Raw genomic sequence first — 288358 nt, 5'->3', positions numbered from 1 at the left:
GAGATCGTATGAGATCTCTCCGGGCACCCTTTTCCTTTTTTGCGTGTGTTTTGCTTGACAGCTATTAGGTCCGAGTTCCCGACTCCCTTCTAGTTTGTGTGTTCACCCTTTTTTCTTTTTGTGTGTGTTTGCTTGACAGTTACTAGGCTCGAGTGCCAGACTCCTTAGTAATTTGTTTGTTTGTTATCTTTCTTGTGTGTTAGGATATGGATATAAGACCAGCGATTGGCAGTCCGTATCCTATTGGCGTTCGTTTGTGTGGAGTCTGATGTAAGTCCAGCAATTGGCATTCGATTTCCATGTTTGCCGTTTTGTGTGGAGTCTGACATAAGTCCAGCGATTGGCAGTCGGTTTCCTGCGTGTGTTTTGTTTGGCGTGCGTGAGCCGAACTACGGTAGCTCTGATTCTCATTCCAGATGAGATACGTAGGCATAGGATGCGATATCCTAGCGAGCCCGTTCCCCTTTTCTCCCACCTGTGTTGTTTCCAGTGTGTGTGTGTGTGCATTCTTTTGAGCAGTGTTTAGCAACCTTTCTTCTATTCTTTTGAGCGTGGATCCCGTCGAGTACGATGGATGCGTAGAGGTGCTAATACCTTCCCTTCGCATAACCGACTCCCGATCCCATCTCTCTCTGGTCGCGAGACCATGTCTTTTCCAGGTTTACTTCGAGCGTTTCCTTTCCCTCTTTGGGATAAATAACGCACGGTGGCGGCTCTGTTTGTTTTGTTTTTTTGCCCGCCGGTTGTTTTTCACGGATGCGACACTTTGGTACATCATCAAACATATACCAATCTTGTAGAATTCGATGCCAAGGAAGTATGAAATGTCACCCAGATATGACATTTCGAATTCCTTGTTGAGATCACCTTTGAAGTCTTTGATCTCCTTCTTGCAGCTACCTGTTATTAACAGGTTGTCAACATAGAGGCATAGTATAAAAAATTCACTCTTTATTTTTCTTACATATACTCCATGTTCAGATTTTCACTTCACAAATTCCTTATCCCTTAGAAAGTCATTATCTTCTTGTTCCAAGCTCTTTGAGCTTGTTTAAGTCCGTATAGGGCTTTATGCAGACTGTACACCTTTCTTTCTTCGCCTTGTTTCATAAACCCTGTTGGTTATGTAAAGTAAACTTCTTCTTTTAAAGGGCCATTCAGGAATACACATATCACATCCATCTGACACATCTGCCAGTTGTTCATGTTTGCTAGACCAACAACCAACCTGATTGTTTCGATCCTAGCAACAGGTACAAAAACATCATCGAACTCGATTCACTTCTCCTTTGGGATTCAACTTCACCTTATATACCCATTTCACATTGATTACCTTCTTGTCTTTGGGCAATTAGACAAGTGACCAAGTGTTGTTGACTTTGATTGACTTCAGTTCTCCGTCCATTGCTTTCATCCACTTCGAATCTTTCAAAATGTCTCAGCTGCATTGACTGGTTCGACATCTGCGTAGAAATCATAGTGTACCAGCTCACCTTCTTCATCAACCACATCATTTGATTTAATCACACATTCTTGCAACCTTGTAGGCATATGTTTTATTCTATGAGATCTGCTTGGGCCTGCTTCACCTCTGACTTCTTCATGTCGAACTTCTCTAGCTAGTTTATCATAAAAGATTCTCATTGAATCCTTCTTAACATTCTCAGTCTAATCTCATTCTTTAGGCTCATCTATGATGACGTCCCTGTTGTTCACCACTTGCTTATTCACTAGGTCGAATAACTTGTATCCTCTAGACGAATGATATCCTATCAGGATCATCTGACTCGACTTGTCATCAAGTTTTCTTCTCAATTGATCTGGCACATGTGTATGTGTTATAGATCCAAACACCCTCAGATGACTCAAGTTAGGCTTGACACCATACCAACATTCTTCTGGCGTGATTCCTTCTAGCTTCTTCGTCGGACATCTGTTCAAGATATATGTCGTAGTCGACATATCTTCTCTCCATAATTCTTTAGGTAGATGATTGCCTTTTAACATACTTTTAAGCATATTCATAATGGTTCTATTTTTCCTTTCTGTGACTCCATTATGTTGTAGAGTATAGGGTGGAACCACCTCATGCACAATCCCTTCTTTCACACATAATGCATCGAAGTCTTTCGACACATATTCTCCACCACCATCAGTCCTCTAAATCTTGATCTTTTGACCGCTCTGTCTTTCGACCATAGATTTAAACTTGGAAAATACCTCGATCACTTCACTTTTCTTCTTGATCAGGTAAGACCATAATTTTCGACTGAAATCATCTATGAATGTAACAAAGTATTTGTTACCTCCAATCGAATCCACTTGGAGAGGACCACATACATCAGAGTATATGACTTCAAAAATTGCCTTCGACCTACTTCCTGCATCCTTACTGAAGTTGTTCTTATGCTGCTTCGCCTGCACGCATTCTTCACACACTTCATTTGGAATGTCGATTCCTGGTAATCCCGAAACCATATTTCTTCTCTTCAAATCTCTAATGTCTTTGAAATTGAGATGACCAAGTCTATAATGCCATATCCATTCATCTCTGTTGGCTGCTGTTGCAAGGCATTTATGCTCCATCACATTAAGCTCAATCTTGAAGGTTCTATTCTAAGACGTTGGAGCCTTCAATATTAACCTTCCATTTGAGTCGAGAACTCTCATCATCTTGTATTTGATCGACACCTTGTAGTTATTTTTGACTAACTGCCATATGCTGAGAAAATTGCTCTTCATGCCTGGTATGTACAACACATTTAAAATTACTGACCTGTTGCCATCTTTCCTCATAATCAGAATATCACCAACACCTTCAGCTGCAAGAGTGTTATCATTTGCAAATTTCACCATGTTCTTCATTGAGGGTTTTATATTGACAAACCAATCTTTTCTTCTAGACATGTGTGATGAGCATCCTGAGTCCAAGTACCACTAGTCTTTGAATCTCTCTTCATCTTTTGTTATAACCATCAACAACGTCTCTTCTTCTTCTTCATGTTTCGCCAACTTTGCATAAGTTTCTTGATTCTTCTGCTTTTCTGGACAATCACTAGAACATTGATCATACCTTTGACAATTGTAACACTGAATGTGACTCTTGTCTGGATTTTGACCATCACATCTTCCTTTACCTGCAGCACGACCTCTTTGGTTGCCTTGGTTCCAGGGTTTTCTCTGATTCGATCAGTTTCCTTCTTGCTGATTTCGACCAGTCGAATTGTTGTATCCTCATCTACCTTTGTTGCCATTCCAACTTCCTTTGCATTTCCTTTGTTTTGTTGATTACGCCTGCTAAGCCATATCACTTTTCAACTTTCTTGCAACTCTTTCAACCATTCTTTGTTCATGAGATTCAAGTGTCCCTTGAAGTTCTTCTTTTGTCAGTTTTGACAAATTCTTCGACTCTTCTATGACTACTACCACGTGGTCGAACTTTGGAGCCAACGACCTCAAGATCTTTCCAACAACAGATCTTGATGTCAACACTTCTCCATATACCTTGATTTGATTCACCAGTTTCATAACCTTGGTGAAAAAATAAGTTATGCTTTCATTGTCTTCCATCTGAAGCAATTCATACGTTCTTTTATGAGTTTATAACCTCACCTCTTTCACCTTCTCCACGCCTCCAAACGATTTCTCCAGAATTTCTCATGCTTCTTTCGCTGACTCTGCATCACTAACCTTTTCAAAGTTATCTGCATCAACACATTGATGTATTATAAAGAGAGCTTTATAATCTTTCTTCTTCAATTCCTTATGTGTAGGCTTTTCTTGATCTATCGTGGCTTCTGCAAGCGTTGCTACTCATTCCTTCACAAGATCCCAAAGATCTTGATAACATAACACGACCTTTATCTGCTTGCACCAATTCTCATAATTGTTGTTCTTGAGAATTAGAAGATTTGCTGGAAAAATGTTCGTTTGGATGATTCGTTGCCATGGTGATTTTCTTCCCACGAATCGTTTAAACCGAAGCTCTTGATACCAGATGTTGGAAATCCTCCACAACCTATAGAGAATTTCAATCAATCTTGATGAACAAGATTGTTATCACCCATACAATAGCAATGAAAATAAAAGAACAATGGAGAAAGAAAGAAAGTAAAGAACGATGAAGGAGAAGAAGAGTTAAATTCCGCAGAGTTTTTCTCTGCCCATAAACTGTGGAAAACTTCTTATTCACTTTACAACTGTAAAATACTGTGAATTACAATGTTATGAATACTCTATTCACTTTATTACAAAAAATAAGGGTTATTCCTTTTATTTATAGATTTAGGTTAACTTGGACCTCAAGTCAAAGCCCAAAACTATAAAAGCCAAAAATAGCTAACACTACTAAAATAGGCCTAAGTCGAAATCCTGTGTGAAACAACATGCTTCGACACTTCGACACTAACACAACTCAACACACTAGATGGTTCGACACTTCCTTTCTCTGTCGAGCAACCTGCTTTGACACAAGAAATTACAATTCAATAAAAATGAAACTTTAATTTATTTAATATTGAAGATATAGCAAAAGTAGTCATACATTTTCATCAATAACGTAATACTATAATATCCTCAATATAAGTCTCCATAAGATAATATTATATTAAATAAATGCTAATATGATTCTCATTATATAAAATTGACATGGAATTCTTCCACTTGATAGAGAATAATAATTGAAATAAAGTTAATATTTTAAAAAAATATTTAAATAAATATTCAATTATTTTCTCTATTATATAATGATCATGTCAAGCAACGTCACGCGGATAAGGTATTTCCATGGCTTACAAAATACTTAGAGAATTGAAATCCATTTTAACAAAAAGAAAATAAGATTATTGAATTTTATAAAGTATTACATATCTTTAAAAAATAATTTATTATTTATTATAATCTCAAATGATAGTATTAATAATAATAAATAAGAAATTTAACAATATACAAATATTATGTCACAAAAGTTCTAATATCAATATGATACTTGAACCATAATTGACATGATAATAAATCACAGATACATTGAACAAAATATATTAATAATAATGTTATCAATCTAATATTTATTATAGTTAAATTAAATTAAATTATTTTATTAAACAAAATTTATACAACTGTATCCATGATAGACGAGTTACAATCATACAATACAAGTTAAAAATAATTATATTATATTTAAAATAGAAAAAATTATATAATTATATCCACAATAGATGAGATTATAATTATACAAATTAATTGTGTTTACTTAATTTCCAAAATAAAATTCATAAAATAATAAGATTTCTAATATACTCATAAAACTAGTTTTATTTATTTATTTGAGTATATAACAAGAAATCGGATTATGATAATTATAGAGAACTTTAATTTTAAAAGTATTCTGAAAAGTTAACAATATTTAATTTATATATAATTGCATAATCTTAATTTAAAAAAAAAAACAGTGAATAATATTTTAAAAAATTCCACCTTATATGCAATTATAAAATAGGCATAAGAGATTCAAAAATAATAATCAAATTACAACTAATTTCGAAGAGAATGTGACATTTATCTTTTTGTTAATAGAATCATTGAACTTTGATGATCTTTAGAATGTTTTAGTATCATCTCAAAAACTATTAATAAACAAAGAATAAATCGTTATAACGCCACAAATTATAAATCAACATAATACAATTTAAATGTTGATTCAATTTAATGTAATAATTAAAAATAAAAAATATAGTATTTGAAATTATAAATCATAAATTATTTATAATTTGTTGAAGAAGAATTTAAACACCAGTTGCATAGAGCGTATCAATGCCCCCTTTACCGGTCAATATTTAAGTAATTGATTTAAAGAAGCTCCAATAAATTTAAATTTTATTATTTAACATAATATTTTAAAAATCAGATCGAATCGGCCGGTTCAAACAAAATACACAAAGTTAACCATTTTTTTATTTTTTTTTTTAAATTTTAATATGTGAATATCAAAATTTAACCTACATTCCCCAATCACAAAAAATAATTCCATTTTTTTACAACCATACATATTTCTAAATTTTGTCATTTCATTATAGTTTTTCTTTCAACCATACTACATCTTCATCACGTCATCTCTTTTAAACATAATCATGATATACAACTCAACATTGATTGTCATTTTTTTTGTTGTTTAATAAAGTATATTGTTTTATTTATTTTTGGTATTCTATCTTATTTTATTTAGGTATTCTTAATTATTTAAAATTTATTTTAGTTATTATATTCTATTATTTTAATTTCGGTTTGAATTAGTTTAACCTTTTTTATTGTAATTTGTTAATTCGGTCGAATTATTCTTAAATAAAGGTTGAAATGAAATATAGAACTATATTATGTTATTATATGTATTTATCAATAGTATTGTATTAACTTTGTAATGGTTTTTTAAAATAATTATTTTATTGAGTTGTGAATGTATGGTTATGTGTGACACATCTAGGAAATTTAGTTTCATATTATTAGTTTATTGAATAAACGGTCCGACCGTAGGTTTAACCGGTTGAATCAATTAAACCTTAAATCGCAAGTTTTACCGGTTCAATCTCCAGTCCGGTTTTTAAAATATTAATTCAACATGTTATTAGCATAATACGAAAATCGCAAATAAATTTGTGGTGCCATAAAAATGCAATTTATTCGTCTTTAAATATGCAACATAATTCATATATGCAAATTGTTGCATATTGTTACATAATGGCCAAATTCACCACTTAGGATAAATAAGAAAACTCTATTCAATTGTGATAAAAATATGGATAATGCTAATTTGTGTCCTAAGAATACAAGTTAAGAAATCCACTTAAATTTTTTTTGCATTAAACAAATCAATAAAAAATTTAATTATATATTTTTAATAAAATCAAGACACAATTTTTAAAATATTATTTCTATATTTAGTTCTTAATTTGTGTCCGCCCTATTACACAAATTAGCATTACCCTAAAAATATACACGACCATCAAAATCATTATTTTTCGAATCTGGACTGCGACACATTACAAAACAAATTATAATACCACATTCTCCATAAACCCTAGTGAAATAAATGTCACTAAAAAATATAAGGCGCCGTGCATTCAATTTAAAATTATTTATGATAACTCTTAGAATATAATATTCATCCAATAATAACTATAATTTGTATCTAAATTCAGGTTCTAATACTAATTGATAGATTTAAAAAAACCAGATAGAGACCGATTATAGCATATTAATATATTAAAGAATAATCAATAATAATAAGAACGGTGTATCTTGTAAGATGTGAGAGACTATCATTGAAATAGTGAATATGAGAGAATACTATTTCATTATCATTTAGAGTTTTCAAAGTATGTTAATTGTCTAAGTGAGTTAATTGTCTAAGTAAGTGACACTTAAATAACTAAACGGCTAAGTGAAAGGACATTTGTTTGGACTTAACTGAATGGTTCAATCCATCGCAGTTCATTGAGACACAAAACTCAATTAAATAATTCATTAATAATTAGTATTTAATAAGAATTAACCATATTATAATTAGTTAATAGTTGATTATGTTTGTCCATATTGATTAATTAAATAATTAATCTAACACGTTGACCATTTTATATAACAGCTTAAAAGATACATCTATGTGGGAGATGACAAGTTGGTGGAGGTGGAAGCTATAGGACATTTTAGATTATTGATGTGTACCATATTTTATTTGGATTTAAAAAACACTTTTGTGGTTCCTTCATTAAGACGAAATTTAATTTCAGTTTCTTATTTGGACAAATGAGGTTATTTGTATTCATTTGAGAATAATATGTTTAAGTTGTCTTTTAATTAAAATGTTGTTATAACCGGTTCACTTATGAGTCATGATAATATATATTTGTTTGACACAATAGCTACCTATGATGAATCCTTAAATGTGGAATCACGTAGTAATAAGCGTAAAATTGATAATAACAATTCTGGAGCGTTATGGCACAAGCGCTTCCGTCACATCTCTAAAAATAGACTTGAAGGTCTGATGGGATTTTAAATTCCATTGACCTAACAAACTTTGATGTTTGTGTTGAATGCGTTAAAGGAAGACAACTCAAAATAAAGAAATTTTGTGTATAGAGCTACAAATGTCTTATAATTGATACATACAGACATTTGTGCACCATTTCCGATACCTTCTTGAAATCGTCAACAATATTCTATATTATTCATAGACAATTATTCTAGATATCTATACATATTTCTTATACATGAAAGTCTCAATCATTAAATGTGTTCAAATCATTTAAGGTTGAACTTGAGAATTAACTCAACAAAAGAATTAAGAAAGTCAAATTTGATTGTGGCAGTGGCTATTACGGAGATATGACAGTTCAGGTGAATATCGTCCAGGATCTTTTGCCAAATACCTAGAGGAATGTGGAATCGTCCTACAATACACCATGCCAGGATCACCTAGCATGAATGGTGTTACTGAAAGATAGAATTGAACTCTTAAGGATATGGTAAGGAGTATGATTTGTCATTCTACCTTGCTAGAGTCATTTTGGGGAGAGAGATTAAAGACTACAACTTATATTCTAAATAGACTACCAATAAAAGCAGCTGCCAAAATACCTTATGAACTTTGGACTGGGTGAAAGCCTAGTTTAAAACATTTTCATGTGTGTGGATGTCCAGCTAAGGAAAGACCTTATAGGTCAAATGAAAAGAAATTGAACTCCCTAAGAGTGAGCAATTACTTTATTGGCTATTCTGAAATATCTAGGGGCTACAAAATTTTACGACCCCAAATTAAATTAAATTTTTGAGACGGGAACAACCACATTCTTTGAGGACATTGAGTTTGGGGGGAAGAATAAGGTTAGATACTTTATCTTAGAGGAAGAATCGATAAAAATTCTAGAGTCGATTCATATAATTGCTTTGGATCAAGCAAGTTCGGAACCTCCACAAGACATTGTTGTAACTCCTCCAACTCAAGATGATTTGGAAATTCATGAAGAACAAACTCAAAATCCTCAAGATGATTTGGTAATTCATGAGGAACAATATGTGTGTGTGTACGTGTGTGTGTGTGTGCGTGCGTACGTGCATGTGTGTGTATGCGTGTGCGTGCATGCGTGTGTGTATGCATGTGTGTGTGTGTGCGTGTACGTGTGTGTGTGTACGTGTGTGTGTGTGTGTGCGTGTGTGCGTGCATGTGTGTGTATGCGTTTGCGTGCATGCATGTGTGTGTGGGTGCGTGTATGTGTGTGTGCGCGTGCGAGCGCGCATGTGTGTGTATGCGTGCGTGCGTGATTGTGTGTGTGTGTGTGCTTGTGTGTTTGTGTGTGTATGTGCATGCGTGCGAGTGTGTATGTGTGTGTGTGTGTGCGTGTTTGTGTGTCTTTGTGCGTGCGTGCGTGCAAGTGTGTGTGTGTGTGTGTGTGTGTGTTTGTGCGTGCGTGCGCGCGTCATTAACTACTTCTGAATTGGGTATGATTATACAACTAAAAGTTATCTTGGAATCTAAGATCATTTTTCGGGGCTTAACTCTAGTTCCCCATATGCTTGTTAAATGGGTGGGCATGGATGGTCAAGCGGCAACGTAGGAAAACAATGCAAAGATAGCCTTAAACACGATGAATACTCTAGGATCTGATGACTTTCAGTTCATTTTTGTCAAGTAATATTTTAACATTGTGGGCAATTATACTTTTAACCTTGTCAGCAATGCTTTCTCCAAAGGGTATATTGATCCATGAATCTATGAGACCACCATACTTGCTCTTATTTAAAAAAGGGTTTTCCAATTACTTTCAAGGAATTAAGGCCCATCAATATATGCAATAATGTATACAATATCATCACAAAAGTGTTTATTAATCATCTTCGACAATTACTTGATACTCTCATTAGACCCTATTAAATAAGTTTTATGCCATATATGAGAACTTCATTTAATGATGTTATTTTCTAGGAAATTGTCCACGCCATGAGGAAGTTGAAAAAAAAAATAAGACATCACTTTTAAACTTGACTTTAAAAATTCTTGTGGTAATTTCAGCTAGGATTTTCTCAGAATCTATCTTTTGGAATTCAAATCCCCATAAATCATTATTCAACTCATCATGCATTTTCTCGCTTCCTTATCCCTGTCAATCATGTGGAATGGAAATAAAATGTCATCCTTCGTCATCTGCATGGAAAAACCATTATTTCCACATCAGACATTATTCGTAACGACTCTTGGAAACCCATCAACATCTTCACCAATATACCTTACTTCTCACATCTTCTGATTAAAAATGACATCATGTTATTTTCCAAGGCTAAAAAGTAAAAAATCAGGTTTAGTAATAACTTTTATTTATTTATTTTCTTTAGTCGCGCCTTTAGCCTTGAGACCAACCTTGATAAGTCTCATATTTGTTTCTTCTCTAGACTCCTTAGCGCAAAAATCCACCAATTCACTGCTATCTCGGACATTCGAGTACCACCACTTTAGAATCAAGATAAGTGATTTCAATTTCATCATTGAGAATATGCAAATTCATGTAGCCTATAGGAAAAACAAACTTCTGAACAAGTTTGGAAGATTTGCTCTAGCTCATCAGCTCTTACTTCCATTCCATTTTAATACATGCAAAACATATGGTTCCCCAGTATCATTTGTGATACCCTAGACCGAATAACTCATAACATAATTTGGAAGGTTAATAACAACACAAACATAAACTTAGCGGGTTGACACAAAAATGTTATCCCTAAAAAACACGACATAAATACCTTCACTAAGGGTTTTCAGGTACATAATCTTTAATCTCCACACGCATTACAGTTATCTAAAACCTTAAACTAACTTTGACGTTGGAATGCTAACTATGCAAGTATCCCCTCTGAGCCACCGTATCGGAGATTAGCAACGTCGGTTCAAGATTGACACCGATCAACGACGTTGATTCAAGATCAACCCTTCCAGACCAAGAAGCACCATGATCACAACCTTCAATCCACGATACCACATCACAAAATCACCTACGAAGCTTCGTTTCATCGTAACTTCCATGACTTCCTACATTTCTGGTTCCGCAACAGAACACAACCATTATCCTTTATGTATATACTTATAATCTTGCTCCAATTGTGAAATAAGTTTTATCAACCAAACTGCTTCAATATAATCATTTTTCAGTGATTATTACAACAATTGACAACAAAAACCTAAACTCAAATAATCACATCAAAGATGTCTTTGTTTTGTCTTACCATTCTAATGGTAATTACATTGTCATAAATGGTTAATCTTGGCTCTAAATAACAAATAAGGGCCACTAATCACCACTTAACTTTTCCTAAAAAATTAAATTCTTGCTTTAGCTCGCTGATCACATTTTTGTCTCCAAGAATCTTTAACAAAATTTGAGTTTTTCTAAAATATTTTTTTCCCACAGACAATTGGCTACTATATTAACAAACTAACTAACTAATTGTAATCATCATTAGATCTTATAAAACTCAGCTTTTAAGCAAACTAACTAATTGAATTCAGTTCAGTCTATTTTCATCTATCTAATTGTAAAGATTATACTAAAAGAAAAAGTAAATAATAAAATATAATAAAAACATAAATAGAGAAATATGAAGTGAATATAAAAAGGAAGTACAAGATAAATAAGATGATTTATGTTTTTTTTCTCTAAACATGTGGCTCTGTTTTAATGGTCCTTATGTCATCAAAAACAATAATTAACAACACTAATTCGAATTAGCAGCCACACAAATCAAGTAACTGTTGTAATTAGGTAAAATATCCTTTAAAATAATATAGTGGATCTATCTTTGTTGAAATTTGCACAATGTTACCCAATAAATAATCTATCAAATTATAAAAACTTTAACATATATGAATCATCATCTTCATTCATAAGCTTATACAATTTTTTTCAGTAAAAAAGTAGGGTTCATGATTGTGAAATGTAGCTCTTTATTCTCCACTAATTTTTTTGTTATATTTAATTTCACTGTCTTATACAGGGTAATTGTTTATTTACTTATTTAAGTGTCAATACTTGTTTGTTGGTCTTCAATTTGAGTATTTTAATATTATCATAAAATATGACCATTAAAGACTTTCAATCCACAAATCTCAAAGTATAATTTATATGAATTTTATTAATAATAAAAGTGTCTCTCCATCTTTTTTAATTCATAAAATTGATCTTATATGTTTAATTTAAATAATTTTAGTCTTTTTATATATTTAAAATTAATGATTTTTTTATTTCTTAAATAATAATTTTTTTTATGAAATATCATATATCATCATATATAAATTTATTATGAAATTTCATAAATAAAAATATAAGTTAAAAACTGAATATTTCATTGATTTTTATCGATTTTTAAGAAAAAATGTGAAAGAGGTGTCAAAACTATTTAAATTTAAAATATAAAAATTAATTTCATAAACTAAATAAAATCGAGAGATCATAATAATAATAATAATAAATCTGTATAAAAATATAATAAATCATATCAGTATATTATATAAAAATATGACAAATAGTATTAGTATATTGTTAAAATTATTCTCAAAAATTATATTATTGTTTTTACGAGTTTTTTACTAACAAATTAATCACTAATATTTTTTAAAATTATGAATTTATATATTAATAATTCATTATATTAATATATAAATATAAATAAATAAATACATAAATTAATTACTAATATTTATTTATTTAAAAATTTAGACTTTAAGCTAATTTTATATGAAGATATATGTTGGAAAATATTTGTGGCAATCTTGGTCAGCATTGCTGACATATTTTAACACTCATTGTTTGGGTTTACCCATAAAATTACTACACCTAATATATGTGGTGAATCGTGATATCAATTTTTTTTAATTACAAACTTGTGGCTACAATTGCTTAGGCTTAAAATAATGGTGATTGATAATTAATGATATTTTTAAAAGTAAGCACGTCATGCTTGTTTGTTTCTAATTAAAATAGTTAGATACTACTACTATTACTAGGTTAGTTGTTAAACAAAATACTAATATAATCTAGTACTATTTATATGAAATAATTAGTATGATCAATCATTATTAGGTTGATGTTGGTCAATACAATAATTTAACAAAGGAAATATTAACACGATATTAATCATAATTTAGTAAATATTATTCAATGTATTGAATATTATGCCATTGGTGTCACGTCGTTGGAAGTTGTCACATACATATTTTTTAATAGAAATTTGACGTAAGAGAAGAATGCTATACAATTATCTACATTCAAAATTATTTTTTAAAAAAAATATCGAAAATCAAAATCTTGTCAACTTAAATGATCGAGTGACATATTTAAGCAATAAAATTTATCTATATTTATCTATATGTTAACACTCGATATTAATAACAAATTTCACAAAATATATCATTTTCATAAATTCTATAAGATGAAAATGATACGAAAACAAATAAATAACATGAAGTCTTGAGATTATATAAAATCATTGATCCAATATTAATCTACTAGCATTGTTGGTGAATGAATGATTATGAAAAAAAGGTGATTTCTAATTATATGGTAATCTTGTTTTTCATTTAAAATAACATTAATATAATGATAAATCACTAATGTCTCATTAACGAGTTTGATAAACGGATTTGCAGATTTAGAAACTCCAATCCAATACTCAAACAAAAACTACGTGAGTTATCGCGGGTTGGGTTGAATACACCCGTAAATGAACGAGTTCAGATGATAAGTGAGTTGTTTCGATTTAGATCAGAGAGTTTGTGGGCTGATCCCTACAAAAAAAAGTGATACTTTTCATACTATTTTTTTAATAAATAAAATTTAATTAACATTTCCCATTTGTTCTGTTCGTGAACCAGAAAATGATGTTCTGGTTTCACGAAGGAACAAAAAATGAGGAGAGTTGGATAACTGGTGATCTTGAATGGTGGCTTTGATCTCTTTTACGACAACGCGGATTGGACTTGCATGTTAACACTCCAACGTTCAAATCAGTTCAAGTTTCAAGATGAGTATAATAAAATTAGAGATCAAAGATTGTATACCTTCTCATTATATGTGAACTATTTTTATATCATGGTTTGAGAAGAGTGAGTCTGAGATGGATTGACCCTTGGTCAATTGAGCATTTTGGATGGTCTAGAACAGTTTCCCCCAAGACTTTTTTAGGCACTGAATGAGTCGGGGGAAACCTTAAGCATCATTGTCCAGCCTCTATGTCGTAGTCCGATGTGGAATAGATTTGAACCACTTAAGATCAGTTTTTTGAAAAGTAATGGGAAATAGGCTCAGTTAATGTGGTCCATCATTTGGATGTTTTGTCACTCATTCCTGACACGTGCGACAATGTGACCAACTAGGGTGTGTCACAGTTCATAGAGTGCTTAAGTACACTTGAGTTTGGCGTGTTTCCATGAGTGGAATTCTAGTCGTTGATCTTGAGACCTCTGTTCATAGTTGATCTTGATCCTTCAACTACCATTGCTTCTAAAGAGAGTGAGTTGAATATTTGGAAGTTTTCACAACCTTTCATTTTTCAAGCTTTCAGTTACTTTTCTAGAGAAACGTCTTCGCTCCTTTATCTATGAGGATATCACTATAAATGATTTGGAGTTTCACCTAAAGCTTTTGCATTTTTCATTCTCCTTGCTTCATCAATCGTCCTTAACTAGATACCATTCTAACTATAACTTTATTTTCAACATTTACTGCCTCCTTAGTCGGGATGAGTGATAACATTGTTGATCTAGTGAGTGACTATGAAGTGGAAGCTCTATCTAAATCGTCCCTTGACTCTCATTATGATTCTCATCATCCTTCCCTTAATATTGATCACGTAGAACTAGAAATTATACCCATATGTGATGATTTTGGGTCAGAAGGGATGTCTTAGACTTCATTGGAGGAGGGAACTTCTTCTTTTGGGTCATTAGATGCCCTCATATCAAATATTAGCGGAAGAACAAATCATGTCGAGGTCCTGTTGCCCCCTCATACGTCGTCGAAAGAGAAGATACATGTCAATTTGTAAAGGAGGGAACATGTTAGAGATCTTATTTAGATTTTCCTACGGATTGTAGGACGCGAGCCTAACAACTCTGAGGTGTTGAAACATTTAAATATTCGACGTCGACCGAATGTGCCGACATATGATTAGGTAAATCCATGCTGAGATAATAATCGTTTTAGATTTAGTAAGTTAGGTTAATCATATATTGTCCATAAAAATTTTTTTGGTCAAAACTGAAGTAAATGAATCCAATTATTTATGAGTTTTTTTTAATTAAGATATATATATATATATATATATATATATATATATATATATATATATATATATATATATATATATATATATATATATATATATATATATATATATATATATATATATATATATATATATATATATATATATATATATATATATATATATATATATATATATATATATATATATATATATATATATATATATATATATATATATATATATATTAATTTGTGTCACTAGACATGCAAATCTGAATTATAAAAGTTTTATGCACAAGTTACACCTATGCTGTATTAGTTTAGTTTTTATTTATGAAATTTGTATATAATATTTGGTGCAAAAATTTAACATTGGAAGCAGTTGGACGAGTGGCAAAGGCACTTACGTTTTATGAAAATGAGGTGGGTTCGAGGCATAAATTAGTTATTGACATGACATGTGTATTTAAAGAAAATTCCCAAAATACCCTTGATTTCAAAAAAAATCCCAAACTATTCCACTTTTAGGAGGAGGCGTCAATTCAATTGGCGACTCCTCTTAAAAATTGAATGGAGGTGTAAAATGCAATTTTTTTGTTATAAATAGATGTGTTGTGTGAGTTATTGTTCCACATCTCATTTAATCATTTGACAATCATGTTTGATGTTTGTCGTCGATACGGAAAGGTGATTTATGCGAAAGACAAACCCCAAATGTTGATGCTGTTCTGGAACATCACTACGTTTGATCAACTGAAGAGGGAGTTAGTTCATTGGTTAGATGGGAAAATACCATAAGGGAAAAAAATTAGAAGTATTGAGAGACTCGACAGTATCTTTGGTTGGGTGCGAATGAAGATTGATAAGGATGTTAGGAAAATGATGTTCGGTCGAGATGACATCAATTTGATTGTTGTAATCAGTTAGAAATATTTCTGTTTTCAGATAGCTTATTTTGTACTGATGTTTGTTGTAGACCTTGTTGTAACAAAAACTTAATGATATATAATGATTGAAGGTTACAGAAATACAATGTTACAAAAAGCTTAAGACCTAGATGATGCTCCTCGATTGGGACAGTTGTTCTTGTTGTGTCCTGGTTGACGACAGATACTACATAATCTTATCATTTTATCTGTGGAATCCATTTCTGTCCTGATACATGTGCTATTTGGCCTTCCTTTTTTCTTTCTACGCATCTCGTCGTTGTGCCAAACTATATCACCTTCATATGGAGGCCAGTATTCCTCCATTGGTAGTACCGAGAAGCTTTGATTATATACATTCATGACGGTGACGGCCTTGTACACATCAGATAAATGGCTATAAGCGTCTTGACGAGTATAAGCGCATGCTGCAATGACATGGGAGCAAGGAATGCGGAAGGCCTGAAATTTTCCACAATCGCACCAACTTCTGTTTAGTCTAACAGCATAGGCTAAATTTGGTCTCCCCTCGTTGTGGTCCATTGTTTCCTGGACGCTGAAATTTTGCCTATGACGGTCAAAGACTATTACAACGTGTGTGCTAGCTTTGATGCTCTCCTCTTTCATGACTTTCATGCAACACTCACTGAATACTTGCTCGGACATTAACAACGCACTCCATCTTTCACCTCTGGTTGCGAACATAGAAGCCAAGGTATAATAGGTCGATCTTACCAAGGCGGTTATTGGCAGATTTCTATTTCTTTTGAATACCCCGTTTATGCATTCCACAAGGTTTGTTGTCATGTGGCCCCATCGACAACCTCTGTCAAATGCCCTTGTCCACTGCTCTATTGGCATGTTATTTATCCATCTCCATGTGTCTTCATTAGACAGTCTAATTTCATCACGATAATATTGAAATGACGGCTGAGTTAGAGCATACCCAGCATTCACCACCTTCTTGCGAAGATTCTTATCTTTTATTGCACGCATGAAGTTTTGTGAAATATGTATAATGCAATAGACATGGGTAGAAGGAGTATCATGCCATCCGTTGTCATGGTTGTTGTAGGCACTCTCAATGGTAGCATGTCTATCAGAAACCAAACAGAGATTGGCTTGTGGAGCCACATGCGTTCTGAGATATCGAAGAAAGAAATCCCATCCACCAGCCGTTTCACCTTCAACCAGAGAAAAGGCAATGGGAAAGACATTGTTGTTGCCGTCTTGTGCAACCGCCATAAGCAAAGTACCCTTGTATTTGCCATATAACCAAGTGCCATCAATTTGAATAATAGGTTTGCAGAATGCGAAACCTTTGATGCATGGGTCAAACGCCCAAAAGAGACGGTGATAGATTCTATTACCTGTAACACAGGTTCCGTCTGGCATCATTGCTAGCAATGTCTCCATAATTGCCACAGTTCCTGGGACATATGTTTTTAGGGCCCATAAAAACTGTGGCAATTCTTTGTATGAATTATCCCAGTTGCCGAATACCTGTTCAACAACCTTTGTCCTCGCAATCCAGGATTTCTTGTAAGATGGAGTATAATTATATGTTGTTATGATATGGGATATAATTATACTCACCTTCACTGATGGGTCTTTATTAACCAACGACAAAATGTCTTGACATATCAATACAGCGCTTAGTTTACGGTGATCTTGTTCAACGTTAGTTGCAATGCAACTATGAGGTGGGTCTATTGAAGCGATCTCCTAAGAGTCATTTTTCTTTTTGTAAGGCGTAGCCAACTGAAACTTACAAAGGATGTTACGACATTCGATAAGATACCTTCTTGAATTAGTGCGTTTCACTGTAAAATCAGCAAAGTTTTTCATGTGGAATTTTTTGATAGCTCGCACACATTCTTCTTTGGTATGAAACATGTCTCCCACCTTTAATCCGCCTTCTGATCGTGGATACAGGTTATAGAAAACACTATTGGATGTATCATCGTCGTGCAGATCCAAATTTGCAATATGTTGAGGCGGATTGTATACATGACTAGGAGGTATTGGTGATGGTTGATCATCATCTTCAATGTCGTTGTTCAGCATCTGATCAACATGTATCTCGGTCTCCTCTTCTTTTTCATCAACAATGTCCACTTATGTTGGGTCACCTTCGACCGACAGACGTAAGGATAATAACTTAATTTATTTTGTTATAATTTGTTAACTTCTTCTACCTAGATTATAATCCTATCTTCTTTCACATTTCAGTTCATTTGGCGTCCATACCTTAATTTGGATCATAACCATGAGGTCAACGGTGAAGACGCGGCCGTATGGACTGCATGCACATCGATAATACGGTTCACAATTATGGATATGTACAACAGTGATCGTGTGAAGTTGCAGTTCGGTATGCCCCAAAACATCCCAGATCCCTCAGCAAGCCTAGGAGAATGGCATTTGCGTAAAGTTAACGACCAATGGAACTTCAATCCATGGCAAAGCTTCGCAAGATCGGAGTGTCGCAAAATGAAGCACCGTCGTGACTATGTCTTAACTGACGCAATCATGTCATATGAAGAAAAACCAAGTCGTACTTATATGGCTTGGTACAAATCGGTTGGTTTTCAGTTCATCGCCGAGGATATGTACCTCTACGACCCACGCCAGATGACTTACACATCTGACACCTCAACATCAAACCCCTAACAACAGTGTCAGATCGGATACACACAACCCCCCCGTCCGTCAAACATTCCGTTCAACCAACACACAAACATACAACCAAAACATGACATACACCCAACCTTAATACCAAGAGCATACCCCATACCACCACCAACAAATTGATCATCAACCTGAGACCCAACATCGCTTCGCACCCACCCCATCACCCTACCAAAGCCACCTTATCCAGAACACCCAACGATCATTCAACACCAACCGCCCCTCCTCCTACCATAGCCAAGAAGCCCAAACCTCACAAAACCAAAACATCCAACAACCCTATCTCTACCAAACACCCCAACAACCTTTCCAACCTTTCCTCGACGCATCATTCACACCCATGTCTCCCTTCAACCGTCCCGGTCGCCCACCAATGAGTCAACCACAACCCAACTACTCTGGCATGGGTCATGAACTCAACTACGGCGGTACACCCTCGATGCATACTGAAGACTATGTCAACTTGTCTGACTACCTCAATAGACCACCTCCTGTAGTTGGTAGTGACGCTCTTGGCCCCTCAGATGCTCAAACACCAGTGGTGAATCATCAACGTGGGTTAGGGCCACGAGTTAGGGTAGCTAGGGGATGTGGGGTCGGAGGTTGGTTAGGTGATCCTGGTCATCGCCATTAGGATTTTTTGTGTAAACAAATTTTTTTATTAATATCAATTGGTCCTATTTCAAATTTATGTAATTTACAAAAAAAATGCATTTTACACTGAGGTGTCAATCCAATTGGCGTCTCCTATCAAGTAATACACATGGGCGCCGATTGGATTGGCTAGGGCACATGCCCTAGCCAATCCAATTGGCGCCTCCATTCAATTTTTAAGAGGAGTCACCAATGCAATTGGCGATTCCTCATAAAAGTGGGGTAGTTTGAGAATTTTTTTGAAACCGGGGGTATTTTGGGAAATTCAATGAAAAAGTGGATTATTTTTGTAAAAAATTCTCAATATTAATAACAAATTTCACAAAACATATCTTTTCCATAAAATCTATAAGATGAAAATGATTAAATAAACAAATAAATGACACATAGTCTTAAAATGATATCGAGTATTGTTGGTGAATAAATGTTTATGACAAAAGAAATGTGATTTATAGTTATATTATATGTTAATCTTGTTTTTCATTTAAAATAAGAGTAATATAATGATAAATCACTAATGTCTTATTATCGAGTTCGGTAAACGGATTCACGTATTTAGAAACTCCAATCTAATATTCAAACAAAAATTATGCAAGTTATCGTGGGTTAGGTTGAATATATTCGTAAATAAGCAAATTCGATGATAAGCGAGTTATTTCAATTTAGATCGAAGAGTTTGTGGACCGACCCCTGCAAAAAAAAGTGGTACTCTTCATTCTGATTTTTTAATAAAATAAAATTTAATTAACATTTTCCATATGTTTCGTTCAGGAATCAGAAAAGGATGCCCCGACTTCACGAAGGGATTTTTACAAGTAAGTAATGTTTTCCTTTAAACTTATACTTTTTTTATCGCATATTTGGCGTTAATACATGGTTTTTCACAAAAATGATGCTTTCTTTTACCTGTTTTTTAAAATAGCCGATACAACATTATATGAGATATACTGAATTTTTAGGAATATCCGACATATATAAAAGATTTGGATGATTTTTTTACCGCATTTTTATAAAAAAAATCAATATCAACCCTATGAGTTGTTATCGTGTTTTTTCAAATCACAAGTAAAAATGCACACTGCGTACCCGACTTATATAAATTGTTGATAAAAATGCATACATGTTACCGATTTTTTCAAAATTGTGTGTAAGTTTAGAAATTTTGTTACCGATTTTTTTTTTTAAATTTAGTATATGTTAGGGGTGTGACCAGATAGTTCTTTTGGTCTTTTTTTGTTTAGTGAAAAGAGGAATAAATGACAATATCATGCATGGATTGAGTGAGAGACCTGTTGTAGAGAGCTCTGGTGGAGACGATGAAGATGATGGAGACAATCATTTGTATATTAGGGCGGGTAAATTAATTCCCGTCAATTTCAGCGCAGGAGGATCGAGCACTCTGATGGAACACATACTCTCTAGCTTATACGAGGTAGAGTTGGTCGATCCAAAGATCATAATGATGAGCCATATGATATCGTTACTAATGATGTTGAGCCATAGGTGAATATTCAGGATGATATGGAGGTGCCATTTCAGACGGATACCTAGGTGATTTTTTAAACTGATATAGATAGGGGTTCCTTGGAGGGCCATATGACCCTACTTTCCTCACTAGGTATGCCAATCATGCGACCTTTATATTATGACAGGAAAATGTATAAATATTTTAGTTTGAGTTGTTTTTATTTATTAGGGGTTAATTAAAAGTAATCGATGATTTATGCATTATTTGTTACAAGACTGCACTCCATTAAGGTCCCCACTCATGGTTCGAATTTGAAGAAATTCTAGACAGTTCAGATGATATATGAGGTTAGGGAAATTATTGCTAATGTTGGCCTGCTACTGCTGGTTGATTGTTCTCTCACTATGATCGACACTCCACTATTATTTGCTTTTGTGGAATGTCGGCATAATCAAACATCTTCATTTCATATTTTACTTTGGTGAGATTACGATTACCCTAGATGATGTCACCAATCTCTTCCATATCCCCCTTGGTAACTATCAAAAAGCTCAGATATGCGTAGAGGTATCAATGCAATGATAATAATACACAAGTCAATCAACAACAACTAATCCCAACTAGTTGAATACAATACAATAGGAAAAGTCTATCTCCAATGATCAAAACACACAAAAACAAAGTCAAGCAATTTGTCGAACACTTAGTGTGCGAGAGAGAGAGAGAGAGAGAGAGAGAGAGAGAGAGAGAGAGAGAGAGAATGCACAAGAATTTGTGTAGGCAGTTCTCCAATCGACCTCGCTATGGATACGTAGGACCTCAATTCAAATTCGAATTGAGATATTATATTATATCTTACTTTGTGAAATGTGCAAATAACTTATTCACCTTTCCGTTGATGAACCAATAGATTGCAATTATGGTTGCTGAGACATACGTAGACATTACACAAAGGATGATAATGGAGGATTTCAAGGCTACCATGGGTTATCGTTTCTATTTCTCTTGGCTTCAGGATAATTATGAGACACTGGTGGATCATTCTATATTTGAGGTGGCCGATAGGGTGATGTTTATGTTATATCATTACAGATAACACACATTGCTCGTGGTTGATTAGTTTAGAATTTTTATGATTGTTCATTGTAGATAGCATCGACTATTTTATCTGTAGTGAATTATTTTATATTGTTGAGACTTTAACTAAATATTTCATTACATGAAAATTAGCACTACATTACAACAACACGAATATAACTTAACATAACACGACATAACATGAACATAACTTAATCTAATAAGACATTTTAATCACCATTGATACTCTTCAATGCACAATTTCCTCCAAAACACATGAATGGATTCCAATGGAACAAGATAACCTTGGATTTGAATATTTGCAAGTTAGACACATAAGGTAACTCATGTGTTTTCTTAATGGAGCATCCACATGCAATTCTGTCAGCACCAACTCTTTTTTACTCCTCATAACTCATTCATAATGTGTTGTATACACTGTCTTGAGACAAAGTTGTGTAATCTCGAATAAAATGGAGTGTTATACTGATGCTCAATATTGGCAAAACTTTTTTGAAACAATGATCTAATTGCACCTAGTTTCAACTTCAACATGGTGTTGCATCCTAGTATCTGCATAAATCACTTTGACTATTATGCAACATTAGAGAAAAATTCCATAAATAAATTTATTGTAATTTGCATAATAATTTTAAACTCACAAGGTTATAAAATGTATTTGTTTATTGTCGTGTTCCCTAAACGAGTGACTTGGTTAGTCCATGCAACAACAGACTCTTTTTATAGGGTTTCAACCATGTTTAGTACACATGATTAACAAATGAAGGGATATCAACACATACTACCTCAAAATGATACAAGTGTTTCTCAAACTCAAACACTATTTGAATATATGACTTTGTTCCATAGATCCATAACATGCCCTTGCCTATTAGCCTCAACAGACACCTTGCACTTAGAACCAACATTTTTCAAAATATGGAACACACATAAGAGGTGGAATGAGGATGGGAAAACAACTTTAATGACATTCATCAAGGAAAGTTCTCGATCCATCACCATGACCTTGGGAAGTAACTTCTTAGATATGAACAATTCCTTCAACTTCTCCAGTGCCCATGTGAAGTTTGTCTTCCTTTCACGTTCTAAGTAGGAAAACCTGATCGAGAAAGCCAACTTGGTTGGCGTAACACCAACACTCTCAAGTAGTAGGAGCTGCTACCTATTGGTTTTGTACGTGGAGTCAAATATCAAGACCAGGTGAAATGTATTCAACAACTTCATAGAGTCATGACATGTCCAAAATATATCAACATTAACATCCAATTCATTCCTGTTTCTAATCCAACACATGTATTTCTCATCATGAATTATGGTCAACAAATGTTTCATTTATGTGCATGGACCCTTGATATTAGACCGATATGTCGATCTTGCCTTATACACATGCCGCATAATTATCAGATTATCAACATCCCTATCTTTCAATGCAACCACTATGAACCTCCACTCTATATGGTATTTTGTCATGTCATTCAAAAACGGTATTTCATCGAGTTTTAGATAGCTTAATATGTCATGTCCTTCTAAATCCTCAATTAGATCATGATCGTGAATATCACATCTAACTGTTATGTTCTGATCGCAACTGTTTGGCACATATCTCAATTTAAAGGGGGCATTTAACTCTTCTATTAGAAGTGACTTCCGACTTTTTTTAGTTCTTGTAGTTTCCTCCCATATCACAACCCATAATTCAATTTTCTCTCATGCCCGATTGCTAATTTTTTATATCACAACAAATTGTAACAACAATAATACCATGTTGTCTTCTAATAGATTGTGCCCATGATAACACTTCGGTCCGGAAGGAAAATATCCGTTAATTAAAACATATAATGAATTACATATAGATTTCATAACTCGATTAAAATTGTCAAAAGCTCATATAAAACATGTAAGTAAAACATACCAAGACAACGATTAAGAACTATGTAAAATTTGTATAAGAACCATCCATTTCAAATGCATTCATGAAGAGCATCTTATATAATTACCAAAATTTTAGGGGTGAGGAAAAATGCATTATACCGAATTTTTTTAATTTTCGATAAGACAAAAATACATACCATATATTTTTAAAAATATGAAAAAAACTCAAATTAAATTTCTTTAAAAATCGATTTTTTTTTTCCTTTTGGCCATCAGATTTTTAATTAATACTATCCTAATTTTTGTTTAGTAATTAATTTTTTGAGAGTAAATTTTTGACAAAAACTTTAAATTTTAAGAGAGCTAAATAATAATAAAAATTCTTTTTTTAGTATTATTGAAAAATGTGGGAGTGTCATGTGTGAAAGAAAGGGATACCAAGTAGATTCCTCAAAATGTACAGCACCAATTTGAATTGGGCTCAACTAAAACTAGTCAAAGAGATTGATGAGCATCCCTATTCCCACCTCCCTTTTACCAAAACTTATTTTATTAATATTTAAGAAAGTTTTTAAATTTCTAGTTTTAGTTTTTCACAATTTCAATCAATAGATTTAAATTAAAATTTTAATTATAAATCAAACATTAAATTAAACACTTTAAAATTTTTAGAATTATCACAAATTTGAAAATTCTAATATATATATATATATATATATATATATATATATTATATATATATATATATATATAATATATATATATATATATATATATATATATATATATATATATATATATATATATATATATATATATATATATATATATTATATATATAATATATAATATATAATATATATATATATTATATATATATATATATATATATATATATATATATATATATATATATATATATATATATATATATATATATATATATATATATATATATATATATATATATATATATATATATATATATATATATATATATATATATATATATATATATTATATATATATATATATATATATATATATATATTATATATATATATATATATATATATATATATAATATATGCCCCACATATTTATTTTCCACAAAGCAATCTCAATTGGGTATTATCATTGATAAAATAAATTAATAAATAATTTAAATAAACATAAATTTCTGAAATTTAGATCTTATTATCAAAAGAAAAAGAAATATAAATTTCAGAAATATGGACACTTGTTTAAAAAAGAAAATCTCATCATTTTATTTTATTATTCAATAAAACACACTCTGTTTTTCAGAATAAAGAAGGGACACGTGTCAAAAGCAAAAGAAACACCATTTTGCACTCAAAACGCTGCGTTTCACAGTGAGGTGCAAGTGTTGTTCTCTGAATCAATTTTCAGTTAGGTCGCAACCGTTTCCATTGTCTGAAAATTCATCAATCCAACGAATCCGAAAATCAACCCAATTTTTCATCTTCAAATTCCTCAATTTTCAATTGGTATGATTCTATTCGCTTCAATTTTCGTAATTTTGATTGTTTCTTCAATTCAATTTTGTGATCTCCACTCATTTTTTCCTCTTTTTTAATTTTTCAATTTTTCAGTTAAATATTTACTGGATTCAGTGTATTATAGTCAATTTGCAGCTTAAGTATTTAAAGTTTTTTTTTTTGCATTTTGATTTTTTGAGTTTTCTTTCAGGTTCTTGAACAATTATAGTTGAAGTTTTTTTTTAAGATTAGAATTATGGAAACTCAAAATGCTGAAGATAGTACTGGTGATGTTGATGTTAATGTTGGAGGTGATTCACCTAATGTAGATGTTATTGGTGATTTGGAAATGAGTGTAGCGTGTTTCTCTGAGAAAGTTTCAAACTTGAGTATTTTTATGATGAATTTGGAAACTTTGGAAGCTGAATTTGAGGGTTTAGTTATTAAGGATGAAGAAAACATGGATGTGGAGTGTGTTTTAAAGGGTTTTGAATTCGATTTGTTATGTGGGGTGTTGGATTCTGAGGTTAGAGATTTGGGTTTGTTTTTGGATACTCTTCAAGCTGGGATTTCTGATGCTAAAGAGAGAGTTTCTTCTTTCGAAGATTGGCAAGATAGGTTGATTGAATCGGAGCAATGTTTGAAGATGTCCGAGGAGCAGTTTTATGAGATTAAGAAACAATCTGTTAATTTTCAAAGGTTTTTCCATTCTGATAAGAAGGAAGAGAATGGTAAGTAGAGGATCTTAATGATTGGAGTTTATTCATGTAGTTTTTGTTTGTGTTTGCAGTTTGCACATTGATTGCTTTGCTTGTTTTTTATCTGCTCATGATCTTATCTGAATATGCATTGTGAGTGCGAAGTTATTTTTCACCGACATCCGATAACAACTCTTCAATTTGCCACATCATGTTTGCCATTTTTAAAATAAAAATGCTATGTGATTATTTGTTGTGTTGTGGTTGATTGTCAGTGTAAATAATTTTACAATGTCGGTGTATGTCCAATTTTCTCTTTCTAATAAATATGTTGTTGTCCATTTTTATCTGTGGGATTTTCAATGACGACAGGTAATGTTGAAGAGGGTGGAAATGTCCAAGAGGATAATCAAGTTTTGGATGTAAAAAACACGATGAACATGGAAACAACTTTGAGGATGCTTGAGAAATCTCTAGCAAATGAAATAGATCTTGAGAAGAATTTCAACGACTCGAAGAAAATTGAAGAAAAGCTTAAACACAGGATTGCTTCTTTAGAAGACGAGCTAATTCAAACAGAGGAAGAAGCAATTGAAGTTTGGGAAAGATGGTCTGAAGCAGACAACGCCCGTGAGATCCTAAAGGGAATTTCAAATGAATTGTTGGCTAAACTCAAACTTTCTCAGTTCAATTTGGTCGGTTTAAGAAAAAGTGAATCCGAGCTTACAGCTAAGCTGGAAACTTATATACATCAATTGAAAAGTAGGGATGTGAATTTGGATAAGATAATCGAAGGCAAAACAACTCAAGATTCTGAAGTTGTCTATTTAAGTGAGAAGGTGTGTTTACTTGAGAAGCAGCTAAAAGAAACTGAATGCCAGTTAGTGAATGTGAAAGCCTCAGCCGATGAATATCAACAACAGTATAACGTTACATGTTCTCAAATTACAGACATGGATAACCTTATCATTGAACTGAAAGAAAATGCATCGAATGCAGAAAATCGGGCTAATGCTGCGGAAGTTCAGTGCAAAGTATTGACGGAAACAATTGAAGAACTCAACAAGGAGCTTTCTCTTTTAAAAGACAGTGGTATCACATCTGAGAGTGTAGAGTTACTTGAGAGGCAGCTAAAGGAGTATGATTTAAAGCTGCAAAATGCAGTAGCATCTGCTGAAGCTAGTCAAGAAAAGCAAAAGATGCTGTATTACACAATCGAAGATATGAAACATGTGATAAAAGATCTAAAGTCAAAGGTTTCTAAAGCTGAGAGTTTAGCTGACAGTGCAGAGGAGAAGTGTATCATATTATCTGAATCTAATGCTGACTTAAATGAGGAAATAAGTTTCTTGAGGAATCGATTGGAATACTTGGAGGGATCGCTGCGCCAATCGGAGGAAGCGAAAAGGGCAACTGCAAAGGATATTGGAAAGCGAACCAAAGTTTTCAAAAGTTTGGTGACACAGCTAGCATTGGAGAGAGAGCATCTTAATAAGAAGGTAAAGACCAAGCTTTTGAAATCTCGTTTCAATCCACTACATTATACTAATTCCATACAGACCTGCAAAGATATCTCTGGACTACGTAATGTTTAATTTGAGTATTCCTTGCTCATTAATCAACAGAAACAACTAGGGTATCAATTAATCTGCATAGAATGATAATTTGTGTGTTAAGAGGGATTTGCATAGAATGATAATTTGTGTCCTTTATTTGCAGTTATCCTCCTTAGCAAGCGAGAACAAAATTTTGGTAGTGAAGCTGAAGCAGGCATATAAGGATCCTTCTCAAGAAGTTAGTGCGACTTTGTCTTCTGAGCACGAGGTTGGCACTTTAGACTTTACCAACATGTTTTCTATTTGTATCGTTTCTGATATGCTAGAATCTCCTAAGTAGTTCTAAGTAGTTAACATACGATATTAGTTGGCTTAAAGTGTATGCTCTTTAACCCGATTCTCCTAGACTTATACATGTTCTAGAAAGATTGTCTGCATAAAAGTCGGGCATCCTCCTCCTTCATTTATAGTTGTGAGCTAATTTCTTGAAATAACTTTGATCTGATATTTTGATATAAGTGTTTGTTCAGTTGATTTTAATATATGCTGTAGTGTATGCTTTGTTTTTTTGTGTGTCAAGGCCAATATTTATTTTTATTAGCTATGAAAAGTCTAAACCTAAGATTTTTTTGTGTGGATCATTTTGCAATGTCTCATCACTCCATTTTGCAATGTTTTTGGATAGTTTTGTAAATGTGATTTTTTATGAGATGAATAAGATTAATTACTTTTAAGGGCACATGTTAAAGAATTTAATATAGAAATACTATCTTAAAAAAAGTCGCATGTTCATTTTCTGAAAAGTTTACAAAATGTTTTTTTTATACAAAATTTCTACTTTTGGATTGTTTAACATGTTCCTTTAGAACACATGTTAACATGACCCTTTATTAATAAGTGTGAAGTTTGTTAATTAATAAGTTTTATACTTGAGGGAGCAATTATTATGGTATTATCTTGTGCTAAAACCATGAACACTAGATTGGTCGAAGTAGTAAGGGATTTGGGCCCCTTAAACAAGTGGTCAGGGGTTCTGTACTTGTGGAAAATACAACGAAACACCTGCCACTGAAATGTTATTTAGATCTAGTTACATACTTTAACAGTAATTATAACAACATTTTATCATTTCTGTGAAATGTTCAATCATTATTAGCCTCGATACTTATTTTATTTTATAACAGAAGAGAAATATGGACCAGAGCAAAGTTCTAATTGTTGTTCCTATTTTTCTTTTCCAGGATAACAAGTCATCCAAAACTTCATCTGCAAATGATGATGAAATAAAGTCCGATTCTACTACATCAGATGTTGGGACTGTGAGGAGAATAGACGCAGGAGTTCTTTCTTTTAAGCCCTTATTAATATCATTGTTTGTTGTCGTGATTTCAGTTGCGACCTTTCTGTATTTCCAAGGACTTGAGTTGAATGTCGATGACAGTCTATGAGTTGATTGTCATCAGTTTTTGCTTTATTTTTTGGATAAGGCAAGAGACTATTTGTGGGATAGAATGAAAAGCCATTGACATTGTAGGTTTTAATGAAAAGCATTGTGTAGTAATCAAATTTTGTTACAATAGTATTTTCATTTGTGGCACATATTACTCTTTCTTTTGAACATGTTTCTTAACCATATTGTTATTTTATATTGTTATTTTTATAGAGGGATAACACATAGTACTATAGTTGTTATAATATAATAGAAAAATATAATTTATAATTTAGATATCTAAAAAACCGATTCAAATTAAACCGTATATATAATTTAAATATCTAAAAATTGATTCAAATCACTTATAAAGTGTTTAGGTGTATTAAGGACGTTAAGAAATTGATATCCACTGCGTCAAGAACATTTTACTATCTATGCAATGGTTGGTGATCCATATTGATGTGTGGGCTACATTTCAAAAATAAAACAAATAATTTAGTCGAAATTCTTTTTTCCAATTAACACATTATAGAAAGAATTAAACAAAAGGAATTGGTATGTTACAAACAATTGAACTTTTTATGGCAATCAACCTGCTAAAATGCTGACAGATCTTTAATCCTTGTCACTACAGATGTAGTTGACATACAGGAACATGGTTAATAGGCTTAGAGAGTGTAAAATCAGAATGAATTACCTTCAAGCACAAGCTCATTGTTGTAAACCAATCTGCTGGATAAATCATTCGAACTTGTCGTGACGCCCTAAATGAACACCATATCCAGCCAGAGATTCTGTTAAATGAAATCGTCAGTATGCCATTGAAATCGTCAGCTTGTGAAAAAGCAAAACTCAGACCGCTATCCGGTACAGAGCAATCCGACCGCAAATTTGTCTTCCATATCTTTCAAATTGCTCAGTTCATGACAGACTGCTGCTTTAGAAATCGTCATCATGCCATTGAAGACGGCGTCTAAATTCTTTTCTACATTATCTCACACTACACGCAGCGATTTTGTGTTCCTCATAATGATCTTGTTCTTCCGGTTCCTCGTCTAGCAGGAAGTTATCAATATCAGGAACATATCCATCCCACTTCATCTCATCCACAAGTAAATGAGTTTGCTGGTATATCTCTTCAGATTTTGGATGCGCCTTGTCTCCGACAAGAAACGCATGCACCTCGTCTCTTAACTCAATCCAGCTACATCCTGGCTCTTTCTTTAACTTATAATTCTTCATCAAACTTCTTATTTTCGCAACCTCGCCCCAGATTCCTGCAATAGCATATACGTTTGACAAAAGAACGTAAGCAGAAGAATCTTGAGGGTCCAACTGCAATAAAGAATTGGCTGCTTTTTCTGCAACTTCGACATTCCCTTGCAGCTTGCAAATACCGAGTAAAGTTCTCCATATTACATCATCAGCTTCAAATGGCATGCTTTCAATAAGCTTCAGAGCTTCATTCACTTGGCCTGACCTACCTAGTAGATCTACCATACATGAATAATGCTCCATCTGAGGATCTAAACCGTAATCACTTCGCATTTTTCGGAAGTAATGTAGTCCCCTATCTACAAAGCCCATATGTGCACAAGCTCTGAGGACTGAAATAAAAATTGTATGGTTTGGTTTCACATTCTGAAGCTGCATCTCCTCAAATAATTTAATGGCTTCTTCTCCAAGTCCATGGTATGCATATGCACAAATCATGGCGCTCCAAGTCACGTAGTCCCGCTTAGGCGCCTTCTCAAACATTACCCGTGAATCCTGCATATTTCCACATTTTGAATACATGTCTACAATAGTGCTAGCTATATACACATCTGAATGTAACTGTAGCTTTAAAATTTGTCCATGAATCTGTTTCCCAAGTTCGACGGTAGCCAAATTAGCGCAAATATCGAGAACCGTAGCATATGTGAAGTTGTCGGGTATTACACCGACTTGTAGCATATGAGAAAAATACCTCAAAGCATTTTCACCTTGCTTTTGCGACGAGAATCCCGAAATGATTGAATTCCAAGAAACAGTTGTTTGCTCTTCCAATCTCTCATGAATCTTTTCTGCCTCCACTAGCATTCCACACTTGCAATACATATCAATCATGGCACTTCCAACAAACCAATCCAACCCCATTCCAGACTTAATAACTCTTCCATGGATTTCCATACCATAGTTCAAAGCTTTCTGACCGGCACATGCCTTAACAACACTCCCGAAAGTAAAATCATCGGGTTCCATTGTTGACCGCAACATCGAAACAAAGAGTGAAAGCGTTTCTTCTACTCGTTCATTTTGCTCGTGAGCGGCAATGATTGCATTCCAAGATACAGCATCCTTTCTTTCCATGTCATCAAATATCAAACAAGCTTCCATTAATGCTCCACATTTTGCATACATATCTAAAATGGTATTCGCAACACAAATATTAAACTCCAAAGCACATTTGACCGCTAATCCATGTAGTTGAATCCCCTCCAAATGGCCTCTGATCGCCGAACATGCAGTCAAAGCACCAGACAAACTAATTTCGTCGAAGCCAAGATAAGACTTCTGTAAAGACTGAAAAATCTTTAATGCTTCAAGACCTTGATCTTGTCGTGCATATCCAACAATAATGGCATTATGAGATTGCCGAGTAGGATTAGGGAATGCGTTAAATAGTTTTCGAGCATCAAACATTCTGTCACATTTAGCATACATATCTAATGTAGCAGTTCCTACTATACTATCATATCCGAAATTAGTCTTTAAAGCATACGCATGCAACTGCGTGCCGAATTCAAATGCAGATAATCCGGCACACGCCCTAAACGCACTAGCAAAGGTTGATTGACTCACCCCTATACCTTCTTTAACCATATCCGCATACAACTTTAATCCCTCAATAAATCGATCATTTCGAACATAGCCTGCAATTACAGCACTCCAACACACCGAATTCCTCTCCGGCATTGCATCAAAAACCTTAAAAGCATGATCAAGTCTCTTACACGTTGAATACAAATCCACCAGAGCAGTACCCGTTACAACATCACTCTCAAAACCCATCCGAATCGCAAGACAGTGAACCTGAAGTCCTAAACAATAATCCTCAACACCAGTACACGCTTTCAAAACAACAGCAAAAGTAGCATAGTCATGGGAGACTTTCAACGATCTCATCTTGACAAAAACTTCAACCGTCTTTCGATGAATCCCATTCTGTAAATAACACGAGAGCAAGGAATTCCACGAAACAACATCTCTCTCCGGCATTGAATCAAACAAAAACTGCGCAAATCCCATGTTTCCAATTCCAGCATAACCAAATATCATAGTGTTCCAAGAAATTACATCCCTTTGAGGCATTCTGTCGAACACGTTGAACGCGTAATTCATATCGGAACATTTGCAGTAGAATTGAAGCAAACAGTTGGATACAAAGATAGTGGGAACAAAAGCAGATACTATCATCTGTGAATGAGCTTGTTTGCCAGGATTCAGAGCTTTTAGGTTGGAACATTTTTGGAAAATATGGGAAAATGTTAGTTTCTTTGTGAGGTTCATTTTGATTGAGGAAATGGAACAAATTACACTATCACGTCTGCATGGCTGCAGCAATTTTATGACTGTGACTTTTTCATGTTTTAACTATCCACATCTTAATAATCACCTCACTTCATACCCGAATAATATAAATTTATATATTTTAATTTATATTATTATAAAAAAATAAATATCTATTAATTTTTAAAAACGCATCAATTTTAAACAATTACATATTTAATATTTAATATAAATAATCATTTATTTCATAATTCAACTATAAATTTTTTACAAAATTTAAATTAATATAATACTTTATACTTGATGTATTTATTTTTATTATAAATATGGGTAATAGATACGAATGTCATTGTTGATATCCAAACGAGTATGGGTTCGAGTACAAGATTTTTTTTAATTGCGGATATGAGGACGGGTACTAGAGTATACTATCCAAACTCTGCTCATTGTCATCTCTATTCTGAGTAGACCTGTCAAATCAGTCTGCTGTAGTCTAGCGAATGAAACTGTTTAAATGAGGTGGGCTAACCTATTATTTCTTTAAGATACAAATTTGTTGGCCCAATCCAACACCCTAAAATCTAGGAAAATTCTTATCTCACCCTATGGAGCGTAATAACACCCTATAGAAAATCTAAAATATCCCTTAGATTTCGGAGATGCATATTCAGACACATTTTGTCTTAAGTCAAAACGTTACAAATGATTCGAAGATGCATCTCTGAAATATTTTAAAACACACATAATGCATCCTTCTTTGAAAGGTCCACTTTAAATATTTATTGATCCAGAGATGCATCTTCATTTAGGATTTACGGAGATGCATCTCCATAACCTATCAAAACAGTGTAAGTTATAATTGTTTTATGGTTATTCAGATGAATATGACGATTTATAAATGTTAAGGCCTCAACTATGTGATGAGCATTAAACCATACAATTGATATGTAAAAAATGATATATATATAAATTAGATGGTCAAAATAAGCCATCAACCGATACTCAATGAAGTCGAAATACACAATAAAATCGAAATAAGTCAAAATAAAATACAATTGATAATAAATCCAAAATACAAGTACTATCAACTACTGCATATGACAGACTAGAGCTCCTTGACCTCCTCTGTCCCCATCCTCTAACACTGTCTCTGGTACATCAGTGTCTCTCGTGCCTCCGTCGTAATGGCATTTAGGATCTCCCTCATCTCATAATCATCAGGAAAGATACCTCTGTCAATGTCTGCCTACACAATCTCCATAATACGATGACATTTAGGCAACACATCATGAGCATGATATAACTGTGCCTACTCCTCCCCTAGTATTTCTTGATGATCTGACATCGGTGGATCTCCTAGAGTAGCATGTACCATATATGGATGTGACACCCTAAAGAACCACTTGATGTACTCATCTACATAACTACAACTGTTCTTAGCTATGATACTTTATGCATCATCTAGTACCAGATGACTAAGATAATCATTAAACATGCCATCCATATCTCTATGTGTCAAACAGGAGGAGCAGAAACAACAGGGTGTCTGGGAATTGTCTAGGTGTAGCTGAACTACCGCATGACGGGATTATGCTGATGACGAAATGTCAAACGTGAACTGCAAACCAACCATCCAGAGTATAACACTATGTCGTCAAATAGTCGCATCCCACAGTGATCGACATAGCTGTTAAAGTACATATCCTTGGCTACCAAGCGGTCAAGATACACTTGAAACGACTCCATCTCCTGGTTCCCTATGAGCGGGGAAAATGCAGAAGAATGTGACATATCCTTAGTATAGGTCGGTACACACGAGCAACCGAAGATGCGTGGGAAGTACTGGAGGATCCAAGCCTGAAAAATGTTGGAACACACGAATCATTAGTAAGGGTGTTGCAAAAATGTAATGAAAATTACACACAAACACTAAAAGACCAATAAATATTATCGTTAAAAGTGTTGTGTTGCCTGTCACCTGCTTCATCTTCCACCTACAACCCCCGAATAACTTAGAGTACAAGCAAACATAATAAGTGATCCCTTAATTATACTCATGGATCCACTCAAAGTCCTCTAAGTATCATAGGTAGAGGACATCCACATAAGTGGAACTCTTGTCCACAAAATGGAAGTGTCAACCAAATATAATAGGTATGCTCTCATAACATACGCTCTATGCTGCCCCACCTTCTCCTCATCACCTCTAGCCTTCTCTGCTCTAAGCAACTCATATGTATATACCTTTTTTTTTAAGAATTCAAACCTAGCATGAGCCCCTATGGTTTTTTCCATCTCCCTCATGGAAGTCTCTAGGTTAACTCCCAGATAGTCTACCATCAACTCGAGTGCCTCATCTTTGCTAATCCTTCCATGATATAAAAAATCCCCCCTATTCGGAAGATGCAACAGACATAATATACCGTAGAGTGTGATAGACATCTCACCAAGTAGTAGATGAAATGATGAGGTGTTAGTATTCCACCTCTCCATAAATGCATTAAGCATCATGTGGTTTACCGTAACATAATCGATCTTGCATAAGTACTTCATCCCAGATAGGGACAAATGAGCCTGAAACCCCTCATCATTAGGCTACTGCAAGCCAGTAATCTTCTGCCCATGGTTAATGAATTTCAGCAGATCACGGTCCCTCCGAAAAATAAATCATCGTCAAAAACTTGTAATATAATAATAAATGTAATTTAAAAAGAATGACTCCAACTAATGTTACCTATGTGGCCTAGATATGTCTAACATTATGGTCCAGGTAAAGAGGCAACAATGACAACTCTAATGTGCCTTCTCAAAATACTTGAGGTGGCACTAGCTCACCAACCTCATCATCCCCAGGTGGTACTGGCTCATCAGCCTGAAGTCCCTTTGGTTCCCGAGGTGGCACTAATGCCTCAAGTTCCTCCGGTGACTCGGGTACCTTTGGCGCATGAATAGGTGAAACATATCACCTATGGACGAAGGAAGTGATGCATCACTAGGTGACATCTGTCTCCTACGGGAAGAAGAAGGTTGTCGCATCCGCGAAAAACAACCGGCGGGCTGAAACAAAAACAACACAGAGCCGCCATCGTGCGTTATTTATCCCAAAAGAGGGAAAGGAAACGCTCGAAGTAAACCTGGAAAAAGCATGGTCTCGCGACCAAAGAGAAAGGGTACGGGAGTCGGTTACGCAAGGGGAAGGTATTAGCACCCCTCACGTCCGTCGTACTCGACGGGATCCACGCTCAAAAGATAGAAAAGGTTGCTAAGCAAACATCACTCACACACACCGAAGACAACACATGTGGGGGAAAGGAGGAGAGGGCTCGCTAGGACATCGCGTCCTATGCCTACGTATCTCGTCTGGAACGAGAATCAGAGCTGCCGTAGTTCGGCTCACGCACGCCAAACAAGACACACACAAACACGGGCAAACCTGGAACCCGAATGCCAATTGCTGGACTTACATCGGCTTCCGAACCAAACAAACACAATCAGGATACGGACAGCCAATCGCTGGGCTTACATCCATATCCTGACACACAAGAGGGAACAAACAACAACAAGCAAACACATACAAAAAAAGAAAAAGAGTGCCCGGAGAGACCTCGCACGGTCTCCTGCCTACGTACCTCATCTGGTATGAGGATCAGGGCGACGTAGTTCCTCTGAACGGGAAAGAAATTCTAACCAGATTCAAAGGGAGACACACTACTAGGGAGCTGGACTCGAGCCTAGATGTTATCATGCATCATTGCCCTATGTTATGGTTTCTATCTACTTGCACAACAACAAGCTAATCCTAACCAGGAAAAGCAAAACACACATGCTCAATCAAAATAAAGCAAACATTTCAAATAGCACACACAATATCCAGTCAAGTGAGGCTCAAACAAGGGTGGACTGCCGAGGCAAGTCAACTGTACCGGGTAGTGTTCGCTCTTAACCCTGACATTGAGAGTCAGGGTGAAGAAGATGAAAGGTGAGTGAAAATTAGACTTCACAGCTCTTATCCCTGGCCAGGGAGAGCTTCAGACAAAGGAGCGTGGGTTCAGAAAGGAGGAACCCTTCTACGCTCAAGACTCTGACTCAACTGTACAAATGTACAAGATCTTGGGTTAATGTCCCAATGCATCAACACAGTGGTGTGAGCAGAGGGACGACTCAACAGAATAGCGGGGGATGGATTGCACATCCCTTGGGTTCCGCCAATTGCCTCATAGAGGTCTTTACCTGCTTGGGGACAAAGTTAAACAATCACAAACATCGCCTCTTAAGAAGGACTTCAGACAGTTGCCTGGCTAAATAACAAGCCAGGTCTTCCAGACTACATGGAGACAAGAGAGTCTACCTCAATTGGTTTATACAACCAAGCAGCAACACAACAAGTTCTTAAAGAACTAAAGCGACTATGGTACCTGGAATCAATCAAGCACAGTCAGTATACCAATCACACAGTCAAAACAGACAGCATAAGAATCAACAAACAATGTAAAATCAGACAATGCACTATGCAAAACACAATCAACTCAAGTGAGCCAAGCATCCTACAAAACACACAAGTTAGTTCACAACAATTAGCCAAATCAAACTCAATTAACTTGCATTATTCTCCTTTAAGGCATTTGCATCTCAACCTGAAACACAATTCAAAAGTGAGAAACAAGACCACTAGGACAAGCCTAGGGTCCAAAGGAGGTGAAAAATTCAAAACAGCAAGTGAAAATTAATCAAAACCAATAATTATCAAACAAGAAGAGAATCCAATTGGTCTCACACCAAAACTATGCACCAAATCCATTTCACATACAAATTAAGTCCAAGTGTGCAATTGTGAACCACATATGAGCAAACAGAATGATCACACTCAAACAAATACCAAAACAGCTCAATAAATTCCACAAAAAATCCAACCTAAGCAGAACACATTCAATGAGTATCATATAGATTTTCAGCTCATTTGGATCAATGGAAGTATGGAAACTAAATTCATAAAGTTCAGACAAGTTCAAGCAAGCCAACACAAGGCATCAAAACAATCATCAACTTTCATCAATCATAAAACAGTGACAACATATGATAAATGAATGGGATCAAAACCACAATGACCTATAATGTGTATACAATGCTCATACCAAATTTCACATCCATACAATCAATAACCAGAATTTCACAAATCAAATGCCAACATGTATCACAAAAAAATCAACAAATGACCAAACAGAGGGAAAAATTCCAATCAAATAGGAAATGCCATCAATAAATCCCGAAAAATTCTCATGTAATCTCAACACCCTTATGCTCAATCATGCAAAAATTTGGCTCAATCCAATGTCCACAAGCATGGCAAATAAAATCATGAAGTTCACCAAGCATGGTGTGACACAAATTGTCACACCTCTAATAAAAAATTCATATCTCATCAACCAGGTATCCAAAAATTGCAAACCACATATCAAAATCACCATCAAAGAGTCCAGAACATGCACAAAAAATTTCAAGCATTTCTATGGAAGCATCATCATTTTATGAATGAAATGGTAAAACATACACATGAAGCATACATCCAAACAATCCCTAAGCAATTTATTTTTTTACATGTGCACAAAAATATTAAAAATCACCATTAAAAGCTACACATCATAAGGAGAATCATGCAAAAAACCTCACAAAATTTGGACAAATAATGAATCTCCTATGAATTTTTGAAGTTCATGGATGAAAATGAAATGGAATTGAAAAAAAATAAGAAATAATGAAATGAATTAATCTGAAAATGGCAGTTTTGTAATTCTTAAGCACGAGAGCAAAACGACGCCGTATTCATTAATGCAGTGGCGCGTTCTCATTGGCCAGATCCGGAGGGAAACACGAATTTGAAATGGAAATGTAAAAATTCAGATCAAACGCTTGCTGAACCTTGTTCCTCATCAAGAACACAAACAATTTTCCAGAAAATCGTGATGAACTAATTTCAACCAAACGCAACAAATCATACATCACTGTGACCGTCTAAGCATGTACATCATGGATACGGATTCAGTTTCTCCTAATTCTAACCCTATCAACCGGATCGAGCGAAAGAAGTTTCTACATCAAATGTTCAAATCAAGATATCTCTCTCTCTCTACACTCAACCAAATCCAAAACCACAAGTTGCATGATGATCTACATTGAAAGATCTATCTAAGCCATATCTCAATTCATGCAATTAAAGAAATCGAAATCTGACCTTATGGAGATGGCATATGTTGAATCGCGCTTTTCCAGGTGTAAAATGTGAAAACAGATGAAGCTTGTTGATGTAGGAGTTGAATGACACGAATAGCTCAACTCAAGACAGCAACAGGTCCAAGATTCATCAATTTGCCATGGAAGTGTGAGGTTATGACAGTCCAAATTCTTCTATGTTCTGGCCTTGATTTTGCAAAACAGTTCCTCAATGATGATTATAGAAGGTGAATCCAACAAGCACGAGCAAGATTGATAAAGAAATCAATGAGAAATGATGAAAAAAGTGTGTGAAAATTTTGGAGAATTGAGAGGTTTTTGGAGGGAAAAGTAGTTAGATCCTGAGAAATGTGAATGTGATTATGATTTCTGTTATGATTAATGTTATATACCAATGCCTAATCCATCTCTTAATCACAATTAGCAAAAATCAAGAGTATTAGTGAAAATGCAATTTCAAGTGTTATGTCCAAAAGGTCATTTTGCAAATTAACCAATGTAACAGTGCAATGACAGTTCAAGCAAGTTCTAATTGTCATTTGTGAAGTGTTGGAATAGGCTTTGTGTGCAAAATCCAAGTATCTTGAAATTTCACCTATTTTCCCACCAATTTTCAAATAATCCACTTGAAAAATGACTTTTTGCCTTGATGATTTTTGATGAAATTTGACCATGCATCATGAAAGTACATGTGAAATAGGGTTTGCTCAAAGAAAAATCATCCAATTTGGCCATTCCATGTGAAAGTTATGCCACTTTGAATTTAGGCATTTTTGGAAAATGATTTGATCACAACTTGCCAACCACATATGAGAAATTCATGTTCTTGGACTTTTTGGAAAGGTGAGAGCAAGATCTACAACTTTCATGTTTAACAAAATTTCATTTGAAGCATTTTGGGACATGTAATTTTGAGGTGAAAAACTTTCCATTTTTGGAAACTTTCATTACAAGTCACTTTCCATTTTTGGAAAGTTTTCTCCTGACTTTATTTTCTTCATTCTTGATGTTTGAAATGTCAAATGAAACTTGTTTCAACATGAATGAAGTATATCCAACCCTCTCCCACCTCCAAATCCATCATTCAGGCACAGTTGACCACAGTTGACTTTTCTGACTGATAGATGAATTTGGCTGTGCATTGATCAAGTTGAGCCTCAAACTCCTGATGAAATGGCTCAAGGATGAAACCCTAGATTCCATAAGCTCAATATAATCACATGATGATCCCCATATCCATTGTAGACCCCATCTCCTTGCCATGCCCTGATTGGCCCAATGCAGATGATTAGGGTTGACCAGTGGTCAAAACCCTAATCTCAAGGTATCTGATCAATCTCTTGGATGATATCAAGACCATGATGATAATGATGTATCATTTCAACCAAGATGAAGCTCAATCTCCTTGAGAAACCAGGAAACCCTAATTTGTACCACACATCCTCAGATGATTAATGATCAATCCAATGAAACCCTCAGCTTGAATCTCAACCTCTTATCTCCTGACCAAGACTTGGAGGATGACTTGATTGTTGCCACATGATATGCAAAGATGCAATTCCTAATGACCTAAAAAATGATATGCAATATGTTAAGCTAGTCCCAAGAGAGGAGGGCAAATTTTGAGGTGTTACAAAGGTGGTGATATATGAGCCCCAAAAGTCGATGCATTTACATCACTGGGCTAGAAGGAAAATGCGCCTCTGAAACCTGTCTCTTTTCCCTCTAGAAAGATGAATGTCGTGCAATCCTCTCTTGCCTCAATCTGTTGTCTATATCAGCCATAATGTCTCTAAGTAAACTAGGCAAGTGTCGCACAATTACTACAAAGAACCCTACAAGCAAGAAAAGATAAAAAGAAGCAGACAAATAAAATATGGAGATGCATCTCCGATTCATGGGAATCCAAATGCTGAAAAATTACGGAGATGGATCTCCAAAATTTTCTGCAACTTTCATCTTTGTCAGTGACGCTAATACATGCCACCAAACCCCTAAAAATAATGCATCAATCGTTACTTTTAACTATGAAATATATTTCTCATAATGTATCAACTATCAAACATGCATTATCTATATCTACTCGTCAATTTTTACAAATTTATAAAAAACTCGAAAAAGTTTACAATAATAACAAACATACAAGAAATGAGGAATCTTTGAAGTTGATGTGGTTGAATGATCTCTTTGATGTCGTCCGGTGATGATTGAAGAAGCTTTGATGTTGCTTGATTGATTTTGAAAGAGTTTTAGAAAAAACTTTGTTATTTTTTAAGTGAGGAAGAAGAAGGGTTCTGGCGCGTTATGTACAGGCAGCGCCCGAAGATGCATCTTCGTAATGTTTACGAAGATACATCTCCATAGTTTTTTCATATTAAATCAAACTTCTATTGACTTAGGGCGCGTATGGAGATGCATCTCTGAATTCAGAGGTCATTTTTGTATTTTCACGTGGTACCCTAGTAACACATAGGATGCATTAAAAAATTCCCAAACCTAAAACACACGGGGGCATGGCGGCTGGACCAAGCTTGGATTTTAACACAATTTTTTTTTAATTTTCCAAAATGTATTAAAATCGCTGAGGCCCTCATCCATTTTAGCCATCCAACTTGAATTCGATGGTTTACAACCCCTTCTATTTCTCAATCATTATCTAACTTTCACCTCTAGGTTACAAACGTTTCTCCTTTTGTTGAACTTACATTCCATATACTCTGTATTATTTATGCTAAGGGACAAGACATAAGTTTCTTAGGCTCGTCTCCAAGTCTCCAACCTCTCATTTAAATCCTTCTGCGGTTCTCCAACTTTCACCTCTAAGTTAGAAATGCTTCTCTTTTTGCTGAACTTACATTCCATATACTGTTCTTAATTCTGTTTTAGGAAAAAGCCATGCGTTTTTAAGACTCGTCTCCATCTCTTCAACCTCATTTAAATCCTCTTTTGACTCTCAAAGTATGACTATATCATCTTCAAAAAAACATACATCTCAGTACTTGGAAAATTTGTGTGGGTTCTTGGTTAACAATATGTGCATAAAGCATCCAATAAGGGGAACATTGCTCGCATATTGAGTGTAAAAGGGTTTTAAGGTGTGCTATATATTCGAATAGTGAATCATCCATCCAAACCCTAGAGGTTGTGATACAATTCTGTGGGTTCTTGGTTAATAATATGTCCATAAAGCATCCAATAAGGGGAGCCCTGCTCGCGTGAAGAGTGCAAAAGGGTTTTTAGGTGTGCTATGTATTTGAATAGTGAATCATCCATCCCAACCCTAGAGGTTGTGGTACCCATAGCGAGGTCGATTTGAGGAACTACCTAAACAAATCCTTGTGTACTCTCTCCCTCTCTATCTCTTTTATTTTTCGGTTCACAAATTGTTGATTACTTTGATCTCTTGATCAACAGTGTTTGGATAATAATTTTTGAATCGTTTTTGAAATTTGTGTTGTTGTATAATCATATACCATTTGGTAGTGATTGGATTTCTAAGAACTACAAACACTATGCAAACATCCAAACTTTGTTAATTGCACGCAAAGTGTTTGATAAATGATTTTAACTAGTTTTTCTGTGTGTTGTTATCGTTAGAGATAGACCTTTACTATAATAGAGTATTCAATTTGTTGTTTAAAGTTTTCTTAATCAACTTGTGGATTATTATTATACCATTGACAATCTTACGCATATCTGGGCTTTTCAAAACTAAGTTTGGTTAGACGATTTTTGATCTGAGAAATATTTGAAACTTTGTTCCGCGCCATAAATTTTTCTAAATCAAATTTTCAGATACATTTTTAACTTGGATATATTCACCCCCTCTAGATCTAGGCATATCGTCTAACAAGTGGTATCAGAGCTCCGGTTGTTTCTGGTCTTAAGATTTACTTATTAGATAATGGCTACCGAACCTAAAGGAGCGTATAGTAGAGCACCTATTTTCAATGGCAAAAGTTATGGCTATTGGAAAGCTTGTATGCATATCGACATCAACTCAGTTGACAAGGGTGTATGGGATGCAATCATCAATGGTCCAAATGAAATTACTATGACCAATGGTGAAGATGTCACCATACCAAAACTAGAAAGTCAATGGAATGATAATGATAGGAAGTTATGGTGTCATGATTGGAAAGCACAAAAGATTCTCATATCCACATTAGGTGTTGATGAGTATTATCGTGTTTCTCATTGTGAAACCTCCAAAGCTATGTGGGACCTATTAGACGTTGCCAATGAGGAAACTAATGAGGTAAACAAGCTAGAATCAACACATTAAACCAAGAGTTTAAACTCTTTCATATGAAGTGTGGTGAAATCATGGCTGACATGCAAAAGAGATTCACACATATTATTAATAGATTGAATGCTCTAGGTAATCTTATCTCCAATGCTATTTCTACTAACAAGGTTTTAAGATGTCTTAATAGGTAATGGCAACCCAAGGTCATTGCGATTAAAGAAGCGAATAATCTTAAAGCACTCGATCTTACTACTTTGTTTGGTAAATTAGAAGAACATGAGCATGAATTCACTTGCTTGGAAAAACATGAAAAAGAGTATGAAAAGAAGATGAAGAAAGAGAAAGGTAAAGACAAGGTAAAGGTGAAGAAGTCCATTTCTCTAAAGACTTCTAGTTTAAAGTACTCAAAGGATGAGATTAGTGATTGTGAAACTCAAGATGACGAAGACTCTGATGAAGAAGATATGGGGTTGTTCATCAAAAGGTACAATAAATAAATGTGGGAACAAGCAAATAAGTACCTCGAAGAGAAGGATCATAGAAAATCCATAAGGTTTTCAAACTCCTTAAAGAAAGATGAGAAGTAGAAAAGTAAGGGTAGAAGTACATGCTACAATTGTGGAAAAGAAGGTGACATTAGTCCGGAGTGTCCTAAGATTAGGAAAGAAAATGAGAGAGGTCATCACAAAAGGTCCAACAAGTCTCGTAGGGCTTATGTTACTTGGGAAAGTGAAAATGGTTCTTCAAGTGGAGAAAGTTCTAGCTCAAGCGAAGAATCGACAAAAATGTGTTACATGTACACCAAAGGAAAGAAAAAGAATGTAAGTCACTCTAAGCCTAAATTTACTCATAAGTTATATTATTCTCAATTTCAAGAATCTTTTGAAAATCTACAAAGACAAGCCATAGAAGCTTGCTTCAAACAAAAGAATTTTCTCTCATTTGCAAGCTAAAATGGTGGAAAATGAGAAAAATATGGAAGCCCTAAGGAAATCTATGATAAATATTTTAAAATATAAGTGTGATGATAATATAACCTCATGGTTTGGGTGTGAGACTTGTCATATTTGGAAAAGAGAGTCAAGAGATCTTAAAGCCAAGTTAAACAAGGCTTTGCAACCTAAAGTCACTTTTTCTATTGACACTTCAAAATATGTTATGCCTTATCATAATCCTTATAGAAGGTATAGTTATGTTGAAAAAAGTTTTATTAGAAAAATATCATCTTCTCTTAATGTTTATTGTCATTATTGTTGTATGAAGGGTCATACCATTGCAAAATGTAACTTTAGGAGACTCTTGTTCTCCAAAGGCACTCATTAATGGTTGCCTAGATGCAACCAAGGTTTCACTAATCATCAAGGACCCATTAAAGATTGGGTACCTAGCACTCGTCGTTGATCTTGCAGGATAAATGTCTTGGCACTATGAAGAGAGTATGTGATCTCGTTCGTGGAAGCTTAAGGCATAATACTTGTAACACTTCTCTATTTCTTGAGTTTTTGACAAGGAAGATAGAGTGTGTTACTAAAGAGGTTATCATTTAGTGTTCTTTTAATTGGTAAATGTGTATTGCTTATGACTAATGTTTTCTATCCAAGATGTGTCGGAAAAGGTATTTTTGTTAATGATGTAGGTTATCTTTGACAAGACATACTTAAGTTTATCAAATTAGGTATTGATCAACCTAAGATGAGAAAAAAATAGGAGGAGCGAGATTACTATCATGATTGAACATGATTGAAAGTCCAAGTATTAGAACAATCATCAAGTCAATGATTTACTTGGCTATATTATTAATAGCATTCTCAAATACTTGTACAAAAAGAAAAGTGGTAAGAGCGTTTTGGTTTTGTTTATGTTTATGGCACTTGTTGCGTTCATTTCAACTTTCATTCGAAAGTTTCTCGTGGAATGCTTGTGCAACCTCTTGAAGGAGAATGGTCATTCAAGGCGCAGCGGAATTTAAAAATTTCTCCATTTAGTGATCCTTACGAATGGGCATGATCAGTGATAGAATCGTTACCTCTTGTGGCGATTCAAACCTTTGGTGCAGATTTCTGATAATGATCAAAACCTTTGATACAGATCCACAGGGCGATCACGAACGTTGAACGATGACAACATCTCTACTCAGTCCACACGAACGGATTCCTTCAATCGCAGTGCTAGCTGTTATGAATGAAGGCTTTGAGTGAGAGAAAGAGGGAAACAAAATTCCAAGTCTCTACTTGAATTTCTGTCTGAGTGGATTGGAGTGGCAATGCTTCTACCCAAGGGGTTCTATTTATAGAACCACTTGTGTGGGCTTCAAGATAAAAAGCCCACTTAAGTGTATTTTGGCCCATATCTTATAATATGCCCAAAATCACTTAAGTATTTGGTACCTTACCATATTTCGTCTCCCACTTAAGTGCACCGTACCTTACGGTGTTCCTTAGTTACTCTATCTCTCATCAATCCGTCATTTGTGTGTGACCCTATAGGTTTTCGTGGCGTTGGAAATTATATTAAATCACGCATTTAACATAATAAACAGTGAGCGGTATCTAGCAACACATCACTGCTACCCAAGTCACGAAAATGTCATGTGATCTGACAAAACCTCCTGTGATAATAATTATGTGTATAATTACCCCTTTGCCCTTATGTCTATATTGAACACAAGGTATAGACCGTGTCATCCTTGTCCAGTTCAATATTGGGCCCATAGACATTTATCCTGTTACGCAGGATGGGCAAATTCTATCTAGGACACTCATGTCCCTCAGCACGCTTTGTGGAGTATCCATCAACTGTCTTTATGGATATCCAGTTACGGACAATGTTGGATCATCAACAAAGCACTCGACTCTACATCTAGGATCCATAGTGGTTTCAGGTCGAAGAGTGGTATACACTATTATCACCATGAGAATAAATTATGACACTTTGCATAACTTTCTATATAGTATTCTCATAGCGGGTCAATTCGGTATAAATATTACTCCTAATATTCATACCTATGTTTAAGACTTGATAACTCTTTATCCATGATCCATGAGATGTGATCATTAGTCTACAAACATAATAATCTTAATGCTTTAATGTTATCCCACTTCACATTAAAGCTCGACTACGAATACTTTAAGAATAGTGCCCTTATGTTTAATGTGTTCTCATGATTAAGTCACACTTAATACATTAAACGGACTATCTATTCTAGGGACTTTATTAATCAACCATAACAAAGAAAATGCCTTTTATTATTAATAAATAATTCGATACAAGTACCAAAAGTATTGGCCTCTAGGGCTTACACCAACACCTCTGTCTTCTGTACAGTGAGGTAATGCTTGTGCATCCTCTGTTTTCTCGTGGAATGCTTGTGCGTCCTTTGTCATAATACTTGATCTGTATATTTTTCCATTTCATGCCTACTTTTGTGTTTGTATGTTAACTGCTTTCAAACCATCAAATCATTGCATATACGTGGGTCTCTTATTCATCAGTCATGCATAAGTCTATTTAAGTCATCAACAATCATTTCATAGGTCATAATTGTGATTTTTGTCAAGTTTTGTCCATAATTCATCGACACATGGTCGTATAGGTCAACATATAAATGGAAGCTTTGTATTTGTCAAAAATGCTTCAGGATGTGTCGACACATTTGTGGATAGGTCAACATGTAGAATTAATTTTTCCATTCTTATTTAAACGCTTCAGTATGTGTCGAAACATAACCTTAACAGTTCGAAACATTAACTCAGAGGTCTACTCATATTCTCTCGTTTGTAAAAAAAATCTTCATTTTACATTCATGCACCCAAAGCTCTCAAGTCTCCAAGCTTCATCTCATCTCATAAAAGTCATTTAATCTCATTCAATCTTGTTTGTATCTCTCAACCCATTTCATCTTCATTAACATTTTCATCAAATCTCTTCCATTCATCTTATTTTTCCCTCTTGTTCTTTCAAAAACCCTCTTTTCACCCTAAGTCACAAAAGTTCCAAATTCTTATTTGTTTTTGGATTATCTTCTGATCTTTGTGTATTGCGTTGATTGTGTGTCTTGTTTGAGTGTGTGGACATTCAAAAATATTTCATACTCATTCATTTTTCATTCAAACATTTCGTCAAACACCTGGTGTGCGCACTTTCGTTTCAACATTTTCCATGGCTTCAAAGATTTCTAAGTCAAAGAGTAATGCTAAGGGTAAAAGTAAGGTTACTACCTATACTACTGTTGCTTAAAATCCATTTACTTTGGTTTCTAAGAAGTATGCTAAGGATTTTGAGTTAAATCATCAAACTCGTCTTGTAGTGAAACAATTTATGTGGAAGCATGTTACTGTTGGTTGTTTGGATATACCTGATGTTGTTAAGCTTGTTAAGCATCAACCGATTGACTATTTCCTGCAACTTACTCAGGATTACAATGAGGATCTTATTCGCGTATTCTAGTCAGGACTACATGAAAAACAAGGTTCTTGCTTCAGTTTTTCGATAGGTAACAAAGTTTACCGATTTACCAATGATTTGCGGAAAACTTTGTTTGGTTTTACTGTCGATGATTTTGATGTGGATGACGAGGTTGATCCATTGGTAACTGATCTTTACACTCATGTAAATTTTGATTAGAGTGTACATGTGAATGAGTTACTCAAGGCTCCTCGTGTCGAGGACTGTTATGATCCTATTACCACTGGTCAATTGAAGATGGTGCCAATAATTATGCTATGGGTGGTATCTCATATCTTGCAACCAAAGAATAAAGGGTTTTCAAGAATTGATAATGCCGAGATTCATTTGATATACATTCTGCTGCATATGGTCAAAATTAATTGGCTTCACTACTTTGTATCTCGTATTTTCTCTATCAAAAAATACGACAAGGGCACATCTTTCTGCTACCCCTTTATGATTTCTAAGATTCTAAACTACTTTAACATTGGCTTTCTGAATCTTACCTACAAACCTCCTGGTTCGTCTCAAGAATTTTCTCACTGTGCACTGGTTAACATGAACTATTTTTGGGATGCAAATCGTCGGATGTACTATCTACGCTTGAGTAAGCATGACAAGAAGGTTTACAATTTTGATGATCCTAATGAGTGTGGTGATGACGCAGCTGAAGCTCACATGGATGATGAGCAACCTATGGGGGGTTCATCATGATGTTATAGAAGGAGATATTGTAATGCATGATGCTCCTCGTGGTGATGATCATAGTGCAAGTTTTAGTACTAATTATGCTGATACTACCTCTATTATAACTATGCTTCAGGATATGCATATGAGACAAAACGAGAGATATGATGAGGAGTGCAAATGGCGAGAGACCTTTGAAGCTGCAGAAATGGAGCAGTTCCGTCTGATGAACAAGACATGTCTACTCAGAATTCCAACATTGAGGCTTTTGCTTCATATGTAACTGAGTCTTTGGTGTCCTTACAAAATGATATGAATGCTAATCATGTTGTTATTCTGTCCAGGATTAATCATTTGATTTCAGCCCAAGAAGAGGATCATGCGCATTATGAGAGGTTCTACCTTGAAATGTGTGATTACTTGGATTCTCAGTATCGCAGTGAAGGACAAGGCTGGCATAGGGGTATGCCAAGAGGATGTGGGACAAGATAAAGTGGTGCTAGACTGATGTGTTGTGATAGTGTCTTGGTTTATGTCTTTTTGTCTCTTGTGTCACTATGCATTTTGCCAAATTATGTATGGAGTCAATATGCATTTGTATTTTGATTATGGTTTGTTTGCTTTTGGTTTATGTATTGACGAGTACTACTTAACTGTTTGAATTTTAGACAATGATTGTTCTATGGTTGTTGTGTTAAATGATTATGGTTATTGTTTAATTTTGTTTTGTTTATTAATCTTGTGTGATTTCATATATGATGAATATATGTCAACGAATTTCTTATCTTTGTAATTTACTCTGTATTGTATATTGAATATGTGATACTTCTAATATTGTGCTTTGTCTCTTTTTGATGTTATCAAAGGGGGAGAAGTATATGATGCACACATTCAGGGGAAGCTTTTCATGAACAAGAACACATCGTCTCAAAATTTTCCATCATAAAAAAATGGGGAGTATGTGAATTCATCCTTCCATTTATATATGTTTTGAATGATGTCAAAACTAGAAAATAACATTTATGTACATTGGAGGGTATCATCAGAGTCTAGCTGTGTATTTCAATATTCTTGTATTATGAAGCATGTCAACATTGTTGGAAATGGTCTGGAAAATATTAGTGCATCAAAATATTATGTTGAGCATGAAAAACTTGGTTTTAAGTGAAAAATCCTCATTATAGGTTGACACATATGACTATAGGTTGACCTATAAATGACTTTTTTAAACTCCAGGTCGACACATAGATGGTACAGGTCGACACGTACGCTGCAATATTAAAGTCTGTAGCTTCTGTCTCATTTGTCGAGTCCCCAGGTCGACCTATAGGCAGCACATAACCTTACAGGTCGATACATTCTTCCAAACAGGTCCACACATGACTTGAATAGGTCGACACATGACTCGTATAAGTCGGCCTATTGATAATGTTTTTTGAAAAATTGCATTTGTTTCTATTCCTTTTGCATTCATTTTGCTTCTTATGAGTCTTACAAACACACACACACACACACACACACACACACACACACACGCACACACACACACACACACACACACACACACACACACACACACACACACACACACACACACACACACATATATATATATATATATATATATATATATATATATATATATATATATATATATATATATATATATATATATATATATATACTTGGTACATGCATCATTTTCTAGTAAGGTTTTTAGAGCGAGTAAAACCTACATGAATCCAAGATTTCAAAGCATCTCATCATCTTCAATTCAATCTATGCATACACACAATCAAACTAGACATAAACATTTTTTCATTGGGTGCCATCTAGATTAGGATTGATAACATCCAATTAGGTTTGTTATACCGAGAATATTGGATTGAGATATTTGACGGATTCAAATCAGAAAACCGAGGCGGGGTTTTCCGTCAAGATATTTAGGGTTTGAAGGTTTTGGACAAGATTGTGCAATTCTGATCTGATCGAGTGAAAGCCTTGGGACTAGGTGCTTTGTGTTTGAGAATTGCCATCTAAGGCGCAGCGGAATTTAAAAATTTCTCCATTTAGTGATCCTTACGAATGGGCATGATCAGTGATAGAATCGTTACTTTCTGTGGCGATTCAAACCTTTGGTGCAGATCTCTTGTAACGATCAAAACCTTTGATACAGATCCACGGGGCGATCACGAACGTTGAACGATGACAACGTCTCTACTCAGTCCACACGAACGGATTCCTTCAATCGCAGTGCTAGCTGTTATGAATGAAGGCTTTGAATGAGAGAGAGATACGAAATTCCAACTCTTCAGTTGTGTTGTCTGTCTCAGTGAGATTCAATGCTTCTACCCAAGGGGTTCTATTTATAGAACCACTTGTGTGGGCTTCAAGCCAAAAAGCCCACTTAAGTGCATTTTGGCCCATATCTCATAATATGCCCAAATCACTTAAGTATTTGGTACCTTACCATATTTCGTATTCTACTTAAGTACAATATACCTTACGATGTTCCTTAATTATTCTATCTCTCATCAATCCGTCCTTTGTGTGTGACCCTATAGGTTTTCGCGGCGTTGGCAATTATATTAAATCACACATTTAACATAATAAACAGTGAGCGGTATCTAGCAACACATCACTGCTACCCAAGTCACGAAAATGTCATGTGATCTGACAAAACCTCCTGTGATAATAATTATGTATATAATTACCCCTTTGCCCTTATGTCTATATTGAACACAAGGTATAAACCGTGTCACCCTTGTCCAGTTCAATATTGGGCCCATAGACATTTATCCTGTTACGCAGGATAGGCAAATTCCACCTAGGACACTCATGTCCCTCAGCATGCTTTGTGGAGTACCCATCAACTGTCTTTATGGTTATCCAGTTACGGACAACGTTGGATCAGCAATAAAGCACTTGACTCTACATCTAGGATCCATAGTGGTTTCAGGTCGAAGAGTGGTATACACTATTATCACCATGAGAATAACTTATGACACTTTGCATAACTTTCTATATAGTATTCTCATAGCGGGTCAATCCGGTATAAATATTACTCCTAATATTCATACCTATGTTTAAGACTTGGTAACTTTTTATCCATGATCCATGAGATGTGATCATCAGTCTACAAACATAATAGTCTCAATGCTTTAATGCTATCCCACTTCACACTAAAGCTCGACTACGGATACTTTAGAATAGTGTCCTTACGTTTAATGTGTTCTCATGATTAAGTCACACTTAATACATTAAACGGACTATCTATTCTAGGGACTTTATTAATCAACCATAATAAAGAAAATGCCTTTTATTATTAATAAATAATTCGATACAAGTACCAAAAGTATTGGCCTCTAGGGCTTACACCAACATTTTGTGCAAGGGAGTATCGTGAAACGGTGGATCATGTTGACAAATCTTGGTTCAACAAGTGTGCGCTTGGGATTAATTCAGCCGAGTGAAAGCCTTGAGACAAGGAGGTCGTGCAAGGAAGTATCAACAACAGGTGAATTGAAGAGGCATTGTTGGTGTCTTGATCAATCTTTGGTCATGGTTTTTGGAGGTGTTAGAGTTAAGAACAAACTTAGGGTTTTTGGGATTTGATCTCTCATCTCTTGTATACAGACACTTGTAAAGTAAGATTTATTATAATAATATCTCAATTAGAATTCGAATTGAGGGAAGACGTACCCATGTTGAGGTCGATTGGGGAACTGCCTAAACAAATCCTTGTGTACTCTCTCTCTCTCTCTCTCTTTCTCTCTCTCCCTCTCTCTCTCTCTCTTTTATTTCTCGGTTCACAAATTATTGATTAGTTTGATCTCTTTATCAATATTGTTTAGATAATAATTTTTGAATCATTTGTGAAATTTGCGTTGTTGTAGTAATCACATACCAACCATTTGGTAGTGATTGGATTTCTAAGAACTACAAACACTATACAAACATCCAAACTTTGTTAATCGCACGCAAAGTGCTCGACAAATTGTTTCAACTAGTTTTTTGTGTGTTCTTATCATTGGAGATAAACCTTTACAATAGTAGAGTATTCAGTTTGTTGTTTAAAGTATTGTTAATCAACTTGTGGATTATTATCATACCATTGACACTCTTACGCATATCCGGGCTTATCAATAGTAGGTTCAGTTATACAATTTTTGGTCCGGAAAATATTTGAAACTTGCTTCCGCGTCATAAATTTTTCTAAATCAAAATTTTGGATAAATTTTTAACTTTGGATCTATTCACCCCCTCTAGATCTAGGCCTATCGTCTAACATCATAGACTGGAGAAGTTCAGCTGGGGCATGGTAAAGGTCCGCATGTCTTTGACACTAATCACACTTCTTGATGAAGGTGATGAAATCCTTCATCAAAGTAGGCCAATAATATCCAATCCTTAACAATTTTTGGGCTTGGGAGTTTCCACCAATGTGACTTCTATATGATCCTTTATGTACCTCTACAAGCATTAGGGTAACTTCATGCTCACCTAGGCACCGTAGCATGGGAGAAGCTCTCCCCATTTTGTAAAGCTTTCCTAAGGGAATTATGTACATAAGAGCCTGCTTTCTAATTCTCCTTGCTTCCCCTTCGTCTAGTTTTAGTTTCTCTTCCTGCAGGTAACACAATATGGAAGACATCCAGCTAGACTCAGGGACAACTTCCAGAGAGTACACCTCGCCCGCCTCGATGTTGGGGGAGGCAAGAGTCTCCTAGATCACTGTCTTGTTAAAATTTGTTATCTTCGAGGTGGCAAGCTTGAACAGAAGGTATGCTCTGAAATTTTGTTTTTCAGGAACATGTTCTATTTCAAAGAATCAAGCAATTATCATTAAGTCCTACCCAAGAAATGGAGGAGAATAAAATATCATCCAATCCAAAATCCCATATGGGATATTTCTAAAGGAGTTGCAACTTGACAATCCATTGACCAGGTATGTAATTTCGTGACTTTTATTTCCAAAATATAGAAAAAAGGCGCTAATGAAGTTTTGATTGACGAACATTGATCTCTTGCTATGCAAGACGTATTAAATCAATTTATCCGAAACCTTCATCTAAGATAATGATTGAAACCAAATAAGTCTTTTGCAACAAGCTCGACGAAAATGAAAATGTTTTAAAAAATAAATAAATATTCGTTTCAGAAGGATACAATCTACAAGAAGACATATATTTCGATGAAACCTATGCTCCTAGAAATATATTAGAGGCCACAAGGATGCATTTAGATTTCTTCATAAACATCTTCCGAAACATAGCAACACTTCATCTCTTTCACACTTTGTTGGCTATCCACTTTCTCGTTGTCTCGAATCCCTAAACACTACGCCAAATAAGGGAAAAGAGGGCGCTTTTTTTGGCCTATAACAGCGCTTTAAAGCGTCCTTTAATCTGGCGCTGGCATAGGTAAAGACAGCGCTTTTTTTCCTGGTGAAAGCGCTCTCTAAAGTGGCTCTTTAAGCCCTTTAAGGGCCACTTTAGAGGGCGCTTTTTAAAGAAAGCGCCCTCTAAAGTGGAAACTTTTAAGGGTTTAGAGGGCGCTTTTACTGGAAAGCGCCCTCTAAAGTGGAAACCTTTAAGGGTTTAGAGGGCGCTTTTACTGGAAAGCGCCCTCTAAAGTGGAAATTTAAAGGGTTTAGAGGGCGCTTATTTTGGAAAGCGCCCTCTAAAGTGGGTGGTTATTTAACATTTACATGCATCACATGTCTCTGTGACCATATTCTCATTTCAGGTTATGTTGCAGCCACAAGAGGTAACCAGAAGAAAATGGCATACAGCTGCTTGTTATAATTCACAAGAGCAACTAAAGGTTCTTTTTATGCTTTTATAATATTAAAATACAAATACTGATATATGCTTATTGTTTATATGATCCTCTTGCTATTTGAAATGTCATGAACCGAAACCACTGCTACTCTAATTGAAATGTATAATAACCACTCTCTTTCATTTATTTGTTTATAATCAATCAATTACAACAAAAATGCAAGTATGCTGCTAGATTAGAAAATCACACTGTTTTGGTATTTTTCATATTTAACAAGACCAAAGAGCACAAAAATGAATTGAGTTGATTCAGAAGAAAAAAATATGAATGTGAATACATGAGTGAACACTAGCTGAAGTACTACTCGAAAGGAAACTTAATCTGAAAAACTGTTGTATTTCTTCAAGAGTTTTTCCCTTTGTCTCGGGGATCCAAATGGCAACAAATCCTGCTGTGAAAACACACACTGCAGTATATATTGTGAAGGTTCCTGATAAAAACATAGGAAGCTTCTGGTTAGAAACAATAGATATTTATAGAAAATTAACATAGGCAATGCACACAAACCTCCCGAACTCCAATCCAAGAGCAAATTTGCTGTTAATGTAACCAACCAGGAAAAGAACCAATTGGCAAGTGTTGCAAAACTTCCAGCTAGGCCTTTGATGTTAATCGGAAGAATCTATTGTGTAAAATATATTCAACACATCAACTATCACATTATATTACAACAAAGGTTTGTTCATATAGGGTTGTCATGCATATTATTATTGAAGAAAATTGTACCTCAGACATTATAATCCATGGCATTGCTCCTAATCCCAGAGAGAATGCAATAACCATGACCTGAAAGAAATTGAAAGTTTATAATAATGAAGTTAGGGAAACAAACAATAGAAACCATCATTTGTGTAATAAAGTTGTATTTACACACCACAAATCCAGCCACCGATACGAGGCTCAATGTCGCATATAAATCAGAATCTGGTGATATATATTCCTGAGAGCAAATTCAACATAAAATATATTATCCATATAAAAAACCAAAAATATAAAGAAGAATTTACTGATATATAATCCTGTGAATCTATGTTACAAATTTCTGAATATTTATGCATGAATGCATGTGTAATATCTAGTTAATGTATTATGTATATATAAAAATAAACAAAAAAAAATGTTCAAAAAATATAACAAACAAAAAAGTTATTATTACCTTCAAGTAGAATGATATTGAAACAACCAAAAGACTCAAAGCCATTGCAGATGAAGAAACCTGCAATAGGAGATTTTGATTAATCTCTTATTACCCTCCAAACAAATAGTAATGTGAATGCCAAAATTATCGAAAAAGCTCAGACTCACAATAAGTAAAAGCCGGCGACCAGATTTGTCTGCTAACCACAAAGTTAAAATCGTAGCAAGAACCTAAATGACATGTAAATATTGTTCAGATTATGGTCTGATAAATTTGGAACGTTACAAATTTAGTTTTCTTTCGGTCGAATCTGAACAACACCGACTCCAAATGTTGCTACATCACTCGAGACATGCGTCTAAATCTCGGAATAACAAGAAAATACCACAAGACTTTTGTTGGAGACAAATTGTTCTTATATCGCGAGACACCGCATTTAGGACACTCATTTAGCGAACGTCAGAAGAGAAACCAAGTAATATGAAGATTAGAAAAATACCTATGGTGTCAAAATCGAACGGCTAACAACGAATTAATAGAAGGAGGAAACGTCGTAGATCTAACAGAGGTGGAAGGAGAACGCCTTAGAAGTAGCGAAAATCGTAGCAGTGAGAACCCTAACGTGAAAAAGAACGAAAATAATAGAGAGTGAAATAACAAAACGCGCAGTATGTTATAATTTTAATGTTTACTAAAGGGGACCTTAGAGGGCGCTTGTGGAAAAAAAGCGCCCTCTAAAGGGGGCCTAAGAGGGCGCTTATGAAAGCGTTCTCTAAGGCTTTCCAAAAACGTTTTATAAACTGGAAATGCACATGGACTTATAGAGCGCTTTTTTAAAAGCGCTCTCTAAGGGTAACCTTAGAGGGCACTTTCTAGAAAGCGCCCTGTATTGTTGTCCCTCTATCTCCTCCTTATTTTTTCGCTTCACCTTAGAGGGCGCTTTATTACAAAAGCGCCCTCTAAAGTGCGCTGTATATTCCAGTTGTTCGCTCCTTATTTTTTCGCTTAACTTTAGAGTGCGCTTTTGTAATAAAGTGCCCTCTAAGGTGCGCTGTCTATTCCAGTTTTTGGCGTAGTGAAAAATAGGTCTGTTATATTTTGGTGTCTTTGCCAACTGGACCGATCTACATCATCATCTTCAATATTTTAGAACTTCATATTAACGACTGAACCTATATATGATTGAGCCTCTCATTGACTTGAAAGATGATATTGCAAACACTAGAGAAGTTTCTACAAGCAACAACAAACACTCATTATAGCTGCAAGCAACAACAATAATTTAATAACTTTTTATTGATTGATGATGTAGTACATCCAATATTATCCATATTCCGCGATAGAAAATTGGGGATACAAGTCAATTTTAATTAAAATGTACCACTAACTTTTTAATCACTGTATATTATGAGTGACCCAAAAACCTCCAAAACTATGTAAGCCAATATATATTAATTTATACAATATAGTCACTCTCATAAATAAATAATTCATTTTAAAATACGTAAGTATCAAAAGCTAGTGAAAAGGTATTCGATAAAATCTTTTCAATAATTCATTTTTCATATTTTAAAATAAATACATTAAACAAATATGTTAAAATACTTCCCAATCTTTTTTAAATAGATATTTTTTTTAATCTCACAAAATACTTCCCAATCTTTTTTAAATAAATCAAAATTAAAAATTTAGAAATTTTAAAATGATTGAGAATTTCTCATTATTTTCCTACCAACGCCCAAAGACTTATTATGATGTTATTGTTTGGTTATTTTTGGTTGAGGTAAACAAGAGAAATCACTTTCCTACCAATGCCCAAAAACTAATTATGATGTTTGGTTATTTTTGGTTGATGTAAACAAAAGAGATACATTTAATTGGGTAATTAAAATTGTAAATACCTTGCTAGCTATAAATTTGAAGCATAATGAGAAACAAACAAATGTGGGTTGTCAATGTTGTCATGGTGGGGTGCACACGCATGATTTTATGTGACACCACTTCCTCCATAGTCTCACTTCTACCAAAATGAGGGAAAAATAAAACAAAGACCCCCACAAAAAATAAATTTAAGAATATAAACTTTATATAACAAGTATAATATAGCCAAAATATTGAAAAGATGAAGAAAAAAAAAAGGAGACTAGAGCCAAAACCCCTAAAGAAGGAAATCATCTAAATTTGGAAAAATCAAACTTGTTATACAAGATCATTAATTTCTCATTTTATGGAAGCAATTCAACCATTGATTTTTAATGGTCCAAGGGACAATAATTAGATTGGAGAGAACCTTAACCATCGTTAAGGAGTCACTTTCAATTTAAATTTCGAAAATCATGATCGCACAAAAAAAAATGAAATAAGAAAACGTTTTTATCCATCTCTTGTGTTTGAAGTCACTCGGTCAATATAAGTGTAATAACTATGAGCCATAGTTGTTTGAGAGTAGTTGATATATTATAACATTTTTCAAATAGTATCATTCTTGATCGTCATTTGACAATGACTGCGAATCTTCTCCTATTTTGGAGTTTAAGTATTATGTATTTGTATTGCGATCAATCTTTCCCAACATAAATTAAAATAATTTGATACTTACCACTTTAATCTTTTAGGTGGGATATGTGAAATTTATATCTTACTCCCTTTGTCTCACAATGAGTGACTCAGTTGGCCATTTCACACAGATTAAGAAAAAAGAATAAATGAAAGAGAGAAAATAGTATTTTTACTAAATTATCTTTATTGTGTATTGGGAATGATAAAAGTAGTATTAGTTAGAGGGTAAAAGTTGAAAAGATGCATTAAAAATTGAAATGAATCGTTCATTTTGGAACATTCATTTATTCTAAATTGGTCATTCATTGTGTGACAGATGGAGTATAATTTTGCTATTATTGAATAAGGGTGTATTTTTTATCCTTTTGTCGCAATATCATCAAATCTAAATGATATATTATTATCATAATTTCTAAGGTGGACGCATCCTTCTGTATCGGGAGTTTTCGTTGTATCTCTCTCATTGGCTCATTAAATAAGCTTATGGTTGATGTTTTGGTTGAGAGACTTGTGATGGTTATGGATATGCTTATTCCACCAAATCAATATGCTTTCATTAATTGAAGGTAGCAGGTAGATGGGGGTGACAACTTCCAATGAGATAGTTGACTTGGACAAAATATCTAGGAAGGGTAGTCTCATCTATAAAATGGATTTTGAAAAGGAGTGTGACTCTTTTCTTGGAGTTTCCTTGATTATATGATGAAAAAGTTTGGGTTTGGTCTTAAGTCATACAATTCAATCTGGGCATGTGGTTTTAGTGATAATATTTCGATGTTGGTCAATGGTTTATTGTTCGTATAGTATCAACAAAAGAAAAGTAAGATTTAAGATTATCGGCTCCATATTGACTGATGCGATTTCAAAATCCGTTCAACAATTTCTATGTTTTTAAGAAAAGTTGTGTAAAAGTGTGTTTGTTTTAAAATTTAATGATAAAATAAAGGTAAATGAGTTTCGTGTTTTAACGGATAAGAAATCTTGTTGGGGTCAAGTTTCATCGTACTATTTTCATGTATTATCGTGATTAGTAATATGTATTTCTAATAAGTAATTAATATTACAACCTATCATGTTGCGTTCGTCTTTTATGTATAAATCAACAACTTGAAATCAATCATCTTGAATAATAAACTATCCCTCATTCTATTTGTTGGGTGTGAATACGGAAGTAGCAAAATAGTCTAGAAGAGGGTGAGTAAACCCAAATTGAAATTCATTCGCCGTTTTCCAAAATCAGAGTGTTTTCAAAAATGAGTTGCGAGCGGAAGATTTGATGCAAAAATGAAAATTATACAGTTGAATATTGATCAAGCTAACACAGTTTGTTTCACAAATATCAAAGATTATAATGATGAAACGCTTGATATGAATAGATTTAATTTGTGTAGTCACAAGAAGTGTATACACAATGATTCAATTTGTGGAGTTATAAATTCAGTTCGTTTCGAGATTATCAATCAACAATCTTGCTTAACAAGTTATCCAATTCCAACAAAATCTAATTCATACGCAATAAATCGCTATCAAGAACAAACAATATAATAGGAAGAAATTAAAAAACCTAAGCATATAATCACTACGAGTTTAAATGCAAAAGTAAGAGAGAGATGATACCGAGATTTATAGTGCTTAAGCGTTCGTCCTCACTTTGCCTACGTGCATTCTTCAATAGTTTCCCATTAGAACCTGCATAGTTCCTTTTCATTTGAAAAATATTGCCAAGAGTTTATACAATCACCAATCCACAATATAGCTGAGAAAATAAATCTCCTAATTTGGATCTTGACTTGTATACAACACATTTGCCAAACTCTTCTACATAATCTTTACTCAAACACATTTCTTTAATCTTCCAATAACACCAACTATGATCCAAGCCTTCGTGTGTAGCAATCAACCCCTTGATCATACCTATTCCTTGAGCGGTGAAATTATCCGAAGATCTGAGAAGAACTCCGTCTTATCTGTAGCCTTCCACATAATTACTACTAAGAAAATTCTGGAGAGAAGAACATACTTCTTTTTAATGGATTTTGTCACCACCATTGACAATCCCTCAATCTTGGTAACGATCTTAAAAAATCAACAAGATCTCCAAGAACAGTTAGTTTCAAGTACACGTTTCTTTCAATCAATCTCATCAGTCTCGTTATCCAGATCTGAACTCAATTGAAGTTGAAGATGCACGGATTTTATTGTAAGAATTTGAACACTCAAAATAGAGAAGATTGATTTTCAATAAAACTGACTTTGAAAAATATGATCAGAATGATAGATGTTATGCGAGAGATGATGACGAAAATGTTTTATATGAGCTTGAGATTAAGCATACAAAATGGTTGAAAAAGTTAGTTAGATTTGAATCAAGAGAAAAATATGATTTGAATCAAATGAGAAAATGAAGTGGAATAAAAGAAATAACTAATTTTTAAAAACTGCTAGTTGATTCAGATCACACAAAGAGTGATTCGAATCAAATGGCATGTGATTTGAATCATGTTTAAAAGTTGATTAGAATCAAATGCCACAAAACTGACAACGAAATTTTGAAAAAGAAATTTATTCGAATCATGTACAAATATTGAAAATGGTCATCAAAATTAAAGCATAATCAAAATTTCATAAAACGTCATTATCATGATTGGGACATTAATATTAAAACGTCTACATATAACTCTAACAAAAGACAAATTAACTACTCTTACTCATAGTAGTTCTACAATGAAAACCTACAATAACTACTCTTTCTCGGACAATGCTTTCTACTTCAACCTTCCCTCTTTATTTCTCTTATGTTAAGTTTCTGAGTTTCCTGGTGTAAACTTGTACTCATTCTGTAATGATTTATAAGAAAAAAAAACTCATTTTTCTTATTACAAATTATAAGCAAACAAATATATCAATTTTATTTCATTTAAGCATTTTATTCTGTAAAATAAATATTTTCTAAGGTAAAATTAAATTTAAATTTGCATTTAATTTGTTTTCTCTCACATTTTCTTTAAACAATAACCAATTAAAATTGTTTTTACTTCTTTCAATAAAACATATTCTAAAAAAATACAAAAATTTAAACTTTCTTAGTAAGTGTGAAATATTAGTTTTTTGCTTATAAATTATAACGGAGGGAGTATTAAAGTGATAACCTATGCTCTCCTCCCAAATGAATGATTGTGGCTACTATTTCTAGAGTTATGGTAACACATTCTCGCTTAACGAGAGCTTTAGCTCGCATGTCGAGCTTGATTTTCTTCTCCTTTATATCATGTCTAGCTCATTTACATATAGCTTTAGTCGCCATAGTTCACTTAGTGTCACCCTTTCTTTCCTAGCGAGCAAACTATTCCTTCAGTCTTAAGTAACTTAGTCAAGAAGTCTTTGAACCATCTTGTCTCGCTTAGTGAGACATATGTCTCGCCTAACGAGTATTTTTCTTCTTTGTGAAGTAACTTGACTTTGAAGTTTTTTTTGATCTGTCATAGCTCGCTTAGCGAGACCCTGTGTTTCGCACAAGAAGATCTTTTGAAGTTTTGTCATGTTTTTGACTTAGCAAGCCCTTGCTTGGCTTGGCGACTTCCTTTTTGACGGAGTGAGCTCCTGTTTTTCCTAGCGAGGATTTTGCCACTTTGTTGATAAACTTTGTACTTTCCTTAACCATTTTCTCATGTACTTATGAATAACATAGTTAAAAAGGCCACACATAGGGATGTCAATGAGTAGGGTTTGGGCAGGGTACTATAGTACCCGTCCCCAAACTCACAGTTAAAATAATCCCCGTACCCGAGCTCATACCCGCGTGAACATTAATGTTTGTACTCGTACTTGTATCCTATGGGTACCTAAGTACTCATACACATACCCGTTTATCCGCATTTCTAAAAAAAATGATCGATCAATTATAATTTATCATGTCATTTTAATTTTTTAACAATATTTTAAAAAATTTGAAGATGTTATTGTTGAGATAAGAAATAAACAAACATTTATATTAAAATATGTATAAATTTAATATTGATGTATTTAATAAAATTATTAGATTAACATATATATACATAATAATGAAAATAAAAATAAATAAATATATACATTGCAGGTATGAGCAGGTTGAGTACTAAGGTACCTATAGCCACATCCATATCCACTTATTTTAGTGGATAATTGCATATGTTTGTGTCCATAGTTATTTTGCTGATTTTTATCCAGTCTATTATGAGTAATATTTACTGGTATCTATCGAGGATGAGTACAATTGTAATCCCTACTTAAATAAATATTTTATCTTGTGATGACTTATTATTTAAGTTAATAAATTCTTATATAAAATCAATAAATTTGACACTTATCTAAAATTAACCTTCAAAGAGAACCGAAACAAGAGAACCCTTAACACCCTATATCTTTCTTAGTTATGAAGAGTTTAAGTGTGGTTATCAATATGGAAGAGTATAACATGTACTCTAGGTCCAAACTCATGCTTGTCAATTACTCACCTTCAATTTATCCTTCGACTCTTTCAATTAGCCTCAAGGTTCACTTTGCTAAAACTAGCATCACGTGTATTAGTTATATAAATAAAAATCACATTCAACTATATTTTATAAATGGCACATTTTGGTCTACTAAAAAATAGTACAATTCTCTCGCATCATTCCCTTTTTAATTTTCTAATGCTATAGATTCTACAATTCTATGTATATATGTGAAGACATTGCCAATTCTATTCTACATCTCATGATTATAAACTTTGAATTTCAAGCTAAGTGATTAATTATCATTTTGACCATTATCCCCAAAATAATGTGTAGTACAAAGTACAAAAAGTCAATGATACACATATAGTTAATCACGATTTTTTTCTTCTTCCAACTTATAATCATGAAGTTACCTTTATGCTCATTCCAACAAGTTAGAAGAATTGAATTGGGGATAAAACAATGAAAAGACAAGAAAAGAAAGAGGGGTCAAAATCTGTCTAATTAATATTTTTAAACCACTTTATTGATCTCACTCAAAGGTGAAGTTTTTGGAGAATTATGCATTTCCCTAAACTAGATATTTGTTCTAGTTCTTCTCAATCAAATTTAAGATTTTGATTTAGTGGAAGACTATATATATATATATATATATATATATATATATATATATATATATATATATATATATATATATATATATATATATATATATATATATATATATATATATATATATATATATATATAATTTCCACCATGTATAAATGTATAATGTGTACATGATCATTTTCCCACTAAGTTGTATTCATTTAATGGAAAATGATAATTAAACTCAAGAAATTTCATTACATATATTAGGGGATGACAAAGTTAATGGAATACATGAATTTAAATTTTAATGATCCAAAAAAAAAGAGTTAGGATGAATAGGATTAATCTATATTATGAAGTGGATTTGAATCTAATCTACTAAGATTTCTATTGTGTAACGTATGGATTGAACTATCTTCCATACATATCATACAACTGTTTTAGAAAAGAAAGAAGAATATAGAATAAAATCACTAAAAGAGAGTATCTAATAGAACTCTATCTATGGGAGAATGAAATTGTTCCTTTTTTTTCTTCTGATATGACATTCATTGAATTACATAAATTTTGTTAAAGTAAGATAGTTAACATTGAAATGAAAAATTGTTTCATACAAAAAAAAGGACATATAATGTAACCTTAATAATTATAGAAATAAAAAACAATTATAGTTACTTCTATAGTTACAAAGATATCTACTATTGTTCAAACTATATTAACAAAGATCAATAATTTTCATTGTCTTTACTTTTATTTCTCCTTAATCTTTTATTCAGGTTGTACTTCTGGTTGGAAGTTCATCAATTTCCCTTCAAAAAATTCATCAAAATTTATGGAAAATTCTGAACCGAATCTTGATGAACAAGAATCAATCTTTTTGATTGATTACTCCCTCTTGTTCTTCACTCTTCAGTCGAATGAATCAACCAACTTTGATTACAAGATTTCGCTGCACAATGGTAATGAAAAGAAACAAAATTGAATTGGGGAAGAAAGAGAGATTAGAGTTTTCGAATAAGGAAGAAGAAGAAGAAGAAATTTCTGCAGAGTAACTCTCTGCTCTCAAACTGAGATTTTATTCAATTGTGTAACTTCACTTCTGTTGTGTTATCTTACAATCAATAAGTGTTACTTTCTATTTATAGATTTTGGACTTACTTGCTCCTCAAGAAAAACACAAATACCTAATTTTGCTAATACTGCAAAATTGGGCTTGAGCAAAAATCCATGTCGAGGTTAACTCCCGACACTTCGACACCTAGGTGTTTTGAAAATAACATGCTTCGACACCATGAACTACATTCTCAACACACCACATAATTCATTGTGTCTAATCTATCTACATTCTCAACACACCACCTAATTTACTATGCCTAATCTATCTACATTGATCATAGATCTTAACCTTTTGAATACTTCGACCTGTACTCCTTTCGTCATGATGTCTACAATATGATTCTCAGTTCTGCAGTGTTCCAAGTTTAGCTCCACTTCCGCTACTTGCTCTGAAAGATAATGGAACCTCATTTCGATGTGCTTACTTCGCCCACGTGCTATCAGATTCTTCACCAGATTGACATCAGCCATGTTGTCGATCTTCATGGTAATTTCTCCATAATTCTTCCTTGTAATCTCTTCGACTAAATTCACCATCCATGTTGCTTGACATGCACAAAGAGAAGCAATTATGTACTCTACTTCAAACGATGATTGTGCTACTACTGGTTCCTTTCTCGAACTCCAAGCAACTGGTGTACCACCTAGCATAAACACATAATCAGTTGTGGATTTTCTATCCTCAGCATCACTACACCAAGTTGAGTCAGTGTATTTCACTAGCTTGAATTCTTTTCCTTCATCAGACGCGGGAAACAAAATTCCATAGTCGAGAGTTCCTTTTAGATACCTTAGTATCCTCTTCGTCGCTGCATGAATCTACTTACCATACCTACACTGTATGCTAGATCGGGCCTTGTGTGACACAAGTATCAAAGTGATCCAATGAATCTTTTGTGTTGTGTTAGATCAACATCATCTTTATTTGTGTTTTTTGACAGTTGCAATCTGAGCTCAACTGGAGTCGAAGTTGGGTTGAAATCTTGCAACTCAAATCTCTTGAGTATTTCACCTGCATATTTTCTTTGATGCATCATCAAGCCTTTATTACTCTTGTAGAATTCGATGCCAAGGAAATATGAGAGATTCCCCAAGTCTAACATTTCAAACTCCTCACTTAGGTCATGTTTGAAATCTTCGATCTCCTTCTTGCAACTTCCTGTTATCAATAGGTTATCGACATAGAGGCATAGTATAAGCAACTCACTATTGCTTCTTATTAGATATACTCCATGCTCAGTTGTGCACTTCATAAATTCCTTCTCCCTTAGGAAACTGTCTATCTTTTTATTCCAAGCTCTTGGAGCTTGCTTAAGTCCATACATGGATTTATGCAACCCGTATACCTTGCTTTTTTCTCCATGTGTCATAAACCCATTTGGTTGTACAACATACACTTCTTCATCTAATGAGTTATTGAGGAATGGAAATTTCACATCCATCTGAAATATTTTCCAGTTTTTCATGTTTGCTATATCAACAACCAACCTGATTGTTTTGATTCTAGCAACATGTGAAAAAATTCATCGAAGTCGATTCCTTCCTTATGAAGAAATCCTTTCGCCATAAGTCTTGCCTTGTTTTGAGTTAATTCACCTTTGGGATTCAACTTCACCTTGTATACCCACTTCACATCGTTTTCCTTCTTGCCTTAAGGAAATTCGACAAGTGAACAAGTGTTGTTGACTTCGATGGACTCCAGTTCCTCATTCATTGCTTTCACCCACTTCGAATCCTTTAATGCTTCAGCTGCATTGACTGGTTCAACATATGCATAGAAAGCACAGTGTACCAGCTCACCTTTATCTTCGACCACATCATCTGATGTAATCACACATTCTTGAAACCTTACAGGGATGCGTCTTGTCCTCTGAGGTTTGTTTGTGCTTGCTTGACCTCTGAATTCTTCTTGTCGAACTTATCTTTCGACTTCACTTGCTGGTTCTTCACATAAGATTCTCATTGAATCCTTCTTGACATTTTCAATTCAATCCCATTCCTTAAGCTTATTTATGATCACGTCCCTGCTGGTCCCTACTTGCTTGTTCACTGGGTCAAACAACTTGTAACCTCCAATCAAATGATACCCTATTAGGATCATCTGACTCAACTTGTCATCAAGTTTTCTTCTCAACTAATCTGGCACATGTCTGTGTGCTATAGATCAAAATACTTTTAGATGACTCAATCTAGGCTTAACACCAGACCAACATTCTTCTGGCGTGATTCCATCTAGATTCTTCGTCAGACATCTGTTCAAAATATATGTTGTTGTCGACATAGCTTCTCCCCATAATTCTTTGGGTAGATGTTTTCCTTTCAACATACCTCTCACCATATTCATGATGGTTTTATTCGTCCTTCCTACAGTTCCATTCCTCTGTGGAGTGTAGGTGGCACCACCTCAAGCACAATTCCTTCTTTCTCATATAACATGTCGAAATATTTTGACACATATTCTCCACCACCATTAGTCCTCAAAATCTTAAGATTTTGACCACTTTGTCTTTCGACCATAGATTTAAACTTGACAAATACCTCGATCACTTCACTTTTCTTCTTGATCAGGTAAGTCCACCATTTTCGACTGAAATCATCTATGAATGTGATAAAGTATTTGTTACCTCAAATCAAATCCATCTGGATATGACTACGCACATAAGAGTATATGACTTCATGGGTTGCCTTTGAATTTCTTCATGTATCATTGCTGAAGTCGTTATTGTGTTGCTTCGCTTACACACATTCCTCATATACTTCATTTGGAATGTTAATTTCTAGTAACCTTGAAATCATATTTCTTCTCTTCAGATATCTAATGTCTTTGGAGTTGAGATGACCAAGTCTTTAGTTCCATATCCATTCATCACCTCTAGTTGCAGTTTCAAGGCATTTGTGCTCCATCATATTAAGTTCAATCCTGTAGGTTCTATTCTGAGACATAGGTGCCTTCAAGATTAATCTTTCACCTAATTCGAGAACTCTTATCATCTTATCTTCAATCGACACTTTGTAGTTCTTTTCGACCAACTGCCCTCTACTGAGAAAATTACTTTTCATGCCTGGTATGTACAATACATTGGAAATTACTGACCTCTTTCCATCTTTCCTTATAATAAACATCACCAATACCTTCAGCTGCTAGAGTATTGTCAATTGCAAATTTTACCATGTTCTTCATTGAGGGTTTCATGTTGACAAACTAATCTTTCCTACCAATCATGTGTGATGAGCATCCCGAGTCCAAGTACCATTGGTCCTGGAATCTTTCTTCATCTATTGTTGTGACCATCAACAACATTGCTTCTTCTTCATGCTTTGCAAACTTTGCATCATTATCTTGATTCTTTTGTTTTTTAGGACAGTCAATAGAGTAGTGACCATACTTCTGACAATTGAAACATTGAATGTGACTTTTGTCATGTTTTCGACCACCACCTCTTCCTCTACCTACAACACCACCTCTTTGGTTGCTTTGGTATGAGGGCTTTCTCCGACTCTACCAGCCTCATTCTTGCTGATTTCAACCAGTCGAATTGTTGCAGCCTCCTCTACCTTTGTTGTCGAATCACTTCGCTTTACCTTTCTTTTCTCTTCTTGATTGTGCCTGCAAAGCCATATCACTCTTTGACTTTCCTGCAGCTCTTTCATTCATTATTTGTTCATGAGATTCAAGCGTCCCTTGAAGCTCTTCCTTTGTTAATGTTGATAAATCTTTCCACTCTTCTATGGCTACCACCACGTGGTCGAACTTTGGAGTCAATGACCTCAAGATATTTGAAACAACTGACCTTGATGTCAACACTTCTCCATATAACTTGATTTGATTCACCAGTTTTGCAACCCTAGTGAAAAAATCAGTTATGCTTTCATTGCCTTCTATCTGAAGCAATTCATACTTTCTTTTGTGAGTTTGTAACCTCACTTCTTTCACCTTTTCTGTGCCTCCAAACAAATTTTCAAGAATTTCCCATGCTTCTTTCGCTGATTCAACATCACTAACCTTTTTGAAATTGTCTACATCAATGCATTAATGGATCATAAAGAGAGCTTTATAATCTTTATTCTTCAACTCTTTGTGTGCAACCTTTTCTTCATCCGCCGCATTTTCTGCAAGCGACATCACTCCCTCGTTCATAAGATCCCAAAGATCTTGATAGCAAAAGACAACCTTTATCTACTTGCACCAATTCTCGTAATTCTGATTCTTAAAAATTAGGAGACTCATCAGGAAATGCCCGTTCGGGTGATTCATCACCATCATGTTTTGCTTCCCATAAATCACTCAGCCAATGCTCTTGATACCAGATGTTAGAAATTAACCAATTTCCCTTCAAGAAATTCACCAAAACTTATGGAAAATTCCGAACCGAATCTTGATGAACAAGAATCAATCTTTCTGATTGATTACTCCTTTTGTTCTTCACCTTCACTCGAGTGAATCAACCAACCTTGGTTGCAAGATTATGTTGTAGAATGGTAATGAAAAGAAACAAAATTGAATTGGGGAAGAAAGAGATATTATGGTTTTCGAATAAGGAAGAAGAAGAAGAAATTTCTGCAGAGTTACTCTCTACTCTCAAACTGAGATTTTATTCAACTGTGCAACTGCACTTCTATTATGTTGTATTACAATCAATAAGGGTTACTCCATATTTATAGATTTTGGGCTTGCTTTCTCTTCAAGCAAAGCCTAAATACCTAATTCTGCTAACACTGCAACATTGAGCCTAAGTAAAAATCCATGTCGAGGCTAACTCCCCGGCACTTCAACACCTAGGTGTTTCGAAAATGGCATGCTTCAACACCATGGATTACATTCTCGACAGTAATAGCAATTGGTATAAGATGGTGATTAACTCTAGTGCGAAATTCGAGGTGATAAGGTTTGATTGAACAAGTTATTTCAGATATGGAAATTGAGGTTTAAGGATTTATTTTCTCAAAGAAGTTTATAGAAGGTGTTGCATGAGACAAAACTGATTAACATATGAAGGATACTGATTGAGAATAGATGAAGGGGAAGGTTGTAAGATTGATTCACCTATGTGTTCCAGACGAGGTGATGTAGCATATCCTAGACCTAACGACACCGATGAAGGTTTGGGAAAAATTAGAGAGTGAGTAAATGTCAAAGATGCTGATGAACAAATTATTCGTGAAGCAACGACTATACACTCTACAAATATAGAAAATATCTGATTTGCAACAACATGTTAATGTCTTCAACACCATCATCACCAATCTGGTGAGGTTTGAGGTGAAGAGTTATAATGAATATATGACAATTATCTTGTTGTGCTCGCTACTATATTTTTATTATCACTTGATTACTACTCTTACCTAAGAGAAAGAAGCTATCAGTCTTGATGTAATTATTGTTATAGTTTTGTCTCATTCTCAAAGGCGACAAAGTGTAAAGGAAAGAACTCAAGGCGATAATCTATAGTTTAATGGGGTAAAAATCATGGGTGAGACAGGGGTAAAGTAAATTTTAAAAATAAGAGATTTAATTCCAATAATAATAAAACAAGTGAGTTTTATAGTTGCAAACAAATTGGGCATTGGAAGAAGAATTGTCCAAACGAAAAACAGGGCCATCTAGTTATGTAAATATGGTTCAAATCGATGATTATAGCAGTTAATTAGATATATTGTGTGTTTCATCTAGCAAGTAAACATATGCATGTATACTTGATTCAAGGTATTCTTAACACATATCACCATACTGGGAATGATTCACTTCATTTAGGCCAGGTAATTTTGGATTTGTTTATTTAGGTGATGATAAAGCATGTACTATAACTAGAATGAGACATATCAAAATTTCCATGGATGATGGTGTCGTGCAAATGTTGAACGGTGTCATATATATTATAGAATTAAGGAAGAAATTGATTTCTCTAGATACTCTATAGACAAGTGGTTTCCCCTACAGGTCTGGTCGAGATACGAACATTATGAAAGTTAGAAATGGTGTCTTAACTCTAATGAGGGAAATGAGAACTGCAGGTAACATCTACAAACTGTTTGGGAACACTATTGTAGGTGATGTTAAATCAGCTGGGTTTAATAATGATGCAACCAAACGTGTATATGTGTTTGCATCATCTTAGTGAGTGTGGGATAATCAAACTTAAAAAGAGAAATCTATTGAAGGGTGTTTGTAGTTGCAATATAGATTTGTGAAAGTATTGTGTACTTGGGAAACATTTTCGTTTTTGGTTCAAGACCAAAAAGCACAAAACATATGTAATTTTATACTATGTGCATTCTGATGTAAATGGGGCATATCAAAGAGGTTTTCATGGATGGTTCGAGGTATTTTGTGGTTTTCGTAGATAATTTTTCTCGCAAGTTTTATGTGTATTTCTTGAACCATAAATCTATTTTTTTAGCAAATTCAAGTTGTGCAAGGAAAAGGTAGAGAACCAAACAGACAGAAAAATCAAGTATTTATGGTCAGACAATAGGATATAATATGTTGATTCGAATTTCAAAAGTTTATGGGAAGAACATGGTATTCAAAGGCATTTATGAGTTTGTAAGACACCACAAAAATGGTGTGGTAAATAGAATGAATAGGTCTCCAAGTGACAAGGAAACGTTTTTGGGCAGAGGCAGCTAACATGGCATGTTATCTTATCAACAGGTCACTATAGGCATCATTGTAGGGGTAAGGTTGCATAGGAGGTATGAACATGTAATCCTATTAATCTTGACAATTTAAGGATTTTTTGGTGCCCAGATTATGCGCGTATATCTAGTGAAGATCGACCGAAACTTGATCCAAATTTGAAGAAGTGTTTCTTTGTCGGTTACGTAAAAGGTGTGAAAGGGTTCAAGTTATGAGATCCAATTAAAAAGAAGATGGTAATCTGTAGAGATGTTGTTTTTTATGGGAAATTAATGTTGAACTTATTAGTTTAACATATATGTTAGCATTTGATGGAGAAACTTCCAACAAACAGGTGATTCTTATGGATGTTGATCTTCCACCAATAAATAATATGCGGGTAGTGATGAACCACAAGAGAAACCATGCTCTAATACTGAAATTTACCATGGACCTAAATTTTCAAGTCGATTAATGGATTATATTATTGTACGTGATATAGATCTTTGTTCAACTAAGCTACTAGAAAGATATGGGTATGAATACATGACAACATATGTTCTCTTTACTAGTTTGAAGATCCTTCCACCTTTTGAGAGGATATAGCTATCCAGGAGAAAGGTATGTAGATGGGTACAATGGTGGAAGATATGGAGTCCTTGAAGAAAAACTAGACATGAGAGCTTGTTGATATTCCTAAGTGAAAAAGGGTCAACTATTATAAGTGGGTGTTCAAGAGAAAACCATAAGTAACAAAAAAAGAAGCGGACAAGTTCAAGACTCATCTTGTAGCAAAAAGGTACTCACAATAGAATGAGATTGACTATGATGAGATTTTCTCTCTACTCGTCAGACATACTTCTACCAGGTTAGTGTTAGCCATGGTAGCCAATTGGAACATGCATTTATAGCACATGGATGTGAATATAACATTGCTTCACAAAAATTTAGAAGAGAAAATTTACATGGAGTAGCTGAGGGGTTTAGTGACATTGGACATGATATACTAGTTTGTATATTAAGGACGTCTTTGTATGAATTAAAGTAGTCTACAAGGTAATCGTATAAGAGCTTTGATTCATAAATACTTCATATTGGCTACACAATTAGTGAGTGTGTCTGTTGTGTTTATGATAGGAGCCTTGATGATGATTCTTTTATTTTCTTGTTATTGTATATTGATGATATGTTGATTGTTGTTAATCATTTAAATGACGTAAATGAAATGGAAATCATGCTGATAAAGGTTTTTGACATGAAAGACTTAGGTGTTTCTAAGAAGATTCTTGGTATGGAAATTCACAAGGACAAGAGTGTTAGAAAATTATGGTTCTCTCAGAAAATCATGTTGAAAAGGTGCTAGGCAAGTTGACATGAGTAATTCAAAGGTTGTAAATACTCCATTGACTAATCATTTTAAGCTCTCTTTGGATCAGTGTCCAAATACAGATGCATAAGTTAAGTATGTCAAAGATTCCTTATGTCAGCGTTGTTGGTTGTTTAATGTATATTATGGTCTACACTAGATAAAATTTGGCAAAAGTTGTAAGTCAAATTTTTAAGTTTATGTCTAAATTGAGCAAGCGTTATTGGGAAGCAGTCAAGTAGATTTTCAAGTACTTGAAGAGTACAATGAGTCATGATATTATGTTTATCAATGAACATGGAGATCCTTCAGTAGTAGGATATGTTGATTCAAATTATGTTGGTGATATAGATGAAAGAAGGTATATAACCGGGTGTGTCTTTACTTTAGTAGAAGGACCTATTTGTTGGAGTTGATTGGCTAAATCCATATTGGTCAATGTTGACAATTGAAGCAAACTACATGACGAAAGGTGAAGTTGCCATAAAAGTCTTATGGCTTACAAGATTGGTGGGAGAATTGGATATTAATCAAGGTGAAGTTAATTTGCATTGTGATAGTCAGAGTGTCATTTATTTGAAAAATAATCAGATGTATCATGTTAGGACCAATCATAGTGATGTGAGGTTTCAAAATATCATAGAGTTACTCACACTTGAACATATATTACTTGAAAAGGTTCATACTTTAGAGAATGCATCTAATATGTTGGACATGTCAATCATTAATGACAAGTTCAAGTGTTGATTGAACTTATTACATGTTTCTCAGTGTTAAGCAGAAGGTGTACCTCCCTAGTTGTCAAGATGTGATCGTCATCCAAGAAGTATTCATAGGGGTTGATGTTAGTCAATGTGGAGATTGTTGAGTATGACTCATATAAAAGCAAATAGGAACACCATTTAAACATAAGAATTTAATGTGAAATCCCAAATATGTCTTACGCCCAATTATTTGTCCTAAGTAGGTGACTAAGGTGCAGGGGAACTAACATGCATGGTACGATTCATGAGTATTATTCTACACTTAATCGTAATGGTATATATATTACTTGTAATAATAACCCTAATTATGAAATTATAATTGCTATGTAATCACAAAGGTAAACATTATTAACTAAAATACGTTAACAAAGATTGATCGTGTTTATTATCATTTACTTTTATTTCTTTTTAATCTTTTATATTGATTATTATTCTAGTATATATATATATATAAACTAATTAATGAGAATAATTAATAATGAATCGAGTAATTAATAAAAAGAGTTTATGATATTATTAAGGTAGGAATGTATCTTTTTCTTATGAATAAATTAACTTCCAATCTTATCTCTAAATTATCACTATACCCTTATTGGGTCTCATGAATTAAATAAACAGCACTTAAATTATTCTCAAACTAACAATTATATATATGCCCTATTACTCTATCTTCTATTTTAAAGTATAAGAGGGACTAATTACTTATGTATCTATATAAATGTGCTAATTTACTAACCTAAATTGAAGTTTTTTTTGTTAAACAAACATTAGCCGCCATTGTGGGCCTCTTTCTGATTGGATACATTCAACAACTTGTCAACACCACTAAATTTGCTAATCTCTTTATTCTCCAATAGGGCTGTAATATCTTTTCACTTTCATGTATATCATTAAGGTACAAAATAATTATGGTACAAAATAATCTTAGCATCTGGTGTGGAACAATAATCTTAACATGTCAAGAACATAATGCAAGTTGGTATATATTATAATATAACTTTTCATGAATGCCTTACACTATGCATATATAAGTTACCTTGTGCAAGTTAACAACTACTTTTTACTTTTAACAGCTAGCTTTGTACAATGAACACAACACACATGCATTAAGAATTAATTCATGTCACATACATGATTTTACTCTTTTTTTTTTAACGTTGAGATTACTATTGAAGCTGTCATTACTAAAATAGTACATGATTACTACCTAACCATATTTAAAAAACTAACATAAGTGGCTGCTGATCAAATTAAGTTTTGGCTTCTAGTTACATGTATTATATATTGAATTCTGAGTGGACTTTGAGTCATCAAATTCTTAAAATTTTCTTTATTTCCTGTTCTTAAAAATAACTACTTCCATTTGAATTTACTTACAACATAACTTCAAAACTAATCTCTCAAAATGAAAAGCAGAACAAAATATTCAAAAGTTCTTAACACTCCTGATTTTTATTTTATTTTTAATTTCATTCATATTTTAGAAAATAGTATACTTAATGTGTCTATTGTCTTTTTTAATATATATATATAATAATAATAATAATAATAATAATAATAATAATAATAATAATAATAATAATAAAGTTTATAAAAAAATAGAAGACAAACAGACAATAAGTTGTTCCGCTATTCCTTTTTGAATGGCAAAATCAATCTTCTTAAAAATTATATTTGTAAACCTATGGGATAAAACATTGTTATTCGTAAGTCTTTGGACTTTCTGTAAAAGATCAACTTCTTCAGGTGCTAGAAAACCGAAAGTGTCAAAGACAAATGATATGAAAGCATCTTGATTGTCGAAACACGTTTTCTCGTGTTTAACCACTTTACTTGAAGCAACTTTGAGAGATACGTGTCTCATAGTAAAACGATTGATCCTTAGTCCGACTAGTGGAGAAACTCTAGTCAAATCCACACAAGTGTGTTTCCTCCTACTCACATGTACACCAGAACATCTGCTGACCTAAGTGTCGATCTCCCCTCATGTGGGTAAGTCAAGAAATTCACAAGCACCTCTTTCTTCACAGATACTTCGGTCCGGAGAAATATATCAAACAAGACATCCTTAACAAGGTCATGTCGGTATTTGAAGTCGGGAAGATTCATAAATGAATTGCGGGTTTCCCAAATGTATTCAAACACGCTTTAAAACAAATAAGACAAACATGATCAATAAGAAATAAAGGAATCTTAAGGCGGTACCTTAGGATAGTACGGTACTCTACCTGTGACATATATTGGCATAACCTATCAATAGGAATAGCAAGGAGAAATTCATGAGCATGTGTGACTTGCAAACAATCAAAAACTGCTTTTTGTCTTGTGATCATGTCAAACTTTACATCCATGTCAAAATTTATATATAAGTCTCATCGGTGGACAAGGAACACAAGAGATACTAAACATCCCTAGAAAATAACACCACAAACATCAACAGCACAAACAACAATAAAAGTAACAAAAGGGAAAAAGAAAACACCAAAAGACTCGACCAACAAAAAACAAGGGATAAAGATCATTGCATCAAGATAAGAAGTTTGACGAGGATAATGGTCATGAAAAAGGGAAGTTAGTACACCTATTTCCCTAATTTTGTTCTAGTATCATCCTCTGTATCGTTGTTAAAGATGTCATGGAAATTTAATGACCCCGTGGAGGAAAACATCGTCGTGGTGGAAAATGTAACCTTGTAGGAAGAAGATGTCGTTGAGAAAACATATGCCATGAAGGACAGTGTGGCAAATACAAAGGAAGGGATTCCTACAAAGGCCATAAAGGCCAAGGTGGTTCCCCCACCCGATTTGGAAACTTCTTCAAAGGCTTAAAGTGATAATGTCCCTAAGAGGAAGGGAAATGAATATGTGATTTAGAAGCACGTTGAGAAGAAACATAAAGGAATTTCTAGCTAGGAAAAGAATAATTTGATTGAGAGAGGCACCAACGAGGGTGAAAACCATATATTTTTATCTATGAATTCGAACTCTTCCCATATCACTTGCGAGTTTCCTCTCCATGAAGGGAATGTGTTGTTCTCTAGATAAGCTCACCAAATTCTATGGGGATGGTGGTCTCAAAGATGTATGTTAGCCTAAAAGGGGTATCCCTAATTGTAGAATGAGTTATGGTCTGGTAATGCCCATAGGACATGTGAGAGTTATTCTTCTCAATTTCCACTAGAACCTTCTAGTATTATTTCTAATACTCTTTGTAGGAAACTGTTGGAGGTCTTTGTCTGACCGTTAGTTTGAGGGTGCACCATAAATGTGAAATGATTTATGAATCACAAGTCCTAGAAGATTTTTTAAATTATTGTATATGAATTGGACTCCATTGTCTGTACCCATGAACTCTGGAATCTCATTTTAGACTAATATAATTTTCTTAAATAACTTTTGAATGTTAGGGGTTGTGATCTTTGCCAAGACTTCAACCTTAATCCACTTAGTGAAGTAATTGACAACAATTATAAGGAAATTCAACTACCCTAGGTAAAGTGGGATGGGTCTCAATATATCCATTCCCCACTGGGAGAATGACCTTAGAGATGTTAGAGTGTTGAATTTGCAAGAGAGGCTATGTTAATGTCTTCATGTTTCTGCAACCATTCACACTTCATCATATATTCTTTTATATCTAGAACTATGTAAGGTTAGTGGTATCTTACTCTAAGGACTTTTTAGGCAATTTCCATCATCTGAGATGTTGTTTGGACATATCCTTGTGGACTTCGATGATGGTGTATATGCTTTCTTCATGCTCTTAACATTTGAGCAGAAGGATAAGAGACCTCTTATATATAGTGTATGCCATATAACTTAATATGGGCATGCTCATCTTTTAACAAGATCGACCATGATAGTGCTAGGACCTCGTTCTTAATGTAGATCATGATCAACATGATTGATGATGGTTCTAACATCATTGTTATCACCGCAGCCAAAAAGACAATAGTGGAGAGGTTGGGTCTATAGAGTGTCTTTTGGATTAATGAATAATTGATGGTGGCCACTCTCATGTCTGCAAACTTTGATAAGATTTATTTCCCTTGTGTTCTTCTCTCTTGGCACACTTATGACCTCATATGGTTTGAACAAATTGAGTTTCTGCTTGACCATGACCATGTAATTTGTAACACCCGAAGCCGGAGAGGACAAAGAGTGGTTACATGTTACATCCGAGGGAGAATGAGTGGTTATCGATGCACGAGGCATGACAATGAGACATTCCTAGCAGCTTCTAGGGAAAAACCAAATTCATATCGGAATGAGAGGGATCCTGAGGCCGTGCAGGTATGTGACTGCATGGTTGAAGGAAGTCTTATAAGGATTAATTGGTAATACTTATACCAATAAGTTGCATCTTCTTTTTGGTAGCCCAACAGATAAGAATTTCATAGTTAAACGTGTTTGACTTGGAGTAGTATTTGGATGGGTGACCTTCTGAAAAGTTTCCTGGAAAATGTGTGAGTGAGGACAAAACATGCTGAAAAAAGACCTGTGTTGGTTTCTGAGGCGTTACAAATGGTATCAGAGTGAGACATCTCCCAGTACGATGTGGTTCGGGGACGAACCAAGCAAAAGCTAGTGGGCATGTAACACCCGAGGCCAGAGAGAATAGAGAGTGGTTACATGTTACACCCGAGGGAGAAAAAGTGGTTGTCGGTGCACGAGGCATGACAATGAGACAATCCTAACAGCTTCTAGGGAAAAATTAAATTCACATCGGAATGAGAGGGATCCCGAGGTTGTGCAGGTATAGGACTGCATGGTTGAAGGAATGCTTATAAGGATTAATTGGTACTACTTATACCAACAAGATGCATCTTATTTTCGGTAGCCCAACATATAAGAACTCCATAGTTAAGCATGCTTTACTTGGAGTAGTATTTGGATGGGTGGCCTTCTGGGAAGTTTCCCGGAAAGCATGTGTATGAGGAAAAACATGTTGAAAGGACCCGTGTTAGTTTGTGGGGTCAGTCGATAATCTTGAAAGCAGTCTGAGGCATTACATAATTCACTAATAATGGACCTTTGCCTTATAAGTCACCTTTGACCTGCGAGACCATTAACTAAGAATCTATGTGCATTTTGACTTCTTCTACTCCAATTTTTATGCTAAAGTAAACCCGTAGATGATGACTTTGTATTCAATTTGGTTATCAGTGATGGAGAAATCAAATTGGGGATAGAATTATACTACTAGCTCTTTGCGACTCTCGAATATGAGGTTGACTCCCCTCCCTTTTGTTGTTTGATGATATGCGAGTGAAGACAATCCATTTTGTGCAAGGTTCAATTATGATCGGAGTGGGTTATGCAATGAAATCAACTAATACATGCATGATTTTTAGGGCTTTTATAGGCTTGAATGAGATATCAAATTGTGAGATCTCAATGGACCGATTCATCACCAGCCTTGTAAGGTCCGGCTAGAAGAGCATTTGATTCAATGGTTAGTTAATGCACACCACTATTAAATGGGCTAAAAAGTAATCTAACAACTTCCTTGAAGTTACCACCAAAGTTAAGAAAATATTATGTATCTTTTCATAGCGTGCCTTGGGTCTTGATAGTACCATGAAGGTAAAGTAGAACGGGCTCTGAATTATTTCCACCTCTCTCACGAGGACATTGATAAATGCTTTTATTTATACTACCAAGTAGATGAATAAAATTGCCTTAACGATGGGTCTAAAGAGGATCGAGGGTTTTAAGAGGGTGTTCTTTAGTAATGTGAACTCTTTTCCCCACACTAGTGTCCACTCAAACAATATTTATTTTTGAGGAGTATGTATTGAAGGAGAATGGCGATCCAAAACGCAATGATTTTTTTTCCTTTAGTGATCCTTACGTATGGACATGATTAGTGATAGAAATCGTTACCTCTTGTGGCGATTGAAACCTTTGATGCAGATCTAAGGATTGATCACGAACGTTGAATGGTGACAACGCCTCTACTCAGTCCACACGAACAAATTCCTTCTGTCTCAGTGCTAGATGTTACAAATGAAGGCTTTGAGTGAGTGAGAGAGAGAGAGAGAAAGATAAAGATAGAGACAGGTAGATAGATAGATAGATAGATAGATAGATAGATAGATAGATAGATAGATAGATAGATAGATAGATAGATAGATAGAGAAAGAGAGAAAGAGAGAGAGAGAGAGAGAGAGAGAGAGAGAGAGAGAGAGAGAGAGAGAGAGAGAGAGAGAGAGAGAGAGAGAGAGAGAAACAAAATTTCATCTAATGAAATGCTTCTGCACAAGGGTTCTATTTATAGAACCACTTGTGTGGGCTGAAAGCTAAAAATCTCACTTAAGTGTATGTGGCCCATATCTTATGGTATACCAAAAAATCATTTAAGCGCGTGGTACCTTACCATATTTCGTATTCTACTTAAGTGCACCGTACCTTACGATGTTCCATAATTCACTTAAGTGCACCGTACCTTACGGTGTTCCTTATTTACTCTATCTCTTATCAATCTGTCCTTTTGTGTGTGACCCTGTAGGTTTTCGCGACATTGACAATTATATTAAATCACGTATTTAACATAATAAATAGTGAGCGGTATCTAGCAACACATCACTTCTACCCAAGGCACGAAAATGTCATGTGATATGACAAATACCTTTTGTGATAATACTTGTGTGTACAATTACCCTTTTGCCCTTATGTCTATATTGAACATAAGGCATAAACCGTGTCATTCTTGTCCAGTTCAATATTGGGTCCTTAGACATTTATCCTGTTACGCAGGATGGACAAATTCCATCTAGGCCACCCATGTCCTACAACATGCTTCGTGGAGTACCCATCAACTGTCTTTATGGTCATCCAGTTACGGACAACGTTTGATCAACAATAAAGCACTCGACTTTACATCTAGGATCCATAGTGGTTTCAGGTCGAAGGGTGGTATACACCACTATCACCATGAGAATAACTTATGACACTTTACATAACATTCTATATAGTATTCTCATAACGGGTCAATCTAGTATAAATATTACTCCTAATATTCATACTTATGTTTAAGACTTTATAACTCCTTATCCATGATCCATGAGATGTGATCATCAGTCTATATACATAATACTCTTAATGCTTTAATATTATCCCACTTCACAACAAAGCTCGACTACAGATACTTTAAGAATAATGTCCTTATGTTTAATGGGATCTCATGATTAAGTCACAGTTGATACATTAAACGGACTAGATATTCTAGGGACTTTATTAAACAAACATAATAAAGAAAAATACATTTTTTTATTATTAATAAATAATTCGATACAAGTACCAAAAGTATTGGCCTCTAGGGCTTACACCAACATGTATATCATAAGTTTGTGTTAGGAGGATTTGGAGATGAATCTATTGAAAGAAGTGAGCATGCTATTAAGTTTCATGATTCTTTCCATGTTAGTGGGAGTCTCCATCTTAATGATGAAATCACATTTTTTCTAGATTCCCTTTGACGCCCCTTTCAGTTATTTAGAAGAAAAGAAACTTTCATGCCTTGACTCTGAACATACACTTCTTCAGGTTCAACCTCATATTAAAATTTCGTGCACAGGTGAACACGACTACAAGGTTACTATTATGTGGTTTCTCTTCCCCATATTTTACAAACATGTCTTCCATGTAGACCTCAAGAATGTCTTGAACCTCATCTTTGCAGATCTTGTTTATCATTCACTGGCTGGTTTCACCTACATTTTTTAAATCGAAGGGCGTAAAATTGTACATGTAGTTGGCGTGTTCAATCATGAAGGTTGTCTTGTTCTGGTATTTCTAATGCACTGATATTATGTTGTACCCAGAGTAGGCATCCATAAAAGAAAAAAGCTTGTACACGGCTGAGTTGTTTACCAACTTGTCTATGTTGGTAAGAGGATATGCATTATTGAGCTAGACATTGTTTAAGTCAGTGTAGTTGACGCACATGCAACACTTGAAATTTTCATTCTTGACCAATACAAACCTTGACACCCACTCCGTGTAGTTAAGCTCTAAGATAAAGTTTGCTTGAAGGAGTCTATTGATAGTGTTTTTGGTTGCTCCAACCTTCACGGTGATGAGGGTGAGGCATCGTTGTTCGTTCTTAACATCTAGATGGTTGTGAATCAATGTTGATAAGACTGATCACCAAGATGGCTTCAGTCGTGTTGTATGACCTCTTACTGTTTTTGTAATCTCTGTTGGAACATTTTCTTAGTTCTATTCGAAGCATAAGAGTATCGCGTTTTGTTGTTGTAGTAAATTGAAAATGTCCAATAGGAGTTTGTTTGCATTGGGTTTTCTAAACGAGGTTTGAAGTTGTTGGAGAAGATACTTCGGTGTGGGAATTGAAATGCGAGGACAAGGATGTTGATCTTGCTAAGAAGGAACTAGACAATATTCTTGTCGTAGGGGTCGTTCTTCGAAGACGAAAAAGAACAGACATATAGTTGTCTTTAAGAATATTGATGGTTGATTGGAGGTGATGATCATTGGAAATGTTTCGGGCACGAGCCGACTTTGAACCAACCCTCATAGGTTGGATTAAAGGTAGTTACAATTAAAAAAATTGAAGAAATTCGAGAGAATCAAAGAAAACCAATTCCTATAGACGACACAATTATTTCGTACTAGAATTGCGAATTGTTGGTAGGTGAAAGATAACCACCGTGAAGATTCTTCGAGGACGCTAGTGACAATTCTCGGTGAATAGAGATGATACCTACAAAAAAGTTAGTCGTTTGACGTCAAGTCAGTATGAGATTGAAACGAAAATTTTCAAATCTAAAATTAATTATACCTTGTTATGACTCATAATTATTTTTATATTAGAGGGGAGAGACCGTTACAACCATCTCCGGATTGTCCAACAGAGTCCCAGTAGATGTTAAATGCAGAGACATGTTCATGTACATGTGCGATGTCTATGGTTGTAGGTCTACCTGTTCGTATTGATCGACGCACCTTGATTGAATTGAGTCGGCCTTCATGGTCGTTGCCCAACCAAAATATATATATATATTTGTCAAATAAAACTTATAATTAGAGAGATACTATTATCATGTTTTTTCTAATTTTTTTTAATCCAATTTTATCATGCCACTTAATCAAACATGTCCATTATCTAAAAGAGAATCAACTTAAAATAGCACATTACGCACTTCCACATAAATAACAAATTGACTTCTCAGCACCTACTTTTGCTTAAACAGTCTTCCAATTGAATTATTATACTCCCCATGATATGAAATGCCTTTGTCTATGTTTAATTATATGATGTAAGCATATTTTTTGTCCAAAAATGATTATTATCCACTAAACCAAGTTGCCTCTTCCACACGTTGCGTCACTTATGTTGTGGATGTGATTATCCATAATCCATGTATGTGTAACAACATGTTATTCATACATAGTTTCTTCAATCAATCAACCTCATAGCCTACATAACACATCATAAGAACATGTATGTTATATATGTACATGTACATCAAAATAAAGCTATGTTTTATTTGCTTGTTTGATTAGCCTATTTAACTTTAAAAAAAACTTTTTTTAAAGGATCAAAAGAAGTTTTTAGCTTAAAAGCTACTTCTTTTATGTAAATTAAAGTAGTTCAACTTTTTATTTATGAAATACCAAAATAGTAGTTTTCATAGTAATCCAAGGGAAAGGATGAAGTTAGACATTATTTTTGAATAGTTATCATCATTATATTATTTTTTTACTTTTTAAAATTTATTTATGATTTTTTATTTTTAAACAAAACATGTTATTTCTTTTAAGAAATGGTAATAGTTCTAACCCTAAAAATAGTTTTAATGACCGTACACACAAAATGTACTTTCTTTCTTATAATAAATAAATGAAGATTATATGTTTCGTTTAGTCTCGTTCCGTAAAAATTAATATATGATGAATATAATTGAGAATACGAATCTAAAATTTTATTCCATCCGCTGAAATACCAGGTATCATAAAAAAAATTCTTGCATAAAAAAATCATCTACCTTGACATCTTGTTCCTATCCTAATGAGGTAATTTCACCATTTTCTCTTCCTATATATACCAACTAGTCCCACTCATATTCCCTCCATCTCCAAATCCAATCATATTCTATACTCTCCAACCATTTTAATCCAAATCCTCACAATCTTTTACTCATTCCTCCACCATGCAAACAAAAGAGTTTAATACACAACTCAATTATTTACTCCCAAATTCCAATCCACCATGCAACTACAACATGTTCCAAACATCTCATCTCCAAAATTTCTCCAACCAACAACTCTATGGTACTTTCAACCAAACCCCTCTTCAAATCCTCCAAGACTTCAGCCCTCAATCCTCATCCATAAGCAACAACTCGACCTCCGACGAAGCGGACGAGCAAAACAAAGGACTGATCAACGAGAGAAAACATCGAAGAATGATATCGAACCGGGAGTCAGCGCGCCGCTCGCGAATGAGGAAACAGAAACACCTTGATGAGCTTTGGTCACAGGTTGTTTGGCTAAGGAATGAGAATCATAAACTAGTTGATAAGCTGAACAGTTTTTCGGAGTCTCATGATAGAGTTGTGCAAGAGAATGTTCAGTTGAAAGAACAAGCTTCGGAGCTTCGACAAATGGTTTGTGACATGCAGTTGCATGGTTCTTGTCTCCCTTTGAGTCCTCTTGAAGATGCTCCTAGCATGAACTCACCTCATGTTGAATCAATCACAAGTTAAGGATGATTAAATTTGAACACAAGTTTTAATAACTCTTCAATTTTCCATCTTGAAGTTCGGTTTTTTTGAGTTCTATAAGGTGAAACCATGAAAGGAAATAACATGTTTTGAGTATTTATTTTTGGTTTTTGTTCTAATGATTTCTTCTAAGCGATGAATATTTGAAGTGGTTCATAGCTATTTATCAAATTTGTGGTTAATTAATTAGCAACAAATATTGGTTATAGTGTTGATTTAAAATTAGTGTAATTAAATAAATCAGAACATATTAGTGATATTTTGTCTCATAATAAATCCAATGGCTCGTAGTGGCAGTGATATTTTGGAGCGCCTAATAAGATAATTTTTTTTCATAATTATTGTTGAGATCAACTAGACAATAGTTCATATGATAGAGCCTACTCAAGCAAGCTGCAACAATCACAAGCTTTGTTCCAACCTTGTAATTAACTTCCTTTGGTATCATTGATTTTAAAGCTCAAATCGCAACTTTTGTCTAAAATTTTTCATAAAACTACAAGACAACAACTATCTTATGTGGAACCTACCGGTTAAGAGAGCAATTCTCCATCAGAGAATGCACAAATTGATAGTGAATCCTCAAATTTTACAAAAATTCAAGACGGATCAAGATCAACTCAACATAACTTTTTTTAAGAGTATGAATCTTGGTTAGTGCATGATCAAATTGTGTTCATATGCCTTCTTTTAACTACATGTGAATTGATTTTACCTATATATTTATCATGTTAGCATGCATTTGAAATATGGAACAAGATTCAGGGATACTTCAATGCACATATGTGAAGTTGTCTCGTAGGATTTTTTTTCTAACTTTTGTTTTGTTACTTGTCAATTTAGTCGTTTAATTTGTTTGTCGTAATTGAGTTTTCTCATATAGTTGTGCATTCTAGAGTTGAGGACTAAATCGTTTTACGCATGCATAAATCAAACCATTTATTTAAAGTCGATGAAATATTATTCTAGTTGTCATACCCCAATTTTGTCATACCTAAATTGCATTACATTTCTCTTTATTTTAATCTCTCTTTATCTGCGTCAACATGATCATTGTATATATTTATGCCCATTTTTCAACAGTCAGAAAAAGTTTCCATCTGCATATTGAATCATTATTTAGTTTGCAGTTGAAGAGCAGTCAAACTCAAAATTTGACTGATAAATTTGATTCATTTATATGTTCATTGCATTTTGGCTTTTAACTTTTCATTTTATTCTTTTTTATTTAATATTTTGTTAATTTTTAATGCCTTTTTAGTCACTTGTCATTTTGTTTAAAAAAATATCAAAATAAAATAAGAAGCATTTTAGAATATTTTGTATTTCTTTTAAAAAATACCATTTTTATACATTCTTATCATACCAATTAACCAATTTTTATTATATATTACTTATATCAATTTTAAGTTATAAATAATAATATAAAGATAGATTATAATAAAAGTTGTTTTTTATTCACATTTTTCATACATTTTACATCAATGATAATAAAAAATATAATAATATAAATAATAAAAAAAGAGAAAAGTCGAGTAGGTCAAAGATCATGTTTAGTGTGTGTATGTGTGCTAGATATCAGGTGTCACTTAAGGAATTCCACTTTAAGATCGCAAAAAGAATTTTGAGGTGTCTTAACGGAACCTCTCAACACGGTCTTTTGTATCCGAAAGGTAGTACATGTATCTTAGTATGTTTTTCTGATTCTGATTTTACGGGGTGCAGGTCGGATAAGAAAAGCACTAGTGGTACATGTCACTTATTTAGAAGTTGTTTAGTTTCTTGGAACAGTAAGAAGCAGCATAGTGTTGCTCTTTCTACCGCTGATGATGAATACGTAGTCGCTGGTATTTGTTGTGCAAAAGTCTTATGGCTAAAGCAACAATTTCTAGATTATAATTTTAAACTTGATTTCATTTCAATTAAGTGCGATAGCACTAGCGCAATAAGTGCCACTAAGAATCCGATACTCCATTCATGAACTAAACACATTAAGACACGACACCACTTTCTTAGAGATCGTGTTAAAAAAAGGGTGTTATGTTTAAATACGTTGACACTAAAAATTAGTTTGCTGATATTTTTATAAAACCATTGTCATCGCAACCTTCTCACAAGATTTGTAGGAACTTGGGAATCTAAGATTCTTCGTGCTTTGAATATACTGAGATTTATTTTTAGTTTCTTTTTCTATTTGTATTTTGTTTTCACTAACACTAACCAACCCCATTGGTATGTCTCTATAACTCTAATATCATCGCATCTATGTTTAATCTTCATATGTTCATTAGTTTTCTTATTACCTTCTTTATTTTATTCATCTATATCATGTTTTTATTGTTCTTCTTTGCATTTAATGTCTTTTTAAATGTGTGTTGCTAATTAAGTGCATTTGAGCATTCATATATTTGTTCATGCATTATTTAACCTTCCATTCACGATACTTTTGATCACTTAATTGTATGTTGGTGCATGTTTATTTGTATTTTTTTTGCATGTATCCGATTTCTGATGTTGTATATCCTTCTTAGCTTTTTAGCTCACGTGTTTATCTGGAATTATTCGTCTTGTGTGTGGTTATTTGGTACTTAGACTCATTTCAATCTATCTCTTTTTGATATTGTCAAAGGGGGAGAGTTTTAATGTGAGTCTAGAATTGTTTTATGCATTTTATGTTGTGTTGTATGTGTGCAATGTTTCATGGGGAACACAAGTGTTTATTTGCTTTGGCTCAAAAGTCAACTCAATTCCAAGTGAAAGCTTGTCAAGCATAAAAAAGAGGGAGACTGAAGTTGCATGTCCCTAATAAATCATGGGGGATAACCCCAATATAGTTTTGTTGCTTGTCTTGTCACTTTCATTTTGTTTGTTACTGTTTATTGAGTCTCCTTCATGATTGCACATCTCTGAGTCAAGTTTTAAATTGATTCCTTTATTTAGCATGCATAGTTTAATTGTTTGTGTTTGAGTTTGATCATGATGCTTTAAGTAAATTGCTTGAGTTAGTGGAACAAGAACCATATGTATTGTCGGTTCAATTTAGGTGGAAAAGGAAATCTCAAAGTATTTTGAAATGTATGAAAAATTGAGATTGTATGTGCCTGAATCGAATCAGGTGCATATCCGAACTCAAATCAAATTGAACAGGGGCAAAAAAAAATTCAACATTTGTGACTCAAATCATAGTTTTAACTTTGAATTAGGCAGCTATGTGACTCGAATCACAAGTTGCACTTGATTCGAATTAGACAGATCATGTTAGCCTCTGCCTCATTTGATTCAAATCACACTTTATACCTAACTCGAATCACACTTTTTTTTACATTTTTTAGTTCGTCTCTGTCCAAATTGACTCAAATTAAGCTTTATTTGTTATTCGAATCATGAGCCTTCATGACTCAAATTAGAGATATAAGGTGACTCGAATTACACGAAAATGGGTCAATTTATTTATGAGATCTTGTTTCACTTTACTTCCTCATTTGACTCAAATCATGAAATTCTTTTGACTCGAATTTAACTAACTTTTTCCATCCATTTTTGTGCTTAATCTCAAGCACATATAATTTCCTTTTGTCATCTCATTCATAAAATGAACTCACATAACTAATAACATTTTTCAAAGTGATTTTGTAAGAATCAACAACCTTCATTTTTGAAAACTCAAAATCTCTTACAAACAGAGTTTCTTTCATCTTCAACCTCTAGTTTGATTTCAGGTCTTGATTAAGGAGATTTTTAATTGTTGACGGAGACGTGTCTTGAAACTAATTGTTCTTTAATGTTTTGAAAACATTTCCTGGAAGCTTGCAGGATAGATTTTGTTATCATTGGTAGTGACAAATTCCAGTGAAAAGAATGAGGTTCTTCTCTCCTGCTGACTTTGGTAGCGACTGTTTCGAAGGCTACATACAAGGTGGAATTCTTCAAAATCTTAGGACAGTTCACTGCTCAATAAATCGGTGGGATCAAGGCATAATTTTCATACACAAAGAATGTGAGTAGATTGGTGAAGCTTAAAGATTCAATAAACGGAAATCGAGTAAAGATTTTCAGAAGAGTTTAGTATTAAGTTGTATATAAGTCAAGATTCAGATAAGATATTTATTTTTCTCAGCATTATTGTGGATTAGTGATTGTGTGAACTCTTTCAATATTTTCCAAAAAATAGTGGAAGAAAACAAATTCCAATGGGAAACCATTGAAGAGTGGAGTAGGCTCCTACGAGGAAGATAGGGTTGAACCACTATATACCCCAGTGTACTCTCTCTCTCTCTCTCTCTCTCTCTCGCACGCGCGCGCCCGCATTTCAATTTTCATAGGATATTGCATGCTTATGTTATCAACTATTAGCGTAGTTTATCGTTTATTTCTCTTGGTATTCATTTATTATGTAAGTTTAGGTTTTGTTAGAATTGGTATCTAATTGAGCTTTAATGCTGATTAAAATTTGGGAAACTAGGGATGTTAGAATCTAGTATTAATTGAATCATTGTACATGACACATCTCGTATAATCTACAAGTACTCAATTAATCATTTTCTTTGAACAATCTGTGAGATTTGTGATTGTGTATTTGTCAACGTGGTTAAATTCCAATACAAGCATAAGATCTCTATTTTCGCTTTAAGACTTATCATATTTTTTAAAATCCTTTAATATTCTATTTTTGGAAAATCTTTCAAAAAATTTAATAAGGGTCTATTCACCTTCCCTTTAGACTATTTCTCTACTCCATATTCTCACCCAACAATTCTTACTATTTCCAGGATTTCATATATAACCTCCGATTTACCAGTCGCAACCTCCTTAGGTTATCGAATCAAGAACAAATTGACTTCCGATTTCCATGATTTTTTTTTAAATTATAAGTTGCTTTCCAACTCCATCATTCACAACTCCCTCAAATCTCATAATAGGGAAGAACTTAGAAGCGGGCACAAATATTTGTCATGGTTAATTCGATCAATCGTTGTTTCCGCTTCAATTTCTCAAGATTCTCGATCTCAGATTCTTTCGAGAACACCACAAAGTAGAAGAATAAAGGATCTTAGATCATGGTCTAGGTTTACATCGGTGTATGAAGGAAAGTTCCATTAAGGTCAGTCATGTTGGAGATCCACAACCCATCCTCAAACCTAACATCGCCTGCACTTACCACAGTTATCAGGGTACTTACTGCGGCGACATCAGATATATGATAAGTGCATAGTTAATAACACCTAGATTCTATAAAATCTTAGTTAATGTCAGGAACATATCATGTTCTGAGGCATCGGGATACCCTCATGTCAGACCAAAGAGCAGAGGTTCACCAAACGTGTCTGAGGAAAGGTATCTCGGACTCTAGTTATAAGAAGACCGATCGACCATAACTGGATTTCCCAGTGAAGGCGATAATTTCCACCGAGACACGAATCCGCATGAAAACGTATCAGAATAGTCCCATGTTATAATGGATAGAGATTAAGTCCCCTCTAGAAGCGCTTTGGGCTGACATTCACCTCTGATCCATCGCTCGACATTATTAATATCAAAACACATATATACATATATATCATTTATCTTCCACTATTATCTAGTTATTTGTCTCTCTTTATTTTAGATTGCTCAAGACAGAGGTAACAAAGGTGAAATGTATAACTGCAGATCTGATACAAACTAAGCACATTTATGCGATTCTGATACAGCTGAAACGTATTGTTTGCATAACTGTGTATCCGATACATACTTAACACATTCATGCGATTTTGATACGGTTTAAATGAATTTCTTTCATGAATGTGTTTCTGATACATACTTAATGCATTTCTGCAATTCAGCCACAACTTAAATGCGTTCCATGCCTGATTGCGTATTTGATACAGACTAAACACATTTCTATAATTTTGATACAACTTAAACGCACAACTTGCATGACTTCTTGTTTGAGGCGCACTACACTCATTATTGCATAGTTGGCGCACCCCCTTTTGGGTCTAGCCAATCCAAAGGCGTAGGTGTTGGAGCCTGGAGACGTCCATGTTGATCCTAGTCAAGCCACAGGGGCAGGGATGAGATCATACCCTTAGCCGGGGAACAATCCTCTATGACGTGGAGCAAAATATAAATATAGGACCACATGACACTGAATTCACCAATCTCAGACCTCGCCCCAAAGAACACAAGAAAATTGCCCAATGTGATATATGAATCAATATACTACTACAAAAAATACTAAATACAACGAGCACGTATAGAGACAAAAATCACATATAATATCATTTGATACACTAAGTTGCAAATCAAAAAAGCAGGAAATTTCAAGGGGCACATCTGTTGGTTGGGAATATTAGTATGAAAAAAATCTAGAAAGGGGGGGGGGGGGGGGTTGAATAGACCAATCCCTTTTTTAAAAAAATTGAAAACTTTTAATACAAAAACCAGAGTTTGGTGAGCGGAAGCTAAAACAACATAAAATGAAAGCATAAAATCTTATCACAATGGATTCTAACCAATGTATTTGAATGTTATCACTAAGAAAATGATCAAACAATGACTTGAGTCAACTAGGACAATTCAAGTTTCTTAATCTAAGCAATTTAATATCTCAACTTAGACATGTTTAACACAATCAACTTAAGCATGATTCAAAATATTTGATGCAATACAAATATATGCTTATACTATATATCACTACAAACATGATCTAACCTAAATGACATACAAATTATGATATGATTTAACTTCTATGGGTCGAATGACGAAAATTAAAAAGTGACGGGGAAGGAAGAAAGTACATACTATCTCACCATAATCGCAGCTATGGTAGAGCCTACTCAAGTTGCAACAATCACAAGCTTTGTTCCACCCTTGCAATTAACTTCCTTTGGTATCATTGATTTTAGAGCTCAAGTTACAACTTTTGTCTAAATTTTTTCATAAAACTACAAGACAACAACTATCTTATGTGGAACCTACAGGTTAAGAGAGTAATACTCCATCAGAGAATGCACAAATTGACGGTGAATCCTCAAATTCTACAAAAATTCCAGACGGATCAAGATCAACTCAAAATAACTTTTTTTAAGAGTATGAATCTAGGTTAGTGCATGATCAAGTTGTGTTCATATGCCTTCTTTCAACTACATGTGAATTGATTTTACCTATATATTTATCATGTTAGCATGCATTTGAAATATGGAACAAGATTCATGGATACTTCAATGCACATATGTGAAGTTGCCTTGTAGGATTTTTCTAATTTTTGTTTTGTTACTTGTCAATTTAGTCGTTTAATTTATTTGTCGTAATTGAGTTTCCTCACATAGTTGTGCAATATAAAGTTGATGGCTAAATTATTTTTACACATACATAAATTAAACCATTAGTTTAAAGTTAACGAAATATGATTCTAGTTGTCATACCTCAATTTTGTCCTACCTAAATTGCATTAACTTCTATTTATTTTAATTTCTCTTCATCTGCGTCAACATGATCATTGTATGTATTCATGCCCCTTTTTCAACAGTCAGAAAAAGCTTTCATTTGCATATTGAATCGTTCTTTAATTTGCAGTTGAAGAACAGTCAAAATCAAAGTTTGACTGTTAAATTTGATTCATTTGTATGTTCATTGCATTTTGGCCTTTAACTTTTCCTTTAATTATTTTTTATTTAATATTTTGTTAATTTTTAATGCCTTTTTAGTCACTTGTCATTTTGTTTATAAAAAAATTAAAATAAAATAAGAAGAATTTTAGAATATTTTGTATTTCTTTTAAAGTACCACTTAACCACTTCTTATTATATATTACTTATATCAATTTTACGTCATAAATAATAATATAAAGATAGATTATAATAAAACTTGTTTTTTATTCACGTTTTTCATACACTTTACATCAATAATATTAAAATATATAATAATATAAATAATAAAAAAAGAGAAAAGTCGAGTCGGTCAGATATCATGTTTAGTGTGTGCATGTGTGCCAGATATCAGGTGTCGCCTAATGAATTCCACTTTAAGATCGCAAGATCGCAAAAAGAATTTTGAGGTATCTTAATGGAACCTCTCAACACGGTCTTTTGTAGCCTTAAGGTAGCACATGTATTTTAGTATGTTTTTCTGATTTTGATTTTGCAGGGTGCAGGTCGGATAGGAAAAGCACCAGTGGTACATGTCACTTATTTGGAAGTTGTTTAGTTTTTTGGAATAGTAAGAAGCAGCATAGCGTTGCTCTTTCTACCGCTGATGATGAATACATAGTCGCTGGTATTTGTTGTGCAAAACTCTTATGGCTAAAACAATAATTTCTAGATTATAATTTAAAATTTGGTTTCATTTCAATTAAGTGCGATATCACTAGCGCAATAAGCCTCACTAAGAATCTGGTACTCCATTCATGAACTAAACACATTGAGACACGACACCACTTTCTTAGAGATCTTTATGTGTATCAGATGAAAAATCCCTTGAAACATACTCAAAGAGAAAACATCAAATAATAACAACAAGATCAAAATAACCATTTAGACATAGAGAAAGAGTGTATCAGATGAACCGAAAGGAGTCTCTCAAGCTTGTGTTAGATGAATGCATTGGCCATGTTTTTGGTCTCAAATTAATGGCATTGGCCAAGTTTTTCTTCCATAGCTCAGGAATATTGTCTACTCTAAGTCCATAGGTCCAAATCAAGTCACACACAAAGATCCAACAACCCACCAATGTGTTTTTTAGTGTTTTTTGTTTTTATTAAGTATTTTAAGGTCCTAGGACCACAAACAAAATATGATCACAAGCACAAATATATCACAAGCACAAAATATAATGGCTCAAGTGAGCAAAAAATAACAATAATTGAAGCATAAACATAGGTCCAAGTGGGAAAAGAGCAAATGACTGAAGCATAAACAATTTGCATGAATGTAATGACAAGGGATGATAAAGTGCAAGAATTTAAATTGCATTAAAGAAATGACAAGAAAATTAAATGTTAGTTGTCAAGTTAGTATGTTAATTTGTGCCTTGAGGCAAATTTAAAGATATGTTCATCAATCGTAAGTAGGCTTATGCAGAATCCATACCTATTTGAGGTCAGTCAATAATAATGTCGGTGTTAATACATGCTATAGACAATGTATCCAAGACCAAGTTCCTAAAGCATACCAAACAAAAAAACATGAGAGGATGGACATATCTCAATTAAGCCTATGTTGATTCATCTGACACAAGGTCATTGATAAATCAACTAGCTAATGATCCATGAGAAGTCATTGGCCAATAAATGATTAGGGAAAAAATGATATGAAAATGGAGAGATGAAATGAAAGGGATCCCAAATTGGTCAAGGGATGAACCTCACTTGATCAATACCATTCATTCATCTGAGGGATGAAGTTTTAAACTTCATCAACCTCCTAAATCCAATGGTATTGACCAAGTCAAGGTCCAATTCAACCAAGACCAAGGCTAAACATAAGTAAGGTCAACATAAAGTCAATACAAAATCTCATCAAAGCATTAAATCAATTAAGATATTTTTCAAAACATTTTAAGAAATGAAGAAAATAAGTTTTCAAAGATCAAAAACCTAAAACCCCTTCAAAACACCAAAAAAAATAGCCAAGGGATTTATCATAAGTCAAGCAAGGTCAAAGGACCATTGACTAATTTTTTTGGTATTTTTCAAAAGTCAGGAGTAATTAAAAACTAATTAAAACAAGTTAAAAATCACAAAATTCACCAAAAATATCAAACTTAACCCAAAAATTAATTTTAAATCATAAATGGGAATAAGAAAATACATGTGAATTTTTGGTGTTGGTCCCATAATTTTTGGATCAAAAATGAATTTATTGTGAATTTTAAAAGAAAAGGCTATTTAAAAATAAATTTAGAAAATAAAATAAAATGAAAAAACACGAGCCATCAGATCTCTCATTAATTGAGGTAGCATATCTAATGATCCAAAACGTCCATTCCACAGGTTCCTTCAGTCAACGCGCCACACACATGGTAATTGTAAGACCCTAATTTTGACCCTAAGATCCCTCATGGCATCATATCATTGCACATTTGCATTTGCCTCAAGGATCATAGCATCTTGGCTCCTTAACCCTTGGGTTGGGATTTATGAGAGTGGTTTGAGACCACCAAGCATGCTTAAATTGTATATTATTGCTTTTCTTATTTTTGTTTACTAACCAAAAGCACAAAAATATGTCACTAACATCTTTTGTTTTGTAGCTTGAGCAATCATAAGATCCAAGGCTCCTAGGAGGCCCCTATGCTCAAAGAATGGCCAGGTGAAAGTGAAAGCAAGCATTACAATGGTTCACAAAGCTCTTAATCATCATATATGCCTCCCAAGTATCTCAATTTGTCAATTTGATCAAGATAAATCAAGGGGCTTGAGGATTGTTTCCCAAGGAAACCCTAATCCAGCTATACATTGGTTGTGCCTTGCTCATGAAGCAACCTCAACCCATGATCAAATAATTAAGGGAATCTCTTTCATTCATCATTTCATGCATATTTGAGCTTATTTGAGTATCCTCAATCATGCATTCATCGAGGTTTGATGTTTGGACTTGAGAAGTTGATCAGTCAATTCATCTAACTATTTTGAAGTACACTGAGACCTAACTTTTGATGTGTTTGTCAAATGGTGATGACCCCAATAGAAACAATGTTCTTAAGAACAATATGAACAACTTTCATGTTCATCAAAAATTGATTTGAAGCTTGGAAGGTCATCATCCATTTCAAAACATTATAGGTCATTTTGACTGAAACCCTAATTGTGGGTCAACTTCCCAAGGACCTAACTCACTCATTGTTCATGATTTTGAGGTGGTATCAAATGAATTGGAAAGTTTAAGATGTCTACTTCATGTGTTATGTTGAACAAATTTTCATAATCCTAAAAGAAACATATGTGATAATACAAAATATTATAGGTCACTTTGGACCAAAGTCATTGAAATGTGAAAAAGTCCAACTTCAGGTGCCCATAACGTTATCATCCACAATCCAAATGATGCAAAATTTACATCCAAATTGATTGTCTTGAAAATATCTACAACTTTGATATTGAAGGTTTTGTCATTTGAGGCTTGAATAATTGAAACAGAAGGGCTTGAAGTTGGTCCATTTTGGCAAAATTCACATGAACATGTTTTGTACATTGAACTTCAAGGCCTGTTTTCATTAATTTCCTAATTCCAAATGGATTTGTGTTAAACATAACAATTGTTCCTCATGTCAAGACCTTTCCAACCATTACCCACAAGGCCATGTTTCATTTCGGTAAGATTCATTTTCGAAGGAGGGAAGATTTATGCGCCTTTATGGAAACATTGTTAAAACTCCACGCACACTCCAATTCAATTACATGTGCACGTCCATTTCAGCTCGATTACATCTCAGCATGCCAAATCATTTGCACTTGGGCCTCCCATGCGCCTGTACAGGCCCATGCATGGAGGCCCTCATCACACATGCACATGAAATTTGCCTTGCTTCCATCAGCATTTGCTATAAATAGAGGTGCTCGACTTCACCATTTCTCAACCTCAAGGCGCCTTATATGCTGCAGAACTCAATCCAAACCTCACTCAAAAGGAATTTTGCAATTTCATTTAAATTTTTCAGATCCAATTTTCAACTTCCTTGGTTGATTATTGGAATCTAATTCCTTAGCCTAGCCCTATTTCCATCTCAAGAACAAGCTGCTATCAAGAATTGGGAGAGATCATGCTCCATAGATCTGCATTTCAAAGGTTGATATCCAAACTTTTTCAATTTGAAACTCACTGATTCTTGCTCATTTCTTGTGTTTATTGGCTCCTCTGAAGTCCTCTCATAAGAGGCAATTGAATTGTGTATTTAATTTTGTAAATCCATCAAGTTCAGTTTGAACTCCATTATTTTCCATCTCTGATTTCTCTTCCTATGAGGATCTAGAGTGAAAACCAATGGCACAGGGGTGATGTACATCACCCCAGCTTTCCAATGATATGAGGATCGCCCATTTTTGTTAAGATTTTTTGACCTGCAACTTCCACCGGAGTTTAGACACTCGCCGAAGAAGACGGTGGTGTACACCACCGTCCCCGTTGACAAATTGAATCTAGGCCATCTGATTAAGTTTCCAGTTTAAATCGTGGTCTTCAGATCTTATGACTTTTTTTAATTCCTTGTGTTTCTCAATTGACTGATGCCTTTCATGCGCGCGCATCTCTCCTCCCTTGGATGTGCCACCTCATTTAATGAGGTTGATCCAACGCGCCATGATTTTCCTAATTTCTGATTTTTCATTTTTATTTTGTTTATTTCATTTTATTTCAAAAATTCATAACTCTTTCATTTTAATTCCAAAAAATATGGGACCAATTGCATTTTTCCCTTTTTAATTCTAGTTTCTGAAAATGATTTTTAATATTTTTTATTTTGTCATTTGATATTTTTTGTGAATTTTCTCTTTTCTGGTTATTTTTAATTCATTTTAAATAGTTTCCAATATTCAAAAAATGAAAAAATATTTTCTTAACCTCTTTGAATGATGATGAATCTATGAAAAATATTATCATCAATTTATTAATTGATTTGAGATTTATTTGAGATTTTAGTTCAATTAGGTTATTTTTTATTCATTTTTTATTGCTTAAAAATAGTTTCTGGTTTCTAAAAATGCTGAAATTTTTTGTTTTCAAACTTTGTTTGACCTTGTTGAACTTATGATGATCCATTTGGACTTTTCAAAGTTGATTTGAAATGGATTTGAAGTTTGACCTTTAATTGTTTATTTTAATTCAAGTATTATTTTAATTTTCAAAAATACCAAAAATATTTTATTTGTTTCTTGACTTCTAAACTTCATCTTACTTCTGTTTACCATTGATTGACTTTGATTCTATTCATGTTTGATCAATGTGTGTTGGATATCTCATTTGAATTTCAATTCATGTACATTCTTATTCATCTTCTTCTTCATCTTTTTCCTTTTGATTAATGAGTTAAAATTGGTGGTTAGCCTTGACATAGGGGAGGCTTAACCTTCCTTGATTCAAATCTAATTCATCTTGGTCATAGATCAAATGAATGGATTTGCATTAAGGATAGGTTGCTTCTTGGTCAAGCAAAAAACCTAGATCAATACAAGATCATTCTTCTTTTCTTTTGGCATGGCAAGTTGTAGGAGCTTGGCTTACTAGTCAAGGTCTCTAACTTGTGTTTATTGCCTATATTTTTATTGACCGGCCTCAGATAGGTGACTACTACATTAGTCCACTTACGATTGCTTAACATTGCGCTAAATTGCCTTATGGCACACTAACACTAACTATTGACCATTAACTTTTAATTCAAGTTATTTAATTCTTCCAATTTACTTTAATGCAATTTAATATTCTTGTACATTATTTCATTTGCTTTTGCCCTTTGCTCACTTGAGCTCATGTTTATGTTAATGCAATTTGCCTTTTGCTCACTTGAGCACATTATTGTGTATATACTATTGTGCTTGTTTTGTTTTGATTGTGTAAACCAAATACAAATGGACAAAGGACTTAGACTTTAGGACATTCCTTATGCTAAATGGAGTTAAAGAGCAACTAGGCCTCATGCCTTTAGAATGCTATAAAAGAATAAAAAATGTCAAAGAGAAACTAGGCCTCATGCCTTTAGAATGCTTAATCTTGAAGAAGACTTGGAAAGGACTTAATTCTAAACTCCCTCTTGTCCATTTTTTTTATTGCATTGTGGAACTTTTTGATTTGTGTGTTCTTGTGCTAGGAATCCCAAATTTGAGCCAAGTAGAAGAACCATTGTCATGAGCATCCAAAGTGAGAGATACAAAAGCCATTGGAAGATTCCGATGAGCTTGCTTGTTTGCTTGATTGCTTGAGTTATTTGCTTATTGCTTGCTATTCCAAAGGAAAAGGGAACAACTTGGATCATCACTATGATCTCAAGTAGGGAACTCCATTGTGGTTTTATTTCTATTCCTTCATCTTTGTATGTTTAGGACTTAGCCATTCTTCTTCTTCCTTCCACTCTAACCCAAGCCAAACTTTTGTGCAAACATTAACATTTGTTTTCAAAATTTGAAACCTAAGCACTATGCTTTTGATTTTTCAAACTTCTTTTCATAACACTTATTTTGAATTGAATTCTAAGTCAACTTGGACCATATTTTGTAAATACTTTTAATTGGTAAATACAACTCACTCAATTGTTTTTGTGGTTTCAATGGCCACTTTTCCCAAAAGCTTTTCATAAACATTAGCTATTAGGTTTGAGTTATCTTAGTGGATGATATAATACTCACCTGTATCCTTAGTGATGGACAATAAGTCTTCCATGCTTATTATAGGGTTAACCCCTCACTAGCATATTGAAGCTCTCCTCACATGGTGGATTTATGGTTTTAGGTTGAGTTTTCTCCCTTTGATAACAAAATACCTTAAGGCTTTTGACCAATCAATTCGCCAACTTGTTTTTTGAGATTTTTACCCCGAACTACGAGGTTCTGATCCTACCTTTTTAAGATGGTACGTAGGCAATGGGTTTATCTATTCAAACACAAAATTGTAAATAATTTGTACATTCTTCTCTCATCTCCCCAATCATGTTTGCACAAATAATTTTCACAAATACCAACCTACCTTACAACAATTGTGAAAAGGGCTCCCTAGGAGTACCTAGGATGTTTTGGGTGCTTAAAACCTTCCCATTGCATAACCAACCCCCTTACCCAGATCTCTAACATTTTTATTAGTTTTTGATTTGATAAAACTTCTCGGTTTTTGTTCGCTTTCTAACCTTTCCTTTGGATAAATAGAAGTGTGGTGGCGACTCGAATTGTATGATTTACTTTTGATTTAGTCATTAAATCTAAAGGTAACAAATACCCCGTTACAGAAAAGTGGCGACTATGTCGGGGAATATTTGCCTAGTGGGTTTTGCCTACTTTTCACCTTTATTGTATTGTTTATATTATTATTTGTGACATATTTTTGTGCAAATTTGGGATTGCTGTATTGTTTGTAATGTATGAATTGCTTGATATGTCAATTGCTTGTATGCTTGGTGATCTTTGTGAGATGAGTTCTATATCCGAACTCGAGTGCACTTAGGGTAGGAGAATGGCATAGTCTTGTCAACTTGTGTGGAGTTATTCCTTAGGAAGTTGACTTGTGTAAGACCCCAATTTTGTCCTTAAGATCCCTCATGGCATCATAACATTGCATTTGCAAAGCCTCAAGGATAATAAGCATCTTGGTTCCCCTTGCCTTTGGGAGGGACCTCTTGTGAGTGGTTTGAGATCACCAAGCATGCTTGAATTGTATATCATTGCTTTTCTCATTTTTTGTTTACTAACCAAAAGCACAAAAATATGCCACCAACATCTTTTGTTTGTAGCTTGAGCAATCACAAGGTCTAAAAGCTCCTAGGAGATCATTGGTACAAAGATATGGCCAAGAGAAGATGAAGGCAAGCATGGAAATGGTTCCCAAAGCTCTCATCCATCAAATATGCCTCCCTAGTATCTCAGTTCATCATTTTGACCAAAGCAAGTCAAAGGGTTTGAGGTTTGTCTCCCAAGGAAACCCTAATTCATCTGTGTATCAAGTGTGCCTTGCTCATGAAGCAATCTCAGCCCATTATCAAATACAATCAAGGGAAGTTCTTTAACTCATCATTTCATGCATATTTGAACTTATTTGAGTGCCCTCAATCATCAATTCAGCAAGGTGTGAGTTGTGGACTTGGAAAGTTGATCAGTTAATTCATCTGACTATTTTAAAATGCACTGAGACTTAACTTTTTATGTGTTGGTCAAATGGAGATGATCCCAAAAGCAAAACTGTTCTTAAGGACAATATCATGTTCATCAAAAATTGGTCACTTTGGACCAAATGCATTGAAAGGCAAAAAAATCCAACTTCAAGTGCCCATAACTCCTTCATCAAAAATCCAAAAAAGTCCAACTTCAACTTCATATGCAAGCAATTGGAGTGCAAACCACACGTCCAAACCTTCTCCAAATCATCTCAGCATCTATTTGCATTGGCTTTTGGGCCCTCCATGCGCCTGTACAGGCCCATGCATGGGGAGGCCTTCAACTTTCATGCACACGAGTATTTCCTTGCCTTTCCTCCATTTTAGCTATAAATAGACATGCTTGCTCACTTCAAATCTCAACCTGAAGGCGCCTGATATGCTGCACGATTGAATCCCTAGCCATACCTAAAGGAACTAGTTCACATTTTCTTCAAAATTTCAGATCTAAAATTCAGCTGAATTTGGTTGAATTTTCAGATCTAAAGTTCCTAGACCTTCCTCATATGATCCATTGAACTTCTGTTTTGCAAAACGAACCAAGGAAAGGAGCTCAAATCTTCACAATCCAAAGGTATGGTTCAACTGGTTTTTGCTTTGAATCTCTTTGTTCCTTGATCTATTTGCCTGACCAATGTGTTTTCTGAAGTCCTCACTTGAGAGGCAAGCCAGTGGTGGCTTTGATTTTGTGTTTTGATGAACTGCAATTTATGTACCTGAATCTTCCAGCTCAGATTTCTTATTCTATAGAAAGATTGAGTACAATTCAAGGTCACAGGGGTGATGTACATCACCCCAGCTTCAATTTGGTATAAGGATCGTGCATTTTAATTAAGTTTTGAAAACCTGCAAATCTTGGCTGGAGCGGTGAGTCTCGTCGGAGAAGACGGTGGTTTCCACCACCGTCCCCACGTGGATGAGCTCTGGACCATTGGATCTCATTTCCAGATTTAATCCCAGCCTTTGGATGTTATGACTTTATTAAATGCATTGTGTTTCTCATTGACTTAGACTCACCATGAGCACGCGCCTGAGGACCTTAGGATTGGCCACGTCAATTAATGAGATTCAATCCAACGTTCCCTGATTTTTGTTATTTTCTAATTTCTGATTTTATTTCTTTTATTTCCTTTATTTTCAAAAATTCATAACTTCTTCATTTTAATTCCAAAAAATATGGGACCAATTGCATTCTTCTCCATTTAAATTCTAGTTTCTAAAAGTGATTTTTAATATTTTTTATCTTGTCATTTGATATTTTTTGTGAATTTTCTCTTTTCTGGTTATTTTTAATTCATTTTAAATAGTTTATAATATTCAAAAAATACAAAAATATTTTCTCAACCTATTTGAATGATGATGGATCTATGAAAAATATTCTCATCAATTTATTAATTGATTTGAGATTTATTTGAGATTTTAGTTCAATTAGGTTATTTTTATTCATTTTTAATTGATTAAAAATAGTTTCTGACTTTTAAAAACGCTGAAATTTTTTGTCAAACTTTATTTGACCTTGTCGAACTTAGGATAAATCACTTGGACTTTTCAAAGTTGATTTGAAGTGATTTTGAAGTTTGACCTTTCTTTATTATTTCAATTCAAGTTTATTTTGAATATTAAAAATGCCAAAAATATCTTGTTCATTTCTTGACTTCCAATCTTCATCTCACTTCTTTTTTTGATGGTTCGACCATGATCCTCAATGTCATTGGTCAACACTTATTGATTGGTACATTCCATTTTCATTTAATGTACTTTATTCTTTCCATTTCCTTTTCCATTATTCATCTCCTTCTTCTTCTTCTTTTCTTTTTTGATCAATGAGTTGAAGGTTGATAAGTTAGCATTGATTATGGAGACTTAATCTTCCTTGATTCAAATCTAATTCATCTTGATCAATTGATCAAGTGAATGGCTTTGCATTAAGGATAGGTTGTTTCCTAAACCATGCAGAGGACTTAAACCAATACAAGATCAATTCTCTTTTTTCTTTTGGCATGACAAGTTGTTGGAACTTAGTTCACTAATCAAGACTTCTAACTTGTGTTGTTGCCTACATTATTATTGACCGGCCTCAGATAGTTGTGACTTCTACATAAGTCCAATTACGATTGCTTAACATAACGCTAAATTTGCCTTATGGCACACTAACTACTAACATTAACTATTAACCATTAACATACTTTTTGCACTTTACATTTATGAAATTTATTATTCTTGTACATATTCATTTGCTTTTTTTTCCTTTGCTCATTTGAGCACATGTTTATGTTAATGCCATTTTCCTTTTGCTCATTTGAGCACATAATTGTGTATATACTTTTGTGCTTGTGTTTTGTTTGTTTGTTGTTGACCAAATGCAAAGAAATGGACAAATGGACTTAGACTTTAGGACTCTCCCTATGCAAATTTGGAGTCAAAGAGCAACTAGGCATTGGGCCTTTAGAGTGCTATAAAAGTCAAAGAGCAACTAGGCATTGGGCCTTTAGAATGCTTAATATTGAAGATGACTTTGAAAGGACTAACTTCTAAACTCCTCTTGTCCATTCCTCATTTGTTTTTATAGAACTGTTTGATGTGTGTGTTTTGTGCTAGGGGTTCCAACATTGAGCCAAATTGAGGAACCATTACCATGAGCTTCTAAGAGATAAGGATCCAAGATACATTGAGGAGCTTTCCAAGGGTTCATTTGATTGTTGATTGCTTGAGTTTATGCTTATGTGATTGCTTATTCCAAAGGATGGGAGCTACTTGGATCATCAATATGATCTCAAGAGAGGAACTCCATGTGTGGTTTTGCTTCTTGTCCCTTATCTCTTGTATGTTTAGGACTTTAGCCATTCTTCTTCTTCTCTCCACTCTAACCTAAGCCAAAACCTTTGTGCAAACATTTAGGACTTGTTTTCAACATTAGAAACCTAAGCCTTATGCTTTTGATTTTCAAACTTTCTTTTCATAACACTTATTTTGAATTGAACTTCTAAATCAACTTTGACCATATTTTGTAAATACTTTTCATTGGTAAATACCACTCATTCAAATACCTTTTTGTGGTTTCAATGGCCACTCTCTTAATCAAAAAATTTCATAACCTTTAGCTATTAGGTTTGAGTTATCCTTGAGGTAGATGTAATGCTCACCTATATCCTTAGTGACGGACAATGAGTCTTCCATGCTTATTATAGGGTTAACCCCTCACTAGCATGTTGAAGCTATCCTCACATGGTGGATTTGTGGTTTTAGGTTGAGTTTTCTCCCTTGGATAACAAAAGACCTTAAGGCTTTTGGACCAATCAATTCACCAACTCATTTTGATATTTTTACCCCAAACTACGAGGTTTTGATCCTAATCTTTTTTAAGATGATACGTAGGCAATGGGTTTATCCATCCCAACACAAATGTAAATAAATTTGTACGTTCTCTTCTCATCTCTTCAATCATGTTTGCACAAACAAATTTTCACAAAACAACAACCTTATAACAAGTATGAAAAGGGCTCCCTAGGAGTACCTAGGATGTTTTGGGTGCCTAAAACCTTCCCATTGCATAACCAACCCCCTTACCCAGATCTCTGACTTTTTTACTAGTTTTTAATTCGATAGAACTTTTAGGTTTTTGTTCGCTTTCTAACCATTCCTTTGGATAAATAGAAGTGCGGTGGCGACTCGACTTGTATGATTTACCTTAGATTTAGTCAATATCTCTAATGGTAACGAATACCCCGCTACAGAAAAGTGGCGACTCTACTGGGGAGGAGTATTGGCCTAGTGGGTTTTGCCTACTTTTCATATTGTGTTGTATATTGTTTTGTGACATATTTTTGTGCAATTTGGGATTACTGTATTGTATATAATGATTGTTTTGCTTGAATATTAATTCCTTGTATGCTTGGTGATCTTTGTGAGATGAGTTCTATACCCGAACTCGAGTGCACTTAGGATAAGAGAATGGCTTAGTCTTGTTGACTTGTGTGGAGTTATTCCTTAGCAAGTTGACTTGCAAGTCCATTCACTTGGTGGAGGTCATGATGGGATCAATAATGTCACACAAGTAGTTGTGGGTAGACATTACTCTTTCCAATATAGACCTTAGAAGCCAAGGACCTTAGTTTACCAAGCCCATCTTGGCCTATTCTTAGGATGTAGTGCGAAAGTCGTTCAAGTGTAAGATTTGATACGACTGTTACGCGATACTACGCTCATAAGAGTCTCTCTTGAGAATATTTTTGGAATACGAGTAGCCATTTCTCCGATAATATCCGAAAGATGAGATGATGACTATGGGGACCTCTTGTAGAACATGTCTGGCAGGTTAAACCCTAGTACACTCCCTTTGGGTGGTTCTAAACCGAGACTCCATGCTCGTGATTCGCAACAAACCCTTGATTCATGGTTGATCCGTTCATGTATCCTTAATATCAATGGAACTTGGGTGTTGATAAGGTGTAAACCATAATCCACCAAAATGGATAATTGATATTAAGGATAATATGATCCATCCCATGACCTTTGTTTGGTGTGCTTTGCTTGATCCTTGAGTGTGATTGTTGCATTCATGCATTCATGCACCCATTTGCATCCATATCATCAAAAACAATAAGAAAATTTTCAAGGAACTTAAGGGTTCTATTTGCAAATTTTCAGACATGGAAAGACAAAGAAGGAATACAAAGAAGTACAACTTCAGACAACCGGATTTGAAAGAACTAAGGAATTTGACATCCTATGTATTAGATCCCTTGGGTTTCAAGGCTCGTTTTGGGAAGCTTCTTCCTTTTCTGACTACTCAGGTGGATGAAGGGTTGATGAGTGTATTGGTGCAGATTTATGATCCTTTGTACCGTTGCTTCACATTTCCGGATTTTCAACTTTTGCCCACGCTTGAGGAGTATGCCTACCTTGTGGGTATACCTATTCTAGACCAGTTGCCGTTCAGTGGCTTAGAGAGTATTCCTACTTCTCGAGAGATAGCTGACATGTTGCATATAGACGAATCTCTGGTTGGTGCTCATATGACTACCAAAGGTGGAATTTAAGGTCTCCCTTCTGAGTTCCTCATTGCTCAAGCTACTATGTATGGGAAGGCCATGAGTGAGGATGCCTTTGAAGCCATATTTGTACTTCTCATCTATGGGCTAGTGTTGTTCCCCAACATCGATAAGTTTGTGGATGTGAACGCTATTAGGCTTTTCTCGGATCTTAATCCCGTTCTGACTCTGTTGGGTGACACTTATTTTTCTTTGCATATGAGGAATGCAAAGGGTGGTGGTGTCATTGTGTGTTGTTTGCCTCTGTTGTATAAGTGGTTTATTTCTCACTTACCATAGACGGTCACCTTCAAGGAGAACAAGGGATGTCTACGGTGGTCCACGAGACTTATGTCTCTCACTAATGATGATATCTCTTGGTACAACCGTGTGTATGATGGTGTGCAGATTATCGACTCTTGTGGTGAATTCTCCAATGTACCTCTTCTTGGTACATGTGGTGGGATTAACTACAACCCTGTTTTGGCACGTCGTCAGCTTGGGTTCCCCCTAAAGGATAAACCCAATAACATTCTGTTAGAGGGTGTGTTCTTTCAGGAGGGTAAAGATCCCCAAGGCTTGAAGGGCAGGATGGTCCGCGCTTGGCGCAAGATTTATAGGAAAGGAAGGAAGGAGTTGGGTCCTAAGAATTGTGTCGCTTTGGAGCCTTACACTGCTTGGGTTAGGAGGAGAGCTTTTGAGTATCTCATGCCTTACGAGTATCCGAGACCTACACCTTTGGTTATGGCTGGGCCTTCAACCCTCCCTGACCAAGGAGTAAAGGAGTGAGAGACGAAGACCGTTCACATGCTTGGATCCGTGAACGAGAACAGTTGCTTTAGCAAATTAGGGAAAAGGATGCTTTGATTGAGTTTCTCGAGCATCAAGTTATTGATGATCCTGATGATGCATGGACTTCTCTACTTCCTCAGTCTTCTAGGTTCTGGAAGAGGAAGTATGATCGACTCGCCAAGGAGAAGGCGGATATGGAGGCAGCCTATGAGGAGGAGGTGAAAAGGCTTCGTGCATCTTACCTTCCTGTGTCCCGAGCTTTAGATGATTGTTTTTAGGGATCCATAGGATGATCATTTTCCTTTTCTCTTGTATTTGGTTACCAATGATGTACTTCTTTGGTGCAAAAAATATATTTCCCAGATATTATTGATAAGATGTTTCCATATGTGATAAAAGTGGAATATTTCCCAAAATTTGCAAATAGAACTCTAAAGTTCCTCTGAAGTAAAAAAAATAAATCATATGCACAAGCATTGCATGCATCATGTGCATAAGCAGGTTTTGCTCCAAGCTTCTTGTCATATGGTCTAACTCTGTGTTCTTCATTTATTTTAAAGACAAGTTGACTCACCGATACTACACTCGAGCCAATTCTTCAAGACTGATGGATCATTTGGAACAAGAGAACCGCAAGCTAAAAGAGGAGGTAGCCAGATTGACTGCCCTGATGGAGTCATTCTTGGCCGCTCAGAGCTAGTCTTCTCCAACACCCTCAACTCCTCCCCAAAGGACGGTCATTTCTGAGGTCGTAACCTCTACTGTGCCTACTGCGACAGCTCATTTTGCGCCATCTATGCCAGCCGGGTTCCCTTGGGGAATGCCCGCCTACTTCATGCCAGAGGGTTTTGCTCCAACTCTTGCTTCTCTGTCGGCGTCTAGCCCGATCATGTCCGTGCCACCTCCTGTCGTGCACACTTTACCAAGGGTTGAAGATACCATCTATCATTCTGAGCCATCTGAGGGCCCAGACGTTTATGAGAAGATGGACGATATGAAAGACCAATTCCTTGAGCTTCGCAAGGAACTGAAGACTTTGAGGGGGAAGGACCTCTTTGGTAAGAGTGCTGCTGAGTTATGCCTTGTGCCCAATGTGAAGATCCCTATTAAATTCAAAGTGTAACACCCTTCTAAAATACCCCAATATTTAATAAAATCAACAAAACATAAATCAGAGTAGATATGCAATTAAGGGTGTCACACTTGACACTTCACACCAATCATCAAAATATCCTGTCATGCTCATTTATTTAATCAAACAAACCATTGCATAACTCGCAGCGGATAAAAATCTAACAGCATTCAAACATGTAACACATCACATGTAAAGTTGTTCAACAACCAAAAATGAAAACAAGGTAAAACATCCCGTCCCGATGTTACATCTACCAGAGCATGACCCACTAAGGAACTACACTAGACTCCAAGGACTAGCTTCTACTCAATCACTGCTCGTTACCTGAAACATAGTTGTAAGGGTGAGTTCCTCAATCGATATAATAAGCATTATAAAATATCATGTAATGCTAAGTAAATTAACACATTTCATCACCCTAATCATATCACACATTCAACAACGGTAACATCAACTCATAATCATCATCATACTCAACTCAACACAAAACACACGTATAATATTGGAATACATCCATTCATATTATACGCCATACATACATTATGCAATGAGACTCCATGCATGCGGTACCGACTATTCGTGAACATATAGTTCAACCTCACCGATCAAATCCAGATACGGCTACCAAGCTCACTAGTCCCACTCATTTGAGACCTAGTGACTCACTCACTAATTCCTCACCATGGGAATTAGCTACCACCCCAAGGGCTATGATATGCACGCTAATCACCTAGCATGCAAACATCAACAACAATCCACAACAACTCACTCACTAATTCCTCACCATGGGAATTAGCTACCACCATAAAGGCCATAATATACATGCTAAATCACCTAGCATGCAAACATCAACAACAATTCAAAATAGACATATGCTCACACTCTAAGCCATAAACAGTCCATTCACAATTGCATACATAACAGATACATTCACAGTATTATGCATACCATCATACATCATCAGCATGTTTATCACAGAATCATATCATATCATGCTAAATAATAAATCACCGTATTAGCACACTCTACTAATACCTACACTGCTCAAAACAACGGGAAATGATCCCTACTACATCATACATCAGCTAAATTACATTACTCAGCTGAACACCCAAAAAAACTGCACAACAACAGCTCAGAAAATCACAATTCTGCCCATACGCGTATTGCCTAGTCCCATACGCGTATGGCCCATTTCTCAGCCAATCCCATACGCGTATTGTCTGCCTCATACGCGTATGCTACGCGTACCACTTCCTCATACGCGTACCAACAGAGACAAAACCACGTTCAAAACATCATCTTCCTCATCCATACGCGTATTGTCTAGTGCCATACGCGTACCAGACCATCTCATACGCGTATTGCCTAGTGCCATACGCGTATGACCAGAAACCAGAATTCCAGATCTGCTATGGTTTTCTCTGCTACGAGATTCTCAGATCCCACCTTCCACATTCCAATTTTTACACAACATTCATTCATATTGTCTAACACAGATCATACACATTCAATCTCACAATTTCTAACCTTATTACCTCTAATTCCTACGAATTTCCTCAATCTTACTCATATCTCATTCATCCAAAATTTCACAATTTCAACATTCATCATCTAATTAGAGTCAAATCAATGGTTTATCACTACCCATTACATGTTAACCCATAATACCCATTAAACGACGATAAACCCCCCTTACCTGAGTTAATCCGGCAATCCTTTAGCTTCAAGCTTTTCCCTTCTTCAACCCTCTTTCTCTTGCTCTGCCTTTTTGCCCTTTCTCCACTTTCAGCCGCTTCTCTGTTTTTCACGTGAAAACCCTTTTTACGAAATGGAACTCTTTTCTAATTCCAACATTATATTCCAATAATAATAATTCCAATAATAATAATCCAATTATTTAATTAAATTAATAAATATATTATTAACTTATTTTAAATAATTATCTTATTTTTATCGGGGTGTTACAACTCTCCCCCACTAAAAGAGTTTTCGTCCTCGAAAACATACCTCAAGCGAATAACTCTGGATAAGACTCCTTCATCTGACTCTCAAGTTCCCAAGTCACATTACCACCTGCTGGTCCTCCCCAAGCTACCTTTACCAAAGCAATCTCTTTACCCCGCAACTGCTTCAACTCTCGATCCTCGATCCTCATAGGTGATGTTTCAACAGTCAGGTTATCTCTCACCTGTACATCATCTACTTGGACTACATGCGACGGATCAGGAATGTACCTCCTCAACTGAGACACATGAAAAACCTCATGCAAATTCGCAAGTGACGGCGGTAAGGCGATACGATAGGCTACCTCCCCTATCCTCTCCAAAATCTGATAAGGACCAATAAATCGAGGTGTCAACTTCTTCGACTTCAAAGCTCGACCAACCCCAGTTATCGGAGTAACACGAAGAAACACATGATCTCCCTCTTGAAACTCAAGTGACTTCCTCCTCTTGTCGTGATAACTCTTCTAACGACTCTGAGCAATCCTCATCTTCTCCTGAATCATCTTAATCTTTTCCGTAGTTTGTTGAACAATCTCAGGTCCAACCACAACACTCTCACCGGGCTCATACCAACATAAAGGTGTCCGACATCTCCTACCATACAAAGCTTCAAACGGTGCCATACCAATGCTCGAATGAAAACTATTGTTGTAGGTAAACTCAATCAAAGGTAAATAACAATCCCAAGCACCTCCCTTTTCCAAAACACAAGCCCTTAAAAGATCCTCTAGTGACTGAATCGTCCTCTCAGTCTGACCATCAGTCTGCGGATGATATGCAGAACTCAATCTCAGCTTAGTTCCCAAAGCCCTCTACAAACCTTCCCAGAACTTCGATGTAAATCTAGGATCTCTGTCCGAAACAATACTCGACGGAATACCATGCAAACTTACAATTTTCTCAATATACAAATCAGCTAATCTCTCTAACGGATAATCCATTCTGATCGGAATGAAATGAGCCGATTTCGTCAATCTGTCAACAATCACCCAAATAGCTTCAAAATTCTTAATTGTCTTTGGTAAACCAGAAACAAAATCCATACTGATACTATCCCACTTCCACTCTGGAATAGCCAACGGTTGCATTAGCCCAGACGGCTTCTGATGCTCAATCTTTGACTTCTGACAAGTCAAACAAGAATAAACAAAACTCGCAATTTCTCTTTTCATTCCCGGCCACCAAAATAACCTCTTCAAATCATGATACATCTTCGTAGCCCCAGGATGAATACTCAGGCCACTACGATGTCCTTCCTCAAGGATACTCTTCTTAAGTTCGGTAACATCCGGAATACACACCCGATTACCAAATTTCAAAACACCATTCTCATCAACTCTGAATTCACCACCTCGACCTTGATTCACTAGAGTCAACTTATCAACCAAAAGCACATCGGATTTCTGACCCTCTCTAATCTCATCCAGAATACCACTCGTTAACTTCAACATTCCCAATTTAACACTATTGTGAGTACTCTCACACACCAAACTCAAGTCTCTAAACTGCTCAATTAAATCCAATTCCTTAACCATTAACATAGACATATGCAATGATTTCCGACTCAATGCATCAACCACTACGTTTGCTTTACCCGGATGGTAATTCAAACCAAAGTCATAATCCTTCAGAAACTCTAACCATCTCCTCTGTCTCATATTCAGCTCTTTCTGATCAAACAAATACTTTAAACTTTTATGATCACTGAAAACCTCAAATCTTGACCCGTACAAGTAATGCCTCCATAACTTCAGAACAAATACCACTGCTGCCAACTCTAAATCGTGTGTCGGATAGTTCCTCTCATGAACCTTCAGCTGTCTCGAAGCATAAGCTACAACCTGCTTATTCTGCATCAAAACACCACCTAAACCCAACAATGAAGCATCACAGTAAACCTCAAATGGTTCCGACGGACTCGGTAATATCAGAATAGGAGCAGTAGTTAACCTTCTCTTTAACTCTTGAAAACCTTCTTCACATTTTGAGTCCCAAACAAACGCTTGCCCCTTTCTAGTCAACATTGTCAACGGTAACGCCAACTTAGAAAATCCCTCAATAAATTTCCTATAATAACCTGCAAGTCCAAGAAAACTCCTTATCTCAGAAACTGACTTCGGAGCTTCCCACTTAGATACCGCTTCTATCTTAGAAGGATCAACAGCAACACCACCTCTTGAAATCACATGACCAAGAAAACTAACCTCTTCTAACCAAAATTCACACTTAGACAGTTAGCAAATAACTTCTTTTCTCGTAGAACTCCTAAAACCACTCACAAATGTTCAGCATGCTCTTCTTCAGATTTCGAATACACCAAAATATCGTCAATAAACACCACAACAAACTTGTCTAGGTACGGATGGAAAATCCTATTCATATACTCCATAAATACTCCAGGCGCATTAGTCACACCAAAAGGCATCACAGAATACTCATAATGTCCATACCTTGTTCTGAAAGCAGTCTTCTGAATATCTTCAGTTTTCACACGTATCTGATGATACCCCGATCTCAAATCTATTTTGCTGAACACACTCGCACCAACCAACTGATCCATCAAATCATCAATCCTCGGCAAAGGATACCGATTCTTGATCGTCACTTTATTTAGTTGCCTGTAGTCCACACACAACCTCATAGTACCTTCTTTCTTCTTAACCAATAACACTGGTGCACCCCACGGTGACACACTCGGACGAATAAATTTCTTATCCAACAGATCTTCTAACTGACTCTTCAATTCAGTTAACTCAACAGCAGACATACGGTACGGAGCCATTGATATCGGCCTAGTACCAGGTACCAAATCAATCGAGAACTCAACTTCACGCTCTGGTGGTAATTCATTCACTTCTTCAGGAAACACATCAGGAAAATCACACACCATGGCTAGATCGCAAATCACCAGTTTATCTTTAGCCTCCAAAGTCGCTAACAGCATAAACAACTCTGCCCCATCTGCTACTGCCTCATTCACCTGCCTTGCTGATAGAAACAAACTCTTTCCTTCCTCAATCTCAGGAAAGATCACAGTCTTATCAAAACAGTTGATATAAACTCGGTTAGGCACCAACCAGTTCATACCCAGGATAACATCAATCTGCACTAGTGGAAGACACACTAGGTCCATCCCAAAGTCTCTACCAAAAAATACTCAAGGGACAATTTAAACAAACTGAAGTAGTAGTCACTGAACCCTTCGCAGGAGTATCAATCACCATACTACCATGCATCTCAGATATCTCTAATTCAAGTTTCACAGCACAATCCAAAGATATAAAGGAATGAGTCGCTCCTGTGTCAATAATAGCTATAAGAGGAAAGCCATTAATATAACACGTACCTCGGATCAAACGATCATCTGCAGAAGTCTCAGAACCCGATAAAGCAAAAACCTTGCCTCCCGACTGGTTCTCTTTCTTCGGCTTAGGACACTGTGGACTGATATGACCCATTTCTCCACAGTTAAAACATGTCACAGTCTTCAACCGGCACTCTGCAGCCAAGTGACCACCTTTTCCACACTTGAAACACTTCTTCTCATTACTGGTACACTCATGGATACGATGTCCAGCCTGACCACATCTGAAACACTTAGCAGGGGCACTGGAGTCTCCCCCACTAGGCCTCTTCATCCCACTCTGTCTCTGGAAACCTTTGCCAGCTGCATACGGTTTCCCATGATCATTCTGATTCTTGCCTTTCCTATCAACCCTTTGCTGATAGCTCTCCGCTCTGGCCTTGGTATCCTGTTCAAAAATCCTGCAATAGTCCACCAGGTCAGAAAACACTCTAATCCGCTGATACCCAATAGCCTGCTTGATCTCGGGACGTAACCCGTTCTCAAACTTCACACACTTTGAAAATTCCCCAGTAGCCTCGTTATAGGGAGTGTAATACTTCGACAGCTCTGTGAACTTAGCAGCATACTCAGTAACAGATCGGTTGCCCTGCTTCAATTCTAAAAACTCTATCTCTTTCTTTCCTCTGACATCCTCTGGAAAGTACTTCCTCAGGAATCTCTCTCTGAACACCGCCCAAGTGATCTCAGCACTCCCAGCAGCTTCCAACTCAATGCGGGTAGCAACCCACCAATCATCTGCTTCCTCTAACAGCATATGCGTACCGAACCTGACCTTCTGGTTATCGGCACACTCAGTCACTCGGAAGATCCTCTCGATCTCCTTCAACCACTTCTGAGCACCATCTGGATCGTATGCTCCCTTGAACATTAGAGGATTGTTCTTCTGGAACTCACTCAGTTGACGAGCAGCTCCCATTCCCACAACATTCGGATTTCCTCCAAGTACTCCAGCTAGCATACCCAGAGCCTCAGCAATCGCAGCATCGTCTCTACCTCTTCCAGCCATCTCTATTCTGAAAGCCCAACAAGCTAAAACAATAAGTACTGATAGGGTTACACAACACCTATCCCGTACAGGGAAACAGAATAATTACGACTCGACTCGACCGACTATGCTCTGATACCACTCATGTAACACCCTTCTAAAATACCCCAATATTTAATAAAATCAACAAAACATAAATCAGAGTAGATATGCAATTAAGGGTGTCACACTTGACACTTCACACCAATCATCAAAATATCCTGTCATGCTCATTTATTTAATCAAACAAACCATTGCATAACTCGCAGCGGATAAAAATCTAACAGCATTCAAACATGTAACACATCACATGTAAAGTTGTTCAACAACCAAAAATGGAAACAAGGTAAAACATCCCGTCCCGATGTTACATCTACCAGAGCATGACCCACTAAGGAACTACACTAGACTCCAAGGACTAGCTTTTACTCAATCACTGCTCGTTACCTGAAACATAGTTGTAAGGGTGAGTTCCTCAATCGATATAATAAGCATTATAAAATATCATGTAATGCTAAGTAAATTAACACATTTCATCACCCTAATCATATCACACATTCAACAACGGTAACATCAACTCATAATCATCATCATACTCAACTCAACACAAAACACACGTATAATATTGGAATACATCCATTCATATTATACGCCATACATACATTATGCAATGAGACTCCATGCATGCGGTACCGACTATTCGTGAACATATAGTTCAACCTCACCGATCAAATCCAGATACGGCTACCAAGCTCACTAGTCCCACTCATTTGAGACCTAGTGACTCACTCACTAATTCCTCACCATGGGAATTAGCTACCACCCCAAGGGCTATGATATGCACGCTAATCACCTAGCATGCAAACATCAACAACAATCCACAACAACTCACTCACTAATTCCTCACCATGGGAATTAGCTACCACCATAAAGGCCATAATATACATGCTAAATCACCTAGCATGCAAACATCAACAACAATTCAAAATAGACATATGCTCACACTCTAAGCCATAAACAGTCCATTCACAATTGCATACATAACAGATACATTCACAGTATTATGCATACCATCATACATCATCAGCATGTTTATCACAGAATCATATCATATCATGCTAAATAATAAATCACCGTATTAGCACACTCTACTAATACCTACACTGCTCAAAACAACGGGAAATGATCCCTACTACATCATACATCAGCTAAATTACATTACTCAGCTGAACAGCCAAAAAAACTGCACAACAACAGCTCAGAAAATCACAATTCTGCCCATACGCGTATTGCCTAGTCCCATACGCGTATGGCCCATTTCTCAGCCAATCCCATACGCGTATTGTCTGCCTCATACGCGTATGCTACGCGTACCACTTCCTCATACGCGTACCAACAGAGACAAAACCACGTTCAAAACATCATCTTCCTCATCCATACGCGTATTGTCTAGTGCCATACGCGTACCAGACCATCTCATACGCGTATTGCCTAGTGCCATACGCGTATGACCAGAAACCAGAATTCCAGATCTGCTATGGTTTTCTCTGCTACGAGATTCTCAGATCCCACCTTCCACATTCCAATTTTTACACAACATTCATTCATATTGTCTAACACAGATCATACACATTCAATCTCACAATTTCTAACCTTATTACCTCTAATTCCTACGAATTTCCTCAATCTTACTCATATCTCATTCATCCAAAATTTCACAATTTCAACATTCATCATCTAATTAGAGTCAAATCAATGGTTTATCACTACCCATTACATGTTAACCCATAATACCCATTAAACGACGATAAACCCCCCTTACCTGAGTTAATCCGGCAATCCTTTAGCTTCAAGCTTTTCCCTTCTTCAACCCTCTTTCTCTTGCTTTGCCTTTTTGCCCTTTCTCCACTTTCAGCCGCTTCTCTGTTTTTCACGTGAAAACCCTTTTTACCAAATGGAACTCTTTTCTAATTCCAACATTATATTCCAATAATAATAATTCCAATAATAATAATCCAATTATTTAATTAAATAAATAAATATATTATTAACTTATTTTAAATAATTATCTTATTTTTATCGGGGTGTTACACAAAGTGCCTGACTTTGAGAAGTATAAAGGAAACACATGCCCTCTCAGTCATCTTGTGATGTATGCTCGCAAGATGTCGACACAAACTGATAATGATCAACTGCTCATCCACTATTTCTAGGACAGTCTGTCTGGTGCCGCCCTCCAGTGGTACATGGGTTTGGAGAGTTCGAACATCCGCTCTTTCAATGATCTTGGCGAGGCCTTCGTCAAGCAATATAATATAATATGGATATGGCTCCTGATAGGGACCAGTTGAGGGCGATGTCCCAGAAAGAGAAAGAGACCTTCAAAGAATACGCCCAGAGATGGCGCGAATTGGCAGCTCAGATAGTGCTACCCCTTGAGGAGAAAGAGATGACCAAGATCTTCTTAAAGACCTTGAGCTCGTTCTATTACGAGAGAATGATAGCCAGCGCTCCCTCAGACTTCATCGAGATGGTAAATATGGGGATGAGATTGGAAGAAGGGGTCCGTGAAGGACGCTTAACTCGAGAGGAAGGCTCTTCAGCAAAGAGATATGGAAGCTTTGCAAAGAAGAAGGAGGGAGAGACGCATGTTGTGTCTTCCCATGTCAAGAGAAGACCCTTTGTGAAGAGGAAGATTGCTCGCCCAGTCAACAATCAGCATCAGGTGGCTCATATAGCACCTGTTTTCAGGGAAGCTCAACATTATCAGCAACCGCAAACTCAGCAATATCAGCAACAACAACAGCGTCCACAACAGCGTCCACAACAGCAGGCCTGCCAGCCTCGAAATAACAACAACAATGCCAACACCAACTATGAGAGGAAGAGGGTCACCTTTGATCCAATTCCGATGACTTATGCTGAACTCTATCCATCTTTGATCGATAGAAAGTTAATCACTCCACGAGACCCTCCCGCTGTACCTGCTAACCCCCAGTGGTGGTACAAGCCTGAGCTTCATTGTGTGTATCATTCCGGTGCTCCCGGACACAATGTGGAGAATTGTTATCCCTTGAAGACCAAGGTGCAAGACCTTGTGAGAAACGAGATTTTGTTTTTCGAGGACGTAGGTCCGAATGTGAAGAAGAACCCATTGCCTGAGCATGGGAAGTCTGTTAATATGGTCCAAGGCTGTCCTGGCAAGTACAAAGTTAAATATGTCAGCCATATCTGACAATCGCTGGTTGAGATGCATCGCTTGCTGTATGATTATATCCATTATGAGCATGACCATGATAGATGCAGAGTCTGTTCTGTCAATCAGAGAGGATGTCGCCAGGTGCGCAGAGATGTTCAAGAGATGTTGGACGAGGGAGTCATCGAGATCCTTCAAAATAGAAATGTTGACGAAGATGAGCTCGAAGTCAACGTAATTTCTCCGGTATTCCGGATACCTGAGCCTGTTGTCATCAAGTATGATGGTAGCAAGCAAAAGTTTTCTCCAGCTCTGACTATCAAGCCAGCAGGACCTGTACCGTACTCCTCTGAGAAGGCGGTTCCTTATCACTACAATGTTGTAGCAGTGGAAAGTGGGAAAGAGGTGCCCTTGCCCTCTTCGTCTGTTGTAAACATTGCTAACGTCAGTGGTTTGACCCGCAACGGTCGTGTATTTTCAGCTCCGGTGAAACCCCAGGCTGATGCTCGAGGTAGTGTTGACGCTAATTTTGTTGAACGCCCGATTGGGAATGCTGTGAGCATTCCGAATCCGGCACTTGTTGCTAAGCCCGCCTCCATGTTGAAAACTCCTGCTTCTGTTGGCCCGAGTGGCAATACGAAAGAAGATTGTGATGAGATGCTAAGGCTCATCAAAAGGAGCGAGTACAATGTTGTAGACCAACTTCTACAAACGCCATCCAAAATATCTGTGTTATCACTACTATTGAATTCAGAACCACACCGGGAGGCTCTGCAGAAGGTGTTGGATGTGGCGTACGTAGATCACGATGTCACGCTAGAACAGTTTGATAGCATTGTTGCAAATATCACCGCTTGTAACAATTTGAGTTTTTGTGACTCTGATCTCCCCGAGGAGGGAAAAGACCACAACTTGGCATTACATATATCTATGAGCTGCAAAGACGACGCCATGTCCAATGTGTTGGTGGACACTGGGTCATCATTGAATGTATTGCCGAAGACCACTCTCGCGAAATTGTCTTATCAAGGGCCTCCCATGAGGCAGAGTGGAGTAGTTATGAAGGCTTTCGATGGGTCCCACAAAACTGTGATTGGTGAGGTTGATCTCCTAGTCAAAATCGGACCAAGTGATTTCCAGATTACCTTCCAAGTTATGGATATTCACCCATCGTATAGCTGTCTCCTAGGCAGACCATGGATTCACGAGGCTGGCGCCGTGACATCCACCCTACACCAGAAACTGAAATTTATGAAGAACAGGAAGCTGGTGGTGGTAGGGGGAGAAAGGGCTCTCCTGGTTAGCCGTTTATCTTCCTTCTCATACATAGATGCTGAGTAAGAAGTTGGAACTCCTTTCCAAGCTTTATCTATTGCTGAGCCTGTTGAGAAGAAAACTCTTTCATTTGCTTCCTACAAAGATGCGAAGTTGGCCATTGAGCATGGTGCAACTGCTGGATTGGGGAAAATGATTGAGTTAGAAGACAACAAGTCCCGGGCTGGCATAGGCTATTCTTCTGGGGTCTTCAACAAGCAAGGTTTGTTCAAGAGTGGAGGTTTCATTCACATTGGTCAGGATGAAGAGGCTGATGCCATTTTGGAAGAGGACGAAGAGGATTTTGGCAACTTCATCATCCTTGGAGGGATCTGCAATAATTGGGTCGTTATGGATATTCCAACAGTTATCCATAAGTCAAAGTAATGTTCATTATGTTTGAAAACCCTTCTCCCATGCCAAAAGGAGAAGTGATGACATTGTTGGCGCATAAATGCAATGATACTTTCATTCAGTAAATTCATGTGAAATGTTTGTTTTTCCAATTATTTCCCCTTTTCGCTTTTTTGCATGAAATTGGTGATCACATAAAACCCTAAAAAGATAAAATAAAATCAATCTTTTCATCTGCATAATGATTTGCCTTGCTTGAATTCTAAAAGCTTTTTATATCCAAAATCATTATGCAGGTTGATCAAACCCATTGAACATAATGATCCAACACCATCTCCCAACTTTGAATTCCCTGTATTTTAGGCGGAAGAAGATGATGTTGAAGAGATTCCTGACGAGATTACCCGTCTACTTGAGCATGAAGAGAAGATCATTCAGCCGCATCTTGAGAATCTGGAAACAGTCAATTTAGGGTCTGAAGATTGTGTGCGAGAAGTAAAGATTGGGGTAGTCCTGGAAGAGTCAGTTAAGAAGGGTTGATTGAATTGCTACGAGAATATGTTGACGTCTTCGCCTGGTCATATGAAGACATGCCTGGTCTAGATACTGATATCGTGCAACATTTCCTACCTTTGAAGCCTGAGTGTGGGCCTGTAAAGCAGAAGCTCAGAAGAACTCATCCCGATATGGCAGTAAAAATCAAAGAAGAAGTTCAGAAGCAAATTGATGCGGGGTTTCTGGTGACTTCTACATATCCTCAATGGGTGGCCAATATTGTGCTCGTTCCTAAGAAAGATGGAAAAGTCTGAATGTGTGTGTGTGTAACACCCCAAAATTTGCCCTCCTCATTCATGCATTCATTTAGCATTTCATATTGCATTTCATCATGTCAATCAGAATTAGATCCAAGAAACTTTATTTAAAAAAAAAACGAAAAAAAAAATAATAATAAAAAAAAATAATAGAAAAAACTTGGACTTGGACCTCTCTCATTTGAGCCCACAAAGCCATGAAAATCAGGTTATAAAAGAGGAAGATCAGACAGAAAAAGGAAGGGAAGCAAAATACTCTGAGGTTTCCTTGAAACAAAACCCTGGACAAAACCTGAAGAGAAACCTGACAGAGAACTCAGAGCAACCCCCAGGCAGCTCTAAAAAATTCAATCTGACTCACACACTTTCATCTCACACAAACCCTAACATTGCCTTGCAAACCCAGTCGTGCCATCTGATTTCAACCGATCTCTCCAATCAGGTTTGCCCTATTCCCATTATTTTACGCCTTCAATTTGAATGTTCTAAATGTGTGATGTATTATGTTTGAATTTAGAAGTGTGGATATCGTTAGATTTCGCATATGCATGAATGGGTGAAACCTATGCCTTGAATGTTTAATCACATGATTTCTGAAGTGTATGCCACAGGGTTTGAGGTTTCTGAAACCATACTGTTATCCATGAAAAAAATGCTTATCGTGTTTCACTAACCCTTTTGTTGAGTTTTTGTGAGGGCTCACAGACTCTTACAGAGATGGTTTGCGTGGTTTTCCCACTTTATTTGTGGGATACCCCCTGGAGGTTCATTCTGATTACCTGTACTGACTCACCTTTCTTTGAGGGAATTAGCTTGGGAGATCCTTGCGTTTCTTACTCCTTTAATTGCTGTTACTTCGGATCTTTATCCGTGTGGTACTTTTACCTCTTTTTCCGCATTATATCGCTTTCTTAGCTGGAAGACCTCGATAGGAGGCATTTGTTTTCTTTTGTTTATTTACTTCTGAGCCCCTTGTTGGCATGTTTACTTTATACATGTTTGTTTTGTATGTGTTCGTATCCCCACAGGTAGCGCGGTTCCTTCGTCGAGGACTGCCTTTTTGCCCTTTTGCATGAGTAACCCTCAAACCCTACAAACTCATTGATTTTTCTTCTCCTAAACACACGTTTACTCCTTCTACTACAGGTGAGTAAGTCTCCAAAGGTCGAGCATCTGGTAGATTGTGTAGTAACGTCGTTCGTCCAAAACCCACTCCATAACCCCGTAGTTAGCCGAACTACGGCTTGCTCTGATTCTCATTCCAGATGAGATACGTAGTCATAAGACGCGATGTCTTAGCGAGCATACATCCCCCCAACCCATAGGTCAGCCGAGCTACGAAGACTCTGATTCTCATATTCAGATGAGATACGTATGCAGTGGATGCGACATCCGCGCGAGTCATTTTCATTTAACCCTTTTTTTTGGTAAACAACACAAGATAAACTCACACCCTTTAGACAAGAACTACAAAAGTGGATCCCGTAGAGTACTACGGATGCGTAGGGGTGCTAATACCTTCCCTTTGCATAACCGACTCCCGAACCCAAGATTTGGTTGTGAGACCCCGTCTTGTCCTTTCCTTTTTCAGGTTTACTTCGAGCGTTTCCTTTCCCTCCTTTGGGATGAATAACGCACGGTGGCGACTCTTCTGTCATTTTCTTTCGCCGGTTGTTTTTTTTCGCATTCCATTTTTCAGGTTGCGACAGCTGGCGACTCCACTAGGGATTGAAAGAAGTTGACCTCTTGCTGGTCCATCTTCCCTAAGCGAGTCCCTCCTAGCTTGTGTGATTTCTTGTTTATTGGGTGTTCATGCTTTTGTACATTTATTTGCTTACCTGCTTGCATGCATCTGTTGTATCTATTGGATCTGTTTATTTGTTTGTTGGGATGGGGTGTTCTATGAGAGATAAGCCCATTACCCAGGCTTGAGTGTACACATAGGTTTTAGAGTGGATAATCATGAGGCTTGCGTGGCGTGTTGCTACGTTAAGTCGTTCGTGAAGAACCACACCCAGACGAGGTTTCTTTTGGATATATTATGTCTTACGGGTGTTCCGTAACGGCAGGATGTTCCTCTAGAAATCGTCGACTCTGGTGACCATTTCCCGAGAACTCAGTCGAGGCCTCTCCTCCGAGACGTGATTATGTTAGCTCTGGTGGACGCATTCTCGCTGCTCAATCCGAGGATCCCGAGACTGGGAACTTGCTATTAGGATGTCCTGTTGAGGGGAGTCAATGGAGGTCTTTTGTCCCGTAATAATACCAAACCTTCAGTGGTAAACGTATTATTCGCGACTGAAGGGCTGAAGCTGACGAACTTCTGTTCTTAGAACCTACCAGTGAGGGGCGGGCTAAATTCAGGAAACCTTAACCTCCAACCAACCCGGTTTTCTGGAGCAGAGTTTTGGTCTTGTATTATATTCCTCAGTGAATTTCTCTCCAGGCAGTGCAACCTGACAGATGTTCAAGCGGATCCATCAATTCTGATTGACATGCCTTTGCATTGCATAACATCATTTGCATATTTGCATCCAACATCTCATGCTTATTCATTTGCAGGGTATTCCCTTTCAAAATGGGGGTGCCTTAAAACTGAACAAGCAGTGCATCGCATACCATGCATATTAACCCTTGTCTGTTTTGCAGGTGTCACCGCAGTGTCTAATGTTTGTTCCCTGTATCAGGCAGTTATTGGTCCCAAGCGAGTCCATAGGTACCCGACAAAGGAAAATCGTCCACAGCTAGCGATGGACCAAGTACAGAAAGAGCTGGCTGATATGCGTGAAAGGATGGATCAGTTCATGACATTGATGACTGGTATGGCAGAAGGCCAGGCAAAGCTGAGGGAATTGGTTGAGCAACCGAGACCCGATCCGGAGGTGGAGATACCAAATGCTGAGGGAAACCCTGGTAACCCTGGGAACACTGATAACCCTGTGAACACTGGTAACACGGGTAACGCAAATGCTGATGGAAACCCGGGTAATGTTGGCAACACGGGGAATGTTGGAAATGGTATTGGCGGAAGGTACAATGTGAATCAAGGAATTCGGATTAACGGGCGTCCCGTTACTGAAGATTATCAGTATGATCAATTTTCTTTGCACGACGAGGCCCTCGAGACCACTCGCCATATGGATGAGCTTGCTGAGAAGCTCAAATCTTTGGAGTCTCAAAATTCCTTAGGCTTTGATGTCACAAATCTTGGTCTGGTTCAGGGAGCAAGGATTCCTCACAAGTTCAAACCCCCTACTTTTGAGAAATACAACGGGGCTTCTTGCCCACGCACTCATCTCCAATCTTATCTGGGAAGGTTGGGAGCTCACACGGAAGATGAAAAGTTGTGGATGTACTATTTTGAAGACAGTCTAACTGAAGCTTCTCGTGAATGGTATTCTCATTTGTCTCGTACTACCATCAAGAGCTGGAAAGACTTGGCAGAGACTTTTATCAAGCAATATCAATACAACTTGGACATGGCTCCAAATCGGACCTTGTTGCAAGGTATGTCTCAGACTGCCAAGGTATGTCTCAGCGTTGGAGACAGATTGTTGCGTCCGTCCAACCCCCTATGTCTGAAAGGGAGATGGCGGACATGTTCATGAACGCTCTTCAAGGCAATTATATTGAGAGATTGGTTGCTTGCCCGTCAATCAGCTTTGCAGAGATATTAATTGCTGGAGAAAGAATCGAGAGTCTGTTGAAGATGGGCTGAATTCAAGACAATAGTGCTTCCAACTCATCAGGTCCCAAGAGACCGTTTGCTGGTAACAGTCAGCGAAGAAAAGAAGGCGAGGCAAGCGTTGTGTATGCCGGCAGAGGCAGGGGTAGAGGACGCCCTAATTATTATCAAGATCAAGTGGCCGCAGTCACTATTCCAACACCTGTTCCTCAACCGCAATATCATCCGCAACAACAACCCAGGTACAACAATCAACAACAAGGAGGTAATCCGGGTCAGCAGAGACACTATCAACAACGTCCAAGGCAGACGGACCGGGTCATCGAGTCAATCCCAATGCCTTATTCAGTATTACTTCCCAGGTTGATTGACATGAATCTGGTTACGTTGAGAACTCTGCCCCCACCAATCAATCCCAATAATTTGCCTAGAGGTTATGATGTCAACGCCAGATGTGCTTTTCACTCCAACGCACCTGGCCATACTACAGATAATTGCAAGGCTCTCCAGTTAAAGGTACAAGATTTGAGAGATGCCCAGGCTATCAATTTTGCTCTGGTGCCTAATGTTATCCAGAACCCGATGCCGGCTCACGGCGGGCAGAGGATTAATGCTGTTGATAGTGGGGAAACTTTGAATTTGGTTTCTGATGTGACTAAGGTGAAGACTTCGCTATCGGTGGTTAAAGACCGACTTCTGAAAGGACAGATTTTCCCAGGCTGTGGGGAAGAATGCAGAAATTGTCAAGCTGCCGAAAACGGGTGTGACAGTTTGAGAAGGGGTATTCAGTAACTGATAGATGAAGGTTGTCTTCAGTTCGATCAGGCCCGTCTGTCGCACCCCAAAATTTGACTTTGGCTTTGTTGACCATATCCTGATTAATCTCGTTGTCTCGTATTCATCTCAATTTCTTAAACTTCGCATGACAACTGGTTTGATTAGGTTTTGTGTGTTTTCGTTGCTTACCGTGTTGTATTTCGTTGTTTTAGCAAAACCTGGCCGATATCGTTGCCTCGTATTTATCTCGCTTATCTCTTTTGTGCGTGGCATCGCTTCGATTAGGTTTTGTGCATTTTTATCTATTTAATTGTTTGTTTGTCGGTATTTTGACTGTATTTCGAATATATTAGAGTTTTCGTATTGTCCGATTATTTGTGATTGTGTTTGTCAGCGTTTTCGTGATGTCGTGTTGATTTTATTATTGCCTAGGGTTGTTTATTTAATTACGTGTTGTGCCGTGTGATTTAATCGAGTCTGTTTGAGTCGTGTTGTTGATTTTACTGGTTTACCGGTTTACTGGTTTATTGGTTTTATCAATTTGTCTGTTTTGCTGTGCAAATTGTCATCGTTTTTATCGCGTTCGTGTCGCTCGATTTTATCGTATTTTAATCGTGTGCCGTTAATATTATTTGTGCTTAATATTAATTGTGTTTAGTTGTTAATTAGTTTATTTAATTAGGATTAATATTATATTAGTTTATTATTATTATTATTATTATATAATATATAAATATATATTATTAATTTATGATATATTTTTTAGGTTTCTTATTGTTTAAGTAATCTAAATATATATTATTAATTTATGTTAGATATTTTTTAGGTTTCTTATTGTTTAAGTAATCTAAATATATATTATTAATTTATGTTAGATATTTTTTAGGTTTCTTATTGTTTAAGTAATCTAAATATATATATATATATATAGATGTGGTTAGTAAGAAAAAAAGGGGAAGAAAAAGGTGGATCAGTAAGAAAAAAACGTGTGGTGAGAGAAACAGAGAATTGAAAAGAAATATTTTTCCAAAAGCATTACCGTATTTCACTTGTTCTTCATTTTCGGTAACCCAAAATCGTCCCGATTATTCACCGAAACACAAAACCGATTTCATATCTTTGAAGTTCGTTGAGTCCAGGTCACAAATATCCAAGGTTCATTTCATTCCGGCGTCGTTTCACCGATCAAAAGCGACGTTGAAGTCAGGTACTCACGAAGGCAGCCAGCACTGCGTCGGTGACGGTTTTCAGCTTTCGGTCGATCATTTGGACGATCAGAAGTTCATCCTCTTCACACAAGGTAATATTCTTCACTTATCTCTGAAATCGACAAAGTTCCGGCTTGCCGACATGTGTTTTAATATATATATATATATATATATATATATATATATATATATATATATATATATATATATATATATATATATATATATATATATATATATATATATATATATTATTTTTGTCTATTATATATTATTTGTCTCAATGTATATATATATTATTTTTGTCTACTATATATTTATTGTCTAAAATATAAATATATATATATATATATATATATATATATATATATATATATATATATATATATATATATATATATATATATATATATATATATATATATATATATATATATATATATATATATATATATATTACTTTTGTTTACTAAATATTGTTTATCTTTTATTATTATTTTGCATATATGTTTTATTTAAATGTTAGTTAAATTAATTATTTGTTTAAATATTTATTTTAATTAAATGTTTATTTATATCAAATGTTTATTTTGTCTAAAGTAAATGTTTATATTGTTTTTTTATATTTGTTTATGTTGTTACTAACCGTTTCGTTTCAGTTTCAGCTCGATTAACTCCACTAACTATTCGTAATACTAACTATTCATAGCTAACTGTGTTGTAATAATTTACTTTCTCGCATTTTTTATATTCTGTATTGTGTGTTTAAACGTATTGTTCACGTTTTATGTTAAAAAATCAAAAAATCCAAAAAGAGAAACCCGATGCGATTCCAACGGTCGCCGTTTAAGAAACCCTTTTCACACACTCACAAGCTTACTCTTGGGCTTCCTTATAATGAGCCCATTTATTTATTTCAGGGTTTAGGCTCGTTCAAATCTTTTGCCAGCTTTGGCTTTTCAGTTTAAAAACATTTTCAAAAGGACGTGTCAGTCTCGAAGCCTCCCGCCTAGGTCGAGCAAGAGATGGCAAGACACGTCAATCTAAAATCAACAAAACAGACTTTCCCCTTTTCTTTTGGGAGAACTACGTGGATTCTGATTTCTCCATTGCGCCTTGGAGATACGTAAGCATGAAGTCTACGACTTTATCGAGTCCAAAAACAATAAAATCAAGTTCTTTTCTCATCTCCCCAATCAAACGATCAAAGCGAAAAAAGCAAAGCATTCACATAAACATAAGCAAAAAGGTTCCTGTGGAGTACCACAGATGTAGAGGGTGCTAATACCTTCCCTTTGCATAACCAACCCCCGAACCCGTAACTCTAAAGGGATTTATCGTTATTTTTCCCTTCCTCTTTTTGGATAAAATAAAAGACGGTGGCGACTCTTGCATTTAAAATATTTTTTCAAACGGGTTAAGTTCAATCAATACTTAATCTCGTGAAAAATCCCGCCGCGACAGAATGGCGACTCTGCTGGGGATAACAATGATTAAACTTATTTGAGGGTTTAGCCTATCTTTGCTTGTTTATATGTTTGCTTTGTGAATATTTGCTAAATTGTATTGTTTGTAATGTTTGTTATTTTGGGTTTTGAGGGATACTTATGATAAATCCTATACCCAGATTTGGGGCACATTTGAGATAGGATGGATGATAATTCAGGTTGACTTGATAGGAGACAATCCTTACCGAGTTGACTTGAGCCTTTGTCCGCTTGGTGGAGGCCTCTTTGAGGGTGATAGTGCTAAACAAGTCATTTGTGAGGCATTGTTGCTTTCGACGGGCCCGTGAAGCCAAGGACCTTAGTTTACCTTTACCCCATCTTGGCCTTACTTAGGATGTGATGCGGTGACCACTTCAGACCAAAAGTCTGGTTTGGTTGATACGCGATATCACACTCAAGCGAGATTCTTTTGAGAATAATATTGGAAAGCGAGCAGTTGCTTAACCCGGTATTATCCGAAGAAGGATCCATAACCTTGGGAACTTTTAGAACCCGATTGGCAGGTGAACCTTAGAACTTATCTTGGGGCTTTGTCCTAAACTCCATGCTGGTGATGAACTTTGAGCCTTGTATTGTTTGACCATGTTTGTGTTTGTTGCATTCATGCATGACATGCATTCATTCCCATCATTTCAACCTTTTTCCAAGGAACTTAAAGTGAGGATTGCAAATATTGCAGGAAACATGGATTTTGGACGGAGAAGTGTGAAAAAGTACAATCTCATCAATCCAAAGATAGATGAACTAAAGAAACTGGTTTCTTCGATCGCAGATCCTATTGGTTTCAGAGACAGATATGGGGCACTTATATCTTTATTGACGCTTAGGATGGAAGAAGGGTTATTGCAGACATTAGTACAGTTCTATGATCCAGTCTATCACTGTTTCACATTCCCAGACTATCAACTCGTGCCTACATTGGAAGAGTATGCCTAGTTGCTTCACATCCCAGTTGCTGATACAGTACCTTTCTCTGGTTCAGAAAAGTTACCCGAGCATAGTTCTCTTGCAAAAGTGTTGTACATGAAGAAATCAGAATTCAAGAATAACTTCACCACCAAAGGAGGACTTCCAGGTTTCACTGCCAAGTTCTTAATGGGGAAGGTTTCTTATTTTGCTAGTCAAGGTTGTGATATTATTGTGGAGCATCTGTTCGCCTTGTTGATCTACGGTTTGTTACTATTTCCTAATATTGAAGGTTTTGTGGATTCATATGCTATACGCATCTTCCTAAGTGGTAATCCTGTTCCAACTTTGCTCGGAGACACCTATCATTCCATCCATTACCGTACTTTGAAAGGAGGAGGAACCATAGTCTGCTGTATACCGTTACTCTACAAATGGTTTGTCTCTCATCTTCCTAAGTCAGCTACTTTTTGGGATCGCAAGTCAGGACTTCAGTGGTCACAGAGGATTATGTCTCTTACCCAGTCAGATATTGCATGGTATAGTAGAGTTTTAGACGATGTGAAGATCATTGATAGTTGCGGGGAGTTCCCCAATGTGCCCCTCATGGGCACAAAGGGAATCATTTCTTATAATCCAGTACTTGCTAGGAGACAACTCGGTTACCCTATGAAGGACAAGCCTCCTAACATTCTTTTAGAAGGTATTTTCTTGAGGGATAACGAGGAGGACCCTACCATGAAAGAGAGAGTAGTAAGAGCTTGGCATCGTGTTTGTCGCAAAGGGAGACTTGAATTGGGTAAGAAAGATTGTACCTCCTATGAGCCGTACCTCCAGTGGATCAGAGCCAGAGCTATACAGTTGAAAATGCCATACCCACATCATGATCCTATCAAACCCGCTCCGTTGAAGACCCCCTACCTTCCGCTAGATGACAAAGAAGAACTCCAAGCCACCTTGGAGAGGGTCAAGAAAGAGAGAGACGCTTGGAAGGATAAGGCCCAGGTGCTCGAAATGGAAAATGAAGAACTTCAGAGACAGTTAAAGGAGCAGAGTGGAGAAGATCGTGCAGGTAAACGTCCAAGGGTGCAAGAGGATTTATTTTCCTCAGGCACAACAGATTACTCCCAGATTCCACAGTCCTCAGGTGCATGGAAAGGTCTTGTAGACAGTTTGGTGAAGGAGAAAGCTTTTATGCAGAAGGCCTATGAAGAAAGAATTGAGAGACTTGAAGGACAACTCCTACTTGTTTATGCTCGTCCTGATGACACATGTCCTTAAATGGTTTTCTTGGTTGTATTTTGGGTTGATAACTTTGTATATTTTGATGAAAATGCTTAAAATGAAAATTTTTGTTTTGTTATCAAAAATGTTTGCAATTCTATTTTTTCCTTCACTTAGAGTTCCTTAGAAAATCATTCATTTTGCATATCCATGCATCACGTGCATACAGGTTGTCTGTCTTGGTCCAGTCTTCTAACAGTTGCTTCCCGCCAGAAGATCCATTTCAAGCTGACGCATAATTACAACACAAGAGCCAACTACAAAAGAAGAATGGAGATAACAGATAACGAGAACCGAGAATTGAAAGCTCAGGTTGACCGCCTTTCTGCTATGGTCGAGACATTGATAGCAAACCAAGCAGCCCAAGCTGCTCAACTTCAAACAGCACAAGCTCAGGTTGCCGAAGCACAAGATGCACAGATCCAGGCGCAAGCACAGGCAGCAGAGATGCGCAACCAAATGTTAACCACCCGTCTACAAGCAGAGGAAGCCCAGGCTAGGGCTCAAGTTCATAATTCAGGACAGACTTCGGCACAGAATCAACCTCAAATTCAGAATCAGACAACAACAGCACCCGTCACTACAGTCATCGCTTCAGAAATCAACGCTGTCCCAGTCACTTCTGTTACCATCACAGCATCCCGTCCTTGGGAAATACCCAGGGATCTTAATCAAGATAGATATCAACAAGAGTTCGTTCCACCAAATGCTCCTGTCTTCACTAATGTGCCTCCCGTTGTTCACTATACTCCTCACCTAGGAGAACCTGTCTATCACGGCCCTACCCCAAGTGAGGATCCTGGTCTCAATGATAGAATGGATGAATTCCAGGATCAGTTTGCGGAATTACAAAAAGAGATAAAAGCTCTTCGTGGGAAAGAACTGTTTGGCAGAGATGTAAATGATATGTGTTTGGTTCCAGACGTAAGGATGCCAGCAAAATTTAAACTACCAGAATTTGAAAAGTACAAAGGAAGTTCTTGTCCACAGACCCATTTGGTTATGTACGTGCGAAAGATGTCAATGTACACCAACGACCAAAGGATGCTCATTCATTGTTTTCAAGACAGCCTTACCGGTGCAGCTTTACGCTGGTATATGGGATTAGACAGTTCTCAGATCAAGACTTTCAACGATTTAGGCGAGGCCTTTATCAAACATTACAAATACAACCTTGATAATGTGCCAGACCGAGATCAGTTGAGGTCCATGCAACAAAGAGAAAAGGAGACATTCCGTGAATACGCGCAAAGGTGGCGCGAAATTGCAGCACAGGTTGTTCCACCTATGGAAGAAAAGGAGATGATGAAAGTGTTCTTAAAGACTCTTGATACTTTTTATTACGAGAGGATGATTGCAAGCGCTCCTACAGACTTTACTGACATGGTAAACATGGGAGTCCGTTTAGAGGAAGCAGTTTGAGAAGGGTGACTAGTCAGAGAAGGAAGTTCATCTTCAAGCGGGGTAAAGAGGTACGGCGGTTTTATGAAAAAGAAGGAACAAGAAACTAATGTTGTGTCCTATAATCATCCAAGAAGGATCAATTATCCTTACCATTCCCAACACCAACATATAGCAGCCGTGACTCCAGTAGTCACTTCCGCTCCAGTTCAAGTCCAATACCCTCAGCAGCGTACCAACCGCTTCCAACAGAATACTCAGTATCAGCAACAACATCAACCTCAACAACATCAACATCAGTTACAACAACGTCCACCACAGCAGCAAAGAAGAACCAATTTTGATCCAATTCCAATGTCATATGCAGAATTGTATCCAGCTTTGATCACTAAAAACCTTGTGCAACCATGACCACGACCTCTTGTACCAGAAGTGCTACCTTGGTGGTACAAGCCAGAGGTATCTTGTCCCTTTCATCAGAATGCTCCAGGTCATGACTTAGACAACTGTTTTGCTTTAAAGTTGGAAGTACAGAAGTTGACAAGAGCAGGTATCCTGACCTTCAAGAACATGGGTCCCAATGTGAAGGACAATCCAATGCCAAGTCATGGTCCTTCATCAGTGAACAATATAGAAGTTTGTCTCAATGAACAACATGTTACGAAGATAGAGGAGATTCGGCGGTCTTTGGTTGAAATTCATTCTGTTTTATGTGCTCATGGTCTATTCCAACATGACCACCAGATCTGTGGTACATGTTCAGTCAATTCAAGAGGTTGTAGAAAGATTCAAGATGATTTGCAAGGCGTCCTTGATCAGGGTTTGATTCAGACTTCTAGACAAGTGAGTTCTCCAGAATCACAAGAACAAGAGGTGAATGTCATCATTCCTTGCTTCAACATTCCAGAGAAAGTAGAGATAGCTTATCATCCGAGGGAGCCAGTGGTGATTTGCCCTCCGGGCCCAATGCCTTACACTTCAGATAAAGCGGTCCCCTACCGCTATGCAACAACTATTATTGAGAACGGTAAAGAGGTCGAGATTAAAACCTTAGCCTCAGTTACCAATATCGCAGCAAATAGCCGAATGACGCGCAGTGGCCGCGTGTTCGCTCCGCCGGTTATCCCAAGTAGAAATGTTGAGAAAGATCCAATAGTCGTGGTACCAGTGACAAGAGAAGCAGAAGGGCAAACAAGCAATTCAACCCTTGATAAAGAAACAGATGAACTACTTAGAATTATCAAGCTCAGTAACTACAAAGTGGTAGATCAGTTGCTACAGACACCGTCAAAAATCTCGATCCTGTCCTTATTATTGAATTCAGCTGTCCACAGAGAAGCACTACTGAAGGTGCTTGATCAAGCCTTTGTAGAACAGGATATAACAGCAGAGCAGTTCAACAATGTTGTAGGCAGCATCACTTCGTGCAATGGCTTAGGCTTTTGTGATGAAGAACTGCCAGAAGAAGGAAAGAATCACAACTTCGCTCTCCATATCTCAGCCAATTGTCAAGGGGATTCTTTGTCTAATATCCTAATTGACACCGGTTCATCTCTGAATGTCATGCCCAAGTCTACCTTGGTGAAGCTAAAGTACAAAGGGGGGCAAATGCGGCACAATGGAATTATTGTGAAAGCGTTTGATGGATCAAGAAAATCAGTCATTGGAGAAGTTGATTTGCCTATTGGTATTGGACCACATGTATTCCAGATCACTTTCCAGGTTATGGATATAGTGCCAGCTTATAGCTGTCTGCTCGGACGCCCATGGATTCATGAGGCGGGTGCCATTACATCCACGTTACACCAGAAGTTAAAATTTTTCAAGAATGGGCAAATAGTGACGGTTAATGGGGAGCAGGCTATGCTGATTAGCCACCTTTCGTCGTTTAGTGTGATAGAAGCAGACGAAACGACTGTTCAAACTCCATTTCAGGCCCTGACCATCGATGATTACAAGAAAAGTGAAGGTTCAATCGCGTCATTCAAAGACGCCCAGCAGATTGTCAAGACAGGTCCTACAGAAATGTGGGGCAAGGTGATAGAGTTGCCAGAAAACGTTAACCATGCAGGATTAGGCTTTGTTGATGGAAAACAAGTGCAGACTTCAATGGTGCGACCTTTCAAAGATATCTTTCACAGCGGTGGGTTTATCAACATGGTAGCAGTTGAGGAGGATACTTTTGAGGGAAAGACAGAAGACGAAGGCCCCAGATTTGTGACACCAGGAGTAGTTATGAAGAACTGGACCGCAGTTGACATCCCACATTGTGTCCCCATATCAAAGTAATTAAGCTTTTCAGTTTTCAACAATCTTCCGCTTTAGCCCAAAGCGCGAAGCATTAATTTTGTAAAATGGGCACTTTTGTCAAAAACGTACTATCCATGAAAAAGATCTTTTATGTTCCTATACACTTGTGTCCTTTTATCTTTTCAGCTTTTTTGGAAAATGGTAACACAAAAAACCTTAAAAAGAACACATTTTTGCATGTCATGGTCAGTCCTCTAAAAACAATTGTTTGTACAGGTTACTTAAACCCGTTGAACACAATGACATCATGCCCTCTCCCAACTTTGAACATTCTGTATTCGAAGCTGAAGAGGAAGAGTGGGATGAGATTCCAGAAGAGGTCGCCCGCCAGCTTGAAAATGAAGAAGACACTATTCAGCCATACAAGGAGCCTTTGGAAACAGTCAACTTGGGTTCGGAAGAAAATGTGAAAGAAGTCAAAATTGGAGCATTGTTATCCCCACAGGTCAAGGAGCGATTGATCAGCCTGTTGAAAGAGTATGTAGATGTGTTTGCTTGGTCTTATCAAGATATGCCTGGTCTCGACACTGACATCGTAGAGCACAAGCTACCTTTGAAGCCAGAATGTCCACCGGTCAAACAGAAATTAAGAAGAACACATCCAGATATGGCCGTCAAGATTAAAGAAGAAGTTCTGAAGCAAATAGATGCTGGTTTTCTTGCCACTTCAGTGTATCCAGAGTGGATAGCAAATATTGTGCCAGTTCCTAAGAAGGACGGGAAGGTACGAATGTGTGTCGACTATCGTGACTTAAATAGAGCAAGCTCAAAGGATGATTTCCCCCTGCCTCACATTGACATGTTGGTAGACAATACAGCAAAGTTTGACATATTCTCCTTCATGGACGGATTCTCCGGGTATAACCAGATCAAAATGGCTCCCGAAGACATGGAAAAAACTACCTTCATAACACCATGGGGAACATTCTGTTATCAAGTAATGTCGTTTGGGTTGAAGAACGCAGGTGCTACTTACCAGCGAGCCATGACAACGCTCTTTCACGACATGATACACAAAGAGATTGAGGTTTATGTGGATGACATGATCGCGAAGTCTCGTTCAGAAGAAGGTCACTTAGTAGATCTATTGAAGCTGTTTCAACGATTGAGGAAGTTCCGTCTTCGCCTCAATCCGAACAAATGCACATTTGGCGTCAGGTCAGGTAAACTCTTGGGCTTCATTGTCAGCCAAAAAGGCATTGAAGTTGATCCAGATAAAGTAAAAGCTATCCAAGAGATGCCCGCACCAAAAACAGAAAGGCAAGTGAGAGGTTTTCTAGGACGATTGAATTACATATCCCGATTTATTTCTCACATGACTGCCACTTGTGAACCTATCTTCAAATTGCTGAGAAAGAGTCAGAATTGTGTTTGGACAGAGGATTGTCAGAAAGCATTTGACAGTATCAAAGAGTACCTCATGGAGCCTCCTATCTTGTTACCACCTGTTGCTGGAAGACCGTTGGTTATGTATTTGACAGTGCTTGAGAATTCTATGGGCTGTATTCTGGGTCAACAAGACGAAACTGGAAAGAAAGAGCATGCCATTTACTACTTAAGCAAGAAATTTACTAACTGTGAATCACGATACTCTTTACTCGAGAAGACATGTTGTGCATTGGCTTGGGCTGCTAAGAGATTGAGGCAGTATATGTTAAGTCACACCACTTGGTTGATATCCAAAATGGATCCAATCAAGTACATTTTTGAGAAGCCTGCACTCACTGGTAAGATTGCCAGATGGCAGATGCTGTTATCAGAATACGACATTGAGTATCATACCCAGAAAGCTATCAAGAGCAGTGTGTTGGCTGAGTACCTTGCTCACCAACCCGTTGAAGATCACGATGATAATGAGGATGAGTTTCCTGATGAAGATGTCATGTTCCTAAAATCCAGAGATTGTGAAGAGCCACTTCCTGAAGAAGGACCTGAACCAGATTCTCAATGGGGTTTAGTATTTGATGGAGCTTCCAACGCTTATGGACATGGAGTAGGTGCAGTCATTATCGCTCCAGAAGGTTCTCATATTCCTTTCACGGCAAGAATTTGTTTTGAATGTACAAACAACATTGCTGAATATGAAGCCTGTATCACGGGTCTTGAAGAAGCCATTGACCTCCGCATCAAAAATCTTACTGTTTATGGTGACTCAGCGTTAGTTATCAATCAGATCAGAGGAGAATGGGAAACACGCCACCCTGGCTTGATCCCATACAAAGACTATGCAAGAAGATTGTTGACTTTCTTCACCAAGGTTGAGTTGCATCACATTCCTCGGGATGAGAATCAGATGGCGGATGCTCTAGCTACGTTGTCTTCAATGTATCAAGTGGGTTTTCCAAACGAAGTACCCAGAATTGTGATCAAGCGACTTGATAGACCAACACATGTGTTTACAGCTGAGGCCAGTTTTAATGATAAACCATGGTACCACGATATCAAGCATTTCCTTCAGACTCAGGAGTATCCTCTTGGAGCAACAGAAAAAGATAAAAAGACTTTGAGAAGATTGTCAGGCAGTTTCTTCCTTAATCAGAATGTGCTCTATAAGAGGAATTATGACATGGTCTTACTCAGATGTGTTGACAAAAAGGAAGCAGAAATGTTGATGAAAGAAGTTCACGAAGGGTCCTTTGGTACTCATGCAAACGGCCACTCTATGTCAAGAAAGATGTTGAGAGTTGGTTACTACTGGTTGACCATGGAATCAGATTGCTGCAAATTTGTAAAGAAGTGTCACAAATGTCAGATCTACGCTGATAAGGTTCATGTACCACCAACCTTTTTGAATGTGATTTCTGCTCCTTGGCCATTCTCAATGTGGGGCATTGACATGATCGGTATGATTGAACCCAAAGCTTCCAACGGACACCATTTCATTCTCGTGGCAATTGATTACTTCACCAAATGGGTGGAAGCAACTTCGTATGCAAAGGTGACAAAGCAAGTGGTGGTCAGATTCATCAAAAATAATCTCATTTGCCGATATGGCATTCCAAACAAGATCATCACTGACAATGGCTCCAATCTGAACAACAAAATGATGGATGAATTATGTGAAAGTTTCAGGATCGAGCATCACAACTCTTCTCCTTACCGTCCCAAGATGAATGGGGCAGTTGAAGCTGCAAATAAGAATATCAAGAAGATCATTCAAAAGATGGTTGTTACCTACAAAGATTGGCATGAAATGCTGCCTTTTGCACTACACGGATATAGAACATCAGTCCGTACTTCAACTGGGGCAACCCCATTTTCACTTGTATACGGTATGGAAGCTGTGTTACCGATAGAGGTTGAAATTCCATCAATAAGGATACTAATGGAAACTCAGTTGTCAGAGGCTGAATGGTGCCAAAGCAGATACGATCAGTTGAATTTGATTGAAGAAAAAAGAATGACTGCCTTGTGCCATGGACAGTTATATCAAAAGAGAATGAAGCAGGCATTTGATAGGAAGGTTAAGCCGAGAGAATTCAAAGAGGGTGACCTTGTGCTCAAGAAGATGATACTATTTCACAATGATTCTAGGGGCAAGTGGACTCCTAACTATGAAGGATCCTATGTTGTCAAGAAAGCCTTCTCAGGCGGTGCTTTAATTCTTACAAACATGGATGGTGAAGAGCTTCCACGTCCCGTGAATACAGATGCAGTCAAGAAATACTTCGCCTAAAAAATGAAAAGAACAGCTCGCTAAGTTGAAAACCCGAAAGGGCGGCTTAGGCAAAAATGAGCGTCTCGGTGGACTGAAAACCTGAAAGGGCGGTCCAAGCAGAAATTAGAGACATAAAAAAACAAAGAGAATATTATCCCGGTAGATTGAAAACCCGAAAGGGCAATCTAGGCAAAAGTTAGGGATTTCAGGCAAGTAACTGCATAACAGAGATAAGATCATTGAAGTATCAGAATATTTTCAACAGTTCTCCAACTTTCTCAAGGCTGCAATACAGGTCAAAAGTGGAAGAGAGAATGATGTCATTGTAGTTCAACGTACCCTTTTTCCACGAAATTACCATTTTCCAATTTGTAAAGATCTATGGAATCACGCTATTGGCTGATTACCATCCTATCAAATCAATTTGAGCCTTTCTATATTTCTTGGCACTCTTAATTTTCATTTCAATTTACGAAAGTTCTTTTACTTTGACAGATATGTTTTGAAACAAAAGTTTTGAATTAAAAACAGTTTTTGAAAAATATAAAGATTATTTATTTTGATTTGTGGACATCAATAAAAGGATTGAGACATGTGGTCCCAGTAATTCTGAAATCATGTGATTCCAACTAGACATGTTCATATTACTATCCTTATATGTATATGATGAAAAAATCTCCACAGGTGTCTTGGCAGTAATATTTCTCCAGCAGAGGTTGTGATTCTGGATATCCCCAGCTATGCTTCCTAGTTTTCCTCAAGAGATCATGCAAGAAATATTTCAAGAAGTTTATTCCCTTCACTTGGGGCATGAAGACTCCCCAGTTAATTGATCATGAAGACTCCCCGGTTAATTGATCATGAAGACTTTGATCCAGGTTTTAAGTTACAGATTTGGCCTATGGGATTACTACAGGTATTTCCCCAGTAATTTATTAAGGAGGGATCAGCAATGTCCCCAGCAGAGGATGAGAAGGAAGCTTTGATTTCCCCGAGCAGGAGTAATACAGAGGTCTCCATCCCTCAACGAGTGAAGAAAGTTGATATTCAGAAACTACAGGGAATCTCCTGTTGTTCTCGGTCCATTCAATAGAAGGATATGTCTCCTCCTCAGTAATGTTTTGTAGTAAAGAAGAGTGTGTTATGCATTTTAAGCAAATTCAAGAATTGCAGGATTTCTCCTGAATTCTCATTTATATTCAAAGGTCAGACATCACTGTTCCCTGGCAGAGTCTCCTAGAGGAAAGATCTCGTAACCAGATATCAGACACCATAATCCCCTGCAGAGTCTTCAGATACATAAAGTCTCCATGATAATTAAAGCAAAAAAAATCAAGGATAGATTTCCCCTATATTCTTATTCCCTGGAAAGATACCACCTATCCCCAGCGGACTTTATCCCCAGCGGAGTCTTCCAGAAGAATAATCCCTTCTGCATTATCAGCAAATTCAAGAATTGCAGGACTTCTCTTACAATATCATCTTATTTCCAGAGGATAACACCTTGTATCCCCAGCGGAGTTCTCAGAAAGGTCCAATCCTCATATACCTCACAAATTCAAGAACCACAGGGAATCTCCTGCATTTTTGAAGTAGAAGGCATCTCCATTCTTCTACGGAATCCTCAGCGGAGACAGACTTTTAAAGAAACCTGGATATGGTGCTCTTGTACCAATTCCCCAGCAAGTCTTTGTACTACTCCCCAGCGAGTCTCAGTGCAAATCTCCAGCAAGTCCTTATGCAGCTGTTAACATTTTTAGTTATTCCTAGTTTTGTCTGTCCATCATGCATTCATTACTAAATATTCATGCATATCTATGACATATCATGCTTGCATTCATATGCACCTTGTTTCCTTGTTTATATTGTGGGTTGAGTCAATCTCTCCATATAGAGTATCCTCATAAGCAGCAAAATACCTTTTATTGGTCATGTTCCCCACAGAGATCTATGCCTCGTGGAAGATGGTTGTTTCAGTTGTAAATCCTGATGAGTTCATTCCTCTTCAGTTGAAGTCTTGTTTGACCGTTTCATTCTAGTTCTATCCTAGTTTGAACCTCGTGTCTCCAGATAAAGCTCAGAAATTGCCAGTAAAAGAAGGCAACAATATAGTCTTTGTGACTCTCATTCAGTAAAACAGACATGACAGATATTGTGTCCAAGTCCTTTATACCTTCATCTTTGAGTTGGTACCCGTTACAAACTTGAGTTACCTACATCCATGAGTGGTAACCTTTGTTATCCCTCGGATAAATTAATTACTATCTCCATCTATGAGTTGATAACATCCTCACAGAAAGTTCCATGGTTCTACCTGCAACTTTGAGCTGGTAGCATGCTTTCGTCTTTGAGTTTAGCACAGATTCCTTTTGATTCCACCTTCGTCTTTGAGTTGGTGAAGTACCTGCAACTTTGAGCTGGTAATATGCATTCATCTTTGAGTTAGCAAGATTTCTTTTGATTCCACCTTCGTCTTTGAGTTGGTGAAGTAATGTCATCTATGAGCTGGTAGTGTGCATTCATCTTTGAGCTTGCACAGGTTTCTTTTGATTCCATCTTCGTCTTTGAGTTGATGGAATGCCTTCATCTATGAGTTAGGTACACTTTATCCTGTTACCTTCATCTTTGAGCTGGTAACGTGCTTTCGTCTTTGAGTCAGCACAATTTTCTTATGTTTCCATCTCCGTCTTTGAGTTGATGGAGTACCTTCATCTATGATTTAGGTACATAGTGAGCCCTCATCTATGAGCTGGTAGTATGCATTCATCTTTGAGTTCGCACATTTTCTTGTGATTCCATCTTCGTCTTTGAGTTGATGGAGTACCTTCATCTATGAGTAGGGTATGTTTGATCCTTGTTGAACTGATAGTGTGCTTTCATCTTTGAGTCTGCACAGATAACTTCTGATTCCATCTTCGTCTTTGAGTTGATGGAGTACCTTCATCTATGAGTTAGGTACATTTTGTCCTTCCACCGTCATCTTTGAGTCGGTAATGATAAACATCTCCAGGAGAATATGTTCTAAATTCTTTTAAACACCTTTGTCAATGAATCGGTGGTTGCCTTCAACTTTGAGTCGGCATTTCTCTGTCTACCTCATCAATGAGTTGGTAGTATGCATTCAATTGTAAGTCCGCACAAAGATCCTTAGATCTGATTCTTCATCTACACCATCATCAATGAGTTGGAATTTGATTTCCCTAGCAGTGTTATTATCAATCTTTTGAAGCTTGCCTTCAACTTTGAGTTGGCATGTCCTATTTACCTCATCAATGAGTGGGTAGTGAGCTGTCAACCATGAGTTAACGCAGTTCGATTCTTATTATGCCCTTGTTATACCTTCATCCTCGAGTTGGTATTCATCTTTTCTGTTACCTCCATCTTTGAGTTGGTAATGTACTGTCACATCAGTACTCTTGTTATATTGATCTTTTCCCACTTTCATCTATGAGATAGTGATGTATCGTCAACATTGAGTCGATATCTCTTTTCCTCCTATTTTCCATCTATGAATAGGTAGTGAATCTTCCCCAGCTGAGTATTCTCAGTGTTTACCTTCATGCATTGAGTCGGTGTATGTCCTTCCCCAGTAGAGTTTGCACTCCTGTGTCTCTGTGTCTGTCTGTCTTTTGCATCATGCATACATGCATTTGCGGTCAAATTTTGTGGCGTTTGTCATATTTAATTACCTTATGCCATTCGATAGCCTCCGGCTATCTGGCCTAAGTTAATTAAATAGGGGCATCTGTCGCACCCCAAAATTTGACTTTGGCTTTGTTGACCATATCCTGATTAATCTCGTTGTCTCGTATTCATCTCAATTTCTTAAACATCGCATGACAACTGGTTTGATTAGGTTTTGTGTGTTTTCGTTGCTTACCGTGTTGTATTTCGTTGTTTTAGCAAAACCTGGCCGATATCGTTGCCTCGTATTTATCTCGCTTATCTCTTTTGTGCGTGGCATCGCTTCGATTAGGTTTTGTGCGTTTTTATCTATTTAATTGTTTGTTTGTCGGTATTTTGACTGTATTTCGAATATATTAGAGTTTTCGTATTGTCCGATTATTTGTGATTGTGTTTGTCAGCGTTTTCGTGATGTCGTGTTGATTTTATTATTGCCTAGGGTTGTTTATTTAATTACGTGTTGTGCCGTGTGATTTAATCGAGTCTGTTTGAGTCGTGTTGTTGATTTTACTGGTTTACCGGTTTACTGGTTTATTGGTTTTATCAATTTGTCTGTTTTGCTGTGCAAATTGTCATCGTTTTTATCGCGTTCGTGTCACTCGATTTTATCGTATTTTAATCGTGTGCCGTTAATATTATTTGTGCTTAATATTAATTGTGTTTAGTTGTTAATTAGTTTATTTAATTAGGATTAATATTATATTAGTTTATTATTATTATTATTATATAATATATAAATATATATTATTAATTTATGTTAGATATTTTTTAGGTTTCTTATTGTTTAAGTAATCTAAATATATATTATTAATTTATGTTAGATATTTTTTTAGTTTCTTATTGTTTAAGTAATCTAAATATATATTATTAATTTATGTTAGATATTTTTTAGGTTTCTTATTGTTTAAGTAATTTAAATATATATTATTAATTTATGTTAGATATTTTTTAGGTTTCTTATTGTTTAAGTAATCTAAATATATATTATTAATTTATGTTAGATATTTTTTAGGTTTCTTATTGTTTAAGTAATCTAAATATATATTATTAATTTATGTTAGATATTTTTTAGGTTTCTTATTGTTTAAGTAATCTAAATATATATATATATATATAGATGTGGTTAGTAAGAAAAAAAGGGGAAGAAAAATGTGGATCAGTAAGAAAAAAACGTGTGGTGAGAGAAACAGAGAATTGAAACGAAATATTTTTCCAAAAGCATTACCGTATTTCACTTGTTCTTCATTTTCGGTAACCCAAAATCGTCCCAATTATTCACCGAAACACAAAACCGATTTCATATCTTTGAAGTTCGTTGAGTCCAGGTCACAAATATCCAAGGTTCATTTCATTCCGGCGTCGTTTCACCGATCAAAAACGACGTTGAAGTCAGGTACTCACGAAGGCAGCCAACACTGCGTCGGTGACGGTTTCCAGCTTTCGGTCGATCATTTGGACGATCAGAAGTTCATCCTCTTCACACAAGGTAATATTCTTCACTTATCTCTGAAATCGGCAAAGTTCCGGCTTACCGACATGTGTTTTAATATATTATTTATCTAAATATATATATATATATATATATATATATATATATATATATATATATATATATATATATATATATATATATATATATTATCTTTGTCTATTATATATTATATATATATATATATATATATATATATATATATATATATATATATATATATATATATATATTATTTTTGTCTATTATATATTATTTGTCTCAATGTACATATATATTATTTTGTCTACTATATATTTATTGTCTAAAATATAAATATATATATATATATATATATATATATATATATATATATATATATATATATATATATATATAATATATATATATATATATATATATATATATATATTACTTTTGTTTACTAAATATTGTTTATCTTTTATTATTATTTTGCATATATGTTTTATTTAAATGTTAGTTAAATTAATTATTTGTTTAAATGTTTATTTTAATTAAATGTTTATTTATATCAAATGTTTATTTTGTCTAAAGTAAATGTTTATATTGTTTTTTTATATTTGTTTATGTTGTTACTAACCGTTTCGTTTCAGTTTCAGCTCGATTAACTCCACTAACTATTCGTAATACTAACTATTCATAGCTAACTGTGTTGTAATAATTTACTTTCTCGCATTTTTTATGTTCTGTATTGTGTGTTTAAACGTATTGTTCACGTTTTATGTTAAAAAATCGAAAAATCCAAAAAGAGAAACCCGATGCGATTCCAACGGTCGCCGTTTAAGAAACCCTTTTCACACACTCACAAGCTTACTCTTGGGCTTCCTTATAATGAGCCCATTTATTTATTTCAGGGTTTAGGCTCGTTCAAATCTTTTGCCAGCTTTGGCTTTTCAGTTTAAAAACATTTTCAAAAGGACGTGTCAGTCTCGAAGCCTCCCGCCTAGGTCGAGCAAGAGATGGCAAGACACGCCAATCTAAAATCAACAAAACAGACTTTCCCCTTTTCTTTTGGGAGAACTACGTGGATTCTGATTTCTCCATTGCTCCTTGGAGATACGTAAGCATGAAGTCTACGACTTTATCGAGTCCAAAAACAATAAAATCAAGTTCTTTTCTCATCTCCCCAATCAAACGATAAAAGCGAAAAAAGCAAAGCATTCACATAAACATAAGCAAAAAGGTTCCTGTGGAGTACCACAGATGTAGAGGGTGCTAATACCTTCCCTTTGCATAACCAACCCCCGAACCCGTAACTCTAAAGGGATTTATCGTTATTTTTCCCTTCCTCTTTTTGGATAAAATAAAAGACGGTGGCGACTCTTGCATTTAAAATATTTTTTCAAACGGGTTAAGTTCAATCAATACTTAATCTCGTGAAAAATCCCGCCACGACACCGTCCAGTGAAGAATGATGTATCGACGGTGACGTTTTATTTCACTCCTGAAGAAATATATGTTCCCGAGAGACTCGCTCCGACAACAATATATTTCCCAGAAAGTACAGAACCAGCAGCGGTGAACATCGAAAGTTCAACACCAGTTGCAATTTACTCTGACAGCCCTCAACCGACTTTGGTTGGTCCGATCACCATCACAATACCAGGACCCGTTCCGTATGAGAAAGACAGTGCTATCCCATGGCACTATGGGGCTGATATCTACTGCCAGGGGCAGAAAGTTAACGAAGAAGACATTGACATTGGTAGCTCCGCTGTAGACAATGTAGGAGGGGTTGGTGGCTTCACTCGCAGTGGACGCCTATTTGCACCATCAACATTACGCGCGAATACTGAAGCCGAGGCAGCTGCCAAGGCTAAAGGGAAACAGATGGCCGCCGAAGAGGTTACTACTGAGGAAGATCCTCCTAAGACCGCATTCGAGAAGGAAGTGGATGAGTTTATGAGGATTATCAAGAAAAGTGACTACAAGGTAATCGACCAGCTAAATCAGACACCCTCAAAGATCTCCATTCTCTCACTATTGATATGCTCTGAGGCACACAGAGCAGCCTTGTTGAAAGTACTGAATATGGCCTATGTTCCACCGGAGATAACTGTTAACCAGCTGGAGTCGGTAGTTTCCAATGTAAACGCTAGCCGGGGGCTAGGTTTCACCGATAATGACCTGACATCTGAGGGCAGGAATCACAACAAAGCCTTGCATATCACAATGGAGTGCAAAGGGGTGATGCTTTCCCATGTTTTGGTTGATACAGGCTCTTCTCTGAATGTTCTTCCAAAGAAAGCCTTAATGAAGTTGGATTGCGATGACACCATCCTGAGGCCAAGTAACTTAGTTGTGAGGGCTTTTTATGGCTCTAAGAGAGCTGTCTTTGGCGAAGTTGAGTTGCCAGTTAAGATTGGACCGCAGGTGTTCAAGAGCACCTTTTATGTGATGGATATCCAGCCTGCCTACAGCTGTCTGCTAGGTCAGCCTTGGATTCATGTTGCCGGTGCTGTTACTTCTACCCTCCACCAGAAGCTCAAATATGAACTAGAAGGTCAGGTCATCACTGTCTGTGGTGAAGAGGATATTTTTGTTAGCGACCTGTCTACATTTAAGTATGTAGAGATGGACGGCGAGATGCACGAGATGCTGTGTCAGGGCTTCGAAGCCATAAACATCAATGAGGTCGCGCCCGAAGCTGTCTTTTCACCTGAGTTTGAGAAGGTCGGGACTTTTATCTCTTCATACAAGCAAGCTGTCGAAGTGGTTAAAGCTGGTAATGCCCAAGGTTGGGGCAAATTTGTGGAGCCAGTCATCAAAGAAGACAAGTTTGGATTGGGGTATGCTCCGGGATCTCAGAAGAATGAAACCGGTACTCTCTCCAGTGGGGGTTTGGTTTCTCCCCACATCGTCAATGCTGCAGATGAAGACAAGGCTGACAGCGACTGTGACTTAGATAGCTGGATTCGCCCGTGTGTCCCGGGAGAAAAGCTTGACAATTGGTCGTCTGAAAAAACCGTCCGGGTTACTCTACTGAAAGAGTGATTTTTATTGTTTTCCTTCATTACATGCATAATAAAGTCTTACACTTTGCCCAAGGTGTAACGGCTCATTTGTAGGGCCATCCATTTAGTTACATTTTGCAATTATTTTTATCATCAATAAATGATGGCTTTTGCAAACAATTTTGTGTTCTCTTTCTTTCAGTTTTTTTTACTTTCACAAAAAAAAAATGGCAATGTTTCTTTTTTCGTTTTTTCTTTCTTTCCAAAAAAAAATCTCTCATTCTAAGGTAAAGCATGATCCTCCATCATGCAGAGCGGACCACCCGGATCTCACTACTAACGACACTGCTATGGCCAAGTATGACTTCGACAATCCTATCTATTAAGCCGAAGAAGGGGTTGAGGAAGATTGTGAATTGCCTGAAGGGTTAGCCAGATTGTTGAAACAGGAGGACCGAGCTATTACACCTTATCAGGAGGTGATTGAGACCGTCAACATCGGTACCGCAGACGACAAGAAAGAGATCAAGATCGGGGCAAGTCTACAGGCCGAGAGGAAAGACCGTTGATCATGTACTTGACTGTGTTAGAAAGGTCAATGGGTTGTGTGCTCAGTCAGCATGACGAGTCAGGTCGAAAAGAGCATGCAATATACTACCTTAGCAAAAGTTTATCGACTGTGAACAAAGATACTCATTGCTCGAGAAAACTTGCCGCGCTTTAGCATGGGCTGCTCGCCGACTAAGACAGTATATGTTGACTCACACGACTCTATTGATATCAAAAATGGATCCAGTCAAGTATATTTTTGAAAAGCCAGCACTTACCGAAAAGGTTACTAGGTGACAAATGATACTGACAGAGCATGACATCCAATACACTTCACAAAAAGCTATCAAGGGAAGTGTCTTGTCAGACTATTTTGCAGAGCAACCGATTGATGATTACCAACCTATGAGGTTTGACTTTCCTGATGAGGACATCATGTTTCTCAAATCGAAAGATTGAGAGGAACCACTCCCGGAGGAGGAGCCTGACTCTGAATCCAAATGGGTTATGATGTTTGATGGGGCGGTCCACGTCAATGGTCGCGGAGTTGGTGTAGTGTTGATCACACTAGAAGGGGGTTCATATGCCATTTGGTGCCAGAATAACTTTTCCCTACACCAACAATGAAGCCGAATACGAAGCTTGTATCCTAAGACTTGAGGAAGCCGTCAATATACAGATTAAAACCCTGGATGTATACGGGGATTCAGCTTTGGTCATCAATCAAACCAACGGGAAATGGTATACACCTCAGCCTCATCTGGCTCCTTACAGAGACTACACGAGAAGATTGTTGACTTTCTTTTGAAGAAAACCAATTTGCTGATGCTTTGTTTACCTTGTCTTCGATGATTAAGGTGCTATGCTGGAACTACGTACCCAGAATTGACGTATCTCGGTCAGAGACGAATGAAGAAAGCATTTGGTCAGAAAGTGCGCCCTCGGGGGTATCAAGTCGGTGAATTGGTACTCAAAAGATTTCTTCCTCCCAACACAGATCACAGGGGCAAATGGACACCGAACTATGAGGGTCCGTACGTGGTTAAAAGGATTTTCTATGGCGGAGCTTTGATGCTAACAACCATGGATGGCGAAGGATTCCCGTCCCCTATTAACTCAGACGCAGCTAAAAAAAAATACTTCGCATAAAATAGACCCGCTGGACGATAAAAAGAATAGTCCAGGCAAAAAAAGGGCATCATGACGAACCAAAAAAAAAAGAATAAAGAGGTTCGGGCAAAAATTAGGGATATAAAAAAAGAGTACACCCGGTGAGTCGAAAACCCAAAAGGGCGGCTCAGGCAAAAATGGGTATCCCGGTGGATTGAAAACCCGAAAAAGGGGCGATCCAGGCAAAAGTTAGGGAATAAGCGAATGACTGTGATCTGAGTTCATCAGTGTTATATCACCGTTTCATTCAATCCGGCAATCTTCGAAGGTTAAAGATCGACTAATCATCCACTTCAGAAAGCAAGATGAGCAGAGCGTCTTGAGGACATACGAGCCATAGCAGAGTCGAAACTCGGTGGGACCTCGTATCCCTATTGCCATTAGGATAGTTCTCTTTTTATAGCGATCACCTCTTTTCAGGGATCAGCTTCCTGATACCCTCGCCTATTCCTGGCACAAATTTTCTCCCCAGTAAGAGTCGAATAATTCAGTTAAAGAGCCTCTTTATATTTCATTTATCAGTTTGTTTGCAAAAATGTCCGAATTTTTGATAAAACATATTGCATATGAACATAATGGTGGCTTTTGCAGATGATTTGCACAGGAAAACATTTAAAATTGCTTTGAATGTGCTTAATCCCGGACGGTGAATTCAAACCGAGTAATTCCCCCGAGGCATACGTGTATCTTTGGTTGCAGGTCACAGGAACCGGATGCCAAGTCATGAATCCTCATCCCCAAGCGGTTGACAAAGTCTCTCCTCAGCAGAGCATGTTCCCCAGCAGAGTTGACAGTATCCAGACTATATATCCCAAGCGGAGTTGATAGTGTCAGACTGTATCTTCCTAGCAACAGCGGAGTGGTTGCATAACCAACAGATGAGAGGGTGGCGTTCCCAGTGTTCATCTCATTCCCCAGCAGATTATTTTTAACAGATTTGTTAATCCCCAGCTTGAGGGCGATTAGCAAGTTCATATCCCCAGCAAAGGTCGTTTCCTACGACATTTCCCCAGGAAGTGTTTTCCCCACAGACTCTCCTCACAGAGCCTCGCCGAACAAAGTTTCCATAGTTGATACTCCCCCCCGCAAGGTCAATTTTTCAAGCAGCCAATTTATTTTTGGTGGCTCATTGGTCCCGGCAGACGGATCATTCCCCACAGAGCATTCAAGGATTGATACAGCGATCTGTTCCCTACCGGAGTTTGCTTCCCCAAGAAGATTTCTTTTTACACCATGCATAACATTTGCATTTGCATGCATATCATATCAAGCATACATATAAGCTGATAAACAGGTTCTTCCAAGCAGACTGAAGAATTACTTTACAACCAAGGTCATGAGATCCAGCCAGAGGATCAAGCGTGAGTGATCCAGCCAGAGGGTCGTTTTGAAGATTCAGCCTGAGAATCGTGTTCCAGTGATCCAGCCTGAGGGTCATTTCGAAGATTCAGCCTGAGAATCGTTTTCCAGTGATCCGGCCTGAGGTTCATTTCGAAGATTCAGCCTGAGAATCGTGTTCCAGTGATCCAGCCTGAGGGTCATTTTGAAGATTCAGCCTGAGAATCGTGTTCCAGTGATCCAGCCTGAGGGTCATTTTGAAGATTCAGCCTGAGAATCATGTTCCAGTAAGCTAGCCTAAGGCTCAATTTGAAGATTCCCCAGTGAAGTCGCCTACAAGCTTTATTTCCCCAGCAAGCCCAAGTCTAATTGAGGAGTCGTTACAACATGTTCTAGCCCGAAGAATATGTACGAAGCCCAAAAGTGGAATATTCTCGAAGCTGTATATCTAATATGAAGGTTGGGTGTAGATTTCAAAAGAGGGTCAACCAGCGCATGCCTCAGATGCGGGATCCTAATGATGGGAATTTATCATCAAAACAATCCAGATCTAGCCAGAAGATCAAAGTAGATTCAGCCAGAGAATCGAAACAAAGAAGATCTAGCCAGAAGATCGAAAATCGCAACAATTCAGATCTAGCCAGAAGATCGAAGTAGATTCAGCCAGAGAATCAAAGGAAATAGATTCAGCCAGAGAATCGAAACGGAGGAGATCTAGCTAGAAGATCGAAGAAGATCTAGCCAGAAGATCAAAATCGTGTCCAGCCCGAGGATCAAAATTAATATCCAACCAGAGGACTAAATTGAGTATAGGTTCATCCAGAGGATCGACACTCCAAATTAAGCCAAAAGACTGATTCAGATCCAGCCAGAGGATCGGAAGAAAAATAAACAGTGCGGTGTATTTCCGCGTTTTTCTGGTGTTCTCGGAGCACAAATTTTCGGTCTGTCTTTGGTATTCAATCACAGCTCACCCCGTTTGTCTGATAAGCTGTTCGCTTTCATACTGCTCGGGTTAGCTGATGATTGAATAGGGGCAGCTGTAACACCCCAAAATTTGCCCTCCTCATTCATGCATTCATTTAGCATTTCATATTGCATTTCATCATGTCAATCAGAATTAGATCCAAGAAACTTTATTTAAAAAAAAAAAAACAACAAAAATAATAATAATAATAAAAAAATAAATAAAATATAATAGAAAAAACTTGGACTTGGAACTCTCTCATTTGAGCCCACAAAGCCATGAAAATCAGGTTATAAAAGAGGGAGATCAGACAGAAAAAGGAAGGGAAGCAAAATACTCTAAGGTTTCCTTGAAACAAAACCCTGGACAAAACCTGAAGAGAAACCTGACAGAGAACTCAGAGCAACCCCCAAGCAGCTCTGAAAAATTCAATCTGACTCACACACTTTCATCTCACGCAAACCCTAACATTGCCTTGCAAACCCAGTCGTGCCATCTGATTTCAACCGATCTCTCCAATCAGGTTTACCCTATTCCCATTATTTTACGCCTTCAATTTGAATGTTCTAAATGTGTGATGTTATATGTTTGAATTTGGAAGTGTGGATATCGTTAGGTTTCGCATATGCATGAATGGGTGAAACCTATGCCTTGAATGTTTAATCACATGATTTCTGAAATGTATGCCACAGGGTTTGAGGTTTCTGAAACCATACTGTTATCCATGAAAAAAATGCTTATCGTGTTTCACTAACCCTTTTGTTGAGTTTTTGTGAGGGCTCACAGACTCTTGCAGAGATGGTTTGCGTGGTTTTCCCACTTTATTTGTGGGATACCCCCTGGAGGTTCATTCTGATTACCTGTACTGACTCACCTTTCTTTGAGGGCATTAGCTTGGGAGATCCTTGGGTTTCTTACTCCTTTAATTGTTGTTACTTCGGATCTTTATCCGTGTGGTACTTTTACCTCTTTTTCCGCATTATATCGCTTTCTTAGCTGGAAGACCTCGATAGGAGGCATTTGTTTTCTTTTGTTTATTTACTTCTGAGCCCCTTGTTGGCATGTTTACTTTATACATGTTTGTTTTGTATGTGTTCGTATCCCCACAGGTAGCGCGATTCCTTCGTCGAGGACTGCCTTTTTGCCCTTTTGCATGAGTAACCCTCAAACCCTACAAACTCATTGATTTTTCTTCTCCTAAACACACGTTTACTCCTTCTACTACAGGTGAGTAAGTCTCCAAAGGTCGAGCATCCGGTAGATTGCGTAGTAACGTCGTTCATCCAAAACCCACTCCATAACCTCGTAGTTAGCCGAACTACGGCTTGCTCTGATTCTCATTCCAGATGAGATACGTAGGCATAAGACGCGATGTCTTAGCGAGCACACATCCCCCTAACCCATAGGTCAGCCGAGCTACGAAGACTCTGATTCTCATATTCAGATGAGATACGTATGCAGTGGATGCGACATCCGCGCGAGTCATTTTCATTTAACCCTTTTTTTGGTAAACAGCACAAGATAAACTCACACCCTTTAGACAAGAACTACAAAAGTGGATCCCGTAGAGTACTACGGATGCGTAGGGGTGCTAATACCTTCCCTTCGCATAACCGACTCCCGAACCCAAGATTTGGTTGCGAGCCCCCGTCTTGTCCTTTCCTTTTTCAGGTTTACTTCGAGAGTTTCCTTTCCCTCCTTTGGGATGAATAACACACGGTGGCGACTCTTCTGTCATTTTCTTTCGCCGGTTGTTTTTTTTCGCATTCCATTTTTCAGGTTGCGACAGTATGGACTATAGAGATTTGAATAAAGCTAGTCTGAAAGATGATTTCCCTCTACCACATATTGATATGTTGGTAGATAATACAGCTAAATTCAATGTCTTCTCATTTATGGAAGGATTTTCCAGATATAATCAGATTAAAATGGCACCTGAGGATATGGAGAAGACAACATTTATCACACCTTGGGGAACATTCTGTTATCGAGTGATGCCCTTCGGTTTGAAGAACGCCGGAGCCACGTATCAACGAGCTATGACTACCTTGTTTCATGATATGATGCATAAGGAGATCGAGGTATATGTTGATGATATGATTGCTAAGTCGAGAACGGAAGTTGAACATATAGAGCACTTGTTAAAACTTTTTCAGCGTTTGAGGAAGTACAAGCTTTGTCTGAATCCCAACAAGTGTACATTTGGAGTCCGTTCCGGCAAGTTATTGGGCTTTATCGTTAGTGAAAGAGGTATTGAGGTTGATCCTATCAAGGTCAAAGCAATACAAGAGATGCCTGCGCCCAAAACTGAGAAGCAAGTCCGAGGTTTTCTTGGCCTTTTGAATTACATTTCCAGATTCATATCTCACATGACTGCCACATGTGCGCCGATATTCAAGCTCCTCCGAAAAGATCAATCCCATGATTGGACCGAGGATTGCCAGAAAGCTTTTGACAATATTAAAGAGTATTTATATGAGCCTCTGATCCTGTCTCCACCGGTGGAGGGAAGACCATTGATTATGTATCTGACAGCTCTTGAAGACTCAATGGGTTGTGTCCTTGGTCAGCAGGATGAATCAGGAAAGAAAGAGTATGCCATCTACTACTTGAGTAAGAAGTTTACTGATTGTGAGTCTCGATACTTAATGCTTGAGAAAACATGTTGTGCTTTGGCTTGGGCTGCTAAGCGCTTACGCCAGTATATGTTGAATCATACGACTTGGTTGATATCCAGAATGGATTCGATCAAGTATATCTTTGAGAAGCCTGCTTTAACTGAGAGAATTGCCCGTTGGTAGATGTTGTTATCGGAGTATGATATTGAGTATCGAGCTCAGGAAGCTATTAAAGGTAGTATCTTGGCTGACCACTTGGCACATCAGCCGATTGAGGATTATCAGTCCGTTCAGTATGACTTCCCAGATGAGGAGATTCTGTATTTGAAAATGAAAGATTGCGATGAGCCTACGCTCGATGAAGGGCCAGAGCCTGGTTCCAGATGGAGCATGGTATTTGATGGCGCTGTAAATCAATATGGAAATGGTATTGGGGCAGTGATTATTACTCCTCAGGGCACACATTTTCCTTTTACAGCAAGGCTAACTTTCAAATGCACGAATAATATGGCTGAGTATGAGGCCTGTATTATGGGATTAGAAGAATGTATCGATCTTAGGATCAAGCTGTCGCATCACGCGAAAAACCGGCGGGAAAAGAAAAAAACAACAGAGCCGCCACCGTGCGTTATTTATCCCAAAAGAGGGAAAGGAAACGCTCGAAGTAAACCTAGGAAAGAACATGGTCTCGCGACCAAAGAGGATGGGTTCGGGAGTCGGTTATGCGAAGGGAAGGTGTTAGGCACCCTACGCATCCGTAGTACTCTACGGGATCCACGCACAAAAGGAAGGAAAATTGGTTGCTAAACACTGCTCAAACTCACACACACTGGCTGAAAGAGACAAAAGAAACTGACTGAAACTGACTCGGCAGGATATCGTATCCTGGGCCTACTTAGTCTATCAGGCATAGACATCAGAGTCGAAGTAGTTCGGACTGGGGAAACGACACATGCTCGCTAGGATATCGCATCCTATGCATACGTATCTTCTCGGACGAGAGAAGAATCAGAGCATTCGTAGCTCGGCTGACACGCACACAAACAAACACAAACACAGGCAAACGTGGAGCCTGAATGCCAATCGCTGGACTTACATCAGCATCCGAACCGAACAAAACCACACTGGAACCCAAATGCCACTCGATGGGCTTACATCAGCTTCCAAGCACACAACGACATAGCAAGTTAATAGGGAGTCGGGGACTCGAGCCTATAACTGTCAAGCACACACTCAAACAAACAGACAACAAATTGCTAAGGAGTCAGGCACTCGAGCCTAGCAACTGTCAAACAACACACACAAAAAAGAAAAAGGGCGCCCGGAGAGATCAGCTCAATCTCCTGCCTACATACTTCATCTGGTATGAAGATCAGGGCGATGTAGTTCCCCTACGCAGGGAAAAAGGACTAGCCTAACCAAATAACAGAGGGAGACACAACTCTAGGGAGACTACGACTCGAGCCTAGATGTTGTCATGCAAAATCAACCCTAAGTTAAGGTTTCTAGCTAAATGGCACGAGGGCCAACCTATCCTGGACATGACTTGCACAGGAAGCAAGCCACACACACACCAAACTTGCACAGGAAGCAAGGGTCTCGATTGCAACTAGGGCAAGAGAAAGGGGAGGTCTCAATCGCAACGCGGGCGAGAGAAAAGAATTAGTGTTAGTGGTTAGTCAAACTCGGCAAGACATCGCGTCTCGTGCCTACGTATCTCATCTAAACATGAGAATCAGAGTTGCCGTAGTTCGGCAGGTAGGGACAAAGGATCTCGATTGCAACTAGGGCAAGAGAAAGGAAAAGGCTCGATCGCAACGAGGGCGAGAGAAAGGATCGCAACGAGGGCGAAAGCAAACAAGGAGTAGTCTAAACTAAACCTAACTTGCACAGGAAGCAAGTCAAACAAACATACAAGCACAGGTAGCACACACTATATGCACACAAGAGGCTCACACAAGGGTTAGGTTTTAGTCGAGGGGTCATATCAACCTCAACAAACAAACCTCTGGAATGGGGTGAAGTGTGCTCTTAACCTTGCCATTGAGGGGCTAAGGTGAAGCAGATGAAAGGAGATGAGGGGTGTGCCTCATTGCTTCTATCCCTGGCCTGGGAGAGCATTTGACAAGAATGTGTGGGTCCAGAAAGTGGGAACCCTTCTACACATTAGATACTGACTCAACTGTGCAATTGCACAAGATCTTGGGTTTTTATCTGTAATGCATCAACACAATGGTGTGAGCAAAACAGAAGACACACTGAATAGCAGGGGATAGGTTGCTTATCCCTTGGTTTTGCCAATTGCCTCTTCACTTAGGAGGTCTTTGACCCTGTACAAGGACAAATTAAACATACACAAGCATTGCCTCTTAAGGAGGGCTTCAGACAGTTTGCCCGGTCAAATAACAGACCGGGTCTCCAGACTACATGAAGTAAAAGAGATTATACCTCAAGCAAGTTGCTAAAAGCAAAGCAAAGCAAGTTCAGAGAACTTGAGCAACTAAAGTACCTGAAAAAGTCAAAACAATCAGCAAACAGTTCAAAAGTTTAAATCAAAAGGAATTGGTAAACAGTCAACACAGATGGTCAACTGTGCAAGGCACAAGACTCAAACACATGAGTCAAACCTACAAAACAAAGGTTAGCATATGATAAACAATCAAGTTCAAACAAGTTTGAATGATCTTTGAGGCATTGGTGCTTAACCTGAAACATTAACTCAATTGTAAGTACAAAAGACCACTAGGACTAGCCTAGGGTCAAGGATGAAAGAAAAAGTCAAAACAGCAAAGAAAAGTCAACCAAAGTCAAGGTCAAACATTTAAGAAGCTATCTCAATTGGATTCACAATCATATCATGCATCATCATCAACTCATAAGCAAAAGAAGGCAAGGCATGGCAAATGAAAGCTCAAAGAAGTCAACAGAATGACTTGCATCAAAAGTCAACCCAAACATTTTCAAAAATCATCAAATAAATCACACTCAAACCTAACATCTAGCATGGTAAGCATGTCAAATTTCATGGCATTTGGATGAGAGGAAGGCAGTCAATTAAAATCAAGAAGTCAAACCAAATTCAAGCATGCACAATGAAGGTCAACAAACATGGGTCAACTTCAAAAAATCATATCAAATTGAAAATAGATGAGAAATGAATGAGATTAACACCAATGCAAAGCTCAAGATGTCTAGTTATTACATATGAAATTTCATGATCAAACAATATGGTATGAGAATTTCCCAAATGATATGGCAATGTGTAGCACAAAAAGTCAACATTTGACTAGGCAGGGAAGAAAATTCTCACATAAATGGAAAACAGCACAATTAATTCCAAGAAAATTCACACATGAACTAGACATGTAAGGGAGGGATCATGAAAAATTTGGGGTCATTTGGATGTAAGGAAGCATGCCATTGAAAATCAAGAAAATGCATATCATTAGTGTGACACCAAATGCAAACCCTAACTTCAAAAAATCAAAGCTCTCAATCCACATATGATAAATGCACAAACTTTATATGGAAACAAAGGTAAATGAGTCTAGTTTCTCCACAAAAAATTTCAAGACCAAAGGATGCAACATGAGTATTTCACAAAAAGATTGGCAATAAGTATCATTTTTGGTCACATAACATAAACCCTAGAGCCAATTAAAATCCAATGATCAGAAAAATCTGTAAAAATAATTATAAAAAACTAGACACTTTCATGAGTTTGATGCAAAAAATCCCACAATTTTTGGAGTTAAAATGAATTAAATATGAATTATGGAAGATTGATGAACATTTGGATGAAACATGAACAAAAGCAAGGCATGACAAGTCAACATAAGTTGACCGCGTGGCAAAATGGTAATTGATGGCCAACTTAAATGAAACGACCGTGCATAGGCAAAGGCAGCGAAATATTCCCATTGGCTATCCCTCAATGGAACAGTAGCATGCTGGGAAAACAACAACAACAGCCAATCGTGGCTCATGATTCTGGGCAAAGTTTGAACTTCAAGCAGCCTAGGGTTTGGAAACAGCATGCATCTCGTTTTCATGCAACATCATCAATCAACATCCCAATAGTATGGTAACAGCATGGCATTAATGTTCATGTAACAAAAGCAATAGCAAACAAACAGTAAATCCAAACATGATTCATGAAGAAAATCTGGGCAGACATGTAGGATTCAAACAGGGTATTCATCATCAACAATCCATCATGAACGAAATTTCCAGAAAGTAAAATCGAGCATGGCAATAGCATCTACCAACAATGAGCATCACATATCCAGCACTCAAAACATTAAAACGAACTCACACAAGAGAAATCGAAGGAAACAAGTTTGAACATGAAAATGTAATTTCAGATTTCTCACACATCTCTTAATCATTTGACACGATTCAAGGTCCACCATACTCAGCAAGGCAAGCACTATACATGGCATAGCATCATTTCAAAAAATGCAAGATTCGAAATACTTACCAAATCTGCAGAAATGAGCTGATTTGTGATTGCTTGAACTCCAATGGTTGAAACAGGGGTCCTTTATGCTTCCAAATGATGATTGGTGAAGCAATCTTGGCTTGAAACCAAATAAATTAACTCTGCATAACTTCTTCCATTGATGATACCTTGACCAAACAGCCACGAAAATGATGGTTACAGATGGGGTTTGAAGGTTGAAACCAACTCACAATGGTGTTTGGATGGTGATGCAACAAGCTAGCTCGTGGTCTTTTAGAGTTTTGTGCAGAAATTGCCAATATGCCAAAAATGCAAGAGAGGAGAGAATGAATGTTTTTGATCTGCAAAGGCTGCTGACTAGGGTTAGAAAGTGCAGAAAATGACTTTATATTGGTCTGTTTATCCTTGCTAATCCAAAGCCTAAGCTTGCTTAATTCAAAATGGATCATTTGCACTTTTGCTAATTTTGGTCAAGTGGAAGTGGAGGTGTGGTTGTACACGAAAATGGGCTTTAAAAGCAGGCTGCAAATGTCCTTTAATCCATCTGTTTTAAGTTGGTTCAATGAAGCATTAAGTTTGTGTTGCTTAAAAGAACCAAAATGTCATATTTGCAAATTTTACACCAAAGGCAAATGAAGGTGGTATGACAAGAAGCAACTTGAATTTGGGCTTGGAACACCTTGCAAATGACATATAGAACAAGTCCCAATTGGCCAATTGTGTAAAAAATGTTTAAATCAAAAAGTCAAACTTGAGTCAAACTTGATTTTTAATGAAATAGGTCCAAAAATGCCATTTTGATTGGCAAGGTTTTGATGAATGAAATTTATATTTTTGGAAAGAGGAGGAAAAATGTGGTTTGTAGGAAAAAACCCCACCAAATTTGGCCTTATGGTTTGAGAGATATGGCCCTTTGAAGTTCACAAATTTCTGAAATTGAATTGATCATATCTTGACAACCACACATGGGATTTGAGAGTTCTTGGACTTTTTGAAAATGGGAGAACAAGACCTTCAACTTTCATGTTGGGCAAAAGTTCATTTGAAGCTTGTATCATGATGCAAGCTGAGGATCAAGAAGTTTCCATTTTTGGCAGTTGAAATTACAGGTCCACTTTCTATTTTGGGAAATTTTCTGATTGGCTTCAAATTCTTCAATGATGTTGATTGCCATGATATATGAGGCCTATTAGGACATGAATAAGCTCTCTCAAACCATTTCCATCAAATCACTGATTAAATCCACAGTTGACCAAGTTTGACTTTTCTAGGGTTTTGGGTGACTGAACCACTTCTGATGAATTCCAAACCCTAATTCTTTGAGGACTTGATTTCAAATGATGTCCCACGACATATGAACTTTTGATTATTGATCATGGTGCCCAAATTCTGCAAGAATGGCCACCATCCACTACTTTGACTGACTGTTGACTGTCCTCGACTTTTTAGGTTTTTTGACTGTCTGTGCATGAAATGCTAACCTCTGAACATCCAACCCTTGACTTAAACACTTCAAATGGGCCCTCTAGTCATGTGAGCTTGATGAACAAACCCTAGGGCTTTGATTCCTTGAGAAACACCCTTGCTTGATTGGTTGACTGATCTCCTGATCAGTTTGACCTAATTCTTGCTTGCTTGCTCTTGAGGCAACTGAGGACAATGCAAATGTTATGCAATGGATCATGATATGCTATGACCTAATATGAGATAGTATGTACAATGGTAGGTGCAAATTTGAGGTGCTACAGCTGCCCCTATTCAATCAGCTGGGAACCCGAACGGATGATAGCAGTGGCTGTCAGACTTTCAGGGTAACCGGGGATTGAATACCAGGAACCGTAGAAATTTGCACCGACTGGATATAATACAAGAATGCCTGTCAGGATCGGCAAAGAAACAGTCTTGAAAGAACAATCCGTCTGGAACGGAAAAGAAATCGGCCTGAATACCGAAACAGAAACGTCGACCTGGATACCAAAATAAATGGTAACACAGGGATAACCAATGCCTGAGCGCCATAAGTACATCGACCTGATCGTCGGAAACTTCTTCGGTCTGAATACCGGAAAAACATAAGTGCATCGACCTGATCGTCGGAAACTTCTTCGGTCTGAATACCGGAAAAAACATAAGTACATCGACCTGATCGTCGGAAACTTCTTCGGTCTGAAAACCGGAAAAAACATAAGTACATCGACCTGATCGTCGGAAACTTCTTCGGTCTGAACACCGGAAAAAAACATAAGTACATCGACCTGATCGTTGGAAACTTCTTCGGTCTGAACACCGGAAAAAAACATAAGTACATCAACCTGATCGTCGGAAACTTCTTCGGTCTGAACACCGGAAAAAACATAAGTACATCGACCTGATCGTCGGAAACTTCTTCGGTCTGAAAACCGGAAAAAACATAAGTACATCGACCTGATCGTCGGAAACTTCTTCGGTCTGAATACCGGAAAAACATAAGTACATCGACCTGATCGTCGGAAACTTCTTCGGTCTGAATACCGGAAAAACATAAGTACATCGACCTGATCGTCGGAAACTTCTTCGGTCTGAATACCGGAAAATTGGCCTGAGTGCCATGAGTACGTCGACCTGATCGTCGGAAACTCCTTCGGTCTGAATACCGGAAGATTGGCCTGAGTGCCATGAGTACGTCGACCTGATCGTCGGAAACTCCTTCGGTCTGAATACCGGAAAAACATAAGACATATTATCTATAGCCGTCAAAACGTAGATAATACACTCGCATGGAAGATTATCCATAACCGGGTTGTAGGTTGTTAAATGAATAATCGACCGAAAAGAAAGGCATCTGGGTACCAGACTAGGTATGCAAAAGATGACCAATCAAAAGAGGATAAAGTTGCTAACTCGGAGCAAGTATCCAAAGAGAAGGGGAAGACCCAATGGGGACAATACTGCTTGATCAAGGCAAGTATCCAAGGGGAAAAGACCATTAAAACCACAAAGGGGGGATTACATCTACCGGTTTGTAGGCAGGAAACCACGGAAAAGTAACCAGTCATCATCGGGATGAGCACAAAGGGTTAACTCCACCAAGGGGAGAACGTGGGATTTTACAACTACCAGCTTGTGGGTAGAAAACCACAAAGATAGGACTTACAACTACCGGTTTGTAGGTAGAGGCCAATGGAAAAGTAACCAGTCATCATCGGGATGAGCACAAAGGGTTAATTCCACCAAGGGGGGGAAAGTGGGATTTTACAACTACCAGCTAGTGGGTAGAAAACCGCAAAGATAGGACTTACAACTACCGGTTTGTAGGTAGAGGCCAATGGAAAAGTAACCAGTCATCATCGGGATGAGCACAAAGGGTTAATTCCACCAAGGGGGGGAAAGTGGGATTTTACAACTACCAGCTTGTGGGTAGAAAACCACAAAGATAGGACTTACAGCTACCGGTTTGTAGGTAGAGGCCAATGGAAAAGTAACCAGTCATCAATAGGATGAGCACAAAGGGTTAACTCTGCCAATGGGAGGAATGTGGGATTTTACAACTACCAGCTAGTGGGTAGAAAACCACAAAGATAGGACTTACAGCTACCGGTTTGTAGGTAGAGGCCAACAAATTCCGCTGAGGATAAAATGAATGAGTGCCGGTTAGTGAGCGACTATTCATTTATGCCCCAGGGGAGTACAGGAGACAGCCAACAGGAAGCCAATTTAGGATCGATCCAAAAAGGCAGACTGAAACAAGACTCATCCTAATGAGGAAAGAACTCAATAGGGAAAACCCATCCCGTGTAGGGAGGGAACGGAAGCAACCGTCATCCACGAGGATGTATCTCAGTGGGGAAATGGCAGGAAAGGATTGACACTTTCTGCTTAAGGGGTAGACTCTACATGGAGAGATCAGACACACCCATATTTGCTTGAGGAAAAATCTACTGGAGAGATTTATATTATCGAATAGCAGGAGGTAACAATCAACAGATACCCGGCGACAGCTGCAACATGAGTACCTGAATGTTATGATTATGCATGTATGTATTATGCATGATGAATGTATGATGAATGCTGACAAACAGACATGCTCAACACGCAGGTCCAGGAATCAACCATCCGGAGAGAAAACCAAAGTCATTATCCTGCAGGGGAGGAAGAGCCACAAGAGACTTCCGGAGGGATCGTCGGTCACAACCGGAGAAAAGAGTTCAACATACAGGCGCACGTGCCACAACAACTTGTGCTGGAAATCAGGGATACCAGGAAGCAACCAGATTTCTGATGAGGATAGATAGGCATAGAGAAAGCTCATCATGCCAACAACTCCGCTCGGGGATCTATCTGAGAGAATGTCGGATTACTGGGACGTCAATCCACCGGATACTGAATCTTCAAAGAAAAACACCCATGCTGGGGGAGAGGAAGACTGCCCTGCTGGAGAGGCGAAAGTTGAAGTCTTCAGTAAACACTTTGCTTGGGGAGTTGCCCCACAATAAAGTCTGAAACAGTAAACTTGCTGGGGATGCCCCACGATAGGGCTCAAACAGCACTCTACTGGGGATGCCCCACAATAGAGCTAACTGGGATTTGGAGGAAGAATGTTGTACTGCCGGGAACATGAAGATAAACAACTTCAAACAACACTGCATCGGGCAGATTCACTGAGGAGAGACCATACGAGGTTCTGCAAGATAAAGATACAGTCATGCTCGAGATACGATCAATTGTCTTACCTGTTGGTAATCATACCACCCTCGGGAGAGCACTGCGGGTCTCCTAAGTATCCTTCCATCATTGTGACGGTTCACTTTGTTTAAGAACAATTTTGTGAAAATTTTTGTTTATTTTGAAAACAATGATACTTTATCAGTTAAATCGTGCAAAACATTTGTTGAGTTGAAAACAAATAAGAGTGCAAATAATTGGATAAAAGCTCAAGTTGATGTGATGGAATGGTAGTCTGCAAAGGGCGAGACTCCATAGATCTGTACAAGTTTGAAATCGGTGATGTATATTGGAGAGGGCTACATTGAACATAATGACCTTTCCTCTACCATTCCGAATTTTCGATGTATTCAAAGCTTCAGTCGACGACGGATCGAGAATCCCTGACGGATGACAGATGTACAGCACAGTCTTGTCAAGATGCAGTTACTTGCCAAATCCCTAATTTTTGCCTAGATTGCCCCAGTGTGAGGTGTTCAATCTAGCGGGATGCAAATTCTCTTTTTTTTCAATGTCTCTAACTTTTGCCTGGATCGCCCTTTCGGGTTTTCAATCCACCGAGACGCTCCTTTTTGCCTAAGTCGCCCTTTGGGTGTTCGACTTAGCGAGCTTTTTGCTTTTTTCCTTTTCTTTTAGGCGAAGTATTTCTTGACTGCATCGGAATTCACAGGACGAGTGAACTTCTTCACCCATTGTAGTAAGTGTCAGAACACTGCCTGAAAAGGCTCTCTTGACAACATATGGACGTTCTTAGCTTGGAGTCCACTTGCCCCTGGAATTGGGCACGAAAGACAAGACTTTCTTGAGCACAAGGTCCCTCGGAACCCACGAGGCTTGACCTTCTTGTTGAATGCTTTTTCACTCTCTGCTGATATGACTGACCATGACACATGGCAGTTGATCTCTTCTTTTCGATCGAATTCAGCATCAGCCAACTTGGGACTTTGAGGGTGCTATTTCTCTTTTGTTTTTTTTTCTTTTGTTTTTGCTTTTGACTTTGCTTTTGATTTCTTTTTTTTGATTTTGCACCCTCTCTTTCTTTGCTTTTTTTTTCTTTTCTCTTTTTTTTTTGATGCCCCAGTTGGCTGTTCTGCTGATTCTCGATATGCAGCTGAGTGATCTTCTTTTCTTGCTCAAGAAGTCGGGAAATCTCGTCAGGAATCCCTTCAACATCATCTTCTTCCGCTTCGAATACAGGGAATTCAAAATTGGGAGATGACGTCTGATCACTATGTTCAATGGGTTTAAGAAACAACCTGCATAAAGATTTTGATATGAAAAGCTCTTTGAAAATCAAACAAGACAATCGTTATGCAGATGAAAAGATTGCTTTTATTCTTGTTTTTAAGGTTTTTTGTGATCACCAATTTCATGCAAAAAGCGAAAAGGGAAAACAAATGGAAAAGCAAATGTTTTAACATGAATTTATTTGAATGAAAATATCATTGCACAAAATGTTGCCAACAATGTCATCACTTCTCCTTTTGGCATGGGAGAAGGGTTTTTAAACAAAGTGATTATTACAAAGACTTATGAACAGACTGTAGGAAAGCCCACAGTGACCCAATTGTGATAGATCCCACCGGGGATGACAACTGTCAGTATTTCTTGCATTAGCAACTTCTGCTTTTCTGAACAACCCTTCTGAAGAAAAAGTCGGCGCCAGCCCAGGACTTGTTATCTTCAAGCTTGATTAACACAGGGACCTAAATCCTCCAAGATCAGAATACCTGACCTCACAAGGTCTTGAACCTTCATCTTCAGCTGAAAGCAGCTATCCACATCATGACCAGGAGCACCCGAGTGATACACACAATGCTGTTCAGGCCTATACCACCACCGAGGGTTGACAGGTATGGGCGGCGGGTCTCTGGGTGTGATCAAGTTCCGCTCTATCAGAGTGGGATACAGTTCGGCGTAGGACATGGGGATTGGATCAAAAGTGATCTTCTTCCTCTCACTACTTGTACCAGCTTGATTACCATTGTGAGGCTGAGAAGCCTGCTGCTGAGGACGATGTTGCTGACACTGATGCTGCTGAGCTGGTCTTCTCTGTTGCTGTTGAGGTTGAGTTACTGGAATAGTCACAGCAGTAGCCTGACGATTTTGTCCTCTGTTTGCACTCCTCCGACGGTGCACATCATTTGTTTCACTCTCTCCCCTTTTGGGTGCCCCAGAGGATGGCCTCTCAAAACCGGAAGAATTTGAAGAGCCAGGATGGCAAAACGGAGCATAGGTTGCTCTGACATCAGCAGTCTCTGCAGCAAGAGGCTGTTCACTGATTCTGATCCCCTTCAATTCATCACCCACGGCATAATCATCGACGAGAATAGTGACAGCATCATTCTCATGAACGGGTACATCCACTGGTGGAGCACGGTGGACTGGTGGAATCATGGCTTCCAGTCTCTGGGCTAAGGCACGCAGCTCCTCTTGCCCCTGAACAACTCCTTGCATCATTGTCATGAGTTGGGCCATGTTTGCCCTCATCTCGGCTAGCTCAGTCTGAACTTGATCCATACTTCTTCTGACGATTGAGTCTGGTTGCGGTGCGGACGGTGATCAACAATCTTGTCTGACAAAGGAACCGGAGTGAGAGGTCTTGTCCCCAAACATGTCTGTAATGCAAGGATGATATGTGTATGATATGCATATGATGCGAATGCTATTTTATCATGAATGATCCTGAAAAGGATATGCGTATGTGAGTTAACTTTTTCATGCATTACTATTTTTTTGGAAAATAAACATGCTATGATGCAAATGATGGCGCCAAGACTGGCAGGAACTGGCATCTGAGGAACCATCTGAAACCCCAAAGTCATCTGAGGAGCTGGCATCTGAACCCAAGTCTGGAGAACTGAGTCACCATCTGAGCGAGTACCCTCAAATTCAGCCCAAGGATCCGAAATAAACGGAATCCTCCGATCAATACCAGGGTCAAACCTCCGGCGTCCAGAAATATAACTCGTAGTCACCATCAGTACCAAGAGTCACCAACTGTACCTGTTAAAATGATCAATCCCCCCCACTCACGGGTGTAGTCTAGGCCAGGGTAAAGGCTGAGAGAGAAACGCAGCATAAATAACCTTTCGCAGAATACCATCATATACACACCCGAAGTATGTAACGACGATACCCCACCAGGGTCTGAACTGCTCGTGATATCAATGTTCCGCTAAGTGGCGCCATACCACCCGCTTCCCATGAATCACTCTATTCCTAGGTATCCTAGATTTCACTCATGGTCTGGGTATTGGACCTTTTACCTCAAGTGACTCCCACCCCTCAAACAGAGAAACACAGCCAGATGAACAGATGAATATGAATGAATGCAAACATTAATGCAAACAATAAATGCAAACAGTAAATGCAAATATATACAAATGAATGCAATAAATAAAGCAGCACAAAGCAACCAAAGCCCTAACCTAGAGAGCGCTAGGAGAGACTCGCTCAGGGAAGATGGACCAGCATAGGTCAACTTCTCTATATCCCCAGCAGAGTCGCCAGCTGTCGCATCACGCGAAAAACCGGCGGGAAAAGAAAAAAACAACAGAGCCGCCACCGTGCGTTATTTATCCCAAAAGAGGGAAAGGAAACGCTCGAAGTAAACCTAGGAAAGAACATGGTCTCGCGACCAAAGAGGATGGGTTCGGGAGTCGGTTATGCGAAGGGAAGGTGTTAGGCACCCTACGCATCCGTAGTACTCTACGGGATCCACGCACAAAAGGAAGGAAAATTGGTTGCTAAACACTGCTCAAACTCACACACACTGGCTGAAAGAGACAAAAGAAACTGACTGAAACTGACTCGGCAGGATATCGTATCCTGGGCCTACTTAGTCTATCAGGCATAGACATCAGAGTCGAAGTAGTTCGGACTGGGGAAACGACACATGCTCGCTAGGATATCGTATCCTATGCATACGTATCTTCTCGGACGAGAGAAGAATCAGAGCATTCGTAGCTCGGCTGACACGCACACAAACAAACACAAACACAGGCAAACGTGGAGCCTGAATGCCAATCGCTGGACTTACATCAGCATCCGAACCGAACAAAACCACACTGGAACCCAAATGCCACTCGATGGGCTTACATCAGCTTCCAAGCACACAACGACATAGCAAGTTAATAGGGAGTCGGGGACTCGAGCCTATAACTGTCAAGCACACACTCAAACAAACAGACAACAAATTGCTAAGGAGTCAGGCACTCGAGCCTAGCAACTGTCAAACAACACACACAAAAAAGAAAAAGGGCGCCCGGAGAGATCAGCTCAATCTCCTGCCTACATACTTCATCTGGTATGAAGATCAGGGCGATGTAGTTCCCCTACGCAGGGAAAAAGGACTAGCCTAACCAAATAACAGAGGGAGACACAACTCTAGGGAGACTACGACTCGAGCCTAGATGTTGTCATGCAAAATCAACCCTAAGTTAAGGTTTCTAGCTAAATGGCACGAGGGCCAACCTATCCTGGACATGACTTGCACAGGAAGCAAGCCACACACACACCAAACTTGCACAGGAAGCAAGGGTCTCGATTGCAACTAGGGCAAGAGAAAGGGGAGGTCTCAATCGCAACGCGGGCGAGAGAAAAGAATTAGTGTTAGTGGTTAGTCAAACTCGGCAAGACATCGCGTCTCGTGCCTACGTATCTCATCTGAACATGAGAATCAGAGTTGCCGTAGTTCGGCAGGTAGGGACAAAGGATCTCGATTGCAACTAGGGCAAGAGAAAGGAAAAGGCTCGATCGCAACGAGGGCGAGAGAAAGGATCGCAACGAGGGCGAAAGCAAACAAGGAGTAGTCTAAACTAAACCTAACTTGCACAGGAAGCAAGTCAAACAAACATACAAGCACAGGTAGCACACACTATATGCACACAAGAGGCTCACACAAGGGTTAGGTTTTAGTCGAGGGGTCATATCAACCTCAACAAACAAACCTCTGGAATGGGGTGAAGTGTGCTCTTAACCTTGCCATTGAGGGGCTAAGGTGAAGCAGATGAAAGGAGATGAGGGGTGTGCCTCATTGCTTCTATCCCTGGCCTGGGAGAGCATTTGACAAGAATGTGTGGGTCCAGAAAGTGGGAACCCTTCTACACATTAGATACTGACTCAACTGTGCAATTGCACAAGATCTTGGGTTTTTATCTGTAATGCATCAACACAATGGTGTGAGCAAAACAGAAGACACACTGAATAGCAGGGGATAGGTTGCTTATCCCTTGGTTTTGCCAATTGCCTCTTCACTTAGGAGGTCTTTGACCCTGTACAAGGACAAATTAAACATACACAAGCATTGCCTCTTAAGGAGGGCTTCAGACAGTTTGCCCGGTCAAATAACAGACCGGGTCTCCAGACTACATGAAGTAAAAGAGATTATACCTCAAGCAAGTTGCTAAAAGCAAAGCAAAGCAAGTTCAGAGAACTTGAGCAACTAAAGTACCTGAAAAAGTCAAAACAATCAGCAAACAGTTCAAAAGTTTAAATCAAAAGGAATTGGTAAACAGTCAACACAGATGGTCAACTGTGCAAGGCACAAGACTCAAACACATGAGTCAAACCTACAAAACAAAGGTTAGCATATGATAAACAATCAAGTTCAAACAAGTTTGAATGATCTTTGAGGCATTGGTGCTTAACCTGAAACATTAACTCAATTGTAAGTACAAAAGACCACTAGGACTAGCCTAGGGTCAAGGATGAAAGAAAAAGTCAAAACAGCAAAGAAAAGTCAACCAAAGTCAAGGTCAAACATTTAAGAAGCTATCTCAATTGGATTCACAATCATATCATGCATCATCATCAACTCATAAGCAAAAGAAGGCAAGGCATGGCAAATGAAAGCTCAAAGAAGTCAACAGAATGACTTGCATCAAAAGTCAACCCAAACATTTTCAAAAATCATCAAATAAATCACACTCAAACCTAACATCTAGCATGGTAAGAATGTCAAATTTCATGGCATTTGGATGAGAGGAAGGCAGTCAATTAAAATCAAGAAGTCAAACCAAATTCAAGCATGCACAATGAAGGTCAACAAACATGGGTCAACTTCAAAAAATCATATCAAATTGAAAACAGATGAGAAATGAATGAGATTAACACCAATGCAAAGCTCAAGATGTCTAGTTATTACATATGAAATTTCATGATCAAACAATATGGTATGAGAATTTCCCAAATGATATGGCAATGTGTAGCACAAAAAGTCAACATTTGACTAGGCAGGGAAGAAAATTCTCACATAAATGGAAAACAGCACAATTAATTCCAAGAAAATTCACACATGAACTAGACATGTAAGGGAGGGATCATGAAAAATTTGGGGTCATTTGGATGTAAGGAAGCATGCCATTGAAAATCAAGAAAATGCATATCATTAGTGTGACACCAAATGCAAACCCTAACTTCAAAAAATCAAAGCTCTCAATCCACATATGATAAATGCACAAACTTTATATGGAAACAAAGGTAAATGAGTCTAGTTTCTCCACAAAAAATTTCAAGACCAAAGGATGCAACATGAGTATTTCACAAAAAGATTGGCAATAAGTATCATTTTTGGTCACATAACATAAACCCTAGAGCCAATTAAAATCCAATGATCAGAAAAATCTGTAAAAATAATTATAAAAAACTAGACACTTTCATGAGTTTGATGCAAAAAATCCCACAATTTTTGGAGTTAAAATGAATTAAATATGAATTATGGAAGATTGATGAACATTTGGATGAAACATGAACAAAAGCAAGGCATGACAAGTCAACATAAGTTGACCGCGTGGCAAAATGGTAATTGATGGCCAACTTAAATGAAACGACCGTGCATAGGCAAAGGCAGCGAAATATTCCCATTGGCTATCCCTCAATGGAACAGTAGCATGCTGGGAAAACAACAACAACAGCCAATCGTGGCTCATGATTCTGGGCAAAGTTTGAACTTCAAGCAGCCTAGGGTTTGGAAACAGCATGCATCTCGTTTTCATGCAACATCATCAATCAACATCCCAATAGTATGGTAACAGCATGGCATTAATGTTCATGTAACAAAAGCAATAGCAAACAAACAGTAAATCCAAACATGATTCATGAAGAAAATCTGGGCAGACATGTAGGATTCAAACAGGGTATTCATCATCAACAATCCATCATGAACGAAATTTCCAGAAAGTAAAATCGAGCATGGCAATAGCATCTACCAACAATGAGCATCACATATCCAGCACTCAAAACATTAAAACGAACTCACACAAGAGAAATCGAAGGAAACAAGTTTGAACATGAAAATGTAATTTCAGATTTCTCACACATCTCTTAATCATTTGACACGATTCAAGGTCCACCATACTCAGCAAGGCAAGCACTATACATGGCATAGCATCATTTCAAAAAATGCAAGATTCGAAATACTTACCAAATCTGCAGAAATGAGCTGATTTGTGATTGCTTGAACTCCAATGGTTGAAACAGGGGTCCTTTATGCTTCCAAATGATGATTGGTGAAGCAATCTTGGCTTGAAACCAAATAAATTAACTCTGCATAACTTCTTCCATTGATGATACCTTGACCAAACAGCCACGAAAATGATGGTTACAGATGGGGTTTGAAGGTTGAAACCAACTCACAATGGTGTTTGGATGGTGATGCAACAAGCTAGCTCGTGGTCTTTTAGAGTTTTGTGCAGAAATTGCCAATATGCCAAAAATGCAAGAGAGGAGAGAATGAATGTTTTTGATCTGCAAAGGCTGCTGACTAGGGTTAGAAAGTGCAGAAAATGACTTTATATTGGTCTGTTTATCCTTGCTAATCCAAAGCCTAAGCTTGCTTAATTCAAAATGGATCATTTGCACTTTTGCTAATTTTGGTCAAGTGGAAGTGGAGGTGTGGTTGTACACGAAAATGGGCTTTAAAAGCAGGCTGCAAATGTCCTTTAATCCATCTGTTTTAAGTTGGTTCAATGAAGCATTAAGTTTGTGTTGCTTAAAAGAACCAAAATGTCATATTTGCCAATTTTACACCAAAGGCAAATGGAGGTGGTATGACAAGAAGCAACTTGAATTTGGGCTTGGAACACCTTGCAAATGACATATAGAACAAGTCCCAATTGGCCAATTGTGTAAAAAATGTTTAAATCAAAAAGTCAAACTTGAGTCAAACTTGATTTTTAATGAAATAGGTCCAAAAATGCCATTTTGATTGGCAAGGTTTTGATGAATGAAATTTATATTTTTGGAAAGAGGAGGAAAAATGTGGTTTGTAGGAAAAAACCCCACCAAATTTGGCCTTATGGTTTGAGAGATATGGCCCTTTGAAGTTCACAAATTTCTGAAATTGAATTGATCATATCTTGACAACCGCACATGGGATTTGAGATTTCTTGGACTTTTTGAAAATGGGAGAACAAGACCTTCAACTTTCATGTTGGGCAAAAGTTCATTTGAAGCTTGTATCATGATGCAAGCTGAGGATCAAGAAGTTTCCATTTTTGGCAGTTGAAATTACAGGTCCACTTTCTATTTTGGGAAATTTTCTGATTGGCTTCAAATTCTTCAATGATGTTGATTGCCATGATATATGAGGCCTATTAGGACATGAATAAGCTCTCTCAAACCATTTCCATCAAATCACTGATTAAATCCACAGTTGACCAAGTTTGACTTTTCTAGGGTTTTGGGTGACTGAACCACTTCTGATGAATTCCAAACCCTAATTCTTTGAGGACTTGATTTCAAATGATGTCCCACGACATATGAACTTTTGATTATTGATCATGGTGCCCAAATTCTGCAAGAATGGCCACCATCCACTACTTTGACTGACTGTTGACTGTCCTCGACTTTTTAGGTTTTTTGACTGTCTGTGCATGAAATGCTAACCTCTGAACATCCAACCCTTGACTTAAACACTTCAAATGGGCCCTCTAGTCATGTGAGCTTGATGAACAAACCCTAGGGCTTTGATTCCTTGAGAAACACCCTTGCTTGATTGGTTGACTGATCTCCTGATCAGTTTGACCTAATTCTTGCTTGCTTGCTCTTGAGGCAACTGAGGACAATGCAAATGTTATGCAATGGATCATGATATGCTATGACCTAATATGAGATAGTATGTACAATGGTAGGTGCAAATTTGAGGTGCTACACAAGCATCTTGATGTTTATGGTGATTCGGCCCTCGTTGTTAATCAGATTAAGGGTGAATGGGAAACGAATCAGCCTGGCCTCATTCCATATAGGGATTATGCGAGGAGGATTTCAACATTCTTTACTGAGGTTGACTTCCATCATATTCCTCGAGATGAGAATCGGATGGTAGATGCGCTTGCTACACTTGCTTCAATGATTGTGGTAAGACTTTGGAATGAAGTTCCCAATATCATGGTGATGCGCTTGGATAGACCAGCTCATATATTTGCAGTAGAAGAAGTGAAAGATGATAAGCCATGGTACTATGTGTCGCAACCTGAAAAAATACAGTGCGAAAAAAACAACCGGCGAAAGAAAAGGACAGAAGAGTCGCCACCATGCGTTATTCATCCCAAAGGAGGGAAAGGAAACGCTCGAAGTAAACCTGAAAAAAGAAAGGACAAGACGGGGTCTCGAAACCAAATCTTGGGTTCGGGAGTCGGTTATGCAAAGGGAAGGTATTAGCACCCCTACGCATCCATAGTACTCTACGGGATCCACTTTTGTGGTTTTTGTCTAAAGGGTGTGAGTTTATCTTGTGTTGTTTACCAAAAAAAGGGTTAAGAGAAATGACTCGCGCGGATGTCGCATCCACTGCATACGTATCTCATCTGAATATGAGAATCAGAGTCTTCGTAGCTCGGCTGACCTATGGGTTGGGGGATGTGTGCTCGCTAAGACATCGCGTCTTATGCCTACGTATCTCATCTGGAATGAGAATCAGAGCAAGCCGTAGTTCGGCTAACTACGGGGTTATGGATTGGGTTTTGGACGAACAACGTTACTACGCAATCTACCGGATGCTCGACCTTTGGAGACTTACTCGCCTGTAGTAGAAGGAGTAAACGTGTTGCTTTGGGTTTTAGGGTTTGGGATGCTCGAGGGCAAACAGGCAGTCCTTGACGAAGGAACCGCGCTACCTGTGGGGATATGAATACAAAACACAAAACATGTATCTCAAAGTAAAATGCCACCAAGGGGCTCAAACATTGCCTCCTATCGAGGTCTTCCAGCTAAGAAAGCGATAAAGTACGAGAAAGGGAAAAAAATTACCACACGGATAAAGATCCGAAGCTACAGCAGTTAAAGGAGCAAGAAACCCTGAACTCTCTCCAGCTAGACCATCAAAGAAAATCAGTCAACACGAATAATCAGAATAAAACTCCAGGGGGTATCCCACAAATAAAGTGGGAAACCACGCGAGTGTCTCTGCAAAAGCCATGTGAGCCCTCACGAAAACTCAACAGAAAGGTTAGACAAACAAGGTGAAATCCAGGGAAAACAATGCCATGGCAGCACAAAGACAGGTTGGAGAAACAAAATAGGGTAACCAAAAGTTGCCCCTAAATCAAAATGTAACCACATGAATAATTCCATCAAAATTCACAAAAAGCTCACAAAAAGCAATCAAGGGTAGGAGGTCTAAACCTCTTGTCAAACACATGCCTCAAAAGGGTATCAAATTCACCCATAATACCTCATACATTTAGAGCATTCAAATTAAAGGCATAAAGATGATGGATATATGGCAAACCTGATTGGAGAGATTGATTAAGATTGAGTTGCACCCGTGAGTTCTTCAGGGTTTGGAGGCTGCTCTGAACTCTGTTAGTTCTTCTCTCACTATCTTTTTCCTCAGGGTTTTGTTACAAGGAAACCTCAGAGTGTTTTGCTTCTCTTCCTTTTTCTCCCTCTTTTCTCTGTCTTCTTTTCTCAAATGAAGCCTTGGTATTTATAGACTGAATTTCATGGCTTTGTGGGTTCAAATGAGAGAGGTCCAAGTCTTCTTTTATTTATTTATTTATTTATTTTACTTATTTAATTAATTAATTAATTAATTAATTAACTAATTAATTAATTAATTAATTATTATTATTTTTTTCTTTTTCTTTTTTTCTTTTCTTTTTTTTTTCGTTTTTTTTTTCAGGAAAAATGAAGGGTAAATTTTGGGGTATTACAGCTGCCCCTATTCAATCAACTGGAGACCTGGAAAGAAGATAGCAGCGGCTTTCGTGCTTTCGAGGTATCAAGGGATTGAATACAATAAAAGCCCAAAAATTTGCACTGATATGGAGTAGAGTGACAATGCCTGTCAGAATCGGCAAAGAGGTGGTCTGAATGTTAAACTGGATACCAAAATAAATGGTAACACAGAAATAACCATGACCTGAATGCCGCTCATCAGTCTGAATACTGGAAAGGATTTCGATCTGAACATCGGAGAATTGGCCTGAATGCCACAAGTTGCATCGACCTGAACGTCGGAAACTTCTTCGATCTGAACATCGGAAAGACTTGGCCTGAATGCCACTTCGATCTGAATATCGGGAAAACTGGCCTGAATGCCACTTCGATCTGAATATCGGAACACTGGCCTGAATGCCACTTCGATCTGAATATCGGAACACTGGCCTGAATGCCACAAGTCGCATCGACCTGAACGTCGGAAACTTCTTCGATCTGAACATCGGAACACTGGCCTGAATGCCACTTCGGTCTGGATACCGGAAAACTGGCCTGAATGCCACAAGTCGCATCGACCTGAACGTCGGAAACTTCTTCGATCTGAATATCGGAAAGACTTGGCCTGAATGCCACTTCGATCTGAATATCGGGAAAACTGGCCTGAATGCCACTTCGATCTGAATATCGGAACACTGGCTTGAATGCCACAAGTTGCATCGACCTAAACGTCGGAAACTTCTTCGATCTGAATATCGGAAAATTGGCCTGAATGCCACTTCGATCTGGATACCGGAAAACTTCATGCCTGTCAGCATTGGCAGAAATAGGGAATGATAATAGAGGCGGCGCATGGGCCAATGACACTTGCTGGGGATAACCAAGGTGAGTCATGAACAGTCTTTAGTCTGAGTACTGGAAACAACTTCTAGCTTATCACTTGGGATACCGAGAATGTTTTATGCTTACATGCGTATGTTTGAATTTTTCAATGGCGTAATGCTCCATGAAAATGGAAATGCTACGCGATCAGGAAAGATGCAATGCAATATGATTCTACATGCAGGGATGCGAAATGCTGGGTAGAATGCCAAGCTGAAGCAAGGGGATCTGTTGGGGAAATGATCACCATCTTCTGGATCCTGGCAAGGCTGTTGGAGATACACATCGCAATGAACTCTGCGGGGAGATGACCAGCCATGCGGTGTTCCAGCCATACCGAGACTCTGATCGGGGAAAGAATGGCATTGGAAGCCTGCTGCTGAGGAAAGCTACAATGGTTCTGGCAACCAAGATTTGCGAGAGATGACTCAGCAGGGGGAGCAAACACTGATACGGTACCGAGGTTCTGCTTCAAGGAAAGAAACCATGGATCTGGCATTGGGATTATCGATCTGGCATCGAACTCTAAGGAGCAGCCACTTCTGCTGGGAAGATACAGTCTGACACTGTCAACTCCGCTGGGGATATATAGTCTGGCACTGTCAACTCTACTAGGGAGTGTACGTTCTGAAACAACCGCTTGGGGAAGTACGGTGGTGAGAAACTGCTGGGGATTGAAGAATCCAACGCTCTGATCAGCTCTGCAGGGATAAGACACCGAATTTGTCTGTTGGTGACTTCACTGGGGAAGATATTCACGATCATCTGCAGGGGATTTTAAGGAAATGCCCCGAGGGTATCTGTTCTGAATAGACGATCCAAAGCACTTAAAATTTACAGCAATTTTAGATGTTTATTAGGCATGTACCTGTAAAGCCCTTATGTGTCATGATGCAATGTTTATCAAAAATTCGGACGTCATTTTTGCAAACAAAACAGTAAAATGAAAATGAAAACAGAGATATACTGAATAACATGATTTTATTGATTGAATGGCCTCTGAATAGGCATTTACATCAGGAAGCAATCCCTGGAAAGAGGTGTCGCATTACGCGAAAAACCGGCGGGAAAACAAGAACAACAGAGCCGCCACCGTGCGTTATTTATCCCAAAAGAGGGAAAGGAAACGCTCAGAGTAAACCTGGAAAAAGCATGGTCTCGCGACCAAAGAGAATGGGATCGGGAGTCGGTTATGCGAAGGGAAGGTATTAGCACCCCTACGCATCCGTCGTACTCGACGGGATCCACGCACAATAGGAAGGAAAATGGTTGCTAAAACACTGCTCAAACACACACAACTGGCTGAAAGAAACGCAAGGAAACAGACTGAAACTGACTCGGCAGGATATCGCATCCTGGGCCTACTTAGTCTATCAAGCATAGACATCAGAGTCTAAGTAGTTCGGACTGGGGGAAAACATGCTCGCTAGGATGTCGCATCCTATGCATACGTATCTCCTTTGGACGAAGGAGAATCAGAGCATTCGTAGCTCGGCTAACACGCACACAAACAAACACAGGCGAGGGCAAACATGGAGCCTGAATGCCAATCACTGGGCTTACATCAGCATCCGAACCAAAATGCACTCAAAAAGGCAAACGTGGAGCCTGAACGCCAATCACTGGGCTTACATCAGCATCCGAACCAAAACACACGCACACTGGAACCCGAATGCCACTCGATGGACTTACATCAGCTTCCAAGCACACAACAACACCAAACAAAGACACAGGCAGAAGAAGGGTCTCGATTGCAACTAGGGCAAGAGAAGGGGAAGGTCTCAATCGCAACGAGGGCGAGAGAAAAGAATTAGTGTTAGTTGTTAGTCAAACTCGACAAGACATCGCATCTCGTGCCTACGTATCTCACCTGAACATGAGAATCAGAGTTGCCGTAGTTCGGCTAAACTATTCCTGTTGGTTTGTGTTTTTTAAGTGGACAACGTCACTACGCAATCTACCGGATGCTCGACCTTCGGAGACTTACTCACCTGTAGTAGAAGGAGCGGACGTATCCTTAAGAGGGGATAGTGTTTGTTTGTGTTTTAGGAAAGCTCAAGCAAGAAAGGAAGTCCTATACGAAGGAACCGTGCTACCTTAATTGACATGCAAACGAGACTACGCGGAGTCTAGCAAACCTAGGGGATACAATCACACCACACAAACATATACAGCATGAAGTAAACACACCAACAAGGGGCTCAAACATCGGGGCTAGGCTTTAGTCGAGGGGTCATATCAACCTCGACAAACAAGCCTCTGTATCGGGGTAAGGTTAGCTCTTAACCTTGCCATTGAGGGGCTAAGGTGAAGCTGATGAAAGGAGAGTGAAGATGAGACTTCACAGCTCTTATCCCTGGTCAGGGAGAGCTTCAGACAAAGGAGCGTGGGTCCAGAATGGAGGGACCCTTCTACGCTCAAGACATAGACTCGACTGTACAATGTACAAGATCTTGGGTTTGTGTCCCAATGCATCAAACACAAGTAGTGTGAGCAGAGGGACGACTCAACAGAATAGTGGGAGATAGACTGCATATCTCTATGATCCACCAATTGCCTTAATCAAGGTCTTTTACCTGCTTAGGGACAAAGTTAAACAATCACAAACATTGCCCCGAAAGGGGGACTTCACACAGGTGCCTGGCCAAGTAACAGGCCAGGTCTTCCAGACTACATGGAGACAAGAATGTTACCTCAGTGCAAATTGCTTATCAAGCAAAGCAAAGCAATATTAGCAACTTAATGTACCTGAAATCAATCAAGTATCATCAGTATACTAATCACACAACTAAACAGCAAATAGTTCACAATTAGCTATAAACAGACAAACACAATCCAATGCACCAAAGTGCAAGCAACTCAAAAGCCAAACATCCTACAAAACCAAACAAGTTAGTGTACAATGTCCAATGATATCTCAATCAAGAGTGAATCCACCTCCTTAAGGTATTTTGCCTTTTAACCTGAAAATCACATCCAAATATAAGATACAAGACCACTAGGACAAGCCTAGGGTCTAAAAGGGATAAAAAAATTCTAAACAGCAAATGAATTTCAACCAAAATCAAATTAAAACAAATTGAAAACAAATGCAATTGGTCCCATGCTCATATCAATCACCATTATCATTTCATGCACAATTTAACATCAATCATGCAATTTGCAACACCAAAAGTCCAAACGGAACTATTTCAATCAAAAGCATACCAAAACAATTCAATTAATTCCACAAAAATTCACACCTAAACAGGACACATCCAAGGCATAGCATGTCAATTTTCAGCTCAATTGGACAAAAGGAAGTAGGTCAATGAAAATCATAAAGTCCAGACACATTTATACAAGCCAATACATGGTAGCAAAATGATCATCAACTTCAATCTCATGCCAAACAGTGAAAACAATTAAGAAATGGATGGGACCAAAGCCAAACTACACCTAAACATGTTATGAATCACTCCATTAAATTTCACATTCATATGATATGGTATGAGCATTTAATGACACATGTGAAGTTTGTTACACAAGAAACAACCCAAAGATGCTAAACAGCAATCAAAAATCCAAATTAATTAGAAAATGGATCAATTAAATCCACAAAAATTCATGTTGAAAGTTAACATATACATGTCATCTCATGCAAAAAATCAGGGCCATAAGCCTAATGGAAGCATGATAAATTAATTCATGAACTCAGCATATCATAGTGTGACACATATTGTCACACTCAAAAAGAATATGTCATATCTAATAAACCAGAGGTCCAAAAATTACAAATCATATACCAAAATCTCCAGGCATGAGTCAAGAATCATCACATGAAATTTCATTAAATTTGGATAAGGCATGAGTATTTCATGTTAAAAATGGTGAAACCTACAAGAAATGCACACATGGCAAAGATCCCTATACTAATTAAGAATTCTACCAGGCACAACTTAAGTTACTATGCCTAAAAAAAAGTAGATTAAATTTGGAATCTATCAAAAAAAGTCCCACCTAATTTGGACTAAAATTGAATTTTTTAGGAATTTTTTAAGTTTTGTTAATATATTGTGATATTTATTTAATGAGTTACGAATTAATATGGATTAATTGAATTAATGGTACAGTGGATGGCAATAGCAGTAACGTGACATTCCAAAGCCAAGCCAAAATGCAGGTTCTTCATTTATTACGTGTCAGCGCGCTATTGGCCGGTGCTTGGAAGTTACAGGCGGGAAACAACATTCGAAATTGGCCAGCGAAAATGATGGATCAAACGCAAGGAATTTCCAGATTTCCCGAAGCTTCCACACCGTTCTTCATGTTCATCGTGCCGGCATCGGTTACGAGCAAACCTCAACCAAACTGCACAAGCCGTATACCAAACTCTTCCTCTCGCAACGTAGATCAAGGATATGGCCATGGAATCGTCTAAAGATTAACGTACAAAAAGATCTAATCGAAAGAAGTTTCACACACAAATATTCGGATCAATATATCTAGCTCAATACTTAACGGAATCGCGCGATTCAAACATCAAATTAACCTACATTCCACGAACTATCTAATCCATATGGTAATTACAAGAATTAAAGAGGTTGAATTCCAACCTTCTTGATGAACAGCTGCGAAATCCGTGTGTTCTTGGCCTTGATTCGCGGAAACAGATGAAGAATGAGGATTAGGAAGATGATTGGTGAAGAATTTCCAGCTCACAAGTGCTTGAATCCGTGTGAAATCGCGACTGCCATTGAAGAGTGAAGCTTGGACAGTTGGAATTTTTGTGTGTTTCTTGCTTCAATCGCTACAAACAGATCTTTAGCATCACCTGCACATGAAGAAATCACCAAGAAATTGCCAAAACAATGGAGAATTATTGAAGAATTTGATGAAAAAAAGTGAATGAAAATTGTGAGATTTTTGAGAGAATTGGAGAGTTTTTGGCTTTGATCTGAAAATTGTGTTTAGTGCTTAATGAATACAGTTACAATTAGCTATTTATACCAAGGCTTAATCCAAAATTAATTAAGATTAGCAAAATTGGAGGTTTAGTGTTAATGTGCAATTTTCAAGTGTGTGGCCAAAATGCCCTTCCTTAATGCAGCTGGTTTTTCCCTCCAAACTTGGTTCAAACAGGTCACAAATGACATTTAGAAATTGTTGCAAAAAGCCCCATGCCAAAATTCCAAGTATTTCTCAAATTGGACCATTTTGCCCTTGGATTTTAATTAGTGCACTTGAAAAATGGCCTTTTTGTGTGAATGCTTTTGGAAAAATGTGATGATGGATTATGAAAGTACACATCAAATGTGATTTGCTCAAAGAAAAACCATCCAATTTGGCCACTCCATGTGAAAGTTATGGCACTTTGATTTCGGGCATTTTCTGAAATTGATCTGACCATATCTTGTCAACCACACATGGGAATTTCAAGTTCTTGGACTTTTTGGAATGGTGAGATCAAGATCTTCAACTTTCATGTTGGACAAAATTCCATTTGAAGCTTGTATGATGAAGTTATTTTGAGGAGAAAAACTTTCCATTTTGGGCAGTTGAAATTACAGGTCACCTGCCATTTTAGGAAACTTCTGATCTGACCTTCAAATCTTCAACCTTGGTCTTTGATATGTCAAATGAGACTTATATGGACATGAATGAGGCCTTTCAAACCATCTCCCACCTTCCAATCCATAAAATCAGGCACGGTTGACCACAATTGACCACAGTTGACTTTCTATGGTTTCAGTTGAAATTCAGCTTGACTGATGACTTCTGAGCATCCAATCTTTGGCCAAACCACTTCAAAATGATCCTTAGACCATATGAGCTTGATAAATCCACCCTAGGGCTTTGTCTCAATGAAAGTGGCACTTGCTTGCTTGATTGACTAATTCTCCTGATCAGTTTGACCTAATTTGTTAGTGGGCTTGCACTTGGGCAAATGGCTATGCAATGCTATGCAATGGACTACATTATGTTAATGACCTAATATGAAATGAATGTACAAAAGGTAGGGTGCAAATTTGAGGTGCTACAGCTGCCCCTATTCAATCAACTGGGAACCTGAACGGATGAGAGCAACGGCTGTCAGACTTTCAGGATAAACAGGGATTGAATACCAAGAACCGTAGGATTTGCACACTGTTGGGAATTGTCTTTTCTCGTTTTTCTTCTTTCAAAAGCACAACCACATCCAGACATCACGACGATGAATGGGATCAGAAATCTCAACTAGATGCCATCAGACAACTAGGAAAAACTCAACGTTTACCAAGACCAACGGAGAGGTAAATCAACTCTACTGGGGATAACCAGGAAAGGATACAACCATATGTCAGCGGACGTAATGGGAAAAACTCAACGTTTACCAAAACCAACGGAGAGGTAGCTCAGTTGGGACGACCAGGAAAAACTCGACGTTTACCAAGACCAACGGAGAGGTAGCCAGACATCATCGGATGAATGGGAAGACTCGACCAGACGTCATCGGACGAAAGGGAGAAGCTCGACGTTTATCGACACCAACGGAGAAGGAGACCAGACATCATCGGATGAATGGGAAGACTCGACCAGACGTCATAGGACGAAAGGGAGAAGCTCGACGTTTATCGACACCAACGGAGAAGGAGACCAGACATCATCGGATGAATGGGAAGACTCGACCAGACGTCATAGGACGAAAGGGAGAAGCTCGACGTTTATCGACACCAACGGAGAAGGAGAAAGCCACTTCACGAGGGAAAGGCACCACACTCAGAAACCGAATAGGACGTCTACTGGGGATTCTGGCTGGGAATCAACCAGACATTAATGAATGACTGGGAATAGGGTATACAATCAAACGTCATCGGACGAATGAGAAAAACTCGACGTTTATCGAAACCAACGGAGAGGTAAATTCGCATGGGGAAAGGTACAACTAGACGTCATAGGACGACTAGGAAAAACTTGACGTTTATCGACACCAACGGAGAGGAGAATACACTGAGGGGAATCATCTGGTATTACCAAATGATCTGTGGGGAATAAGCAACTATACGTCAACGGACGCATAGGAAAAACTCGACGTTTATCGACACCAACGGAGAGGAGGAAACTTCTGGGGATAACCCTGTGGGGAATGATATCAACTATACGTCATCAGACGACTAGGAAAAACTCGACGTTTATCGACACCAACGGAGAGGAGGACTCTTCATGGGGAAGGAGGACACAACCAAATCATCAATGGATGATCGGGAAAAACTCGACGTTTATCGACACCAACGGAGAGGAGGACTCTTCTGGGGAGAGCGAACACAACCAAATCATCAATGGATGATCGGGAAAAACTCGACGTTTATCGACACCAATGGAGAGGAGGAATGCTTCACTAGGGAAGAAGGACGACGTCACGACAGAGAGTAGACAGGAAGGAACACCAAGGATGCCGGGTTGTAGGCAGAAAACAGGTGACCGACCACAGCGTGAATTGGTTTATGTTCCAAAACACTCAACATCCTGAAGAGGGCTAGAAAAGCAGTCTTGTTAGAGGATGGACATCCGATTCCACGAGGAATAAGAATCTTACTCGACTGGGGAGGACGACTTCGACCCAAGAGCGCATGAGACATATTATCTATAGCCGTCAAAACGTAGATAATAGACTCGCATGGAAGATTATCCATAACCAGGTTGGTTGTTAAATGGATAAATTGACCGAACATCATCCTGAAGAGAGCGAAAGCAAACTTGTTAGAGGATGGACATTCGATTCCACAAGGAATACGAATCTTACTCTGATGGTGAAAACAATCAAAAGATTGACAAAAGAGTGCATGAGATATATTATCTATAGCCGTCGAAACGTAGATAACACACTCGCACGGAAGACTATCCATAACCGGGTTGCAGGTTGTTAGATGGATAAATCGACCGAAAAGAAAGGCATCAGGGTACCAGGACTAGGTATGCAAAGATGACCAATCAAAAGAGGATAAAGTTGCTTACTCGGAGCAAATACCCAAAAGAAAGGGAAAGGCCCACTGGGGACAATACTGCTTGATCAAGGCAAGTATCCAGAGGGGACAAGAATATCAATACTGCAAACTGGATACTGATAACTGCAAAGAGGGGATTACATCTACCGGTTTGTAGGCAGAAGACCACGGAAAAAGTAACCAGTCATCGATAGGATGAGCACGAAGGGTTAACTCCACCAAGGGGAAAAAAGTGGGATTTTACAACTACCAGCAGTAGGTAGAAAACCACAACAATAGGACTTACAACTACCGGTTGGTAGGTAGAGGCCAACAATCAATCTGGTGAGGGACAGAGTGAGAAAAAGGATTTACAACTACCGGGTAGTAGGTAGAAGACCGCAAAGTCCGCCAACAATCAGAATGAACCACAAAGGTTACCTCTGCTAGGGGACGAAAGTGGGATTTTACAACTACCAGCAGTAGGTAGAAAACCACAACGATAGGACTTACAACTACCGGGTTGTAGGTAGAAGCCCACAAATTCCGCTGAGGATGAGATGAATGAGTGCCGGTTAGTGAGCCACTATTCATTCATGCCCCAGGGAAGCACAAGGAACAGTCAATAGGAAGCCAATTTAGGATCGATCCAAAAAGGCAAACTGAATCAAGACTCATCCTAATGAGGAAAGAACTCAATAGGGAAAACCCATCCCGTTAGGGGAGGGAACGGAAGCAACCGTCATCCACGAGGATATAACTCCGTGGGGAAATGCAGAAGAAAACGACAGACACTTTCTGCTTAAGGGGTTAACTCTACATGGAGAGATCATACACACCCACATCTGCTAGGGGAATGGACCCAATCTTGCAAGATACTACCAATCGGGGAGTAACAATGTTGGGGATACCCACTCGACTAAAGAGTCACTTGTTGGGGAAACGCTTCTCTCAACCCTGCTGGGGGAACCCAGTTCTGAAATCGATCCAAGTGATGCTAAACTCTTTCCAACAATCCATTCCCGGTCACCACGGCTAAGGGCTGATGGATATGCTTGCAATGCAGATGCATGAGAGTTTTTTTTTAGCGCAATGCCCCATGATCATGGAAATGCTACGCACTAGTGATGCAATATGCTATGCTTATCTAAATGATGAATGCATAAAACACACGTCTCCTCCAGAGACAACATCGGGGAACTCCAGGAACTGTGCTGAGGATCTCATTACCACGTCAATTTCCACCCTGCTGGGGAAATACAAACCTCGCTGGGGATGACCTCCATCGAACCCGAACTACATGGGATCTTGCTGGGGGAGAACCATCAACACAAACTCTGCTGGGAGGACAGCTTCAGACTTGGAAAACAATCACAACTCCGCTGGGGATATGGTAACCTTCAGGCTTGCTGAGGAGGCACCGATCTCGAATCTGCTAGGGAGATGACACTCTCAAACCCGTTGGGGAAGTACGGCCTATCGGACACGGTCCGCCCTTCGATTCGTCGAACACTGGTGTTCACCATCCCACTACGGTGTCGACTTTCCACTTTTGAGAACTCCCAGACTCATCTGGACTTTTCAGATTCATCACTTTGTATTCCCGGCTCCTCCGTACTTCACGGAGATCGAACTCCTGGGATTTATACAAACTTTCCAGTCCTCAGACTTTGAAGAGTCTTATTGATTAACTCATCCCAGGATCGTCGTCCTTCTTTTGCCGTCTTTTCACCGTTCTTCTATCCCTTGCCCCTGATCGGGCTCTGTGGGGATCTTCTTTTCCAAAAGGCTTCATATCACAACCTGCCGGTGAATGAAGATATAACCGTATTTGCACAAGAGATCGTCAGATAAAAGCGTGCTCCAGGCGTGCCCCTTATTTCAACATCTTGGTCACTCAAACTCCCGAATAAGATTTCCAGATTTCAATCTTATAAGCAAGCATCGAAAGGGATCTCCATGTTTCAAAATGCAAATATTCTCATCAAAATAAACGGATGTTTTCGTAATCAAAGCGGTAATGAAAACAAAAACAAAACTATTTGACTGAACACGCATTTATTGACTAAAAAAAGGATGGCTCAGAATCGAGCAACACACAGGAAGCAAACCCTGGAAAGAGGTGATTGCGAACAACAGGAAAAATCTATCCTAATGGCAATGTGAAACCATGATCTCATCGGATTCCAACTTGGTTACACCTCATATGTCCTCAAGACTTTCCGCGCTTTCGGCCTTCTGAACAAGACGCTTCTGATTCGATCCCTGTCGGAGACTAGCTATGATGTCTTAACCAAAGCACAAACGGTCATGCTAGACGCAGTTGTTCGTTTCAATCCCTCTTTTTCCTGGACCGCCCTTTCGGGTTTCAGTCCACCGGGATACCCATTTTTGCCCAAGTCGCCCTTGTGGGGTTTTCGACTTGCCGGGTGTACAGTTCTTTTCTTTTCTTATCCCTAACTTTTGCCCGAACCTTTTCTCTCTTTTTCTTTGGTTCGTCGGGATGCCCTTTTTTGCCTGGACTCTTTTATTCTTGTTGTCCAGCGGGTCTCTTTTCACGAAGTATTTTCTACTGCGTCCGCATCTGCAGGGGATGGGATGTCCTCGCCACTCATGGTCGTCAGGAACAAAGCTCTGTCGGAGAAAGCCTTCTTGACCATGCTGGGGATTCATGATTGCGTATCCACTTGCCCCACGATCGTCTCAAGGAGGAAGGATCCTTTTCAACACCACCTCTTCCATGCAGTACGCACGAGGTCGCGCTCTTCGGTCAACAACACGCTTCATTCACTGGGTACAACTGCCCCATAACAAGTAACTGTCAGCCTCTTTTCTCCTCGGTCAGGCTCCACGTGTCATACGGAGTCCTTATCCACTTATCCTTTTTCAAGTTTACGTCCAATGGGACCCCGTGACAAATCCTGAGTCTCAAATGGTAGTACCACCCCTATCTGAGTGAGAGAGGCATTGCCCCAGTAACCGTACGCATCGAGGTTCGGCACCCGGGATACAAACTTTGTGCTCAGCCACCGTCGTTGGTGCATTCAACAGTCGTCTGGGAAGCACTAACTCATTCACTCTAAACTCTCCCCATCAGACATCAGAATCCGTTCGGATTCAGGGTCAGGCCCCTCCTCCGGGATCGGTCACTCTCAATCTTTCGATTTGAGCACCTCGAGATGTCCTCATCAGGGAACTCAGACTTCCTTGGTTGACAATCCTCAATGGGTTGCTGGGATAATCATACAGTACTCCTCTTGATTGCTTTCTGAATATTGTATTCAGTTGACGCCAATTGCCCTCTCGCAACCTGTCCGGTCATGCTGACTTCTCGAACATATACTTGATCAGATCCATTTTGGACATCCACAAAGTGGTATGAATCAGCATACTATCTCAGTCGGCGAGCAGCCTATGCCAAAGTACATCAAGTTTTTTCGAGCAGTGAGTGTGTTGTTTCACAGTCGATAAACTTTTTGCTTAGGTAAATTGCATGCTCTTTTCGACAAGACTTGTTATGCCGACCCATTACCCCTCATAGACCCCTCGAGGGCTGTCAAGTACCTGATTAACAATTGTTTCTTCCAAGAAAGGTATCAGAATCAGAGGCCCCTGTTACTCATTTTTTTTCTATGTCTTTCCATGCCCCTTGGCAATCATTATCCTACCTGACCGTTTGATCTCTTTTTCCGGTTCAGGCGTTTCCTGCATTTTTCTTCTTCTTTTTTTTTTCTTTTTTTTTTTGCAGGATCGACCTCGATTCCTCTTATTTGCTCACAACAAGCCTCTGTAGCTGGACGGACAACACTCCATAAGTGCACTGATTTGGACTCAACAGTCCGGGTTGTCTCAGCCTGGTCAAACAACTTGATCAAGTCCACCGGACGCCCCTCCCTTGCTCGGGACTTTGTCATCATGTCCTCAACATGGCGTTTGCTTTCACGATGAATCATATCATGAAACAAAGTCACCGTAGCCCTTTGATCCGTGGCACCGGCCTTCTTCTTCACCTTATAACAAGGAGGTACTCTTTGGTGTGATGGACATTGTTTACTCCATATCATTTGGCGACAATTCAATTTGACTTTGGCCAAGCAAGCCATCCATGAAGGTAAACACCGAGAATCGAGTTGTACTATCAACCAATACATCCATGTGAAGTACTGGGAATTCATCTCTCGAACTGGCTGGCTCTATTCATGTCTCAGCAGTCCACACACATTCTCATCTTTTAGCACCGGTTTCCGCCTCACTGGAGGACAGTCTTGACCTTCTCCTCGCACGGTTGAATCACCTTCTCCTCTTGTTTCAACAACCTGGCTAATTCCAGTAGGTCACGATCTTCTTCGCCTTCTTCTTCGGCATGATAGATCGGATTGTCGAAGTCATACAGAGGTGTAACCGAATTGTTATCGATGAGATCAGGAGAGTAGTCACTTTTGTGGTTGGAACCAAATGAATCAAAAGGAAAGAATAAAAACATTGCCATTTTTATTTTTATTTTTTAAAAACTGCAAAAAGTGAAAAACAGGGAACACCGCTTTTAATCACAAAAACATCCATTTATTACTGATGCAAAATGTTGCACAATGAAACACATGAGATGGCCCTTACAATGGACCATTACGTTTCGGGCAAAACGTATGGCTTTCATGCAAACAAAATTGAAACATAGAAATACTATTCTTCTGGATGAGTAACAGTGGCGATCTTGGAGGCTTTCCAATTCTCTGGTACGCACGATTTTATCCACGCCTCGAGCTCGCGGTCTCGGTCGGTCTCTTCACTCACTGAACAAGCATGATCAGAATTCAGCATTCCTGCACTGACAAAGGTGTACGGCGGACGACGTCCTCTGCCTGGTCTAGACGACTCGTGATCTGGATAGCCAATCCCGAACATGTTTGCCTTTACCACTATGTCAATGATCCTGCCCCAGCCTCGGGCCTCTTGGTTCTTCACCACCTCTAGAGCTTGTTTATAAGAAGAAATGGACAGCGTCTTCTCCTTTTCAACAACAGCATCCTCCACCTTGATGGTTTCGATGGCTTGACTGGGTGTTTCAGATTTTTCACTGTCCATTTCCCCTTCCTTCATCTTCTGGGTAGTGTCTCCCATCACTACACATCCCTTTGTGGCGACGGCCGCACAACAGACATCAACAACAGGGAAAGCTCCATCCTGTACCAGAGGTTTTGGGACCACAGCCATGGGAACCTTTAACTGATCTTCCTCAGTCACCCCCATTCCTCTCTTGACCTTTTTCACCATCTTCATCTTTACAGGACCCTTCCTGGGTACAGGGTTGACATCCCCATCCATGATCTGTGCCAAGCTGATGGTCTTGGAGTCTACCATGTCCTGGACGACATGCTTGAAAGCCCTACAACCCTCAATACTGTGCCCGGGTGCCTCAGAATGGAACTCGCACCTGGCATTCTCATCATAGTGTGCAGGCCTCTTCTGTTGTGCTATGGGAATCAAAATCCTTGCCCGGACTAACCCTAAATCCCTCAATCTCCTGAACAGAAGGGTGTAGGTCACAGGTGGTTCCTCAAACTGACGCTCCTCCTTTTTCTTCTTCATCTGGCTCCTAGCTCTCGGTGCCTTCTGTTGAGGTGGTGGTTGTTGCGGTGGTACAAGTGGGTTACCAACAGGGGCTGTTACAGCAGCAGCATAAGGGTGATAACGATCCTTACCACGTTCCTTCTTTACTGGCACACCACTTGAGTCAACCTCTTTTTTGAGCAGGCCACCGCCAGAGGGTTCCTTTGCTACAGAGCCAGAGGGATTGGCTACTTCGGGTGATGGATCCTTTCCCTGAACTTTCTCCACCATCAGCCACTTCTCAATCTTTTCCAATCTCTCAGACATGGCTTTCTGCCCCAAGGCAAGCCCTTGCACAATACTGAACAATCCCCTCATCATCTCTTTCAGTTCAAGGATGTCGGCGTTGGGAAGATCCATCAGCTTGGATTTGTTACCCCTAGCAGGAGATCTGAGCAAACGAGCTATGCGCACCAGTTGATACCTACAAAACAGCAAATAGGTCAGTATGACTCACACATGCAGTGTTTATCCGTATGAGGAATTGTCCTTTGATTCTGGTTTCACAGAGACAAATAATTTTCATCGGTACATTTCTGACATCTGGATGTCTCTCAACCAGAATCCTAATCAAAAATGGACCCTGAGTACGGATAGACATGGGTTGAATGCAGATTAATGCGATGCAAATGCATGAATGCAAGTCACTGCGCCACCAAGTCATCTGAAGACCCATTCTCTGAACCAGTCACAGTCAACTGAGTCACCGTAAATCCGACTTGGGGGAGTTCCGAAATAAACGGAACTGGAGATTACATCACCATCATCACAGAAACATCCACTGAACGGATGACAGCCAGATCCTCTGAACGGGTACTCTCAAATTCAACCCGGGGATCCGAAATAAACGGAACCCGCTGATAAACCACGGACAGAACTCCGGCGTCCCAGAAATAAATGTCCATAATTCACCATCATCATCAGTACCAAGAGTCACCAACCAGTCACTAACAAGTCAGCAACAGTACCTGTAATAATCATCCCCTCCCACTCACGGGTGTCATCTAGGCCAGGGTAAGGTCGAGAGAAACGCAGGATAAACAACCCTTTCAAGAATATCATCCTGTGCACACCAGATGTATGCACCGATGATACCCCATCAGAATCTGAACTGCTCGTGATGTCAATGTTCCGCTAAGTGGCGCATACCACTCGCTTCCCATGAATCACTCTATTCCTAGGCTTCCTAGATTGCACTCATAGCCTGGGTATTGGGCCTTTTACCTCGAGTAACACCCACCCCAAAACAGAGAGAACACAGCCAGCACAGCAGATGAAAATGAATGAATGCAAACATCAATGCACACAATAAATGCAAACAGTAAATGAATGAATGCAATAAATAACAGCGAATAGCAACCAAAGCCCTAGCCTAGAGAGCGCTAGGAGAGACTCGCTCAGGGAAGATGGACCAGCACAGGTCAACTTCTCTATGTCCCCAGCAGAGTCGCCAGCTGTCGCATTACGCGAAAAACCGGCGGGAAAACAAGAACAACAGAGCCGCCACCGTGCGTTATTTATCCCAAAAGAGGGAAAGGAAACGCTCAGAGTAAACCTGGAAAAAGCATGGTCTCGCGACCAAAGAGAATGGGATCGGGAGTCGGTTATGCGAAGGGAAGGTATTAGCACCCCTACGCATCCGTCGTACTCGACGGGATCCACGCACAATAGGAAGGAAAATGGTTGCTAAAACACTGCTCAAACACACACAACTGGCTGAAAGAAACGCAAGGAAACAGACTGAAACTGACTCGGCAGGATATTGCATCCTGGGCCTACTTAGTCTATCAAGCATAGACATCAGAGTCTAAGTAGTTCGGACTGGGGGAAAACATGCTCGCTAGGATGTCGCATCCTATGCATACGTATCTCCTTTGGACGAAGGAGAATCAGAGCATTCGTAGCTCGGCTAACACGCACACAAACAAACACAGGCGAGGGCAAACATGGAGCCTGAATGCCAATCACTGGGCTTACATCAGCATCCGAACCAAAACGCACTCAAAAAGGTAAACGTGGAGCCTGAACGCCAATCACTGGGCTTACATCAGCATCCGAACCAAAACACACGCACACTGGAACCCGAATGCCACTCGATGGACTTACATCAACTTCCAAGCACACAACAACACCAAACAAAGACACAGGCAGAAGAAGGGTCTCGATTGCAACTAGGGCAAGAGAAGGGGAAGGTCTCAATCGCAACGAGGGCGAGAGAAAAGAATTAGTGTTAGTTGTTAGTCAAACTCGACAAGACATCGCATCTCGTGCCTACGTATCTCACCTGAACATGAGAATCAGAGTTGCCGTAGTTCGGCTAAACTATTCTTGTTGGTTTGTGTTTTTTAAGTGGACAACGTCACTACGCAATCTACCGGATGCTCGACCTTCGGAGACTTACTCACCTGTAGTAGAAGGAGCGGACGTATCCTTAAGAGGGGATAGTGTTTGTTTGTGTTTTAGGAAAGCTCAAGCAAGAAAGGAAGTCCTATACGAAGGAACCGTGCTACCTTAATTGACATGCAAACAAGACTACGCGGAGTCTAGCAAACCTAGGGGATACAATCACACCACACAAACATATACAGCATGAAGTAAACACACCAACAAGGGGCTCAAACATCGGGGCTAGGCTTTAGTCGAGGGGTCATATCAACCTCGACAAACAAGCCTCTGTATCGGGGTAAGGTTAGCTCTTAACCTTGCCATTGAGGGGCTAAGGTGAAGCTGATGAAAGGAGAGTGAAGATGAGACTTCACAGCTCTTATCCCTGGTCAGGGAGAGCTTCAGACAAAGGAGCGTGGGTCCAGAATGGAGGGACCCTTCTACGCTCAAGACATAGACTCGACTGTACAATGTACAAGATCTTGGGTTTGTGTCCCAATGCATCAAACACAAGTAGTGTGAGCAGAGGGACGACTCAACAGAATAGTGGGAGATAGACTGCATATCTCTATGATCCACCAATTGCCTTAATCAAGGTCTTTTACCTGCTTAGGGACAAAGTTAAACAATCACAAACATTGCCCCGAAAGGGGGACTTCAGACAGGTGCCTGGCCAAGTAACAGGTCAGGTCTTCCAGACTACATGGAGACAAGAATGTTACCTCAGTGCAAATTGCTTATCAAGCAAAGCAAAGCAATATTAGCAACTTAATGTACCTGAAATCAATCAAGTATCATCAGTATACTAATCACACAACTAAACAGCAAATAGTTCACAATTAGCTATAAACAGACAAACACAATCCAATGCACCAAAGTGCAAGCAACTCAAAAGCCAAACATCCTACAAAACCAAACAAGTTAGTGTACAATGTCCAATGATATCTCAATCAAGAGTGAATCCACCTCCTTAAGGTATTTTGCCTTTTAACCTGAAAATCACATCCAAATATGAGATACAAGACCACTAGGACAAGCCTAGGGTCTAAAAGGGATAAAAAAAATTCTAAACAGCAAATTAATTTCAACCAAATTCAAATTAAAACAAATTGAAAACAAATGCAATTGGTCCCATGCTCATATCAATCACCATTATCATTTCATGCACAATTTAACATCAATCATGCAATTTGCAACACCAAAAGTCCAAACGGAACTATTTCAATCAAAAGCATACCAAAACAATTCAATTAATTCCACAAAAATTCACACCTAAACAGGACACATCCAAGGCATAGCATGTCAATTTTCAGCTCAATTGGACAAAAGGAAGTAGGTCAATGAAAATCATAAAGTCCAGACACATTTATACAAGCCAATACATGGTAGCAAAATGATCATCAACTTCAATCTCATGCCAAACAGTGAAAACAATTAAGAAATGGATGGGACCAAAGCCAAACTACACCTAAACATGTTATGAATCACTCCATTAAATTTCACATTCATATGATATGGTATGAGCATTTAATGACACATGTGAAGTTTGTTACACAAGAAACAACCCAAAGATGCTAAACAACAATCAAAAATCCAAATTAATTAGAAAATGGATCAATTAAATCCACAAAAATTCATGTTGAAAGTTAACATATACATATCATCTCATGCAAAAAATCAGGGCCATAAGCCTAATGGAAGCATGATAAATTAATTCATGAACTCAGCATATCATAGTGTGACACATATTGTCACACTCAAAAAGAATATGTCATATCTAATAAACCAGAGGTCCAAAAATTACAAATCATATACCAAAATCTCCAGGCATGAGTCAAGAATCATCACATGAAATTTCATTAAATTTGGATAAGGCATGAGTATTTCATGTTAAAAATGGTGAAACCTACAAGAAATGCACACATGGCAAAGATCCCTATACTAATTAAGAATTCTACCAGGCACAACTTAAGTTACTATGCCTAAAAAAAAGTAGATTAAATTTGGAATCTATCAAAAAAAGTCCCACCTAATTTGGACTAAAATTGAATTTTTTAGGAATTTTTTAAGTTTTGTTAATATATTGTGATATTTATTTAATGAGTTACGAATTAATATGGATTAATTGAATTAATGGTACAGTGGATGGCAATAGCAGTAACGTGACATTCCAAAGCCAAGCCAAAATGCAGGTTCTTCATTTATTACGTGTCAGCGCGCTATTGGCCGGTGCTTGGAAGTTACAGGCGGGAAACAACATTCGAAATTGGCCAGCGAAAATGATGGATCAAACGCAAGGAATTTCCAGATTTCCCGAAGCTTCCACACCGTTCTTCATGTTCATCGTGCCGGCATCGGTTACGAGCAAACCTCAACCAAACTGCACAAGCCGTATACCAAACTCTTCCTCTCGCAACGTAGATCAAGGATATGGCCATGGAATCGTCTAAAGATTAACGTACAAAAAGATCTAATCGAAAGAAGTTTCACACACAAATATTCGGATCAATATATCTAGCTCAATACTTAACGGAATCGCGCGATTCAAACATCAAATTAACCTACATTCCACGAACTATCTAATCCATATGGTAATTACAAGAATTAAAGAGGTTGAATTCCAACCTTCTTGATGAACAGCTGCGAAATCCGTGTGTTCTTGGCCTTGATTCGCGAAAACAGATGAAGAATGAGGATTAGGAAGGTGATTGGTGAAGAATTTCCAGCTCACAAGTGCTTGAATCCGTGTGAAATCGCGACTGCCATTGAAGAGTGAAGCTTGGACAGTTGGAATTTTTGTGTGTTTCTTGCTTCAATCGCTACAAACAGATCTTTAGCATCACCTGCACATGAAGAAATCACCAAGAAATTGCCAAAACAATGGAGAATTATTGAAGAATTTGATGAAAAAAAGTGAATGAAAATTGTGAGATTTTTGAGAGAATTGGAGAGTTTTTGGCTTTGATCTGAAAATTGTGTTTAGTGCTTAATGAATACAGTTACAATTAGCTATTTATACCAAGGCTTAATCCAAAATTAATTAAGATTAGCAAAATTGGAGGTTTAGTGTTAATGTGCAATTTTCAAGTGTGTGGCCAAAATGCCCTTCCTTAATGCAGCTGGTTTTTCCCTCCAAACTTGGTTCAAACAGGTCACAAATGACATTTAGAAATTGTTGCAAAAAGCCCCATGCCAAAATTCCAAGTATTTCTCAAATTGGACCATTTTGCCCTTGGATTTTAATTAGTGCACTTGAAAAATGGCCTTTTTGTGTGAATGCTTTTGGAAAAATGTGATGATGGATTATGAAAGTACACATCAAATGTGATTTGCTCAAAGAAAAACCATCCAATTTGGCCACTCCATGTGAAAGTTATGGCACTTTGATTTCGGGCATTTTCTGAAATTGATCTGACCATATCTTGTCAACCACACATGGGAATTTCAAGTTCTTGGACTTTTTGGAATGGTGAGATCAAGATCTTCAACTTTCATGTTGGACAAAATTCCATTTGAAGCTTGTATGATGAAGTTATTTTGAGGAGAAAAACTTTCCATTTTGGGCAGTTGAAATTACAGGTCACCTGCCATTTTAGGAAACTTCTGATCTGACCTTCAAATCTTCAACCTTGGTCTTTGATATGTCAAATGAGACTTATATGGACATGAATGAGGCCTTTCAAACCATCTCCCACCTTCCAATCCATAAAATCAGGCACGGTTGACCACAGTTGACCACAGTTGACTTTCTATGGTTTCAGTTGAAATTCAGCTTGACTGATGACTTCTGAGCATCCAATCTTTGGCCAAACCACTTCAAAATGATCCTTAGACCATATGAGCTTGATAAATCCACCCTAGGGCTTTGTCTCAATGAAAGTGGCACTTGCTTGCTTGATTGACTAATTCTCCTGATCAGTTTGACCTAATTTGTTAGTGGGCTTGCACTTGGGCAAATGGCTATGCAATGCTATGCAATGGACTACATTATGTTAATGACCTAATATGAAATGAATGTACAAAAGGTAGGGTGCAAATTTGAGGTGCTACAAGAGGTAATCGCACAAAAGATAAAAACAGAAATTAATCTAATGGCAATGTGAAATGGATTTCTATTGGGTTCCAATTCTGCTATGACTTGCCCGTCTTCAAGATCCTCCAGATGATCAGCCTTCTGAAAAGGTGATTGGACTGTTTCCTACCTTTCGAAAATTTCCAGTCATCGACATGAGATGAGATTCAGAACTAACTCAGAACGCAGTCATTCGCTTAATCCCTAATTTTTGCCTGGATCGCCCTTTTCGGGTTTTCAATCCACCGGGATACCCATTTTTGCCTAAGTTGCCTTTTCAGGTTTTCAACTTACCGGGTGTACAATCTTTTTTTTATTTTTGTCCCTAATTTTTGCCCGAACCTTTTCATTTTCTTGGTTCGCCGGGACGCCCATTTTTGCCTGGACTACTCTTTTTACTGTCCAGCGGGTCTATTTTATGCGAAGTATTTTTTAACTGCGTCTGAGTTCACAGGGGAAGTGAAGTTTTCACCATCCATAGTTGCAAGCATTAAGGCCCCACCATCAAAAACCTTGGTGACAATATACGGTCCATCATAGTTAGGAGTCCACTTGCCCCTATGATCTGTCTGAGGAGGAAGGATCCTTTTCAACACTAAATCTCCAACTTGGAAACAACGAGGACGCACTTTCTGATCAAAGGCTCTCTTCATCCGACTCTGATACAACTGCCCATGACAAATGGCTGCCATTCGCTTCTCTTTGATAAGACTCAACTCATTGAACCTTGTCCGAATCCATTAAGCTTCGTCTAGCTTGACATCCAACAAGACTCTTAGAGAAGGAATCTCCACTTCAACAGGTAGGACTGCTTCCATACCATACACAAGGGAGTAAGGGGTTGCCCCGGTCGATGTACGTACTGAAGTGCGGTACCCATGCAAGGCGAAAGGTAGCATCTCATGCCAATCTCTGTACGTGACGACCATCTTCTGCACAATCTTCTTTATATTCTTATTTTCCGCCTCAACAGCGCCGTTCATCTTAGGGCGGTAAGGGGAAGAATTGTGATGCTGAATGTTGAAGTTCTGACACAACTCCTTCATCATTTTATTGTTGAGATTAGAACCATTATCAGTAATGATTCTTTCAGGAATCCCATAGCGACAAATGATTTCTTTCTTGATGAAACGGGCAACCACATGTCTGGTGACATTCGCGAACGACGCTGCCTCGACCCACTTGGTGAAATAATCGATGGCAACAAGGATGAAGCGATGCCCATTAGAAGCAGTCGGCTCAATCTTTCCAATCATGTCAATACCCCACATAGCAAACGGCCACGGCGAAGACATCACATTCAGAGAATTCGGAGGTATATGCACCTTATCAGCATAAATCTGGCATTTATGACACTTCCGAGCATATTTGAAGCAATCCGACTCCATGGTCATCCAATAATAACCCGCTCTCAACAATTTCTTAGCCATTGCATGTCCGCCGGCATGAGTACCGAAGGAACCTTCATGAACTTCCTGCATTAACATGTCCGCCTCGTATCTGTCCACACATCTGAGCAAAACCATGTCGAAGTTCCTTTTATACAGCACGTCGTCTTTGTTCAAGAAGAAACTGCCTGCCAATCTTCTCAAAGTCTTTCTGTCATTGTTGGATGCCCCTGCAGGGTACTCTTGATTCTTCAGAAAACATTTGATATCGTGATACCAAGGCTTGTCATCGACTACCAGTTCAGCAGCAAACACATGCGCGGCCCTGTCAAGGCGCATCACATTGATCCTGGGAGCATAGTTCCAACGAATTACCTTAATCATGGAGGATAGAGTAGCAAGTGCGTCTGCCATCTGGTTCTCATCACGAGGTATATGATACAATTTTACCGTTGTGAAGAAAGTCAAAAGTCTTCTCGTGTAATCTCTGTAGGGGACCAGAGTGGGCTGGAGAGTATTCCAATCACCATTCACTTGATTGATCACCAGAGCTGAATCTCCGAAGATGTCCAGAGTGTTGATTCTCAGATCAATGGCTTGCTCAATACCCAAGATACAGGCCTCGTACTCAGCTTCATTATTTGTGCACTCAAAAGTCAAACGAGCGGTGAAAGGCATGTGGGCACCCTTCGGAGTAGTAATGACAACGCCAATTCCACTACCTCTAGCATTGACAGCCCCATCAAACAACAAAGTCCACTTTTCGTTTGGATCAGGTCCCTCCTCAACAACTGGCTCTTCACAGTCTTTCATCTTGAGGAACATGATGTCTTCATCAGGGAATTCAAACTTCATCGGCTCATAATCATCAATCGGCTGCTCGGCAAGGTAGTCTGACAGAATACTCCCTTTGATGGCCTTCTGTGACGTGTACTGAATATCATACTCTGTTAAAATCATTTGCCAACGGGCGACGCGTCCGGTGAGAGCTGGCTTCTCGAATATGTATTTCACTGGGTCCATCTTAGAAATCAACAAGGTAGTATGGTTCAACATATACTGCCTCAGTCGGCGAGCAGCCCAGGCCAAAGCACAACAAGTTTTCTCAAGCTGTGAATATTTGATTTCACAGTCGGTAAACTTTTTGCTAAGGTAGTATATGGCATGCTCTTTTCGACCAGACTCGTCATGCTGTCCCAATACACACCCCATCGAGTTCTCAGTCACTGATAGGTACATTATCAGAGGTCTCCCAGGAACTGGAGGTATAAGGATTGGAGGTTTCTGTAGATACTCTTTTATCTTCTCGAAAGCCCTTTGACAATCTTCATTCCACCTGATAGCCTGATCTTTCCTCAGCAATTTGAAAATTGGCTCACACGTGGTTGTTAGGTGAGAGATGAACCTTGCAATGTAGTTCAACCTCCCTAAGAAACTACGGACTTGCTTCTCTGTTCTTGGCTCTGGCATTTCCTGTATCGCTTTTACTTTGTCGGGATCCACCTCAATCCCTTTTCCGCTAACGATAAAACCCAGCAATTTTCCCGATCTCACCCCGAAAGTGCACTTGTTCGGGTTAAGTCTCAGTTTGAATTTCCTCAAACGCTCAAACAGTTTCTGCAAATTCACCAAATGTTCTTCTTCTGTCTGAGATTTGGCAATCATATCGTCCACATAAACCTCGATTTCATGATGAATCATATCATGGAACAGAGTCACCATCGCTCGCTGATATGTTGCTCCGGCATTTTTCAGACCAAACGGCATCACCTTGTAGCAGAAGGTGCCCCATGGGGTTATGAAAGTTGTCTTTTCCATGTCCTCTGGTGCCATCTTGATTTGGTTATAGCCAGAAAAGCCATCCATGAAGGAGAATACCGAGAACTGAGCTGTATTATCCACCAAAACGTCGATGTGAGGTAATGGGAAATCATCTTTAGGGCTAGCTCTGTTCAGATCACGGTAGTCGACACACATCCGTACCTTTCCGTCCTTCTTAGGTACTGGGACGATGTTCGCAACCCATGGCGGATAATTGGTGACTGCTAGAAACCCTGCATCCAACTGCTTTTGTACTTCTTCCTTTATCTTGACAGCCATCTCTGGTCTTGTTCTTCTGAGTTTCTGCTTGACCGGAGGACAACCTTCTTTGAGAGGCAAGCGGTGTACCACGATGTCTGTGTCCAGCCCAGGCATGTCCTGATAAGACCAGGCGAAGATGTCAACGTATTCTTGCAGCAATTCAATCAGCCATTTCTTCACATTGTCTTCTAAAGCAGCCCATATCTTGATTTCTCTCTTGGCGTCCTCGGTGCCGAGATTAATCACTTCAACAGACTCTTGATGCGGTTGAATGACCCTTTCTTCCTGTTTTAATAACCTGGTAATTTCTTCAGGGAGTTCACGGTCTTCATCACCCTCTTCTTCAGCTTGAAAGATTGGATTTTCAAAGTCGAAGCGAGCCATAGCAGAACCGTTATCAATAGGATCTGGTGATGTGCATCTGCATGAGTGATGGTATGTGCTTATGAGTGTGAACAAGAAGTGAAAACTAAACAAAACATTGCCATTTTTTTATTTTGAAAAACTGCAAAAATAGAAAGACAGGGAACGAAATATTTGAATGCAAAAATACGTCCTTTATTTATGATAAAAAATGCAAGTGTCACATAGAGGGGCCCTACAATGAGTCATTACGCCCTGGGCAGAACGTAAGACTTGGATATGCATGAATAAACAAGGAAAATTACTCTTCAAGAAGAGTGACTTGGATAATCTCTTCAGAAGACCAATTGTTGATGGCTTCACTCGGGATCCTCGGACGCACCCAGTTGTCAATGTCACAATCACTATCCCCATATTCATTGTTAACCGCAGAGACTTGACCATACTGAATGATGCCAGCACTGGAGAAAGTGATCGGCCCCTGAAGTGTTGTAGAAGTCAAAACTGGCTGATACCCAATCCCAAACTTATCTTCTTTCACTGGTAATTCCAACAGGCGCCCCCAACCGGGAGCAACACCTGAATCCACCACGGCCCGTGCCTGCTTAAAGGATGAGATAGAGGCACCCGCTTTAACCTCTTCCATCGGAGTTGCATCCTTGACTTGAACTGACTCAAAAGCCTGACACAGAGTCTCATGAATTTCACCTTCTACTTCTACATACTTGAATGTAGACAGGTTACTGACCAGGATGTCCTCCTCACTACAGACGGTGATAATTCGTTCGTTGACCGGAAACTTAATCTTCTGATGTAGAGTTGAAGAGACTGCCCCAGCATTATGGATCCAAGGACGACCCAGCAGGCAACTGTAGGAAGGACTGATATCCATCACGTAGAAGACAGTTTTGAAGGTTTGTGATCCAATCAGAATTGGCAATTCTACCTCTCCGCACACCGATCTCTTAGAACCATCGAAGGCTCTCACGATAAGATCTGAAGGTTTCAAGACCAAACCCTCTACTTCTAGCCTTGACAGGGCTCTCCTGGGTAGCACATTGAGAGAGGAGCCTGTATCCACCAAAACATGCGATAGCACGGTGTCTCTGCATTCCATCGAGATGTGCAGAGCCTTATTATGATTGCGTCCGGCTGGTGTTAAGTCAGAATCAGTAAAACCTAACCCGTTGCTTGTATGCACATTGGCGACGATCCCTTCTAGTTGGTTTACCGAGATCTCTTGAGGTACATAAGCAGCATTAAGAACCTTCAGAAGTGCCTCCCTGTGTGCCTCCGAACACAACAGGAGTGAGAGAATGGATATCTTGGGCGGAGTCTGGATCAACTGATCGACTACCTTGTAGTCGCTTTTCTTTATGATTCTCAGAAGCTCGTCCACATCCCTTGCAAAAGTGGGCTCAGAACTTCCCTGGGGTGCAGAGGTATCTCCATTCACGGCTTGCTTGCCCTTGGCTTTCGCCACAGCATCAGCATTATCAGCTTGGGTAACCGGTAGTGAGAACAATCTACCACTCCTGGTGAATCGGCCGATTCCACCAACATTATCCACTGCGGGACCTTCAAGTTCAGGCTTCTGATCCTTTTCTACTTTCAATGGCCGTTCCACCTTGTGATCGTGCGTATACACGCTCCCCCCATAATGCCACGGAATGGCCCTTTCACTGGTGAAAGGTAAAGGACCAGGGGTCATGATTGTCATAGCGGACGGTCGCACTGGTGGCACTGGTTGCGCTTCTGGTACGCTGATCTGATTAGTCGGGTAAAAAATGGTGATAGTAGTGACATCATAGTCATACTCAGGAATTTCTTTCATTGAAACAAAAACATCCGGAACACCGGAATCAAGCTCAGTTACATCAAAATCAGACACATTGTTTGGTATATCAGCAACAACATTTGAAAAATCAAATACATCAATGGGAACTACACAATCGGTGGGAACAACATTTGTGAATTCTTCAACAGCATCTTCAAACCCTTCTTTCTCAACCCCTTCCACAGACTCTTGGACAGACAAATCTTTAACCTGGAGGATACCTTTGTCGAGCAAGGCCTGGATACCCTGTTGTAACTTCAAACAACCTCCGCCCTGAGTAGCACAATCCAAACAACCCTTCCCACAACCGGGGAAGACATCGGCCTTCAGCAAGCATCCTTTGATATCCAACAATGGAGTCTTTAGCTTCAACACATCCTTAATGGACTTGGCTTCTCCCTCTACCAAATTAACGTTCGCACCACCATGCTGGGGCATGGGATTGTTGACGACATTCGGAGCTGGTGCAAGGTCGATGGCCTTTGAATCTATGAGGTCCTGAACTACGTGCTTAAAAGCTTTGCAGTTCTCAATGTCATGGCCAGGTGCCCCAGAGTGGAAGCTACACCTGGCGTTGGCGTCGTAACCCACCGGAAGTCTACCAACAGGAGGAGCCAGAGTGCGCAATTGCACAAGTTGTAGTTGTTGAAGACTAGAAAGCAACTGAGCGTATGACATTGGAAGGGTGTCGAAACGCCGGTCCATCATCCTTTGCCTCTGTTGATAAGCGGGTCTGTTACCCGGTTGTTGCTGCTGTTGATACTGAGCTGGTTGACGTTGTGATTGTTGTTGTTGTAGTGGTGCTGCAGCTGGAATGGTCACAGCCGCAACATACGGTTGCTGATGATAATTCTGAAAGTTATTCCTCCGGTTATCCCTGTTTTGATAAGAAGATATGGCATTTGCATCCCCTTCTCTCCTCTTCTGTCCCTGAATGAACGGCTTCTTCACCCCTGATGAGGATCCACCTCCACTCTGGATCTTATAGGTCTTTAGGTAATTCTCCACCCTTTCTCCAGTAGAGAGCACATCAGCAAAGTTGGAAGCATTGCAACCTACCAGACGCTCCAAGTAAGGTCCGGGCAGAGTATTCATGAACATGTTGGCCATTTCCTTTTCCAACATAGGAGGCTGAACACGGGAAGCTGTATCCCTCCAGCGTTGAGCGTATTCCCTGAAGCACTCATTGCTTTTAAGAGATAGATTCTGAAGTTGAGTTCTGTCCGGAGCCATGTCTGTATTATACTGATACTGCTTCACGAAAGCCTATGCCAAATCCCTCCAGCAACGGATATGGGCCCTGTCCAACCTCATATACCATTCCAAGGATGCCCCAGCTAGGCTATCCTGGAAGAAGTACATAAGTAGCTTCTCGTCCTTAGAGTATGCAATCATTTTATGGAAATAGGCTTGCACGTGAGTTTTGGGGCAAGAGCTGCCATTGTATTTGTCAAATATCGGGACCTTGAATTTCGGTGGCACCCTCACACCTGGGACCAGCCCCAAGTCAGCAACATCTACTCCCAGAGGATTCTGTCCTTCCACTGCCTTCAACCTCTCTTCCAATCTTCTAAGCATGGGGTCCATGCCAAAGTCTTCCTGAAGCAAGGGAAACTGATCATCCTGACCATCCTGAATGGGTTGTTGACCGGAGGTGACATGCGGGATCGGGATAGGCCCCGGTCCATTGGGACCATTAGCCTCTCCAGCTGGAGGATCAGCTAGTGTCTCCGGTTGAGTAATAGGGGGATCCCTCTGCATCAGCAATCTAAGCTCCTGTTGTCCTTGAGCCAACCCTTGAATCGCATCCATGAATTGGGTCATGCGGATCCTCATCTCAGCGAGCTCTGCTTGTACACCTTCCATAGCCCTCTATTAATTCCCTCGGGTACCGTATCGGTGAATGCCTGAGTCAGCTATCCTGCTGGAAACACCAAACAACTGAGAACACTGTGGTGGTACCTGTTATGCAAGACATGCGGATGAATATGCAATGACATGTTTATCAATTCCAAAGGTATTCTACCCCCTTGATTCCAGTCTCACATTTGATAACCAGTGTACAAAAAAAAGACTAAGCCGTTGATGAGAACCAAGAAAATTCCGACTAGAATCAAGTAGGAGATATAAACCCCACAGAAATGGATAAACATGTGTGAATGATTATGAATGCAAATGATGTGATGCAAAATGATGTGAATGCAATGCGGTGGCATGTCAATCAGGATTGCTGTATCTGCTTGAACATCTGTCAGGTTGCACTGTCTGGAGAGAAATTAAGAGCACACCAAACAAAGGTCATGGGATGGATCATGTTATCCTTAATATCAACCACCCATTTTGGTGGATTATGGTTTACACCTTATCAACACCCGAGTTTCATTGATATTAAGGATACCTGATTGGATTAACCATGAATCAAGGGTTTGTTGCAAGTCACGAGCATGGAGTTTAGGTTAAGAACCACCCAAAAGGAGTGTACTAAGGTTTAAACCTGCCAAACATGTTCTACAAAAGGTTCCCATAGTCATAATCCCATCTTTCGGATATTATCAGAGGAACGACTTACTCGTATTCCAACAATATTCTCAAGAGAGATTCTTATGAGTGTAGTATCGCGTAACAATCGTATCAAATCTTACATTTGAACGACTTTCGCACTACGTCCTATGAATAGGCCAAGATGGGTTTGGTAAACTAAGGTCCTTGGCTTCTTAGGTCTATATTGGGAACAAGTAATGTCTAACCACAACTTACTTATGTGACATTATTGATCTCAACATGACCTCCACCAAGTGAATGGGCTTGCAAGTCAACTCGCTAAGGATTACTCCACACAAGTCGACAGGACTATGCCATTCTCCTATCTTAAATGCACTCGAGTTCGGGTATAGAACTCATCTCACAAAGATCACCAAGCAGCCAAAACCAACGGATACAGCAATAATATGTACATAATGCAATAAGGTAAAGCAGGTAAATAAATAACTGTACAAAAGCATGAACACCCAATAAACAACAAACTACAAAAGCTAGGAGGGACTCGCTTAGGGAAGATGGACCAGCAAGAGGTCAACTTCTTATAGTGTCCCCAGCAGAGTCGCCAGCTGTCGCAACCTGAAAAAATACAGTGCGAAAAAAACAACCGGCGAAAGAAAAGGACAGAAGAGTCGCCACCGTGCGTTATTCATCCCAAAGGAGGGAAAGGAAACGCTCGAAGTAAACCTGAAAAAAGAAAGGACAAGACGGGGTCTCGCAACCGAATCTTGGGTTCGGGAGTCGGTTATGCGAAGGGAAGGTATTAGCACCCCTACGCATCCATAGTACTCTACGGGATCCACTTTTGTGGTTTTTGTCTAAAGGGTGTGAGTTTATCTTGTGCTGTTTACCAAAAAAAGGGTTAAGAGAAATGACTCGTGCGGATGTCGCATCCACTGCATACGTATCTCATCTGAATATGAGAATCAGAGTCTTCGTAGCTCGGCTGACCTATGGGTTGGGGGATGTGTGCTCGCTAAGACATCGCGTCTTATGCCTACGTATCTCATCTGGAATGAGAATCAGAGCAAGCCGTAGTTCGGCTAACTACGGGGTTATGGATTGGGTTTTGGACGAACAACGTTACTACGCAATCTACCGGATGCTCGACCTTTGGAGACTTACTCGCCTGTAGTAGAAGGAGTAAACGTGTTGCTTTGAGTTTTAGGGTTTGGGATGCTCGAGGGCAAACAGGCAGTCCTTGACGAAGGAACCGCGCTACCTGTGGGGATATGAATACAAAACACAAAACATGTATCTCAAAGTAAAATGCCACCAATGGGCTCAAACATTGCCTCCTATCGAGGTCTTCCAGCTAAGAAAGCGATAAAGTACGAGAAAGGGAAAAAATTACCACACGGATAAAGATCCGAAGCTACAGCAGTTAAAGGAGCAAGAAACCCTGAACTCTCTCCAGCTAGACCATCAAAGGAAATCAGTCAACACGAATAATCAGAATAAAACTCCAGGGGGTATCCCACAAATAAAATGGGAAACCACGCGAGTGTCTCTGCAAAAGCCATGTGAGCCCTCACGAAAACTCAACAGAAAGGTTAGACAAACAAGGTGAAATCCAGGGAAAACAATGCCATGGCAGCACAAAGACAGGTTGGAGAAACAAAATAGGGTAACCAAAAGTTGCCCCTAAATCAAAATGTAACCACATGAATAATTCCATCAAAATTCACAAAAAGCTCACAAAAAGCAATCAAGGGTAGGAGGTCTAAACCTCTTGTCAAACACATGCCTCAAAAGGGTATCAAATTCACCCATAATACCTCATACATTTAGAGCATTCAAATTAAAGGCATAAAGATGATGGATATATGGCAAACCTGATTGGAGAGATTGATTAAGATTGAGTTGCACCCGTGAGTTCTTCAGGGTTTGGAGGCTGCTCTGAACTCTGTTAGTTCTTCTCTCACTATCTTTTTCCTCAGGGTTTTGTTACAAGGAAACCTCAGAGTGTTTTGCTTCTCTTCCTTTTTCTCCCTCTTTTCTCTGTCTTCTTTTCTCAAATGAAGCCTTGGTATTTATAGACTGAATTTCATGGCTTTGTGGATTCAAATGAGAGAGGTCCAAGTCTTCTTTTATTTATTTATTTTATTTAATTAATTAATTAATTAATTAATTAACTAATTAATTAATTAATTAATTATTATTATTTTTTTCTTTTTCTTTTTTTTTCTTTTTCTTTTTTTTTCTTTTTTTTTTCGTTTTTTTTTCTTTCAGGAAAAATGAAGGGTAAATTTTGGGGTATTACACTATGATATCAAGTGTTTCCTTCAGAGCCAGATTTACCCGCCCGGAGCATCTGTGAAAGATAAGAAGACTCTGAGGAGATTATCAGGAAGTTTCTACCTCAATGGTGATGTGCTTTATAAGAGAAATTTTGACATGGTGCTGCTCAGATGCGTGGATAGACACGAAGCAGGCCTGTTGATGACTGAGGTCCATGAGGGTTCATTTGGTACTCATTCCAATGGACATGCCATGGCTAGAAAGATGTTGAGAGCAGGCTACTATTGGCTGACAATGGAGTCTGACTGCTGCAAATACATGAAGAAATGCCATAAGTGTCAAATTTATGCGGATAAGATTCATATTCCTCTGACACTTTTGAATGTGATTTCATCACCATGGCCTTTTTCTATGCGGGGAATCGATATGATTGGCATAATAGAGCCGAAACGTCCAATGGACACAGATTCATTCTCGTAGCAATTGATTACTTCACTAAGTGGGTCGAAGCGGCATCATACGCAAATGTGACCAGGCAGGTGGTTGTGAAGTTTATCAAGAATCAACTCATATGCCGATATGGTGTGCCAGATAAGATCATTACCGATAATGGATCTAACTTGAACAACAAAATGATGAAAGAGTTGTGTAGTGAGTTCAAGATTGCACATCATAATTCCTCTCCTTACAGACCCAAGATGAATGGGGTTGTTGAAGCTGCTAATAAGAATATCAAGAAGATTATCCAGAAGATGGTTGTCACATATAAAGATTGGAACGAGATGTTGCCATTTTCTTTACATGGATATCGTACATCTGTCCGCACTTCAACAGGGGCAACCCCTTTTTCTCTTGTTTATGGCATGGAGGTTGTGCTCCTAGTAGAGGTGGAGATCCCATCGATGAGAGTCTTGATGGAAGCCAAGTTGACTGATCCTGAATGGGTTCAGAGTCGTTATGACCAGTTGAATTTGATTGAAGAGAAGAGATTGACTGCCATGTGCCACGGTCAGTTATATCAGCAAAGGATGAAGAAAGCCTTTGATAAGAAGGTCAAGCCTCGTGTGTTCCGAGAAGGCGACCTTGTGCTCAAGAAAGTCTTGTCTTTCGCGCCCGATTCCAGGGGCAAGTGGACTCCAAAATATGAAGGTCCATATGTTGTTAAGAGAGCCTTTTCAGGCAGTGCATTGATACTTACAACTATAGATGGGGAGGATTTCACTCGTCCCGTGAATTCGGATGCAGTCAAGAAATACTTCGCCTAAAATAAAAATAGAATAGCTCGCTAAGTTGAAAACCCGAAAGGGCGACTTAGGCAAAAATGAGCGTCTCGGTGGATTGAAAACCCGAAAGGGCGATCCAGGCAAAAGTTAGAGACATAAAAAAAAGGAATATATATATCCCGCTAGATTGAGTACCTCACCCTGGGGAAATCTAGGCAAAATAATAGGGATTTGGCAAGTAACTGCATCTTGACAAGACTTTGTTCTACAACTGCCATCCATCAAAGATTCTCACTCATTCATCATCAACCAAAGTTTCAAATACATCGGATTTAGAATTGGTGGAGAAATGGTCATTATGTTCAATGTAGCCCTTTTCCAATATAGATCACCAATTTCAAAGTTGTAAAGATCTATGGAGTCTTGCCATCTGTAGACTACCATTCCATCAAATAAATTTGAGCCTTTATCCAATTATTTGCATTCTTATTTGTTTCTATTTCAACAAATGTTTTGCATGTTTTAATTGAAAAAAAATATATCATTGTTTTAATCAAATCGTTCATAGTTTGTTTTTAGCAAGGTGAATATTCACAATGACAAAGGGATACTGGGGATGTCTTCAGTGCTCTCCCAAGGATGGTAAGATTCTCGACAGGGTAAGACATTTGTTCATGTTCCTGGCATGCTTGTGTCCTCTTCCTCCGAAACCTCTTATGGTTCTTTCTCTCAAGCAGAGTGTTGGATAAGATTATTCATCTCTCCTTCCTCAGCAGAAATGATCTCATTCGTAGGACAATATCTGGTGATCTTTGGAAGATTCCGGTTATGGTTGTTCCCTTTCAAAGATCCATCCTCCTCTTGGATAACTTCCCCAGTAGAGTTGCTTCTACGTTGGAGCTCATCTGTGTAACGACTTTGCCCCAGTTGGAATGATGGATGCTCATTCCCCTGCAGAGATCTCTGTGGTCCTGGCTTTCTCTCTCGAGATGTAGTACCAGATGTCTTATTCTTTGGACCATGTTTGTGTTAGAAATGTCTGTTTGTCAGCATTCATCATACATAAACCACGCATGAGTGCATATAATTTTCAAACATTCAGATGTTCATGATTGCATTCTTTGCCATATATCTTTGTTTGTTATCCCCTGCTAGTTGGTAATACATTTCCCCAAGCAGATGTCGGTGCCTGATCTCCCCATATAGAGTCAGCCCCTTAAGCAGAAAATGTTTATCTTTCCTTCCATATTCCTCATCGAGTTATATCCTCGTGGATAATGGTTGTTTCTGTTGCCTCCCAACACATATATTGGGATGGACTTCCCCATTGAGTTATATCCTCATAGGGACAAACTTTGTTTCATCGTGCCTATCTAGTTTGATCCTAGAATGGCCTCTTATGACTGTTCCCTGCACTCCCCTGTGGTATAGATGAATAGTTGCTCAGTAACCAGTAATTATCCATCTTCGCCCCGGCGGAATCTGTGGTTTTCTACCTTTATACCGGTAGTTGTAAACCCTATTTCATCCCCTTGCAGAGTTAACCTTTTGTTCATCCTAATCGATGACGGTTACTTGTCCGTGGTTTTCTACCTAGTATCCGGTAGATGTAATCCCCTCCTTGACGGTTATCATTATCCAATATTCGGTATTGATAAGTCCTTCACCCCCGGTGATATATCTCTTGGATAATTGCTCTGATAAATCAATTTATCCCCAGCAAGTCATCTTTCATTTACCCTTTTGTTGGTAACGATTGTTTCTTCCCCCTGGATTGGTCATCACTGTATACCTAGTATTCGGTATCTCGGTGTCCTCTCCCTTCGGTCGATTTATCCTTTATTAACCCAGTAACAGGTTGCGGATAATCTTCCATGCGAGTATGTTATCTACGTTCTGACGGTAATAGATAATATATCTCATGCACTCGTTGGACGAAGCCTTTTGTTCTTCCCCAGTCGAGTAAGATTCGTATCCTTTTTTATTGGAGTCGAATGTCCATCCTATAATCGAGTTTTTCTTTTAGCCCTCTTTTGGATGATGAGTGTCTTGGGAATATTCCCCAATTCACGCTTTGGTTGGTCACCTATTATATGCCCAATAACCGGTATCCCTGGTGATCCTTCCTCCCTGCTCCCTATTATGACTTTTTGTCTCCTTGCGGAGTCAGATTTTCCTGAGTTGAGGTATACCTTTTTAGGTCTTCCTCAGTTGATTTCGGATGTTTGATATCTCTCACCCTTATACCGGTCTTAGATATTCATTCTTCCCGAGCATGTTCGATACCTCTCACCATTATACCAGTGTTCATATCATATGTCTCGTTGAGCTTATTACCCAGTAACCGGTAATACCTTATCCCGTCGCTTCCTCAGAGGAGTTTTTGTTCGGGTTTTTCCCCAGCGAGGTCCCTTAGTGGATTCTCCCAGCCTGAGTCCGGATCTTCATCTGAAGTATCCATTATGGATAATTTTTGGTGTATTGGCATATTCCCCAATACACGCGCCTTTGAGTCAGCTCGGGTCTTTTCATTGATTTACTTCTTGTGGAATTCTGCTCCCCAAGCTTTGAGTCGTGCCCTGCTCACGCATTTTGCTCCCTTTCTTATCCCCATAAGAGTCCCAGAGTCTCTGTCCCGTTGAGTGTGTCACTCATATAGATTGTTAGTGCCTCCTGATCTTTTCCTTTATGGACACATATCTCCACAGAGTGTTACCTTTTACATACATACATTTGCATCATGAGGTCTCTTAGGGACCAAAATTCGTCTCTCTGCTAGAATGACCTTAAATAGGGGCATCTGTAAGACCCCAATTTTGTCCCTAAGATCCCTCATGGCATCATAACATTGCATTTGCAAAGCCTCAAGGATCATAAGCATCTTGGTTCCCCTTGCCTTTGGGTTGGACCTCTTGTGAGTGGTTTGAGATCACCAAGCATGCTTGAATTGTATATCATTTCTTTTCTCATTTTTTTTTACTAACCAAAAGCACAAAAATATGTCACTAACATCTTTTGTTTGTAGCTTGAGCAATCACAAGGTCTAAAAGCTCCTAGGAGATCATTGGTACAAAGATATGGCCAAGAGAAGATGAAGGCAAGCATGGCAATGGTTCCCAAAACTCTCATCCATCAAATATGCCTCCCTAGTATCTCAGTTCATCATTTTGACCAAAGCAAGTCAAAGGGTTTGAGGTTTGTCTCCCAAGGAAACCCTAATTCATTTGTGTATCAAGTGTGCCTTGCTCATGAAGCAATCTCAGCCCATGATCAAATACAATCAAGGGAAGTTCTTTAATTCATCATTTCATGCATATTTGAACTTATTTGAGTGCCCTCAATCATCAATTCATCAAGGTGTGAGTTGTGGACTTGGAAAGTTGATCAGTCAATTCATCTAACTATTTTGAAATGCACTGAGACTTAACTTTTTATGTGTTGGTCAAATGGAGATGATCCCAAAATAAAACATGTTCTTAAGGACAATATGAACAACTTTCATGTTCATCAAAAATTGATTTGAAGCTTGGAAGGTCATCTCCCATTCCAAGACATTATAGGTCATTTTGACTGAAACCCTAATTTTGGGTCAACTTCCCAAGAACATAACTCATTCATTTTTTATGATTTTGAGGTGGGATAAAATGCATTGGAAAGCTTAAGATGTTTAATTCAAATTTTATGTTGAACAAAATTTCAAAATCTCAAAAGAAATACATGTGATAATGCAAAACATTATAGGTCACTTTGGACCAAATGCATTGAAAGGCAAAAAAGTCCAACTTCCAGTGCCCATAACTCCTTCATCCAAAATCCAAATGATTCAAACTTTAAGTCCATTTTGATCGTCTTGAGAAGATCTACAACTTTGATGTTGGAGGTCTTTTCATTTGAAGCTTTCATTATCAAAACATAGGGGCTTGAAGTTGAACCAATTTGGCAAAATTTTCAAAGGCATGTTTTGCACTATGAACTTCATGGCCTGTTTTCATAAATTTCCACACTCCAAATGAGTTTTGGTCCAACATAACATTTGTTCCTTATATCAATACCTTTCCAACCATTACCCACATGCTTATGTTTCAATTTTTCAAGCGGCATTTTCGAAGAGGTGAAGTTTCATGACCAATTATGCATTTCATGGTTAAACTTCATATGCAAGCAATTGGAGTGCAAACCACACGTCCAAAACTTCTCCAAATCATCTCAGCATCCATTTGCATTGGCTTTTGGGCCCTCCATGCGCCTGTAAAGGCCCATGCATGGAGGCCTTCAACTTTCATGCACACGAGTATTTCCTTGCCTTGCCTCCATTTCAGCTATAAATAGACATGCTTGCTCACTTCAAATCTCAACCTGAAGGCGCCTGATATGCTGCACAATTGAATCCCTAGCCATACCTAAAGGAACTAGTTCACATTTTCTTCAAAATTTCAGATCTAAAATTCAGCTGAATTTGGTTGAATTTTCAGATCTAAAGTTCCTAGACCTTCCTCATATGATCCATTGAACTTCTGTTTTGCAAAAGGGACCAAGGAAAGGAGCTCAAATCTTCACAATCCAAAGGTATGGTTCAACTGGTTTTTGCTTCGAATCTCTTTGTTCCTTGATCTATTTGCTTGGCCAATGTGTTTTCTGAAGTCCTCACTTGAGAGGCAAGCCAGTGGTGGCTTTGATTTTGTGTTTTGATGAACTTTAATTTATGTACCTGAATCTTCCAGCTCAGATTTCTTATTCTATAGAAAGATTGAGTACAATTCAAGGTCATAGGGGTGATGTACATCACCCCAGCTTCAATTTGCTATAAGGATCGTGCATTTTAATTAAGTTTTGAAAACCTGCAAATCTTGGCTGGAGCGGTGAGTCTCGTCGGAGAAGACGGTGGTTTCCACCACCGTCCCCACGTGGATGAGCTCTGGACCATTGGATCTCATTTCCAGATTTAATCCCAGCCTTTGGATGTTATGACTTTATTAAATGCATTGTGTTTCTCATTGACTTAGACTCACCATGAGCGCGCGCCTGAGGACCTTAGGATTGGCCACGTCAATTAATGAGATTCAATCCAACGTTCCCTGATTTTTGCTATTTTCTAATTTCTGATTTTATTTCTTTTATTTCCTTTATTTTCAAAAATTCATAACTTCTTCATTTTAATTCCAAAAAATATGGGACCAATTGCATTCTTCTCCATTTAAGTTCTAGTTTCTAAAAGTGATTTTTAATATTTTTTATCTTGTCATTTGATATTTTTTGTGAATTTTCTCTTTTTTGGTTATTTTAAATAGTTTTTAATATTCAAAAAATACAAAAATATTTTCTCAACCTATTTGAATGATGATGGATCTATGGAAAATATTCTCATCAATTTATTAATTGATTTGAGATTTATTTGAGATTTTAGTTCAATTAGGTTATTTTTATTCATTTTTAATGGATTAAAAATAGTTTCTGACTTTTAAAAATGCTGAAATTTTTTGTCAAACTTTATTTGACCTTGTTGAACTTAGGATAAATCACTTGGACTTTTCAAAGTTGATTTGAAGTGATTTTGAAGTTTGACTTTTCTTTATTATTTTAATTCAAGTTTATTTTGAATATTAAAAATGCCAAAAATATCTTGTTCATTTCTTGACTTCCAATCTTCATCTCACTTCTGTTTTTGATGGTTTGACCATGATCCTCAATGTCATTGGTCAACACTTATTGATTGGTACATCCCATTTTCATTTAATGTACTTTATTCTTTCCATTTCCTTTTCCATTATTCATCTCCTTCTTCTTCTTCTTTTCTTTTTTGATCAATGAGTTGAAGGTTGATAAGTTAGCATTGATTATGGAGACTTAATCTTCCTTGATTCAAATCTAATTCATCTTGATCAATTGATCAAGTGAATGACTTTGCATTAAGGATAGGTTGTTTCCTAAACCATGCAGAGGACTTAAACCAATACAAGATCAATTTTCTTTTTTCTTTTGGCATGGCAAGTTGTTGGAACTTGGTTCACTAATCAAGACTTCTAACTTGTGTTGTTGCCTACATTATTATTGACCGGCCTCAAATAGTTGTGACTTCTACATAAGTCCAATTACGATTGCTTAACATAGTGCTAAATTTTCCTTATGGCACACTAACTACTAACATTAACTATTAACCATTAACATACTTTTTGCACTTTACATTTATGAAATTTATTATTCTTGTACATATTCATTTGCTTTTTTTTCCTTTGCTCATTTGAGCACATGTTTATGTTAATGCCATTTGCCTTTTGCTCATTTGAGCACATAATTGTGTATATACTTTTGTGCTTGTGTTTTGTTTGTTTGTTGTTAACCAAATGCAAAGAAATGGACAAATGAACTTAAACTTTAGGACTCTCCCTATGCAAATTTGGAGTCAAAGAGCAACTAGGCATTGGGCCTTTAGAGTGCTATAAAAGTCAAAGAGCAACTAGGCATTGGGCCTTTAGAATGCTTAATATTGAAGATGACTTTGAAAGGACCAACTTCTAAACTCCTCTTGTCCATTCCTCATTTGTTTTTATAGAACTTTTTGATGTGTGTGTTTTGTGCTAGGGGTTCCAACATTGAGCCAAATTGAGGAACCATTACCATGAGCTTCTAAGAGATAAGGATCCAAGATACATTGAGGAGCTTTCCAAGGGTTCATTTGATTGTTGATTGCTTGAGTTTATGCTTATGTGATTGCTTATTCCAAAGGATGGGAGCTACTTGGATCATCAATATAATCTCAAGAGAGGAACTCCATGTGTGGTTTTGCTTCTTGTCCCTTATCTCTTGTATGTTTAGGACTTTAGCCATTCTTCTTCTTCTCTCCACTCTAACCCAAGCCAAAACCTTTGTGCAAACATTTAGGACTTGTTTTCAACATTAGAAACCTAAGCCTTATGCTTTTGATTTTCAAACTTTCTTTTCATAACACTTATTTTGAATTGAACTTCTAAATCAACTTTGACCATATTTTGTAATTACTTTTCATTGGTAAATACCACTCATTCAAATACCTTTTTGTGGTTTCAATGGCCACTCTCTTAATCAAAAAATTTCATAACCTTTAGCTATTAGGTTTGAGTTATCCTTGAGGTAGATGTAATGCTCACCTATATCCTTAGTGATGGACAATGAGTCTTCCATGCTTATTATAGGGTTAACCCTTCACTAGCATGTTGAAGCTATCCTCACATGGTGGATTTGTGGTTTTAGGTTGAGTTTTCTCCCTTGGATAACAAAAGACCTTAAGGCTTTTGGACCAATCAATTCACCAACTCATTTTGATATTTTTACCCCGAACTACGAGGTTTTGATCCTAATCTTTTTTAAGATGGTATGTAGGCAATGTGTTTATCCATCCAAACACAAATGTAAATAAATTTGTACATTCTCTTCTCATCTCTTCAATCATGTTTGCACAAACAAATTTTCACAAAACAACAACCTTACAACAAGTATGAAAAGGGCTCCCTAGGAGTACCTAGGATGTTTTGGGTGCCTAAAACCTTCCCATTGCATAACCAACCCCCTTACCCAGATCTCTGACTTTTTTACTAGTTTTTGATTCGATAAAACTTTTAGGTTTTTGTTCGCTTTCTAACCATTCCTTTGGATAAATAGAAGTGCGGTGGTGACTCGACTTGTATGATTTACCTTAGATTTAGTCAATATCTCTAATGGTAACGAATACCCCGCTACAACTTGCAAGCCCATTCACTTGGTGCAGGTCATGTTGGGATCAATAATGTCACACGAGTAGTCGTGGTTAGGCATTACTCTTTCCAATATATGCCTTAGAAGCAAAGGACCTTAGTTTACCAAGCCCATCTTGGCCTATTTTAAGACGTAGCGCGAAGGTCGCTCAAGTGTAAGATTTGATACGATTGTCACGCGATACTACACTCATAAGAGTCTCTCTTGAGAATATTTTTGGAATACGAGTAGTCGTTTATCCGATAATATCTGAAAGATGGGATGATGACTATGGGAACCTCTTGTAGAACATGATTGTCAGGTTTAACCCTAGTACACTCCCTTTGGGTGGTTCTTAACCGAGACTCCATGCTCGTGACTTACAACAAACCCCTGACTCATGGTTTATCCGTTCTTGTATATCTTTAATATCAATGGAACTTGGGTGTTGATAAGGTGTAAACCATAATCCACCAAAATGGATGATTGATATTAAGGATGACTTGATCCATCCCATGACCTTTGTGTGGTGTGATTTGCTTGATCCTTGAGTCTGATTGTTGCATCCATGCATTCATGCATTCATACACATCCATATCATCAACAATGAGAAAATTTTCAAGGAACTTAAGAGGTCTATTTGCAAATTTTCAGACATGGATAAGCAAAGAAGTAATACGAAGAAGTACAGTTTCAGACAACCCGACTTGAAAGAGTTAAGGAGTTTGACATCCTATGTATTAGATCCCTTGGAGTTCAAGGCTCGTCATGGGAAGCTTCTGTCTATTCTTGCTACTAAGGTGGATGAAGGTCTGATGAGTGTATTGGTGCAGTTCTATGATCCCTTATATCGTTGCTTCACTTTTCCGGATTTCCAAATTTTGCCTACGCTTGAGGAGTATGCCTATCTTGTGGGTATACCTATTTTAGATCATTTGTCGTTCAGTGGCTTGGAGAGAGTCCCTACTTCTCGAGAGATTGCTGATTTGTTGCATATAGATGAATCTATTATGGGTGCTCATATGACTACCAAAGGTGGAATTCAAGGTCTCCCATCTGATTTCCTCATTGCTCAAGCTACTATGTATGGGAAGGCCATGAGTGATGACGCCTTTGAAGCCATATTTGTACTTCTCATCTATGGGCTAGTGTTAATCCCCAACATCGACAAGTTTGTGGATGTGAACGCTATTAGGATTTTCTGTACTCTTAATCTCGTTCCTACTCTGTGTTGAAAGAGTATATCTTCGGCAAATATTTTTATATCGTATCCACGGAGATTGGGTAATATTACCGCCGTTCTATAATTCAAATGTTATAAGTTTAGAAAGTAACAGGGTTGTTTTGTTTGGAAAAATATCTTGTTAATAAATGTTAACAAAAACTATGAAATGGTTTTAGTCAAATATAAAAGCTTGGCAAGATTGGAGTTCACTATTTCAAATGTTTATGATTCCTTATGATAAATAAATAGATTCAAGATTATTGATGATGTTCAAGTATCCTCTCAAAGTCATTTATGTCTAAATGATATCGTGATAATCACTATATTGATCCTTAGACGATCTCTCCACCCAACTATCAATATAGCAATCTTTAATGTTTAATACCAAAGAAGAGTAATGAATAAATCTATCTCTACAACTTATTCACTACTTGAAAATCTGTTTTATGTCTAAACTCAAGTAATCTCTCTCGACAACTACTCAAATCTGGTTTTCAAAGTAAAGCAAAAACAGTATTCAATACATCAACAATCTTTATCAAATATATAAATCAAAGTGAATACATAAACAGATGAGAATAGCTACTACCTCCAATCTTGACAAAGGGGAGTTTAGCTCCTCATCATCATTGTTACAAAACAGAAAGTTCAAGAAGAAAAACTCTCTTTTTCTCTCTTACACCAGCTCTCAAGAACAATGTGTTAAAATGATAATGAATGAATTGTTTTCTTTTATGCCCTAGGTTAATGTATTTTGTCTCTAACAAAAAAGGTAGACATTTCCCTAATTGGACATTGTCATCTAAAGCAGAAAAGCAATTCCCAGGCAGACATCAAAATGGCAATTAACTTTTCCTGCACAACAGCACTTTTGACCTTCAGTCAGCTTGCTGGATTCGCAGCCTTCGCGGCGCGAACTGTTGCTTCTCCAGCTTCCTTGTTTGGCAAGCTTCCTCCAAAATGTAGTGTTGCAATCCAAGGTCTTTCTTATCCACAATTCTACACAATTAACAAAAAATGTGAAATAACTATTCAAAACAAAATAAATTAAACCTAATTGCATTTATACAAAATAGTGAGGATAAAAGTGTGTAATTACATCAAAACTTGGTAAAAGGGACCAATAAAATGGTATAAAAAGTAGTACTAATTGGTCCCTAACAACTCTCCCCAACTTAGCATTTTGTTTGTCCCTAAACAAAAGTTTCCACCCTTACAACCAAAGCAATGACACAAAAAATTTAAACAAGAATTTATCAAGGACATTCAAATGGTTCAAAAGCGTTTGGCATTTTCTCAATTCACCTATCTCAATTCTAGACAAAACATGAATAAGAGGAATGGTAAAGTGCAAAAATCATTCCAAGGAATTCAAAGCCATATATGTCAAAATTGAATCAAACTTACACACACATCATAATAATGATGAATAACATGAAGGGTTACTTTCACTCATCCAAGCAATTAAATCAACAACAACTCAAATCATGCGGTTATCACAACAAATACCAATTCATGTGAAAAAATAAGAATCAAGAGGTCTTTCAACGGTTGTAATGTGGCTTAGGTTACAAGAAAGGATATGATTAAGAGAATTCAACTAAATTGCTTATCCTAAGGGAGCATTCCCAAACATTCAACTCTACACAATTTCCTTTTCTTTGATCCCTATTTTTTTTTCTTTTCTTATTACATCCACACAACCATGAGCATTTCTTTGCTTTTTTTTTCTTTTTCGTTGCTCTATGATTTCAAGGGTGATTTCTTTTTCTTGTTTCTTTTCAAATTTTCACCCTTTCATAAGAAACTCACTTTTCCAAGTTTCTAATCAACTTTTCATTTTACTCTCCCCAACTTTAGATTCCAAAACCAAATTTATTCAATAATGCTCCCTACTTAGATATAAGCAAAAGGCAAAATTTTGCAAACAACTCGGTTTGAGGTTTCAACTGATACGAAAGAAATTAGGATTCATTTATTCCACAATTTTGAATTGATTTTACAATGATCAATCAAATGAATCCTAAAATAAGCTCAAAGGGGTTTAACTAAGGATTATTCCTCACAAGGTTAGTTGATTCAACTTTTTGGTCAAGTGGTTTTTCTCACAAACAATGCCTCTATCATTTTCAAAATTTTTACACAAAAAATAGATTGATGCATGATTTAGCATGATAAGAATGAGTTAAAATAATGCTCGGTTTCCCGCTTTTTAGTGTACAATGGAAAGCTTCCTCACAATTGGTTAAGTCCTATTTTGATTCAAAACTGACATATACTTCAATGAATTTATGACATGGAATTTGCACACACCATCAAACTACTCATGTTAAGTCTAGAAAGCGATAAAGTGTACCTTGAAATGCCGACACTAATTCTTATCATCACCACTCGAAGTGTCCTATGCTTCTTTCTTTGCGATCATTTCTCGGTTGCTTAAAGCTTGACTTAAGAATAAGAACAATTAAACAAAAATGTTGGTAAACCAAGATTTGATAAAACACACTTAAATCTCAAAAAGTATTCATGCAATTATCAAGACAAACTCTAAAATTCAACAAACTCCTCAATCTTCCTTCAACTCATCGCCTTGGGTTACACCACCTCCTGCACCCCCCAAAAAAAAAATTTGCCTGCCCTCAGGCCACTTAGCATAATCAACAAAATCCTCTTAGGAAGGGAATGGAGAGGGGAAGTTTTGAAATTTGGGGGTTTGGGCGAGGAGTAGCGAGGTTGTTGAAAGAATCTCCTAAGTTCGTGAAAATAGGAATGAAACGAAAATGACATAAAACAAAAGTTTTTTTTTTTCAGTTCGCGAGGCGAACTGAAGGAAATTTCAAAAAAAAATTGGTTCTGCCATTCACTGTTCGCGGGGCGAACCTTGTTCGCGGCGCGAACTGAAGCTGTGAATTCAGTTCGCGGGGCGAACAGTGTTCGCGGGGCGAACTGTAAAAAACAGAACCCACTTTTTTCAAAATTTAACACAGCAGAAACTCACACAGCAAAAAAAAAATTAAAATGCAGACTTACAACGTTGGGTTGCCTCCCAACAAGCGCTTTGTTTAACGTCGTTTAGAGCTCGACGGTTCAACTGTCTTCACGATCCGGCTTTGTTGAGCAACTTCCTCAAGGGCTTTGTTGTCTTCAAGAGGTTCTTGATGAACCTTCGATAAAATCTGATACCACCCGTCTTCGGAACTACTTGCACAACACTCACCCATTCACCATCTGAGATAGAACAAATCATCCCGGCCTCCAATAGTTTGACAACCTCCTTCTTTTTCAGCACTTGAATCAATTTGTCTTCCTCTTTTGTGGACAATGTATTACTAACGACCACCGGTTTAGTACAGTCATCACCCAAGAACAAATACGTCAACTTTGGCTCTAATTTTGGCTCTTCCACTTCCTTTGTCATATCCAAGCCTTCGTTTTTGGTCAAAACTTTGTAGACTCCGATAAGAGATTTCTCTAATGGATTAGAAAGGTGAATCTGGTCTGCGATATCAACTAGTCCCTCTTTGGTGGCATCGATTCGGAAGGAATCATGCTTATCGGTTGGATGCTTCATGGCTTCGAAAAGATTAAAAGTCACCTCTTCATCTTGCACTCTCACCTTCATTAGCCCATCATCTATGTCGATCATCATCCGAGCTGTCTTCATAAAAGGTCTTCCAAGAATTAGGGGTACATCACGGTCCTCATCCATCTCTACTATTACAAAATCCACCGGAAACAAAAATTTGTCCACTTTCACAAGCATGTCTTGAGCGATTCCGTATGGTAAGGTGGTGGACTTGTCGGCTAGTTGTAGAGTCATTCTCGTCGATTTAATCTCAACATTCCCCAATCTTTTGACAATGGAGAGGGGGATTAAATTTATACTAGAGCCCAAGTCAATCAAACCATTTCCAACGTATGTGCTTCCAATGGTCACCGGTAGAATAACCCGGCCCGGATCGGACTCCTTCCTTGGTAGAGTCTTCTGGATGATGGCGCTACACCGTGCATCAAGAAATATGGTCTCATCTTCCACGTGTCGCCTTTTCTTGGTAAGAATATCCTTCATAAATTTAGCATACCGTGGCATTTGTTCTAATGCATCAGCAAATGGAATGTTGATTTGGAGTTGCTTGAAGATGTCCATGAACCGTGCATAGTGCTTAGCATTATCCTTCTTTGATGGTGCGTGCGGATATGGCAAATGTTGAACTGGAATGACCTTCACTCCTTTGTCTCTTTTTTTCTTTTGTCTTGGTTCAATTTCCTTATTTATTTCTGCTTCACACTGTTGTTCCTCCATCAATTGCTGGTTCTGCTGTTTTCGCGGCGCGAAGGAAGATCGCGGCGCGAACTGAGCAGTTTCTGCCACTTTCTTCTTCCCACAAGCCACTTCCTCATTTTCCAGCACAGCATCCATATCATTCTCAACTGTAATTTCCTCACCTTTTTTACTTGCCAACTCTCTACCGCTTCTAGTAAAAATTGCTTTACAATGCTCCTTTGGGTTGGGTTGAGTGTTAGCGGAGAAAGAAGATCCTGCGTTTTGTTCCGACAGTTGCTTTGCAAGTTAGCCTACTTGAGTTTCCAGATTTTTAATTGCTGCTTCGTTACTCTTCTGATTTGCCATGGAAGCTTGCATGAATTGTTGAAGAGTATCCTCTAGCTTGGAACTTCCTCCTTGCGACTGCTGTCCTTGAGAATTTGGATGTTGGTAAGGACTTTGCTGCTGAAAATTTTGATTGTTGAACCTTGATGGTTGATAACCTTGATTGTTCCTTTGATAGCCTTGATTTTGATTGTTCACATAGCTTACTTCTTCTAGTGGAGGACAAAAACCAGTAGGATGATCTCCTTGACATAATTCGCAACATGCTACTTGATGTCGAACTTGAGAACCTTGAATCTCTTTTATTTGCTGTGGAAGCTTGGCCATTTGTTGAGTGAGAAGCTCCACTTGTTGAGAGAGTAACTTGTTTTGAGCAAGGATGGCATCATTGGTATTTAACTCAAGAACTCCCGGTTTACGTTGTGAAGGACTACGGTCATGTTGACTTTGACGATCATTGAGTGCCATCCGGTCAATAATGACGTTAGCTTCTTCCGCAGTCTTTGACATAAGAGAGCCACCCGCGGTAGCATCCAAAAGTGTTTTGTGAGTTGATTGGAGCCCATTTAGAAAAATATGGATTTGAGTGAGCTCATCAAAACCATGACCCTTGCATTTTCTCAACATTGACTTGAATCTTTCCCAAGCCTCATTTAGAGATTCATTGCTTCCTTGAGTGAATACTGCAATAGCCGTTTTGGCTTCCATAAATCGGGATTGAGGAAAAAATCTTTCTAAGAACTTTTCTTCTAGCAAATTCCAATCCGTCATCACTCTTGCTGCTTGATCAAGGTACCACTCTTTTGCCTTTCCCACTAAGGAGTGTGGGAACATCCTCTTGAATAGTGCCTCTTCACCCGCTTCGTCTATTCCTGTAGAACCCGCAATCTCATAAAATTTGATGAGATGGGTGTACGGATCTTCATGATCCATTCCGGTGAATGGATTTGCGTAGAGAAGTTGGAGGATTCCGGTCTTCATCTCCGTATTTCTTCCTCCACGGACAAATTTAGCATTTCTTCTTGGACTATTAGCGGACATTTCGGTACGATTGTCATCCGCCATGTTTCCTTAACAAGCCTCTACAACCACTTCTTCGATTTGAACAAGTGCGGAAGTAGATGCTTCTTCTCTCCGGTTCCTCTCTTCGGTTAGTTTCCTTCTTCTTCGTGTTTTGCTATTGAGCTTCTGAAGTGTTCTTTCAATTTCGGGATCGAATTGAAAATGCTCCTTGGTAGCTTTTTCTCGCATGCACTAGAATCTATAAAAACTAACAAACCAAGTGAAACAAAAGAGGGATAGTAATAAATGTAACACAACTTAAAACAAAGAATTATTGCAATGCTTGTAATATCGACACCAATCCCCGGCAACGGCGCCAATTTGTTGAAAGAGTATATCTTCGGCAAATATTTTTATATCGTATCCACAGAGATTGGGTAATATTACCGCCGTTCTATAATTCAAATGTTATAAGTTTAGAAAGTAACAGGGTTGTTTTGTTTGGAAAAATATCTTGTTAATAAATGTTAACAAAAACTATGAAATGGTTTTAGTCAAATATAAAAGCTTGGCAAGATTGGAGTTCACTATTTCAAATGTTTATGATTCCTTATGATAAATAAATAGATTCAAGATTATTGATGATGTTCAAGTATCCTCTCAAAGTCATTTATGTCTAAATGATATCGTGATAATCACTATATTGATCCTTAGACGATCTCTCCACCCAACTATCAATATAGCAATCTTTAATGTTTAATACCAAAAAAGAGTAATGAATAAATCTATCTCTACAACTTATTCACTACTTGAAAATCTGTTTTATGTCTAAACTCAAGTAATCTCTCTCGACAACTACTCAAATCTGGTTTTCAAAGTAAAGCAAAAACAGTATTCAATACATCAACAATCTTTATCAAATATATAAATCAAAGTGAATACATAAACAGATGAGAATAGCTACTACCTCCAATCTTGACAAAGGGGAGTTTAGCTCCTCATCATCATTGTTACAAAACAGAAAGTTCAAGAAGAAAAACTCTCTTTTTCTCTCTTACACCAGCTCTCAAGAACAATGTGTTAAAATGATAATGAATGAATTGTTTTCTTTTATGCCCTAGGTTAATGTATTTTGTCTCTAACAAAAAAGGTAGACATTTCCCTAATTGGACATTGTCATCTAAAGCAGAAAAGCAATTCCCAGGCAGACATCAAAATGGCAATTAACTTTTCCTGCACAACAGCACTTTTGACCTTCAGTCAGCTTGCTGGATTCGCAGCCTTCGCGGCGCGAAGGAAGTTCGCGGCGCGAACTGTTGCTTCTCCAGCTTCCTTGTTTGGCAAGCTTCCTCCAAAATGTAGTGTTGCAATCCAAGGTCTTTCTTATCCACAATTCTACACAATTAACAAAAAATGTGAAATAACTATTCAAAACAAAATAAATTAAACCTAATTGCATTTATACAAAATAGTGAGGATAAAAGTGTGTAATTACATCAAAACTTGGTAAAAGGGACCAATAAAATGGTATAAAAAGTAGTACTAATTGGTCCCTAACACTCTGTTGGGTGACACTTATTTCTCTTTGCATATGAGGAATGCAAAGGGCGGTGGTACCATTGTGTGTTGTTTGCCTCTGTTGTACAAGTGGTTTATTTCGCACTTGCCATAGACAGTCGCCTTCAAGGAAAACAAAGGATGTCTACGGTGGTCCACGAGACTCATGTCTCTCACTAATGATGATATCTTTTGGTACAACCGTGTATATGATGGTGTGCAGATTATTGACTCTTGTGGTGAATTCTCCAATGTGCCTCTTCTTGGTACATGTGGTGGGATTAACTACAACCCTATTTTAGCATGTCGTCAGCTTGGGTTCCCCTTAAAGGATAAACCCAATAACATTTTGTTAGAGGGTGTGTTCTTTCGAGAGGGTAAAGATCCCCAAAACTTGAAGGGCAGGATGGTCCGCGCTTGGCGCAAGATTCATAAGAAGGGAAGGAAAGAATTTGGTCTGAAGAATTATATTGCTTTGGAACCCTATACCTCGTGGGTGAGGAGGAGAGCTTTTGAGTACCTTATGCCTTATGATTACCCAAGACTTGCACCTTTGGTTATGGTTGGGCCTTCAACCCTCCCTGACCAAAGAGTAGAGGAGTTGAGAGATGGAGACCGTTTGCGTGCTTGGGTCCGTGAGCGAGAGGAGCTACTTTAGCAACTTAGAGATAAGGATGCATTGATAGAGTTTCTGGAGCATTAGGTTATCGACGATCCTGATGATGTGGTGACTTCTCTTCTTCCTCAGTCTTCTAGGTTTTGGAAGAGGAAGTACGATCGACTCGCCAAAGAGAAGGCATGTATGGAGGCAGCCTATGAGAGAGAGGTGAAGAGGCTTTGTGTAGCTTATCTTCCAGTCTCGAGAGCTTTGGATGATTGTTTCTAGGGTTCCATAGGATGTTCATTTTCCTTCTCTCTTGTATTGTATTTGGTTACCAAGATTGTACTTCTTTGGTGTAAAAATATTTTTCCAGATATTATTGATATAATATTTCCATATATGTCTAAATAATTAATATTTCCAATATTTGCAAATAGGACTCTAAAGTTCCTCTGATTAATAAATAAAAAATCATATGCACAAGCATTGCATGCATCATGTGCATAAGCAGGTTTTGCTCCAGGCTTCTTGTTCAGTGGTCTAACTCTGTGTTCTTCATTTATTTTGAAGACAAGCTAACGCACCGGTACTACACCAGAGCCAACTCTTCAAGACTAATGGATCACCTAGAGCAAGAAAACAGAGAACTGAAGGAGGAAGTGGCGAGATTGACTGCCCTGATGGAGTCTTTCTTGGCCGCCCAAAGCCAGTCGTCTCCAATGCCTTCAACTCCTCCCCAGAGGACAGTCATTTCTGAGATTGCCTCTTCAATCGTGCCTGCTACTAGCGCCTACTTCTATGCCAGTCGGGTTTCCCTGGGGGATGCCCGCGAACTTCGTTCCTGAGGGTCTCGCCCCAACGTTTGCTTCTCTGCCGGCATCTAGCTCGGTCCTTGTTGTGCCACCTCCGGTCGTGCATACTTTGCCGATAGTAGAGGACACCATTTATCACTCTGAGCCATCTGAGGGCCCAGACGTGTATGAGAAAATGGATGCTATGAACGATCAGTTCCTTGAGCTACGCAAGGAACTCAAAACTCTCAGAGGGAAGGACCTCTTTGGCAAATATGCAGCTGAGTTTTGCCTTGTTTCTAATGTCAAGATTCCTGTAAAGTTCAAAGTGCCTAACTTTGAAAAGTATAAAGGAAACACCTGCCCGCTCATCCATTTGGTTATGTATACACGTAAAATGTCGACTCAGATCGACAATGATCAGCTCCTAATCCATTATTTCCAGGACAGCCTGTTCGGTGCCGCCCTGAGATGGTACATGGGTTTGGACAACGCGAACATCCGTTCCTTCAATGACCTTGGCGAAGCCTTCGTCAAGCAGTACAAATACAACATTGATATGTCTCCCGATAGGGACCAATTGAGGGTCATGTCCTAGAAGGATAAGGAAACTTTTAAGGAGTACGCCCAGAGATGGAGATAATTGGCTGCACAGATCGTGCCTCCGCTAGAAGAGAAAGAGATGACCAAGATCTTTCTGAAGACCTTGAGTTCATTCTATTATAAGCATATGATTGCTAGCGCTCTTTCTGACTTCACCGAGATGGTGAATATGGGGATGCGTCTAAAAGAAGGAGTCAGGGAAGGGCGCCTGAACAGAGAAGAAGGCTCTTCTGCCAAACGTTATGGGGCGTTTGCGAAGAAGAAAGATGGCGAGGCACATGTTGTGACCTCCCATGTCAAATCTAGAAGACCCTCTGTGAAGAGGAAGACTGTGCGTGCCGCCGGTAATCAGCACTAGGTGGCTCATATAGCACCTGTTTTCAGAGAAAATCAGCAATATCAGAATCATAATCAGAACCAGCAACAACAACATCATCAGTATCAGCAACAACAACACCGTCCTCAACAGCAGGCCTACCAGCCTCGAAATAACAATCAGACCAGTACAAGCTATGATAGGAAGAGGGTCAGTTTTGATCCTATTCCCATAACCTACGCAGAGCTATATCCTTCTTTAATAGAAAGGAAACTGATCACTCCACGTGACCCACCTGCTATACCTACCAACCCTCAGTGGTGGTATAAGCCCGAGCTTCATTGTGTTTATCATTCCGGTGCTCCCAGACATGATGTGGAGAACTGCTATCCGTTGAAGACCAAGGTTCAAGAACTTGTGAGAAGCGGTATATTTTTTTTCGAGGACGTAGGTCCTAATGTCAAGAAGAACCCATTGCCCGAGCATGGAAAATCTGTTGTCAACATGGTTCAGGGTTGCCCTGGTAAATATAAGGTCTGATATGTCATCCATATTCGATAATCCTTGGTCGAGATGCACAGACTATTATGTGGATACAGTCATTACGAGCATGACCATGACAGTTGTTGTGTTTGCACTGTCAATGAGAGGGGATGTCGTCAAGTTAGAAAAGACATCCAAGAAATGCTGGATCAAAGTGTAATTGAGATACTTCAGAATCGCGATGAGGATGATGAAGTTAATGTGATATCACCTGTATTCAGGCTACCTGAGTCTGTTGTCATCAGATACGATGGCAGCAAACAGAAGGCTTCTCCTACTCTCATGGTTAAGCCAGCCGGCCCTGTGCCGTATTCTTCTGACAAAGTTGTTCCCTATTGTTATAATGATGTGGCATTGGAAGATGGGAAGGAGTGCCTCTACCCTCCACCTTTGTTGTTAACATTGCTGATGTCAGTGGTCTGACCCGTAGTGGTCGTGTTTTCTCGGTGCCGCCGAAACCCCAGACTGACACCAGAAGAGTTGATACTGTTGATAGTGCCACCCGTCCTGTTGGGAATTCTTCCAATTCTCCGAATCCGGCATTTGCTGTTAATAGACCTGCCGATGTTGTTAAAACTCCTGTCCCTGCTGGCCAGAATGGCATGATAAAAGAGGATTGTGATGAGATGTTGAGGCTCATCAAGAGGAGTGAATACAACGTTGTAGATCAGCTTCTACAAACGCCTTCAAAGATATCCGTGCTATCTTTGTTAATGAACTCTGAGCCACACCGTGAAGCTCTGCAGAAGGTGTTGGACGTGGCATATGTAGATCATGACGTCACCATAGAACAATTTGATAGTATTGTTGCAAACATTACTACTTATAACAATCTGAGTTTCTGTGATGCTGATCTCCCCGAGGAGGGAAGAAACCACAATTTGGCACTTCACATCTCCATGAACTGTAAAGATGATGCCATGTCTAATGTGTTGGTAGACACTGGATTGTCATTGAATGTGTTTCCAAAATCCACTCTTGCCAGACTTTCATACCAAGGGCCTCCCATGAGGCGGAGTGGAGTGGTCGTGAAAGCTTTTGATGGATCCTGCAAAACTGTGATTGGTGAGGTTGAACTCCCAGTCAAGATAGGACCTAGTGATTACCATATCACTTTTCAGGTCATGGATATCCACCCATCATATAGTTGTTTGTTGGGCAGACCATGGATTCACGAGGCAGGTGCCGTGACATCCACCCTACACCAAAAGTTGAAGTTCGTAAAGAACAAAAAGTTGTTGGTGGTAGGGGGAGAGAAGGCTCTCTTGGTTAGCCATTTGTCTTCCTTTTCTTACATTGATGCTGAGGATGAGGTTGGGACTCCGTTCCAAGCCTTATCTATTGTTGAGCCTTCTAAGAAAGGAACTTCTTCATTTGCGTCCTACAATGATGCGCAGTTGGCCATTGAGCATGGCGCAACTACTGGTTTAAGACAAATGATCAAGCTGGAAGACAATAAATCCAGGGCTGGCATAGGGTATTCTTCAGGCGTTTTCAACAAGCATGGGCTGTTTCAGAGTGGTGGTTTCATCCACACGGTTGATGATCAGGAAGCTGCTGCTATTTTGGAAGATGATGCAGAGGAAGATTCTGGCAACTTTGTCATCCTTGGAGGGGTCTGCAATAATTGGGTCGCTGTTGATGTTCCAACAGTTGTCCATAAGTCAACGTAATGTTCATTTTTTGTTTAAAAACCTTTCTCCTATGCCAAAAGGAGAAGTGATGACATTGTTGGCCCATAAATAAAATGATATTCATTCAATAAATTCATGTTAAATGTTTGTTTTTTCCAAATTATTTTCACTTTTTGCTTTTTGCATAAAATTGGTGATCACCATAAAACCCTAAAATAGAATAAAATCTGTCTTTTCATCTGCATAATGATTTGCCTTGTTCGAATTCTAAAATCTCTTTTATATCCAAAATCATTATGCAGGTTGATCAAACCCATTGAACATAATGATCCAACGCCATCTCCCAACTTTGAGTTCCCTGTATTTGAAGCTGAAGAAGATGATGTTGAAGAGATTCCTGATGAGATTACCCGTCTACTTGAGCACGAAGAGAAGATCATTCAGCCACATCTTGAGAATCTGGAAACAGTCAACTTGGGGTCTGAGGATTGTGTTCGTGAGGTGAAGATTGGGGCACTCCTGGAAGAATATGTGAAGAAGGGGTTTATTGAGTTGCTATGAGAATATGTCGACGTCTTTGCCTGGTCACATGAAGACATGCCTGGTATGGATACTGATATCGTGCAACATTTCCTGCCTTTGAAGCCTGAGTGTGTGCCAGTGAAGCAGAAGCTCAGAAGAACTCATCCTAATATGGGAGTGAATATTAAAGAAAAAGTTCAAAAGCAAATTGATGCGGGGTTTCTGGTGACTTCTACATATCCTCAATGGGTGGCCAATATTGTGCCCGTGCCTAAGAAAGATGGAAAAGTCCGAATGTGTATGGACTATAGAGACTTGAATAAAGCTAGTCCGAAAGATGATTTTCCTCTACCACATATTGACATGTTGGTAGATAATACAGCTAAATTCAATGTCTTCTCATTTATGGACGGATTTTCCAGTTATAATCAGATCAAAATGGCACCCGAGGATATGGAGAAGACAACATTCATCACACCTTAGGGAACATTCTGTTATCGAGTGATGCCCTTCGGTTTTAAGAACGCCGGAGCCACGTATCAACGAGCTATGACTACCTTGTTTCATGATATAATGCACAAGGAGATCGAGGTATATGTTGATGATATGATTGCAAAGTCGAGAACGGAAATTGAACATGTAGAACACTTGTTGAAGCTTTTTCAGCGTTTGAGGAAGTATAAGCTTCGTCTGAATCCTAACAAGTGTACAGTTGGAGTCTGTTCCAGCAAGCTATTGGGCTTTATTGTCAGCAAAAGAGGTATTGAGGTTGATCCTGCCAAGGTCAAAGCAATACAAGAGATGCTTGCGCCCAAAACTGAGAAGCAAGTCCGAGGTTTTCTTGGTCGCTTGAATTATATTTCTAGATTTATATCCCACATGACTGCCACATGTGCGCCTATATTCAAGCTCCTCCGGAAAGATCAGCATCATGATTAGACTGAGGATTTCCAGAAGGCCTTTGACAGTATTAAAGAGTATCTGTTCGAGCCGCCGATTCTGTCTCCGCCTGTGGAAGGGACACCCTTGATTATGTATCTAATAGTTCTTGAAGACTCTATGGGTTGTGTCCTTGGTCAGCAAGATGAATAAGGGAAGAAAGAGTATGCCATCTACTATCTGAGTAAGAAGTTCACTGATTGTGAGTCTCGATACTCAATGCTTGAGAAAACATGTTGTGCTTTGGCTTGGGCTGCTAAGTGCTTACGCCAGTATAGGTTGAATCATACGACTTGGTTGATATCCAAAATGGATCCAATAAAGTATATCTTTGAAAAGCCTTCTTTAACAGGGAGGATTGCCCATTGGCAGATGTTGTTGTCTGAGTATGATATTGAGTATCGAGCTCAGAAAGCTATTAAAGGTAGTATCTTGGCTGACCACTTGGCACATCAACCAATTGAGGATTATCAGTCAGTACAGTATGACTTCCCTGATGAGGAGATTCTATATTTGAAAATGAAAGATTGCGATGAGCCTACGCTTGATGAAGGGCCAGAGCCTGGTTCCTGATGGAGCATGGTATTTGATGGCGCTGTAAATTAATATGGAAATGGTATTGGGGAAGTGATAATCACTCCTCAGGGCACACATTTTCCTTTTACAGCAAGGCTAACTTTCAAATGCACGAATAATATGGCAGAGTATGAGGCATGTATTATGCGTTTAGAAGAGTGTATTGATCTTAGGATCAAGCATCTTGATGTTTATGGTGATTCGGCCCTTGTTGTTAATCAGATTAAGGGTGAATGGGAGACGAATCAGCCTAGCCTCATCCCATACAGAGATTATGCGAGGAGGATTTCAACTTTCTTTACTGAGATTGACTTCCATCATATTCCTCGAGATGAGAATCGGATGGCAGATGCTCTTGCTACGCTTGCTTCGATGATTGTGGTGAAGTTCTAGAATGAAGTCCCCAATATTACTGTGATGCGCTTGGATAGACCAACTCATATATTTGCAGTAGAAGAAGTGAAAGATGATAAGCCATGGTATTTTGATATCAAGTGTTTTTTCCAGAGTCAGATTTACCCGCCTGGGGCATCTGTTAAAGATAAGAAGACTTTGAGGAGATTATCTGGCAGTTCCTACCTCAATGGCGATGTGCTTTATAAGAGGAATTTTGACATGGTTATGCTCAGATGCGTGGATAGACACGAAGCAGACCTGTTGATGACTGAAGTCCATGAGGGTTAATTTGGTACTCATTCCAATGGACATGCCATGGTAAAGAAGATGTTGAAAGTAGGCTACTATTGGTTGACAATGGAGTCTGACTGCTGCAAATATGTGAAGAAATGGCATAAGTGTCAGATTTATGCGGATAAGATTCATATTCCCCCAACACTTCTGAATGCGATTTCATTACCATGGCCTTTCTCTATGTGGGGAATTGAAATGATTGGCATGATAGAGCCGAAAGCGTCCAACGATCACAGGTTTATTCTCGTAGCAATTGATTACTTCACCAAGTGGGTTGAAGCGGCGTCATATGCAAACGTGACCAGGCAAGTGGTTGTGAAGTTCATCAAGAATCAACTCATATGCCGTTATGGTGTGCCAGACAAGATCATTACTGATAATGGATCTAACTTAAACAACAAGATGATGAAAGAGCTGTGTAGCGAGTTCAAGATTGCACATCATAATTCTTCTCCTTATAGACCCAAGATGAATGGGGCTGTTGAAGCTGCTAATAAGAACATCAAGAAGATTATCTAGAAGATGTTTGTTACGTACAAAGATTGGCATGAGATGCTGCCATTCGCTTTGCATGGTTATCGTACATCTGTTCGCACTTCAACAGGGGCAACCCCTTTCTCCCTTGTATATGGAATGGAGGTTGTGCTCCCCGTGGAGGTTGAGATCCCATCAATGAGAGTCTTGATGGAAGCCAAGTTGACTGAGGCTGAATGGGTTCAGAGTCGTTATGACCAACTGAATTTGATAGAATAGAAGAGATTGACTGCCATGTGCCATGGCCAGTTATATCAGCAAAGGATGAAGAAAGCCTTTGATAAGAAGGTCAAGCCTCGTGTGTTCCGAGAAGGTGACCTTGTGCTCAAGAAAGTCTTGTCTTTCGCGCCTGATTCCAGGGGCAAGTGGACTCCAAACTATAAAGGTCCATATGTTGTCAAGAGAGCCTTTTCATGCGGTGCTTTGATACTTATAACTATGGATGAGGAGGATTTCACTCGTCCTGTGAATTCAGATGCAGTCAAGAAATACTTTGCCTAAAATAAAAACAGAATAGCTTGCTAAGTTGAAAACCCGAAAGGGCGGCTTAGGCAAAAATGAGCGTCTCGGTGGATTGAAAACTCGAAAGGGCGATCCAGGCAAAAGTTAGAGACATAAAAAATGATGAATATATATCCCGCTAGATTGAGTACCTCACCTTGGGGCAATCTAGGCAAAAATTAGGGATTTGGCAAGTAACTGCGTCCTGACAAGACTTTGTTTTTCAACCGTCATCTGTCAAAGATTCTCGCTCAGTCATCGTCAATTGAAGCTTCAAATACATTGGATTCAGAGTTGGTGGAGAAATGGTCATTATGTTCAATGTAGCCCTTTTCCAATATATATCACCAATTTCAAATTTGTAAATATCCATGGAGTCTTGCCATTTTCATACTACCATTCCATCAAATAAATTTGAGCCTTTATCCAATTCTTTGCACTCTTATTTGTCTTTGTTCAACAAATATTTTGCATGTTTTAATTGATAAATATCATTGTTTTAAATAAATAAAATTTTCATAAATTGTTTTTAAATAAAGTGAACATTCACAATGACAAAAAGGATAATTGGGACATCTTCAGTGCTCTCCCAAGGATAGTATGATCTCCAAAAGGATAAGACATTTGTTCATATTCCTAGCATACTTGTATCCTCTTTATTATATATCAGGTTGTCTCCTCTGCGAGCGCAGGAGAAGGTTAAGCATCACCAAAATCCCCAGAGAATCTGGAGTTTGGTCTTAGTCTTCTAGCTCCCCAGTTGAAGCTGGATCTAGCATTCGTGTTATCAATTATATGGTTGTCATCCCTTGTGTGGATTGACCTAAAATCCCTTATGAATTGATAAATTGACTTGCTATCTTTTTAAGGAAGTTGGTATTCCCTCATTCAAATTGGAATTCTCCCACAGAGTGAGAAGGAAATCCCCAGCATGAATGGAATTCTCAACAATTTGGTTTGTAGCTTATCCCCTGTGGATTCGCCTACATTGATCTCCAGCAGGTTTTCCTTTTGATCATCCTCAGCGGGGTTGATCCCATTAAACTCCCCGATACGGTCACCAGCAGGTTATCTCCAGCTGATTGCCTACAGGTTGTTCCCGGTTCGGTCATCAGCAGTGTTTCCCCAGTGGAGTTGTCTGATCAGAGCCTGTTTGTTGATTCCTTCTGAGCAGAGCGGGTGACGAAAATGTTGATTCCTCCTCGGCAGAGATGATTTATCCAGCAGTACGAGGAAATATGTTGGTTTTGGAACTTTTGATTGGTGGTTATTCCCCACAGAGTTTCATTTTTCCCCTTGATAGTTTCCCCAGTAGAGTTGCTTCTACGGCGGATCTTATCCGTGTTTAGCTTCCCAGCTAAGACTTTGCCTGATTTTAGTTTGGCGTTGGAACTTCTGAGGAAGATGTGTTGATTCCTTCCCCAGCGGAGTGACTGGTTCTCTTTCTCCTTAGCATAGGTATTTCCTTTCGTAATTAGAAGTGAATGTTGTTTGATGTGTTTCTTTTTGGTGGTTGTTCCCCAGAGAATTCCATATTATCCCCTGATAAGATCCCCAGTAGATTTCTTCTCTGAATGATCTTTATCTTTGCATACTGTTGGAAGATCCCCAGCTTTGTTGATTGTGATCCCTTGCTTATTCCCGACAGTAGTCTTCGATCCCCGGTGATCCTGCTCGTTTCTCTGGCAGTACTCTTTGTCCCCAGCAGTGACTCTATTTGATTCTCAGCATTGGCCTTTGTTCCCCTGCAAAGATTGGTGTTTCCTGGTATCTTTTGCCCCCCATCAGATTGGGAGTTTCCCTAGTGGGTCTGGCTTTCTCTTTTGAGATGTAGTACCGGATGTTTGTCCATTGATTCTTGGACATGTTTGTGTTAGAAATGTCTATTTGTCAGCATCAATCATACATAAACTACGCATATACATGCATAATTATAAACATTCAATATTCATATTGCATTCCTTACCATATATCTTTGTTTGTTGCCTCCTGCTATTTGGTGATATATATTTCCCCAAGCAGATGTTGGTGTCTGATCTCTCCACATAGAGTCGGCCCCATAGGCAAAAAGTGTCTATCCTTTCTTCCATATTCCCCACTGAGTTATGTCCTCGTGGATGATTATTGTTTCAGTTTCCTCCCAAAATGTGGATTGGGATGGAATTACTCCCCTGAGTTATATCCTTATTGGGTTGAGTCTTGTTCATTGTGTCTCTCTAGTTCGTTCCTAGATTGACTCCTCTTGTTATTTCCCTTTGCACTTCCCTGTAGTTTAGGTGAATGATTGCTCAGTAACCAGTATTTGTCCATCTTTTCCTCGGCGGAGTCTGTGGCCTTCTACCCAATAACCGGTAGTTGTAAGTCCTATTTTTGTGGTTTTCTACCCTCATACCGGTAGTTGTAAACCCCATCTTTATCCCCTTGCAGAGTTAACCTTATTTTTGTTCATCCTAACCGATGACAGTTACTCTCTTCTGTGGTTTTCTACCCAGTAACTGGTAGATGTAATCCCCTCTTTGTTAGTTATCTTTATCCAATATTCGGTATTGATATTCCTTCACCTGTTGAGTGTACCACCCAGTAACCGGTGATATATCTCCCGGATCATTGCCTTTTGGCAATGTATCCCCAGCGAGTCATCTTTCATTTACCCTTGTTCGGTAATGATCGTTTCTCCCCTTTTATTGGTCATCATTTTATACCCAGTATTCAGTATCCTGATGTCCTTTCTTTTTCGGTCCATTTATCCTTTATTAACCCAGTGACCGGTTGTGGATAATCTTTCATGCGAGTATGTTATCTACGTTCTGACGGTAATAGATAATATATCTCATGCGCTCTTCAGTCGAAGTCTTTTTCTTCCCCAGTCGAGTAAGATTCGTATTTCCTTATGGAATCGAATGTCCATCCTGTAATTGAGTCTACTTTTTCAGCCCTCCTTTCGGATGATGAGTGTTTTGGAAATATTCTCCAATTCACGTCTGGTTGGTCACCTATTATATGCCCAGTAACCGGTATCCCTGGTGTTCCTTCCTTCTGCTTCCTATTATGACTTTTGTCCATTGTGGAGTCAGATTTTCCTGAGTTGAAATATACCTTTTTAGGTCTTCCTCAGGTGTTTTGGATGATTGATATCTCTCACCCTTATATCGGTCTTAGATATTCATTCTCCCCGAGCGTGTTGTTCTCTCTCCCTTATACCGGTGTTTTGATCACATGTCTCTTTGAGCTTATTACCCAGTAACCGGTAATACCTCATCTGTTTCTTCCTCAGATGAGTCCTTTGTGGACGTTCCCAGCCTGAGTCCCTTTGGTGGGTTTTCCCCATCCGTGTCCGGATTTTTATCCGAAGTATCCTTTGTGGATAGTCTGCTGTATTGGCATATTTCCCAATACATGCATCTTTGCGTCAGCTCAAATCTTTCCATTGATTTATTTTCATGGAATCTATTCGTGTCTCTCAGCAATTTTAAGTCGTGACCTGCTCACGCATTTTATCCCCTTTTACTCCCCATTAGAGTCCCCAGAGTCTCTGCCCCATTTATGAGTGTATTACTCATATGGATTTTCAGTCTCTTGATTGCTTTTTCCTTTGTGGACATATATCCCCACAGAGTATTAACTGTTGCATACATACATTTGCATCATGAGGTCTCTTAGGGACCAAAATTCGCCTCTTTGTTATTATTTAAGCCCATTCTACCTCGTCGAGACGAAGATTTTAACCTTCACTTCTTCGTATAGAATGACCTTAAATAGGGGCATCTGTAAGACCCTAATTTTAAACCTAAGATCCCTCATGGCATCATATCATTGTACATTTGCATTTGCCTCAATGATCATAGTGTAACACCCTTCTAAAATACCCCAAATATTTAATAACAACAACAGGTATATATCAGAGTAATTACACAAAACAAGGGTGTCACATCTTCGAAAATAACATCTGTCATGCTCTTTTATTATATCAACCATAAAACATTTCAAAAATACGCAGCGGATAGAAATTATGTCAACCAATTAAAACGTATAACATATTACATGAAGAATAGTTCAACAACCGACAATAAATAATTAAAACATCCCGTCCCGATGTTACATCTATCAGAGCATGACCCATAACGGAGACTACACTAGACTCCAAGCACTAGCTTCTACTCAACTCATTGCTCGTTACCTGAAAAATAATTGTAAGGGTGAGTTCCTCAATCGATGTAACAAACATTATAAATTATCATGTTATGTTAAGTAATTTAACTCATTAATCACCCAATGTCAACACAACTCATATACATACTCAAGATCAATACCACTGATACACATACAACAACCCAACAGAATGCAACTCTAATGAGACTCGACTCGTCATGCATGTGGTACCATTCGGAGTAAAACTCCCAACTTAAAATCATTGCCATTTTAGTGGGCATCAAGGCATAAGCCTTCAACTTTCAACTTAAAATTTTGCCAATCCAGGCCAACGTGGTGTGAGCAAAGCTCCGACTTAATGCATATGAATGTACATGGCATACACGACTTTAAACTGTCAACAACATAATAATAATATCAACACAACAACGTTTTCAACAAAAATCAACTTATAATCAACTTTGGCTCATCAAGCCTCCAACTCAGTATTTTCAACAACTTTAACACAACTGATCAACATATTTGGATCAACATTTCATAACATAAACCCAACAAAATTATTCCTCGCAATCAACTAAAATAGGCCAATCACCAATTACGTTCACAACATTAAAATACCAATTTTTCTAATTTCCAACAGTGTTAACCGGTTAACGCCCTGGGTTAACCGGTTAACGCAGGACAAAAATACATTTTCTGGCAAAACGCAACAGTGTTAACCGGTTAACGCCCTGGGTTAACCGGTTAACGCAGGCAAAACAGCACATTTTCACAAAATATAACAGTGTTAACCGGTTAACGCCCTGGGTTAACCGGTTAACGCAGACAAAACAGCAGTTCCTGCGCTAACACAAGGCAGAATGCAGAGTTCTCCGCATTTTCCGCCGTTGGAGGACTTCCGGACCTCCGATTCCAATTCCGTAAAAAGCTATACGTTCGGAAATTCACAACTAACCCAAACACATATTCAATTACAGCCTAAACACAGTTTCATCCAACGAAATTTTCCAACATTCACAATCCCAATTAGGGTCAATTCAACGGCTTATCACTACCCATGACATGCTAATCTATAATACCCATCAAACGACGATAAACCCCCCTTACCTGAGATAATTCGGCAGTCTCTAAGCTTCAAGCTTTTCCGTTCTTCAACCTTTGCTCTTTCTCCACTTTTCACCTTTCAGCCGCTTCTCTGTTTCACGTGAAAACTCTTTACCAACAATGAACCCTTTTTCTCTTATTCCAACTTATATATTTTCCACTAATTATTATTCCAAATAATAATAATAATAATAATAATAATAATAATAATCCAATAATTCAATTTATGTAATTAAATTATTAAATATATTATTAACTTAATTAAATAATCCTCTTATTTAATTCGGGGTGTTACAACTCTCCCCTACTAAAAGAGTTTTCGTCCTCGAAAACATACCTCAAGCAAACAACTCTGGATAAGACTCCTTCATCCGACTCTCAAGTTCCCATGTCATGCTTTCGCCCGCAGCTCCCAACCAAACGACTTTAACCAACCCAATCTCTTTCCCTCGAAGAGTCTTTGTTTCACGATCTTCAACTCGCACAGGCTTTGTCTCTACTGTTAAATTATCTCGCACTTGCACATCATCCATACTAACCACATGAGACGGATCTGAGATATACTTCCGAAGCTGCGACACATGGAATACATCATGCAAATTCGAAAGATTAGGTGGTAATGCCATCCGATAAGCAACTTTTCCAACCCGTTCTAAGATTTGATACGGACCAATGAAGCGAGGAGTGAGCTTTTTAGACTTCAAAGCCCTCCCAACTCCGGTCACCGGCGTGACTCTCAAAAACACATGGTCACCAGCTTGAAATTCTAAATCCTTCTTCCGCTTGTCATGGTAACTCTTCTGCCTACTCTGAGAAGCTTTCATCTTCTCGCGGATAAACTTCACTTTCTCGGTAGTTTCTCGAACTAACTCTGGTCCAAGTACTACACCCTCACCAGATTCGTGCCAACACAACGGAGTTCTACATCTACGACCATATAATGCTTCAAAAGGCGCCATTCCGATACTAGAATGGTAACTATTATTGTATGTGAACTCGATCAATGGAAGATAAGTGTCCCACGAACCTCCTTGTTCAAGAACACAAGCCCTCAGTAAATCTTCCAATGACTGAATAGTTCTCTCAGTTTGGCCATCAGTTTGAGGATGATATGCCGAACTCAACCTCAACTTAGATCCCAACGAATCTTGCAGACTTTTCCAAAATCCCGATGTAAACCTCGGATCTCTGTCCGACACAATACACAGAGGAACACCATGCAACTTTACAACTACTCGGATGTAAATCTCTGCCAACTTCGCAATTGGGTAAGTGATGTTAATAGGTATGAAGTGAGCCGACTTCGTGAGCCTATCAACGACCACCCAAATCGAATCATGCCCTCGTAAGGTAGCAGGCAGCCCCGTTACAAAGTCCATAGAAATGCTATCCCATTTCCATCCTGGAACGTCCAACGGTTGCATCAACCCAGCAGGCTTCTGATGCTCAATCTTCGACTTCTGACAAGTTAAGCACGCATACACAAAACGAGCCACCTCTTCTTTCATTCCGGGCCACCAAAATAATTTCTTTAAATCCTGATACATTTTAGTAGCTCCTGGATGAATACTCAAGCTGCTTCTATGACCCTCCTCTAGAATACTTCTCTTCAAAATTGCGTCGTCAGGAATACAAATTCTTTCCCCTAATTTCAACACACCTCTCGCATCAACCGTAAAGTCACTCTTCTCTGATTGACCACAACGATTAAGGATATCTACTAATTTCACATCCAATTTCTGTGCCTCTCGGATACTATCCATAAAATCATTATTAATCTTTAGCATTCCTAGCATCACACTCTGCGGTGTTACTTCGCAAACCAAACTCATATCCCGAAATTGCTCAATTAATTCCAACTCCTTAATCATCATTGCTGACACATGCAAGGTCTTTCTACTTAAAGCATCGGCCACAACATTTGCTTTTCCTGGATGATAATTCAAACCGAAATCATAATCCTTAAGCAATTCGAACCACCTACGTTGTCTCATGTTCAGCTCTTTCTGATCAAATAGATACTTTAAACTTTTATGATCGCTGAAAACTTCGAATCTGGAACCATAAAGGTAATGCCTCCAAAGTTTTAGCGCAAACACTACAGCAGCAAGTTCAAGGTCATGCGTAGGATAGTTCTTTTCATGAATTCTCAACTGTCGCGACGCATAAGCAATTACTTTATTATTTTGCATGAGCACACCTCCCAAACCCATCAACGAAGCATCACAGTAAATTATAAACGGTTCCCCCGGATTTGGCAAAGTCAAAACCGGCGCCGACGTCAACCTCCTCTTTAATTCATTAAAACTCTCTTCGCACTGAACATCCCACACGAAAGCTTTACCTTTGCAAGTTAATTTAGTCAACGGAAGTGCTAACTTAGAAAATCCTTCAATAAATCTTCTATAATATCCAGCTAATCCCAAAAAGCTTCTAATCTCGGTAACCGACTTAGGAGTTTCCCACTGCAATACAGCTTCTACCTTGGAAGGATCTACAGCAATACCCTTTCCTGAAATTACATGGCCGAGAAAACTGACTTCTCTTAACCAAAACTCACACTTGGACAACTTCGCATACAATTTCTTATCTTTCAAAACCTCCAATACTAATCTCAAATGTTCCTGGTGCTCTCCTTCGGACTTAGAGTAAATCAAAATATCATCAATAAATACTACCACAAAATGATCCAGATAAGTATGGAAAATACGATTCATGTATTCCATAAATACTCCCGGCGCATTAGTCACACCGAAAGGCATCACAGAATACTCATAATGTCCATACCGAGTTCTGAACGCTGTCTTCTGGATGTCTTCATCTTTCACTTTGATCTGATGATAGCCCGATCTCAAATCAATTTTACTGAACACACAAGCACCCACTAATTGATCCATCAAATCATCTATTCTCGGTAGTGGATACTTATTCTTGATCGTTACTTTATTCAATTGTCTATAATCAATACAAAGCCTCATACTACCATCTTTCTTCTTTACTAGCAACACTGGAGCTCCCCACGGGGACACACTTGGTCTTATAAACTTCTTCTCAAGTAAGTCTTCCAATTGCTTCTTTAATTCATACAATTCAAATGCCGACATTCTATACGGTGCCATCGAAACAGGCCTAGTACCAGGTATCAGATCAATAGTAAATTTAACTTCCCTCTCTGGCGGCACACTAGGAATTTCATCAGGAAAAACTTCAGGGAATTCTTTCACCACTAACAGTTCCTCAATCTTAGCTTTACTCTCAACCGACAACGTCGCCATCAAAGAAAACATCTGAGCTCCCTCTTTCATCAATTTTCGCAATTCTCTGAAAGGTAATAAGTCAACTCCTTCCTCTTCAGGAGTGGAAAACCTCACCGACTTATGATGACAGTTTATATGAACATAATTATACTCTAACCAGTTCATACCAAGAATTACATCCATCCCATCCAACTGCAAACATACTAAATCAACATAGAAATCTTTATCGAAGATCGACAAAGGACATTTTAAACATACCAAAGAAGTAGTTACTGATCCCTTAGCTGGGGTCTCAACAATCAATTCACCATCCAAAGCGGACAATTTTAAACCCAGTCTTCGAGCACAGTTAGCAGAAATAAAACAGTGGGTAGCACCGGTATCAATAATAGTAATTAAAGGAGTACCATTTATGAAACATGTACCTCGGATAAGTCTGTCCTCGCAGGAGGTTTGAGTTCCGGTCAATGCGAACACCTTCCCAGTCTGAGATTTCTTTGGCTTCTGACACTGACTTCCAATATGCCCTTCTTCGCCACAATTAAAACAAATCATTTCCTTGTGCTTGCAATCAGCCATTGCATGACCAGTCTTACCACAGCGAAAACACCTCTTTACTTCAGCAGTGCATACATTACTCTTATGACCAGCCTGACCACATTTGAAGCAAACAATACCAGCAGGAGCACCTCCCCTACCAGTCCTCTGAGCCGGAGCAGCTCCTTGTTTCCCTTTTCCCACTGGAGCATCATACGGCTTGCCACGGTTTTGATGCTGCTTTCCCTTGCGGTCACTGACAATCTTGTAATGAGCATTATTGTCCTCTTCAAATATCCTGCAGCTATCAACCAGATCAGTAAAAATGCGTATCTTCTGATACCCAACAGCCTTCTTAATTTCAGAGCGCAATCCGTTCTCGAACTTGATGCACTTTGAAAATTCAGCACCAGCACCAGTGTAATGAGGATAAAATTTGGACAGCTCCACAAATTTCGCAGCATAATCGGTGACAGACATGTTTCCTTGCTTCAGCTCAAGGAACTCGATTTCCTTCTTACCACGGACATCTTCCGGATAATACTTTCTCAGAAATTCCCTACGGAATACATCCCAAGTAATGTCTTCACCTGCCACGGTCAGTCTCTCGTGAGTCTCTAGCCACCAGTCATCATCTTCAACTGCTAGCATGTGAGTACCATACCGAACCTTCTGAGCTGGAGTGCAATCCATAACACGGAAGATTCTCTCAATCTCTTTCAACCATCCCAAGGCTGCATCTGGATCATGCTTCCCTTTAAACACCGGCGGATTCTCCCTTTGAAAAGTCGCCAAGCTACGTGATCCAGCATCCCCACCAGCATTTGGCAAGTTCTGCACCGCTTGTGCCATTGCTTGCATTGCGGCAGCCATTGCAGCGTCATTCCTTCCAGCCATTTCAACTTATCAATACAACACAACTTAAAGTTAGATTGGTAACAATACACAATTGTTAGACAGTAACGACACGACAACTGGCCGGACAGACCGACCTGCTCTGATACCACTAATGTAACACCCTTCTAAAATACCCCAAATATTTAATAACAACAACAGGTATATATCAGAGTAATTACACAAAACAAGGGTGTCACATCTTCGAAAATAACATCTGTCATGCTCTTTTATTATATCAACCATAAAACATTTCAAAAATACGCAGCGGATAGAAATTATGTCAACCAATTAAAACGTATAACATATTACATGAAGAATAGTTCAACAACCGACAATAAACAATTAAAACATCCCGTCCCGATGTTACATCTATCAGAGCATGACCCATAACGGAGACTACACTAGACTCCAAGCACTAGCTTCTACTCAACTCATTGCTCGTTACCTGAAAAATAATTGTAAGGGTGAGTTCCTCAATCGATGTAACAAACATTATAAATTATCATGTTATGTTAAGTAATTTAACTCATTAATCACCCAATGTCAACACAACTCATATACATACTCAAGATCAATACCACTGATACACATACAACAACCCAACAGAATGCAACTCTAATGAGACTCGACTCGTCATGCATGTGGTACCATTCGGAGTAAAACTCCCAACTTAAAATCATTGCCATTTTAGTGGGCATCAAGGCATAAGCCTTCAACTTTCAACTTAAAATTTTGCCAATCCAGGCCAACGTGGTGTGAGCAAAGCTCCGACTTAATGCATATGAATGTACATGGCATACACGACTTTAAACTGTCAACAACATAATAATAATATCAACACAACAACGTTTTCAACAAAAATCAACTTATAATCAACTTTGGCTCATCAAGCCTCCAACTCAGTATTTTCAACAACTTTAACACAACTGATCAACATATTTGGATCAACATTTCATAACATAAACCCAACAAAATTATTCCTCGCAATCAACTAAAATAGGCCAATCACCAATTACGTTCACAACATTAAAATACCAATTTTTCTAATTTCCAACAGTGTTAACCGGTTAACGCCCTGGGTTAACCGGTTAACGCAGGACAAAAATACATTTTCTGGCAAAACGCAACAGTGTTAACCGGTTAACGCCCTGGGTTAACCGGTTAACGCAGGCAAAACAGCACATTTTCACAAAATATAACAGTGTTAACCGGTTAACGCCCTGGGTTAACCGGTTAACGCGGACAAAACAGCAGTTCCTGCGCTAACACAAGGCAGAATGCAGAGTTCTCCGCATTTTCCGCCGTTGGAGGACTTCCGGACCTCCGATTCCAATTCCGTAAAAAGCTATACGTTCGGAAATTCACAACTAACCCAAACACATATTCAATTACAGCCTAAACACAGTTTCATCCAACGAAATTTTCCAGCATTCACAATCCCAATTAGGGTCAATTCAACGGCTTATCACTACCCATGACATGCTAATCTATAATACCCATCAAACGACGATAAACCCCCCTTACCTGAGATAATTCGGCAGTCTCTAAACTTCAAGCTTTTCCGTTCTTCAACCTTTGCTCTTTCTCCACTTTTCACCTTTCAGCCGCTTCTCTGTTTCACGTGAAAACTCTTTACCAACAATGAACCCTTTTTCTCTTATTCCAACTTATATATTTTCCACTAATTATTATTCCAAATAATAATAATAATAATAATAATAATAATAATAATAATAATCCAATAATTCAATTTATGTAATTAAATTATTAAATATATTATTAACTTAATTAAATAATCCTCTTATTTAATTCGGGGTGTTACACATAGCATCTTGGCTCCTTAACCCTTGGGTTGGGATTTGTGTGAGTGGTTTGAGACCACCAAGCATGCTTAAATTGTATATTATTTCTTTTCTTATTTTTGTTTACTAACCAAAAGCACAAAAAAATGTCACTAACATCTTTTGTTTTGTAGCTTGAGCAATCATAAGATCCAAGGCTCCTAGGAGGCCCCTGTGCTCAAAGAATGGCCAGGTGAAGGTGAAAGCAAGCATGACAATGGTTCACAAAGCTCTCAATCATCATATATTCCTCCCAAGTATCTCAATTTGTCAATTTGATCAAGATAAATCAAGGGGCTTGAGGATTGTTACCCAAGGAAACCCTAATCCAGCTATACATTGATTGTGCCTTGCTCATGAAGCAACCTCAACCCATGATCAAATAATCAAGGGAATTTATTTCATTCATAATTTCATGCATATTTGAGCTTATTTGAGTGTCCTCAATCATGCATTCATCAAGGTTTGAAGTTTGGACTTGAGAAGTTGATCAATCAATTCATCTGACTATTTTGAAGTACACTGAGACCTAACGTTTGATGTGTTTGTCAAATGATGATGACCCCAAGAGCAACAATGTTCTTAAGAACCATATGAACAACTTTCGTGTTCATCAAAAATTGATTTGAAGCTTGTAAGGTCATCATCCATTTCAAAATATTATAGGTCATTTTGACTGAAACCCTAATTGTGGGTCAACTTCCCAAGGACCTAACTCACTCATTTTTCAAGATTTTGAGGTGGGATCAAATGCATTGGAAATTTTAAGATTTATAATTCATTTTTTATGTTTAACAAATTTTCATAATCCTAAAATAAACACATGTGATAATACAAAACATTATAGGTCACTTTGGACCAAAGTCATTGAAATGTGAAAAAGTCCAACTTCAAGTGCCCATAACTTTCTCATCAAAAATCCAAATGATGCCAAATTTAAGTCCAAATTGATTGTCTTGAAAAGTTATACAACCTTTACGTTGAAGGTTTTGTCATTTGAGGCTTGAATCATTGAAACAGAAGGGCTTGAAGTTGGTCCATTTTGGCAAAATTCACATGAACATGTTTTGTACATTGAACTTCAAGGCCTGTTTTCATTAATTTCCCAATTCCAAATGGATTTGTGTTCAACATAACAATTGTTTCTCATGTCATGTCCTTTCCAACCATTACCCACAAGGCCATGTTTCATTTTAGTAAGATGCATTTTCGAAGGAGGGAAGATTTATGTGCCTTTATGGAAACATTGTTAAAACTCCATGCACACTCCAATTCAATTACATGTGCACATCCATTTAAGCTCAATTACATCTCAGCATGCCAAATCATTTGCATTTGGGCCTCCCATGCGCCTGTACAGGCCCATGCATGGAGGCCCTCATCACACATGCACATGAAATTTGCCTTGTTTCCATTAGCATTTGCTATAAATAGAGGTGCTTAGCTTCACCATTTCTCAGCCTCAAGGCGCCTTATATGTTGTAGAAATCAATCCAAACCTCACTCAAAAGGAATTTTGCAATTTCGTTTCAATTTTTCAGATCCAATTTTCAACTTCCTTGGTTGATTATTGGACTCTAATTCCTTAGCCTAGCCCTATTTCCATCTCAAGAACAAGTTGCTATCAAGAATTGGGAGAGATCGTGCTCCATAGATCTGCATTTCAAAGGTTGATATCCAAACTTTTTCAATTCGAAACTCACTGATTCTTGCTCATTTCTTGTGTTTATTGGCTCCTCTGAAGTCCTCTCATAAGAGGCAATTGAATTGTGTATTTAATTTTGTAAATCCATCAAGTTCAGTTTGAACTCCATTATTTTCCATCTCTGATTTCTCTTCCTATGAGGATCTAGAGTGAAAACCAATGGCACAGGGGGTGCTTTCCAATGATATGAGGATCGCCCATTTTTGTTAAGATTTTTGGACCTGCAACTTCCACCGGAGTTGAGACACTCGCCGGAGAAGACGGTGGTGTACACCACCATCCCCGTTGCCAGATTGAATCTAGGCCGTCTGATTGAGTTTCCAATTTAAATCGTGGCCTTCAGATCTTATGACTTTTTTAATTCCTTGTGTTTCTCAGCTGACTGATCCCTTTCGTGCGCGCGCATCTCTCCTCCCTTGTATGTGCCACCTCATTTAATGAGGTTGATCCAACGCGCCATAATTTTCCTAATTTCTGATTTTTCATTTTTATTTTGTTTATTTCATTTTATTTCAAAAATTCATAACTCTTTCATTTTAATTCCAAAAAATATGGGACCAATTGCATTTTTTCCCTTTTTAATTCTAGTTTCTGAAAATGATTTTTAATATTTTTTATTTGGTCATTTGATATTTTTTGTGAATTTTCTCTTTTCTGATTATTCTTAATTCATTTTAAATAGTTTCCAATATTCAAAAAATGAAAAAATATTTTCTTAACCTCTTTGAATCATGATGAATCTATGAAAAATATTCTCATCAAATTATTAATTGGTTTGAGATGCATTTGAGATTTTAGTTCAATTAGGTTGTTTTTTATTCATTTTTTATTGTTTAAAAATAGTTTCTGGTTTCTAAAAATGCTGAAATTTTTTGTCAAACTTTCTTTGACCTTGTTGAACTTATGATGATCCATTTGGACTTTTAAAGTTGATTTGAAACGGATTTGAAGTTTGACCTTTAATTGTTTATTTTAATTCAAGTATTATTTTAATTTTCAAAAATACCAAAAATATTTTATTTGTTTCTTGACTTCTAAACTGCATCTTACTTCTGTTTACCATTGATTGACTTTGATTATATTCATGTTTGATCAATGTGTGTTGGATATCTCATTTGAATTTCAATTCATGTACATTCTTATTCATCTTCTTCTTCGTCTTTTGGTTTTTTTACAAAAATAACCCACTTTTTCAAGGAAAATCCCAAAATACCCCTAGTTTCAAAAAAAATCCCAAAATACCCCACTTTTAAAAATATCAAATTTATCTTTCACTTATACCATAAAACACAAAAAAAATGCATTTTAAGAGGAGTCTCCAATTGAATTGGTGACTCCTCTTAAAACCTACATAGGGGCGCCAATTGGATTGGCTAGGGCACCTGCCCTAGCCAATCCAATTGGCGCCTCCATTCAAGTTTTAAGAGGAGTCTCCAATTCAATTGGCGACTCCTCCTAAAAGTGAGGTATTTTGGGATATTTTTTGAAACTAGGGGTATTTTGGGATTTTTCTTGAAAAAATGGGTTATTTTTGTAAAAAAACCTCATCTTTTCCCTTTTGATCAATGAGTTAAATATTGGTGGTTAGCCTTGACATATGGGAGGCTTAACCTTCCTTGATTCAAATATAATTCATCTTGATCATAGATCAAATGAATGACTTTGCATTAAGGATAGGTTACTTCTTGGTCAAGCAAAAAATCTAGATCAATACAAGATCATTCTTCTTTTCTTTTGGCATGGCAAGTTGTAGGAGCTTGGCTTACTAGTCAAGGTCTCTAACTTGTGTTTGTTGCCTATATTTTTATTGACCAGCCTCAGATAGGTGTGACTACTACATTAGTCCACTTACGATTGCTTAACATAGCGCTAAATTACCTTATGGCACATTAACACTAACTATTGACCATTAACTTTTAATTCAAGTCATTTAATTCTTGTAATTTACTTTAATGCAATTTAATATTCTTGCATATTATTTCATTTGTTTTTGCCCTTTGCTCACTTGAGCTCAAGTTTATGTTAATGCAATTTGCCTTTTGCTCACTTGAGCACATTATTGTGTATATACTATTGTGCTTGTTTTGTTTTGATTGTGTGAACCAAATACAAATGGACCAAGGACTTAGACTTTAGGACATTCCTTATGCTAAATGGAGTCAAAGAGAAACCAGGCCTCATGCCTTTAGAATGCTATAAAAGAAGAAAAAATGTCAAAGAGCAACTAGGCCTCATGCCTTTAGAATGCTTAATCTTGAAGAAGACTTGGAAATGACTTAATTCTAAACTCCCTCTTGTCCATTTTTTTTATTGCATTGTGGAACTTTTTTATTTGGGTGTTCTTGTGCTAGGGATCCCAAATTTGAGCCAAGTAGAAGAACCATTGTCATGAGCATCCAAAGTGAGAGATACAAAAGCCGTTGGAAGATTCCTAGGAGCCTTCTTGTTTGCTTGATTGCTTGAGTTATTTGCTTATTGCTTGCTATTCCAAAGGAAAGGGAACAACTTGGATCATCACTATGATCTCAAGAAGGGAACTCCATTGTGGTTTTATTTCTCTTCCTTCATCTTTGTATGTTTAGGACTTAGCCATTCTTCTTCTTCCCTCCACTCTAACCCAAGCCAAACTTTTGTGCAAACATTAACATTTGTTTTCAAAATTAGAAACCTAAGCACTATGCTTTTGATTTTTCAAACTTCTTTTCATAACACTTATTTTGAATTGAATTCTAAGTCAACTTTGACCATATTTTGTAAATACTTTTCATTGGTAAATATAACTCACTCAATTGTTTTTGTGGTTTCAATGGCCACTTTTGCCAAAAGCTTTTCATAAACATTATCTATTAGGTTTGAGTTATCTTAGTGGATGATATAATACTCACCTGTATCCTTAGTGATGGACAATAAGTCTTCCATGCTTATTATAGGGTTAACCCCTCACTAGCATGTTGAAGCTCTCCTCACATGGTGGATTTGTGGTTTTAGGTTAAGTTTTCTCCCTTTGATAACAAAAGACCTTAAGGCTTTTGACCAATCAATTCACCAACTTTTTTTTTGAGATTTTTACCCCGAACTACGAGGTTTTGATCCTACCTTTTTAAGATGGTACGTAGGAATGGGTTTATCCATTCAAACACAAAATTGCAAATAATTTGTACATTCTTCTCTCATCTCCTCAATCATGTTTGCACAAATAATTTTCACAAATACCAACCTACCTTACAACAATTGTGAAAAGGGCTCCCTAGGAGTACCTAGGATGTTTTGGGTGCTTAAAACCTTCCCATTGCATAACCAACCCCCTTACCCAGATCTCTGACATTTTTATTAGTTTTTGATTTGATAAAACTTCTCGGTTTTTGTTTGCTTTCTAACCTTTCCTTTGGATAAATAGAAGTGCGGTGGAGACTCGAATTGTATGATTTACTTTTGATTTAGTCAATAAAAATCTAAAGGTAACGAATACCCCGCTACAGTAATCACAAACAAAAGCTCAGATTAGAAGATGGAAGAGAGATCCAAGGGTGAGGGTCTTGCCACGCCACCACCGGAGCCCTAGCTCCGGTCTTCTTCTCTGGTGAGGGTAACCGGACTATCAAGATCAAACTTGCCCATAAATTTATGGATCTAACATCATTTTAAATGAAAAATTGCAAGGATCACGAATATGACCTCTGTTTGTCCCATGTCTCACTCTATAATTAGAAAAGTGAAGATCAAACTAGAGGTGTTCAACCTGAGTTGCTTCGAATCAAGCTCAAAATAACTCAGTCATGTTTCCTATGTTGGTAGGACTTCAACCAACACAAGATTCAGTTTAGATCTAGAGTGTAGTGGGAGAATCAAAGAGATTAAGTTTTGAGAAATTCACCTTCTCTGAGCTGCTTCTAAACTTTGTTCTTGATGCAATTCTTCGTGCTTTCTCTTCCTCTTGCTTGTAGAAACTTAATGGGGTGGAAAAGGGAATGAATCTTTGGAGTTTTTGTTCACAAACTTGAGTTGAACAAAAACTCGATTTCTCAAGAAATCTTCAAAGAATTCTATGGTGTGAGGTTATGGCAATGGCTAGCAAAGCTTGGGCAGTGTTCACCTTCAATTCTGAGCAAATGATGTTTAATTTATTTTAGACGATAATACCTATCTAGAAGGGGGGTTGAATAGATCAGCATTTAGAATTTAGCACACTACACAAAGTCTTAATTTCACTTAAATTAATTGTGTAGAATTTTTCTTAATTGCAACCAAAGTGATTGCAACAATTTATCAAACAACTTTAATGCACAACAATAAGCGAGATGAAGTTTCCAATTAATTTCACATAAGATTTAATTTATGCAGAATTTAAAGAGTTAGAGAAAGAGAGAACAACACCAGATTTATTTAGGCAGTTCCCTTGTCATTCTCGCTTAGGGTACGTCTTCCCCCAATTCTAAAACTAGAATTGAGATATTTATTATCAAATTGCAAAGTTTATATAAGAGAAGAAATGATCATCTCCAAGCAAACCTAAGTGTTGTTGCATATCCTATTTACTTCTCTCCCCTTGATTCGAGTTGAACCAAGTGCTTCAAACATTCTGAACAAACCTCCGATTGTAACTATCTTATTACAAGAACTCTAAGTTCTCCAAAACTCTAGCTCAGCTGATTTCGATCGCGCCACACTTGAACCCAAACCTTTCTTGACAATCCTCCGGTTACCATTACTTTTTCGAATGAACCCACCGTTCTTCAAACCTTTCACTCAACTGAATCTATGAAGCAAAGATTTATGCAAAAAACCCCAATTCTTGGAGGACAAAACCCTACGATTTTATTCAAGGAAAACCCACTCAAAGCCTCTATCCAAATCAAGATACACAATCCTATTTGGACGTTATCACCACAACAATGCATTATGATCAACAAAAATTGTTATGTGTAATTGTTGAAACATGCAATGAAGAATGAAGATGAAGAGGAACTTTAGTGTATATCTTTCACTTTTCTTGTTGGGGGTTGAAAAAGAGACTCTAGAATACATATATGATGCATAGACCAAGTCAAAAACACAACACAATTTTTTGAAAAAATACACAGCAGAAAAATGAGTAAAAATAACGACCACTCGACCTGCTCACACTGGGCACTCGACCTGTTCAAACCTACAGCAAAACAACTCAATTAAAATAGGCGAAGAGTCGACTCAAACAGGAGATGAGTCGACTCATCTTGTTTTTCCAGAAATGAGTCGACCTATAACTCGACATGTTCAGACCTGTAGCAACATGATTCAAATAAGAACAGGTTATGAGTCGACACAACAGGTGGATGAGTCGACTCATCTTGTTTTTCCAGGAATGAGTCGACCTGATCAGACCCGTGAGTTACACAGAATATGATATGCATGAATGAGTCGACCTCTCCAAGGCATGAGTCGACTCAATTTTCTTAAATGGTTAAAAATAAGTTTTTAAGATGTATTTTGGTTAATCCAAACCATTCTCTTATGGACCTAAGGTATTGACAATGATCAAGTGCATTATTGACATATATGAGGTGCTCCTATATGCATAGACACATTAAATTTTTACTTTGAGCATGTTATAGAATGAATGCACTCTACGATATGATGACACCATCCAAAGTACACAGTATGAGCTACTAAAAGGTTTGACATCATTAAAACAAGGACTAAGAACCTTTGACCTCACATACTCACCCTTTTTTATGATGGCAAAATGTGGCGCAATCTTTCATATATCACATACTTTGATAGACATCCTCCCCCTGATTTTATGCATTCCTTTAAAAATCTTCTATCATAGTCATAAGTTGTGTGTTTCCATTGTTTCTCCCACTTTGAAAACATCAAAAAGAGACAAGGACAAGGTCAACCAAAAAAAAATATATTCATAAGTACGTAATCAACCTCTTTGCATTAGATTAACTTCAACAACCATTCACATAAAATGAAGTTAATGTAAGAAATATGGTCATAAATAAGGCACAAAGCTAGAAAAAGAAATTTAGTAAATTACATAGCCAAATTTGTTCAACATAACCTCTAAGACAGATAACTAAATACAATAACATGCAAACATGAAGAAGATGAAATGCATTACATGGACAAAAGCTGAATGAATCAATATTCTAAGGTCTTATCTGTTAGAACAAGATTTTGGTTCTGCAATTTATCTCTAAGTTTTGATGATAACAAAGAGTGAAACATTTTGGTACCCTAATAAAATTCTCTAAGTGTGCAGGACTCTAACGAAAACTGAATCTGATGAAACAACATATGACATTACACAAAGTCCAGAACAGCTGACTCGGAGTTAAAGATATTCTTTCTGGCGCTGAAGATAAAGATGTCTAAAAGAATCACTCACAGAATCTGTCATCTGAAGACTCTGGAAACTCTGTATCTGAAGACATCTGAAGATCCCACATACAAATCAATAAACATGTGGTGTGAGTGATATTTTTTCTTGTACTCGGGGTAGATCTTGAAAGTATCATGGTATAACTCATGGTAGAGGCCACACTTCAACTGGTAATTAAACTAATTGTCAACTATGTGATAACTATGGTCATTCAGTTGCTGAGTATTATTGATAGAAAAGTTAGTCTCAATACTTTCTAGCATATATTTTGAGAAAAGAGATTTCATTATTGATATGAAAATGAGATACTATTTATATTTAACCTCTAAAGCCATACATTTGTTGCATCATAAATATTTTGATGGGAAGTGCGCATTTAAGATAAAGATTACTAGAGCTTTTGATACTTTGTGTTAAAGATTCATCCTTAAAGTGCTCAAATCTTTGGCTCCGTAAGAAATTATGTCACTAGACTGATTTGATCCTAAATTTAGTCATTCTCTCATTGCCTATCACTAACGGCCAGAAGAGTTATTTCTCTTTTTTGAGAGAAGTGAGACAAGGTGACATTCTCTATATTCTTACGAAGCCAAGGTGTTGTTCAGATTAAAGCTTTCTTAGTAAATCTATCTCTATGCTTTCGAATAAATGTTTTATCCATCTTACCAATGATTCAAGAAATCGTAAGGCCGATTCACATATTCTATGTGCATATGACATCTTGATCTTTTGCAAAGGAAAATTTGGAAACATTGAAGCTTTTTATATCTTTTTCAAAGATATACAGAAATGTATGTTCAGGTGGTCCACCCCATGAAGTCCTTCATCTTTGTTGGAACCATTTCTCCTAAAATATTCCATAATATAGCTAACTTACTTATATTCTAAACTGGTTTTATGGATTTCTTGTACATTGGTATCCCTATCTTAAAAGGAAAGCCAAAGGCCTTATAAACTGTCATCTTAAAATACCTCTCTTTTATCCATTGTTGGTAGAGTTCAATTGGTAAAGAGTGTCATACATGACATGCTAATCTAGTATTTCTCCATATATGTCTAGCCTTAACAGTTACTCAAAGATATTGACATATGGAAAATTTTACCTCATACCCCCTACCATTATCCCCTACTATAATAGCCTAAATCCGGTTAATTTATTTAATTGAATTATTTAGAATTATTATTTAATCATATATTAATTAGTGTCCCCTTAAATAAAATTATGTAATTATATGTGTTATTGGGGAATGGTAATGGTAGGGTGTGGTGAGAATGTAGTAGCTTGGTAGAATAAATTAAAGAATAATTATAATAATAAGCATTTCAATTATAATAGAAATAAATTGAGAAAATTGGTAAATAGGAAGAATTTGGCCAATTGTGTGAATTGAGGAAAGTATGAGGTGAGAGGAGAAAAGTTGAAAAATTGAAGGGAAATAATAATAATTAAGCAAGAGTAATTAGAATCATATATATTCTAAAAGTTGGGAGAAAATTAGGTTAGGAAGAACTTTTGTCAGTACGTGAAAACAAAGAGGCAAGAAGAACAAGAGCAATTGGAAGAGAGCTAGGTTTTTGAAGAAATAATCCATATGAATTTCTTATTTTTCCATGGTTGATGGAAATCTAAGGTAAAGGGTGAGAAAGGGATCTCAATATGTGTGTATTGCATGATGGGGTAGAGAATAAAGGTCCTTACTCTCACTAGGGTTCCATGATTTGCTTTGATGAATTATTCTGTGATAGAAATCTAGAATTTGTTGGTTGATTATATGTCTACATGTGTTTCTATGACCTAGTCTATGTTGAATTATCATCAATATGCATGTATAAAATTATTTCATTAATGAATGTTTGAATGCTTGAGTTGTATTCATGATTTATGATGAAATTGTTGTTGAAATTGTTGGTGAATTGGTATTAATCATGATGAAAGTAGGTGTTGTAAAATGTTGATGGTTGTGATAATATGATTCAATGTTAAATTCATGTTTTGTGTCTTTTGATTTTGGAGGAATTGATTGGGGTCATGTGAAGCTAGTTGAAATATGCCCACTGAATGCATCGCATGCTCGAAGGTACAACAGAGTCGCCTCCAAACTTTATTTATCCCAAAAGAGAGGGAATGGGAAAATACCGATAAAACCCAAAGGGAAAAATAGAAATGTGTAAGGAATTGGTTATGCAAAAAGAAGGTATTATAACCCTTCACATCCATGGTACTCCAAGGCGTCCATTTTGAATGCTCTTGCTTGGATGGGTGTTATAATCTTCATGTACCTGCAAAACAGAAAAAGGGTTAGAAAAAGAGTGCTCGAGGAGGATTGTGGCCTTCATGCCTACGTATTCTCATGGTGAAATGAAAAAGTCAGAGCCTCATAGTTCGTGGAACCAAATAAATAAAGGGGGAGAGGAAAGAAGGATGGAGAAAGGTGCTCGCCAAGGATTCACATCCCCATCCCTACGTATCCTCATAATGCAATAAGGAAGTCAGAGCTCTGTAGTTCGGAGAACAGAGACTGATAAAAAGATATGATTAGGGGGTGTTCAAACCAAAGAGAAGGGAAACTTGTCAAAGCTTGAGACTCACATGACAAGGGTCTTACCAAAGCACTAGGTCTAACATGGTAAGGAAGAAAAGCAAGAACTTATCAAAGCCTGAGACTCACATGACAAGGGTCTTACTAAAGCACTGGGTCTAACATGGTCAGGAAGAAAAATAAGTAACTTATCAAAGCCTGAGACTCACATGACAATGGTCTTACCAAAGCACTGAGTCTAACATGGTAATGAAGAAAAAGAAAGAACTTGTCAAAGCCTGATACTCACATGGTAATGAAGAAAAAGAAAGAACTTGTCAAATCCTGATACTCACATGACAAGGGTTTTACCAAAGCAATGGGTCTAACATGGTAAGGAAGAAAAAGCGGGAACTTGTCAAATCCTGAGACTCACTTGACAATGGTCTTACCAAAGCACTGGGTCTAACATGGTAAGGGAAGAAAAGCAGGAACTTATCAAAGCCTGAGACTCACGTGACAAGGGTCTTACCAGAGCACTGGGTTTAACATGGTAAGGAAGAAAAATAAGGAACTTGTCAAAGCCTGAGACTCACATGACAAAGGTATTACCAAAACACTAGGTCTAACATGGTAAGTAAGAAAAACCAGGAACTTGTCAAAGCTTGAGACTCACATGATAAGAATCTTACCAAAGCATTAGGTCTAACATGGTAAGGGAGGAAAAGAATGAACTTGTCAAAGCCTGAGACTCACATGACAAGGGCCTTACCAAAGCACTAGCTCTAACATGGTAAGGGAAGAAAAACAGGAACTTGTCAAAGCCTGAGACTTATATGACAAGGGTCTTACCAAAGCATTGTGTCTAACATGGTAAGGGAAAAATGTTAAAACCAAGAAATGGGGAATGACCAAGAAGGTGTATCCCTGAATTATGGTGTCATAACCAAGAATGGGGGAATGGTCATAAGGTGTATCCCAAAAAGAAGGTGGTGTCAAAACCAAGAAATAGAGATAAGAGGAGCCACGAGGCTAGTTGCAGACTTGTTAGTGAATTGACTAGAAATGCACTAGTCTATGAATAGAGGAAAATACTCTGAGCAACTGGGTCATTCGTCCCGTACTCAGATATATTCTAGACAAGTGTAGGGAAAATCCCCTCTCATAATTCTCTATTGCTTAAGGCTCATGGCATACAATCCTAGTCAAAGACTAACGTGTTGTTGAGGCAGATTCCCAAAGATACTTGTGGGGATGATTCAGATGGTTGGCTACTGAAGAAAGTTGTAGTCCACTGAGGGTCTTGATCTTTGTTGGAAGAATTAAGCTCCAAAGTGACAAAGGCAAGTCACATCAAGTGACCAAGGGACTTATGGTTACTTGATAAAGACAAGGGGGAAATGTAACAAATGGAAGTAATTAGTAGATCAAATATAAATTTGATATAGCCAAATAAAATGAGTAGGATTGATGAGTAGACAAAGATGTATGATCATAAAAAACTAGCCTAAGGTCTCATTGTTAGGTAGCCCAAGAGAAAGCCTTGTGGGTGTAAATATGTGTTAAGCCTAAGAAGATGAATGCAATAAGCAAGAGGCATAAAGCAGATGAAATAAAACACAAGCTCAAAAGCTCAATAGGAACAAAGGCAAGTCAAAGTGTCCACAAGGTCCATGGGTCCAAGGTCACTCAAATTCAAGAAAATGGCCTAAATCCTAAGTCAAATTCCAAAGTCCAGAGAGATCTTCAACACTCCAGGTCAGACATAAGGTTAAGATTATGTACCAGTTACTTTATCATATTTTGATTCATTAAGATTAACAAGCAAATAAACCAAACAAGATAAGAAACAACAGATGAATAAGACAAGATGAGTAGAGTATGAAATGATATGATGATTAATAGGACATGAAATTAAAGTGCATTAAGTAAATGACATAAAATTAAATTACATAAACTAAATGACTTGAATTAAGTGGCAGGAATAAAATGGAAATAATGTAAAGAGCACAAAGTAATGTTAGGAGTTAGTGGTCAATTAGTTATGTCGGGACAATTTAGCACTATGTTAAGCAATCATAAGTAGGCTTATGTAGAAGCAGGGCCGACCCTGTCCATGTGCAGCATGTGCTGTAGCACAGGGTCCCAAATATTAGAGGACCCAAATTTTTGAAATTTTCAATTTTTTTATAAATATTAATAAAAATAAATAAAATGTTATTAGAAAAACTCAATAATCGAAATAAATATTATGATAAAAACTCAATACATACAAAAATCAAGATTGATCAAAACTCAAAATAATTATAATTACATTTATTTTTAATTTATATATAAATGTATTTTTGATATTTTTTTTAATTATTATAATTATGTTTAAAAAAATTGGACATATTTTTGTAATTAGAATGGGGTCTCCGATATAATTGGGTCGGTCCTATGTAGAAGTCATACCTATATGACGTCGGTCAATAACAATGTATGTGTCAGACATGTTAGAGAATTAACACAAAATTAATCTCCTACAACATGTAACACAATGATTAAAGAAGAAAAGAGATGAAGATAAAAAGAGTGAAAGAGAGAATCAAGGCAATCACATAGGGATCATTCTATCTACAAATCAAAGGACTCAAAATATGGTGTATCGAGATTTAACTTATCATTTATGCAAAGTATTGAAGATGATTCATGATCATCTATCAATAGTTTTTGATCAAAGAAGGTTGAATCAACCTCAAGTCCATCTATCAATGATTTGAGATATGGAAGATATCATCAACCAAGCAATCAATCCAACTCAAAACATCAAGTGAACATAAAAAAGAAAAAAATGAATTTAAAATCGTTAATAAAAGAAAATAAAAGAGAAATGTCAAAGAGGGGTCACAACATCAAATAAAAGTCCAATAAAAATGGAGAAGGTCAACAAAATTATAAATAATTTAACCTCAAAAGTTGGGATGAAAGATGTTTTAAAATGATTAAAATAAAAATGTGAAAATAAAATTAAATGAAAAATAAGAGAAAATGTGAATTAAATTCAAAAAATTATTTTAAAAATGGTTTGAAAATAAAATCAAATAGGAAATATTTTTAGGGATTTTCTATAAAAATTTGGAATTAAAAAGAAATAAGGAGCTATTTTTAATTATTTTTTTAAAGAAAAAGGAATTAAAAACAAAATAAAACTAAAATTAAAACAAGTGAAAAAGAAAGAGCCACTAGATCTGACTACTAAAGTCTAGTCAGCTTATCACATGGCCAGGAATTGAAGTCAACATGGACTCACCGAAGGGATCATTGCACCGGATCACAACGGACAAAACAATTTGAAAAAAGCACGCGCCAGCACATGATTGGTCTGATATTTGAATTTTGGAGTGAAATGTTTGATACAAGAGGGAAGCGTGGTTGTCTTCAACCTAGAGGTTCAGATTTATGCAAAGTCACTAACTCATATTTTTAACATGAATCAAGCATGGGTTCAGTTGCTAAACATCTCATCGTTCATGTCTCCCTGCATCAGAGTCATTGATTGGCTCGGAGTAGGGAGAATCTGATAAAGAACTCGAAGAACCCTAGTTATTCAAATGAAAATTAAATGATAGAATATGAAAATAAATTCCAAGCAAATGAGGGCTTTTGATCAGTGGAACAAGGTGAAGCGTATGAGAACTTGTTTGCTTGAAATGGTAACTCGTATCTATCTTTTCGATTGAATCTTCAGATGTCAAAAATGGTGGATCCGGAAGCAAGATTACAGGAGGATTCATACCACGTTAATGCTTCAGGCAACTTCAGATGATTCCAATGAAGGATCCTGGGCAAAGAAATGGCATCAAAATGGCTTGAATCGAAAAAGAGAGTGACTAGTTATTTAAGGTATCAGGCTTCAATGGTTTCAGAGTTTCTTTGGCTTCCAAAGCTTACAAATGAAGGCAAAAGCTTACTCTATTTATATGGAATGTGTTAGGATTCAAATACGTGTGAAATAGATATGAATTCATGTGAATCAACTCTCAAAATTTCAGATCCAAACCGTGTGAAAAATTGGTGCCAAACTCGTGATTTTGGAGCTTTGCAAGTCATTTCATGTTGTCATCGGATGCGCTTGGTCATGGGAAATGAGTTTGCACGCGTGAGAAGTTGTCCCAAGTTGATTTAGGCATGATTCCACATTATAGGTCACGGTACAAAATAGAGTTTAGGTCACCATGTTCAAGCTTAGGTCAAATCTAATCCACTCGTGTGTTTTCCAATTTTCTTTGAGCCAAATGATCACTTCATGGAATAGAACATAATGCAAAAAGAATCAAGTCAAAATGAGCTTTGAGGTGAAAGTTCCATGCTTGTGAAGTTGAGGTTGTGACCTGAAATTTAGGTTGGGCAATTGGTAAAGCAGTTTGCAATATGTTTGGTCAATTTGAGGTCCCAAGTTGATGATACCATAACTTTTGATTCCCTCATGCATTGTGATCCAAACTTGGGTCAAATGATATTTGACATAAGCTTAACAAGATTAAAAAAGAATGGGATTAAAAGAGTGCTTGAGCTGAAAATGGCAAGGGTGAAAAGTAGGGGTCATGGAAAGGTTTTGGCCCATTTTGGCAACTTGGTCCTTTGCACAAATGAGGTCCTTAATTATTGAATTGATGTTTGACCCTTGAATAAAAGTTGTAGAGGATCCCAAAAGGAACATTTGGATCAAATAATATTGGTATTTAGATGAATATTAAAGAAGTTATGGAATTTGGACCAAAGGCATGGAATACTTGCAAATTAGGTCAAACCACCTTGCACCCTTTTGTGCAACTTGATGTTTTCTTGCATTTTAAACCATAATGATGATGGAATGAGCACCCCTTAATGAAAAATTGATTAGGGCTTGGTTGATCTTAAAAGTAGCTTGAAGATTGAGTGACGTGGCATGGAAATAAACACATGAACCACTTTGAATCACCATGAACAAACTTGCATTTCTCTTGACCAAAAGACATTTTCCTTGCCTTTATTTGAAGCATGATCACCTACATGAGTAACAAGAATAAAAAAGTACCATCTCTCAATTAAGTTAGGGTTAGTTGACAAGCAAAATAAGATGAAACCCTAATGTTAAGATACAAACCAACAATGTGGCCATGATTGTGATCCCATGACCAAATACAATGGCCATGCATGATATGATTTGATGTATGCAAATGAGATATGCAAAAAAGGAAAAAGGGAGGGTAAATTTTGGGGTATGACATCATTTATGGAGGTTTAGAGAGGAACGATATGATGAATGTTTTAATAAAATTAGGTTTTCTAGAAAACTTAGTAACGACAATCGATTGTCATTACAGTGCAGTCGATTTCACTAGTTGAAATTGTAAAAAAATAAGGTTGTAAATCGATTGCAACATGTAGTCAATAGATTAAATGCTTTCATATTTTGAAAAAAAATTAACATTACAATCGATTGTTGGGGTACAATCGATTAATTTCCTGTTTTGGGAAGTCAGTAGAAAAATTCTCTTGGTGAAAACTAATTGTCACCCTATGACAATCGATTGTTAAAGGCCGATTTGTGAAAAATTCTGCCTTACCCTTTGTTGTATTGTTCGATGATTTTGGCTTTAACATTCGTTGCGTAGGTCTAAATGAGACGTCGTTTGAAGCATTGGAAAGATTAAGCGCAGACTTACCTCATGGTAGTGCTTGGTGAAACATTTGATTTATAGTCATTGGTCTATTGTAGTAATGTATGTGATGACACGTATGATTGATTAACAAATCATTGTATTTGCCTAATGATTGCATTGATGTTATAATGAATTAACATGATTGAATGCTTATGAATATGAATTTTTTGAGTTTATGATGTTTGGTGTTATTTATTGAATATTGTAACATTGATTAATTGTTGAGTATGGTGAATGATGTTGTGCATCACGTGATAAATGTATGGTGATTATTTTGGTGAACCTTTCGGTGATAATGCATGTTGTTGAGAGTCATGTGTCATCGTGTACGGACTTCTGTCCAGTTTTGGTGTGCTCTAGTCCTATGGTGGGGATTCAGGAGCGAGTAGCTGGTTCAAGATGGGGATCGGTGAAGCGTTACCCATGTTGATGGTAACGATTTGGTGTGCTTTGGTCTTATGGTAGGGATTCAGGAGTGAGATGAACCCGAGTGTTCATAAATGGTACCACATGCATAATGAGTCAGTTGTGGAGTATATTGCATACATGTTTGCATATGTAGTTGATTATTCATGATGTTGTTGATTGGCTGAGAATATGTACATTTTGATATGAATGTGTCGCATCCGCGAAAAACAACCGGCGGGCTAAAACAAAAACAACACAGAGCCGCCACCGTGCGTTATTTATCCCAAAAGAGGGAAAGGAAACGCTCGAAGTAAACCTGGAAAGAACATGGTCTCGTGACCAAAGAGAATGGGATCGGGAGTCGGTTATGCGTAGGGAAGGTATTAGCACCCCTACGCATCCGTCGTACTCGACGGGATCCACACTCAGAAAGATAGGTTAAGGTTGCTAAAACAAACATCACACACACACGCACTGAAGACAACACAGGTGGAGGAAGAGGGGAACGGGCTCGCTAGGATATCGCATCCTATGCCTACGTATCTCGTCTGGAACGAGAATCAGAGCTACCGTAGTTCGGCTCACGCACGCCGAAACAAAACAAGACACACACAGGCAAACATGGAACCCGAATGCCAATCGCTGGACTTATATCGGCTTCCGAACCAAACAAACCCACACTGGAAACCAGATGCCACTTGATGGACTTATACCGGACTCCAAGCACACAACAAGAGGAAACAAGCAACAAGTTACTAAGGAGTCGGGAACTCGAGCCTAGCAACTGTCAAGCAAACACACACAAAAGAAAAAAAAGGTGAACACACAGACTAACAGGGAGTCGGGAACTCGAGCCTGCTAGCTGCCAAGCAAAACACACACAAAAAAGGAAAAGGGTGCCCGGAGAGACCTCGTACGGTCTCCTGCCTACGTACCTCATCTGGTATGAGGATCAGGGCGACGTAGTTCCCCTGAACGGGAAAGAAATTCTAACCAGATACAAAGGGAGACACACTACTAGGGAGCTGGACTCGAGCCTAGATGTTATCATGCATATCATCCCTATGTTACGGTTTCTATCCTAACTTGCTCAGGCAGCAAGCTAATCCTAAACAGGCAAAGCAAAGCATGCAATCATAATCAAAACAAAGCAAACATTCACAGTTAGCACACACTATATACAGACAAAGTGGGCTCAAACAAGGGTTAGACTGCCAAAGAAAGTCAACTGTATCAGGTGATGTTAGCTCTTAACCCTGACATTGAGAGTCAGGGTGAAGCTGATGAAAGGTGAGTGAAGCTGAGACTTCACAGCTCTTATCCCTTGCCAGGGAGAGCTTCAGACAAAGAAGTGTGGGTCCAGAAAGTGTGAACCCTTCTACACTTATGACACTGACTCAACTGTACAACTGTACATGGATCTTGGGTTAGGATCCACAAGGCATCAACATGTAATGTGAGCCAAGGGAAGACACACAGACTAGCAGGAGATAGGTTGCATATCTCTTGTGTTCTGCCAATTGCCTTATCAAAGGTCTTTTCCTGCTTGGGGACAAAAGTAAACAAGCACAAGCATCGCCTCTTAAGGAGGACTTCAGACAGGTGTCTGGCCAAGTAACAGGCCAGGTCTTCCAAACTACATGGAGTTAGTGATTTTACCTCAATTGGTTTAAACAAACCAAGCAGCAGCACAAGCAAGTTCACAATGAACTATAGCAACTAATGTACCTGAAATCAATCAAATATAATCAGTATACCAATCACAAAGTCAAAACAGACAAGATAAGAATCAACAGACAATGTATAATCAGACAATGCACTATGCCAAGCACAATCAACTCAAGTGAGCCAAGCATCCTACAAAATAAACCAAGTTAGTTCATAACAAGCATATAAACCAAACTCAATCAACTTGAATTAATCTCCTTAAAGCATTTGCTTCTTCAACCTGAAAATCACATTCAAACATGAAAAACAAGACCACTAGGACAAGCCTAGGGTCCAAAGGAGATGAAAAATTTAAAACAGCAAGTGAAACTCAACAAGAATCAAGATAAATCACTCCAGAATAAAGTCCAATTGGTCTCACATCAAAACTATGCACCAAATCTATTTTATGAACAAAACATGTCAAACTATGCACTTTGGAATCACATTGGAACAAACAGAATGATCACAATCAAACCAATACCAAAATAGCTCAATAAATTCCCAGAAAATTCAAGCTTAAATAGAACAAATTCAATGAGCAACATACCAAATTTCATGCTATTTGGACCAGAGGAAGTATGGAAATTAAATTCATGAAGTCAACACAAATTCAAGCAAGCTCATTCATGGCATCAAAACAAGCATCAACTTCCACCAATCATAAAACAGGAATAAAACATGATAAATGAATGGGACTAAAACCATGATGCACTTCAAAATGTCTACAATACACCTGTCAAGTTTCACATCCATCCAAATAATAACCAGAATTTCCCAAATCAAATGGGAACATGTATCACAAAAAGTCAACAAATGACTAAACAGCAAATAAAATCCCAATCAAATAAGAAATGAATTCAAAAAATCCAGAAACATTCACATGTATTCTCAACATTCACAACTATTCTCATGCAAAAATCCAGCTCAATTCAAGTTCAATAAGCATTGCAAATAAAATCAAGAAGTTGCACAAAGCATGGCATGGCACAAAATGTAACACCTCTAAAGATCGTGTCATAACTCTCAATCCAGGAACTCAAAAATTACAAACCACATATCAAAAGGCTCAGGAATGAGTCTAGTTTAAGCACAAAAAATTTCATGAATTTCTAATGAAGCATCATCATTTTATGAGCAAAAGAGTGAGCATGGGGCACAAAATGACATGTCAAAGCAAACCCTAAGCATTTTCAGAAATTACACGTGCACAATATTATTAAAAATCACCATAAAATCAAGCTCATCATAAGGAGAAGGATGCAAAAAATTGCATCAAATTTGGATCAAAATTGAAGGAGATATGAATTTTTGATTATGGAAAGAAAATAAAAAATGAAGAATGAGACATGTAGAATCATGAAGCCTAAGGAAAATAAATTGGCAAGGCAAAAAGGAAACTGCTGTACAGCAGGATCGAACGGTGGTCCAATTTTAAAAGCCAAGCGCGCGGTAACACTCCCAGCGTGAACAGTAACACGCGTTTTGGATCTATGAGCCTATTCTGGAAATTTTTGAAGCGTTCTTCATGACATTCATCACCAAAATCCAGCATGAACAAATCATCATCAAATTCAACAATCCATACACCGTTGGAAAGATCTCTCAACACACATCATGAATATCAACCTAATTTTTCCTAATTCAAACTAACAAATTCAAATCGATCAAAAGAACATTTACATGTCGAACTTCAATTCCAGATTTCTCACTCGATACTCAATGAAATTCAACGATTCAAAGTTCATGCTACTCTACAATCCACGATCTACAGGACGCATATCACAATTACGACAATTATTGAGATCGAATTCTAACCTCTTGGAGATGGCAGTGTTGGATTCGATGATTTCCAAGCTTGAATTGATGAAACAGATACGAATTAATGTCCTAGGAAGTGAATGAAGCAAGTACTTCAGCTCAATTATGCACCAGATCCAAGAATGCTCAAAATGCCATGGATGAACTTGATGATGACAGCTGCGATTTCTCAATGCTTTTGCCAATGTTTTGTGCAACAGTTCCTCACAAGTACCTGCAGAAGATGGATCAAACAAAAACCAGCACGATAGATGATGAATTTCAATAAAAATGGTGAAAAAAAGTGTGAAAAAGTTTGAAGAAAATTGAGAGAATTTTGGTGATTTTCTGTTAGATCTAAGAAATGAGATTGTCATTAGGAGAAACAGTTATGGTTAATGCTTTATACCATGTGTGCTAATCAAGATTAACAAAAATGATGTGAATTAGCAAAGTGCAATTTCAAGTGTTTTGGCCAAAATGACCTTTTCAAAATGCAGTCAATGCAACAGTGCAAATGCCATCCAAACAAGTCCAATTTTCTATTTATGATGTGTTGGAAATGGTTTTGAGTGAAAATTACATGTATTTTTCAAAAACACCTTTTTTCCCACCAAAATACAAAATGAACACTTGAAAAATGGACTTTTGCTATGATGATTTTTGATGAAATGTGATGATGCATCATGAAAGTACATGTCAAATGTGGTTTGCTCAAAAAAGAATCACCCAATTTGGCCTTTCCATTCAAAAGTTATGGCACTTTGAAATTCAACTTTCTTGGACAATGATCAATCCATAACTTGTCAACCACACATGAGAAATTCATGTTCTTGGACTTTTTGGAAAGGTGAGAGCAAGATCTACAACTTTCATGTTGAACAAATTTTCATTTGAAGCATTTTTGGACACGTAATTTTGAGGAGAAAAACTTTCCATTTTTGGCAATTTTCAATTACAAGTCACTTTCCATTTTTGGAAAGTTTTCATCTGACTTTATTTTCTTTATTCTTGATCTTTGAAATGTCAAATGAAACTTGTTTAGACATGAATGAAGTGTCTCTAACTCTCTCCCACCTCCAAATCCATCAATTCAGGCACAGTTGACCATAGTTGACTTTTCTGACTAATAGATGAATCTCAGCTTGACTGATCAAATTGAGCCTCAAACTCCTGATGAAATGGCTCAATGATGAAACCCTAGCTTCCATAAGCTCAATACAACCATAAAATGATCCCCATATCCATTGAAAACCTCATCTCCTTCACAAGCCCTGATTGGCCCAATGCAGCTGATTAGGGTTGACCAGTGGTCAAAACCCTAATCTCAAGGAATCTGATCAAGCATTATGAATCTCTTGGTGATGACAAAACCATGATGATGATGATGTACCGTTTCAGCCAAGATGATAATCAATCTCCTTGAGGAACCATGAAACCCTAATTTGGACCCCACATTCTCAGATGGCTAATGATTCATTCAATGAAACCCTAGGCTTGCACCTCAACCTCTTTATCTTCTGATCAAGACCTAGGAAGATGGCTTGCTCCATGTAACCACATGATATGCAAATATGCAATGCCTAATGACCTAAAAATGAAATGCAATATGTCAAGCTAGTCCCAAGAGAGGAGGGCAAATTTCGAGGTGTTACAGAATGGATATGAGATTATGTTGTTGTTAATCATGTAATGAATGTGTGCTTGTTGTATATTCTCTACCTTATCATTTTTTACACTGTTTATATTGAATTTTGTTTCTCACCCATGTGCTTCATGTTTTCCACCATGGACATCTTGCAAATATTCAGGAGTGATATTTGTTGCGGTGGGTGGGAAGGTGGCTTTTTGAAGCTACTCTTCACTTTTCTTTTATTCGCTTTATAATACATTAATGGTTTACTTCTCTGATCGTGTAACATCGGGGACGGGAGTCATTATATTTTTGAAGTTGATTGCTTTTGTAATTTTGGAGTTTATAACTTATTTATGAAGTTATGAAAATGTTTTTCCGTTGTGTAGTTTTAAATGATTTGATATGTTTTCGAAGGAGTGTCGTTGGTGACACCTTAAATTATCGTGTAATGAGTTATTTAGAAGTTTAGGGGTTTAGGGTTGTAACATAGTGGTATCAGAGCAAGTTGGTCCGTCCAACCAGGTTTTGTCATGTTTTTTGCTCCATAGTACAGGACATGTGTGTGAAACACTATCGATATCATTTGTTTTTCTAACTATTTGCTTGTAGAAGCAGGATTGAAACAAGTGAGGGAAAGGCTTATGCTTCTCTGAGATGTTTTAGGTGTGGGGAGTTGGTTCGTCGTGCCTCCGATTGTAAGAGTGTTGGTTTTTGGACAAGTCAGTGTCACCTTCAGAGTTTAATGCAAGTGATGGAGAATTTGTGTATGCTAATAAAATGGATGAGTTCATGAAGGATGAGGCTGGTTTTTCTATGATATTATCTTCAATGAAGGATGAAAGCAAAGTTGCGATTGGTGAGCTGTCAGTGGTGTGTGATTTTTCGGAAGTGTTTATAGATGATATCAGTGATTTGTCGTCGGAGCGCGAGGTTAAGTTTGTTATAGATTTAGTACCTAGTACTAGTCCTGTGTTGATGGCTCCTTATTGAATGTCTGCTTTAGATTTGGGTGAACTGAAGAAGAAATTGGAAGAGTTGCTTGAGAAAAAGTTTAGTCATCCGAGTGTTTCACCGTGGGGTGAACCAACGTTTCTAGTCAAGAAGAAAGATGGTAGCATGACATTGTGTGTTCATTATCAACTGCTAATTAAAATGACTATAAAAAACTAGTATCCACTACCAAGGATTGATAATTTAATGGATCGGTTGGTAGGTGTTTTTGTGTTTTGCAAGATCGATTTACGGTCGGGTTATCATCAGATTCGTGTGAAGTCATAAGATATTCTGAAGACTGCTTTTAGGACGAGGTATGGTCATTACGAGTATTTAGTAATTTTGTACGATGTATCTAATGCGCCTGGAGTGTCCATGGAGTACATGAATAGAATATTCCATTCATACTTAGATTAGTTCGTGGTGGTATTCATCGACGACATCTTGATTTATCAAAAGTCTGACAAAGAGCATGTGAAGCATCCGAGGGTTATTTTGAAAACCTTGAAAGAGAATAAGTTGTATGCCAAGTTGTCCAAGTGTGAGTTCTAGTTGCGAGAAGCGGGCTTCCTTAGTCATGTGATTTCTATTGGTGGTATTGATGTTGATCCATTGAAGATAGATGCAGTGTTGCAATGAGAGACTCCAAAGTCTGTTACGGAGATTAGAAGTTTTCTTGGGTTATATGGTTACTACAGGAAGTTTATCTATGGATTTTCGAAGTTAGCTTTGTTGTTGACTCAGTTGACTCGAAAGAGTTAAGCCTATGTTTGGGATGTGCATTGCAAAGAGAGTTTTCAAGAACTCAAGAGGAAGTTTATGTTTGCTTCAGTGTTGATTTTACCGAATCCAAGTGAGTCATTTATTGTGTATTGTGATGCTTCGAAGATGGGTCTAGGTGGTGTGCTGGTGCAGAATGGTTAGGTGATAGCTTACGCTTTTAGATAATTGAGGGTTCATGAAGGGAATTATCCTACACATGATCTAGAGTTGGCAGTTGTGGTATTTGTGTTGAATATTTGAAGGCATTATCTGTTTGCATATAGATTTGTGGTGCTTAGTGATCACAAGAGCTTGAGGTATTTATTTGATTAGACGGAAATGAGTATGAGGTTAAGGAGATGGCTAAGTTTCCTAAGGATTATGATTTTGGCTTGAGTTACCATCCTGGTAAAGCCAATGTCATAGCTAATGATTTGAGTATGAAGTCATTGCACATGCCAATGCTTATGGTTCAAGAGTTGGAATTGATTGAGCAATTTCAAGACATGAGCTTGGTGTGTGAAGAAACTCATTATAGTGTGAAGTTGAGTATGTTGAAGCTAACCAGTGGTATCCTTGAAGAGATTAGAGAAGGTCAAAAGATCGATGTGGGATTGGTCGACTGGCTTGTGCTAATCAATTAAGGTAAATGGGGCGGTTTCAAAATCGACGAGAAAGGTGTGATGAGGTTCATAGACAGGGTTTGTGTACCAGATGTACCTGAGATTAAGAAGAGTATTGTTGAGGAAGGTCATAGAAGTGGTCTGAGTATTCATCCCGGTGCCACTAAAATGTACCAAAACATGAATAAATTTTTTTGGTGGCCAGGAATGAAGAAGGAAGTTGTTGAGTTTGTTTATGCTTATTTGACTTGTCAGAAGTCGAATATTGAACATCAGAAGTCGTTGGGTCTGATGCAACAGTTAAGCATTCCTAAGTGGAAGTGGGATAACATTTACATGGTTTTTGTGACAAGTTTGTCAGAGACGATGAATGAATGTGATTCCATTTGGTTGATTATTGAGAGACAGACTAAATTGGCTCATTTAATTCCGATTAAGATCAATTATTCCTTGTAGAAGTTGGTTGAGTTGTATATTGAGAAGATTGTTAGTCTGCATGGTATTACATTGAGCGTTGTGTTAGGTAGAGATTTGAGGTTCACATTAAGGTTTTAGAAGAGTTTACAAGAAAAATTGGGTACTAAGTTGACGTTGAGTTCTGCTTATCACCCACAAATAGATGATCAGGCGGAGAGAACCATCCAATCCTTGGAGGATTTGTTAAGGGCTTGTGTGCTAAAACAAGGAGGTGCTTGGGATAGTTACTTTCCATTGATTGAATTCACTCTCATAATACCTTATGTTCGAGTATTAGAATGGCCCCACTTGAGGCGTTGTATGGTATGAGGTGTAGAACACCTCTATGTTGGTATGCATCCGGTGAAAGTGTGGTGATTGGACCGGAGATTGTGAAACAATCTTATGGGAAGATCAAGATGATCCAAGATAAGATAAAAGCTTTGCAAAGTCACCAAAAGAGCTACCATGATAGGAGAAGGAAAACACTTAAGTTCAAAGAGGGGGATCACGTGCTTTTGAGAGTTACTTTAGTAACCAGTGTTAGTTGAGCTTTGAAGTCTTGAAAGCTCACACCAGATTTTGTTGGTTTGCATCAGATCTTGCAAAGGATGTGAGAGGTGTCCTATTGGATTACTTTACCACTATTTCTTGCTAATCTTCATGAGGTGTTTCAAGTGTCTCAGTTGAGGAGGTACATTCTGGATCTGTCTCATGTAATCCAAGTGGATGTTGAAGCGGTAAAGCAGCAAGCAAAAGTAAGGATTTTGATTTTTATCGTCTCCACATGGATTAGTGTGATATCAATGTCGTTCAACAGTTACTAAGATTTTAAGCTTATGTTTGCAAGGTTTATTTTAAAGCTAAGCTATGTAAAAGGGATGAATAAATAAATAAAGCTTCGGAGAGATATGAGAGCTTTTCAGGATTGAATTTCATCCGTCGATCGAATACACAAATCTACCAATCAGATGTATATCACCCAAAACATTCATCAATATCATCACGTATCGCTCACATAAGTGTTCATGTCTGAAGCATTGACGAGAGTTCTACCCTATTGTTTAATTGATGATCTCCCAGCTTATTAAACAATACAGAGTATTAAGAATCGATATCCACGATGAATGTTAGAATCTAACTGATGTTCATCTTAGATCAAGATCTCAAGAGTATTTCTCAATAGCAGTTCAAATCCAAATATAAAACAAGTAAACAAAGATGACATCGATATAGATTCAAAAAATAGATCGTATGCAGCACCATGATCAATAAATATACATACTATCAAAGTAAACTTGCATACAAAACCCCAACAATAAAGGTATAGAGAGAAGAAGGAAGATAAAGAAGAATCTCTCACTGTGTCCAGTTGATTGATGCAAATCTAACTCCAGATCTTCAAGATGTACCCCCTAATGTTGTTTCTAAGCTACTATTCACAAAGAATTGTGTTGATGGAAATGGGGTTAAAAGTTCCCAAAACCATCCTAAAAATTTGCTTTGGACCTATTTATACAAAATTGGGAATCTGCAGCCTCGCCCGGTGAGTAGGGTCTCGCCCGGAGAAAGTTGCTTTAAGTGCCTTCCACCTGGCTCAAACGCAGCAAACTGTCATTCGAAAAAATATCTATTCTCGCCCGATGACCACATCCTCGCCTGACGAACTCAAAATCTTAGATCCTCGCCCAGCGACCAACATGAGTTTTGCCCCTGGATTTCATTTCTATGGTCTCGTCCCGAGCTCGACAAAGCTTGCTGGGAAAGCTCGCTTCTTGCTCGCTACTGCTCGCCCGATGAGCATGATTTATTTTCCACAAATTTGCTTTGCTCCTAACTGTAACACCTCAAAATTTGCCCTCCTCTTCTTGAGACTAGTTTGACACATTGCATTTCATATTTTAGAGCATTAGGCATTTCATTTTGCATCTCATATGAAATAAGAAAGTCATCCTCCAAAGTCTTTCCAGAAGATGGAGAAGTTACATGATTCAAGCCTGAGGGTCTCTATGAATTGATCATTAACCATCTGAGGGTTTGCACTTCAATTAGGGTTTCTTGGTTCTTCAAAGGTCTTGAGCATTATCTTATTTGCAAGGATATGTCACCATAATCATGGTTCTATCATCATCAAGGGTTTCATGATTCATTCTCAAGTTCCTTTGGATTAGGGTTGTGACCTCTAGTCAACCCTAATCAATGTCATTCTTCCAACTAGGGTTTCTCAAAGAGATGAGGTATTTTCTTGGGATGAGGATCACATGATTGTTATGAGGAGCTTACATGAGCTATGGTTTCATTTTTGAGCAATTTCCCCAAGTGGTGGAGGCTCGAGTTGATCAGGCATTTCAAGGTCATCTGAGGACCAAAAAGTCAATGGTGCAGTCAACCGAGGGCTATGAGGTGGGGAAATGAGTTGAGACACCTCAATCATGTTCAAAAGAGGTCCATTCATCATTCTAAACATGTACCTTGAAGATTCAAAAGTCATGGCAAAAGTTACCAAAAATGGAAAGTGACCTATAATTCAAAGTTTCCTAATTTGGCAAGTTTTTGGTCCACCTTCAACTTGACTTTTCAAGATCAAATAGGTTTCAAATGGATTTTTGGTGAACATGAAAGTTGTAGGTCTTTGTCTCGCCTTTCCAAAAAGTCCTAATTCATGTCCATATGATGAACGGTTGAGGAGTTATTGTCATTTGATCACGAAGTGTGCATGGAAATTCAAAATGACATAACTTTTGATACAAAGCTCCAAATTGGTCCATTCTTTTTGCAAAATGCTCTTCATGACCAAGACTTTTCGAATGAACCATTGCCATGCATGAGAGAGGCTTTTATGCTCACTTGTTCACACATGTGCAAAATGGAGGGAATTTCCATAATTCAAATTTGGCTTATGATACAAGCAAGACAACCATTCCATGATGATCCTTGGTTGGTTTTAAGTGAATTCCAAGCTTAACATGAGCATGTGCACGTGTGTTTTGGCCATGCAAGTTCAATGTGCAGTTTTGCAAGACACTTCAATTCTCACTAATCATGATTAACCGAAGCCTAATTGGATTTTCAGTGTCATTAGCACACCATATAAAAGCTGAAACCCTAATTGTAATCACCATAACAGAATTTTCAGATCTCAAATTTTCATTTTCCCTCCATTTTTCTCTCTCTTCGAATCCTTGATTTCTCCACACAAACACCAAAAATTCTTCAAGATTCTTGATCATCATCCTTCATTGATCAAGAATCAACCTCTGTTTTGGACAATTGAGTTGGATTTCGAGCAGATCAAGTGCAATCTCATGGAAATGGATTTTGGAAATTGAGCTAGATCCAGGTGGTTTCAAGTGGTGATTCTTGCATAAAGCTTCAAGGCAAGGTTAAGGAAGAAGATCTGGAGATTTTGAGAGCCTGAGGACACGAATTCAGAGAACTGCATTTCAAGTAAGTGAAAAATTCATCATCTCTTTTTGTTGTTTTCTTGTTATAGAACTGTAGATCTCATTGCCTGGAGTATGCTGATATGCTTAGATTTGAAAATGGATGAATATTGAGCATGTATGATGAACTTAAAGTTTTGATGTCAAAAATGTTTTTGCTCGATCTGGAAAATGCATGATGATTTAGGATTAGATGATATGATATTTGAGATCCTCATTGCAAGAGCTTTCGATTGATATAGATTTTGTGTGATTCTGCATTTTTCCACGGCGGCGCCGCCGCCTGGTTGACCGGAGAAGACGACCGGAGCTACAGCTCCGGCGTCTGATGTGTTTTAGGGTTTATGACCACGTGTGTTCCACGTTTGCCCTACGTGTCCAATCCATTGGCCAGGATTGCTTTGACCGTTCCACGCGAGCTTTGACTCGCTGATTGTGCTGCCAAATCATTTAATGAAACGATGTGTTTTATTGATGCTTGCGTATTGCTGATTGTGCGCTTGTTTGTCTATTCTATTGGATACCATTGTTTTGACTGTGCTGCGTGTGTGTTGACTTGCTTAGTGTGCATGCTGACTGTTTATTGAAACTGTGCATTTTGGTGGTTTAAATGAGGACCGTGTGATTGCATTTCGTGCCAGATCCAATGGTTCTGATTAATTCTGATTTAAATTCAAATATTTGTTTTCCCTCCATATTTCTTTTGCATTTCCAATTATTTTGTTCATCTTAGAAAATTCATAAAAAATAGGAAAATGATCCAAATTAACTCCAGTTTTTTTTCATAGTCTTGTTTTAATGTCTAGTTTTTTATGGTATTACTTTCATGATTTGTTGTTTGCTGGATTTTGATTTGTGAATTTTTGATTGGACATTGTGTTATTTTGACATCTTGTGATCAATGCCTTGTGAAATCTTCATTCATGATGTGAATTTTTGAGCACTGGTTTGAATTTTTTCTCATATGCTATCATTGTTTTTGACACATGGAGATGTATGTGACAATTTGTGTCACATTTTTGGCATTGAATTGTTACATTTTTGTTCACCTATCATTTGAACTTTTCTGGATTTGATTTTTTGCATGATGATCATTCATAACATGAGAAACTTGCATAAAAAATATCAAAGCCTTTGCATACATTTCTATTTTGATTTGGATTTTCTAAGTTGGGAGTCCAATTTTGTGCATATTGTTTGTCTTTGCTTTACATGGATCATTTGAGGTACTTGATTTTTGAATTGATGCTGGTCCTTTTGAGGACATCTTATTGATTGTTTGAATGCGCATTATGTGAAAGATTGGGTTCTGTTTTGATCATTTGGTTTGGTTTTGAACTTAGTCTTTGTACTAGTGTTTTGTACATAAACTAATTGTGCTTTGTGTTTCAGGTTTGGACATCTAGCATTAATGGTTGGATTTGTTCTCACTTTGTGAGATGCAAATGCCTTTGAGTACTAACTATTGTTGTTTTGTAGGTTCTAAGTGAGCTCTTGAGTTCACATGAATGCTTGAGCATTGTTCATTGAGTTGTAAATATTGGAAAGTTCCACTATTTGATTGTTGATTTTCTGATTGAGATATTAACTGTTTAGCTTTTGTACAGGTACATTAGTTGCTTGCTAGCTTTGCTTTTGCTTAAGCTTTGGAGTGTGGTTGATACACCACTTAGGTAGTTAGCCTCTTACTCCATGTAGTCTGGAAGTCCTGTCACCTTTTTGGCAGGCATTTTGTTGGAAGTCCTCCTTAAGAGGCTCTGTTTGTGTTTGTTTACATTTGTGCCAATGACCTCCAAGAGAGGCATGTGATATTTGATAAGACCTCCTAAGAGAGAGGCAATTGACGGATAAAAGGGATTAGTAGCCAATCCCCCGTTATTCAGTGAGTCGTTCTTTATGCTCGCACTACGTGCTGATGCTCTAGAACATGTACCCAAGATCTTTGTCCAGAGTCTGTCAAGTGGAATAGGATCTCACTTTCTGGATCCCCACGCTTTCGGTGTCATGAGCTCACCCTGGCCAGGGTTAAGAGCTATGAGGTCTCACCCTCATTACCCTTTTGATCTGCTCACCCTGACGTTCAATGTCAGTGGTTAAGAGCCTAGTTGATTACCCCTTACAGTTTGGCTTGTTTGTCGAGGTTGATATGACCCCTCTTGACTAAAGCCTACCCTTTGTTTGAGCCTCTTGTATGGATATAGTGTGTGATGCTTGTTCACTTGTGTTGGTGTGTTTATTTGCTGTTTGAGTTGACTCGCTTCCAGAGTGAGTTAAGTTCTTGTTAGAGACTTCAACTTAGGGATATTGATTGCATGAAAACTATTAGGCTCGAGTCAGTCTCCCTATTAGTTTGTTGTTTCCCTGGTCTCTGGTTAGGAGAGTGTTGTACCCCTCGCCCTGATTCTCATACCAGATGAGATACGTAGGCAGGAGGTTGTGAGCAATCTCTCCGGGCAACCTTTTCTTTTTTTGTGACAACTATTAGGCTCGAGTCTAGTCTCCCTATTAGTTTGTTGTTTCCCCTGTTAAGGTGAACTACATCGCCCTGATTCTCATACCAGATGAGATATGAAGGCAAGAGATTGAGCGAAATCTCTCCGGGCAACCTTTTCTTTTTTTGTTGTTGTTGTTGTCGTGTGTGTTCACCCTTTTCTTTTTTTGGGTCTCTGTTTGTTTACCCTTCATTTGTTTGCTTTGGTGTGAGTATCCGTTTGTTCAGCATGTGCGTGTGTGGTATGTTTATACCTTGGGGTTTTCTTCTGTCACTCACTTGGGGTTCATTTGTTATGATGGTTATCATCTTTGGGGTTCATTTGTGACGGTTGTCACTCACTTGGGGTTCATTTGTGATGATGGTTATCATCTTTGGGGTTCATTTGTGACGGTTGTCACTCACTTGGGGTTCATTTGTGACGGTTGTCACTCACTTGGGGTTCATTTGTGATGATGGTTATCATCTTTGGGGTTTATTTGTGACGGTTGTCACTCACTCGGGGTTCATTTGTGATGATGGTTATCATCTTTGGGGTTCATTTGTGACGGTTGTCACTCACTTGGGGTTCATTTGTGACGGTTGTCACTCACTTGGGGTTCATTTGTGATGATGGTTATCATCTTTGGGGTTCATTTGTGACGGTTGTCACTCACTTGGGGTTCATTTGTGACAGTTGTCACTCACTTGGGGTTCATTTGTGATGATGGTTATCATCTTTGGGGTTTATTTGTGACGGTTGTCACTCACTCGGGGTTCATTTGTGATGATGGTTATCATCTTTGGGGTTCATTTGTGACGGTTGTCACTCACTTGGGGTTCATTTGTGACGGTTGTCACTCACTTGGGGTTCATCTTTGGATATTTGGTTACTTTGTTATGGTTCGCACGGAGAACCTTTTTTCTTGGGTGTTCGCTGGTTAGTGTTTGTTATTGTTGGGAGTCGGATGTAAGTCCATGTATTGGCATTTTGTTTCCTTTTGTTTGTTGTTGTTAGGAGTCGGGTGTAAGTCCATGTATTGGCATTCTGTTTCCTTTTGTTTGTTGTTGTTAGGAGTTGGGTGTAAGTCCATGTATTGGCATTCTGTTTCCTTTTGTTTGTTGTTGTTAGGAGTCGGGTGTAAGTCCATGTATTGGCATTCTGTTTCCTTTTGTTTGTTGTTGTTAGGAGTCGGGTGTAAGTCCATGTATTGGCATTCTGTTTCCTTTTGTTTGTTGTTGTTAGGAGTCGGGTGTAAGTCCATGTATTGGCATTCTGTTTCCTTTCTGTTGTTAGGAGTCGGGTGTAAGTCCATGTATTGGCATTCTGTTTCCTGTTGAGTGTTTCTTTTGACGTCTCAGCGTCTCCTTTTCGGTGTTTTGTTTCGGCGTGCGTTAGCCGAACTACGACAGCTCTGATTCTCATTCCAGATGAGATACGTAGGCATAAGACGCGATGTCTTAGCGAGCATGCCTCCCTTCCCCGAACTACGTTGACTCTGATGTTTGTTTCTGACAAACTACGTAGGCCCAGGATGCGACATCCTGCCGAGTCCACTTCCTCCGTTTTATTTCTTTCCCCACCTGTTTATTATTCCAGTTTGTGCGGTTTTCTTTGAGCAGTTATTAGCAACCCTTTTCCTATTCTTTGAGCTATCTTTTGAGCGTGGATCCCGTCGAGTACGACGGACGTGAGGGGTGCTAACACCTTCCCCTTGCGTAACCGACTCCCGTACCTTGTAATCTCTGGTCGTAAGACCGTTCCTTTCCCTTTCTTAGGTTAGTCCTGCACTCCCTTTCCGTCATAAGATGAATAACGTCGGTGGCGGCTCTGTATTTTTTCCGCCGGTTGTTTTTCGCGTTGCGACACTAACTTCTTGGTTTTGTGCCTTTGTTATTTGGTTTTCTGCACACTTAGGATACACATCAAGGATACCAAAGCCAAATTTAAAATATATAATATTCTATAAAAAATTGGGGAAATTAATCATTGAAATCACAAATTAGAGCTGAAAAATGCTAAGTTTTTATGTATAAAAATAGTCAAATTTTGCACTTATCAGTGGACGATATACATGTGAGAGAGAACCTAAATATTATCATCCGTGTAGATAGAGGATCGAGAAGTGAAATAGTTGTGTGGTAAGGAGTTTGACTTGGTGAAGGTAGTATGGGGATGACCAACTAGTGGAAGCATAACTTAGGAGCTAGAGAGTCATATGCGAGAGTCATATCCACTTTGTTTCCTTCGGGTAATTTTTGAGGGAGAAATATTTGTATGTGGGGGAGAGTTGTAACACCCCAAATTTGATTAATTTATTTAATTGAATTATTTAGAATTCTTATTTAATTATATATTAATTAGTGTGCCCTTAAATAAAATTATGTAATTATATGTGTTGTTATGGTGTAGTAGTAATGGTATGGTATGGTGAGAATTTAGTAGCTTGGTAGAATAAATTATAAAATAATTAGAATAATTAGAATTTTAATTATAATAGAAATAAATTGAAAATTTTGGTAAATAGGAAGAATTGGGTCAATTGTGTGAATTGACGTAAGTATGAGGTGAGAGGAGAGAAGCTGAAAAATTGATGGGTAATAGTAATAATTAGGCAAGAGTAATTAGAATCATATATATTCTAAAAGTTGGGAGAAAATTAGGCTAGGGAGAACTTTTGTCAGTAGGTGAACACAATGAGGCAAGAAGAAAAAGAGCAATTGGAAGATAGCTAGGTTTTTGAAGAAATAATCCATAGGAACTGCTGGTTTTTGGAGGTCGAGAAAAACAAGAAAGGGGGGTTTGAATTGTTTTCACGAATAATAAAAACATTTGGAAACGCTACACACATAAAGATAATAACAAACAACACAGAAGTTTATCCTGGTTCACTTGAAAATCAAAGCTACTCCAGTCCACCCGACCATGGTGATTTCGCCTTCAATAAGGACTTAATCCAATAATCTATAAAGATTACAACAAATGTCTAAGAGCACACTGATCTCTTATCCCTCTCAAGTCTAATGACTTCATAAGTCACTTGAGGAATTTTACAACAACTATTGTTGAATTACAAGAAAGTGTTTAGTGCTTCTAGATAAGCAATATGAACACAATAAGAACAATGATCACTAATCTCACTTAAAGCAACAACTCATGTGATAATGTAAAACAAGAATTTAGTGTATCACTTGATTTTGATGTGCAGAAATCTTGTGTAATAACTTCGTGTCTTGGTATGATGATAGTTGGGTCTTTTTATAATGCTTAGAGATGATACCGTTGAATGGAGCGTTGATGTTGATATCTTGCCAATTATGGGACTTAATGACATTAATTTTATTGTCCTTTCTATAGCAGTTTTGGAGAGTATTCAATATTATCCATATAGAGATTCATATCATATTTGGAATACTTCTTTGTTAAGTTCTTGATTCTGATATGTTAGGCGTGATTCAGAGTGCGCGGAATTCAAATTCTTTTCTTAGATCTTGTATTCTTCAGATAGTTGTCTATTGTGTCTTCTTCAGAAGTTCTTGACTGATCTCCAATTAGATAGTCTTCTGATGTAAGGATCTTCAGAGTCTTCATATGTGGGATCCTTCAGATGTCTTCAGATGCAGAGTTTCCACAGTTTTCAGATGGCAGACTCTGTGGGTGATTTTTTAGACATTATGGTCTTCAGCATCAGAACAGATACGTTTAACTCTGAGTCAGTTGTTTTGGACTTTGTGTGACATCAACTATTGTTTCATCAGATTCATTTTTCGTTAGAGTCCTGCACACTTAGAGAATTTTATTAGGGTACCAAAATGTTTCACTCTTTGTTATCATCAAAACATAGAGATAAATTACAGAACCAAAATCTTGTTCTAACAATCTCCCTTTTTTGATGATGACAAAACTTCAGACTATTGATGAAACAATGATACTTCACAATAATTAGAGGAAAATAAATTCAGAGTAAGATATACTATGACTCCTCCTGAGATAAGCAAGCTCCCCCTAAATCTGATACTTAGAGAGTTTAGAGTTTCTTATCAGAGCCTCTTATGTTGTCTAGCTTGTTTCTCAGATGTTTAATTTGATACTTCCTGCAAGAAAACTTAGACTGCGTAATATATTTAGAATTTTAGGATGTAAGCAGTGTATTATGAGAGTCAAATATTAATTTCATCATAAGGATGTTTATTTATTTCTCCCCCTTTTTGTCAGACTAAAAAAGACATAACAGAGAAAAACGTGTAGTGCAAACCAAAACTTCATTTAGATAATTTAAGAGAAGTATAGAGAAGAGAAACCATGGAGGCCAAAACACTTAAAAGAAAACACAAAACATAAAGCCTAAGGTGCCTAATGGTTTGGAGGAGGAGGCATCCTCTGAAGCAGCTGAGCCAAGAGGGTCTGAATGTTGGAGTTGACAGAGTCTTGTTGATCGAGCCTGGCTCTCACAAGCTGTTGTTCCTTTTGGAGTTCTTCCAGAATCTTGAGCACCAGCAGCGCAGGGTCAGAGTTTAAGGACTCGCCTTTAGTCAAGTAACTTCTTTTGCCTTAGCAGTTTCTTCTGCAGAAATTTGTGTTGCGTCTTCAGCGTCATCCTTGGATTTAGCTTCAACAGTAGCCTCATTAGCAACTTTTTCTTCGGCTTCCTTTCTCGCCTGCTCTTCAGCCTCCAGTCTTGCCTTTTCTTCAGCTTCCTGGCATACTTTCTCTTTAGCTTCTTTGGTCAGACGTGCCTCTAGCCTCTCCTCAGCTTATCTGGTATAGTCATTTCTGACTTGTTCAGAGAGTTCTTTCAACTTGAAGACCCCATACGTCATCCATTTGAGAAATCCATTCCAGTGACTCCTTACTTCAAAGCGATTATCACTTAGGCTAGATTGTTCAGACAGTGTTCTGAGTTTCACAACTGAAGATTCTGAAAATGAAGCAAATGACTTTTCCAGGGTGGGGAAGGTTGGTTCAGGTTCATATGATGGATTAATGGGTTCTTATGAAGTGTGGGTGGTTTTAGTGGGAGGTTCAGAGGGTTGTTCAGTTGGGGGTTCAGATGGAGTTTCAGTGGGAGGTTCAGATGAAGGTTCTGTTTGAGGTTCAGAAGGTGAAGGCACAGAGGTTTCTAGGACAGATGGAGGTTGGTCAGATAGTGATATGGCTTGGAGTTGGGCCAATGTTGGAGATGAAGGGTCAAGGATTTATGGGTGTTCAGAGTCAGAAGAAAGGTCATAATATGGTGGAGATGAGGGAGTTGAAGAGGGAGGTGAAATGGGTTCATTTAGAAGTAAGGCTTCAGATATAGGAAGTGTTGTGGTAGTGAGGTCAAATTGTTATAGAGGGGGTGAGGAAGGGTTAGAGTTATGAGGTTCAGAAGGAGTTGGAATAGATATGATAGGTTCATAAGGGGTATAGGTAGAAGATGGTTGAGGTAGAGAGAGATATTTGCTTTAAATTAGAATTTAAAGGAGCTTCATAGGGATATGACTTACTTGAAACAGAGAAGTCCAAAGGGGTAAGCGATCTGGTTTATGAAGGTTCTCTTATCTTCAGAGTCTTCTTCTTCGACTTTTTCTCAAAGGGCTCTCTCATCCTCTTCATGGATATAAGTGGATATTTTGGTAGTCAATCCACTAAGAACTCTGAGATATTCACTCCTTTATATGCCAGATTCTGGAGGTAATGGGCAATAACCTCAAGAGGATCTATCTTGGAGAAAAGATAAAGACCATTAGGTATCTTTCTCTGATCCTTCAGAGCTTCCCATGATGTGTTCAGAGTTGGCTTGACTAAGGCTTTTTCAATGACCCACATGCTCTTCAGATTTCTGGCATTTAGAGGGTTGCCGACATCTACAGTCACATCTTCCATCAAGTTGTAGGATATCAGATGGTCCACCAGCCCACTTTCGATCAGAATGTCAGAGATGAGCCTCCCCAGAGGGATGTAGCTTCTAGGCTTCATATGGTTCCTTGTATCCCTGACTGAATCCCTCAAATACTTGAAGAGTAACGCTGGCAGATTTAACTTCAGTCCCTTGTGAAGGCAATACAAGATGCACTTCTAATTTGTATTGATGTAGTAAGAAGAGTTTGAAGTTGGACGGTGGTGAATGGTACACAAAATGATCTCCAACCAGACCCTCAGATTCTGGTGAAGCTCCTTGTTCTTAGAGGATTTCCCGTCCGAGTTCTGTTTGAAAATAGTGGGAACAATCTCCTGGGACATGTATCTTGCCCTAGGGTTTATGTTATAAATCCTTCTGCCCCCAGTTTTCTCCATATCCAGAAGTTTGGCAATCGACTTCTCTGTGATGACCATCTTGACTCCCAAGACATAGGAAACTATGCAATGGTCATCGCAGTCTGTGAATCTCCATAACTCTTTGACGAGGAAGGTGTAGATAGGACCATAAAGTCTCTGGAAGTAATTTCCCCAGCCTTGTTTCTTCAGATATTCAGTGAGATCAACTCCATTTCGATTCATGTTTTCAAAGTGCACTAGTGATTCACATAGAACCTCCAGCTTTTCAAAAGGCGTGGAAAGGTTTATGTGAGGGGGATGATCAAGGACGTGGGGTTCCTTGTAAGCAGTTGTTGAGGTTGTAACACTTTGAGTAGTGGTTTATTGTGGAGCTTCAGCAAGTTGTTCATTTGCTTCCATTTGTTGAGAGTAGTTGTAGACCTGTTGTTGTTGAGAATCCATTTGGAGAAGATGAAGATTGTTGTTGAATGTTGATGAAGATTGAAGAATGTTGATGAATTTACAAAGAGTTTGAGCACAAGAGGGTTTGTGTAGGTTTATGAGTGAAAAGTGTGAAAGTTAGAATTGTGAAAATTATATATACACACCATGTAGCATGCAAAATAACAACGTTAAAGGAGAATAGGAAACACCAAAATTAATTAGTTCAGAAATCTGAGTTGACACACTCGGGGAGAATTAATTGTAGCTAATGATGATTGTCTAATCTCAAAAATATGCATACTACTTGAGGAGATCTCAACAGTTTAGAAGATCCAAGGCCACACGTTTGAGAAACCACGTGTTGATGTTTTTGACATAAAGAATACCAAAGGGTTTCTGATTCAGAGGGATTCTAATTCAGATGACGTCTAACTGGTATAAGTATCAGAACTAGAACTAGATGACCATCATGATTAAGTCAGAGCCTATTTTAACAGATCAGAGGAGAAACACGAGTTCAGAATCATTTTAGGCAATCTGCCATGTTTAAATGTTTCAGAATGAAGAAAATTCTATCTTCAACTAAGGGTTTTATGAAGATATCAGCCCATTGATGGTTTGTATCTATGAATTTTAAACTTATGACCCCTTTCTGAACATAGTCTCTGATAAAATGGTGTTTAATTTCTATGTGTTTCGCTCTGGAATGTAAAATAAGGTTCTTACTTAAACATATGGCAGCAATATTGTCACAAAAGATAGGGATGTTACTCTCATATATCTGAAAGTCCTCAAGCTGGTTTTTCATCTAGAGCATCTGAGTGCTGCATAGTGAAGCTGATATGTATTCTACTTCTACAGTTGAGAGTATAATGGTTGATTGTCTTTTGCTAGCCCATGAGATGAGGTTTCCTCCTAGAAACTGACAGTTCCCAAATGTGCTTTTACGTTCCAATTTATCTCCAGCGTAATCTGCATCACAATACCCAGAAAGCCTATACTCTGATGTTTTCTTATACATTAGGCCCAGGTTAGGTGTTCCTTTCAGATACCTTAGGATTCTTTTAACAGCAGTTAAGTGAGTTTCCCTTGGATCTGACTGGAATCTGGCACATCAACAAACGTTGAATAATATATCTGGACGTGTAGCAGTCAGATAGAGAAGAGAACCTATCATACCACGATAGAGTTTGTGACAAACCTTTTGACTTACCTCTTCTTTCTCTAGAATGCAAGTGGGGTGCATAGGAGTCTTTGCTGGTTTGCTTTCTAACATTTCAAACTTCTTCAGAATGTCTTTTATGTATTTGCTTTGATATACATAAGTAGCATCTGATGTTTGATTGATTTGAATTCCCATAAAGAACTTTAGTTCTTACATCAGAGTCATTTTGAATTCAGCCTGCACTAGCTCAGAAAATTCTTGACAGACAGAGGAGTTAGCAGAACCAAAAATTATGTCATCCATATATATCTGACAGACCATAAGGTCGCTTCTGATGTTTTTACAGAAGAGAGTAGAATCGAATTTGCCTCTGATAAAATCATTTTCCAGAAGAAAAGAACTCAGTCTTTCATACCAAGCTATGGGAGCTTGTTTTAGAGCATAAATAGATTTTTTTCAGTTTAAAAACATGTTCTGGAAATTTTGAGTTTTCAAAACCAGGAGGCTGATGAACATACACCTCTTCAGAAATATATCCATTCAGAAACGCACTTTTGACATCCATCTGATATAGTTTGATGGAGTAATTTACAGCAAAAAATACAAGTAGACAGATAGATTCTAACTTGGTGAATGGGGCAAAGGTTTCATTGTAGTCAATACATTCCATTTGACTGTAACCCTGTGCCACTGTAGCAGGGTTTTTGTTACCTTTAGGTTTATTGACTAAACCAAAAGTAAACATACATTTCGAGTCGCCACCGCACTTTTATTTGTCCAAAGGAAAGGCTAAAAAGCGAACAAAAGTCAAGGTAAGAAGTTTTATCAAATCAAAAACTAATAAAAATGCCAGAGATCTAGGTAAGGGGGTTGGTTGTGAAATGGGAAGGTTTTACGCACCAAAACATCCTTAGTACTCTAAGGGAACCCTTTTTGCAAATATGTGTTGTAGGTTGGTATTTGTGAAAAGAGGTGCAAAAGATTGGAGGGATGAGAAGAGAATAGATTATATTTACAAGTTTGTTGTTTGAATGGATGAACCCATTGCCTACGTACCATCACAAAGGTAGGATCAAAACCTCGTAGTTCGGGGTAAAAATCACAAAGATTGGTGAATTGATTTGATCAAAATCCTTAAGGTCTTTTGTTATCAAAGGGAGAAAACTCAACCTAAACCAACAATTCACCATGTGAGGAAGGCTTCAACATGCTAGTGAGAGGTTAAGCCTATAATAAGCAATGGAAGACTTGTAATCCAACCACAAAGGATGAGGTGTGATTTACATCAACCACTATGATAACTCAAACCTATGACTAATGTTTATGAAAATGTTTTAATAAGTTGGCCATTGGAACCACAAAAACAACTTGAAGTGGGTTGTATTTACAAGTTAGATTTATTTACAAAAATGAAGTCAAAGTTGGATTAAGATTTATTCACAATGAGTATTAATGAAAAGAGTTTTGAAAAGTCAAAGGCTTAAGGCCTAGGTTTCTAATTTAAAACAAAGTCAAAGTTTGAAGAAAAGATTTTTGGCTTGGTTAGACTGGGGAGAAGAAGAGAAGGGCTAGTCCTAAAGCATACAAGGATAAGAGAGAAAAGATAAACCCTTGGAGTTCCTTTTCTTGAAATCATAAGGATGATTCAAGATGCTCCTTTCCTTTGGACTTAGCACACAATCAAGCAATCAAACAATTTGGATTCAAGCTCATAGGATCTCCATTTGACTTGTCTTTCTTAACTTGGCTATTCATGACAATGGTCATCTTTACTATCTCAAGATGGAATCCCTATCACACAAGAGCAAACATCAAAAAGTTCACAACACAATAAGAGGAATGGACAAAGAATAAGTTTTGGAAATGAAGTCCTTTAAAGTCAACTTTGAAATTTAGCATTCTAAAGGCATGAAGCCTAGTTGCTCTTCAACAAGTTTAGCATTCTAAAGGCATGAGGCATAGTTGCTCTTGAACTCCTTTAAGCGTAGGTATGTCCTAATTCTAAGTCCTTTCTCCTTTTTGCATTAGGTTCACACAAAACAAAGACAAAACAATCACAAGACAACAATATATTTATATACAATAATGAGCTCAAATGAGCAAAAGAAAAATGACATAAACATAAAATATGTGCTTAAGTGAGAAAAATGAAAAGCAATATGAATAAATGAGCAAGAAATAAATTACATTAATGTAAAGGGCAAGAAATTAAATGCTCAAAGTAAAGTTAGTAATTAGTGAAGTTATGTTAGTTTGTCATAAGACAATGTAGCGCTATGTTAAGCAATCGTAAGTGGACTAATGTAGTAGTCACACCTATCTGAGGTCGGCCAATAGAACTATAGGCAAATAAACACAAGTTAGAGATCATGACTAGTAAGCCAAGCTCCACAAACATGCCATGCCAAAATAAAAGGGGAAGGGCCTTGTATGGGCTTTAGGTTTTTTGCTTGACCAAGAAGCAACCTATCTTGGACACAAAGCAACTCACTTGATCTTGAATCAAGTTGAGTTTGGTTTGGATCAAAGAAGGTTAAACCTCTCATTTGTCAAGACCAACCATAAGACATTAACTCATTGGCTAAATGATGAAGATGAAATGGATGGAAAGAGAATTCAAGTATCAAACTCAATTGATCAAATGTGAACCAAGTCATTATCAATTAATGCCAAACTGAAAAGAAATGAAGATTACAAGTCAACAATTCAACCATAATTTTTTGGTAATTTTTGAATTAAAAATAAATGCAAAATAAAATAAACAAAATATGGTCAAACCTCAAATTTAATTCAAATCAACTTCAACAAGTCCAATTAAATTCTCATAGGTCTAACATGGTCAAACAAACTTTGACAAATTTTTTCAACAATTTTAGAAACCATAAACTATTTAAAAACAATTAAAAACAATGGAAAATAACACAATATGAATTAAAATCTCAAATAAATCTCAAATCAAATAAGAAATTGATGAGACTATTTTTCATTGACTTACCATGATCCATAAGTGTTAGGAAAATATTTTTGGATTTTTCAAATATCAAAAAGTATTTAAAAATGAATTAAAACTATTAAAAATCAAATAATTCACAAAAAATATTAAATGAAGTCACAAAAATAATTAAAAATCAAAATATGAAACTAGATTTTTCAAGAATTTTTTTGGCATTGGTCTCATATTTTTGTGACTTCAAATAAAATATTTATGAATTTTTGAAAATAAAAGGAATTAACTGAAATTAAAAGAAAATAGGAATAATAGGAAAATGCGCAGCCATCAGATCAATTCATTAATTGACGTGGCAAGGGATCAAAGGCTCAGAGGCGCGGATGCATGGTGAAGTCAAGTCAAACGCGCAGCACATGGAATTAAAACAAGTAATCACATTGGATGGTCAAGATTATAACATTTAGACACGATCCAAGGGTTGTACAACAAACACGTGGGGATGGTGGTGGAAACCACCATCTTCTCCGGTGATCCAACAAGTTCCGACCACCACGCGCAGGGAAAAAGTTTGTAATGAAAATGAAATGTAAGGACATCAAAATGAAGCTCAGGTGATGTACATCACCACTGTAACCATGGATCATCCTCACTCTTCCTATTTAGAGAGAAATGTGAGATGGAAGATCATGGTATGTCAACTGGAATGACACGATTTGAACAATTAAGACCACCATTGGCCTGCCTCAAGTATGAGGACTTCAGAAAACCTCATAAACCAAAGAAAATCACATTGAATTGCATGATCTAGATCAAAAAAGTTTGAGGTTCTACCTCTGAAATGAAGCTTCAAATGCCACGAATTCTTCAAGATCTTGATCTGCTTTTGCTCTGGAAGTGTGATGGATATGATAGGTTAAGGAATTGAGCTTTGAAAGTCAACTAATGATGTTGAATTTCAAGCTTGGAAGAGAAAGAGAAATCTGAAAATTCCTTTAGTGAGGGTTGGGATTTCAATTCTGCAGCACTTCAGGTCTTCACTTGGTTCTTAAATGAATGAGAATGCAACTCTATTTATAGTTGAAGAGGGTTGTAGAGCATGGTTCCCTCGTGTGCATGGGATTTAAATTCTCCTTGCATGGGCCTGTACAGGCGCATGTAAGGCCAAATGATGGGTGATACACCATGATGAGATCAACTGGAAATGAATTGGACGTGTGATTGAAGGGGAATTAGCTTGCACATGAAATTTCAACATGAAATGCGAAAATGAACATAAATAGAAAGCTCTTCGAAACTCACACATGGAAAGTCCAAAAAAATAATGTGAGTAATGGTTGGAAATCCCTTGAAATAAGGAACAAAAGTCATGTTGGGCAAAAATTCATTTGGAAATTGGAAATTAGTGAAAACTGGCTATGAAAGTTTGGGCACAAAACATGTCTAGGTCACCCTTTGAATTTTTTTACCAAAAGCAAGCCTCTTCAAGCCCCTCTGTTTCCATGATGCAAGATTCAAATGGAAAAATCTCCAACATCAAAGTTGTAGATCTTTTCAAGATGATCAATTTAGACTCAAATTTTGCATCATTTGGATTTTTAATGAAAAAGGTATGGGCATTTGAAGTTAGGCACTTTTTCAAATTCAATGACTTAGGTCCAAGGTGACCTATAATGTTTTGTATTATCACATGTATTTATTTTAGGATTATGAAATTTTTTCAAATATAACATTTGAATTAGACATCTTAATCTTTCCAATTAATTTGTTCTAACCTCAAAATCATAAAAATTAAGGAAGTTAGGTCCTTGGGAAGTTGACCCAAAATTAGGGTTTCGGTCAAAATGACCTATAATGTTTTGAAATGAATGATGACCTTCCAAGTTTCAAATGGATTTTTGATGAATATTAAAGTTGTTCATATGGTTCTTAATAACATTTTTTCTCTTAGGGTCATCTTTATTTTACAAACACATTAAAAGTTGTATCCCAGTGATCCTTAGTTTAGTCAGATGACTTGACTGGTCAACTTTTCAAGGTCAAACTTCCAATCTTGATGAATGAATGATTGAGGGGCCTATCATAGGCTCATATATGCGTAAAATAGTGAATTAAAGAACTTCCCTTGATTAAATTTGTAGATGTTTGATTGGCTGCATTTTATGGTAAAACACTAACTGGACTATAATGTCTTGACTGATGTCATGACATGCTTTGGAGATGTTTGATTGGCTGCATTTTGTGTTAAAACATCTAACTGTACTCTGATGTCTTGACTGATGTCATGACATACTTGAGTAGTATGCTGCAGGTTTAGCTAATACAAGATTTACTGAATGTCAAACTAGATGTTATGACATTCATCCCTGACAGCAGATACTGAGGTATAGAATAGTTGGTTGTCTGTTATAGCTCAGTATTTATTTCAGTCTATTTATCCAGAAGAATAACAGACCTGGCATAAGGCCTACTGTCTGAATGTCAAACTGGATGTTGTGACATTCATCAGTGACATCATATACTGAATAATAGGCAGGTTGGTTTTTCTGCTTCAGTTCAGTATTTATTTCAGTATGTTCTTCAGGAGGATAACAGACCTGGCATAAGGCCCATTGTTAAAATATCAAACTGGATGTCTTGACATTTATTACTGTAAGCTGATATTGAAGTATAGACTGGTTGGTCTTTTACAACACAACATTTAGCACAGTCTGTTTTTAGGAAAATAGCAGACTTAGCATATGGTATATGTTATGGACGTCAAACTGTATGTTGTGACATTCATTCCTGACAGCATATGCTAAAGTGTAAGATGGTTAGTTTTTCTGTTTCAGTATTTTTCTCAGGCTATTTTTCAGGAATCCAACAGCTGAGCTAAAATCCAAGAAACTAACAACTGAGCTACAATTAATGAACCTAACAAATAGCCTATTTGTTAGCACCCTAATATGTGGAAATTATGTTAACTTGCTTAACCTTAATTTTAGGAAATACAAGTACAAGGCCCAAGTGCTGCAATATAAAAGGATGGCAATCCTTCTTTCAGAACTCAGGGGTTTTAGGCGTGAAGATTTTATTGTTCCATCATACTTCACTGCTGTGTTTTTGTGTGTGTTTTGTATTAGGTGTAACTTGTGAGCCAAGCAATTATCACCTAGATGATTGCATTGGACTAGTGTGTTCATTGAGTTGTAAGTGTTGTGTCACTCTAAGCTTTTAAGCGTGAGTGCTGTGTATCTTGATTAAAGCTGTTAAGCACAATCAAGAGTTGTTTGAAGTATAACTTCACCATTAACTTTAATCTAATTAAAGGTTGCAATCACTGAGGTGATTGAAGGGGAGTGAGTAGGAACTCTAGTCTTAGGTTAAGATTGAAATTGCATTGGGTAGGTATTAAGTGATAGGATTAAACAGGTGGTTTAAGGCCTGAATTAATACTGCTAATAGTGGATTTCCTCCCTGGCTTGGTAGCCCCCAGACATAGGTGTGTGTGACACCGAACTGGGTAAACAATTCCTTGTGTTATTTACTGCACTTACATTTACCTGCTGTTTACATTCCTGTCTGCACAGAATCGGATGTTATAACATCCTGTGTGACATCGATAGTCTGTTAACTAGAATTTCAATTGGCATCAGAGCAGGCACCCTGCCTGTTAATTTTTGGGTGAGATCTAGGGATGTTACTTTCTAGTACCATGGACAAGGATGTAGGATACTCAAATAGACCACCCATGCTGGATGGTTCTAACTATGATGACTGGAAACCTCGTATGATAGCCTTCTTGAGGTCTCTAGATAGCAAGGTCTGGAGAGCTGTCAACAAAGGATGGGAACATCCAACGAAGACAGGTAAAGATGGAATTATCTTGCAAATTCCTGAAGAAGAATGGGACAAGGAGCAAGAGGCACTAGTCCTTGGAAACTCTAAGGCCTTGAATGCACTGTTTAATGGAATAAATAAGAACATCTTCAGACTGGTGCACCACTGTGAACTGGCTAAAGAAGTTTGGGATACTCTCAAAACAACTCATGAAGGTACATCCAAAGTGAGGATGTCTAAACTTCAGATGCTGACCACCAAGTTTGAAAATCTGAGGATGAAAGAGGATGAGACTATTCATGACTTCCACATGAATATTCTTGAAATTGCCAACACTTCTGGCGGCTTAGGAGAGAAAATGGCTGAAGAGAAACTTGTAAGAAAGATTCTCAGATCATTGCCAAAGAGATTTGCCATGAAGGTCACTGCTATAGAAGAGGCTCAAGATATCTGCAATATGAAGGTTGATGAGCTTATTGGTTCTCTCCAAACTTTTGAAATGGGCTTGTGTGAGAATGTTGAAAAGAAGAACAAAAGCATAGCTTTTGTATCAAATACTGAAGAGGATTCAGAAGAAGGAAGTACTGGAGGTGATGAAAGCATATCAGAAGCCATAGCCATGCTTGTAGCTCTCCTGAGATCGTCTAAACCAAAGATCCGGGAAATGATCGGTCACCGAAGTCAATAGCTCAAAAGAGGTAACCCAACCAAAGTGGAAAACCCCACTGAGGAAGAGCACTCCCAGATGAACCTCGTCCGGCTTGTGGTATGTCACGTCGCAACAGCATGCCCAACCGGCATGTGAGGAACGTGAGACCACACTAATCCTAGGTGTGTACTCAGGCCTGGGTTTTAGCCCCACTCAGAACACCCACCCTCAAAACAGAGGAACCACCTGCACAGAGGACGGCAACATGATAGTATGATGCATGCAGACATATATGCAAATATATACACAATCAGAATAATAAATGCAATAAATAGCAGCACAAGCAACCTAAACTATCCTAGAACGCTAGGAGAGACTCGCTTAGGGAAGATGGACCAGCACAGGTCAACATCCTTGTAGTCCCCAGCAGAGTCGCCAGCTGTCGCATCCGCGAAAAACAACCGGCGGGCTGAAACAAAAACAGACAGAGCCGCCACCGTGCGTTATTTATCCCAAAAGAGGGAAAGGAAACGCTCAGAGTAAACCTGGAAAGAACATGGTCTCGCGACCAAAGAGAATGGGATCGGGAGTCGGTTATGCGTAGGGAAGGTATTAGCACCCCTACGCATCCGTCGTACTCGACGGGATCCACGCTCAGAAAGATAGGTTAAGGTTGCTAAAATTGCTCACAAACATCACACACATACACACTGAAATAAGACACAGGTGGGGGAAGAGAGGAACAGGCTCGCTAGGATATCGCATCCTATGCCTACGTATCTCCTCTGGAAGGAGAATCAGAGCTGCCGTAGTTCGGCTCACGCACGCCAAACAAGACACACACAAACACAGGCAAACATGGAACCCGAATGCCAATCGCTGGGCTTACATCGGCTTCCGAACCAAACGAACACAATTAGGATACGGACAGCCAATCGCTGGTCTTACATCCATATCCTGACACACAAGAGGAAACAAACAACAAGTTACTAAGGAGTCGAGAACTCGAGCTTAGCAACTGTCAAACAAACACACACAAAAGAAAAGAAAAAATGCCCGGAGAGACCTCGCACGGTCTCCTGCCTACGTACCTCATCTGGTATGAGGATCAGGGCGACGTAGTTCCCCTGAACGGGAAAGAAATTCTAACCAGATACAAAGGGAGACGCACTACTAGGGAGCTGGACTCGAGCCTAGATGTTATCATGCATATCAACCCTAAGTTATGGTTTCTATCCTAACTTGCTCGGGCAGCAAGTTAATCCTAAACAGGAAAAGCAAAACACACATGCTCAATCAAAATAAAGCACATATTCACAAGTAGCACACACTATATCCAGTCAAAGTGAGGCTCAAACAAGGGTGAGGCTGCGAGAGCAAGTCAACTGTACAGGATAGTGTTCGCTCTTAACCCTGACATTGAGAGTCAGGGTGAAGCAGATGAAAGGTGAGTGAAGATGAGACTTCACAGCTCTTATCCCTGGCCAGGGAGAGCTTCAGACAAAGGAGCGTGGGTTCAGAAAGTGGGAACCCTTCTACACTCATGACTCTAACTCAACTGTACAACTGTACAAGATCTTGGGTTAATGTCCCAGTGCATCAACACAGTGGTGTGAGCAGAGGGACGACTCAACAAGAATAGCAGGAGATAGGTTGCTTATCTCTTGGGTTCTGCCAATTTGCCTTTATGAAGGACTTTCCTGCTTAGCACAATAGTAAACAAACACAAACATTGCCCCTTAAGGGGGACTTCAGACAGGTGCCTGGCCAAGTAACAGGCCAGGTCTTCCAGACTACATGGAGTTAGAGTGTTCTACCTCTATTGGTTAAACAACCAAGCAACAGGAAGCGATTTCTCAAGGAACTATTAGCAACTAATGTACCTGAAATCAATCCAGCACAATTAGTATTCAGCTCAAAAAGTTAAACAGACAAGTTAACAGTTAACTGTACAGTCCAAACACAAGTCAATCATATGTGCAAAGCACAAGCCCAAAGCAAATGAGCTAGGCATCCTACAAAACAAACAAGTTAGTTCATAATAAGCAATCAAACTCAATCAACTTGCATTAACCTCCTTAAAGCATTTGCTTCTTAACCTGAAAAGCAAACTCAAACATGAGAAACAAGACCACTAGGACAAGCCTAGGGTCAAAAGGAGATGAAAAAATCAAAACAGCAAGTGAAAAATGATCAAAACCAAGATAAATCAATCAAAAAGAGAGTCCAATTGGTCTCACATCAAAACTATGCACCAAATCCATTTCATGAATAAAACATGTCAAACTAGGCAAGATTGAAACACATTGGTGCAAACAGAATGATTACAAGCAAACCAATACCAAAACAGCTCAATAAATTCCACAAAAATTCAAGTCTAAACAGAACACATTCAATGAGCATCATATCAAATTTCATGCCATTTGGACAAGAGGAAGTAGGTCAATGAAATTCAGAAAGTCAACACAAATTCAAGCAAGCTCATTCATGGCATCAAAACAAGCATCAACTTCCACTAATCATAAAACAAGAATGAAACATGATAAATGAATGGGACTAAAACCATGATGCACATCAAGATGTCTACAACTTACATTCCAAATTTCACATCCATCCAATCAATAACCAGAATTTCACAAACCAAATACAAACACATGTCCCAAAAAGTCAACAAATGACTAAACAGCAAACAAAATTCCAATCAAATAGGAAATAACATCAATAAATCCAGAAAATTTCACATGTATTCTCAACATCCATATGATCCATCATGCAAAAATTCAGAGCAATTCAAGGTCCACAAGCATAGCAAATAAAATCATGAAGTTGCACATAACATAGTGTGACACACATTGTCACACTCACAAAGATCATGTCATAACTCTCAATCCAGGAATCCAAAAATTACAAACTATATATCAAAATCACCAGGAAAGAGTCAAGAATGCACATGTAAAATTTCAAGCATTTTGGATATGGCATCATCATTTTATGATCAATATGGCAAAACATACACACAAATGATACATCCAAACAATCCCTAGGCATTTTATTTTCCACACGTGCACAAAAATATTAAAAATCACCAAAAACAAGTACACATCACAAGGAGAATGGTGAAAAAAATCTCATCAAATTTGGATTAAAAATGAATCAGATATGAATTTTTGAAGATGCATGATCAAAATGAAATGAAATGAAAAAAAGAAAAATGAAATAATGTGATTTAAATGATGGAATGGCATTTTTGTAAATATGAGGTAACGAAGGCAAAACGCAGCGTTCCATTTTAAACGCTGGCGACACGCTATTGGCTAATGGTGGCGGGAAACACGAATTTTAAACCCAGGCCAGGCAAACAAGATCAAACGCTATCTGAAGCGTGTTCTTCATCAATTCATCAGCAGAATTCCCAGAAAATTCATCAAGAACATTTTCTAATTAAAATGGACAAATCATATATGGTTGGATTCGTCTGAACATGTACATCAACAATATCACCATGACTTAGCCTAATTCCTATCATGCTAAGC

The 288358-nt window shown here is 38.0% G+C and overlaps 5 protein-coding genes across 5 annotated transcripts; 3 read left to right on the top strand and 2 right to left on the bottom strand.

Annotated features, from left to right (window-relative positions):
• Positions 1-25351: 25351 nt before the first annotated feature.
• LOC127128452 (WPP domain-interacting tail-anchored protein 1) lies at positions 25352-29382 on the top strand. The gene is made up of 5 exons (XM_051057803.1): positions 25352-25519; positions 25722-26241; positions 26581-27707; positions 27928-28032; positions 29006-29382. The coding sequence occupies exons 2-5, from the start codon at positions 25767-25769 to the stop codon at positions 29210-29212; spliced, it is 1914 nt and encodes a 637-aa protein (XP_050913760.1). The 5' UTR covers positions 25352-25519; positions 25722-25766; the 3' UTR covers positions 29213-29382.
• A 261-nt stretch (positions 29383-29643) lies between these two features.
• Positions 29644-32826, bottom strand: LOC127128450 (pentatricopeptide repeat-containing protein At3g02330, mitochondrial). The gene has a single exon (XM_051057802.1). It carries the CDS (start codon positions 32746-32748, stop codon positions 30187-30189), a length of 2562 nt encoding a protein of 853 aa, XP_050913759.1. The 5' UTR covers positions 32749-32826; the 3' UTR covers positions 29644-30186.
• Positions 32827-54450: 21624 nt separating this feature from the next.
• On the bottom strand, positions 54451-68207 carry LOC127131870 (sugar transporter ERD6-like 6). Its single transcript, XM_051060760.1, has 8 exons — positions 68172-68207; positions 68019-68087; positions 55508-55570; positions 55359-55418; positions 55077-55142; positions 54929-54988; positions 54710-54824; positions 54451-54632 (listed from the first exon to the last, which is right to left on the bottom strand). The coding sequence occupies exons 1-8, from the start codon at positions 68205-68207 to the stop codon at positions 54451-54453; spliced, it is 651 nt and encodes a 216-aa protein (XP_050916717.1).
• A 14708-nt stretch (positions 68208-82915) lies between these two features.
• Positions 82916-83739, top strand: LOC127128449 (basic leucine zipper 43). The gene has a single exon (XM_051057801.1). The coding sequence runs from the start codon at positions 83005-83007 to the stop codon at positions 83557-83559; it is 555 nt and encodes a 184-aa protein (XP_050913758.1). The 5' UTR covers positions 82916-83004; the 3' UTR covers positions 83560-83739.
• Positions 83740-129777: 46038 nt separating this feature from the next.
• Positions 129778-261434, top strand: LOC127131869 (uncharacterized). Its single transcript, XM_051060759.1, has 2 exons — positions 129778-131436; positions 261423-261434. Exons 1-2 carry the CDS (start codon positions 129778-129780, stop codon positions 261432-261434), a joined length of 1671 nt encoding a protein of 556 aa, XP_050916716.1.
• Positions 261435-288358: the final 26924 nt, after the last annotated feature.

Source organism: Lathyrus oleraceus, chromosome 3, assembly GCF_024323335.1.
Source record: "Lathyrus oleraceus cultivar Zhongwan6 chromosome 3, CAAS_Psat_ZW6_1.0, whole genome shotgun sequence".
NCBI lineage: Eukaryota > Viridiplantae > Streptophyta > Magnoliopsida > Fabales > Fabaceae > Lathyrus > Lathyrus oleraceus.
Note: the sequence above shows the minus strand (reverse complement) of the source record. Positions and strands in the feature narration are given on the sequence as shown.

What these genes read in the sequence shown, in the direction of transcription:
- LOC127128452 (XM_051057803.1), top strand. Translation starts at nt 25,767, where the DNA reads ATGGAAACTCAAAATGCTGAAGATAGTACTGGTGATGTTGATGTTAAT. An exon ending in TGATAAGAAGGAAGAGAATG is followed by an intron (nt 26,242 to 26,580) that starts GTAAGTAGAGGA and finishes CAATGACGACAG; the next exon opens with GTAATGTTGAAGAGGGTGGA. An exon ending in GAGAGCATCTTAATAAGAAG is followed by an intron (nt 27,708 to 27,927) that starts GTAAAGACCAAG and finishes CTTTATTTGCAG; the next exon opens with TTATCCTCCTTAGCAAGCGA.
- LOC127128450 (XM_051057802.1), bottom strand. Translation starts at nt 32,748, where the DNA reads ATGAACCTCACAAAGAAACTAACATTTTCCCATATTTTCCAAAAATGT.
- LOC127131870 (XM_051060760.1), bottom strand. Translation starts at nt 68,207, where the DNA reads ATGTCGCTTGCAGAAAATGCGGCGGATGAAGAAAAG. An exon ending in GTCGCCGGCTTTTACTTATT is followed by an intron (nt 55,419 to 55,507) that starts GTGAGTCTGAGC and finishes CTCCTATTGCAG; the next exon opens with GTTTCTTCATCTGCAATGGC. An exon ending in CATGGATTATAATGTCTGAG is followed by an intron (nt 54,825 to 54,928) that starts GTACAATTTTCT and finishes TTTACACAATAG; the next exon opens with ATTCTTCCGATTAACATCAA.
- LOC127128449 (XM_051057801.1), top strand. Translation starts at nt 83,005, where the DNA reads ATGCAAACAAAAGAGTTTAATACACAACTCAATTATTTACTCCCAAAT.
- LOC127131869 (XM_051060759.1), top strand. Translation starts at nt 129,778, where the DNA reads ATGGGTCCCAATGTGAAGGACAATCCAATGCCAAGTCATGGTCCTTCA.